This window comes from Sinohyriopsis cumingii, chromosome 18, assembly GCF_028554795.1.
Source record: "Sinohyriopsis cumingii isolate HCF-2022 chromosome 18, ASM2855479v2, whole genome shotgun sequence".
In the NCBI taxonomy this organism is placed as follows: domain Eukaryota; kingdom Metazoa; phylum Mollusca; class Bivalvia; order Unionida; family Unionidae; genus Sinohyriopsis; species Sinohyriopsis cumingii.
Genome location: NC_142978.1, coordinates 1,537,078 through 1,786,285, shown reverse-complemented (window position 1 = coordinate 1,786,285; position 249,208 = coordinate 1,537,078). Strand labels below are relative to the sequence as shown.

Here is a 249,208-nt window from a genome sequence, read left to right as displayed (position 1 = left end):
CATCTGTCATGCATTATGCATCATTCTTTGCATGTCCAGCAGCCAACAATTGCTTCATGCCACTCTGGAGTCCACATTACCAATGAGGTGATTCTGTATCTGACTGGCTTGTTACTCCTCTGGAAGTCATATTTCTAATCCAGTTTTGATCCAACTTGCAATAAGGACCTTTGTCATCAAGATCTTGGATCGGTTTAGTAATGAGACAATCTTGCATAAAATTGTACTGACCTTGTTACTTCTCTCTGGCCCGATTTTTGTATCTGAGTTTAATCAGATATGGAATATATGGTCATATAATCAAGATCTTGTACAAATTTGATAATGAATGAGATAGATGACTATTGTGTGATTTTGAAACAAATTAGCTCTGCTCGTTGCCATTCCCGGAGATCATATTTCTGATCCAGTTTTGCTCAGACTTGAAATATTGGATTAAGTCATGAAGATCTTGGATGGGTCAATAATGAGTAAGATCCACACTTAATAATGATGTCTTGTATCTGATTGGCTGAACTTGTTGCCATACTGTAAGTCGTGTTTGGGATTGTTTTGATCAAACTTTGAATGTGTGCTTCAGTCATCAAGATCTTGATATGTTTCACTAATGAACAAGATCCATGCATATTTGTAAGGTGATGAGGATTAGGGTTTTTTACCATCCAGAAAGTCAGCAAGGATGATTGCTGCTAAATACTTCAAATTCTGTTATGCAGTTTTTGAGCTAAAGTTGTTTAAAGTGATTCTATCTTTAGTGACAGCAGCCATGTTTATGATGGCCTGGTATTAGTTTTGTACACATTCGAAAGCCCTTCAAAAAGCTTTCTGTCAAATTTAGTCAAACTCTTTTGAGTACGTTTTGAGAAAAAAATGTTTAAAGTTTTTTTCTAGCCTTACTGGAGATATTTGAGAGCTTGCACATGGGGTAATTAAGAAACCCACAAGATTAAAGATAGATGATCTATACAAGTGGACCTGAGATTGTTCATCTGGCTGATATCTACTTAACAGAAAAATGTTTGGGCAGTTTGCATCTTTTGTACATAATTGAATGTATTTAATTCCAGAATGCTTTCAGTCAGATTTGACTAAATGTTGTAGAGAGAGTTCTTCTTCTCTTTCCAAAGAAGCAGACCTATCGTCAGAAGAAGCAGACCTATCGTCAGAAAGTCTATCCTCAGAGGACGTCGCATTCTTAGAAACTAAAAGATTGCCATAGCAAACAAAAAAAGACCAGCCCTTTTCAGGGCTACCCAATACTCTAGAAAAGAAATAACAATCGATTTGCCAATGTGTGTAGGTAGTGTAAATATAAACACTGACTCTTTTGTGATGTGAGTGTATGTGTTTATGTATAGGATTGTGTGTTTGTAAGTGTTAACGTACGTTGGTGTGGATAGTAGATTAAGATCATGTTTTTGGCTGTTTGAGGTGTGGGGAGAGTATATTTGGGGTTTGATTGCTTTGCGTATGTGAATAGTATATTATTTGTTTAATAAAATTTTTTAGAATAGTGATGGGTAGTATAAAAAAGTGAGTGAGTGTTTCTTTTAGGTCCGCGCGTTGTTTGGTGATGATCTAGGTAAGATCAATTTTATGTTTTTAGGGGGATGTTTTCCATCACCTCCGCGCTTTTAGTATAAATTGAAACTCGCTGTGCAGTCTAGCTACCCTGTTCATTCGTTGACAAGACAATGAATACCAGAATTGTGAAACTGCTAGAACTCCAGGTGCACCTGGAATATGCCAGGCGCATACTAAATGAACTGGCCGCGGAGGCCATTGTCGAAGAGGCAAGGATGAAAGAGGAGGAGGAGGAAAGAAGAAAAAAAAAGAAGAGGAGGAAAAGGAGAGAGGAAATTTCAGAATCCCAGAGACAGAAAACTGGGATTCTGAAGCCACTTATCCCGCCTCTGCACTCCCAAGAAAAAAGGTAAAAGGAGACTGGGGAAGAAGATGTGTGTGTGGCACCAGACCAGGAAGGTACCAGCATTAGATATGTGCATCTGGAGTTAAAAAACAAACAGCCCTTTTCAGGGCTACCCCAATACTCTAAAAAAGAAATAACAATCGATTTGCCAATGTGTGTATGTAGAGTAGTGTGAATATAAACACTGACTCTTTTTTTTCCTAGTTTGAGGGTATGTGTTTGTGTGTTTGTGTTTGTAAGCGCTCACGTACGTTTGTGTGAATAGTAGATTATGGGTTTGTTTATTGTTTCTTAGCGTATGTGGAGAGTATAGTTTGGGTTTTGTAACCGCTCACGTACGATTGTGTGGATAGTAAATTATGGATTTTGTTTTAATGATTTGAGTGTGTAAATAGTAGATTTGGGGTTTGTTAAATGTTGCTTCACTTATGTGGATAGTAGATTATATGAAATGAGAAAGTAGGGGGATGTTTTCCTTCACGTCGGCGCGTTGTTTGGTTATGATTTAGGTAATATCAATTTTATGTCTTAGGGGGATGTTTTCCATCACGTCCGCGCTTTAACTATAAAACTAACAGTGTTTGCCATTGGAGCCCATTCCACGGAATAAGCAAACAAGAAGATGCCAGCAGCTTCAGCTTTGTATAACAACCTTATGGGAAGTTGGTATTGGATGGTGGATGGATTGAATGTAGCAGAAAGGCTTGAACAGGAATGGAGGCATGCAGTGACAAAAGACTTCGTCTCAAGACAAGTAACCAGCCTCCACTTAGCAATCGATATTGTGAAAGAAATGATAGAGAATGAGGAGAAGAGAATCAGAGGTTTAATTAACCCACCGTATGTGAAAGTGGGCAAGTTGAAAGAAGCCATAGTTTATGTGACGAGTGTAAGGTGTTTTTTAGAAGACATTGTAGAATGGACAGATTGGTCTTTTGTGAAGTGGGGCTTAGACAAGCTTAAGAAAGCGGAAGAAGTAATGAGGAATGTGCTGACCGAAGAGGTCAAGAAGATCGAAGAAAAGTGGTTAAAGGAAAGAAAAGAAGAAGAAAATAGAAAGAAAAAGGAAGAACTAGAGAAACTAAACGCTAACTGGATAAAAATCCAACAGAAGTTCCGAGCCATGGGTCACCCGGACTGGATACCGGAAACAGAAAAGAAGAAGAAAGGAATGATGGAAAAAATAAAAGGATGGATAAAGAAGTTAAGGAGTTAGAAGAAGAAGAAGAAACCAAAAGGCCCTTTTCAGGGCCACACACATTTCTCGAAAAGAGATTGACTTTCCATTGCCTACCCCTTTTTTTATTTTTTATTTTTTAATTTTTTTTAAAAAAAAACAAAAAAAAATCCCATGTTCAATTGCCTTTGTCCCTAGAATGGATATTTTTTTTCTCCCATTGTTCCAATGTATTTGTCCCTAGAGTGGATATTTCCTTTCTCCCATGTTAAATTCCCTTGTCCCCTGAGTGGATGTCTTTTTTTTTCCATGTTAAATTTCCATTGTCCCCAGAGTGGATATTGCTTCCCATGTTAAATTTCCATTGTCCCCAGAGTGGATATACCCCTATTTAACATTAAAGTCCCCTTGTCCCTAGGGTGTCCCCATTCACTACTTGGGGTGTCCTGTGGTGTCTTGGGGTGTTTAGAGAGACCGGTATAAATGCCACATTCGACCAGTACATATTTTATATTGCATAAATAAATATAATATTATTATAATTAAAATATATTTATTATTATAAACAAAATGTTTTATGACTCGGATACAAAGCTTTTTTTCAAAAGTACAGTTGGTATGATACCAGCATTATAAATTGTAAAGTATATAATTATTGTTATTACAATTCTGGTTAACGGCCAACTTGACAGTCACTTATGTAAGAACTTCCCTTTTTAATTACTAACTTTATATCCCATTGTTTAAGAGGTATATGATATATCGTAAAGATCACCATTTAATATATCATCATTTATATACATGCATATGACTCAACCAATTTTAAAATAAGTATATATTTTATATTATATTTATAGATAAGCCAAGTTATCTAAACAAAATTATGACAGTGCGTGATATGATGTAGAATAAGGTAAACCTTTAAATTCTGCATAATGAGATCAAAATGCAATTAGAGGCAAATCCAACAGCTATTAGAGACAAGTCCAAGTATTTTACAGCTTGAATGTCACTGGCAAATAAAATATGTCACGATTGGGACTAAAATTAATATTAAATAGTACAGCATATCATATTTCTGCTGGATTTTTTTTTTCTCTTTCAGATCATATTTTAGTGAATGCCTGAAAATACATTGTAGCTCGTTGAACTTTTAGTACTCGTCCTCAAATGTATTCCACATTAATAATGTATAACCGCATCTTATACCCGGTAGTTAATTGCACTTATACTTGCACGCAGTGGCGTAGCTAGGATGGGATTCCCTATGCAAAGCTTACCGGTGGGCTCCCTGCCTAATCTATAATGTGAAAAAAAAAATAATGTGTGGGCTCCCATGCATTGCGTGATTATGCTATATGGTAGCTACGCCCCTGCGTGCATGTATTTATATTGAATGTACTTATTTTATGTTTCTTGGATGTACAGGGGCGAATCTGGGTTATGGGGTGGGGGTGCAGGGTTTAAACCACCTCCTCCATCCGTCTAAAAAAATAAATAGCACAAAATTATTGTCACTGGTCACTTGAAATTGTACCATCATTTTATTATGGCGCACTTTTGTTGGGTTATGCACACTCGGAGTAAATAACCACGTAGACTTTCGCTTTGGTGCCCTATCGAGGAAAGTCAGGGCCCTTTTTAAATTTGGGACCCACCCACCCCCATCACTAAGCCTGATTCCGAGAGATCTCAAGGTCTAAAAATCGGGTCCCAAATCATGACGTGTCACAGGTTTTGTTGTACAAGGTGTCAACTGGACATAAAACACATTTAATATTACTATATATTTTCTACATTTGTTTTTCAATACTGACATTTCCACTATGTGGCAATCAATACAAATGATATGTTAATCTAAAATACCTTCAACGATGACTTCACGGTGAAGTTGTTGTCAAGGGTTGACCTGCATTTTTTTGAGAGGCTGGACTGTCAACAGAGCAGTATGTAAACAGAACACATATTTCACTTCCGGAGCATCACCAAGGCCTTATTACTCGCTGTGCACTGTCGCCGAAATACACCACGGAAAACCACACCCTGAGCTCATATTCTCAAGAACAAACAATTACCTTTAAATCCATAAAAAAGAAGCATAAATATAACTCTTCCATCACCACCAAAATGAGAGAGAGGAAAAAATGTTCTGAAAATAGACTGTAACTACATTACTGGAAGTACTGATTGTGACCTGATTCCAACTGGGTGTATTGCCGGGTCCAAATGTTGGGTTTATAGGCATTACAGCAATGGGAATGTTCAGATACAGTGCGTGCAAACTGACGGGTCTGAGTTAGGTCAATTCGCATATTCGTTAGGAGATAATTCAGTTTTAAATTAATAGTTAAGAAATTTCACTCGTCCAAATAGCAATTGACCGAGTTCAATATATTTCACGAGAAACATTCAGATTTCTTATTTTATCAATTTTGTTGAAATAATTTTGGGATGACTGAAATTACAGTGAATTTTAAGTGTATTTAATATTATGAGCAAGTTTTGTACGGTTTATGTACAAAACACATTATTATTATCGTCTATTATTCCTGAACAAACACGTAATGTTATATTTCTTGTTGTAAATTGACCAGTGCTGGAATTAGACATAGCGAGGCCCTAAGCTATCGGAAGCTGTAGAGGCCATATTTGTTACAAAATAAGTTTGAGAGGCCCCTTCAGACTGTGAGTTCAAACTGTGAGGCCCTAAGCTGTAACTTGTTTAGCTTATGCCTAAACCCATCTCTGAAATTGACCCATATGATTCTAACATGTAGGAGTCCAGAACTTTATGCTAAGTGACTTTCTTTTTAAATATTTGTTGTTTTTTTTTTTGGGGGGGGGTTGTATGTTCAACTTTTATCCCCCTGAGGAGCGGCTTGTTTATCCCGAATTTGAGCCGTTATCATTCAGGTTTACCGCGGCCTTTTTTTGTCTCTCGGTTGAACGTACACTTTACTTTTTCATTGTACCTGTACTTCAGCAGTTTCCGTCAGTATGAAATATAAGGAAATTCGCAAGTAATCTTTTTACGAATTTAGTGTCAGTAGCAGCATGGTTTCATTTTGTATGATAAATAAACAAAACATTTTAAAGAAGCAGTTGTATTTTATTACAAACTAATATTGTGTATTAAAATATAATTATATTTATTAAATTTAGCACGTATTAAGTATGCTAACGTGGTGGTCAAATGGAATATTGTGAAAAAATATACGGGCAAATCCAAATTTGTGGGATTTGTTTTAAATATAATTAATGTTAATGTGTTAAACACATGTATACCTTTTCAAGACTGCGAATCATCCTAAGGTTTTAGAGAGGGCAATTGTTTTCTGTTTGAATTTTACATAATTTCTCAAGTTTACTACATATTTTCTGGTTTGTTGAGTCAGTGTGTTTTATGTTTGCACGCCCTCTCATTTCAGTATCTTGCCCGGGCGTATGCATCCAACCCAAAGTTGTCCTGCCTACTATATCAATGCAGCATAGTAACTTGCAGGTTTCAGTATCAATACTTTCTACTTTTATCAACAAACTATCAAATGTCAGTACAATTACCTTTACAAGATGTCAGCGACAGTGTAAACTGTATCGTCCCATTTGTGTTAAAGTTGTATTATGGTACCTTATACAACAATTAACATATACACCGAGTATTTAGCGCCCGGAGGTAGCCGAGTGATCTTAAGCGGTCGCCTTTACCGATCACTGCCATCTCACCTCTGTCCGAGTGGGTTCGACTCTCGGGTTCGGCCAGCGTAAATATTTGAGATTGCTTGCCACTAGCTTCCCATGGGTCGGTGGTTCTTACTGGGTTTTCCCCGGGTTCTTCCTTCACCAGTTATACTAGCTGCCATGTATAGCTATCGTGTACTGAAAATGGCGTTAAACCCACAACAACACTGTCAAGTATAACGTACTGGCTGCGATTTGCTTTTTTAAAATTAATGGATCATAAAATAAGCTGTTACATGTATTTTGCGAAAATGCATAGCAAGTTAGTTTTTCTAACTACTGATCAGTGATTTTTTTTAAATTTTATATTTCTTGTTTTTTTTGTTTTTTTTAAGTGTCAGACCCCTGCCCCAGACGATAAAATTACCGGTCCCTGATATAATCGTGGTATACCTTGGTATATATCGCGGTATTCAAACATATTGCAATATATCAGGGTACACAATTTTTCGTGGTGGACGATTGTGTTATTTTCAAAGGTCAGTTATGGTAGATTGTGGCCAATCCTGACGCACGTTTGATTCGGACTATGGGTGATTAGGACCAGATTAGAGGTAGATTCGGACCATGTAAAATATTATAAGAAACACAATGGAGCGCACATACATGAGTTATTTTAGTACTTATTACCGTTTTTGCAAAAAATAATGAGAATGTAAAAAGTTTATTTTCAGCTTTTAAATCTATATAAGATAGTTCTTGATGATTGTCTAGATGGAATTAGAATAAAATAGAAATGAGCCATTGAATGTAGGTTTTTAAGCAAAATATTTATTAATGTATATAGTGAGAACAAAATACGAATATCTTTGAAAACATTTTTAAACGTTTCATAAATCACGCATTATGGACTTTCTTTTAATATTTAAAACAATATGTACCAAATAAATACTGTGTGAAGAATTAAGAATAAATAATAAAATGTTAAAACTGGGAAGATGCGATTGCTCAGGGTTTAGTGCCTGAGACTCAAGACCGAAAGCGTGCAGACTCGAGTCCTACCATTGGGCCAGCCTGTATCAGCTCCGATGGTGTGTCCTTGGACAAGGCACTTTAGTAAAATTGTGTCATCACTCAATAACCTACTTGTATTGTTGCGCCGTAATTTACCAAACCAATATTAAAACTTGCGTCACTGTTATACTTTACTTTTTATCTTGCGAGTAAATATCGAATCAATAAACCCTCTTGTTTTATTTTCATTCTCATCTTTGAAAATGTCGCAAATATTAATGAACGTAAATGCTTCATGTCAAACATATATTATACCATTAACAACTTTATATCTGAACAGAGATTATAAGTAGTCTTATAAAGGAGGGGAGTAACGTCACCCTCTTAGTAAGAGAGGTGGTTAATTGGATTTGGTTGGCATTATCAAGAGGATGACCTGCCTCGATTGTATAGCCCGGTGGGAGTGGATAGATAGAATATCAACAGAGAACTGAGCACAACTATTGGGAAGATATAAAGCAATAGGAGACCCTTTAGACAAGAAAAACACTTTAATCGAAAACAATTGATAGCGGCAACTACAATTCAGTCTAAGTTATGTCAACAGAATTTAATAGCAGTGTCTAATTTCGATTTATTTCATCATAATAACGAGTGATGAAAAGAGTGTAATGTCCACGACTGATTGCACCACCTTCCCCTCGTGACCCGTGTATCACGTCTTCCTATTCTCTAGTCTTTCTATTCTGAACGCTTCATCTCTTCATGGTCTTTTTAGTCTTTTATTCTGAATACATCATCTATTTCCAGACTTCCAACTTCCGTCTTCGGACTGTCCTGTCTCTCCCAAAAAGCTTTTTCCTTAAAGGACAAAATTACCCCATAATCTATATACGTATCACACTTTCTATACGTACATAAAATTTCCTCACTTACGCTGCTCAGAAGCATAACTAGCTATCCAAACGCTGTATAAGTTCTGACCTAATTCGATAGATTATCACTATCGCTTCACAGCGAACGACCATAAATTAACACGTGAGCGGTGTATCTAACGTTACCGTATCTCTTTATCTACGCATACAATTCTCAAAATTCTAGCTCACAGCATTCCATAACTTACAAGATAATTTAAACATTACAAAATCAGAAATAAACATGCAATTATCGGTAACTCGCGATAATCAGTATCGGCCTAACAGACAAAGAAAATTATTTCATATAACCCTATGAAATACAATACATATGAACATTTGGATCGCATGCCTACGTCAGTTCTATCAATGAACTAGTAACTGTAAAATTAAAGAGATAAATTGCATAACAACTCTAGCATCAACAGATTTCCATGAAATTAAATAAACGATACATAATATGGATCCTAGTCATATCAAACACATTTGCATAAAACAAAGAACAAAAAAAAAAAAATTACGTGGAAAATTAAAATTGCGTACCTTATTGCTGTTCTCTTTCAGAAATAGTGCGTCCTAGCACAAAAACCTGTATTGTCTTACAAGACAGCCACCTGGTCCCCTTTTCTTGTTTAACGAGGAAAGCACTAGTCGGAAATATCTTCCCCATTTTACCAGGGGTGAGGGTAATGATTGTTTTGCAAATATTGTACATTTGATTCGGCGTCATCTAAAATATTATAGCTGCAATGAATTCCTTGACCAATTTTATATAAATATGTATATATCGTTTTCCATGACAGCCCAAATTTTGTCAATTATTAGGATCGATATAACAACCCTCTTCTACGAAGGGGCGAACGTGACATTTTGTCAATTATTGCACATTTCGACTGCATCATGTACGGCATTCCATTTGCTAACGATTACTTGATAATTATTACACCATCAAACAAGATTCATTTTCCTAAAAAACTAGAGATATTTATTTCATGAGACAATCGTCTACGTCGAAACTCAATTTTTGTAGTGTTCATTTAGTACAATATTGATGTCGTGATTTCATTGGAAGTAATAGTGAAACTACTTATCATCCTTGAGGATATCTAAATGTGCCAGTTCAGAAATTCTCTGAAACTCGCTTGTCCACAATGGTCCGCATCCGTGGAACCAAGCTCTTTATTTTACGAAGTTTTCGATTCGTTTGGTTGCCTTGCTATTTTTGAACAGTTATGAATGAGTCCGTAAATTTAAGGTATTCTATGTTACATACCCAACAAATTTATAACAGTGTTCGATTGATCAACTGAACTGTGTTCACCTGACGTACAACCGTGGCCGCTAGATTTCAAGTATGTAGGATTTGCATACTTCTTACCTTTTATTTTATTCCACCTCCAGTATTTGATTCAAAAGACATAATTAGCGTGATAATGCAAAGGAGATCAACTTTTAATTCATTGCAACGATACCAATACTTCCGCAAAGCAGTTATGAAAACACGGTCGTCACTTAATTATGTTCTCAGGGAAACGCTTGCAAAATAACATAAATAGCTGTAATCTAGCTGTTATGGTAGATTGCCACATTTTACGTTTAAATACACATTGAATTTATGATGATTACACTTAAGAGGAACGAAAAGATAGAATCAAAACACAAATTTCGCTTAATACAAATTATTTAATCGGCATTGAAATATTAGTGCACTGCCTACAACTAGACGTAAGTGAAATTATCATTGATCGAAATTTCCTTGAATTTCTTTAATTGCGATGTATTATAAAGGTCGTTTAGAAGAAAAAAATGTAAACAATTATATGACTTCTTTTTAAAAGATGATAGTTTCAAAATGTTGATTCACGTTTCCCAGTCCTTTCGACCGTTTTCGACATTAAAACGAGCGATATATCAACGTTTCAGTTACCAATTTTGATCGCGATTTTCTTCAAGTTCAAGAACTAGGGATTAATTTTGGGGGTATTTTCTGGTTTTAAAAAAATGGGATCCGTGCCTTAACCCGCATTATTGCGGGTTCGCGAGTTATCAGGATGCAAGTTAACGAGGTAGTGGTGTATTTATGATGGATTTTCTGAGCGAATTCTCGTCGGATCTGAGTTGTTCTTGACGGCCATGACGGCAGCATTGTCAGAACAGTATCCGATGCAGTTAGACCATGATGTGTGACTGTCTTTCTTGGAAAAAAAAAAACGAACTAATATCGCATTGGGGACTGACCACTTCATTGGTGGGGGGCTACTATTTTTATATTTTATGTGGTCTTACAGGTAAAATAGCAGTAAGATACACCTCTAATCAGTACATGTGTCAACGCTTTATCATAATACAGCAGTAATATACACCACTGTACAGTACAGGTGTCAACGCTTCATCAACATAAATTATCTGTTCAAACACGAACGTGTGCTTATTATTATCTCTCAATCATTTATTTTATCTCTAAAATCATCCCGAAAAGCATGGGTCAGTTAATAGCTGGTGTTTAAACAGCATTAAGATAACGCATAGTAATAAACATTAACAGCCTGAATGTTTAGTTCAGCGAGTCGAATATGTTCTGCCTTGTCCCGACGTTACCTATAGTTGGTGCTTTGCTTCACCAAGTTAAACTCAACCAAACAGGAGTTCTGAAATTTAGTTTTGCTTGATTTCGCTTGCTCCCACTGATAGCCTTTTGCTTCCTGTATTGCAGGACGTGCGTTTTGATATTTTGCCTTCAAACAATATTCCGATGATTGAAATAATTTTGCCTTGTTTATATATAAGAAAAAAATTCCAATTTAAAAAAAAATGTTGCCGTTGTTCGCAAAATTGATAACAATTTTTAATACGGATGGTTTAAACATTCCCATTCGAGCCAATGACGTGTAATAACGTTTGTTTTTCAACTTGCATATTTTTGATTCAGCTGTATAAACTGACCCAAGGACAGAATAACATGAACTCTAAGCAATGCTGTTTATCGTGTATACGTGCTACATGTTACTGACATATAATGAAGATATGTTTTTTTTTCCCCACGAGAATTCCCGAAAATCTTGTTCGAAACACGACCTGTCTCACGACGATTGAGATTTTTTAAAATAAAAAAATAGTGTTTTGAGCGTGACACGTCGTTTTATGGCAGATGTGAATATAAGAGTCTTATATAGCTCTGTTACTATATAGTACAATATACAGGATACAGGTACATTCGAGATACACCGACCCATGACGAGAATTCATTGTCCTATTAAAGTGAACCACAAGATTGTAGTCTGGTACCTGAACATCTCCACTACGCTTCTCTTCATTCATTAGTTTTACCACTGACCCGCCCCCAAACAAATTAAACGACATTTTAGTATCAGTAATACCTGATTCTTTAGTGAGAGTCCGTCCCAATAGCTGGGCCTTTCGAATATTTGTGAGTGTTGGATAAAGCTGCAATGTAGCTTTTGATAGCTGAAACTAACCATTGTTCATCTTGAAAAAGGAAGAGAAGAAAATTAGCCACAGCCATCATAGAGGGACAGATAAGAATTATACGTTTTACACTAAACCAATAACAAAAGATTTGCCATTTAGCACCATATACTGTCTCCTGGACTGAATAATGTACTTAACAACTTTGTTCTAAAGGTTCTCTTTGCGGGGAGATCGTTTGAGATACAAGTGTGAAGGAGGAGAATTTGTGAGCTGTTGTTTATGAGAAAGCCTATATACCTATGCCTTCGCTATTACTCAGAGATACTGTCCAGGGATGGTTCACCAGCACATTGTTGAACCACGATTCCTCTTCACGATCTTGAACGGGGACGCTGAAAAGAGGTTGACATGCGAGGCTACGGTTACTAGTACTCCATCTTCGCTAACCAAGTTTCCCATGTAATAACCCTATCTACACATTGGCGGATCGTGCAGATATTTCAGTGCATCGGATCTGTGCACTTCATTGGATACGGCGGCAAGCCACCGCACCCAATCAAAATTCAGTTGCTCCAATTTGAACACTGTTCCTACATGATCGAGACAAGGATCATACAACTTGAATGGACTGATAAATAAGCAATTTTCCACTTCCGGTCCGTGTTGGCATAAATACCTTTCACGCCAATACACATGTAATGGCTTCCCTCTGGTACATAGTCATACTTTCGATGTTAAACTTACAAATTATCCTTTTTAGGTCAAATGCCTACACAGTTTCAGCCTATGTACAATGTACCACGTTATTGGTTAGTTGGCATTATATAACTAAGAGAGGCAACCCATGAAATCCAAAAATGTCGCGTGGACCCAGCACTATATATATATATGTTCGATCTGCCAAGGTGTAGATAGGGTTATCATATCGGAACCTTGGCAAGCGAAGATGCTTCTGCCCTAGCGTTTGTTCTAAGGGTTCCAGTGTTTTGATTGGAAGGCGAGTCCAGGTCATAATAGAAATGCCAATTCATCATTTAAGGTCAGCGATTCAGTGGGCTTGAAAGGAGATATGAACCCTAGAGCTAGAATTAGCAATAGCAAAGCTGAGCGGGTGAGGAGGGATAGTCCACTCTTACATTGTCTACTGAAGTTACGGCTGCTGCTGAATGTCCTAGCAAATATTTAAAAACTGGGGAGAGTTTAGAATTCCCATTGTCGAAATATCAGCTCTCTCCGTCTTTTTCCACATTGACATATAGGGGTGGAACGAGGCAGGGGACACGAAGTGAGGGGTGCCATTTTCACTTGATTTGTATCAAACTTTTCGCATCAAAGAGGACATAAAGGATCTCTTCGTCCAGTTCAATCTCTCTGAGGAAACAGGACCAAGCAAGTCAATGTCTCTCGGTTGCGGGGGACACTTGAAGGAACGAGGAACTTCAAGCCAAAACATCTCACGCAGAGCTAACCCAATGTCCTCAGTAGAAGAATCATCTGCCCACCTGGGGCATATCTACTATGTGCCCAAGGTCATGAAGTTCATGGGTGAATAGAAGAAAAGTTCCAATCACTTCTGCCATGTATTTAATTTACTTTATGTGCTTGACCTTTGTCAGTGGTAATGGGTTGCGTAGTTATGGTCTACCTGACTTTTATCATATGCACAAAAAAACAGAAAGTTGTTTCCTGATATTTCAGTTCAAGGTCTAACCTTATTTACAAACTCAGAATATTATGGGAAATAACTTTTGAAGCACATCTGGTCGTACGTGTTTGTTTGAGGTTGTGGTGAACTAATTTATTTCATTCCTTATTTAAGCTCAGTCTGTGGAATCATTTAGTGTTCTGTTCAGATATAATTTGATAGGAATCATTTGTTTAATTATTCATTGGATTTGAAAAGTGCACAATTTCTGGATTATTGGAATTCGTTGAAAGTTGTTCTGGACTATATCACTGAAATAAATTAAAACTTTCAATACTATTGGTACATCAGTTCATTCAATACCATCAGCACACTCAATATTAGATTTCATTGTGAACACTCTATACTTGTCATAGACCTTTTACGCTTATTTTGGATTGAATTCACTATACTTTAAGTTCCTCTTAAATTTTCAGGTCATAACTTGGAGAGATAATTTCGTTTGATTTAATAAACTTGTTGGTTTAGATTATTTATGTAACTTGGTGTACGACCTTAGAATTGTAACACTTCCGTGCGGCAGAAGTCTCCGCATTCCATCGGAATTAAGAGGCATTATAGGGAAAGGAATGTCTATCCGATCCCCTTCCCTAATCAGGCATCTGTAAGCTGACCCCTAATCCTCCGCATGATGTAACGGTACTTTGGAGAGGTGGAGTCTCCACCTGATCTTCATCCCCTTATTGAAGGGGCTGCAATGACCAGTAACCGGGACCCGGTCAACGTTCGATCAGGCGACTCATATCGGTTGGAAGACCATTCCTCTGATCTGATAGACTTGGACCTGATCTCTCCCTTTACCGGGTGGTTCGGTTCCGTTGCCAACAGCAGGTCCAGGAATTAAAAAGGTACTGTTACCCTCCTAATTGGAGAGGGGACTCACTTTCACCGAACACAAAACCATGGGCAACTAGAGAGTGCTGGTCACCCAGTCAGATTATCCTGACACCGGCCGACCAGTCGTAACACTAACATCTTAATGCTGAGTCAGCTGCAAGTATCATTGTTAAGAATCTTTGGTATGACTCGGATGGTGTTGGAACCCGCGACCTGCCGCATCCGATGCAGATGTTCTAACCACTAAGCCGCCGGAGCGGTCATCAGGGAATGACAGGGATATTTTCCCAGATACTTTACGAACAAGTTGTTCTCCTTTATTTAACACTACTGAGAGCGGAGACCAAATGTGTACGGCACGACTTGTACTGTAGCGTCAGTTATTTCCTGAATGATTTAATGCCATGGCTCAAAAGAAGAGGGGTTATACTTATCGTATGTACACAAGGGTTAATAACTGTCTTATGTACCACTTCACCGCCCGATAATCCGCATGATCAACAACTAAGTCCGGTCCGATAAATCCTACACCCAAATCTGTGTTATTACTGATAGACGATATGTGGGTTTGATGTCACCTGTTTATCAAAATGAGAACTTTTGCTACATGCAAATGTTTCCGGAACACAGCTGCTTCCAGTTTGGATACTTACCAGTATTTGGTAACAGCCATACCTAGCGCTAAGTTCAAAATGGTCACAGGACAGTAGGTTGTGCTATTTCACGCTGATTTGTAAGTGGAATAACACAGGCTTTGTATGCAGAAAAAGTATGTACATGTCGCCAAAATAATTAATAAGAGATATCATCCCCGAAAAAGATGTGGGTCTGATTGATCGGCTTATCAACAACGCGATACTCCAGCGCAAATATTTTCTTACACAGTTGGTCTCCACCACTAGTAATGACATATAAAAATGGAGAGAATACCTTTTTTGCTGTACCTCCATACCTAGGTCGATAAATCAACCCTTCACCCGTGATGATGTTGATTTTCGGGTGAGGCGGACATCAATATCAGGACAGATTTGTGGGGTTGATTTATCTGACTATTCCATACCTACCTTGGCTAGAAATAATTCTCAAACAAAATGAGACAGGAAAACATGCTCTAAAAATAGAAGGTGACCGGAGTCCAAAACTGGTCACTTTTATTTCGGCAATATGTGATTGCTTTCTACATACAATATTTACTAACCTCCAAATTTTTCTGGTTCCCCGATTTCTCTAAAGTTGCTCAGGGTACCAAACCAAACATGGAAAAGTACTCGCTTTGGAAACTGAAGAGATGACAATGGAAATGTTAGGTTTTTGCAAAAATACACGATAACACATTTTCATTAAGAATTTACCTAATTGAGATGACAGTATATATATATATATATATATATATATATATATATATATATATATATATATATATATATATATATATATATATATATATATATATATATATATATATATACAAATTTACAGTAACAAATCTGGAGTATGCGCATCTTAGATTTTTGTGATTACTTGTCTGCTTATTGGAATTCGGTGTAATAGAGATATTCCTTTGTCCGAAATAATTAGCCAGTTACTAGGAACTAACGTCACGGAGTAAAGTGTCAGTGAGTTCTCATGATGCCACGGTTTACTAGTAGTGGATTCAGGTCCAAACCGAATGAGTGTCCAAAGTCCCTACTAAAATCTAATGGTGTACATTGGTGGTGTGACTGCAGTGGCAGTATTTACAGTAAGAAACCGGTAAATTACACTATGGAACCAATCAGAAGGGACTCGGCAAATACCGTTTTTGTCGCCATGGTGGCAAATTTAGTGCAGTTATATTGACGAAATGTGCCTGGTAACCCTCCTGTCTTGGCAATTTTGGCGTTGGGAAGATGAATGAGAATGGGCAGCGCCTTCTAGAGATGTGCTCGTACCACGACCTCAGCATCACCAATTCATTCTTTCAGACAAAGCCACAGCACAAAGTGTCTTGGAGGCATCCCCGGTCTAAACACTGGCACCAGCTGGACTACTAGACGGTCAGCCATGAAGGGTGTGCTTCTTACCCGTACCTTCAACAGTGCTGACTGCGACACCGACCACCAGCTGGTGTGCTGAAAAATGAAGCTTCATCCGAAGAAGATCCACCGCTCTAGGCAAGAGGGTCAACCACGCATTGATGTGAGCAAGACATCATATCCAGACAAGGCTGAGGAATTCACATATGCTCTTTCCAAGACGTTTGATTCAGAACCCCCAACGGCAGTGCCAAAGAAAGATGGGATCACATCAGAGAGACTGTATACAGCACAGCCACACGGATCTTTGGTGAGAAGCAATCAAAGAACAATGACCGGTTTGAGGCTAAGTCTGCCACACTCATGCCAGCCATTGAAGAGCGTCGCAGTGTTCACCTGTAATACAAGCGAGCCCCCTGCCAGAAGACACTACAGGCATACAGGTCTACCAGAAGCAAAGTGCAGAGATTAGCACGGCAGTGTGCCAGTGAATACTGGCTTCAGCTCTGTCAGAGTATCCAGTCAGCAGCATATATTGGAAACATCAGAGGCATGTACGATGGCATAAAGAAAGCAATGGATCCCACGAAGAAACTGACAGCACCATTGAAGTCTACCATCCACAACAAGGGCAAGCAGATGGAACGTTGGGTGGAATACTACTCCGAACTGTGCTCCAAAGATAACCACGTGACCAATGATGTCCTCAACGCCATTGAAAACCTCCCTCTCATGGCCGAACTGGACAAGAAACCTAATGTAGACGAACTAAAGAAGACCTTAGAGAAACTGTCCCTAGGTAAAGCCCCAGGGAAGGATGGCATCACAGCAGAACTCATCAAGTGCGGACGTAGCGTGCTGCTCACACACCTGCACGACCTCCTCTGCCAGTGCTGGGACGAGGATGCATTGCCTCAGGACATGAGAGATGCTAACATCATAACCCTGTACAAGAATAAGGGCGACAGAAGCGACTGAAACAACTACAGGGGCATATCACTTCTCAGCATCGTGGGTAAAGTTTTCGCACGCGTCATCCTGAACAGACTGCAGACGCTTGCTGACAGAGTTTACGTAGAGTCGCAGTGCGGGTTCTGCGCAGAGAGGTCCACAATCGACATGATCTTCTCTGTCAGGTAACTGCAGAAAAAATGTAAAATACAACACATACCCCTCTTCCTGGCCTTTATAGACCTCACCAAGGCATTCGATCTGGTCAGCAGAGACGGACTCTTCACAATCTCGGCGAAAATTGGTTGCCCTCCAAAGCTTCTAAGCATGATCCAGTCCTTCCACGATGACATGAATGGCACAGTGCAGTCGATGGCTCAACATCCGACCCCTTTGACATCCGCAGTGGAGTTAAACATGGCTGTGTCCTTGTCTCCACGCTCTTCGGCATCTTCTTCGCAGTCCTGCTCAAGCACGCCTTTGGGACGTCAACAGAAGGGATTTATCTGCACACACGATCAGACGGCAGACTGTTCAACCTGGCACGACTGAAGGCAAAGAACAAAGTGCGTGAAGTAACCATCAGGGACATGCTCTTCGCAGACGGCGCTGCTCTAGCGACCCACACAGAAGCTGAGATTCAGCGCCTGATGGCCCGCTTTGCTAAAGCATGCGATGAGTTTGGGTTAACCATAAGCCTAAAGAAAACAAACGTGATGGTTCAGGACGTGGACCCCCAAGCATCATCATCAACAACTACGAACTTGAGGTGGTGAGTCAGTTCATGTACCTCGGCTCTACCATCACCAACAACCTCTCGCTCGATGCTGAGCTCAACAAGCGGATCGGAAAGGCATCAATAACTATCCAGGTTGTCACAGAGAGTGTGGAACAATAGCATGCTGACAATGAACACTATGATCACATTGTACCGTGCATGCGTGCTAAGCACTCTCATGTACACCAGTGAAACCTGGACTCTGTACGCCTCAAAAGAGAAAAGACTGAGCGCCTTTCACATGTGATGCCTCCCACGTATACTCGTGATCATCTGGAGCGATCGAGTAACAAACAACAACGTGCATTCCCAGCATGATCACACTCCTCCGCCAATGCCGCATCAGATGGCTGGGCCATGTACGTCGGATGGATGACGGACGGATCCCCAAAGACATCCTTTATTGGGAAGTCGCCTCTGGCAAAAGGTCAATCGGACGGCCACATCTCCGCTTCAAGGATGTCTGTAAGCACGACATGAAAGCCCTTGGTATCGATGTCAACACCTGGGAAGAGCTCGCTCTAGACAGATGAAGCTGGCGACATTCTCTGATCACTGGTCTGAAAGCCGGAGAGGACAAGCAACGCTTGCTAGATGATGAAAGTCGATCGCAGAGGAAGAAGAAGCAGCTCCAACCAACACCAGACGCAACCTTCAAGTGCATAAAGTTCAGCAGTGTCTGCCACTTCCGCATTGGACTACTTAGCCACAGCAGACGCTGCACAACCACCAACCGGGACATCTTTCACGGGGCGTAGTTCCATAGTCTCTCGAGACTAACGGATGCCAACAACTGTGTAATGATGAATCTGCGCTGCTGTATTTAGTTTGTAATACGGCATACATTCAGCTACTTTGTTTCTCGTAGCGTATTTTGTTAATATAGTTAAGCATTAGGTAGAATAAAAAATGAGCATATAATAAAATGGTTACTGCATTTGTATGGAAAAATATGAATTCGTTTTGTCGGATGGATATACTGCACTCCTAAGGTCGTGCAGAACTTACATTCGAAAAACTCGTTCATACTTTCCGATATATATATATATATATATATATATATATATATATATATATATATATATATATATATATATATATATATATATATATATATATATATATATATATATTGAACTGACTTATACCCCCTCCCCCATTCCCAATATAAACAAGTTTTGGGGTCCAGTTGACTGGAACTATTTTATTAGGCTCTTAACGTGCACACGTATTCGCAGCAAAGGTAAAGCGTATGGATACCATCCAAGAATTGGATAGTAAATCGTTCGATAGTACTGACGCTAACTTAGACCAGGGTGCAGATTTGATCCGAATTAGCCTATACTTGTCCGACATGTTCCGATTCGGACGTAAAGTTATCAGGTTTTTGAAAGTAGCAATTGGTACTTTAATTTGATTGGGGCAAATGCACAGTTGGAATATTTGCAGAAAAAGTTTCCACAGTTCGAAGATACAGTTCCATTTTGTAAGTTACTTTTTCTTCTTCTTTTCTTTTTTTGTTTTAACGTTTATGTACGAGGCTACTGGAATAAAAGAACAGGGCTCAGGTAGTCGATTTTGTAGCCTCTCTCCCTCTCTCTCTGACAGAATTGTCACATAGTTCCATTAAGCTGGGGCTAAAATTATACTATATTTTTATTTTGATGTATGGATTATGTAGTTTAAAATAGTGAATTGTTATTTTATGCACATATTTTTTAAATTTTATTTATGTTTTGTTTAACGTTCCTTTTCGGCTTCATGTGTCTTAGTCTCTATTAGTCCTACATGTACGACGTATCACATTTGTTTTAGTGTTACGTCCCTGACACACAAAACATAAATATGAGCGTAGAGGACTTACATGTAGGACTAAGTCTCTATGGGCGGCCGTTTTTACATAATTAATTGAATTTTAACCTCATTATTTAGGGATGGCTAGAAGGTAATCAGGGAGCTCTAAATAATATCAATTATAGACCTCTCAAATTCAATTAGAGACCTCAATAATTATTGACGCCTTTAATTGAATTATAGACCTCTCTAACTTAATTTTGAGACATCTTCAAGTGAATAAGAGCACTCATTAAATCAGTTACAGAGCTATCTAATAGGATTATACACCTTTCTGATTTGGCATTGGTTCAACAAATCCATAAAAAAATTGTAGATTCTTTAAATGGATGTGAGACCTCACTAATTTGGTTATGGACCTTGCTTATTAATTTGAAGCTGTCTCTAAATGTGTTTCCAGGTCTCTAAACCTAACATTTAAAGAATGAAATAATAGCTTTTTTTGTTAATTTCTGCAGAGAGTGGACTGCATAGTAGTAGTCTGTGAAACTGAACCAAAGAAACACAAGAAACAAATCATGAGACCAAAATATATAGTTTGTATATAGATAAAGAATACAAGCTCAAAACAATTTAACGACTGACAAATATTTCTTTGAAAGTATGTATAATGTGGCTGTGAAGGGTTATTTAATATAGAGCACAAAGTAATGAATGGTTGATCTCGATTATCAAAGAATTATGTGCTGTTGTTGTCCTGATGTTGCATTTTTTTAGTAGAATGTATGGGAGTGAGAAATTAGTGTTAAACAAAATTGCAGAATTGAGACCATAACACGGCGCAATGTGCTGAAAATAAGCAGTCTCTCATTCTGTTACAGAATTATCTAATTCTATTATGGAAGAACTGTAATTCAATTATAGAGGGCTACAAATGAGACAAAATATTGAGGCCTCTGATTGAATTAAAGAGGTCTTTAATTGATAAATGGAGCTCTATAATTAAACTATTGAGATTGCTAATTGAGTTAGAGACCTCCCTAAATAGAAAGGTCTGTATTGAATTGTATATATATAAAAACTGCTGCCCATAAGACTCAACTAAAGCTTGAAGGTTTTTAATAATTAAAACTGTATGGGTCATTCTGTGATTCTATACTAAAGATATTTATGTTGACTGTCAACATTAATAACATTGTGTTGTAGTCTTATGGTGGGGTCCTACTGAAAACTACTAAGCCTGAAAAAGCCATATGTATTCTTGCCCAATTTTACTAGTTTGCAAATGATATTCCAATCCTTCCTGTGTACAGGTTGGCTTGTATTGGTTTTCCTTCCTGAGAGTGGCCATGTGGTATTATAGAGGGTCCTCATGTCATTTATTTTTTCAGCTTTTCTTTCTTCATGTTTGCCTTGATTCCCTCATTTTGTGCCTGTATTCCTACTTAAGACCCTGTTTCTTTGCTCTGGTTTTTGTCTGTACAAGTCTCAGTTTGATTTCTTATATGTATTCAGTCTTCATTTGATCATATCTCCAGCTAGCCAGCGCTTGAGCTTCTGTCTTAAGAATTCCAGCATCTCTGCACAGGTTGAACAAAATTTGCCTCTAACTGCTTCCCGCTTCTTTTCTATGGAGCCATCATCAAGGTCAGCAAGAGCCTGTAATCAGTTGGAGAGGGAAATGGCAAACCTATGTTGTTTCTTAATAGTCATGAGCCTGGAGATTTTCAGTGTTTCTGCAGTCTTATCTTATTTATTTATGTGTAATGTTGTGGATCCTATGATTGGGAGAAACTGTCCCACCAATCGTAAGTCTGCTCATTCCACAGAAGTCTGTGAAGAGCTTTCCATTGTCATTTCACCTTTCTTGGGCCCTTTTTATCCATGACAAGTTTTTTCCAACTGATGTTGTCCCTGCCCTTGTTTGCATTCATGCCGCCCATCACAACATGTGACATCCCTCTTTGCAGTTGCTTAAAATCCTCCCTGACATTCTGCAGGGTTCATTGGAGCATAGCACTGCACAATGATTATCTTTTAGAATTTTGTCTAGAGCTGTCAAAATCTTCTTGCTGACTGGTTCCCACTTCATCAGGATTCTTTTGGTTTCTTGCTCACACACCAGTCCCACTCTATTCCTGTGGTTGTCATCCTCATCAGGCAGTCTTGAGTAGAGGATGGCTGGCCTGATGCTACTGTGGTTTGGCCTGCTGTTGTCCATTGAACCTTACTCGGTCCTAGGATCTCCTGTATCTGTCCATCACTTGGCCAACTTGTGCTGTTTTTCCTGTATCATACAGTGTTCTCTCATTCCTGTGAAAGTCTTGGTGGAGAGAAGATTTGTCGGGTTTGGTTATTCTGCTTCATACTTTGCCACCTGGGGCATTTCCATTGATTCAGTGAATTTTCTGATCAGTTGGTTTCTCTTGCATGACTTATTTATGTGGCTGGTTTCATATCACCCCCACCCCTGCTTCCTTTCCACCTGGGATTTGAACGGCAACAGCTAAATTCAGACTAGTTACTGCAGATGTAAACTTGTATACAACACACCTAAAGTCTGCATTATTTCTATATTTAATTCTTGAAATTCATTTTAAACTGAGAATATTTACCATAAATAACCTCTGACCTTTGGAATTTGTCAGTATATACAAGGCAACATTATTTGTAATTACTGATGAAGTGTCAGTTCATTGATCACAAAATACCTACATTCCCAAACTTGTGTGACAGGATCTCTTTATTTATTAACCACAAATACAAAAATACATGTTGTGTAACTGCATAGGGTACCATATGTTTCCTGATTTATACCCTTCCCATTTTTAAGAACCGAACATTTATAAGATGCAGTGTAAAACATGTGTGTTTCAATACCCGTATGTATCAGAACCATGATTACAACAAAATGCTCCAGCAGTCTTCAGTTGATCAATGTTATCTATCTATCTATCTATCTATATATATATATATATATATATATATATATATATATATACACACAATGAAGTATTAGACATGACAAATTAGCTGGGTGGCAAGTTCAAAGATTTACTTCAACCAGATGCTGAGTGGGAAAATATGTTGATATGACCATTTAAGTCTGCTACTTACAGTGACTGAATTCAGTGGTAGAAAGACACTCTGGATGTACATGGGGTCAAACTGGTCATCATAAGAGTACAACAAAAGAACAACATTAGCTTTCATTATTGTGTTCTAATAAATGCTCCCCCTTTGGAAAATGTACTGTTTTGAGGGTGTTAATTAGGGAATATGCATTAATTGTCCTTGCTAACAAGTGATTAGCAAACAACAAGTTTCCAGTCTATTATAAATTAGACAGAGGTTCTTTTGATTGCTAGACATCCAAATATTGGCTGCTATGTTAACTGTAATTTTCATGTCATATGAAGTAATAAGGAATTCTGGAGCTACAATAGCTCACTGGTTAGTGACAGACTTGCAGATAAAAGGGTGTACGTTCAAACCTTCCATTAGATTTGACCAGGCTGACCATTGGGGCTGCGTCTGTGGGCAGATTATTTGACTCCTGTTGCCTTGGCATTAAATAACCTTGTTGTAATGCTTTACTATTAAACCAAATCTGACAGTGTTGGGACTGAGCGTTTCATACCTGTATACATGTATGGAGGAAAGCAGGAAATTAATTAAAAAATTGAAAAATTAAATATATGAGAACCTATGTTTTACTGAAAAATTAGTTGAGGAAATTGTGAAGCTTTCCTCAGTAAGAAGCAGTTATTTTCAGGAGTAATGATTGTCAAAAGCATCATTTTATTTTCATCCTTGGTGACAATTGAATGTTGCGAAAAATTCATTGTTGACAACAGAGCAATGAGAACGATAAAGATAGATAATTAAACACCTCCTGTTGTGATAAAGAAAATTTGATGTGTGTACTGAAGATGAAGCCTGGATCTTAATGTGCATATCAATTTGGTTACATAATGTAATAACATCTATTGAAGGACACCTGCTTTGAGAACCCTTTGTTTGCATGAGGGTGGTCTCTCAAGACTGATTTGACCGTACCTATATAAGTGTAAAGAAGTAGAACATGCAATAAAATGTATTGTCTTGATGTCACAACCAGAGGTGAAAGTGACAGCTAGCAATGAGTATTGACCAATGTTCTATGGTTGTGTACATTCAGCATGTTAATAATGTTCAGTAATTGGAATTTGCGGTTTGTAGTGCAAAGTTGAATGACTCTGTTGATATGTTTATACTGTAATAAGTTAGGAAAGGGTTATCTGCCTTGGCCTTAAGGCTTAAGTGGTGTTTTGTGTGCCCAAATTAGAAATCTTAAAAGGTTTGATGGATAGCTCTGTTGGTATAATCTTTGAAAGATAGGCATGGTGACATTGCTTTTGAGCCAACAAAGAAATCCTGAACTCCTCATGTGTAGTCCATATTTCCCGATCTAGAGACAGAGGAAGGCTGATGATTATATTATACAATTCTGGGGCATTCATGATTATTCCGTTCCCTGTTTAATAGTTCTAAATCTAAATAAGTTGTGTCAGTATTGGAGAGAGAAGTCATTTTTTGTTTGTCACATATCTTCTGTTGAAGGAATTGAAATGTAGCTCTTTCTTTAAATTTTGTTTTGTCAGTTTTGTAGCAAATCTGTAATCCTTAAGGCTTATATTTTCCATCTTGTTTATCTCAAGTCACATATCTTGGTCACTTTGTGACATTTTGACATTCACATCACGTAGACAATATGGTAAAAGAGATTTGGTGATGTTACAAGGTGCACATTTCCAAATTACTAATTATGTTGATGTAATATAGGTAAAAATATATTTCTTTCTTTTTTTTGTTTGAAGAACCAATAGGTGAGAAAACAATAATGCATGAAGCCTATGTTGGGATGGATGCCAAGACAAGGCCAGTAAATAAAGATGTCTGGTTTTGGTTATATTGAAGAAGAAGAAATATTGATTCAGAAGGTAGGTGCTAGCTTCTGTAAAACCTGATAAAATTGTGGGAGTATTCTGGAAATTGTGGTCATCTCATCACTTTTGGTTCTACACTCCTTGGAAGCCTTTATTTAAATTTTATAGGCTAGATATGTGTAATGAGTTTTACGTAATTTTTTTCCTTCTGTCCCTTTTTTGGAGACATTTCTGGAAATATTGTAGAAAAAGGAGTAATTCAAGAATCAAGTTTGTCATTGCAACTCTTCCAACATTTGTTTAAATGATTTTATGGAAACTTTGTTGGTTGTTTTATTATGCAGTTACACAATAAGGTTTACTCTGTCCATTTTTGGACAGAATTAAAAGAAAGGGTATTTTGGAGAATTCATTTTGTCATTCCTTCTTTCATACTACTTATTTGAAGATTTTATTGAAAGTTTATTGGCTAGATTTGTGCTTAGATCGTAGACATTAATCCGTAATTTGAAATTTAGATTCAATTTTTGTTTGTTTGTGAAATCAAGGCCAGGCTCCACTTCATTACATTATTATCACACTGAGACTGAACTCAGATTTTGACTTTGGTGCTGCTGAAATTAAGAGATTTTCTTCAAATGGATTTCACAATAAAAAAATTAAACTAATATTGGAGATTCTTACTGAAGTATTTCATGTTAGTGTTCTAGTTTAAACATTTTCCCAGATGTTTTCAAAATAAAGTTGTCAATAAAGGAATTATTGAGATCAAGATATCACGATCATGCACGGTAAATTAGCAAGATTTATGGATACTGCTGCTCTCTCCTAAAGAAATTCAGTTTTGAAGCAGTGGTAGGCTGGGAAGATGGAGGATTATACACACCACTATTTGTATTATAAAAATGACACATAGTGATACCAGTGCGTTTTGTTGTGGTGTTACTGTAGAACACGTCTTGAAAGACAACCTCTTTTGTAAAAAAAAATAATGTTCTCTCGAGACAGGTTGTCTCCCATAGCAGTAGTCTATCAAGACAGATTTTCATGTACTTTATGCAGTCAGGTTTGCAAACTGTAAATGAACACATGACAGTGACGATCATGCTGTACTAATTAGGGCTGCCCAAGAAATGTTTTGAAATATCTTAATTGGAAGCTTTCCCTCGTTCATTTGAGATCAGAACCATAATTTTACTTTTTCTTAACAGGAGTCATTTTAATGGTACAAAAGCCTTACATTGTTCTAAGTGCATTAATAATAATAAGTTGGGACCAAATTTCTTGGGTGAAATGGCCTCTCTGCTGCCAGAATAGTGAGTAGTGGGTGTCAAAATTTAAAATAATCAATTGATCCTAATGTTTTTGCATATTTTCATGTTAGATTATTAAACTTATGATGAAATGTATAATCAAAAATATTAAACTGTCCTTATTTTGCTCCAACACGGTTGTTGCATAACATAAAATGCCAACCTTGAAAATATGTTGCAGTGTAAATTTGCCATCATCATCCAGATTAGATGATAAAATAAGTCCTTGTTTTAGTAACGGACCTGAATACCTCCATTAAATCATAATTTACTTCAGATTGGGCAACACAAATTCCTTTCACTTGTTTTTCAAGGATCATGTTTGAATTTTCAGCAGGAATTACATGTGCTGTGTGGTATTTATGATCACCAAAACTGGACACCAAACGTAACCTTTTCTCTTTCTGCCTTTTTCATTGAAGGGAAAATAGACCTTAAAGTTAATGTTTATTTTTTTATTATTATATATTCATTGTATTGGAAGAAAATAGTGTAATTTAAAATCAGCACAAAGTAAAGTGATTTGGGGTCTGTTTAGGTGAAATGATAAACTCTGAATGACTTTTTGCTGCATCACACCATATCATAAACTGCAACTTAAATATTCGGGTTCTCTAACATATGTGCATTGTTGAAAAGCTGAAAAGAGAGCACAAATCTCTCCATTTTCATAACAACAAATATAGATATATTCCTTTGTTAATTAGAATTTTTTTGGACAAGCTGTTTTGTTGATGGCAGTGGTGAATACACACTTTTGTTTGTAATTCTAATTGCATAAATTCCACACATTGTCTGAGATTCATCTTCCAAGGCATGCATGGTTCTTGTATGAAATGTTAAATTATTTTTTCATCTACTTTATTTCTAATAATTTATTTCTAACGAACATAATTATACTGTTTTGATATTCTTTTTCATGCTTTTTTAAAAATTATAAACAGAGTTTAGTTTTAAAAAGTGTTAAGTTTTCCAGTTTTTATTACGTGTCTGGTAAATATCCTGCATATATTGCTGTCCTTTAAAACAGTTTTAATTCAATGTGAAATAAACTCGTGATTTGTGATCATCGGGCATCATTTTTCCGAAACACCTGTAACAAACATACTGTAAATTACATTGTAGTATAAATTTATATTATGTTTGATGAATAAACAGATACATTCATTATAACAATGCTGTAGTTCTATACCAAGAACACAACAGCAACTTCTACTACCGCAGTGGCAGACACTTCTCCTAAACAAGATCAAATTTAATTTTGATAACTAATTCTGGTTTATAACATTTATTTTTTTCATCTGCTGTAAAGGGACATCTGCCTGTAAATTGTAACAAACACTATGGGTGATGAGATTTAAAGGGATATAAACCATTTTTGTTACAAGGTTTCCAAAATACTCATTTTGCTATGATAAAGTCTCCATTTTGGGAATGGAGGACCATGTCATTTTATTGCTGGAATCATCCCTGCATAGAAAGAGAATCCATAACCCAGTTTTGGTTGTTGTTTTTTTTGTCATCTTTGTAAATGGGATATATCACTCACTTTGGCCAGGAAAGCAACCAGTTTCCATTTGTACATGTTGATGTAATTACATTTATCAACCAATGCATGAAGCATAAATGTACTCATGAGATTTAAGGGGATATAAACCATTTTTGTTACAAGGTTCCCAAAATACTCATTTTGCAATGATAAAGTCTCCATTTTGGGAATGGAGGACCATGTCATTTTATTGTTGGAATCATCCCTGCATAGAAAGAGAATCCATAACCCAGTTTCGGTTGTTGTTTTTTTTTTGTCATCTTTGTAAATGGGATATTTCACTCACTTTGGCCAGGAAAGCAACCAGTTTCCATTTGTACATGTTGATGTAATTACATTTGTCAACCAGTGCATGAAGCATAAATGTACTTATGGGTTGTTACCATGTTTAATCTCATGCAATCTTCACAGAAGTGGAAATATTCTGCACCATATGCCATATGAAATTAGAAAAGCACTTGTCCATTTCTGTCAGATTTCAGGATAGCCCCAGGCAATGCATGTCCATCATTTTCATAACTGTTTACAGGAAAAATAACTTATGCATGTTTATGTTAACAATTGTGCCACATTTAGGGAAGGCATCCATACTTCTGGCAAATGTTCTACATTATTTTGACATGAAACACTGACTGTACTAAACACATTCTAAGTCTTTTCTTTGCTTGTGTGGAAAGGGACAAATAATGTTCTGATTGATGCCACACTGTGCATTATCTTGCACGTTAATTTTTTCTGGGTAGCAGATAAAAATAATTCAGATTTATAACATTTAATAAGTTTACATATATGCCACACATCATAAAGGTTAAGAGATTATCATTGCCCAGTTTGTTTTCATTTAAAGTTTCATATACTTCTTAAATGAAGTTGGCATGGAAAATTTAGGCATTGTTGTGTAACTGAACAGGACATATTTATTATAAATGGTCCAGGGAGTTCAATGTCATGGAGCTACAACATTCATCTTCTATTTGGAATAACCTGGTAGAAGACAGAATAATTTACCTTCAACAGAGATTTCCTTGTCTCAATGTTAGTCTCAATATTATAATAAATTATACCCTTCCTCTGAGATTTCCTCATTTTGCTGCTCATGCCCAAGATAGATTTTAATAACTCATATATATATCTATGGTGTCAGACATAAAGTATGTGTACTTTTACCTTATTATCCTAGTTTCATTGTTATCGTTAATGCTGTGACAATAAATCAAAATCGTCATAGATTTATGGGACAAGTCAAATGACCAGGGCATTGAACAGTTATGGTTTTCCGTAAATGAGTATAATGAATTATATTCTTTTAACTTATTAACCCCTGGAGGTTTTTGTTGTTTTCGTCTGAAATTAGAGTAGGAAACACATTTTGAAAGCTATTTCTGAATACATCCTAATACTTTGACTTCCAACAGATTTTCCATTAGCCTAATGCCTAGTTGTGTTAGAAACATCATTTTCCATTGGTTATTTTGCTCACACATGAGCAGAAGGGTAAAAGTTGGAGTTCTTTTTATTTTTTATCTATATTTTTTTTTGCTTAACGGACACATCATTTTCATATCGAGACCACTCTTTATTCCAAATGCCCACCTTATCTTACTTTTTGCAAAGGTTCACCTGTCTGTGTGCAGTTCAGTCTGGCCTGCCTTAGATCTGAGGCCAAAAAGTCTAAAATCCGGACACAAAATCGGATTCCGACCACGGGCGACTTTTGGATGAGAAAAAAAAACGGGTCCAAAAAATTAGGTTTGTTCCTCTGTATTTTGTAGTGCAACTAAAGCATCCAGATTATTTGGTATCACTGTAGAGCTACATCTGTCTACCTTTCTGTAATACCACCCACTTTAGTGTATCGTACATGACCTTGACGCTACAGAGCTCTGCAGTAGGCTACTACCTCTTGCCATGTAAACGTGGCGGCAGGGGTTAATGAGTTAACTGTTTGACAATTTGAAGCAAAATCTTCCAGCAAAAGTAAAATATGCGAATAATATCCGTCATAATACACAAAACATTTGCCAGTAAACAATTTTATTTTATGGTAAGTAAGAAACTGAAACATTCCAATACTGTATATACAAAAATGGCATTTTTCATGAAAAAATATAGAAAACATGACCAATCATTGAGCCTTAAATTTCAAACCATTCCCAGCACTAGCTGTAATAGACCTAGCAGAAAATTGGAAGCTCATTGCACTCTTGCATTTCCAGCAATCAGTGACATCTACATTTTACCTTATTCATATTCATTTTAGACTGAAGCAAACCTGGTTTCATCCCAATACATGTGTGCCTGTAGTTGTGTGGTATAATGCCCAGGTGTCAATCAAATTACAATGACCACCAAAGTCTTTGCTTCTGGCTGAAAAAAAACTGTTTTTCTCTCACCTATATTTAACGCCTGATATCAAGGGCAACCAGTATTAGATCAGTTGATAATTAGGAAATGTCCTGTGTTTTTCATATCTGCAAAAATAAATTGTGGTAGCTGATCAGTTCAGTAGATTGCTAACATTTGTTTTTTTTGTTAAAACACACTTTCATTAAAAATAAGATTTAATAAATAAAATTTAATAAATGCACAATGCCAATGATGTGTTCAAAGTGCCCTACCCCCCCCATTTAAAATGAATTATATCTATATATCTGACCTTGAGCATCCTTGCAAAAACTTTGTAAACTCATTTTATCCAAAATAGATAAGATCACCTCATTTGACAACTGCTTCTAGTAAAGTGATCATAATATATATTTTGTCATTAAAATGCAAACATTGACATTCAAATGTAATATCGCGTATTGAAGTTGATCCTCTGTATAATCAATTAAAAAGTCAAAAGCCACATTACTTTCATTAAATTGGTTCTTAAAGTAAATGAACACTTGTCAACAAATGCCTTTCAATAATTTTTTTGCACTGACTTGGTAGATTGAAATCAAAGTGTGATGTGCTCTAAGTAATTTGTTTGGGAAAGCACAAGGTTGTTTAAAACACTGTTAATTAATCATACCAGATTTGTTTGAAATGTTTTGATGGGCAACTAATTTGGTCACTTAGCCCAGTATGGAAACAGTGATAGAACTTGTGCACATGAGACAGTTATCAAAGACCACCCAATGTGAATGGATAAATGATAATAGGTTATAGCAATCAAAATGCCTGGAGGGAATGAATGACCTGACCAAGGTAGATAAAGTGATTAAACTAGACAACAAGTGACCAAACCGAGTATTCTTCTGTGATCATAATAGGACACCATCACTAGTCTGCTGCGTTGTAACTGCCAATGACAATAACAGTTTTTGCATGAAAATTGGTAAACATGAATATAAATGATTTCACAGGAGTTAATTTGTTTTGGCACCCAGAAAAAGAAACTTTCAATTGTATCATTAGTTTCATCAAGAAAATGTTAAGAACTTTTTTTGTTTTATGCTAAAAATAAAATTGAAAGGAATAAAAGGTGAATTATATTTCATTCACAACATTCATTGATTGTAAAAAGTGTATATTTGCTCTGCCCCCATTTTCAAGGACACCATTCTGCATCTATTCATTATGCACCTATAGGTCCACCTGGCTACTAACCAATGGGCAAACTTGATAAAATTATGTACCTTTTGAAAGAAAAATAGTGAGACAGGAACAAGACAAAGGATGAAGACAGTATGGAATAAATTTAGGTGATAGACTACCACACTATGCTTTAAAATTGAAGACTGGAGCCAAACACTATTGAGTCAAGTGCATCATGTTTTGTTAATTTGCTTGCTTGTGCTATTGTTTACACATTAGTTTGAAGTTATAGTTTTTACGCAGATGAAGGACAGGTAAATTTCTCCAGTGTGGCAATATAAATTTGTTGACCTGAGGTTTAAGTTTTTACCCTTCATTGGAATAGTTATTAGGGCCCTGCCCAGTTGATAAAGAGGTATAACGATGTGCATACACAGTGCATTTTTGTGGCCACAGTATTTATATTTCGATTGGGTTGGGTCCCATATGTGTATTCCAACGGAAGATCAAACCAACAGTGTACTAGTTCAGTCCCTATATTTATGGTACATAAATAAGGGGTACATAAAAACTAATGTTAACAAAAAGGGAACAGAAATCATATCCTTGTTTTCTCTTAGTTGATATGAACCACTCTGGTGGCATAACTGGTCAGAGTACCCACCTTGGATGCAGGAGGTCGCGGGTTCAAGTCTGGCAGAGTCAACCAAAGACTTATAAAAATGTTATTAGCAGATGCCTTGCTTGGCACTTAGCATTAAGAGGTTAGTGTTAGGACTGGTTGACCTGGTGTCCGGATAATGTAACTGGGTGGGACATGATGCTATCTGTGGCATGATGCCCAGTGCTAACCATCATTTTAAACTGCCACACTGTGGACATCATAGTGATATGACTGAAAAATTTGTATAAAAGCTGCGTTAAAAATCCAAATCACTCACTCCTAGTTTAAATGCTTTGTATAGTTGGCAGACATGAGGAATATCCTTTACTTGCATTAATTTTGTTAAAATAAATACAGTTCATATCTTTTTAAGACTAAAATATGCTACTTCCTACTCATTCACATATTTAGCATGCTAGCAACCAGCTGACATAAAAAGCAAATTATCTATGTACTGTTCAAGTACTCAGGTGTTTACTCAACCAATGCTCTTCCACAATTAGATGCCTTTCTACATGGGCAGGAAATGTTAAGCAGATCTTTTCACCCATTTTCAGGGCAGAAAATATGAGGCAAGACTAATTTTACTAAATGTTTGTACAGTACTTGCAGTAGAGCATGGTTCTGCTATAGTGTAAAGGCATATCCAGCCACAGGACACAATCCCTCTGTGTTTTTAATGACATTGGACATTTTGTTTCTTCTTCTTCAATGTAATTGAATATCTCTTTTGGCTGCATTTTGTATCAAAGGCCTGTTGATGTATTTCAGTATTTTGGACTGAAGCTGGTAAGTTTTCTTTTGCAGAGTTATCTACCATATATATTCACTTATATGTCCGTCAAACTGCAAACAACAATGATCCTGATCTGTTATGGTATAATGCTCCTGCAGATCAGGGTCTATTTTGTTTATTGTACTGATTACTACTAACAAACTGCACAGGCCCAGATCTGCTAGCACATTATGTGATGGCAGATATGGGTTTGCAGTTTACAGTTGGGATCATCTTATAAGCAAGTACATAAGTACTTTCAGATATTTTGTTGGCAAAGAATTTTATTGCAATTAATATGCAAATATTGACACAGTAAAGAACTAGTCTTATTGCAGATCAGGTGACTTGGGAATGTTTAAGGATGTAAATAATGTCTCCATTCATCGTTGTGAAGAACACCTTTATTTCTTCACATCATTTTGTATATACTGTCTATATTGTACATAACAGATAGAAGGCCTCAAGGTAGATTAGTTCTGTAACTAATTGAGTTCCTTCTCTAAATAAAGCCTTTATTATTATTATTATTATTATTATTATTATTATTATTAATAATTATTATTATTAACTCATTAAGGCCAGGGATTTTGGTCATTTTCGCCTGAAATGCGAGTAGGAAGCACATTTGCAGGTTACTTTTGAAGATATGCAGATATATCCCCTTCCAAGAGATTTTCATTTGCTGGATGCCTAGTTATGTTATAAACATTGTTTTTTATTGGCTGGATGCCTAGTTATGTTATTCACATTGTTTTTTATTGGATGTTTCTCTCACACAATATGTGCAGAAGGATAAAAGTTGTAGTTTCTAATTTAAAAAAATTGTGCTTATTGGGCCTTTCCTACTTTTTGGATAGATTCGCTTGTCTGTGTGGTGTTCATGCCAATCTGCCTTAGATCTCGGGACAAAAATTCCAAAATTGGGACACCTTACAAACATGAAATCTGCCTGAATGGATACACCCATATTAAGGACTCTAACTTTTAAAAGCCATTGATAAACCCATTTCTTACGTATGCAATACTCCCTTATTATAATGCTATCCACGGGAGTCATGTCATAATGAAAGTCCTTATAATCCATGACCCTTGGATTATGAGTCTGTTGCTCTACTGACTCATCCTGGATAAAACTAGCAACAGATGACAAAAGACAACATAGCAAAATGAACTTAGAGACTTTAATTTCATCTTGTTTTAGGCAGAATCAAGTACACAGTACTAATCATTATCAGTCTCAATAAGTGCTGGCATGAGATTTGGACTGACTGTCAGAAAAAATAGCATAGTATCAGGTGGCAGTCTGAAGTAGCACTGGCATGAAACTTGAAGTGACTGTCAGAAATAATAGTTTAGAGTGCACTTGCGTGATACTTGGAATGATTGTCAGAAATAATAGCACAGCATCAGGTGATGGCTGAGGCAGGTATGGCTCATCAGCAGATGAGCTAAGTCAAGGATGATTATCAGCAGTTATGTAGACTTTTTTGGGTGACTTAATGGGCTCTTTTTACGCATTTCTATTGTGTATATCTCATTGTTTTAGCTTGTTGAAGCAGGTTAAAAACTCTTGACAAAAGATTATAAGCTTTGTCCTGATCCATTTCATACCTGAGAAACTTATCTCACACTTTACCTGTGCTTGCAGACAAGACAAATATAATTTCTACCAGAACCAAAGTACAGCATAAACTTTCTTGTTTAGGTTCTTGCAAGGATTCGGATCTGTTGCTGATGGAATCCATTGCATCGGTGGAGAAAGACTTGCAAGTTCAGAGTTCATAGCAGATTTTGTCTCATTCACTGTTTGAGTAAATTATTTTCCACTAGTTCTCTTTTCCATTTAGGGGAGTAATAATAGTAAACTTATTGTACTGTTTCTTGAAATTTTTAAAGCTAAGGAACCTTTTTAGTTGCATCTGTTCTCAGTTCAAGATTGTGTGCCACACGTAGTATAGTAACTATCATTCGCTCAGTACTCTCCTCAGTTTTCTTGGCAACTCCTCCTTGTTATTCCAAGTATGACAACCACCCCAATAAAATAACATCTTCAATTTTATTCTTCGTTTCTGCAGTTGATAAATAAATAGTTTCAAGGTCAATTGACACTGTCAGTTGCTTAAAGACACCATCGGTATAGGCTGGCCATCGGCTGCAGTCTAAACCTTACCTGTACTCTTGCATTGTGACAGGTGTCATTCGAGCCATCAGCAACATATCAAAGAAATACAGTTTGTTGCTCAGTGACTGGTGTATCAGTAGAGGCAACAGCTGCATATCAAAGAAATACAGCCTGTTGCTCAGTGACTGGTGTATCAGTAGAGGCAACAGCAACATATCAAAGAAATACAGTTTGTTGCTCAGTGACTGGTGTATCAGTAGAGGCAACAGCTGCATATCAAAGAAATACAGTCTGTTGCTCAGTGACAGGTGTATCAGTAGAGGCAACAGCTGCATATCAAAGAAATACAGTCTGTTGCTCAGTGACAGGTGTATCAGTAGAGGTAACAGCTGCATATCAAAGAAATACAGTCTGTTACTCAGTGACTGGCGTATTAGAAGAGGCAACAGCTGCATATCAAAGAAATACAGTCTTGCTCTGTGACTGGTGTATCAGTAGAGGCAGAAGCTAGCATAGACAAAAATTTATAATTTTTTACATTTACTTTTACTTTATTATTTTCATTTAATGCAACGTATGATACAGTTTGCAACTGACTTAGTTTCTGTACATTGTACGTAAAACTTTTTTTTTTCTTGTAGATAACAAAGGTCTGAGAGCTTTGTAAAAGGCTACATGATATATTCTAAAGAACATTGTAGGCTGTATTGAAAAGGGCAGTCACTTGAGATTAAAATTTTTCATTCAGTTTAATATAATCTCTAAGAAATCTCTATTAAGCTGCTCCAGTGTATGGCTGGATGTATGTGCTAGCTTCATTTTTTCATGTACTTCATGCTTTTTTATGTGAGTGTAGACTGTCTTCATGATATGTACCATCCGAACTACATCCATTAAAGAGACCAGATGCTTTACTTGCATGATTCAGATATTCTTGACAGTAGCGTCAAAACTTGTCAGTGGCACATTTTCGTGGTCAACCCGTAGGTATTACTTTTTCTGTGAGTGATGGGTGAAACTCTCGCATCTTCTTCCTTTTCTCCATTGCTTTGGTTTTCGAAACAGCAGATTGTGTTGAAACTGACAAGCATTGATACCTATATTTGTTTCCATTCACTTTTCTTCACTCTAATGTCAACCGCTCCGGTGGCCTAGTGGTTAGAGCGTCTGACTTGGATGCAGGAGGTCGTGGGTTCGATCCCCAGCCGAGTCATAGCAGAGACTTACAAAAATGGTACTAACAGCTTCCTCGCTTGGTGCTCAGCATTACGAGGTTAGCATGTTAGGACTGGTCAGCCTGGTGTCAGGATAATGTGACTGGGTGGGACATCACGCTACATGTCTGCGACATAATGCTTCAGTGCTAGACATCACTAAAAACTGCCACACTGCAGACATCGTAGCGATATGACTGAAAAAATCCAAATCACACACACACACACATACAATATATATTTATGTAAGTGGAGTCCAACTGCCAACAGTATAGACCTTGATCTAACATTGCATACTTTGCCAGCAGATGAGGGTCATTGTTGTTTATTCTATTGATTACTCCTTACACAATACATGGATTCAGATCTGCCACTACTTTATGCAATGGCAGATCTGGGTCTGTGCAATTTGCAGTTGGATTCAACTTATAACTGAGTATATACAGTAGCTTGTATGTAAATATATTCTAATTTTATGTCATCTGTAAATTCTTTGATATGTATTTTGCCTGTATGACAACTTGGAACATCTCAATGTGACAGCAAAATCTAGCATTTATGTTCTTGTGCATAATATTAATGGAGACATCAGCATTCATTGTAGAGTGTGAAATCTTTAATCAGAAGCAAAGGCAAAACTTTTGAGTATAGATTCTTGCCATTTTTCTATGGTAAATACTTGACAGTAATTAAAAACCGAATTCAGTCATTGTTCCTATATAATTAATACCTTATCTTGCATAATTAAACTGAACAAAACCTCTTTTTTTTTACATATTCAATGCCTTAAGATAGGGATTTCAGTTGTTTGGGGTCAAAAACAGATAAAATGCTTAACAAGATGGCCACATGAGTAACAACAGTTCCTTGTGGAGAACTGGGCCACATTTGGTGCAGCCTTTGGGCCGTTTGTTGGACACACTTACCTCTTACTGTTACATGAAACAGATGTAAAATATTTTATGGGTATAAAATGCATGTAAACCTTGTATGAACATTTCTCTGATTTACATATGGTTTAAATGGCATGGCATAGAACAAGCTTGTGCATGACAAGAAATATTTTAAAATGGTGTTTGTGAAATTGTGATATTTGAACAGCATAAAATTACAGGCCTGAATTGACCAAAAACTGGCTGAATCATATCAGAATGGTTTTTTTGCTTGATAATTTGTGGATTCATTTTACAAGCGAATCCAATCTCAAGATTTTGCTAAGACAAGTGTGTCAGTTTTTATGGAATTGTGTTTATTAAGTATGTGATGCACATTGTCAGTTAAATATTCCAAGGCAATTTTTTTGGTGCTTTATTGGCACTTTTGAGGCATTATTGGCTATCATGCTGAGAAAACTGGAGCTAAGTGCCTTTCTCAAGAACACTTAAGGCATCTGATCTTAGCTTAACTTGGCAGGTGTTAAATCTATGAGTTAAACTACCAACTGAATTGGGGCCCCAAGTGGCTGAGTGGTTTAAAGCACTCACCATTATGGATCACTTTCATCTCACCTCTGTCTGCGTGGGTTTGAGTCTTGGGCTCGGCCATGTGGGTGTGTGAGAAAGCTTGCCAGTAGCTCCTTGAGGGTCAATGGTTCTTTCTGGGATTTTTCCAGGTTCTTCCTCCACCATTTATACTGGCCACCATGTATAGCCATCTTGCGCTGAAAAATGGCATTAAACTCTACAACAACTACAACTCAGTTAATGTGGCTTCCTCTCCAAGACAAATGGACCACACAATTTTCTGTTTTTACAGACTCAAAGAATATTCAACGTAAATTGCAGCATAAATCAGTTTTGAAAAAGCATATGAAACAAAGATTCTGCCAAAGACTTTGTCTTGTCTCATATTTTGTGTGCCTAAGCCTACTTGAGCTTAAATTAATGACTGACATTAGAATCAGGACTTTTTCTCAAATATTCATACATTTTAATGTATTGTAAGATTGTATTTCACCTGATCTAGTTTAGAAAAGAGAGTGTAACCAAAATTAGCAGTGCTGCAATGACTCTGGCAGAGGTTTAAGACATCCTTGACTTCAGTATTTTTCCTACTTTCTGAAGAAAAGATGGAAATGTAAAAAAGAACATAAAAGAAAATAACAAACTATGATATTTTTCATACCTGGAAATTTAACAAAATTGTCAAAATGAAGATAATGTTTACCTGAAGGCTTGATGTTTTCATAATTTTGACTTATTTGAATTATTAGGAAGAATGGGGTAGGTGCAAACCCCGCCTCTGCCTTCTGTAAGAAATCATGAGGTGGATAGTATAATCCCTGTTTTCTTGGAAGACTGCACATTATGTGATACAACATATTTGGTTGGTTGACTGAAATGTAATGAATTTGCTGCATCCCTATTACTTAATGTGTGTCTGAGTGTGATTTGGATTTTTAACATAGCTTTAACAATTTTTCAGTCATATCGCTACGATGTCTGCAGTGTGGCACTTTATAGTGATGTCTAGCACTGGGGGATCATGCCACAGACGTGTAACATGATGTCCCACCCAGTCACATTATCCTGACACCAGGCCAACCAGTCCTAACACTAACCTCTTAATGCTGAGTGTCAAGCGAGGCAGCTGTTAGTACCATTTTTATTAGTCTTTGGTATGACTTGGCTGGGGATCGAACCCACAACCTTTTGCATCCGAGGCGGACGCTCTAACCACTAGACCACTGGCACAGTCTATTACTTAATGCTGGTATCTCTTGAAGATCACCTTTATTTTGCTTGCTTCTCTCGGATTCAAAGATAGTATAGGCCCTCTTGGTGTTGTAAAGAGTGTTCTTTTGGGGTATTAAAATAAGGTAGGTTTGGCCTCCACCCCCACCCCCTCAATATGTGTTTCCTATAGCATTGGTTTTAAAATTAGGGTAGGTGGGTAGGTGTTTTTTTTTGTTTGTTTTAAACATATTTATTATAATAATTAGTGTATATAATGTCCTGAGCACTTCAAGTACTGGGATAAACCAGATCAATTAGTCAATTAGATTTTGAATTTTTTTGGTTGAATGATTTATTTATTTTTAACCCAGGAGTGGGTGGAAGTGCTAGGATCAACTATGAAAAAAACAGGGATTGTCAGTTGACTTAAACTTGTATCTTTTTTTAGGCCTTGCCAAATCTCAGGCATGGTTTCAATTTTGCTTCTATGAAATAAATAACTATTATTACTTAACAATTAGATTAAAGTTTGAATATGGGTCCCAGCAACCAGAACTTCTACTTGTATATGTATCAGGTCAAAAACACTTGCAGGTAAATACCAAATTGTAATAGATTCTAATGTTACCTTATAATTTATGTACAATAGAAACTAAGACTTGTTGTAAACTTACCTGTTTAAATTGCTGTATTGTCTGTAAATTGGTAAAGATTATATTCAATTTTCATTAAGATTTATGTGGTGTCATATTCCAGATGGTTATCTCTAGGTTTTGCCTTTTATGGCCACAGCAGTGTAATAGTCTTTTGTTCTGTTTTCACATGGTACAAGGGGTTTAGTTTGGACCAAGTATTTTTGAATTCCTTTCCCATAACTATTGTTATGAGTCTATGCTCTTAAAATAAGTAACAGAAAAGAGGGAAGACAGCAAGGTTTGTTAAATTTAAAAAATAATTTATTTCACTAGAATACAAAGTGAAAAATGAGAAAAAAGAACTTATGGTATTGCAGATTAAATCCAAAACTAATTAGAGAATTAAAGACAAATGACCTAGTAATAAAAAATCCTGAATAAAACTCAGTTCAGGGCCTAAAGAGATCCAAAACTGAAAGCGATGATGTGTCTGTTATGGCCTGCAAAGTACTGATGTGTCAGCAGTCTCTTTTGAATCACAGAAATATTATTCCAGGTTTGAATTCAGTATAAATTCCAGTGGATGTCTTTATCCAAGAATTTTATCAGAGCACTTTTGTATTTCCAGAAAAAATAATCACTTGAATTCAATAATTTGAAGAAATAAAATTCAGCCCAAACTGGTCATAGCATATTATACAACGTAAAAGTACTAGAGATTACAGCACGACTGGCAAAATTCTCACAGTCACAAGATAATATAGTTCTCTGCTTGACCTCAGGTCACAATTAGCATTTTCTAAAAACCACTACCTAATGGAAAATAACCTTCTAGAATGATCTAATGAGCCTTGTTTATTTACAACACAATAGCCTATACTATTCACTTAGGAATCTCCAAAACCCAGACCCTGATCAACATATTTATGCCTCCTTTGTTTACCTGAATAATAATCCTGATAATAAGCTCATACATGTAGAGAATGATGAAGCTATTATTAGTTGTTTACATAAATGAAATAAAAAATTTAAAAAAAGTCGATCATGTCAAGCAGAAACGAACTCAATTTCAGACAAGGTCAAGTCCAGCATACAATATTACATTACAATAACATGTAATGAAATAAAAAATTAAAAACCAATAAACAAACAATTAAATTAAATATACATAACACTATACTGCATGGTCAAAAATCATGTGGACACATGATAAGTTTTTCAGTACATTGCTGCTGACATTATAGATTCCACTTAGAGACAGTAATTGATTGTCAGGTTAGTAACTTTTTGCCGCAGGTGATGTGCTCACTATTAAGATACATGTGTATATTTGTTAAGTGCTTCTACTAATGTAGGAAAACTCTGTGCATTTAGCTTTCTGTTTCCTGCCAGTTTCAATAAACAGTTATGAAATACTTTCAATCTAGTCATTATTTGCCATACTTACTTATAGCCATTTCAATTAATACCAGAATACAAATTTGTCACTTTGTTGTGTGCTTATTTATAATTTAAATGGTTTTTGTAAACATTTACAGGGCTAACATGGCATATGTAAATGTTGTTGTCTTAGTATTGAACTGGAATTTGAAATTGGAAACTGTGACATGAAGTAACACAGCTAGATAAAAAGAAAGGAAATATAAGAAGAAATTACAACCAACTTTCCCACACTTTTTTCACAGCATTACATATTTTTTACCATGGACTGTCATTGTAAATATTTCAGCTTAACATACATGATCCATATATGTTGATACATTGGTGTATTTAATTTGTATTCAGTCCCACATGATAGCATTATGATGACCACCATTGACGTCATGCACTTTGTTAAAGACTTGTCATGTGATGTTGCTACTTTACTCCCGTTGCCTCTGCACTGAATAACCTTCTTTCTGTTGCTGTGCCACAAAATACAAAAATTTCAACTATCCATTACAGACATTCCCTTAAAATACATGTGCACATATAGATGGGAACTTGGACAAATCTGATAGGCAGGACAAAACTGGTCTTACTGATCATAGCCACAAGATTTGCTTGGTCTGAGATTTAGATGCATTATTTTGGTCTGTCCTAAATTTAAAAGTCTTTGTTTAAATATCAGTCAACTGTTACATTGGCAGTTATTAAACAGACAGGAATTGTGTGATAACTTGCGTCTCAGGATGTTTTAACTTTGTTTAAATATCAGTCAACTGTTATATCGGCAGTTATTAAACAGGCAGGAATTGTGTGATAACTTCCGTCTCTGGAAGTTTTAACTTTGTTTAAATATCAGTCAACTGTTATATTGGCAGTTATTAAACAGGCAGGAATTGTGCGATAACTTCCATCTCCAGATGTTTTAATGACCCAGATTTGTCTACTAGATGGACAGTTTCTAAAAACAAGAATTGATTATGTAATAGAACCTGTCTGGAAAGGCCACTTTTATGAGAATCTACCTATCTGAAGAAACAAGATTCTCAGTGCAAAGATATATTGAGTATAGTGTTGTGAAATGTCACAATAGTCCACTGTTTTGAGAGACCAGATTCTGTTTACTAATTTATTAATTATATTGTGGCATGACCTGTCATGAAAGATCATCTGTCCTAAAAGACCAGTTTTTGGCAGATCGAGTCATCTTTCGAGACAGGGGCCACTTTAATACCATTTGACAGTAAGATTGGGAAGAAAAAAAAATTACAATATAAATTTCAATAAGAGCAATTGCTGCTTTTTATACTGTTTACAGATATTAGGAAATAAGTATTTTTTAAATATAGAAAATGCATTTTCCTATCTCTCCTATGCTGATCATAGGAAGATTTATGCACGAATCATTGAAGCCTCATTGATAATTCCAGGAATAAATGAATATTTCACAGAAAAAGCTTTTTGCGGATTTCTAATGATTGTTTTAGAGTAAATGACTGTTCTCTTTTTGGTGCTCTTGAACAAACATGACAAAATATACAAATGTCTGTCTGTAAACATATATTCGTCCCTCACTGTAATTAATAACTTAGATCTGAATAAATTGTTTGTTACTAAGAGACAAGTGTTCTCTTCATGTATATAGTACAGGTGCTCTCTGATTTTGAATGAGGGCTGTTTATTTTATCAAGACCCCTCCTCTATCTCTGTCTCTGTCTCTGTCTCTCTCTCTCTTATAAACCATAACTTGCTTTTAAATCAGAGATATTAATTTAAATCAAAAGCCCAAACTTTGGATCAGTTTCAGTATAAAGGGTGTTGGGAACCGTGCAATACATCATGATTGAAAGGGACACATCGTAAATTGAAACCTCATAGATTAGCTCTGCTGTTTAGCGTAAGGTAAGTAAATGAGTTTCCTAACATCAGAAGTGTTATAGGTTATGTTTCGTGACAAGCGTGTGTGTAAAAACAGTCAGAGCTGAATTGATTTGCTCAGACTTCTTGAATAATAAATAAAACTCTCCTGAAGAAAATAATTAGGTTAGGGTATGTCTGTTAAATCCAAATGAAATCTATATTGTACATGAATCTGCCATGCTCAGCACTGCTTTATCACCCCTAAATCATTCTACCTAGATGTGAAATCATTTCTTACAGGGACAGACAAATGCACTTTTGACTTTTAGATATACACATTACTTAGTATGAACCTGAAGATAAAGACCATTTTTACACCCCTGGCAATCTCTTAAAGGAGGATACATAAGAAATGTGTGTAATTATTTGGACCTTAGGGCCTGCATTAATGAAACTAGATTTTAATTACCAGATTTACATATCCATATAATTGTGAAATGTTAAATTAGTAACTATATAATCATACAGAATAACAAAAGTTTACCTGTTGGCAGACCATAAATAACCACACCTACTTGTTAGCATAGTGAATCATGTGAAGTCTGAAGTTTAGAGGTTAAAGAATGTTGAAGTTATGACAACATGAACTGTATATGCTATGTAATGGCAGGCAGCTCGGTGATGGACATTAAGCTGCAGTGTTCATCTAGCTTCCAATACACCTGTAAATTGCATCATGTGTAACACCTTTAGTATTGGTTGGAGGTCAGGAGCTGTTAGCTTGGTTTAGGGTTTGACAGGCATATTTTTGTAATTTATGTGCAGCCTGTAATCTAGATAAACAGATTGTAAAAGTCAGTTATTATGTATGTAGATTGTTTTGACACCTGAAGCATGAAGTGTTAGACCCAGTGATTCATTTCAGAATGGGGTGTCAAACTGACACACATTTAGAATTACAGTATTTTCCCTACAGTAAGATTAGGCATTGAGCTTGATACTCATCTCAGATGGACTGCTCTGGTTAGAGCATCCTCTTTGGATGCGGGAGGTCATGGGTTCGATCCCCGGCCGAGTCATAGCAAAGACTTACAAAAATGGTACTAACAACTGCCTCGCTTGGTGCTCAGCATTAAGAGGTTAGTGTTAGGACTGGTCGGCCCGGTGTCAGGATAATGTGACTGGGTGGGACATCATGTTACATGTCTGCGGCATGATGCCACAGTGCTAGACATCACTATAAACTGCCACACTTCAGACATTGTAGCTATATGACTGAAAAATTGTTAAAGCTACGTTAAAAATTCCAAATCACACACACACACACTCATCTCAGATGAGAGGTGCGTGCTCATCAGTATGGGTTTATGATCTGTTAACTGTAGAAAAAAGCTGTATTCACTTTAAGTCTTCATACTGCTAACAACAAACATCCTATATCCGCCGTAGCATAATGCGCCTGCAGACCAGGGTGTAGGTAGTTCTTGATTGATGTCATCAGCCACCATATTTGTTGTATAATGGCAGATTTACTATTGAGTTTAGGTGCCCCGAGTGGCCGAGTGGTCTAAAGCACTCTCCGTTACGGATCACTGCCATCTCACCTCTGTCTGCGTGGGTTCGAGTCTAAGATTCAGCCAATGTGGGTATGTGAGAAAGCTTGCCAGTAGTTTCTCGTGGGTCGGTAAGGTTCTTTCTGGGGTTTTCCCCGGTTCTTCCTCCACCATTAATACTGGCCGCCATACATAGCCTATCTTGTGCTGAAAAATGGCGTTAAAACCCACAACAAAAACAACAACAACAACTGTTGAGTTTATATGGTGTTCAGAAGATGAAATAAATTCACTGAGTCTCAAGATACTGTTACAAAAAATACATACATAAACAGAATGCAAAACAGGCTTTCTGTTAGTATCTATATTTCTGATTTATAAGTTGATTTGGCTTCAGTGTGTCTTGTGTAAAATGGTCAGTTTAGGTGCTCGCATATATGGGAAACTGCCAGGTTGCCCATCGTGCAGGTAAAATGGGCAGAATATCATCTGCTAGTGACTTTATCAGAAAGCATCTATATGTTGTTTGTTCTGCTGATTACTCCTAATGAACTGCACAGACCCAGATCTGTCAGCTCATTATGTGATGGCAGATCTGGGTCTGTGCTGTTTGCACTTGGATTCATCTTATAAACGAGTATAAATAGTGTTTGAAATTTTTATTCTATAGCTACTTAATATATTATAGAAAAAGGTACAAAATGTAAATGAATGGAAGGATGAAAAACCTGTTTAGCATGTAGCATTCTTGTAAACATAAAACTTAACACATTTTGTCACTGAATAGATTTTACAGAAGGAAATAAATAAACCCATGTCGGGTCAGTATTCATAGGTATGTACATGTGTTGTACAGTATTCATAGGTATGTACATGTGTTGTACAGTATTCATAGGTATGTACATGTGTGTTATATTCAACTTACATGCATAACTAGTTTAAAGTTAGATTTTGTTTTCTTTGAATTTGATCAATGAATGATTATATCTGAATATTTTATAATAAATTAATGAAACTCATTGAATGAGTTCCGTACTGTATACACCAAGGTTCATTACAGGTAGAAATCATTCAATGTATTTCATACATTTCTTATAAAAGTATGTATCTTTAAATAACCTCCTCAGGTACATTTCAAGAATCTATTCAGGTACCATATATATTCACTTAGAAGTCCATGCTACATAGATTATTCATAACATAGTGGTATAGTTGTTTGCATTTAATGTATGCCCAATTGTAAACAATGTTAGACCCAGATTTGCCATTGCATAACCTGACAGAAAGTTGGGGTCCATGCTGTTCATTTTTGACACAGTTTTAAGCAGAGTAGACCCTGATCTACCCTTGCATTTTGTGACAGCTAACCTAGGTCTGTGCTGTTTGGTGTTAAATATGTACTAAAAATGAGTGACTACAGTATGTGTGATATGATCATGTGGTGAAAGGGATCAGGCTGTTAATAATATGCATGTCTATTCTTTAGAATAATTATCACTCCAGAATATGGATCAGTTGTCAAAAAAACCCAGAAAGGTTGAATGACTATGGACAATCGTGGGAAACCAGGGTTTAGTTACGTAATACCCTGTGGATATATTTAGTGACATGTCAATAAGTATGTGAACACCCTATACTCTTTTCGCAGCAGAAGTCATTCATTGGCAGATTCAGTTTGTAAAACAGATTCAAGTAATGTGATGGATTAAGTGTAATGGTCATGTATTTCTTTAATGCTGACTGAACATCAGTTGACTATATATGATTTATTGTTGACTTTGTCATCTTCAGTTACAGGGATATAAACATAAATGACTGCATAAATGGAAGGAAGAGTTTACACCTGGTTTTTGAATTCCTAATTGGTTTGGTTTCAGTGTCTTGGTGTTTTGACATACCTTGCAGGTTGCTGGCTTTCTTATCACAGTCTAGGTGGAGTAGCAACTTACTGATTAGGATGAAAGAGGCTGTAATTTGACCACATATTACACTGGACTTAACACTGGACTTAACACTGGAATTTATCTCTGAATTTGTTGATTCATTGGGTTCCAGTGGAGGTGAACTACCACTAATCAAGTGTGTGCTGATCATATATATTTGTTCTGCAGAAATTGGTACAAAACTGATTTGAAATTTCCTCAGGTTCCAACAGCTAGAGAAAGGGATTTACCTGGCTGGAGTAAACGTTCAGATGTGTTTCATTTGGCTTTAAATGTGATTTTCCAGGATTAAAATCAACAAGAGTTCAGAAGAAAAGGTAGGTTGAAAATTTACCTGGTGTAAAATGCATTATGATTTTGTTTATGAATCATGTGGTGCTAAATGAAGTACATTTAAAATTGTTGCCTGTTGGATCAGTATATTTTGGTTGCCCAATTTGTTTTCTTTTGGTAATCTTAGTGAATGTTATGCCATATGTATGGTGTCTAGTACATGTATTTAGTACACATCTTATGGTATCTGTTATCATGTAATCTTGTGGTATCATTGTAGTTTTCTTGTTGTATCATGTTGTGTCTTGTGAGCATCTTTTGGACATCTTGTGGTATCATGTAGTATCTTGTACTTTATCGATGAGTCCCTGTGAAACTGCATTGATGCAGATATGCCTGTGCATTATGCAGTGGCAGATCTGGGTATGTGCAGTTTGCAGTTGAACTTAACTCATGAATGAATATATACAGCATTATAATGCAGTTTTTACATTATTGCTTTTCCCTGACAGCATGAGGGATTTATCAAAATACAAAATCTCTGCATGACTAGATCTGTACTAATTGTAATATTAATTAATGCTGTTCACTTTTCTTAACTTCTTTTGAGATAAACCTACTGGACATTGAAACAAGTTGAAAGTTGCAAAGTTCAGAACTTGAAAAAATTGTTAATGCTAAATGTAATACATTGTTCAGATATGTGGGCACAAAGAAAAATTATCAAGTTAGATTTGTTCAGTATTGCACAGTTCTTGAGAGAAATTGGTTTTCCACAAACAAAAGCCAGCATGACCTATTTACTAAATCGTTCAAGATTTTGAAAAAGTTTTCAGTAATTTTTGTTGATTTCATCCTTTTATTTCACTGCAGTGAATTTGTGATTATTAAAATTGTTCACAAAAAGTTTTTGGTTACAGTTACTGTCAGAGTATGGGAAATAAGTTGTACTGACATTTTAAATTTAAAATCTTGTAGCGTTAAAAACACTGTGGTATAGTGTGATGACACCTGTCATATTGTGCCATTCATAAAGCAATGATTTTACAAATGCATGACAACTTAACAAAAGCAGACTACTCCAAATAAATTCTCAGATTAAATAATCTTGTCTGACTGTGAATATGATATACAGTACTCTTTCACTATAAAGCCCTTCATTGTAACTTATAGCATGGTTCCTGTGATAGGGAGGTATGTTGAAGTATCCCATTTCATTATATGGTAGTAAATCTATATGTATCACACACTCTGTTATAAGGTGGTTTCACTATAAGGCACTCTATGACTTCCTTGGATAGCTTTATAATGACGGAGTACTGTATCATGCTTCATTATAAAACCTGATTATAAGGCAGCATACTCCATGGCTTCCGTAACAAGCATTATTATGAGAGAGTACCTTATGATGTACAAGTGAAATAGCAAAATCTGTGATCCCTTGATGCATTTGCATGCAAAAAGAAGCAATAAACATGAAAAAATGGCATGATGGTTATTTTATCGGAAATTATACAAAGTTTGCTTAATAACCCCTTTACAGAAATTGAACCTGCTATCGACAGTGCTTAATGAGTACTTTATAGCAATAAAATATGGTTAGGTCATTAATATACATTCAGTCTTATTACACAGTCATGTTTTTCTTTATTCCATAAATTCCCATACTGGATTAGCTTATTTAATCTCAAGTTATATTACAAGTCCAAGAACCCTGATTCCTACTCTGAAAACATTTGGAAAATTGCAGAAAGACTTTTTACATGCTAGAAATTTCCACTGTTGCCCACCCATCTAAACTGCATGTGTGTGTGTGTGTGTGTGTGTGTGTGTGTGTAAGCATGCATGCATTTATGTATGTAATAGTGTTTAATGGCAATCATCACAAAATGGCTATGTGGTGCCAGGGAAAGGTTAAGTTTAAAATATGAACAAACGAATCAAACAAAACTTTAGGAAGATGAGCCTTCCCAAAAGATAAGATAAATACAAGATAAAAAATATAAAAAAGTTAATATGTTAAATTATGAAGAAAAAAAATGGATACAAATAACACATGTAAATTCCTTTAAACAAGATGAAAATTTGTTGTATAAACCACATTTTCTTATAAACTCCAAGAATATCTCAGGTAGCATGTCCACATACAGAAACAGTTCACATCAAAATACTACAGGGTGGAAATGAAAACAATCAACAAGAGTGTTCTCCACTGTCAGGGTATACAGTCAAAATACTACAGGGTGGAAATGAAAACAATCAACAAGAGTGTTCTCCACTGTCAGGGTATACAGTCAAAATACCACAGAGTGGAAATGAAAACAATCAACAAGAGTGTTCTCCACTGTCAGGGTATACAGTCAAAATACTACAGAGTGGAAATGAAAACAATCAACAAGAGTGTTCTCCACTGTCAGGGTATACAGTCAAAATACTACAGAGTGGAAATAAACACAACAAGAGTGTTCTCTACTGTCAGGGTATACAGTCAAAATACTACAGGGTGGAAATGAACACAATCAACAAGAATATTCTCCACTGTCAGGGTATACAGTCAAAATACTACAGGGTGGAAATGAATACAATCAACAAGAGTTTTCTACACTGTCAGTTTTCAGTCAAAATACTACAGGGTGGAAATGAATGCAATCAATAAGAGTGTTCTCCACTATCAGGGTATACAGTCAAAATACTACAGGGTGGAGATGAACACAAATCAACAAGAGTGTTCTCCACTGTCAGGGTATACAGTCAAAATACTACAGGGTGGAAATGAACACAATCAACAAGAGTGTTCTCCTCTGTCAGGGTATACAGTCAAAATACTACAGGGTGGAAATCAACACAATCAACAAGAGTGTTCTCCACTGTCGGGTATACATTTATGACGGAGTTCAGCCTTCAGGAGGTACGCACTGAGTCAGGAATGTGTGTAGGAGACACAGATGGCATAATACCACCTCAACTCTATAAATTTGTTCTGAAAGATGCCACCACCTTCAGTGTCATCAGCTTATTCTCCTAAAGTGACATACTAATATTTTCTCTCTCACTCTCACACTCTCTCTCTCTCTCTCTCATTGCAGAAGGAGTCTGGATTCAACAAAATATGTTTAATCACAGGTGTCCAATCTTTTCTCAAAAGTGGCCACATTGCATTTTTGTTTTTCATTCTCACAAAGTCTTTTATAAACTTGGCTGATGTTTTCCACTACCAGTCAGTTCAAGTTATGAATGGTTGACAGGCCAAATGAAAACCTTTGGTAAGCTAGATTCTTTCTCATATTAGGTTCTGAATTGGATAACCCTGTGTTAGATGTATACAGAGACATATGACCATTCCAAGTGTATCAAGCTGTGACATATGGTATAGAGAGGCACCTGTATTCATAACAAGTATGCAACACAGTTCTTTTGGATAATTTGTTATGTATCTTTGTCTGTAGAAGATAAAAGGAACAAACAACATACATACACAATATTTCAAAGGAATTTCTTTCAAAAGGAGAGGGAAGTAGAACTACCATATTGCAGAAATTTAAAAAGAAAACCATTTGTATAACCTGCATTCCCTACAGTTTGACTCATTCACACTCACGAGTTTTTGAATGTTGTTATTATTCACTTTGTCACATGATTTGTGCATGTACATATATTGAAATTCAGTACATTTCTTTTGTAAGATGAAGATTTTGACTGAATTGATTTGTGACCCAGGTGAATTTTAGGGCTAATTTTGAATTTATGTTCCAAGAATTTATGGTGGCTGCCAGGTTGACCTCTGAGTGACCAGTTTGATACATACAGGTCCAGTCATATCAACATGGGGTTTTCATTTAAAGACTTCTTATGATGCCTAGCTGGCCCTAAATATAGATGCCAATCTGACATCCAATATAGTTACCATGGCAGCCATCTTAAAATTTTGTTATCACAACTCACTGTGATGTGACGTTTTCACCAGATGACTTCTTACTTATGATGTCCACTTGGACTTAAATGAAAATGGTGCTGATCTGACATGATGGCTACCACAGTGACCACCTTGAAAAGTGTTACTACTATTCCTCAGTGGAATGTCATGTCTTGAAAATATTATCTCTATTCCTCTAGAAATGGATATCACATTTATGGCTATATGAATGTGTAGTTTTAACCAATAGACTTTTTATGATACCTAGTTTGTTCTAAATGAAAATGGTGCCATTTGTACATACAATATGGCTGCCATGATGACTGTCTTAAAAATCTTGTTGTCACTTTTTCCCGTGAATGGATGAAGATCATTTTGACAATGGGTTTTCACCAAAGACTTTTTTTAACGTTCACTTTGTCCTAGATGAAAATGGTTCCAAACTAATGTTCAATATTTGCAACACAGCAGCTGGTTTGAAATATTTGTTATTGCTGAAGAATGTAATAGATGGTTTCAACACTTTACAGTTAAAAGGAAGAAAAATGATCTTGTCACAAATTTCTAGAAATTCTCTTTGCCCAGTAGAGTGTCAGTCACATTTAGATGCCCAGTAGAGTGTCAGTCACTTTTAGATACTCTTGCTCCGGAATGTTTGTTTCAAGATCCATATAAAACTATAAACATTATTTCAAATATAAAACTGTTAAAAATCCAAATCACACACACTCTACATCTGTCCAGTCTGTGAATTGTTTGATATTGTCCATTCCCGTTTTAGCACTGATGGTGACTTCTTATGGTACATTTCATGAAGAACCAGTATTTCATGTTTGGTTTATAAAGGGACAGGATAAAGAAATGGGTATTCATTTTGATGGTCCGAGGGCCACACCACATGACATCTTGTGGCACCAATCATTTTGCGGGCCATAGGATACAACTTGGCAGGCTGCATGGAGACCATGGGTTGCTTGTTTGAGACCCCTGATTTAGTATATATATATATATATATATATATATATATATATATATATATATATATATATATATATATATATATGATTTTGTTTTGCTAAAATAACCTCCAATACGCATTAAAACATTATTGTTTGAGGTTAAACAGCTTATCATAAGAAGCACATGATAAAACTGTAAACAATGTACTTATCACTTGTGGTTCCAATCGGGGGGGGGGGGGGGGTGAGTGGCTGAGTGGTTTAAAATAACTCGCCATTCCAGATCACTGCCATCTCACCTCTGTCTTGCGTTCGAGTCTCAGGCTCGGCTAACGTGGGTACGCGAGAAACCTTGCCAGTAGCCTCTCGTGGATCGGTGGTTCTTCCTGTGGTTTTCCAGGGTTCTTCTTCCACCATTTATGCTGGCTGCCATGTACAGATAGTCTACATGTATATGAGGGGCCCACAACAAAAACAACATTACAGGATTCATTTTTTCTTTATTGAACATATTTGACAATATATTAAAAACGTTTGGTTCATCATGATATTGTTTCATATTGCTACATGTAAGTAAATGTACATGAAAGAAAATATAATAATTTCTAACTGGATGTATTGTCCATATAATAACTTCTAACTGAATGTATTGTCCAGATGTGTATGGGGTGCTTTTGAAGGATTGACAATGACTCAAAACTGCATTGGTTCACAAACTTGAAAAAGTGTTTCTTTAAAAAGAAATGTTACTTGTCAAAGGTATGTTATAGTTTAAGTAGTCACATGACTGCAAGATAAGTAAATCAACCTGATGTGTAATGTGTAGGACTAACAATTCTTATAAGCCTTTATGGTTTTCATTGCATGGCCACATTAAGTGTGAAAATAATTCATACTTTAAAAAAGGAATTAACAAAATAATCTTACTAAACAGTCATCTTAAAAGAGAGATGTGGAAATCTAGCATTTAATTGGAATGAGTAATTACTATGGCACTGTGGTCTTAAAATAAATAATATTAAAAAGTGAGAAGCAACAATCTTTATAAAATTGAAAAAAATGTATTTCCCTCAAATACAAAGTGAAAATGTAAAAGGAAAGAACTTATGACATTGCAAATTAAATTGCAAATAATCCTAGAATGTCTTAATGATTAAAAGTTCTGAATTATCTCTAGTGGTGTTCCAAAATAAATCCAGCAATGGAAGTGTTTTTGTGCTGTGGTAGCCTATATTTTGGTGATGTTCCAACAGTCTTTTGTTGAATCACAACGATACAATCCAAGAATATATCTTTATCTGAAATTTCACTATAAAATCAAGTCTATATTTCCAAGAATGTTATTTTGGATGAGAACCTTGTATTTCTGGTGAATTAAATAATTTGAATCAGTAAATTTGAGCCCAAATGAAATACTGGACACAACAATGAGGTTTAGATAGATCTAGTTAGGATGATTTTTCTATGAAATTTAGATATATGTAGTTAAGATGATTTTTTCCAACAAGTTTAGATACATATATTTTGGGATTCATAGATCATCACTTGTTTTCTCTTATTTTCCTCATCTCACATATCCAATCAGCATTAGTCTTCTTTCATAATCTCTTTCATCTCTGGTTATCAACTGGTTTCCTCTTGGGTACTCTTATTCTGTACTTTTTCTTTAATGTATTTGACTTTATGGTCTTGAGCTAAGTCACAGAAAAGAGCTGAAACCAACAAGTTTTATAAAAGTCAACAAGTAATTTATTTCTTTAGAATACAGAGTGAAAATTTAAATTAATTTACATTATTTTGAATTAAATCCCAAATAGTCCTAAAAGTTCTATAACAAGTTCAGATGTATTAAATTCCAATTCAGTTCCAGTATTGAATGTGATGTACCTGTAGTCTCTGATGAGCCAGTCAGTTGGTGGCCTGGATGTGATGACATGCAAACAGTCTTTTAATGTATCACAGTAATATAATCCAAAAATGTTCTTGTCCGAATTCAGTATAATTCCCAATTAATGTTATGTGCAAGAATATTATTGAGCATTTTGTAATTCCAGTGAATAATAATGTGAGTATAAAAAATCTCACCTAAATGAAAAACTGAACACAACAATAAGACTGATTTTGCTTCATGAATGAGTAATTTTTCAACTAAACAATATTATATAAAAAAATAAGACACAATAATAGAGCCAGGATGTAGGTCAGGCTACTTTAAAAATTTAAAGTTGTGAACAAGTGTAGGGATTTCCAAGTTGAAATCTGATGTCCAAGATAAACATATTTACCTCCATTGATAATGATCAAATTATTTAATCCACACTCACAGAGTGATATTAGCTATTTGTTTTTTTACAAAGTAAACATCCCTGGTCAGGTACACAGTGAACTTTATTTTGGACAAGGTCCAGTACAAAATACAAATGTATTTAACATGCAGTCATTGAGAAAAGCCAACAAATAATACAAATTAAATATGCACAACAAATGAAAAACAAAACAAAACAATAACTGTCACATTTATTTTCACTTTATTCCCCAGTTGGAGACTAACATTCTATTGTTATGTATATTTGATTTAATTATATCTGATTTAATATATATTTATTTCAATTTAATTGTTTGTCAGTTTTTTTATTTTTGTTTTTCATTAAATGCTACTGTAATGTAAATTTTTTCACTAGAGATGACACTTTTTCAGAAAATAGTTTGACCTTGTTTCAAAATTTGTAGCAACCATGTAAACAAGTTCTGTCTATATTTTAAAATGATTGGTTGTCGTCGAGGTCATGATGGGACTTCGTGTTTAAGATGTAAACAATTTTTTTTTTATTTCTTAGAGTAGAATGATTGGTTTTTGTCAGAGCCACACCGGGTAGATGTGATCTTTAACAAATATTTACTTTCTATGAGCTTTCAGAACATGATCACGTGACCACCTTGTTTACATTTTAGAAGACCATATAACCTCTACTTCGGAGAATTATTCTCAGTAGAAGCTGGGCTGTTACACTGGAAGTTGTTTCAGATTACTTGGATTTAAAAAGAATTAATTCTTTTTTCCTGGAAAATGCATGTGCTTATGTGAGATTCTTAATCATAGACAGTTCTTATGAGAAATTTATTTAAATTTCCAAAACAGGAGTGATAATTCTTGTTTCTACAAGGAACTGTAGAATTAAGCACCACAGATTTCACCATACGTCATCATCTTTCGTCTTGGATTCTTTGTCGGGATTCGAACTTGAAATCAATAGAACATTTTGTTATTAGGACTACTAAAATTTTATTCTTGGATTATTTTTGGATTTGATTCTTAAAACTGTAAGTTCATATTTTTTCATTTTTACAGAATTTTTCCAAGGAAATAAATTATTGTATTTTTCAAAGCTTGTTGTTTTCATTCTTTCTTGTGTTACTGTTTATTTGAGCCTAAACAAGTAACATAAGAGTATACTAATAATAATGCCAGGACTGTTATAGCTGTTGCAATGCAGGGGGATCATTACACTCTTGTTTTACTTAATCTGGATCATTCCAGAAATACACTAATCTGGGAATTAGCCTTTCAAATTCTAATTAATCTGGGATCAGCCTAGATATGCTGGGAGTAATCTAGCACAGATTCTAATTAATCTGGGATCAGCCCTGAACATAGTTTTTTGTTGGGATCAGCCTATCATGGATTCTACTTAATCTCAGATCAGTGCACAATACATTCTAATACTGGGATCAGCCTGGCACAGATTCTACTTCAGTTTTGGGATAAGCATAGCACAGATTCAGCTTAATTGGGGATCAGCCTATCACACATTCAGAATCCTCGTCATATTGTGTTTCATGCAGATTCTAGCTCATAAGTAGTCCCATTTAATGAATCAGATTCTCCTTGTTTAAGTAGTGAAATTGTTATTATTGTCATATACTGATGACTTTTAATATTTCTAATGATTAAATATAATTATGTAGTGTGAATTGAGAGAGGGAGAGTGCAAAGTACTTCCATACTTTTTGTATTTATTTTCTTATAAAGCAGTTGTTAAGCATTCCTTAATGCAAGTCAGCATTTTGTTATGCATGAAATAATTTTGGAGAAGTTAAATTTAAGTGAACCATTTACACATGTAAAAGTTGCAGTCTTAAGGCACATGGTAACAGGGACAATGGCTGAAACAGTGTAACAAGTATGAACTTTTGTTTCATTTGACAAATAATTTTCACAGAATTAGATTAGGTACTATTAGCATAATAATATAAGCTTGGGGATAAATAGCCTTTCTGAAAATGGAAGAATTTGCATGATGCTATCTTGGCTAGATGTCTGCAAAACCCTAACCACCCCATTTGACAAACATTCCTTTTTCTGTTAATATAGTATTTTTGATTTGTATTTAACATAATCTCTGTAAAATTTATAACATATGATGTTCATGTAAATTTCAGTTTTAAATTGGAGAAGGATTAGGTTAAGCTTCTTTCCTACTCCTGAGTTGATTTGTTGTACATTGTGTAAAAAGTAATAAATATTGTTTAAACTAATCCAAGGTATCATTGCGTCAGTGTGGACATTTAAAAGGATCTTGTTTGTCACCGTCTGCTTTGAGAGAAGTAGTTAAATGATTCCAGTGTGACATGTCTGTTTCCCCCCACCAACAGTAAAGTTTGAGCCACAGAAAGTTTAAAAAGTAGAAAAGTTGCCATTATGGTTCAAAAATGGAATCAGTCATCTACCAAACTTGCAGCCAGTGTGGGTGGGTATGTGAGAAAGCTTGCTAGTAGCTTCTCGTGGGTTGGTGGTTCTTCCAAGGGTTTTCCCCAGTTCTTCCTCCACCATTAATACCGGCCGCCATACATAGCCTATCATGTGCTGGAAAATGGCGTTAAACCCCAGAACAACGACAACCAAATTTGATTTGTCTGCCTCGAGTGCTTTTTGCTTAATCATGCTAACCACATTTTTGTCAAAAGAAAGGTCCTCAAGAAATATAGAGAATTTTTTTTCCATAATGTCCTGAAAATCTCATCAGGTCATCAACATATTAATACATAAGCTAGCAAAATTTCATTTCATTACTTTTTATGGTTTTTGTGCAATCTTGCTAACAAGCTTAATGAACAAACACATGGATAGAGCACTTATGGAATGATGGATGGACAGACGTGACCAAATTGAAAGACCGCACATACAGCAGGACATAAAAATAAGGGGCATTAACTCTTTTTTAGTAAACAAGACACTCTGACAAATGCTGAAGATTATGACGTATAAAGTACAATGTAATAATTCTCAAAGTGATATATACAGTGAGATGATTCTTGTACTCATTGACATGTGAAGTATAATTTGACAAATCTCATACCCAGTGACATGTAAAGTTCAGTTTGACAATTCTCATACACAGTGTCAAGTAAAGTACAATTTGACAATTCTCATACCCAGTGACATGCAAAATACAGTTGATAATTCTCATACCCAGTGACATGTAAAATACAGATGGAAAATTCTCATACCCAGTGACATGTAAAGTACAGTTTGACAATTCTCATACCCAGTGACATGCAAAATACAGTTGATAATTCTCATACCCAGTGACATGTGAAGTTCAATATGACAATTCTCATACCCAGTGACATGTAAAATACAGTTGGAAAATTCTCATACCCAGTGACATGTAAAATACAGTTGGAAAATTCTCATACCCAGTGACATGTAAAGTACAGTTTGACAATTCTCATACCCAGTGACATGCAAAATACAGTTGATAATTCTCATACCCAGTGACATGTAAAGTACAGTTTGACAATTCTTATACCCAGTTACATGTAAAATACAGTTGGAAAATTCTCATACCCAGTGACATGTAAAGTACAGTTTGACAATTCTCATACCCAGCGACATGTAAAATACAGTTAGAAAATTCTTATACTGAGTCACATGTAAAGTACAATTTAACAATCCTCATATTCAGGTAAATGAAAGTGTATTAAATGTTTCCTGAAATCTGTTGATAGTCATCTAAATGTGGATAAGACATACATCTGGATAGTTGGACTTTTCAAAAGCAGTCAGTTGCTATACAGTTTTCATAGTCTTAAAACTGTGAAGATGGTATACTATATAATTATCATACAGCTGCAGGCCTTAAAACACTGAAGATGGCTTTCTATACAATTTTCGTACAGCTACATGCCTTATAACTGTGAAGATAACTTACTATACAATTTTCATACAGCTGCATGCTTTAAAACTGAAGATAGTTTACTATACAATTTTCATACAGCTACAGAAGTCCTACACAAAATAACACAACTGGAATATAAATATACTGGTGGAATCATAGTATCAATAGTTCTCTGCATCATTAAGTATAAAGGGGTCTTGTGTGGCTGAGTGGTCAAAAGCACTCACCTTGACTGATCACTGCCTTCTCAACTCTGTCATCATGGGTTTGAATCTCTGCCTCTTCTAGTGTGGGGCATGTGAGAAAGCTTACAATACATTAACTGAATAGTAATGTGCATTCGCTGTGTTTCAGTGGGTACCAATCCTTATTGATTTCATGGTTGGTACAAGCCTCAGATTTAAAGACCAATGAACAACGATTCTTCTTTGGAAACAAAAATACTCTTTCTTCAAATGGGAAATTTAAAGACCCAGTGAACAATGATTCTTCCATGGAAACAAGATGACCTATTCCCCAGGCTTTAAATTTAAGAAAATGTCATTTTTGCCAAAGCATTAAAATTGATAAAAATGAAAATGAGCAGACTGACAGTATTATAGATTAGTAGTAACAAAGCAAAAAAAATTGATCAATATAAATAATAGGATCCCAGACCATAAATCTGCTTTAAAAGAGGAAGTTGTATAATGAGGGGTGTTCTAGTGAGGGACCACTCTATGGAGACATGAAGAGTTACATTCTAATAAAAAGATAATCACATAATAAAAATACTAGGCCAGGATGTCATATTTTACAGGCACAGTCATGCACTGATTGCTGTAGCAAAGCACAGAAAGGACACCTGTGACCTTAAAACCCTAGAAAACCAAAATGTTAACTTGTATCTAAACAAAAGCATTACAGGGATGGTGCTGATAATTGTATCTGTTAAAAATCTTCACTTTGGAGAACATTTTTTACCAAAGTAGCCGGCAAGGCCAGTTTTCAAATAGGCATTGTCCTGCAGGCATGAAAAATGGACTCGGAACATAAAGTAGTACAGATTCAGGATAAATGTTTCAAGAATGCGAGTAGTGAAATGTGAAGAGCGTAAATTGGCCATAGTTCATAAATATTCATAATAAAAGGACACCTGCCATACAAGATGAATGAACACATAACAGTGGTGACTATTACTTCAGATAATAATTAATTTGATATACAGTGTATAATGTAATTAATTACTGAGTGTATGAATCTTTAAAATTGCATCTTAAACATCTAGCTTAAAGGAAAATAACGATGAAAAGAATGATAACCCCCAAAAATATGTCTTTATATTATTTAGAATTTTTAATTGACTTTATATATCCAGTATTATGATGACGTATGGTTAAACCCTATGTGTGCTTGCATCCATCCATCAATACATACATATACTTTTAATGTACAAACTTAAACTTAGTGGCTCAATTTGATAAACATTCTATGTGCTAAAATTCTATGGGAAAAAAGTTTGAAAAAGTAGGTGCAAAAAATGTTAAAATTCACCTTTATAATTTGCATCAAAAAAGTTTCATCTTGTGGTTTTAAAATGTTTTATCCACATTAATTCCAGAAATGGCAAAAGTAGTGTCCTGAGATCAGAATGTGGAGTCATTAACTAAGATCACAAATATCGTGACATATTGTATATTCAAGAAAAGAAAATGAACACATTTCATTATTAGTTTCCTATGCCACAGGCCTTCCATAACAGGAATTTAACATTCTTCATGCATTATTAATAACGTCCTTTATAATTTTTTTATAATTGGCCAAAGAATTTACCTTTGATGATGAGACCCTTTATATCATTTACTTTAAAATAATTTAGAAGGCAGAGCCTAAAAATCACTCTACCTTCCAGATTTTGAAAGCTAGAGTACAGCTGATCTCAACCCACTGATTACAGGTGTACTTTCACCTTTGCAAGGTTTGTGACACTGAATATGTACAGGAAGGCAGTGGTATTGGTGGTGGGGGGGGCACATTTCGTCAATGAATATCCCTAACTCTAGCATTATCCTTGAAGTAATTGATCAAAACATAAATTTAGACATTGAGAAGGAGAGAGTAGGAGAGGAAGATAATATTGTGCATTGAGTAATAAAAAAGATAAGAAAACACAATGACTTTGGAAGCTTTTCATGCAACAACTTTAATTTGTAAAACTTTTGAAAATCACAATCTGAGTACTTGAAAAACTGCAAACTACATAGACACATGTTTCTTGTTGCATAATGTGCCTGCAGAGCTGGGTCTATGCAGTTTGTTAGGAGTAATCAGTTGAATAAAAAATGTAGACCCTGATCTGTCAGTGCATTATACAGTGGCAGATCAGGGTATATGTAGTTTGCAGTTTTACTAGTCTTATAAGCAAATAAATATGGCATGTCGTGCAATTTTGTAACAGGAATATGCAATGCTGTATTTGACCACTCTGTTGGCCTAGTGATTAGATTGTCTGCCTCAGAAAGGGGAGGTTGTGGGTTCGAACCCCGGCCGAGTCATACCAAAGACTTACAGAAATGGTACTTACAGCTGCCTCGCTTGACTTGCAGCATTAAGAGTTTAGTGTTAGGACTGGTCAGGCTGGTGTCAGGATAATGTGGCTGGGTAGGACATCATATTACGTGTCTGTGGCATGATGCCCCAGTGCTAGACATCACTATAAACTGCCACACTGCAGACATCGTAGCGATATGACTGAAAAATTGTTAAAGCTGCATTAAAAATCCAAATCACACACACACACACACACACACACACAGAGTACTGTATTTAAATTGGGTGAGATATATATAGTATTCAGCTAAAAGAAACTTAAAATATTTTGACGGTTTCTGTACTTGTATGCACTAGTAAGAAATATCTATAAAAAAATCCATATACAAATAATATGCAGCAAAATTTATTTACATCAACATAATTATTTATCGAACACCATTACATCAAAACAAATATTAGATTCCAGAATAACAGAATAACAACTGCCTGCATTTTTCTGTTCTGTTGTTTCCTCATGATTACATGTGTGCTTGTTCCATTTTATCTTGTTCCAACATTGTACTACCCGGTATTCCACTCTTCTGTGCTTTTAGTATAGTTAAGTACTTATCTCCAACATGACCAAAATATAATTCCAGAAATTTCCAGGCCAAATTTCTGTTCAGGCTGCAAGATTTTTGTCAAAACAAGTCATTTTTTGTCATGTTATGAGGAGTGTAAAATGTATATACAGTAACATGAATACTTCTTCACGCAAAGTATAAAATGTATATAACATGAATACATCTTCACGCAAAGTAGGAAATGTATACAACATGAATACATCTTCACGCAAAGTATAAAATATATACAACATTAATACATCTTCACACAAAGTATAAAATGTATATAACATGAATGCATCCTCATGCAAAGTGGGGCAATGACAATGTGAGAGCCACACTTATTATCACAGTGTGAATACCTTTGACTTCAGCAGCTTATATTTGTTCCAGAAATGTCAGCTGATTGGTATATTGGACAAAAACAAAATGAAAAGGGCAGAGCTTGAAAATTTCATTGACCATAACATAAACTAGTGTCTATAATGCTCAGAGCATCTGCCAGTTTAATCCTTATGGGCAATGACCGTCAGATGGGTTTAAATTTGAGAATGCTTGTGCCCTGTTCTTGAAGTATAGCTTATTTTGGACACTTTTTTCTATGCTTTTCCTCACTGTACACTGCATGGGAAATGTGTGTGTGTGTGTGTGTTTGTGTGTGTGTGTTAATGCAGCTTCTACAATTATTTAGTCATATTGCTACAATGTCTGCATTGTGACAGTTTATAATGATGTATAAGCCTAGGTGCATGTGCTGCAGACATGTAACATGATGTCCTACCCAGTCACATTATCATGACACCAGTTCTAGCACAAACATCTTAATGCTGAGTGCCTAGCTCTTAGTACCATTTTATGTCTTTGGTATGACTTGGCCGGAGTTTGATCCCGTGACCTCCCACATCTGAGGCAGTTGCTCTAACCACTAGGCCACTGGAGTGGTCACTTGGGAAATAATGCAGCAGGGGTTTTAATAAAGATTTCATCTTAGTGATTTCCCATCTCAGATAATGGACCATGGATTCTTGATTTGTGGCCAGGCTAATCAAAATCATTGAAACATTTCTGTCAGTTAATGAAATTGATTATTTTGTTTTTGTGTGACAGGAGTGTACTCTGTACAGTAAGCATAAATGGGATGCACTCAGTTCGGTCAGTTAAAAATTAACCATCATGATCTTTTATTTATTTGTTCTGGGGTATTTTTTGTGTGTCCTGTGGGTGTCATAGAGGCAGTTTCCTTGCACCAGGATTAAAAATAAGGGTCAATGGCACAACCTAAAATGAACACTACCATTAAAACTTGATCAAGTCATAATTTTGATGGGGTGAGTCTACCATGATCCTTACTGGTGAATATTTCAATGGCATATACCTATTATTATGTGCATTGATGGAAAATCTTTGACTGCCTAAACTCCCTGGTAGACGAATGGCTAATTATCTATATATGGATTACATGTACTTGAATGGTTTTGTGTTTTATTTATGTTTAGGTATTACAATACATAAATTGCAGTGATAAAAGAGCCCTTTCAACAGACTACATTCCGCAACTCAAAGCCAAGAAATTTGTATTGTCTTGGATAGTTACATGGGGATTAGGATGTGATGATAAAAAAGAAGGCATTTCTTTTTACCTGCATTTCCTTAAGGCTACAAAAGGGAGGGAGAATAAATGAGAATTTTCTTCTTCAGAAAATTCCAGTTTTACTGTGAATTTATGGGATAGCAGTTTTCATTGATTTTGTGATTGCTATCGTTTATGAATATAAAGACTCAATGGGGCATCATGCCACAGACATGTTGAATCATGTCCCACCCAGTCACATTATCCTGAAACCAGGCCGACCAGTCCAAACACTAACTTCTTAATGCTGAGCGCCAAGCAAGGCAGTCACTTAAAGTACCATTTTTATGAGTCTTTGGTATGACTCGGATCGGGTTTGAACCAGCGACCTCCCACATCTAAGACGGACACTCTAACCCCTTTAGCCAATGGAGCAATATCACCGATTATGGAAAAATTACAATATTTTGATGTTGTGTTGTTTTAGTTTGCAAAAGATTGGCAAAGAATTTAAATTACTTATCTGCCATCTTAGAAGCCATTAAAAAAACATAAAAATTCTGAGTTATTTTTATGCTCTTTAGTGTATGTGGAAGGGACATAACTTTTTTTTCCCCAATCCATCCATCCTTCTGTTGGTCAGCACACACTGATGAAGTTGTTTTGTATTTGTCATTTTCTCATGTAGTTTTTGCAGTGGTGTTATCCAGTTGTTTGTTGGATGCCGCTTGGTTGGTGCAGCATCACTTAGCTTAAATTAAGTCACTGTGACCCATATTTCATATCTCAGTCACCAATATAGTTCTGCACCTCCATGATGCATGTACCATAATGTGAGTATTGCCCAGTGCCCTCCTCCCCTCTCCCCAGAACAAACTGTAAAGAATCTGGATTGTAGCTTCACATCTTTTCATGACTTCAGTTAAGCTCTGTCTTTTAGTCCATGCAACATGCAATATTGGCTGTGAACTTTTTCATACCCTTTTAGCCTTCTTGTATATTCTGAGTATATGTCAGTTCCTCAGATGTGCAGTGTTGGCTGTAAGGAAGTACAACTTTATGTGTCAATGTGTCTGGGTAAATACAACACTACTATTAAAATGTGGGTCTCTGTAGCCTATATTTCATGCTTTATTGACATTAGAGTTGGTTTGGCCTGGTATTGATAGAAAGCAGAAGAGTTGAGGTGAGTATTCATTTTCAGTATACATATTGCTGGTTCTTTTTTCACCATAAAAATTTGTCATGGTGAACAGTATAATTTATTATTGGAAATTTTTTAATCTGTACCTGGAACAGCTGTCATAATATTGCACTTTCGATTTATATTAAATATGAAGCATGTATATCAGGGATCGGTGTATTGTTTGCCTTTCTAATCCAACTTTATTGATAACAGAGGCTATTTTAATAGTAGGTATGATTTACATTGCAAATCTGTAATGTACTATGGAGTAGATTATACACTGCATGTATTTTGAAGACTCTAAATTCCCCAAGTCGGAACTGAAATTGTTTGCAAGTCATTGATCTTTGTAATTATTATTAGGCACTGTTGTAATAATTAGTCACAGCCTAGTTTTTAACAGGTAATGTCAAATACTGATACAGTGAAGAGATTTTGTATTTATAAATTTCAATACAGTTGTAAACATGGACAGCTAAAATACTTGTTTTGTCTCATATGTTCCGTGACATTTGTCATACATGTGACATGTTCAAGCCTTGCCCAAAGCAATACAGAATGTAAATGAATACATTTATGTAAGTGTTGTTCCTAGTGGTTTTACTAGTAACAAAAATACCTGGTTAATGAAATAATTGTGGTTTTCCCCTGATGGAGCCTCAAGGTGGGCTGATGTTATTGTAGTAAGGGAAAGCTCAATGAGACTGGGAGCTAAATGCTTAGTCTGGTAGGGCAAATTCCCACTTTTGATCAGTGAGTGGACTGTCTTGTCACATTCGGTAAGATAAGGAATATACAACACTTTTTCTGGGATATTTTGTATTCAAGTACAGCAAAGAAGTGGAATAATTTTCACAGTAAATTAATTAAGGGTGTCATTCTCAATGGACAATTATGCTGAAATGGACAAAGAAAAGGTAAGAACAATTTGCAGGTGGAAAAAGTACAGGTGTTAATTGTAGAATGGATTATGGTCACTGAGGTATTTGATGGGACAATATTACCTGTGAAAGGAGACAGGTAAGTGTGTTGTTGATTATCTTGATAAATACAACAATCCCTAGCTATAAGGTCCCTCATTTTTATAAAAGGATGATCTTGATGAATAATGATTATTCTTATTTATTTTACATTATTGAAGACGAAGCAGTTATTTCACTCCAGACCAATTTGTCCTTGAGCACATACTGTATTATGCAAATATAAAAAGTAATTGAGAACAAAGCTGTCCATACAAAAATCATGATTTAGATATTTGAAATTATAATAACCAGCTTCATTTATAAAGTCTGTCACCAAAACTGGGTGAGAATACAATAAAACAGAGCAAAACTATCAAGTTTAAAAAAAAACACACTTTTGCTTAATGTTTCAATTCTAATAATCGATACAATTCTAATAATGTTCTCTGCAGGGTAGGCCATGTAGGTCTGATACACCATCTGACATGTCATAAAAGGCAACTAATGCAGCCAAACTTTTTGCTTTGGGATGTGTGCCATGAGAATGTGTTGGACTCATAAAAGGATGCAGATTGTATTAAAAAAATAGACATTGTATTTTAAGGAGTTTATCCTTTTTTTAGCTTTATCTGGGGATTTTTGGATGTCTTTTTTAGGGATACCTAAACTTACTTGGTACCATATAGCTTAGACTGTGCTGATGTGCCATTATGTATATAATGTAGAGAAAAGAATAAGGTATTTAAAAAATGAAGAAGAATGTGTGTAGTAATTTTTTAATATGTGTAAAGTGTTGAATTTTGAATTGTATTGAACCGTAAAGTTGAATGCATTGAGCATTAAAATTGTATATCATTTAAGACAGAAAAGTCTTTGTGAATGATCTCTTCAACCTTTCTTCTTTTCTCCCCCTCCCATGCAGTGTTAAAACTTGAAAGGCTAGAATTTATGACATATTGAGATTTGACCAGGGCATTGCTACGCTGTCCTGAGAAAGTAAACATTTGAGCTACCAACCATAACTGCTTGATAGGAACCCATGTCAAGTTATCATTTTCAAAGGGAAAATGATATCCACCCTAAGCTGTCTGAGATCTGACAAAAGAAATGATTATATTGGGAACAATTTAGGAACTGCTGTTTACAGTTGGCCAGAGTAAATTAAGGCATACACTTTAGAAGTAATGTGAATTTAAAGTGATGACTTTAGTCGAAATTCTTTAGTCTTAAAATTCCTGAAGGAGGAGTAGTTTGGCACCGAGGAAGCCTAGAAAGAATAGTCCTTTCCTCGTTAAACAAGGAAAGGGGACCAGGTGGGTATCTTCTAAGAAAAGGCAAGGTTTAGTGCTAGGATGCACAATTTCTGAATTTCCAAAACAAACTCGATCGAATGTTGCACAGAGCACATGTTCTTTCTGATAAAATACTGACTTGTGGTTTAGCCAATCAGCCAGTTTCAGTATGAAGTCGTTGGGAAGATACACTATTCAAGTGGAACCATATTTGTCAGAACTTTAACAGTACTAAGACCACATTTGTCTGAACTTTAACAGTATTAAGACCATATTTGTCAAAACTTTAACAGTACATAGACCATATCTGTCTGAACTTCAACAGTATTAAGACCATATTTGTCTGAACTTCGACAGTACTAAGACCATATTTGTCTGAACTTCAACAGTACTAAGACCATATTTGTCTGAACTTTAAGAGTACTAAGACCATATCTGTCTGAACTTCAACAGTATTAAGACCATATTTGTCAAAACTTTAACAGTATTAAGATGTGAAATAAATTAGGAACAATCCAAACGATATGCAGACCACATCTACTTGCCCATAAGTAGAGTCCAACCGTAAAATGCAAAGACCCATATCTGCCATTACATGATACGCTGGCAGATCTTGGTCTATACCAGTTGTCTGGCATGATCAGTGAAACAAATAACTTAGAATCTGAGCTGCCAGTGGATTATGCAATGCCAGATCAGGTTCTGTGTTTGCAGTTGAACATAACTTGTAAGTGTGTATATATGCTAAATATAAATAACTGTTGTTGAGGTGGATAACGTTGATTGCCAGCCTCTCCCCCCCACCCCCACCGAAAGTTTGTCTAATTTGGGACTTAACCAAAGCTAAAAAAATGTTTTACATCCTAAACTCCCTGATAAATCTATGCTGGATAATCCTCAATCCAAAGATCCCTAAGCAAACTCGCCCATTTGTTTTTGTGGATAAGTCATATACCTTTTGCTAGTACATGTAGTTAAGTTTTAACCAGAGATGTGTTATATATATATATATATATATATATATATATATATATATATATATATATATATATATATATATATATATATATATATAGCACATCTCTGGTTAAAACTTAATTTTCTTTTTCCTCTTAGCTTAGGCAAGTGCAGAAATTTTGAGAGATGAGTGTGCATTATTGTTGCTACAAAATGTTAGGAAACACAATGTCTTTGATAATTCTCCTGGTTATTCAGTAATTTGTTTCAAGCAAGAGAATTTAATTTCACTTCCCCCATCATAAAGTGTCTTGTGATACCATGAGATGACATTGGTCATGTGACTGATCACAACCATCAGTTAAATCACAGATATATATATATATATCTGTGATTTAACTGATGAGGAAATGAAAGATTTATTGCTCAGGTATGGGATGTAGAATATAGGAGTTACTAAACAGGGGAGGAAGTCTTATACCTGTTGACACATGTACATGCCATTTCCTGGTAGTTGATGATTGACGACGGGAAAATGGTGGAGTAGTTGAATAGTCAAAATGTAAGTTTTTAACAGCTATTTATATTTTATTTTTATTTTTTGTGTTTCTCTGGATGCCTTTTTAATGTATGTATGTAATTTTCTTTCTACATTTTTGCTCTAATGTTACAACTCTGTTGAGAGTCATGTGGGTGACAATAAACTAAAATTTGTGTAAAATCAGATATTAAAATCTGATAGGCCACATGTGAGTCTTTAATTTGACATTCAGAAACTCTTCGCTATAAATTTGCCCATGTAAAGCAATGGCTATTTGCAAGTCTTGTGGGGAAGTGTTGATTTGTAAGATATGTTTTATGGAAGGGGTGTGTGTGTAGATTTATAAAGTTTTGCAAAGGATTGTACAATTGAAAGAGCCTATCCCCAGAACTGAATGCTTTCCACAATCATGCAACCTTCCCAATAAAAACAGATCAAGTCATAACGTTGTTTTCAAACAAAGAAGGAATTTTACTTGGTAATACATTAGGTAAAATCATACAGACGTGACTATTACACCCATTGCCTTTTCATGTTGATTATTGAGCAAATCTACAAAATTAAATAAAACTGTAATCTAAACACTGAATTTCCCTGGCACAGTTTCCCATTACAAAAGTTAATTGAAAGAATGGAGACTGGAGCTCTCAGCACATAACATGCCCAGCCCATTTGGAGTCAGCCCCTAATAAAGTTTACCCATTACAGAATCAGTCTATAGTTTAATTTACAGATTCTAAATGTCAGGGTCAGTTCATTCCAGAGTCAGCCTATAACAAAAGTCGTTCCATTACAGATTCGGTCCATATGAATTATTTGAATTACCTGTCATGGTTGGTCCATCAGACAATGCTGCATTGGTGGGGTTTTTTTTGGTAGTGAATAATTAAGGATTGATGATTGATTTTTTGACATTAATTGAATATGAACGACAAAAAACGTTGCTTAAATTGTTTAACTAACTAGCAAATCCTTAAAATAAATTTTATTTCTTGTAAAGACAAAATAAGTAAAACGTGCTATTCTGTCCCACCTGAAATTAGCTTGCAGATATTTTACACAGTAAGTTTATTGGAAGGATCACAAACTTAATTGAAATTCAGTCTTTTATAAAATAGAATTCAACCTTTTTATTTTATAAATTAAAATGATATCTAGTTTCATCAGTATCAGTTGGTCATGGACCAGGTACTGGTTTTGATAGGTCTATTAGCTTTTAAAAGACTACTAAAGAGGAATTAATAAATACCATTTTCCTCTCAGCTTAGGCAAGTGCAGATCAGAAATTTTGAGAGATGAGTATGCATTATTGTTTGCTACAAAATGTTAGGAAACACAATATCTTTGATAATTCTCTTGGTTATTCAGTAATTTGTTTCAAGAAGGAGAATTTAATTTCACTTCCCCCATAAGTGTCTCGTGATCCCATGAGATGACATTGGTCATGTGACTGATCACAACCACAGTTACATTGATGTGATTAGTTTGGGGGCAAAATTGTAAAGAACATAATGCCAAATATAATTTACGATTTTCTGCACAAAAGTGTTGCAGTTATCATTCATTTCATGTTAAGAAGGAGAATTTAATTAACATATTCTCATGATTTAAGCAGGGGCCCCGAGTGCCCGAGTGGTCTAAAGCACTCTCCGTTATGGATCATTGCCATCTCACCTCCGTCTGCATGGGTTTGAGTCTAGGATTCAGCCAATGTGGGTATGTGAGAAAGCTTGCCAGTCACAGTTTCTCATGGGTTGGTGGTTCTTCCCGGGATTTTCCCGGGTTCTTCCTCCACCATTTATACTGGCCGCCATGCATAGCCTATCATGTGCTGAAAAGTGTTAAACCCCACAACAACAACAACGATTTCAGCATATTACTCTGTGTCTTTTATTATTTATTATATCTTACTGCAATAAGGAGTCTTTAATTGCACAATTAATTGTTGTTCTAAAATTTTTAATGATCGACATTCAGAGGTATGTGTAATTAAATTCTAGAAAATTATTCATTACTGAATATAGTATGTAATGGGACAAGCACATAAATGGGATGATTTGGGTAGTTGGAGTTCATTATGACATTTGATATTTAGTCTGTTAGACTTTATTCAACTTTGTTTGAACCGACTGCAGTAGATACCTGCCTTGAAAGACTACCCCTTCTGCCAAAACATTGTGGTCTCTCAATAAAGGTGGTCTCACATAGCAGTGGTCTTTCAAGACAGGTTTTACTGTATCATGTTTATAAAACAATATTTTATTAAACAGTTCCTGCATTATTCATGGTAGTGGAACCTGTGTACCTGTGTAATTGTTTCCAGTAATCTGTGCTCCTGTGGCAATCTCAGCATCTACAGCAGTACTGTCCAACCTTTTTGACACCATGGGCCACTGAAAAATGTTTTTCTTGAAGCCTAGGGCCTCAGCAGAAAACTGAAAAGCAATGACTATATAACTGCTCGAGCTCTGGTGGGCCATTTAAAATCAGCCAGTGGGCCACATGCGGCCCGTGGGCCGTGGGTCAGACAGCACTGATCTACAGGTAATCTGTATGGCTGATTTCTCTTAGACTGGTACACTGTATGTCTAACTTTTCTTAGAGATCTACTGCATATAAGAGAATTCAGGGATACAGGTTACATTACTTATATTTGAAACTACAATTTTAATCAGCAGTTTCATTTTCTGACTCGTGCATCATCATTTTCATATGCACTGCTTGAAATATACGTTATTGATCAAGTGATCCAGCATTATTATCTTCTGCCTGTTTTTCAATGCAATCTTACACATGTGGGTTGACAAATCTTGTGATCACTGCACTCAACAGGCAGACAAGTACTCTACACTATAGTTGTATGGTAATGCAAACATTGCGATTAGAGGTCTATCTTATCTGCTTGCACATTTTCAAGTGCCTTTTCATTCATATGAACAAACCTCAATTACAAGGCATATACTGTATATACTTGCTTATAAGACAAGTCCAACTGCAAACTGCAATCCTGTGAAATACATATACAGGTAATACCAAAAAGCCTAGTCCCTCACATGCTTGCTGGAGGGCTGACACCAGTGGCTCAATATACTTGGTGATTCTTGACTCTACAGGAGTTTTAAACTAGCAAATGATTGTTGTTATTATTGTTATAGGATTTAACACCATTTTTAGCAGGAGATAGGCTATACATGGCGGCCAGTGTAACTGATGGAGGAAGAACCCAGGAAGAACCACTGACCCACAAGAAGCTACTGGTAAGCTTTCTCACGTACCCACATTAGCGGAACCTGAGACTCGAACCCATGCAGACATAGATGAAATGGCACCGATCCAGAACGGTGAGCGCTTTAGACCACTTGGCCACTCGGGGCCCAAACTAGCAAATGAAATAGTTGAAACTAAATGTGAGGATATTTTATCTCTGAAGTTAACAAAAATTCTGCATGTACTTACATGTGAATAAAAATCCTGTGATAACTGGTTTTATGTGATGACTGGTGCAGACATGTTAGCATCATTCAATTTTTTGGGTAATTTCAGGATGTCCGCGTGACAAGTACATTTTTGGGAATTGACTTGGAGATATTCATTGTTTGATGAATCACATTATTCAAGGATATTGAATATCGCAACCAATGCATTTTTTTAAAAACTTTAAAAATAAAAAATGTATATTCAAGATTGTGTAATTGTAGATGTTTGGAATGTTTATTGGTCTTCTGAAGTTTATGGTTTCGGTGGACCTGTTTTATTTTCATTCTTTCATTATCAGAAATTTCTTCAAATGAATAGGTTTGAACACACCCACTAGAAGACAGAAGAATAAATACAAGTTGGGGCCCTCAAGTGGCAGAGTAGTCAAAGGCACTTGCCTTTACCGATTACTGACATCTCACCACTGTTGGCGTGGGTTCAAGTCTTGGGCTCAGCCTAGATGTGGGTAGGTGAAAAGGCTTGCCATTAGCTTCTGCCAGGTTGGTGGTTCTTTCAAAGGCTTTCACGGGTTCTTCCTCCACTAGGTATACAGGTCACCATGAATAACCTATCCTGTACTAAAAAAATGGCGTTAAACCCACAACAACAAATACAAATTAATAAATATATGCCATTCGTATCTAAACCATTTTTCTGCTTAAATGATGCAATATGGTGAATATCTTCTTTTTAGTTTCTGAATTGAATAAAGTGGGGCCCACTAATATCAGAAACTAGGGTCACTTAGAAACAAACATGAGTCACAAATATCTTTTCCAGTTTCTTATTTACTCAAGAAATTTAAACACGTATCATTATCACTGGCTCTTAGATTGTGGATGTATTCATTTCTGCAATAAATATTCTCTTTTCCTGCATTATGTTCCTTGAATCATTTGGAGACTCAGGCTATTTCATAGCGTTTGACCACTTCCTTTTCCTCTAAAATAACCAATGTCCTAAACTTTGGACACTTATTTTGGTGAACAAGGAAATTTTTGACAACAATGTGTTGTAGTCTGACTTTTCCATGACTTGCTCAGAAGTGACTGACTCAGAGTATATAGTTCTGGAAAAGTGAATATTTGTTTAAACAAATTAATAAATACATATCGCAGGCACTTGTGAGCATTATCAACCAATTTCGTACAGGGATTTGAATTCTGAATGCTCAAACAACCAATCCACATTAGAACTTGTTTTTGACATTTGAATACATTTTTTTCCTCAGTGTATGATGCTTTGGAAATACATGCAGCACAGTGTTTATGCAAGATTTCATCTTATATTTTCTAACAATAATCATTGTGTGCTCTTGATTTGTGCCCAAGTTAATCAAAATCAGTGAGACGTTGATGTCAGCCAATGAAATTGGTCATCTTAAGCTTCTTTGGCACTGATTGCACTTTATTCAGTTGTTTATGGAGGCATTTGATTCAGTGTAAAAGTAGGGGTGGGCATAAATACAGCCCACAGGAGGGATTGGGCTCAGATCTGGTTTTATCTGTTAATTTACATCAGAGGGTTTGGCTTGAAAATTGCTTGTTTGGCCCATGCCCAGGAGGAATATGGCCATGCCTAGTCTAAAGTCAGCTATAATGATGATCTTTTATTTTTTGCATGGATTTATGCGCAGAGAAAGGGAAATTTCTAGTACCAACTTTGACTAATTGGGGTCATTGGTACAAGGAGGCATTAAGATTGTAATGTTGCTTTTCCTTATTTATGTTTCATCTCATGACAGAGTTTGAGGCATGCTTCTAATATAGATAGTTACAAAATACAATGTTTTTGTTGCAATGATTTTATGTTTCTGTTCTTTACAAAGTCAGTGGAGTATGCCATTGCATAAATAAAAGTCAGTTTGGTTAGCATGTGTTCCCCTGCCCTGCCCTTCAAGTTAGCAGGAAATGACACAGTATAGAAGTATTTTATAAGTAAGTTGTAGACATCTGACCATACTTTATGGTCAGTGTAGAAGTATTTTATAAGTAAGTTGTAGACATTAGACCATACTTTATGGTCACTATAGAAGTATTTTATAAGTAAGTTGTATACATTTGACCATACTTTATGGTCAGTATAGAAGTATTTTGTAAGTAAGTTGTAGACAATTGACCATACTTTATGATGATGATCCTTGACCACCCTCAGTAATTCACCACAGGTCAGTTTATGGTCAGTAGTGATGGTAAAAGAAGGTCTTTATTAATGGTTTTCTTTTTAAAATCACACCTCCTACCTAATCTCCAGATCTGTATTGCCTTTAAATGAATGCTTCATTCAAAACATGATCATAGACTAGAGGTCTGAAGAAAATGTGACTAAAGCTTTTTGAACTCTTGCACTGAACTTAATTTTTAAGATGGATTATTTAAGAAGAAAACAAAATTTACGTATTGTTTAAAGTGATAACAAAGGAGGGAATTGCCTGGATGGTCAGTTGAGATTAATTTTAGTAGATTTGTGTATGCCACTTAAATTTTTAATGTTTATTTCCAGTAAATAACATGTTGACTAAAAAAAATCTAACTAGGTGTCCTTCAAAACAGTTCATGGCAAAGGATATTGGGTATGCAAAGGATCTGTTTTGATGGCCATGAACATACCTGATACCCAGGCCATGAACATACCTGATACCCAGGCCATGAACATACCTGATACCCTGGCCTTGAAGATTTATCTTGCAAGTAATACCCTGTCACTTAGTAAAACAAAACTGAGGCATGTAGGTTGGTTACATGGTATGTATATATTTTGACTTGGTAAAGAAAGTTTATCAGAATAGTACATTTCTCATTTTGAAAGGGATAAGATAAAGTTGGCTGAGTTATGCAGAACAGACCACACCCTTCTCAAGATAAAATCTTGATTTTAAAATTACGGATCCATCCTTTTGTCAGGTTAGTAGGTTGGACAGTTTTCTGGGAACACTTATAAAAATGTATGAAAAATACCTACCATACAAGCCACTTGATTAGATATTTAACACCGACACCATGCAGAGATGTAAATTTATGTAACTTGACAAGCTTGTTGTTCTAGGTGGGGTGTTGGAAAATGTCATTGGTTTAAACTGGAATTTGAGCGCTGGGATTGCTGATGGATTTTGAGTGGGTTGAATGATAAAAAGTTTACCCTAGAGTCATGCAACCAGCATGCTTCATGTTCCATAGTCCATAGTCCTTCATCCAAGTGCTGATCAAATATATGTGCAGTCTCTCCTGCAAAAACAGTGTCTGTGACTCTTTCAGGGATTCTGTCATTTTTATTTTTTTATGTCTATATGGTATAACTTAATAATACAGGTAAGGTGTCTCCATTATTATGAACCGAATCAGAGTTTGTATTTTTAAATTTTGATCAAAATTTATTTGTACAAGTTCTAACAAGTTTTACAAAATAGTCTTGACAACTGTCTCAGGTGTGGGTGCATGAACAGTGTTGACTTCACTGTTAACCATGATGGGTGTCAAAACTAACTTTAAAAAACTAATGTGTCCATCTGTCTGTTACCAATTTGGTTTCTGCAGAACAACTCAAGATGTTAATCATCTACCAAACTCAGCACATGGCTTGCACTTGGGGTAAGGAAGAGCCTTATTGAGTTTGGAGCCAAAAGACGGAAGATCAAGTTGACAGTTAGAGAACAAAAAATTGCTTCTGCAAAATAATTTCAGTTCTCCACCATCAATAGTTACTAAACTTTGTGGGTGGTTTGCACTTGGTAAGGAAGAACTGATTTTATGTTGGGGTCAGGGGGTCAAAGGTCAAGATCACAGTGAGTGAAAGCAGAAAAATGGTTTTAGTACATTAACGTAAGTTCTACTTTACATACCTGGGCTCAGTTTTCTGGTTGGCTTCTACTTGGTAATAATTAAGGAAGAAGCCCATTGATTTTGGGGTCTAAAGGTCAAATGTCAAGGTCAGATTTCAAGGTCAGGGTCGCTGTAGATGACAAAAGATGGTTTCTGTGCAATAACATTAGTTTTACATGACAGACCTTGACCAAGCTTTGTAGATGGCTTGAACTTCGGGTGAGAAAGAAGCCTGTTCATCTTGGGGGTACAAATGTCAAAGACACTGTGACTGAAAGAAAACATCTTGATAATGGTACTTAAGTTTCAAATGATTATTCATTTTTGAACATGAAATTGTATGGATCAAACTTTTTTCTAATGCTAAAATCCATCTTTTAATATGAAATCCATTTTTTTTGAAAAATAGTGATATTTACTGTAACCAATTTTTTTTAATGAGATGTTCAAAATTTGTGTTCTGTGTGTATAGACTGGGTACCCACCATAAAATGGACTGTCTGGGTGACTTACATGCAGAGCTCACTCACTATAAAGGCTCTTTGGTTCCTGTTTTAAGGTGAATATGGCCAGCCTGTGCAAATAGTATTTAATACAGTAGGTATACGGCAGCTGCATGAACAGTCCTAATAAAATCTAGTTGTCAGTTTTTAAATTATTCAGCTCAGGTCAAATCTGGTCACAGTTACATCTTTTGCTTTCATCTGAAGCAGTCATGTGATGTCAACCTGGTCAATTATGAAAGCACTAACTAAGCCGTTATCCCAGTTGTTGACATCATAAAATTGGTCACCAACCACTTTTATGGTGAATTCCATTTCATTCAATAATAGTTAAATTCTATCATATGCTCCATTATAAGATGGTTTCTTTATTATGCAGTATACTCAGTTGCACTCATGGACAACATTATAATGAGAGAATGGTGTAATAAGGCCAGATATCAAGCTGATACAGGTACATGTATTGATTTGCCCAGAAAGGACCCATGTCGTAAGGTCATATTGTCCCATCTATTAGTATTCATGGACACACTGTGAAATGTAGATATTTATTTAAGTCAATTGAAATTTGAAGGATTATACGAACAAGATTGACCTTTCTTTTTATAGCTGTTTGTGTTTTAAATACTAACTGGTCAACATTGAAAGTAAATTCTGAGAAAATTAATGCAGTTTTATTTTTACCAGTGTGTCTGTTTTAAGCATTAACGTCACAGAGTATGCTAAGGAGTGAAAAAATAAAGTCCAATTTAAATGACAAAATTGGATATGTTTTGAACACGACAAAGATGACTCTGAATACAGGGAAAAGTGAAAGTTTTATGGTAAAGTGTAAAGGTAAGTATGTATGGGATAAAACTTAATTATTTTTATATTTTTCTCTAAACATAACTGAGTACTGTATGTACTCACTCATAAGTCGAGTCCAACTGCAAACTACACTGGCCCTAATCTGCTGTAAATTAGTGGTCTGCATTGTTTGTTGTCTCGATTACTACTAACAAACTGTGTAGACCCAGATCTATTGGCACATTATACAAAGTGTTTTGATTGCTTATGAGATAATCATTCAGACATGAAACAAAAAGTTCTAAGGCTGGAGACAAGAAAATAATTTGTGTATTTTATACCACAACCCTGAAAAAAATACCCCCCCCCATGGCATGTCAGTAATTTTTGTTTATAAAATTTGAGATCAGTGTGCACTGTGAGCACAATTTTAAATGAATTTTACTCACAATAAATTTATTAAAATTATTGTAACAAGTGTAGATATTATTTGAAAAATTTCATCACTCCCTCACAGCAAGAAACTTGTTATAACATGGTTCTTGTTTTAACATTTCTTGTTATAATATTTTGTTGTTATGGATCCTATTTCAGTATTCTGTAGTTGACCTCATAGACTGCATATATTGCAAACCAATGCAGACAACATAGACCCTTATTTGCCATAGCATAATGCTCTGGCAGATCAGGTTCCATGTTTGTTTGACCAGTTAGTACTAAGAAACTGTATAGATTTGGATCTGCCAGTGCATTATGTGACAGCTGGTCTGGGTCTGTGCAATTTTTGATTGGATCTGACAGAGAGTTTTACCTGATGCAGAAATCTTGAATCATTCACATATAAAATAAGCCAATGAACCCAGAATTAAAATCCTTTGCCTCCAAATGGACACAAGAGTCAATGTTTGCAGCCAAAGTTTTACATTGTATTTAGTATGTTCCTAAAACGTGATATATTAGAAACTTGAAATATCCTATTTGTGAAGAACTGTTCATTTTGACAACTAAAGTATACAGTGACTGGTACAAGATTCTGTTTTGAACAATAGAGTATAAAATTTGGGGAAGTGCTTCCTAAGTTTTAAATACTTGTACCAGTCAAGGTCACCTGTGATACAGTCACAATGGCACAGAGCAAGCTGATGTATTTTTCATCTGATAATTTGTCTGCAAAGCCTTAGTTGTAGTCTCCTTGCATCCAAGCAAGGCATTTGTTCCTAAGTGGGTCCATTATTTCTGAAGCAGCATCCCAAGCCAATAAAAGTATCAAGTATGCAGAGGATTATAGGCAACACATTCAAAATTTCAATTGATTTTATTCTGATTCTCTGCTTCATTGTGAAAACTCAGAGAATTGCAACTGTTATTACATGGAATTATACAAGTACCAGTGGATACATCAATAAAACGACTTTCATCCGAAAGTGCTGTCAAAATAATTTTTAAATATATCCTGTAATTTGTACATGATAGGACAAAACTGGTTAAGACCCAGACATGTGAGAATTTGTTGCTTCCTCACTTTTTTTGCTAGTAACAGTTCTTGTCATTAATATTCTGACAGTTATTGGGATTTGAAGTTTAACATTTCAAAAACACAAGGTACATGAGTCATCTATCAGACATGATGTTGATGAAACTGTGGTTACTCATGAAATATCAAGGAATACTAATGGTAATTTACTTGGAAATGGCTGGAAGAGTAATTACAAAGGTATGCAGATTCCAGGTAACCAGAACCTGAGAAGCTTTTTGTTTTTTTAGAACCGGGAACCTGGACAGTATCTTGGGCAATTTAAGAAATATGTTTCGCCAAAATCAGGTTGGTATTATTAAATTATTCAGTTGTGTTTTGAATTACAGAAGTTATTCTGGAACTGATTACCCTGCTGACCTAAATTATCATGCCTGGATAATTTGTGTGTATACCTATATGCTTAATATCAATAGATACAGATGGCATGTTTTCAAGCTGTCTCATACATAAATGTTATAGGCTTTGAAGGATTTATTGAACTTTTGATTGATGAGGACACATATGTGTATCCAGATCTTTTTAAGTTGGATTTAGTTGCTGTTGTCATCCTGTATCCAATGAACCTTATGAAAGGGGATATTGTTTTTCAACAAAATGCTCCCCTAAAAGAAAACTTAGAAATGGGCCAAAACCCTGACAGGCTTAAAAGACTTTTGATATTGAGGCATGTTCCACCTCCCCATCATGAAATGGATTTTCTGGTTGTAACTTGAGCTTTTGGTCACATGACAAAAGCAGAAAATAAACTTGCTGATTTAGCTGTCCAGTAGTTCAGGTCTTATGAGGTTAATCTAATTAGGATGACCCCCCCCCCAACACAAACACAAATATTTATGCACAGAGTTTTTAGTTTATTTCTTTGAAATTCAGATATACAGTACTTAACAAATTAATATTTTCTTCCTTCTTCCCGTAAAATTGTGCTTTTGATCCCCATCCCCAACTGACCAAAGATAAGAGCCCATAGGACTCCCAATTTTACATTTCCATGGAAAACATTGATCTGACTTGTAGGCAGTTTTAGATGGTATATGTATCATGTACTGCATTATAAGACAGTGACATTATAAGGCAGTATCCTCTATGACTCTCATGGATATCATTATAATGGTGGAGTACTGCATCATGTACTTCATTATAAGACAGTGACATTATAAGGCAGTATCCTCTATGACTGTCATGGATATCATTATAATGGGGGAGTACTGCATCATGTACTTCGTTATAAGACAGTGACATTATAAGGCAGTATCCTCAATAACTCTCATGGATATCATTATAATGGGGGAGTACTGCATCATGTACTTCATTATAAGACAGTGACATTATAAGGCAGTATCCTCTATGACTGTCATGGATATCATTATAATGGTGGAGTACTGCATCATGTACTTCATTATAAGACAGTGACATTATAAGGCAGTATCCTCTATGACTGTCATGGATATCATTATAATGGGGGAGTACTGCATCATGTACTTCATTAAAAGGCAGTCTCACTGCAGGTCACTATCCTGTATGACTGCCATGGACGACATTATAATGGGGGAGTACTGCATCATGTACCGGTACTTCATTAAAGTTAGTCTTATAAGTCAGTATCCTCTGTGACTCCCATGGACAACATTATAATGGGGGAGTACTGCATCATGTACTTAATTAAAAGACATTCTCACTAGATTTTTGTATTCCCTTTGACTATCATTGACAACATTATAATGGGGGAGTACTGCATCATGTACTTAATTATAAGGCATTCTCACTATATGTCAGTATTCCCTTTGACTATCATGGACAACATTATAATGGGGGAGTACTGCATCATGTACTGGTACTTCATTAAAGTTAGTCTTACTACAAGCCAGTATCCTCTGTGACTCCCATGGACAACATTATAATGGGGGAGTACTGCATCATGTACTTAATTATAAGGCAGTCTCACTACAAGTCATTATCCTCCTTGACTCTGGTGGACATCATTATAATGGGAGAGTACTGCATCATTAACTTCATTATAAGATGGTCTCACTATAAGTCAATATACTCTATATCTGAGAGTCATGGACATCATTATTATGAGGGAATATTCTATCACATGGTTTCAGTAATATGTTAGTCCCATGTGGAAGACTCATTTCATAAGACATTCAAATGACTGAAATCATTAATAAAGGAATCCTGTATAATAATTGAAATAATTTTATTTGTCATGAAAAGCGGTGTTAAAGAGGAATGTTTAGTGAACATCATTTGCTGATTTTGGTTGGTACTTCAAACACATTAATGGATATATTATTGTTGAGGTTTATGGTAGCTAAGTGCCTTTCACAGCGATACAGTAAGGCAGCCATCATGAGCTGGCTTGGGCAGGTATCAAACCTGTCAAACTTGGATTACAAGTTTAACACTCTACCACCTCAGCTACCATGGCTCCCTAAAATTATTAAGAACTGTAAAAAAAATCATACTGAAAATTTGCATTTAAAAAAATGCTACCTATGATTCAGAGGAGATTTATCCTTAAAACAATACACTGTGATATGAAAAATCTTCATGTTTGGTTACTTATTGTTAAAAAGTATTACATTTTACAGGAAATGGCATTTTAAAATAGAATAAAACATGCTGAAATATTACTTTACTGCAATTAAAGAATCACAAGAACATCAGCAACATCAGATAGGTTAGAGAATCAAAGATAAGAATCAAATCTAAACTTTGGAATGACTTCTACAGTTCCTGGAAATGTTTTTCCTTATAAAGATTGATTACATGAAACAGCAACTGAACAGACATTAAAGCCAAAGTTCTTTGTTCATCTCTGTTCACTCAGATCTTCATTTTGATATCTGCAGGTACAGACAATCTAAGAAGAGCAATAGAATAGTTCATTTTAATAACAAAAAGATATATAAAGCTCTCAGATCTTTAGTTCTTTATAATTAATGGGTAGGATAATGCCCCGTATGTAAAAATTATTATACCTTATAAAAGGAATAGTGTCAGTAATGTCATAGAACCAAACATTGTGTCTCCCTCAAGTGATCATGCCGCTGCCACTTGATAGTGACTTGTGTAATCATGTCTCCCTTATACAATCAGGTTTTCCTTATAATAAACTATTTATTACCTTTGTTTTTTTTGCTGAGATCTGGAGATTTGTTCATCTGCAACAAGTTGTATTCCTTGGGGCAAAGAACATGACTGATATTGGTTAAACAAGTCTTAAATTATCTCCCACTAAGCAATAAATGTATAATGTCCTGTAGGTAATATTGTATAACTAAGATCCTTAAGTTTCATCTCCATAATATTAAACCATATTGCCTTGACGTGATGTGTTGTTAAATCTTTAAACAACTATAACTAATTCTCCTCTGTGACAGATAATTCAAAATATTTTAAATGTCATTATTTCTATTATTGACTTTATTTCTATCATTGCTGTAGGTTGATGTCTTCGTCTATGCATCAAATTATTCTAATCCCAGGGCATAATTCAGGCATCCAGTAAGAATGAGATGGCGATGTCAACAACATAAGCAAGAAAGCTTAATTTTTTTAAGTCATACATTTTAGTTTTTTATGTTTATCAAGACTTCATAACAGAACACACAGAATATTAAGTCATCAATTTGGGACACTTGTTAACACATTAACCCCTGAAGGTTATTGTCGTTTTTGTCTGAAATTCGAGTAGGAAACACATTTTGAAAGCTATTTCTGAATAAATCCTAAAACACCAACTTCCAGGTGATCTTCTAATAACATACTGCCTAGTTGTGTAACAAACATTGTTTTTCATTGGCTATTTGGCTCGCGCATGAGCAGAAGGATAAAAGTTGGAATTTTTTGTTTGTTTGTTTCTTTCTTTGCTTAATCAACCCATTTTTTTTGTATCGAGACCACTCTTTATTCCAAATGCCCATCATATCCTAATTTTTGCAAAGGTTCATCTGTTTGTTTGCAGTTTATACCGGTCTGTCTTAGATCTGAGACCAAAGAGTATAAAATCCGAACACAAAATCAGATTCTGACCACGGGCGAATTTTGGGTAGAAAAAAATCAGGTCCAAAATAATGAGGTTTTTCTTTCTGTGTTTTGTAGTGCAACTAGAAATTCCAGATATTTTGGTATCATTGTAGAGCTACATCTGTCTACCTTTCTATAATACCACCCACTTTAGTGTATTGTACATGACCTTGATGCTACAGAGCTTGGCAGTAGGCTACTACCTCCTGCCACTTTAAACTCGTCACCAGGGGTTAGTGTGTTAAACAATATGAACATTTTTTTTAAAGGAAATTCGGATATGGTATAAAAATGAGTTTTGTGATCTTGTAATTTAACCCATAGCATAATCTAACACAATGAAAACAGAAAGTGTGTTAGTTTTCAAAGTCTTGAACATTCATGTCAGAAATATAAAATACAATATGCTGACCATCAGTGGACCAGGAAATCTCTTTCTTCTCATGGGGGTATCTTGAGAGCATTTACTATCCCTAGATTAACAATCAGATTCAATATTTACTTTTCACCTGTACAGAATGTACCCAACAGAATGTAGATTTGACTTGGATTTTGATCAGTCTGGTTACACAACTTTAGTGCCTGAGTCAGTCTGTACAGAATGACTTTATTTAGGTACTATAATTTGAAATTTTATTAAAAGTTATTTGAAAAAACCACTTTTGTAACCCCAATTTTCCTAGTAAATTACTTTTTTGGTCTCAGTGCCACTATATTTTGCTTTAAATTGAATTTGTGTGCCTTCATTGTTTGAAAGACTTGTATTTTAGGTCAGATATTTTAATGCACTTAATGGAAGACGAGTCTTTAAGCAATGTATGGTACTGTATATACTCACTTATGAGTGGAATCCAGCTGCAAATGACAGAACCAGTTCTACTGACACATAATGCACTGGCAAATCTGGATCAGTGCAGTTTGGAGAAATCAGTAGAACAAAGAACACAGACCCTAATCTGCTGGCTGACTTTGATCTGCCAGTTCATTATATAAGAGCAGATCAGGGTCTAAGTTGTTTGCAGTTGGTCTTGACTTACAAGTGAGCATAGCTGGTAATTAATTCTGCCATGGACCATGGCGACTGGTTTCGTAATTATTGTGTTGCATCTTGTTCATTCAAGAGCACCATACACATGTTCTGTTTTCTGGTGGATTCAATTATTATCTCTGAATGGTCAATATAACCTGAAGGTGAGCAAATAATTTTATTGACCCTCTTCTCAGATAAATACTGTAATTCAGTTTTGATTTATATTGATAGGAAAGATTATGAATGAAATTTGTTTGCTTTTGTCATAGAGTGCGTTCTTTTTATACTGTTTTTAGGTAGGCTTGATAACATTTATTTTGCTATTGAAAACTTATTTTTGTGTGAGCTGCATTATTCAGCTAATGTATGGCAAGAAGTATATGTCACAAATTGCCCATAAAATCGTGTAAATGTATATATAAAAATTCATCAGAAATGTACAAGTTAAAGATAATTGATTTCTCATATTTAAATAAAAATACATATGTTGGTATATGAATTGTTTCATTATGGGACAATTACTGATATATATATAGTACCACCATTTTCTGCAAGAGAAAGCCTGTAAGTTTAGAACAGGTCATACAGAACTGTTATTGATTTTACAAAAGCAAAATGTTAAGTTGGAAGATTGATTTCATTTTTATTTGGTGTTTTATGACACAGCAGCACAAACTGGTTATTGAGTACCAGGTCACATGGTAGCCAACCCAGGCCAATCCTAAGGTAGGATGCAAAGTCACACCAGTTTAGTTCCAAATGTGGAATGTAGTCTACATAGCCACTGCAGCTTCAGCCTCCATTAATCACATTGTATGATGTACATGATGGTGCATCAGAGATTTAGTTTGAAGAACTAGAGTCCTTTCCCCGTGTTCCCTCCATTTTGCCTTCTAGAATTATAGTAATATTTTTTGTAAAATTAGTTGTTACCTGGAATGTTGAATTTCCTATATGTTTTTGAATTTTTTTCCAATATTTCATTGCTGAATAAAAATGAAAAGTTCACTCATATCCACTTATAAAAAAAAGTTCAGAGATAAACAAAGAAAGTTTATAATTTTGAGCAAATTGAATCAAAAGAAGAGATCATGGATAGCCCCCCCCCCACAATTAAGCATTAAGTCAGTGTAAAATGAAAGGATCTTGGATTCCAGTCCCAACCCAACCACTCTAAGCCCTGAGTCAGTGTGAAATTATGAGATCCTTAATGAGTCCCCCTACCACTCTCAAGTCCTAAGTCAATGTGAAATGATAAGAACCTAGATGCCCACAACAACTCCCAAACCCCGAGTCAATGTGACATGATTCATGCTCACCCCACATCAACAAAGCCTGAAATCACTGTGACATGATATTCTTAGTATGTTTGTAGAATTAGTATTTTTTAGAAGAATTAAAATTACTTTTAGCACATGTCTGTAGTTCCTATATATACATATATATGACCTTATATGAATTATACATAGGTAAAAACCTGATGGTATGTAAATCATGTGATTCATTTTGAAATCATGGTTCATTTTATTAACCTTTCATAGTAGGTCCTTTTTAAGTTTGGTCAGCCAAGGTGTGTTCTGTTGATATGAAAAGTTTAGGTGTTGCTTTTTTGTATAGCTTCATTGACAATGGTTTTTCATCTGTGACATCAGTTTTTATGTGACATGTTAGAACTCTATTTTCTTTGATACAGAGTTGGATTTACAGCATAAAAATTAAATGCATGATTCATCCTTAGGGGTACTATTTACTGGCAAAAGTAGGTGATAGTGACCGTTTTAGATATGCTGCAGAAATGAGGTATTGATTTTGGGGGTATGCTACAGGACAGTAATACTTTGCAGGTTAAATCATACAGTGGCAAGTAGTGTGAAGTACATTGCACAACAATAAACATTGGTATCCAGTCCAGTCTGGTGGGAATTGAACTTGAACCATTCTGGTCATGAGCATAATACTTGAATCACTCAGGGACTGTGTACCAGGGGTATTAGTATTGTTGTTCCAACTAGTGGCCCTCATTTAGTACAAGATTAACCTTTCAGGTTTTGATCAGTTGTTACCATATATATGTGAAATCTTTTGTAATCCCATGCCTCTAGCAATAAAAATAGTTTCCCCAAATGATACATTTCCACAGGTATAATGGCTTTGAAAAGACTGTTTGCATATTATTTGTTTTCCATTCTTTTAGAATCACTAACAGTTTCTGGATATTCATATTGCCGACACATTTGGTCATATTTGCATTGTCTAGCTTTTCATATTTTTTATGTTTTATGTCCATTCATTCTTCCATTCATCACAGTCTTGTTGATGCAACTAGTCCGACAGTTTTTGATGGATTGCCATGAAACTTGGTCAAATATTATGGTTATCACCAGAAGACAGGCATATATACAAATCACTTTGCGGACATTTTTTAAGTAAGAGTTACTGCCTTTTTCATATGCCTACCATAAAGCACAATATACTATCTCTACTGATTTTTGCTCGTTGTCTTTAGTCCATTGTCCATCTGTTAGCACACTCACAGTCATCCTGAGATCTAGTTTGTCTTGTATAAATTGGCGCTACTTCAACTTCCAATTTGGATGCCACAGTGGCCATCTTGAAAATCTTGTAATATTAACATAGGGTTTTCACTTAGAGATTTACGATAGCTAGTTTATCCTAAATGAAAATTGTGCCAATCTGATGTCCCTATGCCTGCTGTGGCAGCCAATCGAAACTACTTGTAAATGGTAAGTCATATTGATATGGAGTTTTCATTAGAAGACTTCTCATGATGGCTTGTTGCCTTAAATGAAAATGGTACAGATTTGACCTCCAGTATGCCTGCCATAGTGGCATCTTGAAAATCTTGTTTATTTACCTTTTTTAAATTATTTCCACATGCCTGCTGAGAGGACTCTTCACCAAGATTTTTGCAATATTTCTTTTTTCAAAAGTATGAATTATTTCCACATCAAATATGGCATCACAAGGAAGAAACCCATAGTTACAAGCCACAGGCTATGATATGTGCTCCTTTATCATCCATGACCCTGTGCTGAGATTTCCTTGTTTCTTATGAATTTGCATTATGCTGCTTAACCAATCATTGCAAGTAATATTGTTTGCTATTGTGAATCAATATAATTCTTTAAACTGTTGGAATGAACCAATCAAAATTCTTCCAAACATAGTCACTTACCAATAGAGAAAACAGCCACTTTCATTGCTGTGTAGAAGATTGTTACATAATGTATCACTGATAATGTATTTTTATTCCTTGTGTTCTGATGAAAAATGATGAGATCAAGACAGAAAACCAATTTGGTTGGTGGGATAAGGGAGCATGGTGAATACTCTTCTGTGGGTTGTTTTTCAGAACTTTAAACCTCCTTGCCAGTCATTCCTTTTTTGTAGAAAATAGTGAACTTTGATTTATGCTTTACATTGAGTATAGACTTGCATATGAAGGTCATACACCAGCCTTTTTGTTCATATATAATTCTTAATTAAATAAGCTTGATTGTTACTATCATCTACACTGTTTTTTTTTATAATACATAATACTTTGGTAGTATTCTTCCCTCTGAGTTTTGTCGAAGATCATTGGGTCCAGTACAAGTTTCAAATTGGTGTGTTCAAAAGATCAAGCATCAAGATGACACACCTGCTGCTTTGCTTTGTTTCTGCCAGTTCACATGTGCCTTTTTACCCTTTAGGATGATTCTGCTCTCCAAAAGGTCAGGACCTCCCCTGTTCATCATGATAGCCCCTTGTTGCCCTGTTGATGGTCTTTCATCAATCTTCATTGTTGATAGACTAGCCCAGGATATTTCCTCAGAGTAGGGATCTTCTTTCCCAGCACAGGGGTTCCCTACTGCACACAGCCAACAGATTCACCTCCATCATCTTGAATCTCTAAGAGATTTTAATCAAAAGTCTGTCATCATGACCTTATTTTTAGGCTTCAGTGACTTCTATTTTTAGTTCATTGTTATTACACCCACTATATTTCGTACATAATTTTGCCAACGCCTATGTGCATGCATCTAATAAAAGAGTAATTCAGCCATTAAAAAAAAACCTTTGTGATTATTTAACACCTGAATATCTCCATTTACTTTTCTTTCCTTTTGTTTGTAGTCAGTGCATGTGCTTTAGATCTCAACCTCGTACATTAATTATACAATTACCACTTTAACCCTAATTTGTGAATTGAAGATCAATAAATATTGATCAGTAGTGTTGATAGATCTTGCTTGTGAAGTACAGTCCTCAGTAATATGGTAAGGTTGTCTTGATATTGATCTTGAAATACCCCAGCCAGTAGACATGTAATGTTTCAGTTTCATGAGAGGGATAGTACATACATACAAACAAATAACTTCTTACCTCTATACAGCATGTGTTGTGCACAATTATAAGTTGGCATATGCATTGTTATCTTTCTTTTATCTACTGTATCGCTTGATGTCATTAAAGTGTGATAGTATTAACACACATGCCTGCAGTAGACTTCAGGTAAGACTGCAGTGGAAGTTTATGCTCACCTGTGCTTGAACTATTCCTAAATTAGATAGGCAACACAGTACAAGAGAACAGGTAGAGAGGAAAAATAAATGGAAAGTTTCCCTACCTGGAGAGTTTATTCTTGTCTTTTTTGTGTCTGCCAAATACACATGAAGCATGAACTCAAAAAATCCCAGGGAGATAATTATCAAAGCTGTCCATTGTTAGAGAGACATTCTGTAGAGGACAAGAGAGTTTTAGGCCTGAATAACTACTGGCCGGGCATTTAATCAGACATGGTGCTTACATGATCTGGAACAGAGCTGGGATAATTTGGATATAAAATGGACTGGGTTGAATGCATGGTTTGCTGCCGAAAAGGGTAAGTTATTTTAATTCAGCAGCTTGTCGATTTTGAAGTCGACTTTTGTCGGAAATTGTGCTGTCTTCTTTATGAGTATTATACCATATGGATGACCAATTACATTTGTGTATTAAATACTCGGCAGAAACACTTCCTACAAGTCACTAGTAAAGAGATAGGGTGAATTATATATATATAAGATACAAACATATACATATATATATATATATATATATATATATATATATATATATATATATATATATATATATATATATATATGATACATAGTTGAATAGCTAGTGTGCAGACCTTATTTGGTCACAAGATGAAAGAGTAGAGTTTGATTACAACTGGAAAGTGACAAACTAACCTTCCATTTTGTTGTCTTGCTAGTTTTGTACTGTATGTACACAATGTACCTAGTTGGAACATATCCATTTCAATTTTCAGTTTATTATGCCCTTATAATAACAGGTTATTATCAGTGTGTGGGTGTGGGTGTGGGTGACTATGTACATGTACTTTGAATGTAAATAAAATAGAGGGCCACAAGGATTAGTTTCATGCAACTATTTGTCACCCTCTTTAAATAAAATTATTATAATCATGATTATTATTATTATTATTATTATTATTATTAATACAGATGTTAACAGCATTAGCTGGTAGTGTAGGACAGGGATTCCCAAGCAAGGTTATTCCAAGGGAGTTTAAAATTAGCATGTGGGGGTCCATGTAAATTTTGTTAAAGTTAAGGCGGGGTCCTCACATTCTATAAGGTTGAGAATGCAGGATAGGCATGGTATATTGGGTTGTTTTAAAGATGGGTGGATGAGGTGAGTTTCCAGTCCGCCAACTAAAAATATATTTTGAATCTATTAATAATTGAAAATTTTGATAATGAGGATAGATTGTATGTGTGTGTGTGTGTCTGTGTGTCTGTGAGTGAGAGAGAGAGAGAGTGAGAGGAGAGAGAGAGAGAGAAAGAGTGATTTGGATTTTTAATGTAGCTTTAACAATTTTTCAGTCATATCACTATGATGACTGCAGTTTGGCAGTTTAAAGTGATGTCTAGCATTGGGGCATCATGCCGCAGACATGTAGCATAATGTCCAACCCAGTCACATTATCCTGACTTGCTGTCTTAGAAAACTCTCACAGATGTTACATACTAATGGGTGATGGAAGTTTGAGCGTGGATCTAGTTTCTGTGTAACCTTTTTAAGAAGAAAAACTTGCAAGACATAATGATGTTGATCTACTTATTGGTGGTGGCAGCTATTCCATCCTAATGTTTCTGTGCTTACCCAATAACTCAATTTGTAACAAAAAATTGTGATAGGCTTTCAGCTCACATGACCATAAGGGCACCATTTGTCATCTCTCACACATTATCTGTCAACACAACTTATAAAAACCAGTCTTACTTGGCAGAGAACATCCAAATTTAAACAACTTTAAAAGTTTATACAGATGATGCCAATCTGGCATCAAGTATGGCTCCATTACAAAGAACTGAGAATTAATTTTAAAAACACCTCTTCCCAACAGAAATTGAACAAATATGACTGAAAGAATCCTGGCATAAAGTGCTTTCAAAAATTATATAAATGATTCCAATCTGCAATCAAGTATGGCCACTGTTGTAAAAATAGAAAATCCTGATAAGACAGCTTTTTTTATAAAAAAATGTTTGTGTGGTACTCTACAGTTTTGTATATTGTATTAGGTTAGATTTTTAAAGAGAATGAATTTCCAAGTTTTTCTTCAGTGGTTATTCTGGCTGTTTAAAAACATTATATATCTTAGGTATTTTAAAAGAACTTTTAATTCCCTTATTTTAGTGTATGATTGATGGGTGTACTGTGTTATAAATTTGTATACAGCTTGGCCTTACTTCTGATGTACATTTTAAAAACAACCTCCTAGCTCTTCTTGGTTATTATTATTTTCTGGACTTAGGTATATTGTGAAAACATAAAGCCACTAGCTTTTTTCATTTGATACATTTAGTACTTCATTCATTGCACTTTCAGAAACTTGATGGTATTATCTAATTGATAAAAGTAATGTACTTTAGACTAATTTGGACTGATTGTTTTAGTTCTTGGGAGCAGTCATTTTGGTTAGCAGTGTGCTTAGATCATGTACAGTTTAAGGGACCTCAAGTGGCTGAGTGGTCTAAAGCGCTGTCCGTTATGGATCACTGCCATCTCACCTCTATCTGCGTGGGTTCGAGTCTAGGATTCGGCCAATGTGGGTATGTGAGAAAGCTTGCTAGTAGCTTCTCATGGGTCGGTGGTTCTTCCTGGAGTTTTCCTGGGTTCTTTCTCCACCATTAATACTGGCCGCCATACATAGCCTATCATGTGGTGAAAAATGGCATTAAACCCCACAACAACAACAACATGTGCAGTTTCCAAAGAAATCATAGCCTTATTCAATGAAAGTAACATAGAGGGATGCCATCATTTTGTCCATTGAGCATGTTGCATATGCAAGCACTTTCACCTTACTCCTGCTACTCTCTAAGAAGTTAATAATATCTGTAGAGCACCCCCCCTCAGCAGAATCAGTAAAAAACACGAGAGCATAAAGGGCTTTCATGTTTGTGCATTGATCCAATATGGCTACCATTGCTAATTATATACAAATCTTTAAAGAACCTTTTAAAAACAAATGGTCTGAAATGTAGCAATTTCATGAGAAGCATCCTGGCATTAAGGGTATTTAAATTTGTACAAATAAGTTGTCAAATAATGTTATTAAAAGCATTAAGAAAAATTTAAGCAACTTATTCACAAACTGAACTGAATAGCTTATGACCAAAATTGAAAAAAAGCAACTTGACATAAAATTTTCAAATTTGTGCAAATATTAGATAAGTCATCAAACATGGCCATTATTACAAAAAAATTGAAAAACTTTAAATGGTCTGTTTTTGAAAACTGCTAAACAGAATTTGATCAAATTTGACAGAAAAAACCCAGAGCATAAATGATTTAAGATTGAAGTTTTGTCTGTCTACCTCCAAATATGACTGCCAGTAATAAAATAAAACAAAAACCTTTCACAGTTTTAGAAAATCCACCCAGCATACATTTTACAGATTTGACTTTAATCATCCTGTTTTTAACACATTTACATTTTTTACAAATGATGCCAAGCCACCATAAAATATGACTTCATTATACTAAAAACAGAATAAACATAACTATCTCAAAAGACTGCTTAGCAAATTTTGACCAACAATAACATATAAGGCCATTAGATATGAGACAATATTAATGAAGATGCAAAGGATAGAGAAAACTTGAAACAGTTGTTAAAAGTTAAGTTTGACATCATTTTCATTTTCATCCACAATTTTGTGAAATCCATGAACGTTGTTTTATGAAAACAGTATAGTGTTATTGTAGGGTTCAGTGCCATTTTCAGCACAAGAGAGGCTATACGTGGTGGCCAGTATAAATGGTGGAGGAGGAACCCGGGCAACCCCGGAAAGAACCACTGACCCATGAGAAGCTACTGGCAAGCTCTCTCACGTACCCACATTGTCCAAGCCTGAGACTTGAACCCATTCAGTCAGAGGTGAGACAGCAGTGATCTGTAACAGTGATCACTTTAGACCACTCGGCCACTCGGGCACTGAAGTTAACAGCCATCTATCTCAGGTTTTCTCTTTTTGGTAGATTTTATTATTTCAAACATTTTATTCTAATGCAGAAAAGACCAAATAATTCTAATACAATTAACATAGAATGGTGAGCTTGATTTCTAGGTCAACTTATCTTACTGACGTCATTCAGGTGAACAGTGTCAGACTCACTTGGGTCTCTTTTATTAAAGTTAAAGTAAATTTTAAAGCAGGAGTAGAATTCTAAAATGGCATATATTTAGTATTTTTTTTTTTTTTTTTTTAAAAATCAAACCACTCAGAGTTGAGAAACTTGTGAATGATTACAGGTGAAGAATATTAAAGGATGCCTGAGAAGTCATGAGAGATGAAATTTGAAGTGATGATGATACATATAAATCCAAAGACACATTGATTACATGTATGGATTTTTCACCATAGTCGCAGATATACAGATTAATAATGTATACAGATTAATAATGCACAAATGTGGGCTATTTTATGTCCAAGATTTGCTTTAAAAACTGACCATTTCTTTATTATGCCTACTTAATTTTGACGTATACATTGTGTCTGGGGTTTGACGATATTGCAGACCCGGATTTACTAATTACAGATTTTTGTGTGCTTCTTCCACCAAATCCATGTGTCCATCAATCACATTCTTGACAATATCATCAGAACCATACCAACTGTCATCATGAAACTTGGCATGCATTTGAAGCATTACAAAGTGCATGTCACCTAAAAATGGCCTTTGACCGAAGAGGGCATTCTGTTTGCTGACAGATATAGTTAGTTCTTGGACCTTATATATATATATATATATATATATATATATATATATATATATATATATATATATATATATATAATATTATATGAGCAATACCGAAAGAAAGTACCTGACAGTCGTGTAGTATGATAATAATGATTTCCTTTTACTATGTAATAAATTAGGCACTGACCATTTGATCTTCTTGAGTATGGGAACGAAAAGCTAATACCACACAAGTAAAAAAAAAAAAACTACCAGCATTCCAATAAAATATGTGTATATTGCTCATGTTTTGATCAGTCCGCACATATATGTAGTCAGAATTTGTCAGCTATAACAGGACATAAATGGCAGGTCAGCTGTACATTTCACCATACAGGACTCTGTCATAATCACCCTGTCTGTATATGAATAGGACGGTGAATGCACTCTGTGCAAAGGTAACAGACAAGTTATTGAAGTTAGCTCAAAGCATGTTAACTGATAAAGATCACTGTTCTATTACAGCCAAACACGGGTCTTTATCTACTCACAACATTTGTAATTATTTGTCTTGAAACATTTGTATGTAATCTGTGCAGGTTTGACCAGCATTTCATTTAATATAATTACATAATGATTTGAATTTTCAGTTTGTTGGATGTGACGATCGATATAGCTACACATCATGTAGTCTTCTAGCGCACATCGTGTCAACTGCACATGAAATGGCAAATATTCTACGGTAGATATGTGGCAATATAAGTAGAGTTTACTTTTTTCGAATTTTAAATTAATAAACAAGCAAACAAATTTCAGAATCAAAAGGTGTTTCGAGGAAATAATCTTTGTACCCAACTTAAATTCAGAGTAATAGTTGTAGGATTTAATAATATGGTAGTACAGTATGGCGGTGCTCAAGAGTAAAGTTATAAATTATCAAGAATGGAAGAAAGAAACAAAATTAAATATACCCCGAAAAAAGACACCAACATGATCATAAAGAAAAATAATGACCTAAAAATTTATTTTTATCCAGGGTTTATTAAGAAATAATGACCTAAAATTTTATATTTAACCAGGGTTTATTAAGAAATAATGACATAACATTTTATATTTAACCAGGGTTTATTAGGAAATAATGACTCCAAAAAAGCATGTTACAAAAAATCTTTTATTATTGTTATAATTTTTCGGAATTCTGCAATTGAGTGAATAAATTTATGTTTTTGATATCATAACTTTTCAGTTGTTGGTTAAAATATTTAGTCTTGAGAGATAAATAAGAGGATAGATATATAGTAGATATACAGTCATTGTTATGTGTTTAACACCACTTTTCAGCATATGATAGGCTATACATGGCATCCAGTATAACAGGTAAAAGAAAAAGCCGGGAAAACCCTGGTACATACCACCAACCCACAGGAAGGCACTGGCAGGAATTCTCGCATACCCACATAGGTTGACTTGACCGCATGCAAACTGAGTTGAGTTGGCAGTAATCATTAAAGGTGAGCATTTAAGACCTTTTGGCACTTTAGATAAACAAGTTGTACTGATATTTTAGGAAGGTAAGTGATCACACAAGTTTAACACATCAAATAAAGGGTACAAGGGCTCGCTGAAGAATTTACAAATTTGGGGCTAATTTATTGCTACATGGCATTGGGTGATTTTTGGCAGACAGATAGATTGCTAGATAGATAAGTTGGTGGTTAGATAGGTATGTAGATAGGTAGATTAGTTGATAAAGAAAACTATTGCTTGAAGCAGGCAAATAAAAGGCTATTTTTCATAGTAAGAGCAAGTCATCTGATAATCTGATAATCTTTGTGTATTTGTTAAGGAATGTAGTTATTGGTTGTAACTCACAAATCGACAATACCTGGAGGTTTAATAATAATTTTGATGTTTTACAGTGTGCCACTTACAGATTAGCTGTCTCAGGAGTGAAAATGGCCTCAGGATATTACTCTAGATTACAAACAGAATTCCAATTAACCTTTTCTTTTATCTAAATCATCATCTTTTTTTTTTACTGCACTGTGTGTGTCTGGTATTGGAAAATGATCATGTATGATTTTATGTAACAGATTGTTTTTGTTTCATTATCATTTATTCCCATTAAAGACAAAATCAAGTTATGGTTAACATATTTAGAATCAGAACATGTGAAAGGTCTAGTCAAGATTTGAACCTGAGACATTTATCATCAAAATTGAAAAGAGGTCCTGAAATAAAAACCTTCACCCTATCAAACACCTTCGGTGTTGTTCTAATTAGGATATTGTCAGTATAATAAATCAATATGGACAAGTGCTGAATCTTTTTAAAGCAGATTACATGATCACTTAGTTTTTCACTCTTGGAGATGCCATCAAAGTCCTGTCAAAGCTCTTTGCCTTTTGATCAATCATTCCTTGTCTGTCTGATCCCACTTTTCTTCACAGGCTTTAATGATTTTGGTACATAAAGAGAAAATACTAAAACAGAGACGGCTTTTTTCCTTCTGTTTTTTTTTGGAGTGTGGGCCCAGGAGTGGAAGCCTCTTTATTTTCAGTTAGATGAGTGGTGACTCGGTGGATAGGAGGCTCGACTTTCGACTAAAAGGGTATGGGTCCAAACCCTCCCATGGTATCAACCCAGAATGGTTACATTGATGTAAATTTTGTCAAGGTACTTTACTCCAGTTGCCTTGGCACCAGATATATTGGTGTTGCTGTCCTGCAGAACACCAAACCATCAGATGTGACTAAATTGGTGTTGCTGTCCTGCAGAACACCAAACCAAACTCAAAGCATCAGATCAGTTTGACTAAGTTGGTGTTGCTCTCCTGCAGAACACCAAACCAAACTCAAACCATCAGATCAGTGTGACTAAATTGTGCCAGTATTTGTGAGGTAACAATATATTTTATTAAAAAATTTGTATTTTATAGAGACATATCAGTAGGTGTTATATGAAGATAGACTTGGGACTTTATACATACATTCTCTTATAGTAAGACCAGAGAGTGGGTTCAAACCAAGCATCACTGATAAAAATTTGTACATTTTCTTACATCATATGTTGTTTCAAATCAGAAATAAGAGCACCAAGTTTTGTGTTTTATGGCAGCAGCACAAGAAGGACATTGAATACCAATATCAGAAAAAGAATTAAATTTCTCCCATGTGTAGTTTGGATGAAATATTTGAATTAAGATCCATTTGCTGTTTCATAATTCACTTCATTTATAGATTTCCCAAGCATTCACTTGCCAGTGAACTGGTAGTCAATCTGCTGCTTACTACTATACAGGTAGCCTGTCTGCTGCTTACTACTGCACAGATCACCAGTCTGTTGCTTACTACTATACAGGTAGTCAGTCTGCCACTTACAACTACACAGGTAGCCAGTCTGTTGCATACTACTAAATAGGTAGCCAGTCTACTGCTTACACCTGTTTTTTTCACCCTGCCTTTTTTTAGGAGCTTGTAAAATCTTTGGGACAACATTATGTTCAGTAAACTTTTGAATTTGTGCATTTGTAAATGGGGAATGGGTAAATTTGAGATGTAAATCTGCATACAGTGAGAACAAAACCAGAAGACACTGTAATATGATGTGCACTGTATTAGCAATGTATTCTTACCATCTGTATTAATGATCATATTGTTGGTTGGTTGGTTTTAATGGCACGTTTGTTAACACATTGGCTATATCATGCTATAGGTGCCTTTCCCAAGGACACACCAAGGCAGTCTACTGGCATGTATCAAACTCACAACCTGTGGATTAGGAGTCTGATGTTCTGTATGGATTATGCTCCATAGAATACATATTCAGTATTGCCGTAGCAATGACTAATAGCTAAAGATTATTGGCTTAACAGTCTTCACTTCACTATTGACAGTTGTTTTTAATTTGCAATAAAATAAGTGTAGTATCTCCAGATCGTATTTAGTGATTACCGGTACTCTACTCAAAAGAGATAATAGCCAACATCCAACATGAGGCAAACTTGGACTGGGTGTCATTGTAGATATGATTGGTATAAACCAGTCAGATTCAGATATGGGGATGGACGAGAAAGAATGACATTTTCTCATGGCAATGGGAATATGCATGACCTACATTAGAAGAGAACTGAAGATATGTTAGAGATTAATGTGGCATTCGCAATGTTGACATAACGGTGTTGTTGACTTGTGCAGTGTGGTTGTGTCACTACATGCTTGTCATTTTATGAAATTGTTTTGGCTGTATCTTTTTCCTTATTTGGCCATCATCAAGAAAGAGTATGCTGTGATTACCAATTAAGGAGCAACTATTGATGTTTGGCTACTACTTGATATTATGTACGGCAGAATCCACAGTATATATGAGTGTTAGTTGGGTTGAACATTAAACAATATAGACCTTGCTCTGCCAGTGTGTTGGCTGTTCTATATACAGTATTGGGCCTAACAAGCTATAAAGACTCTGATCTCTCAGTGTATTGGTTGTTCTATTGATTGAGTACAACAAACTGTAAAGACCCTGCTCTGCCAGCATGTTGGTTTTTCTTTTGATTGGGTGTAATAAACTGTGAAGGTCCAGATCTACCAGATCATTATGCAATGGCAGATCTTGATCTGTGTAGTTTGCAGTTGTATCTGACCTGTACACAGTTATATATGGTAGCTTTTATGGATAAAGTCGTCTGCTCTTGGGAGGATTTATTCTAAATATTATAGGGAAGATGGATCACAATGCAAGACCATTTTTAAAAAGAAAATTAAACATATGTTGATGGAATATAATGGCCCAACACAGTGCCCAAGACACTGTCCATGCATTAAAAAACATCACAGATGGACAGACAGCTTTAATAATGCATACAAGTTATGCTATATGCCACAGCCACATTTGTGTGGAGCATAAGATGCCACTGCATTTTTAATGAGTTTGTTTTCCTTTTGTTGTTGTTGTTCTTGTTGTTGTGGGGTTTAATGCCATTTTTCAGCACACGATAGGCTATACATGGTGGCCAGTATTGATGGTGGAGGAAGAACCTGGGAAAACCCCCGGAAAGAACCAGTGACCCGCGAGAAGCTACTGGCAAGCTTTCTCACATACCCACATTAGTCGAATCCAAGACTTGAACTGCCGCAGACAGAGGTGAGATGGCAGTGATCCGTAATGAAGAGTGCTTTAGAGCACTCGGCCACTCGGGGCCCCATTTCCTTTTGTTGTAATACATTGTCAGGCAGAGTTGTTGAGTAACATATTCATATGCATGGATGCCAAGTCTTAGCTCATCTTTGAAATAGTTAGGCTTTGAATGAATAAAAAATTATAACCTTGCAAACACTTGCATAAAATTTTATCAATATACTGGACCTAGAAACTCCATTGTTATGCACCACTGCACTTTTCAAGTCCCTTTATACAGTAACTGGACAATATGCAGTACAAAATAAGTCTGCAGGTCTCTGAAAGAAACCTTTACTAATGTAAGCATGCATTTGTTGTGTTTTTTTTTATTTTATCATGCTGTAGTTTAGGTCAGATACTGTTATATACTTTGTCAATCTGAGTCCATTACCACATGTCATTGGCTGGGTGGAAATTTGTTAACTTTATATAGGGTCCATTCTAGAATGCACGTTTGAAGGATTTGTGCTAATGATTAAAAAAAAAATGCTGAAAAATCAGCTGAATGTGTGAAAATTGTGTTATTTTGTAGCTTTATTTCTTCATTAAATGTCTCCTATATTCAGACAATTCCCCCCCCCCCTTTTCAGTTCTACAACAAATATGTTGCACTTTGGGTAGCAATCTGTAAGATGTTTCATCAGCTCCCACCCCTTTGGTACATAAAAAGATATAAAAGAACTGATGAGCCAAAATTTCAACAACAATGATAATTTAACATTTTTCTCATCAAACTTCATACATGCAGCTAGAGCAGTAGGAACTTGATATATGTGATGGATTCACATTGTGATTCTAGGATTGCTTTTTGAGAATGGGCAGTCTAACCTCAAAGGGCGCAAGACTGAGAGTCAAAAATCTCCTTGGAGTCAAAACTGAGGGTCTGACTGGGTAAAAACCAAACTTTGGTATCAAAATGGGGGGTGGGGTCAAATTAAAAATTGGGGGGTCTCTGAAGTGCAGAATGAGGGTAAAGGGAAACACTGATGGGGTTGAATTCTGGAATGGAGGAGGAGGGGGGAGGGGGAAAGGTAAAGGGTTTGGGAATATGCTGCAAAAAGTGTGGGGATAAATGTTTATTTTGTTTTCTTTTTGTTTCTTTGTTTGAACATAACAGTGACATTGTGTCTTTGAAGATAAGAATGATAATGATATAGTGCATGGGTCTCAAACATGCAGCCCATGGGCTGCATGTGGCCCACCAAGTCGTATCCTGTGGTTTGCAAAATGATTGGTATCATATGGTGTCCTGAGGGATAACAAAGGTGGTGTGGCCCTTGGGTCATTGAATATGTCCTCATATGGCCCTCAGGGTGGTTTGAGTTTGAGACCCCTGGTATAGAGTATCATCCACTTAAAATTTCTTTGCAGACAATTCCATTTTAAGAACCAAGCCCCTTCTCATAAGAGCAACATTTATGAGTCCCCCATAAATTTACCAACATAATTAACCTCACTGCAAAGTACACCTGTCCCAAACAATGGATCTTTCTTTCCTTGAGTGTTCTTTATAGACAGGATTCGCTGTATACATCTTGAATTAGGCTAAAACTTGTAGAGAATATTTTTGCACAGCAGTTATTAAATTCCGCATTCAGTACAGCAGTAGACTGAACACATAACCATACAATTAATAATAATAATAATAATAATAATAATAATAATAACCTTATAGAGGGTAACACAATTAGCTAAGAGCTAATCTACCTTGAGGCCCCCATACAAAGGAATTGATTTATTTTAACAGCATCTCTGAAGCCACTGGATATATTGGGTTTGGAAGAAGGAAATGGAATGGGTATTTCTAATCTAAACTGGAATACTATTCAGAGCAAAGTTTCAGAGTATTGGAAACTTGTTTAAAAATAATTCCTTATTTGGTTTGGGAATTTTATTCTGTTTGGTAGACATCGTCGCAGGTGGGGAGTATTGCCAGGTAGCCTATACTGGAATAGTGATTGTAAATATTCAGGAGCACTATTATTCGATATCTTGTACATTAATTTGGCTTTTCTCAAATGGATTCGGTCTTTAATAGGTAATATTTGTAACGTACCATCTGTGCATTGTTTCTGGATAGATATTAACCCACATGCTCTTTTCTGAAGAATTCAGTACAAAATGTTTATAGTCCCAAACTGAGTGCAGTAACGATGTTTTCTAAGGCCCAAGTTTTATCAGAGATCTGCTTTGTTCATATTATCTTATGTGTTCTTTAGCCTTAATAAACATAATGCATTTGTAAGATTACTTAAATTCTTCACTCGCTGACCAAGATTGGCTTTAGATACTGGTAGATTGCAAGATAAAAGAAGGTTGAAATGGTAGTACATGTATAGTACTTAGAATATTAACCATATTTTTATTATTCTTTATTATGGACCTTCCGTATTCGTCCTGGTGTGTCTGTCCTTCCAATCCATTCATTGCATGTTAAAACACCTTTTATTGTAATCGGCTCTTCATGTGGTTGTAAATGAATGTGTAGACAGTTGTTGTAGACATAATGTAGATCTTGGGTGCACATGATAATTTTTTTGTAATTGACTCCATGTTTAGTTATGAATTCTTTGCCTAGAAACTTTATACACTTAATTCGATACTCATGTTGCACTGAGAGTTTCTAAAGGTTATTTTTTTTTGTTTGAATCATTGTCATTTTTTATGTGACTGTCATTCCTTAAGGCTTCATTTTCTTAGATCAATTCATTATATATTTGGCATTTTTATTTTAGCAGTTTTATAAGTAACATGATTTTGATCCACCTTTTATGTGTGTGTGTCTGATTTAGATTTTTAACGTAGCTTAAAATTTTTTCAGTCATATCGCTTCAATGTCTGCATTGTGTCAAGGTGGTGTTGCATTCAAGCTTTATTTGGTTGACATGGTCTGCAGTGTGTCAAGGTGGTGTTGCATTCAAGCTTTATTTGGTTGACATGGTCTGCAGTGTGTCAAGGTGGTGTTGCATTAAAGCTTTATTTGGTTGACATGGTCTGCAGTGTGTCAAGGTGGTGTTGCATTCAAGGTTTATTTGGTTGACATGGTCTGCAGTGTGTCAAGGTGGTGTTGCATTCAAGCTTTATTTGGTTGACATGGACTCCATAATAATGAGAATACTGTCCTGTGAACACCTTTTTTTCCTTCAAATCAGTTACATCAGAAGTAATCAGTCAAATACGTTTGTATATTTTAGAAACAGTAAATACCTTCCTTGATAAAAAGTAGATTAAGAAATGTTTGTTTGCTAAATTGATGTCATGTGCATCATATAGTACAAGAATATTAATAAATGTGTATAATTATTTTTGCCAATAAAGTAAATGTACAATTGTATCCTCCTGAACTTTTAAACTAAAGGCCAAAGGTAGGTCTATCATAGTATATGTATTATAACTTTTATTGGTCAAAACAAAAGTATTTAAGATAACATGAGAAAAGAGTGTGTATGTTGTGTGAATGTCCCTCTCTCTCTTTCTCTGGTTCTTTGTAATTCTTAAGAATTTGTAATATTGTAGGGAAGATAATTACTGCACTTAAAAAGGTTGCGTTTGGTTTTGTTTTATCATTTAATTGTAAGATTGACAATTTATGCTTTCTTCATTTTACTTTAAAACAGATTGAACAATAATGCATTGAAGAACAGACTTTTTAGATTTGATAAAGAGATATGATAAAAATACCTGACAGAACATTGAAAAACGTGCAGTAAGTTAGAGAAACTTCCATTAGTTATGTTGATTGTGGGGACAAAATTACTGTTAGAGTACAATACTCCCTCAGTATAACTCTGGCCATAGGAACAATGGGGTACAGTGTCTTATAGTGAGACCACCTTATGATGAAGTTACATATGCATATAATTCTACTACTGAATAAGGTTCCATAAAGCATGCCCACCTTGTGACAAGAACAGTGCTATAATGAAGGGCCTTACAGTGAGGGAATGCTGCATGAAGTAAAAGCCATGTTTGGAGACCAGAAAACACATGGTATCACAAGATCAATAATGAGAAAAGAATAAATATGTTACAATACTAGTATACAATGTCATTGTCACTAATTGTGAATTAAATTATAGCTGTTATTCTTGTAATAGCAAGGAGAGACCTAAAGTGACTTAATTAAGTCTTGGGGTGAGGTTACTGTAACTGTAAAGGATAACAGGTATGTCAAGGTAGTCTGCCAAAATACTAGGGATAGGTAAATATGAATGTGATATATAAATAGAACAAGGTAATTTATTGAGGATATATCAAAAGCCTACAAAGCTTTAATAATCTTGTTGCTGTATTTTTTAATTCCTATTCAGTCCGAGTTTAATTCATCCCAAAGTGGGGTATTTAATAACACTAGTGTAATCTCGTCACTCATGAAACATTTGCAAATTCCTATCGTGAATGTGGATCAGTGTTTCTCAAAGGAGTGCAAGATTGAGTGTTAAAAATCCCTTTGGCGTCAAAAGCTGGGGTCAGATTAAATAAAACAATAACCTTGGTGTCAGAACTGGGGGTCAGATTGAATGAAACACAAACCTTTGTGTCTAAACTGGGGGAGTCAAATTAAAAACTTGGTGTGATCTTAGATGCACAAATGGGGTAAAGGGAAGCATGATGATACAAGTAATCATCCAAAGTTTGGTTTGGTGTTTTACAGCATAGAGATTTAAGTAGGTTATTTGAGGTTCAAGCAGTTGATACAGCACACAATTACAGTACACCACAGTAGCTGACTTGGGCTTATGTAGTAGTAGGATTTGAACCCTTGTCTTTTAAGTTACAGGTCTGGTATGCTTACTAATTAGCCACCATGGCTTCTGCCTTCATTAATCACCTCTTACCACATGACATCCTGCAAACAATTTATACCAGTATCAACTGTCATGGTATAAACTGTTTGCTAATTCTAAGATAAATTGTATTCATTATTTATAGTTAGTGATACATCATGGAATGTGTCAATAGGAAATATAATGAAATATCTTTTAAGAAGTTTTTTTTGAGGCATTGTCTTTCACAAACATTTTAACATTTGGCCTGTTGTTGCTGTTGTTGTAGGGTTTAACACCATTTTTCAGCAAAGATAGGCTATAAATAGTGGCCAGTATAACTGGGAAGAATCACTGACCCACGAGAAACTACTGGCAGGCTTTCTCACATACTTACGTTAGCCGAGAGCCTGAGAATCGAAGGCAGACAGAGGTGAGATGGCAGTGATCCAGAACAGTGAGCGCTTTAGATCACTCAGCCACTTGGGGCCCCAACATTTGGCCTGCACAAAACCATTAAATTGGAGTTAACATGAAGATTGGTCAGTATAGTGAAGTCAATAAAAGATCATCTAGCAGGACAAACTTTCATTGCCAGCAACAAGAAATGGGGAAGTGCAGCAGTTTGATTGGATTGGCTGGCTGTCTCAGGGGTCCTTAAGAAAGGCATTTAGTTCTATATCATGGGTGGGCAAAATACAGCCTGTGAACCATCCCTGGCCCATGGCCTTGCTTTATTCATTAATTTACACCATGGTGTGTGGCTTTAAAAATCACTTATCTGGCCTGCACCCTGGAGGAAGTTACCAATGCCTATTCTATATTCTTGGCATATTACCAGTAATGTCATCCAAGTACTGTTGAAAGAAAACAGTAACCTACAAGGAAATGTGTTTATTAATGGCCTGTAATGAAATGACAGAAAGGACTTGCGTAATACCAGAAGGTGTGTTCTGTATACAGGTGACATAGTTTAGAGGTACTATTTTTGTTATGATGCAACGCTTTGGGTTGGTAAGGCAGTAGCAAATTAAGCTTTTTTGTTCTTGAACATTGTCAAGCTGTTTTAATTGTTTTGTGAAGTGTCTTTGAAAAGAAGCTATGCCATGATGGCAGATACAAAGAATTTCAGATGTGATAGGAAAAGGTAGACTGCATTTTTTCTTCTTTATTTACAATGATCAAAGACATTTAAAACTTTCAGTGTTTCAAAATAATTTATTTACTTATTGAATTTGAAGCTGTTTGGTCTGTAAATAGCGTTCCCTGCACATGGCACTAGGATCTTATGAAAAATAACAGCAGAATTAGTCAATAAAGAGATGGTGAACAAAGTGAAAAAAAATTAATATCATTCACCATTAATGTTGTCTTCGTATTCATCACTAGAACCCTCAGGCTGACCGCAAGAACTTGATACAAACTTCACAAAAAACACCACACGAAAATCCACAGCATTTCAGAAATTAAAAAGCCTTTTGGGTAATTTGCACATGAATTTCAGTATTTTCGCATTCAAGAAGAAGATTGATTGTTTGAATGTCAAATTTCTGGCAGTATAATCCCACTGTAAACTTTCAGAAATGTTGATGCCATTGTGATCTCTTGATTCTCCCAGTGAAGGGATAATTCAGAGAATAATGTACTTTGCTATTTTTCATTAAAATTTAAAAAGTATCTTGAATGTTTTGTATTTTGTGGGGTTTAATGGTGGCGAGTATGTTTGTTGGAGAAGAACTTCAGGAGACTCTGGGAAGAACCATGACCCAAAAGAAACTACTGGCAAACTTTCTTACATAAAATGTGGTCAAGCCATGACTAGAACTCTTGCAGACAGAGCTGAGTTGTGTGAGTGGTCTGTTAAGGAGAATGCCTTAAATCACTTGGCTACCCAGGGCCCCGTAAGTGTGTTAGAATGAGGAAGTCAGTCTGGTAGTGCAGTTACACAAATGTATGGTTTTACCAGAAATAGTGACTGATAAAGTGATGTTTTATCACTATAATTGATTTTAGATTTGTTTTTTTCTTCCTCTGTGATATGAAGAATAAATAGACAACCATAGAATTTAATAGAAAATGGAAGAGTGAAGAGGAACTACTGTACTAATATACAAAGTCTCAATGATGACAAGGTTGCAAGAGTTGTCTCCCTTAAATATATTAAGCTGTCAGAAGGTTTAAGTGTAAAGAAGAAAATCTTTTGATATTACATTCATTTTATTCGATAAAGTTTTATTAGATATCAATATGAGGAAAACAGTACCCAGTTATTTAATTTTCTCTATGAACTTAAATTGGAACATGCTAAACCAACAAGGTTGAATTGGTAGGATCAACTGGAAATCACTTGAAACTGTGGTATAGACTTTTGGAGTACAGGGAGGGAGCTACTGTTATGTGTGTATATGTATATTACCATGTGCATGCAAGCATGAAAAAGTCACTGATTGCATGTTTCTAGTGCATGTTCTGGTGCATGCAAAATGTGGTACAATACATGTAAAAGAAACTGTGAACCTTTGGGTTGACTTCTACTCCAAAAGTTATGTGCACAAAGACCTTGGAATTTGTAACCACCCCTGGAGCCAGGCTAGGAGGATTGGGGATGACCTGATGGGGAGGAGGTTGTATAGCATGGAAAAGAGGAGGAATTGTGGCTTTGTTGCAGACTTTGATTTATTTTCTTCCCTTTTTTTTTCCCTTTGTCCATGCATATCTTTGAAAACCGTTGTGGTGGTTGCTGTTGTGTTTGTCCTTGGAATGTTTCAATAATTGTTAAAAAACTTTGCCTCACTCTGGGCTCAGACCCAAGGTTGTTGATGTATGTGTTCATGATCATTTCAAACCTTAGCTATTTTACCCATTTTGCCATAACATTGGGAAGAAACTTGATTCTGTTATTGTGGTTGCAGGTGCTGAACATATTACTGTATATACTTGATTATAAGACAAGTTCAATTGCAAACTGCTCAGACCCAGGTCTGCTGTTTCATAATTCACTGGCCGATTCGGGTCTGTAAAGTTTGTTAGGTGTAATCAGTAGAACAAACAGCATACACCCTGATCAGCAGGCGTATTATGCTATGGCAGGTCAGGAATTTTATTGTTTGCAGTTTGACTCTACTTATAAGTGAGTACATATGGTACAGATTTTAATACAAGAGTGTGTGTGTGTGTTATGTTGTCCATCTGTACTGCAGGTTTGGAATAAAGAATAAGCCCAGTGAACTCGCATGTTGTAATTGGGTATTAATGGAGGCAGGAGGTGTGTTGGTTCAGTGGTTAGCATGCTTGACATGCAACAGAAGGGAGTGGGTCTAAATCCTACTATGGGATAAGCCTGGATTGGCTACCATGGATTTCCTTGACCAAGGTATTGACTGCAGTTGCCTTTGCACTACATAACCTACTTGTCTGCTGTAACATGAAACCAAATGTCCCTCTACTTGCATCAGATTTCATTTTTGCACAATGACTTGAGTTTCTGTCATCTACCATTACCAGAATTTTTAAGTACAGTATCTTGCTTTTGGACCAGTGAAGAAAATGGTGCTGATCTGACATTCAGTATGGTCACCATGGCAGCAATCTTGAAAATCTTCCAGTCCTACTCTTCCTAAATGGATAGTCATATCAACATATGGTTTTCACTGGAAGGCTTCTTGTGATGTCTACTTGATCTGGAATGAAAATGGTGCCAATCTGAATTCCATAATGGCCACTATGGCTGCAGCAGAGATGTTCCCAGGGTGCATAATCATGCGATTTGTGAGAAATTTGTAAGAATTCATGCATTTTGAAAGCGGTAATACAAATCACCATCAAGTTTAGTTTCAGGTTGCATATATGAAAATGTTCTCAGTACAGAAGAACAGACCACTCCGGTGGCCTAGTGGTTAGAGCGTCCACCCCGGATGTGGGAGGTCGTGGGTTCGATCTTTGGCTGAGTCATGCCAAAGACTTACAAAAATGGTACTAACAGTTTCCTCGCTAGGCGCTCAGCATTAAGAGGTTAGTGTTAGTACCGGTCGGCCTGGTGTCAGGATAATGTGACTGGGTGGGACATCATGCTACATGTGTGCAACATGATGCCCCAGTGCTTGATGTCACTATAAACTGTCACACTGCAGACTTCATAGCGATATGACTGAAAAATTGTTAAAGCTACCTTAAAAATCCAAATCACACACACACACAGTGTTGATAAAATAAGGCAAACAGTAGATTGTGGTCAATGACCATATTTACTTATAATTGTTTTTTCCATTTTTATCTCTAGCAGGAGCCAAACAGCAATGAGTGGATCAACCACTAGTGGAGGGGGGCAGGTTAAGATCCCTCCTTCTGGTGTGGGAGGGAAGAAAGCCATGGCTACCAATGGCAGGGGACACCCCCCACTGACTTACAACAATGAACCAGCTGATGATGAAAATATGAATGAAGTAGTTGAAGAAAATGTGGACTTAAACGTCTTAATGCCAGGTGGTGCAACAAAACAAGTTACTGTGGAGCCAAAGTAAGTATAAAAAAGAGTTGTACATGTTTCAGTGATTTATTATGGCATTCTTTATTATATTACCTGATATTTGCTTTCTGTTTGTTCTTGTAAAGTTTTCTTTTTTTAATGGAAACATCAACATAGCAGAAGAACCAGTCTGCCAGAAAATAATGGTCTCTCATGATGGGTCATAATATAATACAACTGATTAATCTATAAAACTGTGCATGGAGAAGCCAGTCTCACAAAATCAATGTTCCCTAAAAACAGGTTTTACTGTATCCAGAAAATGTCATGGAACATTTATTGTCAATTCTTGTTAGAATCTATTGTTACATTGTCTTGAAGAAAACAGCTGCAAGAGTGATAAAATTTGAATGCTCACTCTGCATACATCCAGCATATATGTACATCCAGTCTGGCAAACTTGTGGACATTGTGCATAAATTACAGAATGAAAGCAGATGTAATTTGGTAGCATGTTTTTATGTACCAAGTTCATTAACATGATTAGATTTTCAATGCATTACAGTAGTTTTTACCTCATCCTCTGGTTCAAGACACTGTTGTGTTGTTGACACAAGATTTATGTTTCCTCAGCAGCCAATGCTACACCTGTAATTTTGTCATATGACAGAGGTGCAGCTGGTTGACAGGAGAATATGACATCAAACAAATGTTGTTCGCAGACTTGATACATTACGGATCTGACTGTAACTGGTGATGAAACAAATTTAGTTTTTGGTATGAGGATACAAAAACTTGGAGACCGCTGTGGTGGCCTAGGTGGTAAGATCATCTGCCTTGGATGTGGGAGGTAGCAGGTTTGAACCCCAGCAGAGTCAAACCAGAGACTTATAAAAATGGTACTAGCAGCTTCCTCTCTTGGCACTCGGCATTAAGAGCTTGGTATTAGGAATGGTCAGCCTTTGACTGGATAATGTGACTGGGTGGGGCATGATGCCCCAGTGCTTGACAACACTAAATACTGTTATATGACAGAAAAATTGTTAAAGCTACATTAAAAATCCAAATCACACACACACACACACACACACACACACACACACACACACACACAAAGCTTAGTAATCAGAAAGTTGTCTATGATTGTTTGTTAAAGAAGAAATTAATTTCTGAGTCAGGAATTTCACCTGAACCATTTAGCATTTGATAATGGGGATGAAACATTCATGATGTTATTGGAGTTGTGGAGACCAGCTTCCAACCAAGGTACATCAGTTGCACATTATTAGAATCCTCAGTGTACAGTATCCTCAGAGCTACCATATATACTCACTTTTAAGTCGAGCAAACTGCAAACTGCACAGACTCAGATCTGCGGTCACATAATGTTCCAGCAGATCCGGGTCTTTGTTGTTTGTTATATTGATACCTCTAACAAACTGCACAGACACAGAAATGCCCATGCATTATGTGACAGCAGATCTTTGCCTGTGCAGTTTGTAGTTGGACTCGCCTTATAAGCAAGTACATCAGTACCTCAAAAAACATACTTACTGGCCAGACCACTAACGATACAGAGGTCATTGTTTGCATTTTGGTACATTATTGAGCTTACGAATACATTCACTTAGACGTTATATTTAGTAGCAGTTCGATGAACAAGTTGATAGTCATGCTCCAACACTGAGTATAAAGTCAATGGATTTTAGCTGTACTTGCATGTCAGCATGACAACATAAACAACTGAGAATGGATTTTTATCAGATTCAGGTTGTGGACATTATCTGATGGATCCATTAAATAGTGCTACAGTACATAACTGCTTCTTGAAAGAAAAATATTAATGATAGATTTAACAAAACAAATTAGCACATAGGTATGTCTTGACATTGTGACAAGTTGAACGCTTTTCTACCAAAAATATATTTATTGTTAGTGGCAATGACAAAGAATTTGGTCTTGCAGTTACATGTATCTTGTAAACATATCAAGTCCGATACAATGTAAGAAATTATTTTGTTACCAAATTTGGTACGTTGGAGTTCTTTTGAATAGTAAAGATGATTTTTGATACTTGGCAGTTAAAAAACAAGAAATTGACTTGTCATGGATTTCTGGAAATGTTTCTCAGCCACTAGAGCTTCAAGTCCCTGTTTTGACAACAGCTGTCCTGAAAATCATATAATGATTGTGCAGTCTTACAAAGGAATACATGCACTTAACATATCAGCATAAGCAATAGTACAAGTCACATGGCTCATGTATGCGCTGTGAAGTTCTATGTGACCCACTGTTATGCGTTGGGGTGGGGTGCTCCCAATATTTATTTGAATTACTATGGAATTCCCACCCTGGCTCATTTTTGTAGGAAGTGAAATTAGTGATAGAGAGAGGTAAAGCTCCAAGCCCCCAGTCAGCAATACCGACAGTTAAATTATTAAGAACACAAAGTTGAAATTCAAAAGAATAACAGTTTAATACAAATTAAACGATATTAATTTCTCAACCAATCTTCTTCCTCTCGACCATGTAACAACCTATTTCATCATGTGATTTTAGTGTGAGATGGCCTTCCCCTGTACTTGGTTTCTACTCATCTGTGTTTACTCTGCCAATTCCTTTCCACCTTCTGGCGTTCTCCGTACTCTGATTCTTCCTATCCTCTAACCCTTTTGTCTCCTTTTCTCCTCCTCCTTCTCTCTCTCTTTCTCCAGCAACTAGGCTTGTTCTCAGCCTACTGCCTTGTTCTTTCCTGTCTCTGAGACTCGGGACTTAACTACCTGGTAGTTCTGTCCCCAAAAGCTTTCTACGAAAAACACAAGGACGTTAGCATTTGTGTTAGCCATCTCGCCTCACACTACATCAACAATCAGTCATCAGATAAAGGCTATCTACATCTTCGGTCACGCATTTGTGCACATCAAAAAACCCAGACGTTCTTAAAGAAACAACGTTGCAATAAGAGCGGTATCCTACTTATCATACAGAAATCACTAAATTGCGTCACATCAATATATATATATATATATTCTTAATCTTATTATTCTCAACAATATCACAACAATCCGACGCATTTCTGTACATACACTCACACAAATATTCAAATATCCATATTATTTAAATTTACACACTGCAACCATTTCCAAAGTTACAATTTAATTCAACAATTGCAAAATCTAGAATATCACATAAATAAATACACTAGTTTACCACGAAGTAACTAAATAGCGAATTACAATATTAATTCTGACGAGCGAGCAATCTACATAATCAGCTCATTTCTCAAGTACTCATGTAAATTAAACAATACAAAGGTAATTCTATGTACTAACGATTCTAGTAAGTAAATATACATACTGCACATAATTACAATTACAATGCCGTAACATTCTGCAACAATTGAGCAAATAACTCACTGACCTTTACGAAGCTTTCTGTCCTTGAATGTACCAAGGTTTCTTTTCCCGCCAAATCATGAGTGGCTCCTGGAGTTATTGCTACAACTTGTCAGCACGATGCTTCACAATGACTAATTCGTTCCCAGTCCAAATGACTTAAATTCTGGTTCGAATTGATGGCCCCACCCTTTCTCAGTTCTGATTGGATATCAATTCTACCCCAGTCGGTCCATCTTAACAGACGAGCCTCAGGCCATCTGTCAAAGCGGGAGATTTACAACAGCAACAAGGGTCCTTTGTTCTAGCATAAAGCTTCTAACGTCTACATGTTAGTTTTGACACGTAACGAAGAGAACCCTTGTACAAACACGAATCGCCACGGCAGTGCAGGGTCGACATACTCATGGCGCTAACCCATTCCTTTGTTCCTGACTTACGTAATCGCGGGCAGGCAAACGTGACATGCGCATTTACTCATTTTAAATTAAATATAAATTGTTCTTTTAAAATTTAACACTTATTTTCTTTAACCAAAGTCTATTCAGTCCTGATTATTGAATGATCTGCACCTTAACTGTCACCAAGAAAATTCCAGATGAAAATTAACTATCGCTGTGGACTTTTACAATGGTGGCCACATACTAAACTTTGGTCCAAATAAGAGCAGGTTAGTGGAATCATCAAAATCAAGGGTAATATGAATTTGTTTATCAATATGCATAGCTTCTATTGTGACATCACAGCACGTAACATTCAATCCGGATTGTACTGGATCACACTTTTAGGTTAATTTCTTCCAAAAATTGTCTACATACTTTAACATTGATTATGCTACTCTCGGGGCATTTAAATAATGACCTTCCAAAGAAATATGGATATATATGAATCTGATTGAAGTGAATACTTGCCATTTAAAGGTATGTAGAATCAAATTCTAAAAATTTACACCCATTACTGAAATAGTCTGTGTTGAATGCTTTCATGACCCATGGGACTTGTACTATAGAAAATCACCCCAAAATTGACATTTTTTTCTTTCTTAATCTAACATTTTTTTGGAACAAATATCTTTCCTAACAAACATTTGGCCATCACATTGGCACATGTGACATGCCAATCATGTGTTTAAAGGAACATAAATATAGTTTGTAATATTCAGATTTAATTTGTGAGAAATTTAACTGTTTTTTTAAAGAATTTTTTTATATTATTTTGTCATGAAAAAAGAAAACATGCTGTTAATATTATTAAATTTGTAACTGGATTATCTGGGAATTTCCTTACATTCCATGCTGATTGTAACTGGATTATCTGGGAATTTCCTTACATTCCATGCTGATTGTAACTGGATTATCTGGGAATTTCCTTACATTCCATGCTGATTGTAACTGGGAATTTCCTTACATTCCATGCTGATTGTAACTGGAAATTTCCTTACATTCCATGCTGATTGTAACTGGGAATTTCCTTACATTCCATGCTGATTGTAACTGGATTATCTGGGAATTTCCTTACATTCCATGCTGATTGTAACTGGATTATCTGGGAATTTCCTTACATTCCATGCTGATTGTAACTGGGAATTTCCTTACATTCCATGCTGATTGTAACTGGAAATTTCCTTACATTCCATGCTGATTGTAACTGGGAATTTCCTTACATTCCATGCTGATTGTAACTGGATTATCTGGGAATTTCCTTACATTCCATGCTGATTGTAACTGGATTATCTGGGAATTTCCTTACATTCCATGCTGATTACAACTGGGTTATCTGGGAATTTCCTTACATTCCATGCTGATAAAAACTAATGAAGTACCAGTACATTAAAATAAGCATGGTGGTACTAATACCACTGGAAAAAAATATTAATGTAAACTGGCATACTGATAATAGACCACACCTCTACATGATACACAGTTCATTCTATATAACTTGTATTATTTTCCCAGTGGCTCCCGATAATGTTAAAATTTTTTTTATTCCCCTTTATTTTATATTTAATTTGTGTTTGATTTGATTTGATTGTTTGTGGGTTTTTGAATCTTTTTATTTTCTTTACATGCCAATGTAATGTAATTTTTTTACTAGGAATTTGATATTTTCCAGAAAATTCAGTTTGACCTTTCCATAATTGCCTAAATAATAGAAACACTGTTTCTATTTTTGACTTAATTCCTGTCCTCGATTGAGGGTCAAGTAAACAACTTTTATTCTCAGAGTAAAATGATATGTTCTTATCAAGGACATACAGGGGCTGCATGATTTTTACATGTAAACCTGATCATGTGATTCTCTATTTTGCAATTAGGTATTTCCAAAATTGTGAAATACTTAGTATTAATAGTAATCTTTAGAGAGAGAACTGAAGAGTTTTTGCGCTTTTAAACACTTGATGCCTAGTTGTTTTCTTCTATTGTGACCAATATTGAATTTTTGAGTTTTTGTTTTATTTTAATTTTTCGGATTGTAAAGGATTAATTGGTTTCTCTGGAAATACTTTGTGCTTGTACAGAATTCTTGAACAAAAACATTTCTTAAAATTTTATTTGGATTTCCAAGACCGGAGGATTAATTATTGTGTTTCTACAAGGAACTGTAGACTTCAACACAGTACAAGTTACAGTATATGTCATTGCCTTCCATCTTGGATTCTTTGTTGGGACTCGAACTTGAAATCATTAGAACATTTTATTATTAGGACTTGTACAATTTTATTTGTGGATTATTCTTGGATTATTTTTGGATTTTATTCTTAAAACTGTAAGTTCTTATTTTGTTCTCCATTTTTACAGAAATTTTCCAGGGAAATAAATTATTTGTTAAATTTGTCAAAGCTTGTTGTTTTCACTCTTTCTTGTGTTGCTGGTTATTTGAGCCTAAACACAAAACATAAGACATATGTCCATCCATCTGTTTATGTTTGCTTGTCTGGTCTGTAACCTTGGAGAGATTTTCTTGAAACTCTGCCAAAGTATATATTGTGACTAGATGGTGTGTTGTGTACCTACCAAGGGCCCCCAGTCTCAAGGTCATGGTCAAAGATAGACTAATTCTGTGACTTGCATCCTTATCCATCATATAACATATGAACCCCTGAACATCCAGTTTTGAATTGGTGAAGATATTTTAATGAAATTTTACCGATTTATAATGTATAGATGGTGTGTCACATTACATAGACACACCCCTACCTCAAGGTGATGGTCAGGACAAAGAACAAAATGGGAATTCTGTGACCTCTCTGTCTGGAGTACAAGTTTTGAATCACCTAGAAAACTTAATGAAGTTTTAGTCAATTATATATTACATATAGCCTGTGGCACATACCTTAGCCTTGCCTCCTGCCCTAGGTCAAGGTCACAGCAGGGGAAAATAAAATTCTTTGATTTGGTATCCCTGTTTTGAGGATACTTGTTTGAATCATTAGAGATTTTAGTAAATTATAATATGCATTGATAGTGTGTCTCATATCAGTCTTTAATATCTTTCTCATTGTTAGAGCAAGCAAAAATAGTAATCTCTATTCATGTACATGTGTAACTTTTAATCCAGTTTTGGCTCATTTATATATCTTTGGTAGCCTAATATCTCACACTTGAAGGTCAAGGTTTTAACCATGGGTAATTTAAGTTAATGGTATCTTGCAATATCCAGGCTGTCATTATTAATGTTATAAAATAGTCAAGTCTCTAGCTAGAATGTCAAGGTCATTAGCAGGGAAAGGTCAATAGAATGGCATATCAAGTACCATTTGTATACTTGGAGAGAAAAAAACTCCAATAAAAACAGTTATGTGAAAGTATGACCATGATCCATGAGCTATAGTGATTGTAAAGAACATTGTTACCTCGAGAATTTCCAGCTGACACAACCCCTTGGATATACTAGCCTCCACACAGAGCAGATTTTGCCACTGTCAACTGTCAGATATATTTACTTAATTTTTGTTTATAAAGAGGTCTGGGAATAATTGAGTATGATAACAAAAAGCATAGTATAATTCCTGAAGGCACATTTGTGATTCACCTGACTGGACCCTTAATTTGAATGTCAACCTTCAACAGAGACTGCAAATTACCTCACATAGTTTATTGATAGCTTCTTAGTTGTTCACATCACCACACTGAATAATGCCAACTACAGGTATGTGGTCATACCTGAGTGACTATAGCCATTTCTGTTGAACAGATATCCCAGAATGCATAGTCTGTTTCATAAAACAAATCAGTTTTAGTTACTTGTAAACATATACCAATAATGGACATTCTTGAATTTATTGGACCAAAGGGTTTGACTGTTTCTATCAGAACAAGACATAGAGCAAAATGCAAGATTTTGTTTACTCCTGCCTGTCAAGGTTGTGTCTAGCAGAACACAATTTTCAGCAATCTTTGTAAAAAGAAATTTAAAAACAATAGAGACCTTTCTTGACATCACATTATATGCCCTGCCATTGTATAAACAATATGCAGATATTCTTAATGCTAATATAAAAAAAATATTGACATGGAGCAGTTTTATAAAATGTGTTTGTTACAGAGGTGAATAAACAGCTTAGTGGTAAAAAAAAAAACATCCACCCAAGCACAGATTACATAATTCATTGACAGTAGCTAAGGTCATGATGTGGTAAAAATGGTTTGCTGGAGAACCAATTAGGCAGATTTGTATGAAGTGGAACAAAACAGTTTGCTTAAAGTAAGGTAAATCTGAAGAAAACACGTTAAAGAAACAAAGAAACACAGCAGCAATTCAGGGAAGGATGAGGCTCAGTGAATGAGCAGATTCCAGCAAAACGAAATTTTAGAAGTGGTAGAGTTTGACTTTGTGAAGAGGAACAGCAAGGGGGGGGGGGTGCATTTTTTTCATGCACACTGCAGACACAATGTTGACATCAGGCACACTGGAATGTACAGCATTTGTCACAATCCAACATTTAGACAATGCACAAATGCAGAACTCAATCCAAAAAGTAACTAACATAAATCAAATTGATGCCAATCTGACACTCAGTATGTCCACCATAGTAGCTAATTTTAAAAATTTTGTTATTGTTAAAGAATATCGTGTTTCAAGAGATAGTTTGAAAACACAGCAGTTAAAAGGAAGAAATGGTCATATCTTTAATTCCTGGAAATTCTTCTTGCCCGGTAGGAAATTAGTTCCGTTAGGGACTCTTGATTTTTTATAATTTTTGCTACTGTTTTTTTAAAAAAAGAAACCAAACAAATAAATGACCATTAGCAGCTAATAGTTTAAAATTTTCTTAGATACCCATCTGATTTTATAAAGTCATTTCGTCATGTCACAGAAATATGTTGTTTGTAATCTTATGCATTAATCCTATACATTTTTAATAGAAAAACGTGGTTATTTACTGCACAAACATCCTTGCCAACTTTGTATGGGATCATGGGTGAGGAGGCTTTCCTTTCTCTCTCTTAAGATATTAGTTTGAAGATGCATTGAAATATCACAAAAGAAATTTAATTTGAGATAATGGTAGGGTGAGATTATATAAATCCATGAAGAATGAAAATATATTTTGCAAAAATTTACACCAGAGTCCATGGGGGAGAGGGAGGGGGAATCTGAGGAGCATCAGACACACATCATAGCATGCAGATGAGCTAGGGCAATTTCCAGTACACTGTTGTGTACATGCCATCAATGTGTAATGGCACCTGTCCATTTGTAATTAACTAAAGAACTTGCAAGGTCAAGGGTAGAGCATGTGCCCAAACTAGCCCATTCTCACTAGGGACTATTTGAGCCTGTCCTCAAACCCCTTCTACCTGAAAAGGAGATACAATAGACCCAGTCAGAACATGTAACAATAATTTTTGTCACTGCAATTTAGCTGTCCATGGAAAGAATGTCTCAATATAAAACATCCATTTCACTGAGCATTATGGAAAATATTGACAAGAAGTCGATATAAATGTCTTTTAGAGAGCTGCACTAATTCCTTGTCACATATTCACCTTTAGATAATTTAATGTTGACAAAAGTAAGTTACAGAATAGGCATCATCTTTTGTTGGTTTCATTGATACATTTTTTTTTAAAGCAACATATATTTGACATGATGGGTTAGATGAAAAATTGAATATGCAGAATTATTTGCATCTGCAGAAAGACTAAAATGCTGTGCCATAAGCTGGTATTGCTTACAGTAGGAAAATACAATAGATTGCTCAAGAGATGCTTCAAGAATTGCCTTCTTTAAAAAGATAATACGGAAGATAAAAATAAAACCTTTTTCTTTATACAAATATATATTAGGACAGATCTGAATGATAACCTGGGCAGGTATGGAACCCAGAAGTCTTGGACGATGAGTCATGCTCAGCATGATGCCAACTAATTTATATATCTTTCTATTTATTATTTACTGCCTATATCATGTATATCTTGTTTAATGTTGATTTGAAATGATTTATCCCAGATACCAGAATGGAAAGCATATGGGTATTTGTGCTCATATAGCATGCAAATGGTTTCAACAGGTAAGTTGTTTTTGTAATGAATCATATCAGTATAAACCATTATACCTGGCTGTAACAATCTTTAGGTGAAAAACAAAGTGCCAAAACATACTTTTAATGAAGTAACAGTTAATTGACTTGGTTCATCTAACGGATGAATATCAGATTTTCTTACCATGATGGCAGCTGTCAGGTTACTAAAGTAAACGTTGCACAGGTCATGTAGGTGTACAGTTAAGATTATATGTATTTCATTGATTGGTGTCATTTTTGAGAGTATGATTACACATAATTTTAAATGGCAGTTTTAGAGTTTATTTCACAGCTTGTTGATCAGTATTTATTGTAAGATCATTATATAATTAACCTAGGAAATACATGTGACAAAGTCAGTGTTAAAATATGAGGACATTTTTAGATGAGGTGTGATCCATTTCATGATTTGAAACTTGATTGAATGTCACACACTATGATGTCATAATGAAAGCACTGTCTATTGGAGAAATTATTGGCTACCCTTATCAATGGAAGGATTAGATCTGACCTCTTTTCTTGACCCAGTTTAATGCCCAACCACGATTGTAAAACCCATAGCACTCAATAATTTTCAAACTGGAGGTTTTGTGATGATGACTAAGGTGTAGATCACTTGATAATCAGGATTAGACGGACTTGGTAAAACAAAAAACTTAGCAGTTACATAGTATGGTGATAGTAATGTACAGCTTGACCACAACTTAGGTCTGATTTTACAACTTGATAATATTGGCAGAGTTCTTTTTTAACCTTGAAATTGTTGACAGATACCACCATGTTGGCCAATTCTGCGTGTTGGGTAATTCTGCACAGCGATATATCATTTCTGTAAACATTGGATCACGTGCTATTTTGGGTCAAAAATCCATTTTGTATCAAGAAAGAATGATCATTCTTTAAGAAAAGTGTAAAAAAATACCTGACATTTCAACTCGAAAGGCATATGAAAATATGATTTCCAAATGGCAATGTGAAGACCCACTCCATGACCTAATACCTGTAACCCAGAAAATCCTATTTACAATGTATCTTTTAGAATCATACAAATAAATACATTGTATAAAAGATGGAAATGTATACTTTACAAAATTCTGCATCTTAATACAAGTTTTGCAAGAAGTTGTCCCACTCATATAATATCATCTGCTACCCATTGTGTCAACTTACTGCAACAATGGCATTCTTAAGAAACTGCCAGGTGTATAGTCTGTTTCTAAATTCTTTAGTAATTCTTCCCCATAAACAAGACGTTGTAAACACATTACATCCTATTCATTGTTGTTTCTCTTCCACATAATAGCTTATTTTTTTTAAAATGTTGAACTTTACTAAAATTTTTTACAAGATCGGTTTAGTTTGTTTAATATCTCTTGCCATTTATTGGCATTGTTACATTGAATTTTGTAAAACTAGATATAAACCTGACCTAATTACTCGACTGAAATGCTGACAGAAACAGTTGAAAGTAATGTATTTCGTTTCTGTAGCCTGATGGATAAACATCACATCTTTTCAAAGCTGTGCTCAGAATAGGCCAGCATATCGTGAGTCAGGAAAATGTGGGGGTGGTATCCTCTGTGTCCAAAATTAAAATTATTTGAACAGAATATTCTGGTGACAATTGCCTCTTTTCAGATTGTAAGCATTGCACTATTTTATTTTCATCAATCGGTCGAATTCGGTAAGTGTTTTTCTTCAGTATTGGAGACAGAAACCTTATTTGTGCAGAAATGCCCAACAGCATTGTAATAATTACCTAGCATATGCAGAGGCACATTTGTTAACTCTTCAACATGTTATTTACAGTTAAACAAGTCATTTTATGATGCACTGTAAAATGGATTAATATAAGTGGGACTTTCTGTTGGACATGTTTTGACAGATGAATTGGACTTTTAGTCCAACATGTTTTATACATAGGATTGGGACTTTTCATTTAACATTGTTTTGACATGAATGGACTCTCAGTCTAAAATGCTTAAACATGCATGGGACTTTTAGTCTAACATGTTCTTTTGACCTGAATGGGATTTGGTCTTATATCGTGTTTTAACATGAATGGAACTTTTAGTTTAGTATGTTGTTTTGACATGAATGGGACTTTTAGTCTGCAGGCTGTATCCTTATACCTTTTAACACAGTAAAATTCTGAAGGGTGCATGTAAAAAAATCAGCAGTGCGTCATCATAGGCACCCAAAAATTAATAATTTCATTTATGGACATTTTCTCTGCATCCGAATTCGGTAAAAGTCAAGTATATCATCAGGAGACTTGATTTACCACTAAGGCCATGCCACATGCTTCTCAGTTATCAATATAGCCATGTGCTTTGCCTGAAATCGAAGCAAGTAAATTGTAACAAATAATATTTCATATTGATGGTGACTGATGGTTTGATGCAAATGAAAAAAACATGTATCTGAAGGCTGCAGGAGGCGACAGAATAAAACTTAATGACTCGGACAAATGGGTCATTTCCTCAGCATCTGATACCACTACTTTGAGAGATAATTTAGGCAATCAATCATAAAGAAATTAATGCACAAGAAAATTGAATAATGGTACTACTAATTAATGATGCCAGATAAAAATGTACGCAAAACTGGGTCAAAATGACAATTCTTTTGGTTTTCTTTCTCCAGTTTGCAAGCAGTATAAAAAAAAATTGAAGATTGGTTTATATGGGAACAGTATTATTTCCATAGTAACATATCAGTATGTGTATATTGAATAAGAACATGTAAATATAATTTTACATTAAGCACTTAAGAAAATATTAGTATGAAAATAATGTAATAATTTCAAGGAATTTAATGTACGTATTCCTAATTATGCTGATGCAAGTAATAATTTCAAAATAAATGATGATTTAATAGGCAGTGTTAGTAAAAAAAACTATAAATTCAACCGTTGAGGCACAAAGGGTTTCTTTTTAATGGAAGACTGGAGATAGCACTGCATGATAATAAATTTGTAAGATGAACTCATTTGCCATCAATCATGTTAGTGCTCTGACCTTTACCCTTCAATAATTAAATGTCTTCTATGACCCATTAAAATTGATATTATTGTTATCAAACTTTCTTTATCAAAGCAACTCTAAATACTCCTTTTAATAAGTAATTTTCACCTTGTTGGAGCATACAGTTTCACCTGTACTTGAGGTTAGAATTTATATACAGTTCTACTTCTGTTTGCATTGTTAAGGTAAATTACTGTAAGGTACAAGAATTTCTTTCTGCATCATAATTTCATGTGTGTACATGTTATTTATAAGATACTTATCTTGATTTGAAATGCTGCCTGACATTTCCTATATGATAGTATTTAGGAGGGTCTTATTTTTATGTTATAGTAGGATTCATTATTTATTATAAAGAATGTTGAAACAGAGACCCTCACCTGCCATTGCAATGGCAGATTTGGGTCTCTGTTGTTCTGCTGATTATTCCCAACAAACTGCATTGACATGGAGCTGCTGTTTTGTGCAGTGGCAGATCTGGATCTGTGCAGTTTGTTTGTGAATTAGACTTGTGAGCATACATGTAAGTATCATCTTCGTTCCACAAGTTTAGAAAAAAAAGATCAGATGAGAAGTCAACAATTTTGTGGTAATAAAGTAATTGTGAACTTCAGTATAGAATCATTTGCTACAAAACTCAGTACAGGACCATTTATTACAATCTCTGTACATGACCATTTGTTACAAACTCATTACAAGACCAATTTTTTACAATTTCTGTAAAGGACCATTAGTTACAAACTCAGTGCAAGACCATTTGTTGAAATCTCTATTTGGTAATTAATTTATTTAAATTAAGTTTCCTAAAAGGCTGTTTCATATATAATATTTCCAGTTAGACCAAACTCTGTTGGCTTCAGCTTGGATTATTTGATTGCTAAGTTTGCTTTTTCTCAAATTGAATATAATTATTGGTTAATTGGTAGATTTCATTAGCCATAGGTTCTATTTAAAAAAGAAAGTGTTCCCTCAGATGATATAAACAGTGCATAGGATATAGACAGAATGAATTTATTTTGCACCTTATTTTGTTGTTCTTTTATTACTCTACCAGCTGGCATTATATTATCACTGTATACAGCGTCAGTTAACTTTATTACACTATAGTCCCCAATTTCCAAACAACTATATCAGATTGCAGTCTCATGTCAGTAGACAAGTACAATTAGGAGCATACTTTGTGTGGCCTTGTGTACTTGGTGGTTCCATTAAATGATTCCTGTCAACTTTACTCATAGAGACAATGTCCATATGTGATTATATTAATTTATTTTGAAACAGACTATACTACAGAACCTGTCAACCTAGTCTAGTCATGTGACCTTAATATGTATAACAGGTGAAAACTGTTCTGTTAGTATGATAGTGTTCTATGCAAGGCCCATGGCAAGATTTAAGAGGGAGAGAGTGAGCTATGCCAACACAATTTTGAACTTGTAGAGCCTCAGAGTTAGAGCTAGAACTCAAAAAGTTACTGTAGGGGACTTTACCCTCTCTTAAAGTTACCTGTCAACTTCACAGTGGGAATATGTACCCTGAATGACAATGTTCAGCCTAAAGAAAAAGCAGGTGTCACTCAAAAAGAAGGAAGGATATGTCAAAGGAGATGAGGTGAGAATTGTTACACCTATTTGCATGTCTACATGTTTGTTTGTGTACTTATTTCAGCACACCTATGATGGACTTATTAGTCAACCTGGCAGCTAGCAGTCGTTTAAACCCTACCAAACATACACTGTGTGTTTTGTCCCCGGATCGCAAAAAAATGGTGGATTATAAGGCCCACCAAACAGTGGGGTCACTGACAACTCCAGAGAATAGGACAGTCTTGTTGCAAATTGTTCCCAAGAAAACGGAAGAGGAGAAAAAGAAGTCAAAAAGTGCTCAGCCGTTTGAGGTATTTATTTGTTCATTGGGATTGAATTTTTGTACATGCGCCTGGTATGTATTAAACACATGGCATGCAGTTACTGTATCTCACATCAGTCTTAATGTACATTAGGTGTAAACAAAATTGTATACTTCCATCCATTTTTAACAGCGATAGAGACAGAAATTTATGTCATTTCCTAGAAGTTGGAAAATATCACTTATATTTTGCTTTTGTATCACCATCCTGTCAAATGGAAGTGTACGTCCATTTTCCTTCAGGTTTCCTGGTAACAACTGAACAAGCTGCACTTTGCCATGCAAAAGGAAGTTACATTTTATGAAACAAATTTGTTTCAAGTTCCAATAATTTGTCCAATCCTATTGTAAATAAATGTCAGAATGATGCCTTTATTCCTGTATCAGGTCCCCATTGGAGTCTTTCACAGCATCCTGCCAGAAACAGTTCAATCACTATAAGCTTGGCCTATAAGAATTGTGTCTCTAATGGGGAAAAATGATTCTTGTTTTATGTGTGTGTTGTTTTATGTGTTCATTCATAAACTGCAATATTCATGCTCATATCATCTGGTTAATATTTAATTCAATTCATTATTTGGGATGGAGTTGAAATGTACAGCGTTTTCTTTTGTTTTTCAGGCAAGTATAGTTTATGTTATTAAATAATTGGAAAATTGATAGGTATATGACAAAAATATCATTATCAAAGTAATTTGATCTTGATTGCTTGGTCACCTCTTGTTCTCAGCATCTGAAAATTCGTATCATGACTTGACACACAATGATCCCAATTTTCTGATGCAGAAAACTTGACAAGATCCCATTACTGTGATAATATATATTTATCTTTGCAGGTGTTGCCAGCTTTAGGACATGTTTTGCATTATTGAACATATATGCTTAGATAATGTTTTATAGTTATAAAAAATTTGTTTTCTTAAATTTCAAGACAGTCACGTTGCTGGATAGATAATGGAATTTGGTTTACCCCATAATCTGATTTGATAGTCAATGTTCATGAATGTATGCATTTTACAATTTGCAAACGCTGGCCCCCGCCACCTCCCCTGACATTGCTTGTATAGCTCACACTCATCTGTATACACACTCCCACTGATAATGTACATACATACTATCCTAAATGATAAAACGGACATGGGATTGGTATCTTAACTGATGCCATATGCATCTGCCATTTGTGCCAAAAGCCATTAGCATTCCATCAAGGTAATAATAATAATAATAATAATAATAATAATAATATACTTTATTTAGAGATGATAACTTGATTAGTTACAGAACTATTTTACCTTGAGGCCTTTTAGCTGTTATGTAAAATATATATAGAGGATAATAATAATAATTATTATTATTATTATTATAACCTTGATGCCTTTTAGCTGTTATGTAAAATATATATAAAGGATCTCAAATGGGTAATGATTTAATATTGAGTTTACGAAACAAGTTGAATAATGTCCATCTCTTGCAAGCCTTGGCAGCTGGTATGTGGCAGTCCACGAAACATCTGCTTTAGTTCATTCAGAAACAAATGTAATCAACCAAAATGTAAACCATGTATGTGAGTGTACATGATTTGATTACAAAAAGTGCTGGCCATCTGCATCCATTGTTTGTTCACAATAGAAAATAGTCCTTTATGAGTGCAATATGAAGTTGCGTGCGAGTTCAGTATTGTAAAATACTGAACATTTCTGAGAATGCAAAGTTAACAGAGAAAAAAACGAGCATATAGTAATGTTGGATGTGTGAATGGATGATTTATAGATGCAGATATTCCAGATTTACAGTAATGTATTTATAACCGGATATTTGCAATATTCGATTTGGAACAGTAGACTGTTGTAGACATAGACAAATTTAGGAATTTTATCAGATGAGCTATTTTAAGGCATAAACATGCTGAGGTTGGCTAACGTTTGTTTCCGTTTGGAGTGCGGTTTATGTCCACATTCTTTTGTGAACAGGGGTGAGTTTATTCTTCTTTAAGTTAATATTTGAACCACTGTTGTATATAGGGTGGATTCCATGTTACAGGTATAACCGACCACTTTTCACACAAATGCATAAATAGAACAATTCTAGTTTTTTTTCTTGTTGTTGTTGTTAGGCATTTAACGCCATTTTGCAGCATATGATAAATACATGGTGTTACAAGCCCATGTGGGGTAAATAGACCATATTCAGACAGACGTGTCTTTCTGCCATAATTCCTTTTGGGCAGTTGATTGAAAAAAATGGCTGCCAAAATGTTAGTAGTAAAGTAAAATCAAAAAGTTCCAGTAGGCAGTGTAATGAAACTTTCCCATGATCACAACCAACCAGTAAAAGAATATTACACAAGAATTTTATGGGATTATTTTGACCAATCACAATCACATAAAGTGATATAAACTGCATACACTATAGGTACAGTGTACCAACTATGTGATAAATAGTAGATACAACATGTCATAAATTTAGCTTGACGCTAAAGAATTGATTCTAAAAATGAAAGTATCAGCCTGGAACATACACAGTCATCTGTAAACACATAAACATTATATAAAATATAAAATTTCATCTTGCACTGAAAAAATTAGCTGTGAAAAAAAAAAAAAAAAATACAGAAAAGCAGGCAATATTCATTGTTTTTACTAGAACCGTTTAGTTGTCTAAAAATTTCATCCATTTGAGACATGGATTATGAAAAGTAGAATGCTAGGAGCCTGACTTCTGTCACTGGGAATGTTGTTCCATACCAGTGGAACAGTATATTGAAAACTTCTTTTTAAAACATTTCCTTTGGCCATGGTATAATTTGATTGTTGTTTCTAACAGACAGTAAATTTGGAGTACCATCAACATCTGTGATCGACTTGTGTGTTTCCGTTCATTTGTTTTTTAGGTAGCAAATACTTGCTGCCAGGGTAAAAAAAATAAAAAATAAAATCACTCACTGGAGGCAGAGTAGAAAACTAAAAATAATGAAGTTCTTACAATAATTGGGCCTCACCCTTTCCTTCCCCTGATACATGTATGTGGATAAAGTGTGACACAGCTGTCCAGTGTTCTAGTGGAGATGCACTCCTAGAACACTGTACAGTGTATCTCCACTGGAACAATGTACAGGGTTCAATGCTATATAAAGGTGCAGAATGTTAAGTCACCCTATACTGAGGTTGATTTGGTATTGCACTACAGTCATTGCCAAAATTGAAGTCCATTAGCGTACTCATGTTATATGAGGGATTCTGTTATATTGGGATGCATTACCATACTTGTATTATATGAGGGACCATGCTATGCTGAAATCAGTTACCAAATTTCAGTGTTATATGAGTGACCTTGATATACTGAGATCTGTTACTATACTTGTGTATCATGTGGGATGAGGCCTCCTGCTGTACTGAGATTTATTAATGTGTTACATGAGAGAAGCTGCTAAAATGAGATCCATGACCATACTTGTTATACGAGGACCCCGCTAACATGAGATCCATGACCAACTAGTGTTGTATGAAGACCCTGCTAACATGAAATCCATGACCAACTAGTGTTGTATGAAGACCCTGTTAACATGAAATCCATGAACATACTTGTGTTGTATGAAGACCCTGCTAACATGAAATCCATGAACATACTTGTGATGTATGATGACCCAACTATGAGATCCATAACCATACTTGTTTTGTATGAGGACCCTGTTATAACATGAGATCCATGACCTTGTGTTGTATGAATCCAATGCTAACATGAGAGATCCATGGCTTTGCTATTTGTGTTGTACAAGGACACTGCTAATGAGACCCATGACCATACTTTTTTGTGTTGTATGAGGACCCTGCTAACATGAGATACATGATCATACTTGTGTTGTATGAGGACCCTGCTAACATGAGATCCATTACCATACTTTTTTGTGTTGTATGAGGACCCTGCTAACATGAGATACATGATCATACTTGTGTTGTATGAGGACCATGTTATAACATGAAATCCACGACCATACTTACATTGTATGAAGACCCTGCTAACACAAGATCCATTACCATACTTTTTGTGTTGTACGAGGACCCTGCTAACATGAGATCCATGATCATACTTGTGTTGTATGAGGACTGTGTTATAACATGAAATCCATGACCATACTTACATTGTATGAAGACCCTGCTAACATGAGATCCATAACCACACTTTTTGCACTGTGTGAGGACCCTGCTAACATGAGATCCATAACCATACTTTTTGTACTGTATGAGGACCTTGCTAATATGAGATCCATGACCATACTTTTTGTGTTGTACGAGGACCCTGTTAACATGAGATCCATGACCATACTTGTGTTGTATGAGGACCGTGTTATAACATGAAATCCATGACCATACTTACATTGTATGAAGACCCTGCTAACATGAGATCCATGACCATACTTTTTGCACTGTGTGAGGACCCTGCTAACATGAGATCCATAACCATACTTTTTGTACTGTATGAGGACCTTGCTAACATGAGATCCATGACCATACTTTTTGTGTTGTACGAGGACCCTGCTAACATGAGATCCATGAGAATACTTCTTGTGTTGTACGAGGACCCTGCTAACATGAGATCCATGACCATACTTTTTGTGTTGTATGAGGACCCTACTAACACGAGATCCATGACCATACTTTTTGTGTTGTACAAGGACCCTGCTAATATGATATCCATGACCATGCTCATATTATATATGTTATAACATGATCCATTATCATTCTCTAGTCCCTGATTGCCATACTCATGTTAAATGATGGACCCTGTTATAACGTGATCGATTATCATTGACATACTCATGTTATATGATGGACCTGTTATAACAAAGCCATCCTATTCTAGTCCCTCATTGCCATTCTGACATTAAGTTAGGGACCCTGTTATAACATGATCAATTATCATTGTCATACTCATGTTATATGATGGACCCTGTTATAACAAGACTATCATACTCTAGTCTCTCATTGCCATTCTGACATTAAGTTAGGGACCCTGTTATAACATGATCCATCATAATACTCTAGTCTCCCATTGATATATTTGTGTTATATGAAGAACTATGGTATAGTGAGACACGTTTTAGTCAGGGACTATGAAGGCAATTGTTATTGTGAGGATAACTGTTTAACTATGTTCAAAAGTCACTCTTCTTTGTTAATGTATGACAAAATTTTATCCATTTACTCCCATTCCTGTTCAGACCATCTATTCATCACATGTATCAAATAGAATTTAAGAAATTCTGGGATTGAAAAGCTAGTCCCAGATACCTCAGGGTGTATGAACCATTGTTTTTTCCTTTACCCATAACACCAAGATTTGTTAGACTGCCAGCATATGATACCATATTAAAATGACAAATTTATGAGGCTTCCCCTCACAGGTGAAATACACTAATTATTTACAGTATATAATTACTATGCCATGTACAGGTATATAGTTCATTCAGGGTTACAGTAATAGTTTTTATACATTGTACAGGTATATAGTTCATACATTGTATAGGTATATAGGTAATATATTGTTCACACCACACACACACACACACACACACACACAGACAGATATATATATATATATATATATATATATATATATATATATATATATATATATATATATATATATATATATATATATATATATATATATATATTATACAGTTCATATGCAGTGTTTGGGAATATAGTTGATATAATTTAAACCCTGAACAAATAAATACAGTGACTCATTCACTGGAATATAATTCCTGTACATATATCCTCAGTAAAATGAATACATTTGGCCTTTTCCTACCAGGAATACATGTGAAATTATTGCATTTCTCTGCATTACATTTATTTAGAAGTTCATCATGTACATGTAGTATATTTTTGTTTTAGGAAGTTTTTTTAAATACAGTTTGTAATATGTTGATTAAAAAACCCACTAAATTCTGCATGAGTGAATCCAGCTGCCTGTGCAATCTTTGTTTTTGTAAAAGAATTTCATGTTCTCTTGTCTTTGTAATGGACCTTGCCAGAATTTTATCTTAGCTCCAGCCACAACCTTTTGAAAAAGAGACTATTGTATGATACACTAAAAACTGAATAATTTTATTATATGTAGTATAGGTGCAAAATTTGAGCAAAATTTAGCTTCTGATCTGCCATTTACATGCTTACTAGTTGAGTGCAAGCAACAAAGATCCTGATCTGATGCAGCATAATGTACCTGCAGATACGGGTCTATGCTGTTTGTTCTTCTGATTACTCCTAACAAAATTCATAGACCCAGATCTGCCAGAGCGTCATGTGATGGCAGATCTGGATTTGTGCAGTTTGCAGCTGGACTCCTCTTATAAGTGAGTATATACTGTGTATTTTTGGCTCAGAGATGTTGTACCACATTGTGCAACACAAAGCAACTTGTCCTGGTATGAAGCCTTATTTGACAGCCCTCTCACAGGCCATGGGGAATTAGATAAATCAGGTGATAAGCATGTGTCCCAATGATCTGTTTATTTTACATCAGTAAATTCATTTGCTCATTCAGTTACAGGACTGATTTAATTACAAGCATTCTGTTGTATTGAGGAACCCTGAGGTAATATGCTTGGTTATAACACACAATTTGGATATACATGTATAACACTATCATGTGATGGCTCCTGATGTTTCTTTTTTGCCTTAGATGTCTGGTATTCCATGATACTATAGCCAAGCTGATACAGATAATAGAACAGATTGGAATAATTGAACATTCAAATCTGAATACATTTTTGGGGTGAACATTCAAATAGAAAATTGTTGTTTGTTTACCTTATGAGTTTGGTTGCACTTTTGTAAAAGAAACAAACATGGCAAATGTGAACTATGTTGGACTAGAATAAGAAGGGAACAACTTTAAACCTGCTAAATCATCTGAAATTCAAACTCTGACTCACAATTTGATCCAAATGTCAAAATTCTGAGCATTTCACCTTGTATGAGATTCTTTTTGCTTAGCAGAATTTTTCAGTGTCCGATTTGGTCATTGTAAAGTCCATCACAAGGACAGTTCTGTTGGGATATATGATGCATTCTGTAGACCTGTACTCAGCAGATCCAAATTAAATTAAATTGGCCACATGCCATTTTCATTGTGAACAAAATTACATTCCCAGATAGCTATTTGAGATGGCCCTGCATTTAAGTGAATGGGGAATTGAGTACATGGTTGTACTTGGTTTGAAGATAAACAGGGAAAATAAAACCTAGTCATTTGATTTTTAGTCATCATTCTCCAAAATTGTATGATCCTAAACTTTCATTTAATTGGATTTGACTGACATTGTTTGTATTGTTTTCAAAACATTTCGTTGAGGGGAATATGTTTTTCAATGGAGGCTGTGTATAAATTCCAAAGTAGGCGAAGAAAAGTGAATGCACAGTATTTGATACATGTATTTAGACCCTCCAAAAGGGGATGTATGTGATACTTGTATTAATGTTGACAAATATCCCAATCATTTCATATGCTTAAAACAAATAGTAAAATCCGATATTTATTTCAGTCCCCCCACCCCAATAATTCATTTTTGTTTCAGAAACCTGTAGCTTACCGATCATAACTACTCTTCTTACACAGTAGTGATTCAGTTTTGTCAAGTAGGATGCTGTCTTAAAGCGGATTGTTATATAATTTGGCAGGTAGTAAAATTATGACTGGCATTATGTTTATGCCTTCCATCATCACTCAGCATGCATTCATCAACCACTTAGGTCACCTAAATGGTTAGAGCATCTGCTTGGATGCAGGAGGTCATGGGTTCAAACACCAGCCAAGTCATACCAATGACTTGTAAATATGTTACTAGCAGCTGCCTTATTTGGTGCTCAGCCTTACAAGCTTAGTATTGGTATTGGTCAGCCTGGTGTCAGATAATGTGATTGGGTGAGACATGATGCTACATATTTGTGGCTATTCAACCAAATGGTGTCGGCGAATTTAAACTTTTTGATAGCGAATGGACTTTGCCCCTAAAACCCCAACATATGTGTCCAAATATCAAAAATGGGTTGACAGGGGTCAGAGGAAACTTGGACACAGTGCTGGACATCACTATAAACTGCCTCACTGCAGACATCGTAGCGATGTGACTGATTTTTTTAAAAAACTTAGTTAAATATCCAAGTCTCACACACACACATGCATTCATCAAGTGTTTTATCATTGTTGCTGTACTGTGATGTGATAATTACATGCAATATGGTTGGCAGCTATGGACATTAGCTACCTCATAATGGGGGTCCCATTTACTACATTGGTCAGTGTCATATTTGCAGCCAACTACAAAGTAGGCCTAGATCTGCTATCACATATGCCAGGTAGACTGATTTAAAATCATGCCATATTTTCCCTAATCTAAAATGATCCCATATAGACCCTGATCTGAAATCATGCCATATAGACCATGATCTAAAATGATGCCAGGTAGACCCTATTTTAAACTCATGCCAGGTAGACCCTGATCCAAACTCGTTCCAGGTAGACTGTGATCTGAAATCACGTCATATAGACCATGATCTAAAATGATGCCAGGTTGACCCTAATTTAAACTCATGCCAGGTAGACCCTGATCTAAAATCATGCCAGGTAGACAGTGATCTAAAATCATGCCAAGTAGACCGTGATCTAAAATCATGCCAGTTGGACAGTGATCTCAAATCCTGCCAGGTAGACTCTAATCTAAACTCATGTCAGGTAGACTGTGATCTAAACTCATGCCAGGTAGACTGTGATCTAAACTCATGCCAGGTAGACTGTGATCTAAAATGATGCTAGGTTACAAAGACTGTAATTTAAAATCATGCCAGTTGGACAGTGATCTCTAATCATGCTAGGTAGACTCTGACCTAAAATCATGTCAGGTAGACACTTATCTAGAATCATGCCACTATGACTATGATTTAAACTTGTGTCAGGTAGACCCTTATCTAAAATCATGCCAGGTAGACCCTTATTTAAAATCATGCCAGGTAGACTCTGATCTAAAATCATGGGTTTAATAAAAAGAACACCATATAAACTAACAAGTCAGGTCAAACTGCAGACAACAAAGATCCAGGCCTGCTGTAGCATAATGCACCAGGAGATCAAGGTCCGTGCAGTTATACTGATTGTTCCTAACAAACTGCACAGACCCATTATGCAATGGCAGATCTGGGTCTTTATAGTTTGCAGTTGGGATCTTCATATAAATGAGTATATAGTATATATACAGTTTGCCATAATCAGTATGGATATTATGCAATATTGGATGTTGATCCTCTTTTATTGACCTTGATTCAACAGTTTGGGCAATAAATGCTGGAACATCTGACTTGAAATTACAAATGTTGGCCATTTGATTGTCTAGAATAGTTGGAGTGAAGCTTTATGATGGAAGGGCTTATAATGATTGTAATTGGGTGGGAGTTGTATCCAGATAATTGTTACAATTGATGCTTAAGGCACTTGAAGATAGACTTATTATGCTTTGACCTCACCAAGAAGCCAGAAGTTCCCTGCAGAATAATTGTCACTGATATTGACACGCTGACTTGATTTATGAACATGAATATGAGACAGTATACGTCATCCCATTAATTAGTAAATTACAGTCCAGAGAGTTCCATTTCAGCTGTTTCTAATTGGAACCATTGTGCTTCATTTTTATTTGTGGGCACCTCCATCCTCTTGCTATATGGAGCTATCGGCCTTTGAGGTGTTCCCCCATTGCATCTGAAAGTTTATAAATGCTTTTATGTGTTTTTGTATTCCCCACTTTATCATATGTTAGTTCTTCAGTAAAAAAATCAAACAGAATCAGGATAGAAAAATTTATTTAGATGTTTGTGATTTCAGGAGTTCCTCTGTAATTTTTCTATTAAGTTTGGTCATACTAATGTAGGGGTGCTGCTTAGAGCAGTCCCCACGTTTTCCCAAGACTCCCTGTTTGAATTTTAATGATGTGTAGTTCCTTCCGCCGACATTTAGGCCACATCATTGCCCCTATCTTTGTGATCTTAGCCAGAATTTTTTTCTTCTGTCCTGTGTATGCTGTAGGTGTGTTGCTCACCGGCAATTATGTAAGCCGCATATATTTTTGATTGTTTGATATTTTTATAAAAAAAGAAGGAAGGTTGAATGTTAGAATTTGTTTGGTTGTTCTTTTCTGCATATGAGGAGACCAGAGTTGTGTTCATGTAGTGCATGTATGTATGTATGCATGTGTGTGTATATATATATATATATCTGTGTGTGTGTGTGTGTGTGCGTGCATGGGTGTGTGCATGCGCACACGCGCTTTCTTTCTCAATGTGTACATTCATGTGTTCCTGGCATCTCCCTTTCAAAAGAATAAGGTTGCCAGTTTAAGTTTCCTGTTGCTGATTTAGGTGAAAATAAATTTTAAATAGAGGTGCATTTTTTATGTGTTGCAAAAAACTAAACAAAATTGTAAAAGAAAAATTGTTATTGTTTATTGTGTTGTATGTAGTGTGTTTGTATTATAAATGAATGCATCATGTTAATCTTCATTGAAAGCTTTACGCTTAAACCAAAAAAATTGCAAAAAGGTTACTTTTGTTCAGTAGAAGAGAATAAGTAAAAGAGAGCGACTGTGTATTTTTTTCTCAGTGTTTGTCCATATTCCATGCTTTTGGTTTTCGTTGGCTTCCCCGCAGACCTGTCTTCCTCACCTAGAGCCTCATAGCGTAGCACTGCAGGATCCTCGTCTCTTTCTTCAGTACTGTTGTGTATGGATGGATGGATGTATGCATGCACACAGGATCCTCATCTCTTTCTTCCAGTACCGTCATGTATGGATGGATGGATGTATGCATGCACACAGGGTCCTCATGTCTTTCTTCCAATACCGTCATGTATGGATGGATGGATGTATGCATGCACACAGGATCCTCATCTCTTTCTTCCAGTACTGTCATGTATGGATGGATGGATGTATGTATGCATGCACACATGCATGCATGTATCTTTGTATCTATAACTGCACATTAGTAATTACTCTAATGCTGTAGAGATTGGCTGCTGTGCTGAGTCCTTAAGCAAGATGTGACATGTTTTAAGTCAGTATAACCTATAAAGTGTGGATGTGTCATAAAGCAACCAAAATGATTTATAATGTACACTCAGCTGTAACAGCTATAAATGTAATGGTCAGTATGTAATGGTAGATGAATTTGCTATGATAATGTTAATTTTTGTATAAGTTGTAATCTAAAACTGGAACCAAAGTGCCATGATTAAGTTTACACTATAGCTGAACCCTTTAAAAGATATTGTGCTGATATTTGAGACTTTGTTGATAAAAATAGGAAGTGTTGACACTGAAGCCCACATTTCAATAGCTAAACTATTGATATAATAGGCAGAGAAACTTTGAGTGGGATGCCAACACCCGGGCAAGATGTTGATCTGACAGAACAATAAACATAGAAACATTTACTCAACAAACAAAAAAAATATTTAGTGTACATGAACACTTCAAACAGTAAACAACTGCTCTCAGTAAAGTCATAAGATGACTGTGTGTCTTAGTAATGAATACATGTTCTAACACATTAACATATGTTGATAACAAATTTAAAAAACAAACAAATCTGAAAGTTTTCCAGAAGTTGGATTTGTCATGAACATCTTTCACAACATACCATTTGGCCACCATGCTGACATATCTGACACATGTCCAACATTTGATTAAAGGATCATAAATATAATATTTCTAATATTCAAAATAAATTTATGGCAAATACAACTGTTACGCAAAAAACAAATATTTTTAAAAGAAAACTCTTCTTCTTCTTCTTCTTCTTATTATTATTATTATGACTACACCTGTGCAGGCATGGATCCCATTTTTTTTCTCAACAAGATGCCCCAAAACTTGACTAATTTGATGACTAAAGAAAATTGCAATCAAAATTTCAAACAATTTGAATCGGCATCATGAACTTCTAAATTTATAATAAGATGTCCTATATTTTTATGTTTCTTTACAAACAAAATTCTCAGTACTTTGAAAATAAAAATCTTTGATAAAATCTTCATTAACTGTTGACTGTTTTGATCGTAGATTTACAGAGATATTTTTTGTCTTGTTTCACTGTAACAGCAGACCTGTCTTGTATTATCATATTATATTATTTTTTTTATAAAATCAGATAAAGTGAATAAAAGTTAAAAGGTATGTTTCACCTCTGCTCTTTCAATTGACCACTCAGACACTTAGAAATATTATTTTTATGCAAAAAGCAGTGATGTAATACATAGATTGTTGCAGTTACTCAATGAGACACCTCTTGAAGTTATGTTTTTCATGATCTCTCAGATTCGTCAGCTTGAAAATAAAGATGATTTATATAAAAATGCAAACCATTCCAATAGATAAAGGTGTTCATTGACAATTATTCTAATTAAATAGCACCACTACCCTGTTTCCCCCTTTCCAATCCTGGTTTTCTTGTCTGGCCAGCATGGCACACACAATTTGTTATTTGTGAGAGGTACCTTGGTAAGTTATGTCCTAGCTTATAGTGTGATCCCGTTGCACACAAGTTTTTGAGGAGGAGATACAGAAATGCATTCACTTTGTAGCTCGGTTTTCATGGGTTCATTTATGTTTGTGGATGAAGGATGCTTTTCCAATTTTCTTGAATCCAGAAGAGAGACTATAGCTTACCAAAGATTCTGTGGGCATGATTTTAATTTTTATTGTTGTTAGTTCCATTACCTCTCCTTCGTTTTCCACACATGCACACTTTAAATTGCCCATTTGAAAATGAGATAGGCACAAAATGAGCATTTATTACGTATGCCCATGAAAAGGATTTTGCCAGGCTTTATAATCTGATAGCAATATCTAGGTTTTATTTTGTTGCAAATAAACTTTGATTGATCAGGACTTAAGGACTCCTTAAAGTTGTTTCATGTTTATCACATTAAGTATGCCAGCATCAGTTACCCCCATAATAGGGTTATGTTGCCCAATAAAAACACAAAGATAATTTTTGTATATAGATGGTATTAAACGAGAATTATTATAGTCCATATCAGTTACTGTAACTTAATAAAGGTTATCCATAACTTTGAAGGATTTAAAACTCTGAAATACAATAAAACCTAGAAATTGCTATTTCACAAATTTAATGAGACGGCTAGTAATTAGTGAGTAAACGTCTCGCGAGCTAAAAATCCTCTACATGCTGGTTGATCTTAAAAAGCTGTTATTGTTATTTGTGTATATTAATCAATTCTACCAGTAGTTACATTCATAACATATAGTGTTGAAGTAATTCTAAAATCTGCTCATATTTGCTAGAAATAATTTTAAAACCTGCATAGAAACCAACAACATATTATTAGAAATAATTGTAAAACTGCAAAGCATTAACCAGAATTGTAAAACTGCAAAGCATTAACCAGAATTTTAAAACTGCAAAGTATTAACCAGAATTATAAACCGCAAAGCATTAACCAGAATTGTAAAACCAGCAAAGTATTTTCCAGAAGTAATTGCCTTTCAGAGACTATAAAAAAAAGGAAGAACGAGAAAAACTTGCTTTTAAATAGTATTTGGCCATGTGTATTGAGTGTGTATTCCATGAAGATTTAAACATGTCACACATTGTATTGGCATTTTTAGGGTGTTCTGCAATGATAATTTCTTTTTTCAATTTAAAAATATCTTTCATGCTCATGTAAATTTGCTGATTTACACTAAATATGAGTTAGTCATTCTTATCCATCCATGTTCAAATAATGAACAGATTTTGTTTACTGTTACATTTCACATGGTTTTCAAAGAAAACTCATAGCTCACACCCTTCCACATATACATGCATGAGTATATTCTCCAACAACTAACACCATTCCAGAAGTATACTTGAAACCTTAGGATGTGGTTGATGGTCATGACGTGTAGGGTGTGTAGGAACACTTTTGTATCTACCTGTACATACCTGTGTATACAATGTGCATTTGATTTTGCAATTCCCAGATTAGCTGGATTGTGTTCATGTTGTAAGAAGAGCATACAAATGTGACCTTTTGCCCACAACCTCTGATCTTTTCAGTCATATGCTTCCCTGTGTAAAAGCATACCAACTATTGTTCATCCTCCCATAATCAGTGTTACAAATGAAAAGTTCATGTTACAAGGGAAATCAGTGGTGAAAATGGAGAGATCATCCTTCAAGGAAATCAGAGATGTCATACCAAATATGACCATCTTTCCTTAATTAGTGTTGCAGATGGAGCGATAATGTTGCAAGGAGATCAGAGATAACATAAAATATGATCATCCTTCCTTAATCAGTGTTACATATGGAGAGATGTTACAAGATCAGAGGTAACATAAAATATGATCGTCTTCCTTAACTCATTAACCCCTGCCGCTGCGTTTGCATGGCAGGAGGTAGTTAGCCTACTGCCGAGCATTACTTGTTATTCGAACTCGCCAATAAAGATAATAGTGGGGTATATTGTAGAATAGATTTGCAATAAAATGTTATTTATATCTAAGTCAAAACAGAACAAGCACATAAAAGATGGTATATGTATTTATATGAATCGATTTAACAGAGTCCATGACTTTAAAATTTATGATGGAAAATGACAAGATTTTTATATTTTATATTTGAATGACTATAATGAAACAATAAGACTAGTTGACCAATGGTCTGTGGTCTTCACTTTAGTATGTACTGAGATGTAATTTTTGTTGGATAAGAAAACATCAAAGGGCCTCCAAGCTTGCTTTAAAATGCATGTGGTGTTCTGTTACGGTGACGGACTTAATAAGGAGAACTAATTAACGATAATACTTATAGGTATGGTCTGTGAAGTCCTTTGCCCATTTGTTAATAAACACCAGTAGATACTGTTAGAAAGCAGCATATTTTGCGGGTGGGGGTGGGGGTCAGTCAGTGATGGCAGGGAGAGTTAGTTTAGTAAGCAGTCTGAAACTAAAGCTGATATTTACTAAGCATTTTGAACTGAATCTTGTGACATATTTTCAGCTTCATTTCCGTGATTAAATTTGTCAGAATTTATGTACATATCTATATATATTTGCAGTATGATTTGGGGGTGGTCATGTGACCCCCATTGACCTATGCTGTGGGCACCCATGCTTATGCATTAATCATTTTCTCACCAACAATTATTCATTTTTGTAAAACAAAATGGCAATACAGTATTTTAAATCTTTTTTGCAAACGTACATCTTCTTAGTAGAAATTTTATGTCAGATAATTTAATGGAAATTTAATGAAAATGTACAAAATGATATGAACTGTACAAATAATTATGATACATTTAAATCATCATTATTTTGATAACTTGATTTTGTACGAAAAATTAAAGGGTATGAAAAAATACATGAAATATGGTACATGGAAATCATGTTGCAAGGAAAACAGTAAAGGCCATGGGGCAATGGACAGTTGTCGCATGGTGGACAGTTGTCGCATGGTGGACAGTTATTGCATGGATTCAGAGATATGGACATGGTCAATCCCAGCATTCAGCATATTTCAAAATCATTTTATAGGCTAGTACAGTACTGGAGAAAAATCAGATTGTCTAATATTAGGCTGATAAATCCGCCCTTCACCCTTGATGATATTGATTTTCGGGTGAGTGGCTGATATCACATATTCATTAAAACTGCAATTATCTGCATTCAAATTTGGCTGCAAACATTGATGTATATTTTATACGCTTACTGGTATTTCTTGTGGCTATGCAGCTACCGTCAGCTGAAGGGTTCTTTTGGTGACATGTAGATTATATTTCCTGAGCAAACCATATGTTTGCAGGTGACTTGTAAATAGCACAGCCATCTGTCCTGTGACCATTTTAAAATTCGTGCTTGATATGGCTGTTGCCAATTACCTGTATGTATCTAAAGTGTACATGGGTTTTTTCTGGAATGATTTGCATGCAGTAAAATTGCATATTTTAATGAACAGGTGACATCAGACCCACAACATCGCCCATCAGTATCAACACAGATTTGTGGAGTTGATTTATCGAATCAGTAGACCAAGGAAGTCAAGGCACTTTTGTATGAAACCAATAGCAAAAAGTATCATTTTACATTCTTATGTGTCCATAGCAGTTATTATCCTCTAAGAAATTTGTTGTCAAATGCTTTATAAAAAAAAATTGAATTATCTGATCTTATTACAAGGTAATCCTGACCTAGCATTATGGTGTCTCCTGAACTCGAGACTCCACATGTGTTAGGTCTTGTACTACATTATGCTGACAAAATAGTGGATATGACAGGCTGTATCTACACATTATGCCAACAAAATAGTGAATATTACAGGCTGTATCGGCATTCACAACGTTCTCTATGTGGCTGTATGACACATTATGCCAACAAAATAGTGAATGTCACAGGCTGTATCAGCAAATTTCACAACATTCTCTATGTGGCTATGACACATTATGCTGACAAAATAGTGAATATCACAGGCTGTATTAGCATTCACAACATTCTATATGTGTCTGGAAAAGTTCTGTAAGATGTGGACTTTTAGCAGATGAAGCCTGGAAGTGCTTCTCCCGCCCCAACAATCCATTTGCTCAACAAAACTTCTCTTTGTATGCATTGGCTTTAAAAAACAAATAGCTGCCACCCTCCCTCCTTTTTTAAAATGGTTCATTTTGCACATTTATTGAATGTTTTATTTCATTGTTTCATTTTCAATGCACATGACTATCATTTCAATCTAAGACTGAAAAATGTGTAATAAAGTCAGTCTGGTCTAAATAATATATACGAAATACTGCTGATTTCAGTTAGTCATTTCATTATTATTATAATTATTATTACTATTTATTATTATTATTATTATTTCAACTGGTCATAGACCAGGAGAAACTAAGGGATGATCTGTTGTAGACTTTCCATTGTCTGTTATTGCCACTCCTCATAAGCAACTTTTTAGGATTGCCATGAAACTGCATTCATTCATTCCATGGTCTAGTTGGTCCTAAATAAAAATTATGCTGCTTGGACATTCAATACAGCCATCACAATCAGATATCTTAAAATATTATTATTGCTGATCCTCCTGAATTTATGGTCATCTTAACATTGGGTTTTTATAATTTTTACTAAATGACATTTTATAATGTCTAGCTAGTCCTAAATAAAAATGGTGTTTCTCAGATATCCAGTATGACTTCCACTATCCCCATCTTATCATTCTTGTTGTCACTATATTTCCCGAATGAATGGCCATGTTAGCATGGGGTTTTCACTGAAAGACTTTTTATGATGTCTGGTTTGTTGTAAATGAAAATGGTGGTGCTCAGATGTCCAGTATGGCTGCCTCAGTTGCCATCTTGAAACTCTTGATATTATCACTACTTTTTCATTATGGTCATATCAGCACAGGGTTTCCTCAAAATAACTTCCTGGTATTATGATCTCTATTTGGTTGTATCTTGAAACTTTTATTATTACTTCTTCTGAATGAATCATTATGGTTTGTTGTAAATGAAATATTACCACTGGGACCACTGCAGTGGCCATTTTGAAAATGTTCTTGCTACTACTTGTCATAGATGACTGGTCATATTGACGTGGTACTTCATCGAAAGAACTCTTTTTACATCTGGTTTGTTATAAATGGAAATGGTGCCAGTCTGATATCCATCATGGCCACCCATGATGGGAGCTATCTTGAAAATCATGTTATTGCTATTTCTACAAAATGGAAAGTTATCATAATATTTGGTTTCCACCAGAAGATTATGTATGAAGTCTTGTTGGTCTTAAATGAGAATAGTGTAGATCTGGCATCCAGGATGTCCATTCCACAGCAACTAATTTTAAAATCTTGTTATTACTGAAGAATATCAAAGATGGTTTCAACATTCAGCAGTTAAAAAAAAAATGGTCATATCTTGAATAAAACATGTCACTCAGTAGAGTGTCAGTCCCTTCAAGGGACCCATATTATTATTATTGTTATTATTATTATTATTATTATTTGTATTGATGCTGTTAGTACTTGATATTTGTATGCTAAAATGTATGTATTAGGCATTGGGGAGCAAGTTGTGTGCATAATCATGAGAATACATATCTCATTAACTCATTCGGCCCCAGAGGTTTTTGTCATTTTTGTCTGAAATGTGCGTAGGAACAAGATTTGGGGTGCTATTTCTGAATACATCGTAATACAGCGGTTTTCAACAGATTATCCATGAGAATAATGCCTAGTTGTATTAGAAACATTCATTTCCATTAGTTATTTTGCTTGCGCATGAGCAGAAGGGTAAAAGTTGGAGTTCTTTCTTTTTTTTTTTTTTTTTTTGCTTAATAGACCCATCATTTTCGTATGGAGACCGCAATTTATTCCAAATGCCCACCTTATCCTAGTTTTTGCAAAGGTTCACCTGTCTGTGTTCAGTTAAGACCGGTATGCCTTAGATCTGAGGCCAAAAGGTCTAAAATCTGGACACAAAATCGCATTCCAATCTCGAGCAAATTTTGGGTGAAAAAAAAACGGGTCCAAAAAATGAGCTTTTTCTCTCTGTATTTTGCAGTGCAACTAGAACTTCCAGATTATTTGATACCATTTTAGAGCTATATCTGTCTGCTTTTTTTTAATACCACCCACGTTGGTCTATCTTAAATGGCCTCGATGCTGCAGGGCTTTGAAGTAGGGTACAGCCTCATCACGCCTACAGACTGGATCGGGGCCGAATCGGTTAACAGCAGTGAAAAAATAACTCAAAGCATTATTTTTGCTGTAATTGAATGAACCTTCAGATTATCCTTTTGTTCTTCATCCATTGATTAATTTCATCCATCAAGCATCAAGTCTAGGTCATCAACGTTTCTCCATTATGTTTACTTTCCATTTGTTCTGGTGAGTTTTTACTGAAAGCATGTTATTGGTCAGTGTAAATATTGATTAGGTAATAAACCAGTCCCATGTCAGGCCATATGGTATTTAAATCAGTATGAACCAGATAGCTCAAAAGAAATTTTGAGATGATGCTTTGAAGGTATGTAAATAAAAGAAGACATAAGTGTATATTATGCTGTTTATTAAATGTTAAACATAAGAATATGATAGGATATTCTCAGTAAAATGGGTCAATTTATCTACAGTTATTTCATAATCTGAACATGTACATAGGAAATCAAATTGACACCAGTGGTTTACACAGCTAAAATGGGTTTTCTTCCAAATGAATAATGCATTCATTGAACATGCAGTTGATCAAAATGTCTTACAAGGCACGTGAAGTAAAAACTTGTCTGTTAGTCTTTTTGTAACACCAGTAGTCCATTGCACTCTTTTTGTAACACCAGTAGTCCATTGGTCTTTTTGTAACACCAGTACATTGCACTCTTTTTGTAACACCAGTAGTCCATTGGTCTTTTTTTCTCACCCATGCGACAGAGAAATCTGCTTGTTTTGCTAACCTTACTTTTCCTGTCTCAGTCTAGTCATCTCAGACCAATCGTCTCAGTCAAATTGTCCATGCGCTCAGAACTACTTTTAAAAAAGAAACCCATCTTGTCTTCTGCTGTGCCTGACGTAGTTGTACTAAAATCAAACAACAACAACAGCAACAAATATATAACAAAAATATAGTAACTTAAGTTAGTTAAATCCATGTTTGAGAACACACCTTGCAAAAACATTTAGAGAGAGACAAAGACTAACACATATGATGTCGAGCATTTTGGTATTATGCTTGTTCGTTCCACACAGCTTGGTCAGTTCTATCCTATATGCAGTCCTAGCTCAGTACAGTTTTAAATCAGCGTCATTAAATGTAGTTAAAGCTACCTAACTAATTTTAAATACTTCGTGTGAATCAAAGTATATACTGTTAGCTACATTTAATGACGCTGACCTGAAAATGACTGTGCTACAGATAGGATAAAATTCTCAATGCTGTGTGAAATGAACAATATAATAGGAAACACTGCTCCATGCATACCTATACACTTCATAGCCTCCCAACTCTCTTAACAACTATGGAAAACTTAGTAACAGCCAGAAAAGTGTTATATAAAACATGTAACACCAGTAGGATATGGAGTAGGATTGCTCACTAGGCAAGTGTGTTTATGGTGGAGTTCACTCCTTGGCCGATTTTTCAGCTTGCCTGGGTAGTGGCTATTTATAGAATTGAATAAGGCCCCTATCTTTTTACCTATTTACATTCTTGCTTCCGCAGATACAATAATATAATGACTATGAGGACCCATTGTGCAAGTCCAGGATTCACGCTCAACTCAAATTATTACAGTCAAGTGACTCCCCCTCCCATCTAGCCCGAATAAGGCGAAGTGGTGGGAAAAGAAGCATGTGAAGAGTGGCCATCATGTACAATAAAAAAGAAATATAAAACGTACATTTTAGACATAATATGAAGACAAAACTCATCTAACCTTAACTTGGTCAGCAGATTTATTGTTTTTACAAAAAATCTTGTTTATACAAAATTGTATTACGTCAAAAACGGGTAACATTGAGGTACAGGTCCCTGAACGTTTGCCATCAGAATCAAATATGAAGTCAACTTGCAGTCAGCCAAAAAGCTTGACATAGTAATAATATTTTTATGATCAGGCTACCAATGCATCGATCTTTGCTTGCTTTGTCAGGCTGCTTGTGTTCATTTTTTTTTTACTTGTAGATTCAACCAGAATTGCAGACATAAAAAAATCATCAAATATACACTGAATTTTGTAGAAAGCATGAAAACACTGTATGTGGCAATTACATTGCTCTCTGAAGAGGAAAAAAATGCAAGAGTTGATATTGTACTTAGAATAAGAAAACAGCCAAACATGGTGAGGTGGATGATGTAGACTTGAGAAACAGAGATGTCAACTTTGCTTTTTCTGTATATCTGGGCAAAATAACAGGCAACTCAATTGCCCCCTAGCATGGACCCTGGGAAACGTGGATATTGTATGGATATATGAAATTGGTTGTTAGCATAAATTGATAATCAGAAAGTCCAGAGAAGTCCTTTCTGTATACATGGTAATCATTTCATTGTGCATGAATAGCTATTGTACATAAGTAAAATGAAGAAGCATGCATGCTTCATTAGGAATCTATGCAGTAATCTGCTGTTACCATGCAGAAATACCTACATGTGTTAATCCCATTATTTGCCATTTGCACTTGAATAGCAGCATGCTTTTGGCATGTAAAATATGTTCTTGTCATAGAATCATGTTGCATTGGCTGTCTATGATGCATATGTATGGATATACTGATTTGGAAGTTGTGCAAGACTAGTTGATCAACTGTGGTTCTCTTGGGGTGGGGATATAACCTTATTCTGATGTATATAAAAAATCATGGAAACATGCACTGCTTTGGGTATTTTTTTCATGGAAACGTGCACTGATTTGTTTTTTCCCCAACATTCATTCATACAACAAAACATTTAATTAGTATTCATGGTGATTTTTATGATTTTTTTGTGGATAGAAAAAGTTTAAGTAGATTAATCAACTGAGGTTTCGCCATTTAAAATAGCAACAGTTTGTGTTCACTTTAACAATGTTAAACTGTATATAATATATGCACAGTAATGAACTCAATTAAATAGAGCTGTGACATCTGTGAATTGTTTTACCTTTAAGGTTTTATACATTTATTTAGTAAAATTGGAACAGTAGATTAATTCAGTTCTGTTCTTTTCCTGTTAGTATCATGTTAGATACATTTTTGTACATGTACAGACAAGGGAGGTGCAATAAATATGATTGCATCCCATTATATTCAGATAAGTGAAGTTTCACTTAAACCTTTTCATGTCTTGGATTGGAAATAAATGAATATAGTCTTGCTGCTGGTGGCTTTGTATTTCCTCACAGAAGATGTCTTTAAAGACCGTTCACTCCCTCCCCCAGTTGTGTTTCAAGAGAGGTGGGCAGACACTTCTATCATATGATTAAACCTGAGAATGTAATTATTTCCTTTGTATGTATTGTGACCACCCTATAACATATAGCATGGTAGTTGGGAGCCATAGAACCTGACCATTGGAAAATGAAATAATCCATCAGATTCCATAGCTTCTATTTAAGTTTGGTACTGACTTCCTTTACAGAGTTTTATCTACAAATGGCTTCATGTAAGTCATTTGACTCATCAAGGCAGAAAACTGAGCCAGAATCCAAACCTATGAGTCTTATTGAAGTCGATGAACAGTTTTCAGTAGTTTTTAAAAATAATTATATTATTTAAATACACAACATAAATATTAGTTTTATAATGTGACTAAAGCCAATACTACAATTCCCTTGCCAGAAACATCTGAGCATTCTATATTTATTAAAAATCTTGTTGATGGTTTCATGTCATCTGACATAATCTGAGCATTATGAAAGGCATTTATTGTTGACTGTGTTGGTGTTTTCATCTGTCACTGATGTCACAAATGATGAATTTTGTAAGTGACGTACAAGACTGTCCTCAACAACGTTTGATAGGCTCTCCAGTCACTCTGACAGGTAGTAGTCGAGTTATACTGATTAGCAGAATTCTTCAAAATTCCAGTGGTATCAATTTCTTCAGCTGTTATTTTTAGTAATGTATTAAATTAAGAAGTGATTTGTTTTTAAAAAAAGGAATGTCTTCTACACTCAGCCAATGTACATGCTTAAGTAGCACTATGTCTTGTTTGGAAGAATGTTTTTGTAACCCTGCATTCAAATCTGCCTGCTGTTGTGGACCTTCAGTCAGCAGTTTCTGTTCTGGCAACCCAGCATGCCTTGCTGGTGTACTGTTCTGAAAGTTGTTTTTTGAATTTGGTCATGGAGGTCTTTTTTTTACCTCTGTACATATATGACAACACACAAAGGTGTATTCACTGTCACATTCTTCATGTAACTTAATCTAACGAAAATGTAGCCAGCTATGTTTTCAACTATTGCTGCACAAATTACGTTTAACTTACGAGTAACCATTTTGTTGATGATGAAGGCTCCACTGGTTTGATAACAATACTATTATCATTGGTTAGTCTTAAACATTGTCCAAAAGATGATTTCGTTTGTTTGGGATCAATTTTTTTGTTGTTGCCTTGGGCGCCATTTATAGTCGAACACTGACATTATCTTGGAGCAACAAAATGCATACAATTGAGCAAAAGGAAATTATAGCTTCATTGTATGACAAAGGTGCGCATAAAATAATAGTTTCTTGTGAGAATCACTTTAAAATCATGTGTTTATTTTCTGCCTCTTTCTTGGGTGAAGTGATTATATGGTTCTAGCATCATGTTGCTACAAATGATGTGATACACGATCTCTTGCCCAAAATCTTAATAACTTTTTTATATTTTTTGGTACTTTTCAGAATGATTTTTTTTCTTTTTCCTTGTACGAGAATAACAAATGTGCATGAAATTTCAGGAGCCATGCCACAATGCGTTATATCCAAATCCATGTTGTAGCGGAACATCCTATAGCAGGGTAACACTGTATAATCATTTATTATTGTACATTTCGTACTGATGGAGTTTTGTATCTTTCAGCACATACCATTTATTCTTAATACCTCAAAATCATGAATGTTTCATCATGGGATGACTGGCTCATTATTGTGTCTTAAGACAGCAAACAGACTGATTCAAGGGAAATAAAAAAAAGTTGCATCTGATGCATTCCTTGTGACCTGTGATCTTCCAACATTAAGAAATATTCGTGCAGCTGTGAATTTGATAAGAAATGTGCTTCATGGTGTATGTACACATATCTGCTGCAGGTGTAATATTCATTGCCGAGAAGGAAGATAATATGTTTCACTATCTGTAAGTGTACATGATACTTTCTTTCTTTTGTATCTGGCCTATGTACCTATTGTTTTACATCTACATTATGCATCTGCATAAACATAGTTATTTTTTAATCTGTGAAGAAAAGGGTTCATTAGCATTGTGCATTGGGGCTTGGAATGTACATTGTCATTTAAAAGTTTTGGACATGTTTTGAGTTAAAGTTTCTTTGCATGGTCATATGTCCCAAACCCTGGGGTTTGTTTAGTGGTCTCATACTTGGAATGTAGAATTATATAAATTAAAAAAAACTCCATTAATATCCATGCACCCATGCTCAGAGTCCCAGGCATATATCCAGTGTGATGGGTGAAAAACAGGATTGTTGAGTTACATGTTTTATAAAAAAATTCAAATGTAATATTGAACTCGCACCATGTGTAAACCCTGATGTAAATGAATAAAAGCATTCTCAAGTCTGTAATCAACTCTACAGCAAGGTGTTGATAATGGTTTCCTGCAGGCCTGGTAAATTTCTGGTTGCATTTTAACCTCCATTTATAAAAACTGATCTGCAATGTAACAACATAAATGTCGAGTACCATAGGTGGATGCCATTAAAACTACATGGAGATATTATCTGTTTGGTTAACTAAAATTCCATGTTAAATGTTATTATGGTACTTTTAAACTTGCATATAAGATGAGTCCAACTTCAGACTGCACAGACCCAGATCTTCCATCACATAATACACAGGCAGATCTGGTTATGTGCAGTTCATTATGAGTAATCAGTAAAACAAACAAGATAGACCCTGATTTGCATTTGCATTATGATACGGCAGATCCGGATCTTTAATTATTACAGTTTGACAGAACTTATAAACGAGTATATATGGTAAGTATTAACTGTATATTGTAGGTGTTACTGTATTTGTATGCTTACTGCATCATTGTAAGGTCAGGTACATTACATATATACTGAAACATTAACTGAAAAGTAGTTACCTACATGACATAAACCTGACATCTTTGTTTGAAAAGTGTGATGATAGATTACCATACCTTCATTACTTATGTATCTACATTGATTTATAGTCCAGATAACTTTCTGGACCACATATAAGGGATGCATCAAAACAAACCACACACTACATTATGATAAAAACATTACCTTGATTTCAGATAAGACCTTTCGTGTTTTCTTTCATGGTCATATATTTATTGATATGACTTTTACAAAATTTTACAGTCTTTACCTTTTATATGTTATCTTGCCCTTCATGTTTATATTTTTGGGAAAAGATCACCTGCCTGAGGTTATTGTTCCATTCTTAATTTTTACATGTTTAAAACTTGTTAAAAATTGGTACCATTCAGCTATTCTCAGTATCTGAGGTGTCATATAACTATTGATTATGGACCTGATGGCATTTTGTCCAGCCATTATTCATAACACAAGTTTCTTATAACTATTCTTAAAACTATTTCATGGAGACCACTCTGGTGGCCTAAGTATAGGTTAAAGCATCAACCTCAGATGTGGGAGGTCACAGGTTTAAACCCCAGCCAAAGTCATATCAAACACTTAAAAAATAATGGTCTTTGCAACTGCTTTGCTTTTCACTCAGCATTACAAGGTTAGTATTAGGACTGGTTGGCCTGCTGTAAGGATAATGTGACTGGGTGGGACATGACACACACACACGCACGCACGCGTGCGCACACACACACACACACACTGTCATAATTTAAGCCCTCTTGATGGTGTTGTTATTGCTGCTTCACCAGAATAAATTGTGTTATTTGTGTTGCTGTCCTGTAAAACCCCTACAAGTAATCCATATTTCACTTTGAGTGTAATATTCTTGCTAAATTTGATTTTTTTTTAATTTAGACATTATACGCATACTATGGGTTAACTCCACTATTGTTACATGTTTATCGTATTTAAAATGAATTATGATTTAGGATAATATGATACCAGTTTTAATGATTGTGCAACTTCAATCACAAGAATTACTCCTGAAATCATTGTGATTTCTAATTGCACCGACTTTGCCAGTTCAGAATATAATAAGGAACGAACATGTTTTCAAGTTTTCAGAACAATATTCAGTTGGGCTATGCAGTGGTATTTAATTTACACAGGAGTACAAAACTAATTAGTTGATTGTTGTGGTATGGTGAACCTTGCCATAGTGATCACCAACCAATATTGGACACCAGTATTGAGGGTCCCTTCTGAAAATTCTTATATATTTGCTCCTTATAAAGTGCACAATAAATGAGGACAACAAACACCATTTTGTGGTAGAAATCGCTTGATATTGTTACCAAAGAATTTGTAAATTTATCTTGCTTTAGTTAACCACATACAATTTTATGTTACATTCAGAGGTCCATTTTGTTTTGAAAGTTTAGTACTAAGTAGATAAACCACTCCCCAGGCCTAGTGGTTAGAGTATCCACCTTGGAAGCGGGAGGTTGTGGGTTCGAACCCCGGCCAAGTCATACCAAAGACCTAAAAATATGTTACTAACAGCTGCCTCGCTTGGCGCTCAGCATTAAGAGGTTAGTGTAATGACTGGTCGGCCTGGTGGCAGGATAATGTGACTTGGTGCAACATCATGCTACGTGTCTGTGGATGATGCCCCAGTGCTAGACATCACTATAAACTGCCACACTGCAGACATCATAGTGATATGACTGAAAAATTGTTAAAGCTACGTTAAAAATCCTAATCACACACACACACACACTAAGCAGATAATGTTTACTGCTTGCTGAGAATTTCCTTACACCAGGGATTTCTATAGTGTAACCTTTATGGACATTTAATTGAGCTACATACAGTACAAGGGAACTCGATATATAATGGATTATGATTGATCTCAAGTTTGTACCTGCATTTTTACCCAAAGGCATTGCTTATTCATTCATTCTGAGATGTAATGAAGCTTTGTTCTGTCATAAAAATGCTGTTCAGTTTGAGGTCTACAACTGCCTCCACTTTCTGCTATGGCCATTCACTCTGTAATGACCCTATGTTTGACAGGTGAAATTGGAACAATTAAGTGTGCTGCTGCATGAAAAGTGACTTCAAGTAATGTTCTAAGATTTATTTTGTTCATTTTACTTTTAGAATGCCTGACCATGGGGCAAAGTGAACTTTTTGTATGGTCCTTTGACCATCATGCATCCTTCATTTGCAAGTACTATTTACCCTCACACATGGTATACTGTACATGTAAATGAGTTAAAGTAAAACAGTGGACTACTTACTTTTCATACAAGGCCACAGCTGTAGTGGCTAATCATTGCAATCAGCAATACACAAATTATGCGTGCATTACTGGTGTTACTGACAACTTTTCTTAGCTTAGTTAAAACCTAAGATTTCCACTTTAATTCCAGGTAGCAATAGGAATTAATGGTTCTGTTGCTGGTTTGGGGTGTATGGTGATAATAGGTTGAGATTTAATGAATTTGGAGCAGAGTAAAAATTACTTTCTGGTTGTGATCAATATTATCTTTACACTGACATCGTAAAAAAATGTTCATTTATATTGGGGTTTTTGTGTGTCTCTTATGCCCAGCCAGAGGGGCCAGTATTATTCATTATCAAGGTAATTAGTACAGATTTCTTTTCTTAATGAAAATTAATGTTATGTTTTTTACTGGACACTATTTAAAGCTTTGCAGAGATGAGCAATATAATTATTGATTACACTCTGGTTATGAAACAGTTGGTTTGGTTTTGTGTTCAACAGCTCGGCGATACAGATAGGATGTGTCGTGTAAGCTGTGTAATAATTCATTGCATTCTAGATGATTCTAGTATATCCAAATACATTCATGGATGCTGGTATGTATTGAACAGTTATTAAAGAAAGTAGTGTCATTGCTGATGTGTTTCAGTGTAACTTTTAAAAGTCAAAATATGATTGGTTGGTTTGAGTTATAGTCTTTCATTGGCAGATGTAAAACTCAGTTTAAAAAAAATGACCTGGAATATTTTGATAACGAATGCAGTTCTGAATAAGTAAGGTGTTTTATTAATTGTTGCCTACAGTGAAATATGAAACAGATTAAGCATTGCCTAACACTGGCTTATTTATCACATTCAGATCTGTTAGTGAAACAGTTTAATTTAGGACATGAAAATGGAGAGTGATGTTGCTTGGATTTAAATAGCACAGTAGTGGATAAAAACATGTACAGGGAATGAGAACTAAGTCCTTCCCTGATGACAAACCGAGACAGCAGATGTGGGCATGCATGGTGGATCGGTGACCTTTGCATTACAAGTCCAATACTCTATCAGTTGAGCTACTTTGGTTTGTTGAGGTGAAAAGGGAATTATTGTTTCCACTGAATGAAGGTGAGAAGTAAAACAATTTAATGGGTGGGGAAAGCATTAACTTAAAACCCATGGGCTGCATTTTCATTATAAAAATATGTGTACATTAACTTAAAACCCATGGGCTGCATTTTCATTGTAAAAATATGTGTACATTAACTTAAAACACATGGGCTGCATTTTCATTGTAAAAATATGTGTACATTAACTTAAAACCCATGGGCTGCATTTTCTTTGTAAAAATATGTGTACATTAACTTAAAACCCATGGGCTGCATTTTCATTCTAAAAATATGTGTACATTAACTTAAAACCCATGGACTGCATTTTCATTATAAAAATATGTGTATATTAACTTTAAACCCATGAGCTGCATTTTCATTCTAAAAATATGTGTACCTTAACTTAAAACCCATGGGCTGCATTTTCATTGTAAAAATATGTGTACATTAACTTATGGGCTGCATTTTCATTGTAAAAATATGTGTACATTAACTTAAAACCCATGGGCTGCATTTTCATTGTAAAAATATGTGTACATTAACTTAAAACCCATGGGCTGCATTTTCTTTGTAAAAATATGTGTACATTAACTTAAAACCCATGGGCTGCATTTTCATTCTAAAAATATGTGTACATTAACTTAAAACCCATGGACTGCATTTTCATTATAAAAATATGTGTATATTAACTTTAAACCCATGAGCTGCATTTTCATTCTAAAAATATGTGTACATTAACTTAAAATCCATGGGCTGCATTTTCATTATAAAAATATGTGTACATTAACTTAAAACCCATAGGCTGCATTTTCATTGTAAAAATATGTGTACATTAACTTAAAACACATGGGCTGCATTTTCATTGTAAAAATATGTGTACATTAACTTAAAACACATGGGCTGCATTTTCTTTGTAAAAATATGTGTACATTAACTTAAAACACATGGGCTGCATTTTCATTGTAAAAATATGTGTACATTAACTTAAAACCCATGGGCTGCATTTTCTTTGTAAAAATATGTGTACATTAACTTAAAACCCATAGGCTGCATTTTCATTCTAAAAATATGTGTACATTAACTTAAAACCCATGGACTGCATTTTCATTATAAAAATATGTGTATATTAACTTTAAACCCATGAGCTGCATTTTCATTCTAAAAATATGTGTACATTAACTTAAAATCCATGGGCTGCATTTTCATTATAAAAATATGTGTACATTAACTTAAAACCCATAGGCTGCATTTTCATTCTAAAAATGTGTACATTTTTGTGATTCATCTCTACTATTCCAGGAAATAGATGGAAAGAACAGTTGATAATTTTAATAATTCCATATGATTTGTTGGTTGCTTTTTTAAAATTATTTTATTCCATTAAATTTTTTATGAATTCTGGTTATGAATAATAAAAAAGAGGCACATCCAGATCCATGAATTATTTCTGTGTGGGTTCATTGTTGTGATGGGAGTGGTGTTTTGTTTAAAATAGCCAACTATGTCTTATTTTTCTTCAAAGAAACATTTACTGTTATTACTTTTAAAATGATTGGTGTCACCTATTGCCATCCCCATTCCTCCATAAACATACTCCCTCAAATAACAATCCACCATAGAATGAATTTTCCAGACTTTCAGGAGATGTTATATACATACAGTATGGTTGAATACAGTCCAACTCCTTTGGTAAAGCTAAGCAGGTGAAAATTTACCTACTTATCTAGGATTCTCTTTACAAAAGAGATCAAATCGTCATGGTATCTCTGTATTGGCCTCTGTGCATGATAGGTGATAACTGCTTTCTTTCACTGTTGAGTCAGTTTATTTTCGAGTGCAAGATTTTGCTGTCTCAAAATTCTGTTCTTCTTTTCAGAAATTTATTCTGAAACATACAGTGCACAGAGCAATTCACCTGTCTTTAACATTGTTCTTACCATTGTAACAAGGTTTTTACAATTGTAACATAGTTTTTTTTACCATTGTGACATAGCTTTAAAAATTTTAATTTAGTTCTTACCATTGTGACATAGTTCTTACCATTGTGACATGGTTCAAACCATTGTGACATAGTTCTTAAAATTGCAACATAGTTCTTATCGTAGTGACAATAGCTCCTACCATTGTGACATAGTTCTTACCATTGGGACAATAGCTCCTACCATTGTGACATGGTTCAAACCATTGTGACATAGTTCTTAAAATTGCAACATAGTTCTTACCATAGTGACAATAGCTCCTACCATTGTGACATAGTTCTTAAAATTGCAACATAGTTCTTACCATAGTGACAATAGCTCCTACCATTGTGACATAGTTCTTACCATAGTGACAATAGCTCCTACCATTGTGACATAGTTCTTACCATTATGACAGTTCTCACCATTGACCTGAGATTGAAAGGAAATCCATAAAATGGACCTTTCCATATATCCTGATTCAAACCAAGATCTCCAGTGACAGAAAGGATATCTACCAGGTATGAATACAATTTATGTTAGGGTGACCTCAGGAATTCTTGGTTCACTTATTTTTGGTAGCCCATCAGATTGTATTTCATTGATGTTAAGGTTATCATTAGTAATGACATGTTCCAAGTAACACTGAGCACTCTCAGAAATATAAAGACTATAATTTGATTGGTGAATCAGATGGTCTGCAGAACATCACCTTGTACTGGTAACCATCATATTTACTAATTATAAGCAGATAATCAATTTTAATGATGTATCATAGCTACATCCCTTGAATTTGATAGGTGGCAGGACAGAAAAAATTGGACGAACATTATAAAAAGGTTTGATAGCTTTACAAACATAATTTATAGCATCTTCATCTTGCTTAAAAGATGTCTCAGTCTTACAGATCATGAATTCAAACTGACAAGAGCATTTTCCCCTCAATTCCTTTCATGACTCTAATTGAAAAATGGCCACCAAAATGTTTGTTGAAAACAAAAAGTTCCAGAAGGCAGGGTTAAAATGTTTTCACAACATTGCAGCCTATTGGTAAAGAAAATACTGCACAGTAATTTCATGGATTAATATTTGGACCAATCAGAATCACATAAAGTGATATGTTCACATGTTATAATATGAAAAATATTAAACTGCACACACTACAGGCAAAGTGTACAGACTATGTGATATAATTTGCTATTTACTACATATTCAAATGATTTTGTGGTTACTTAAATATACTTTGTGTAAAAAGACATTCACATTCCTTTGTACAGAACTGTTGTGAAGGGTTATTTTTATTGTAGAGATAATTTTGTAGTGCTTTAACTATTCAGAACAAAATGTTGGTTTTGCCAGGTTTAATATTGTGACTTTAAATATCTGTTGAGATCCCAAAAAATGTTTTTGTTTTGTGTTCAAATAGAAGTTTTTTTATGATGGGATAAATGGTATGTTTTTACAAATTGACATAAGAATTAGCTATTTCATCAGGACTTTAAATAAGAAAAAAGATGTCTACTTTGTAAAAATTTTTTTTACTTGTTATTTAATTTTATATTGTTATAGGAGATGCATCTTCAGTTGAAATTTTGAAAATAATTTTGGGTGAAGACTAAGTATTATTTTCTTTATAATGAAGGCTATGTCTTCTCATTAAAATGGATGTATTGATTTGACATTAAGGATATATGCTCTCACTGAATTTTATTTTGATTTAGTTTAACAGCCCATCAGCACATTCCAGGTTATATTGAAGTTTCCCCAAGAGGATAAGGAGGAATCTAGGACCTGTCTGTATTTAATAAAAATTGCAGCTAAGAAAATGAAGTTAATAGCATTAGTGTTTGATATTTACTAGATTGTTGCTAAATTTTAAACAGGAGGAGATAGCAATTATTAAGCTACTCTGTTTTTATTAATTAAAAAGGAAATCAGGTTGAAATTTTAGTGTCTTCTATTTCTGATACAGGATATATTTTGATTCATCTCAAAATAAAAAAATACATTTCTTGTTTTCATTGATATATATTATAAATCATGCATTCTTAAAGCTATGGTAATACAAGAGGACAAATTTATTATTACTTTTGTTGTTGTTGTAGGGTTTAACACTATTTTTCAGCACATGATAGGATATGTATGGCAGCCAGTAAGTAATGGTGGAGGAAGAACGGGGGGAAACCCCAGAAAGAACTGCCGACTTACAAGAAGCTACGGGCATTGCTTTCTCAGATACCCACATTAGCCGAATCTGAGACTCAATTTATTATTGCAAATGATAAAATCTGAGGATGGACCAAATATAGGGACTGTTTTTTTTTTTTGGGTCATTAAGTAGCCATGATTCCTCATGCCAGAATAATATTCATGTAGTAGATTGGCAGATAGGGAAGACTCCTGTTTATGCATTATTTTGACTGAAACCATTACTTATTTGAAAGCAGTTTTCAAAAGTGCCTTAATATCCCTCATCCATTCATCTACAGTGAATCTCCCGCCAAACTTTCTTTAAAATGAGACCGTTTAGCTGATACGATTTGAGAACATTATTAGTGATGTTATTCTGTCAAATTTAGTTTTACCAGCAACAAGTCAATGGAGTCAGTAAAATGGATATATGTGAACCTAAAATAACCATTAAATTTCCAAAAATTGTTGGGTTTTTTTCTATCGCTGAAAGTGTACTTCTCCATGATGCTACATTACAGCAAAAGGCATAGCATAACACTGGCATCAAAATTCACATGAGTTCATTGTGGATTCTGATGCCAGAGAAATGAGAAAAAGTATCATTTTCGTGCTATTTTGAGTTTTCATCCCTAATTACATACTTAATGATTAACTTGGATGTTCATTTTTGTTGTAATCCAGTTGCAAGTCTGTTCCCATAAATCAGATTATATTGCACTTGGGAACATTTTTAACCTTTAAAATTCCTTTTTCTTGAATGACACTTTCAATTCAGTGTTTGCCTTATCATGCTGAGGAAATGGGAGCAAAGTGCCTTTCCCAGTTACAAACCGTGGCACGTGACAGAGGCTGATACAATTGAAAATGAACTTCAGGTTAAGGGTTTGTTTAGTGAGATCCCTTTCAAAAGTATGTGATTTGAAGTTGTAAACATTAAATTTATCAGTTTTGCTGCCTTCTTTTGTAGAGGGCAGGGTTTGGGAAGTAACTTGAATAAGAGGAGGAATTTTTATATTGATAGCCCAAGTATTGCACAGGTCCTAAAATTATATCTGCTGATTTTTTTTTTTTGCTGCTGCAACTCCAGCACAAAATCTCCTTAGAAAACTTTTTCTTCGCTTGTATTTCTTTGCAAATAAGGAAAAAGCTCAACTTGTCAAAATCCTATTGTCCGTTATTTTTAAACTTGGTATTATCATGATCCAGAAATTTAGAATATAAAGAAACCCGTTCTCTGTCAGCTTCACTTGTATTTTGTCAGCTTGCCCCTCTGCAAAGTAGAGGAAAGCTATTGTACATGTAGTATGTATTGGTTTTCATGAAAACCTGATTTACTGGGTCCTAATGCAACAATTAAGAGTGCATTTCATAGTGCCTACCCCCAGGACAAGGGAAAACATCGTACTTGTATGTTCATTAGCAGTCAGGTACACTTTCGGTTAAATGTTTGCATTTAGATCAGGGTTTCTTGGCAACCAGTTATGCATACCTATACCTGGAATCGGGAAACCCCCATCACAAAGTAAACAAACTACTCATATTTTATGCTTCACTGACTTTAGTTAAATTTTGTGTTTTAAGTTTTTGCATTGAGCTCAGGACCAGATATCTGTTTGCACTCTGTATACATACTGTTGTACATGTACCTGGAATCCAGAAACCTGGCGTGGGGATGTTAAAAGACCTAATAATATTTCCTACCTTAAATATTTCAGCATGTTTTTTTAATGTTTTCTAATTTCATGGTGTTTGTTTTTTGTAATCATATCATTGTATATGTTTTTTATGTTTTAGGTGTTGTCTAATGTTGTAAAGCGCTTAGAGCTTCTAAAGATTAGGCACTATACAAAGTCCTCATTATTATTATTATTTTTATTGTTAATGAGAACTTCACTCTCATCACAAAAGTTGGTCTCTGTGAGCCATACTTACGCTTGTGACTTGTTTAAGTTTTTGCTTCAAATATATGTACTTGAATTGTTCAACTCTAAGCATGCATATATCTCTTAATACTTGACCAGTACAAAGAAATCAAGGTCACTATGACCCACATTTAACATTATACCAGCTAAGGTTATTTTTGTTTTGCATTTAGCTGATGACCATATAGGCTTTTGCATGCAGTATACATGTCTTTAATCATGAAGCATGCTGAGATGATGCCTCTTGATGAACACTACCCCGTCTTGAGAATTTATAAGAGATGTGATCTGATTAAAATGATATCTTCACTGTCCTTTGTGAAGATCTGAGTAAACCTCGTAGGGGCCATGTTCTGGTGACCTTTGAATTAGCCATTGGAAACGCAGGTTTGAGAAATCAGAAAGTGAATCAAATCATTCAGCACTGATTAATGCTCTTCAGCCATACAGCTCAGTCTCCCAAATACAAAGATATTAGTCTTCATCTGATTGGCTGATAAAATTAGTGATTATATTAATGAAATAGGTCACCAGAACATGATGCCTAATAGGTCACTGTCAGATCTTCACATGGGACAGTGGAGATTTAATTTTAATCAGAATTAAAGAGAGTCATCTTTCAAGAATACTACTTTTATTTCAAATCAGGTCACAGTGAACTTTATTTTATGCTTAACTCATTTTGATGAAAGTTTGTATTTAAACTTAATTTATTGGATGTTGTTTGGTAAGACATGAACTTGTTAACTGGATATCTTTCTGTTTCTACACCCTTACAACAAAAGATCACTGTGACCTATATTTTATGCTTACAAACTTAGGTTAATTATTTGAGTTTACCTCATGACAATATAGCTATTTCTATGCTGTAAATCCAAGCCTTCACACGAGACCTTTGTGAGTAGCACAGATGGAGCATGAAAGTTCATGGTTATTAGAATCAAATAGATAAGAAAGCATTTCACTGACATGTACTTCTACAATGTTTGTATAGGAACTGCCAATTTGTTTCCAGGGGTGGTCCACTTAGTTGACAAATAAATCAGCTACCTTCCATAGCTCAACTTCCTAACTGAGTCCCAGTCTCTCTCTCATATCTGTGCTGGGATGATCAGGAGAGGCTCCTTTGCTTAGTTATGGCCTCAAGGTTTTATCTGTTTTCTAAATGGAAGATTTTAGGGTCAGAATCATCTCTTCCTGCCTGTTAAGGGTTTTCCTGATATTTTGGCTGCCACTATTTCCATTTTGGATTGTCCTCACCGTCAAGAGAGCTTATTAGTCACTCCCTGAGAGGGATTTTTCTTTAGGAGAATTAAAGTGCATGATGTTTGGGCTATTACTGTATCTTTAGCCTGTTTGAATTACTCATCTTCGAATGATAATTATTGAGAGCCACCTACTGGTGGTATTGCACTACCTCCTTTTCCCTTTGATCTTAAGTGCATCAGATAGAAGGCATATTTTCGCTGGGTCCTATAATGATGACACGTGGCCCAACCTTCTACCAACTTGCAGTAAACACTCATACCAAAAGGGTAAATACATTAGTTTTCTATACCAAAATTGTTCATGCAATCAACCTCCCTCCTAACTGGTAAATTCAGCAATGCAGTAGTAGGAGGCAACATATTACTGCTATTAAAATGGAGTTTTTGGATGGGTAGAACTGGCCATTAAAAGATTACCTCATCTCACACTGCTTTGATTTACTGTACTCTATGACCAAGAGGATGGTATTCTGCTGGACTAAGGAGTCAGAGTGAGATCATCAGTTTTAATTTTTAATTCTGGCCTTCCATTACTAATTAGAAGGGAGAAGAAATAGCTTGGACTAGAGGCTTGGAAAAGGAAAGCAATGCAATATGAGCAAGTAAAATATTACATACAGTAGAACCTGTCTTGAAAGACCACCTCTTTTGCCAAAAAATTATGGTCTCTCAAGACAGGTGGTCTCTCATAACAGGTCACAATCCTATATAATCAATAAATTTGTGCACTGAGAATGTGGTCTCACAAGACAGGTGGTCTCACATAGCAGTGGTCTTTCAAGACAGGTTTTACTGTACTTGATGTTAGTTTAATCCCCTCCTCACCCTGTTTAACCCTTTCCCCAATTTCATATTTTCTGGTACAGATGTGATGTGTATTAAACCTCTAATTTTTAACAATCTTTCAGGGAAATGTTATTTAAAAAATTAAGATAATTTATACAGAAAAAGGAATAAATTGATAAGAAAAAGCATTCACAATTATTCCCAACATGATTATAAAAGGAGTATTCAACCATTTACCCACTATCCTGCCCTTGCTATTGATATCCATCCCTGTTTTAATTTTTGAGAGGTTCCTCAGTATTTCACATGCTTGCTTAACACATTAACCCCTGGAGGTTTGTGTCATTTTTGCCTGAAATTTGAGTAGAAAACACATTTTGAGAGCTATTTGTGAATACATCCTAATACATCAACTTAACGCATGAGCAGAAGGGTATATGACCTTGAGTCTACAGAGCTTGGCAGTAGGCTACTACCTCCTGCCACGTAAACTCATCACCAGGGGTTAATGTGTTAAGGGTGTTAATGTGTTATGCTGTAGTCTGTTTTTGGACCCCATTATAAGTGTGCAGGTTATCGAGGATGAGGTGTATGTGGGTTTAATGCCATTTTTCAGCACATGATATTGTATTGCCCTTTGATGGCGGACAATGTATCTGGTAGAGAAAGAACCCTGGAAAACCCTGGTAAGAACCGCCAACGCATGGGAAACTGTTGGCAAGCATTCTCAGATACCCATGTTGGCTGAGACTGGAACTCATGTGGACAGATGTGAGATGTCAGATATGGTTAAAGGTGAGCACCTTGGATCATTCCACCATTTGGTATATATTATATAGGAAAGGAGATAAATGACATCTACAGCTAGTTGCTCAGCTTTTCTTTTTCCCTCCACAGTTTAATACTTGTGTGTGAATGCAATTCACAAGTTGATATGTCACGTGAGCAATATCATACCCACTTAGGCCTGTTGTTTATCTCCCTGTTGTAAGTATTGCTGTACAGGGATGGTGCTGTGATGTATAGTAGCAGGAAAATATTGCTATATCTAATACATATTGATGTATCACTATACCAGAACATCATGGTTACTGAGTGTGTATGTGTGTGTGTAACCATTGTCAAACTTAGATCAATCCTTGATTGAGTGTCATGTTAAAATTTCATCATTAATTGCTTGGGTTGGTGGGTTGGGTTGCAGTGATCTGCTTACATCACAATCAGTCTCTCGAATAATCTTAAAATGATTTAGTGCATGTCTTGAACATCATAGGCCCTTCATTATATAGTACAAGTGGGTTATGTTTTACAATATGTAACAATTATAGTTATTTCAGAAATATTTCAAATTTTATTAATGATAGTCATGAAGTAGAATTAACATTAATGGGCATTTTTTTTTTTAATGAAAAACTCGTTACCCTCAGCACTATCACATTTCAGGAAATATTTTAACAAAATGTGAACACAAATATGCTAATAAAGGACGAATACATGAATATCTTTGGGCCACAGAAAAATGTGTAGTTCTGGTAATCCATCCTACCAGATTTGAATGGCCATGACTTTAACATTTTATCATGTATGTAGAAAAATAAAAACCAGTATTTACCATGCTCTGTTTTTGATGTACAAACTAGTAACTTTTGATTGGAAACTGACTTCAACTAACAAACTGGATAAAACATTAATGAAAACAAGACACAAGTAACTGATCATTCTACTCTGTATATCTGCACACCATTACTTGAACAACATGTACATTTTATTTTGGCCCTGCATCTATTCTTAGTCGAAACTCAACTACATCTTCCATACATGTGTCAGAACCAGGATATCAGATCTGTAACCAGCACATATTTTGCTGAAAGAAATTTCACATGTTTTTGAGGGAATTGAAAACAAAACAAAAATGCATTTTTTCCATAATGTGTATTCTCTATCATGACACTGAAGTTCTGTCACATGTTTTGAACTTTTCTGTCTTTATACGCTATCATGAACATTTATGTGCAATCTTGGAGTTAGAAAACATAACTTTAACCAGTTTAGTAAAATTATTGCTATGAGTAGTGCAGAATTATGCCACAAATTTGCAAATAGAAAGGGGGCCCCGAGTGGCCGAGTGGTCTAAAGCGCTCTTCGTTACGGATCACTGCCATCTCACCTCTGTCTGCGGCATTTCGAGACTAAGATTCAGCCAATGTGGGCATGTGAGAAAGCTTGCCAGTAGCTTCTCGTGGGTCGGTGGTTCTTTCCGGGGTTTTCCGGGTTCTTCCTCCACCATTAATACTGGCCGCCATGTATAGCCTATCGTGCTGAAAAATGGCGTTAAACCCCACAACAACAACAACAACAACAGCAAATAGAAAGTCTTGGCAGCTGCTTTCTTTTATCGACTTTGGTCAGTCTCAGACAACACCTTTAAAGTGGGTGTTACAGTAGAATCATTGCTTCCATGCATTGTCTGCATATGCCTGGTGAATTCATTCTTCCTCCATATAGTATCTTAAATCCTTGCCTGAAAAGCACAATGCAGACTCAACACCCTTACTACTCAAGCATTGTTGGACACAAGCTTGGTGGTATTTTAGCATAATTTGAGAGATAGTACGTGTTTCAGCATGGTGACATGAAGTAACCAAAAGTGGATTAGGGCTGGCCTTCCACTTAAAAATCAAAAAACTTGAGTATTTCTATCGAAATAGTTTTTAATTGTAATCCTTATTATCTCACCTTCACCAAAGTTCAACTTGCCACTCCAGTGGCCTAGTGGTTAGAGTATCCATCTTGGGTGTAGGATGTAGCAGGTTTTAACCCTGGTTGAGTCATACCAAAGACTTGTAACAATGTTACTAACAGTTTCCTCGCTAGGCGCTCAGCATTAAGAAGTTAGTGTTAGGACTGGTCAGCCTGGGGTCAGGATAATGTGATTGGGTGGGACATCATACTATATGTCTGAGGCATGATGCCTCAGTGCTAGATATCACTATAAACTGCCACACTGCAGACATCTTAGCTATATGACTGAAAAATTGTTAAAGCTATAGTAAAAATCCAAATCACACACGTACACACACACACACACCAAAGTTCAAAAGATTATTAATTAAAAACTCGAAAAACCATCATGGACCTAAGCTTTGATCCCTTGCAAACCCCCCCCACCAAAAAAAACAAACATCCTACCTTTGGTTTTAGATTCTCCGGAAAACAAGAATAGGGAAACCAGTTTACAGCTTGTGGTGTACACATGTTAGGCATTGTTTGACAATTCATAATCCAACTAATTAACACACATCATTGCCACCGTTGTTGCGCTCTGGTGAAACAGTTCTGTCCTCCAGTAGACTGGTTCTGGCTGGTTTCTGTAATGTGTGGATAAAACATGTAAACAAACTTATATTTATTCTCCTTTTTATTTGAAAAAATCTTTACATTTTCAGAGTGGTAGATTTCAACTATAAAATGATGCATGTTTTAGTTGTAATTTTTTTAAATCCTGTGGTGGCATGAATTAAAGATTAAGCACTGACCAGCAGAAAACATATACTGTAACAGTAGTAATAATAATAATAATTATAATAATAATAATAATATATCTGTTGGCATATATAGTGCCAATAGTTTGAAGTCGAGACCTCTCAGGTGGCTTAGTGGTTAGAGCGTCTGCCTCGGATGTGGGAGGCCGTGGGATCGATCCCAGCTGAGTCATACCAAAGACTTGGAAAAATGGTACTAACAGCTGCCTTGCTTGGTGCTCAGCATTAAGAGGTTAGTGTTAGGACTAGTCAGCCTGGTGTCAGGATAATGTAACTGGGTGGGACATCATGTTACATGTCTGCAGCATTATGCCCCAGTGCTAGACATCACTATAAACTGTCACAATGTAGTGATATGACTGAATTTTTTTAAAGCTACATTAAAAATCCAAATCACACACACACAGTTTGAGGTCGAAGTTGTTGACAAATGTTGGGCCCTACTTCTGCTTTCAAGTGGCACACTTGTGACAAAACATATCATAACAAAATAATAGGAGAGAGACTGCATGTGTTTCATCTTTGACATGAGATGCTGAGTGCATAAGGAAATTTACTCTTACTACATGTATGATATCAAGTGTGCATTCATGTATTGCAGGGAATCATGTATATTGAGCAAAATTATGTAGATAAGGTGCACCATTGAGGTCCTTTACTATCTTGGATATTTCTCTCATCTCCCTCTACCACTTTTCCAAGTCATCTAATGGTGGATGAAATTTTAGGATTGTAATACTTTGGGGCAGATTACTGAATAATTGTAATTGAGTATTATTCTATCTTAAACTGTAAATGAGTTCATATCTTAAACTATGTTGGCTAATTGATAACATGAATATGCTTGGATATTTCTCTCGTCTCCCTCCACAATCAGTCCTTGATAACATGAATATGCTTGGATATTTCTGTCATCTCCCTCCACAGTCATTCCTTGATAACATGAATATGCTTGGATATTTCTCTCATCTCTCTCCAGTCATTCCTTGATAACATGAATATGCTTGGATATTTCTCTCATCTCCCTCCACAATCTTTCCTTGATAACATGAATATGCTTGGATATTTCTCTCATCCTTAAGTTAAGACAGTCTGTCTTTCCATTTATGACATGTCTATGGATGTACACTAGATTATTTTATCCCTTGATTTTTTTATATCCAGTAATGTGTCCACTGTCCAGTATTGTTGTACTCAGCTATGATAGACTAGAGTACAACATGTTATCTTTCTGTAGTGTATTTCTTAGGTGCGGATGGATACTTCCTGTTGTGATAAGTGTTGAAATAGTTGTATTAATTTATATTGAGCCTGTTTCAATCAAGCTTGCTTAATGTACTAGCAATGGATAGACTTAACGATGGGATGTAGATTTGAGTGAAAATCATTGGATCTGGGCAGAAATATGAAATTCAAAATGAATATACTTGATCTTCTGTGTTGTAGATTTAATGTAAGTACTAGTTTTATATGACAATGAAAGTTATGTACTTATTCAATAGAGGGTACTGATTGAAAATAACTGTTTGCTCAATTAGGCTTTGAACTTTCTTTAACTGATTTTGGTTGGATGAGAGAATGAACTATGTATTATAATGTATCAGTAGGGCACATGAGGCAAAGAAACTAAAAACTTGTGTGTAATACATGAAAATAAACATGACAAAAGTTACAAAATAAGTTTCAGGTCACCCTTTCCCTCTATAAAAAGCTATGCACACCCTCATTAAATGTCAACCATTCTTTTTTCTTAAATTTTAGGCAACAGTTTGAAGTGGGGTTTCATGGCACCTCTCAAGTGGAGGGGGCTGAGGAGGCTAACTTTTTAACATACATGTAAATTAGTTGTACATTCATGGTTTTATTATTTTATACCAGGAATTGTGAAATTTGGTGAGAAAATGCATCTTGATGAAAACTTCATCGTTATCACAATAGTAGTTTACTGTGGCCCATATTTTATATTTCACTGATGTAGCAGAAATTTTGTTTTAAGATTGTTTGTTAAAGAATCAGCAAACTTGAAGATTGTATGCATTTCTTTTGGTACCAGTCATACCACAAAAAGTCACGGACTTGCATTTCACATTTTACTATTTATGTAGTTCTTGCATTTAGCAAAATAACTAAATAACTTACTTTCACCCTGTGTTTATACTGCTAAGCCAGGAATCATGAAATTTTGCAAGTTAATTCATCTTGATAAGTCATACATTCTTCGTACAAAATGAGGTCTTTACGATGTGTATTTCATGCTACAGATACTTTGTATTTATTCAGGGCTGTGTATGTTCCAGTGATGAAAGTTGATAATTTTATGCAACCCTGTTACTACTGCACCTGTACAACCAAAGGTCACTGTGACCTATATTTTAGTTTTTACTTGCATGATTTAGTAGTGTTGATATCATCATTGTTGCATGTTATATACATCCTTGGCTACTCAAATATATCTTTCTGACCAGTTCAGTTGGAAGTAGGAATAAATATATATATTCAGTAGTAAATTTTCCATATTTAATAAGTGGCCCCATGGTGGCCAAGTAGTCTAAGGCACTCACCTCTACAGATCTACATCTCACCTTTGGTGGCATAAGTTCGCATCTCAGCTCAGCCAATGTTTGTATGCAAGAAAGGTTGCCAGTAGCTTTCCATGGTTTGGTGGTTCATCCCAGGGCCTTCCCTGGTTCTTCCTCCACCAAACATAAGCTGACCAACAAGTATAGCCTGTCATGCACTGAAAAATGGAATTGAACCCTATAAAATCCAAATCAAAGCCTAATGATTATAGTGTGATAAGTTACCCTCATCATGTTAGCTGTGTAGTGTACATGTAAAAGGCTAGAGGAATCTGACAGTGACTGCATGCTTTTCTTTTAATTAAGGCCTCAACCCAGTAGTGGTTAATCAGGGTGATTGATTGATTGATTTATTCATTCATTCATTTGTGGTACACAAGCACTGCAAGTTTATTTAGCACCACAAAAAAGGTTATATGCCTGATTATTTACAGCTGATCAAAGGTTCATTATCAGCCAGCAATAATAAGATCAAACAATTTACATCAAAATGATTAGATTGCTAGGATGATATATATACAGGTTGCTGATCAATGGTGTGTCTGTGTGTGTGTGTGTGGTGGTTGTCAGTGTAAGGTTACTGAAAACCTGTGAATTTCACCCAATAAAATCAGACTCTCTGGATTGATAGTAATAATTGCTTCTCAAGCAGATGTTAAGAACAGTGATTAAAAAATTACAGAAACCATGATCTCTGTATTTATTCACTCTATAGTAGTACTATACTTCAACTTTGGTATGGTAGAAACAAATGTTTTGCTTTTTTTTTATGTGTCACAGTAGGTAGGTAGGTAGGTTGGTTGGTGGCTCAGTGAAATGTCAGCATGATAATGGGTATGTATTGGCAATGAAACATAAAAAAATAAAATCAGTTTTAGTATAATTAAAAGTTACAATGTCCAGAGATGAGTTTGCAAAAGAAACTTGAATTAGAAAAGGAGCTAACATTTGCTGTCAAGATCATTTTTGTCTGAACTTATTTTCTGTATAATAATTAAAGTTCACAATGGCTGCAGAAACCTACTAGAGACTTCTTGGAGGGGAGCTGTGTAATCATGGTTACACTCTGTTTATAGCATCAAATGCATTATTAGGATTTTTATTTATTAATTATTTCAGGGTTTTAAATTTATTAGCATTTGTGTGTGTCTCTCATAAAGCTCTAATTTTTCTGTATTTTTATAGAATTTCCATATGTTTTCAGATGACCTATCGGTTTACAATCAACTTACCTCATGGCCAGAAGAAAGTTGTACGAATGAGTCCCAAAACCCCACTTAGTGAAATTCATCAAACCATCTGCCAGGAGAAGCATTTTGACCCTGCCTGCTACACTTTCCAACTTCCCCAACGCCCAGATCATATCCTGGGGCTTCACCTGACACTCAAGGACCTAGATCTGAAGTCAAATGAACTCGATTTTGTCAGCCTAGGTAAGACACTATGAACAGGGTCTGTAAAGAGTCATGGAAAAATCATGGCCTGAAATGGTAGTGGAAAATTTAGTATCATATTTGAATGATAGAAGAATCTTATGAACATCCTTGAGAAAAGTAAATTTATACAGGTGGTTGATAATCTATTGACAGAATAGGCAATAAATTGAGGATCAAGTTGTATCACATTTTTTTATTACAGGATTGCAGCTTGACAGTGTGGTTGTACCATGTACTTTGATATTACAAGCTTGTCAGCTTGACACAGTAGTTGCACGATACATTTTATCATGTACATTTATATTACAAGCTTGTCAGCTTGGCAACATAGTTGTATCATGTACCTTGATATTACAAGCTTGCCAGCTTGACAACATAGTTGTATCATGTACTTTGATATTACTGGCTGTCAGCTGGACAGTAGTTGTATCATGTACTATTATATTCCAGGCTTATCAACTTGACAGTATAATTGTGTCATGTACTTTATATTATAGGCTTGTCAGCTTGACAGTGTAAGTGTGTCATTTACTTTATATTACAGACATGTCTGCTTGACAGTGTAATTGTGTCATGTACTTTATATTACAGACCTGTCTGCTAGACAGTGTAATTGTGTCATGTACTTTATATTACAGGCTTGTCAGCTTGACAGTCTGATTGTGTCATGTACATTATATTATAGGCTTGTCAGCTTGACAGTGTGATTGTGTCGTGTACATTATATTATAGGCTTGTCAGCTTTACAAGAGCAGGAAAGTGGTTTAGATCATGCATATGTAATTGTGTCATGCATTCTGATATTACAGGGTAGCGAGCTTGACTGCATTGTCATAAGTCACTGGCAATAATTTGCTACACACCAGTTACATCCCTGGCTGTCTGTGTTGATATTTCTTTGTTTTTCTTGAGTTACACATAAACAAATATATGACATCAGCAACACAATGTAACAATCTGCTGCACAACAGTGAAAGTGCCCACTTTAACTTAATTGACTCATTCCAACAACATGAAAGGTCATATTGGGTCACAATGGTGAGAAAAATTTACTATCACATCATTATTTAAGAAGGTTTGTGCATGTTAATGATAAATGGGGAAATCTCTGCATAGGTTGCCATAGGTGATGAAGGAGCTTGCAATATTAAATTGACAAAAGGAAAATAATAGTTTTGGACCATTTGCATGTAGTGTACTCATGGACTTTGATATAATGGCTTGTCAGCTTGACAGCAACAGAAAAATAATTTTGTTCACATAGAACATTTTTATGGAAAATATCAGTTTAGCCTGGGTTGAACTCTGTAGATTCCTTTTTTTTCCATCTCCCCAGATGCAGAATTTTTTCTTCATTTTTTTTTAATGAACCTGTTTATTTGAAATGACACATTTTAATACTGTTTTGTTATACAGGCTGATAATTAATCCTCATTTTGGAAACTAAATTTATCCATTCAGCTACACTAAAATGGTGAATGTTATTGGAAGTGTATTTCGTTAAAAACTTGAAATTTTGTTCAGAGATTGCATGGAGAATTTTTAGTTCATCTTGCCACAAGACCTAGTGAATTATGGTCCTGCATCCATTGTGCATGCTTTTTGTATTGGCCATCATCCCAGAATAACCATTGGACCAATTTCAAATCGATCGGAATTGACTGAGAGCATATTGGTATGAAGGCCGTCAAAGGTTTTACAAATGATGTAAATCTGCATTCAGATATTTCCACCTTACAAAATATTAAAGGGAAGAAAAAACTTTTTCTTAACAAAAGCCCCCACATAACAGATTATGACCAAAGTTTTACACAACATGCTGACATGAAGACCTTTTTCTATTATACCAATGATATCAATCCACCATCAAAAATATGTTTGCTGTTACTAAAATATGAAGAACCTTTACCTGACCTTTCCTCAAGAATTGCTGAGCAGAATTCATCCAAATTTGATAGAAAGCATCCATTCATATTGGTGAAAATGATTCCATTATGCTGTCAGAGCACAACCTTATAATAAGACCCTTCAATTTTCCAGAAATGATGCTGATCCACTATCCAGATTTCACGGAAAGCATCCTGGCATAAGGTCTTTCAAGTTGGTACAAATAATGCATATCTGCCATCTTATATGGCTGCCATTACAACAAATATAATAACCTTTAAATTTCAGAAAGCATCACACAAACTGACCTTAAGGTAGGTTTTTATATTGATGTCAGCCAGGAAAGTGATCTGGGCCTCCTTTGGTCTCTTGATAACTTGAAATGGTAAGATCCACACTTAGCTGTCTTTCATTATTGAGCTAGCAATACAAATAAAATTAACAAGATTTTTTGATTGATCCAGTACTGGCCCCAGTACTGGTAGAAGCTACCTGGAAAGGTCATAGCAAGTCACATAGTTACTGGAGAATTAGAAATTTATGAATTTCAGAGACTAGGTTTTAATTCTTCTTTCATTTTCAGCAACGGTAGATGGTAGTAAATCCATACAAGGTATGCCTCGCAGCAGTGACCCCCACACAAGCTATATGCCAGACACTGGAGAGAAAAAGCCCAAACGGAGCTTCCTTTCATTCCTTGGAAAAAAAGATAAGAAATTTAAATTGGTAAGCTAAATACAACATCATTACATACTAATAAATGATTATTACTGCACTTTTTGGAGAAAAGATTGGGATTGTGGAATACCACCAGTTGGTGACTGCATGCATTGTTTTGTGAGATCTCCAAACACACTTCAAGACAAACTTAAAGGCTGGTCTGTAAATGTGTACAACTGCTTTAGCATTTTTATTCAGCTTTTGGGGGGTGGGGTGCTAGAGTGGTGTGGTAAGGATTTGTATCTTTAAAATAACTCCCAAATTACGAGATCAACATGTCTGAGAATTGGTGTATGTGATCATAAGGGTTGTAATGACTTCCCAGATGACCCTTGACAGTGTGAGAATTAGTAGATGTAATGACTACCCAGATGACCCTTGACAGTTTGAGTATTAGGGTTGTACTGGCTACCCAGATGACCCTTGGCAGTGTGAGAATTAGTAGATGTAATGATTACCCATATGACCCTTGCCAGTTGAGTATAGGACTGAAATGACTACCCAGATGACCCTTGATAGTTGAGTATTAGGGTTGTACTGGCTACCCAGATGATCCTTAACCGTTTGAGTATTAGGGTTGTAATGACTACCTATATGACCCTTGACAGTTGAGTATAGGACTGAAATGACTACCCATATGACCCTTGACAGTTGAGTGTAGGACTGAAATGACTACCCAGATGACCCTTGACAGCTGAGTATAGGACTGAAATGACTACCCAGATGACCCTTGATAGTTTGAGTATTAGGGTTGTACAGGCTACCCAGATGACCCTTGATAGTTGGAGTATTAGGGTTGTACTGGCTACCCAGATGTCCCTTGATTAAGAATTAGGGTTGTAATGTCTACCCAGATGACCCTTGATAATTCGAGTATTAGCAAGCAGTTATAGGTTACAAAACTTGGTAACTGGTTGAAAAAATCCTCTCTGCCCAATTTGCCTCTCAACACCAACCTTATTTAGTAGCCTGAACAAATTTATGTCCAAATTGGAAATGTGAATGAAACATTTCACTCCCCGACTTTCAGAAACAAGCTTTAAACATGAATTGAGACATTGTAATACAAGTCAGATGCTATACATGTGCTGTGATCTGCAATTCTAAACTATGACACGGGGCCCCGAGTGGCCGAGTGGTCTAAAGCGCCATCTCACCTCTGTCTGCGTGGGTTCGAGTCTCAGATTCAGCCAATGTGGGTACGTGAGAAAGCTTGCCAGTAGCTTCTCGTGGGTCGGTGGTTCTTTCCGGGGTTTTCCCGGGTTCTTCCTCCACCATTAATACTGGCCGCCATGTATGGCCTATCGTGTGCTGAAAAATGGCGTTAAACCCTACAACAACAACAAAAAAAAACAAACTATGACACAGACAAATACGATACATTTACAATGATCTGCAGTTCTCAGATATGATAAGCCAATGCTATACATGTTGTACCTTGATCTACAATTCTAGGATATAATACAACCAGATACCATTCATGTACTGTGATCTGCAATTCAAAGATGTAATACAGTCAAATGCTATACACATACCTTAATCTTTAATTCTAAAATATGATACCCTGTACATGTACTGTAATCTGCAATTCTACAATATGGTAACTACCAAATGCTGTACGTGTACTGTGATTTGCAATTCTATGATGATACAGCCAAATGCTGTACATGTACTGTGATCTGCAGTTCTAAGATATGATACAACCAAATGCTGCACATTATCTTGACAGACTGGCCAACCCTTACGATTTTACCACAAGTCTTATGAAAATTACCTGTAAAATACAAATGTATGGCATACAAGCAAAAACTATGGAAAAATGATGGTTAATGAAAAATCTGGATAATGGGTTCATCTGTGTTTGATTTGGATTCGTGTTTCATATTAGAATTAGTGAAATTATGGAACCAGACTAACTTTACAGCAGCACCCCAGACGTTTTAACTGCTTCTATTTGTTCATGTGAAGCATCTGCATGAACAAACTGTTAATGATGTAATTTTTTCAAAAATGGCATCCAGAAAGCGATGCATGTTTAAGATGAATTGAAAATAAACTTCTAGAAAAGTGTAAATAATCAAAACAGAAGATTAAAAAGAAATGTTCAGATTCTTGTGAATAAAAGCTGGAAAGGACACAATTACATTTATTGGACATCATGTGCCAATATGAGCATGTCTCATGGCAGGAGATATGATTGCTGTCGTCATGTGAAATGGGAAAAGAATTTCCAAGAATTACATAAAGTTGAGAGATAGCAACAAGCCATTGAGTTGCATAGCGTTTGGAACTAAAGTTAGTGCTATTGTACTAGTGTTAAATAAAGTCTGTGCATACTTTGCAAACTTTTCAGTGGAACATAATGTTTATTGTCTCTGAGTCAAACTTTTGATTACGTTTTCCAGCTTTACAATCGCAGTTATTGATATTTTGTTACACCTTACTGAAAATGGGTCAATCTTGCGGGGGTGGGGTGGGGATCAGCTGCCTTACTGAGACCGACTCGTCAGGGTTGGCAGGTCTGCTTTGATCTGCAATTCTAGGAAATGATACAACTAGATGTAGCACATGTACCATGATCTGCAGTTCTCAGATTTGATAAGCCAGTGCTATACATGTACCTTGATCTGCAGTTGTAAGATATGATACAGCCAAATGCTGTACATGTACATTGATCTGCAGTTGTAAGATATGATACAGCCAAATTCTATACATGTACCTTGATCTGCAGTTGTAAGATATGATACAGCCAAATGCTGTACATGTACCTTGATCTGCAGTTGTAAGATATGATACAGCCAAATGCTGTACATGTACCTTGATCTGCAGTTGTAAGATATGATACAGCCAAATGCTGTACATGAACATTGATTCGCAGTTGTAAGATATGATACAGCCAAATGCTGTACATGTACATTGATCTGCAGTTGTAAGATATGATACAGCCAAATGCTGTACATGTACATTGATCTGCAGTTGTAAGATATAATAAAGCCAAATGCTGTACATGTACATTGATCTGCAGTTGTAAGATATGATACAGCCAAATGCTGTACATGTACATTGATCTGCAGTTGTAAGATATGATACAGCCAAATGCTGTACATGTACATTGATCTGCAGTTGTAAGATATGATACAGCCAAATGCTGTACATGTACATTGATCTGCAGTTGTAAGATATGATACAGCCAAATGCTGTACATGTACATTGATCTGCAGTTGTAAGATATGATAAAGCCAAATGCTGTACATGTACATTGATCTGCAGTTCTGATTTGATGCAACCAGCTGCTTGCAGTTCTAAGATTTGATATATAGTATTGTTTTATGACACCTCAGCACAACAGTGGCTATATGGTACCAACTAAAAAGGCAATGTTAATAGTTCATTCAGACATGTACACATGCACATTCGCAAACACGTGTACCCATTTTTCCCCACAGTTCAGGCATCTTATAGTTTTGCATCCAAGTCATTTACATGTTAGTAATGCTCAAGTTTTATACTTGGCATGTGAGTGATTCAAACAGTCTGCCTGATTAGTACTGATTACTGCATGAAATGGTGGAAAATGTGACGATAATTTATCATGGAATTTTTATCTAGACCTCATGCAGAAACAGGCAGGAATTATCTTTATTTCCACGAGTGTAACATGCAGGTTTCATAAGATTTAGAAAATGGAAGTTGTGAATGTGCTGAAATTATTGCCACTTCACACTGTGCAAGAATTCTTTTTGACTGGTTAATGTATTTTGGGTAATTTCTTAAGGAATTTTGCTCACCATTTCAGCCCTAGTGATCGCTGTGTATCAGACAAAAAGTTAACACAAGTTCCTCCACCACAAAAACCACAAACACTAACAAATGAACCATTGACGGTGAAAAACCACACAACACTAAAAAACTGAGCCATTGACAGTCAAAAACCAAACAACACTAACAACTGAGCCATTGACAGTTAAAACCACTAAACACTAACAACTGCACCATTGACAGTCAAAACCACTAAACACTAACAACTGAGCCATTGACAGTGCAACAAATTAGTTGTTAGAACTTGTCAGGAAGTTGAGGTCACAAAAAAGATATTGAACTGATAGCAATGAAACCCCACAAATAAAACAGTCTTGTTATAGCCCATGACATCCAGCTAAATATCTTGACATGAAATGTTGCTTGTAACCAGCATAGCTTGTATATCTTGCCTGTCCTCCTGATTTTGGTTTCCATGGCACAGTTTGTGTAAGTTTTGTTGCATGTCAACCAGATTGGCATGGATCTTCATGTTGATGAAGTTTTTGGCAATTCAGTTTAAAAATTCTACACATTCATTTGGATACAACTGTATACTTATCTTCTCCAAGCATTGGATTTCCAGTAGAATGTAGAGAACAGAGACCTTTGCAATGCACCTATCTCTGTTGGCTCTAGTTACACTGATTTCTTCATTTTGACCACACTTTTTTTAAATAGAAATTTAATACTTTTCCTTAAAAAAATCTTGTGTAACTTATTTTAGGGGAAAAAAAACATGATTGTCATTATTGAAGCAGATGAAAGTAGTTGTTCAAATGTGGCCAACCATCCAGAGTTGTACCAGCTTCTACACACTCATTGCTGAACATTTACATTCAAGGGTGAATTTTATGTATGAGGTTAATGGAGAAACCCACAAAAAACCCCTTTATTTTACAGTTCTGTTTCCATTAACACATTTCTAGATGCAGTGATAACTATAGGTGAACTATCACCAATACAGTTTAAAATTTGATTCCCTTGTATAATATTACTCTGTTAAACATAACATCGATTATAGTGACCAACCCTTACAGGTTTGTGAATAATGTACGTCAAGTTTAGGGTAATTGGGACCATGCTGTAGATGAGACATATTGTATAGCATATAATTCCTATTTGTAGCTTCTTATGAATCTGTTTCTCATTGACAGTCGGATGTGGCTATGGATATTGATCCAGGTCCTGCGGGTGGGAACCAACCTGTTATGCGACCAAAGGGGACACAGCAAGCTCGGCCCAAAACTATGATTGAAACAAGCAGCACTTCTCGAGAATTCATCGGAATGGATATAAATTTAAAAGAAAATAAAAAAATGGATATTGTGAAGGAAAATATGGCACCTATTCAGTCTGCCACAAAAGCAGTGGGAAAAAAGAGACCAGCTCCACCACCGCCGCAAGATAAAAAGTCAGTGTCTGAAACTGTTCAAGTGGAGATTACTGTGGAGTCAAAGATTCCGCACAAAGACAGCCCAAGAAGGATAGAAGAAATTTCAGAGACAAAATTGCCCACATGGGCAAATAAACTTCATTCTAGAAATAGTTCTGATTCTAGTGGCTACCATGAATTGACACTTAGCGGAGCAGATTCTTCACCAGATAACATTAAAATTGATGGTGCTTATGACAAATTTAAGGGTAGTTTTGATTCAACTTCCATAGACAGTGGTGAACATTTAAATGGAGATAGTGCAATAAGAGACATGTCACCTCCAATGAGAAGAGTGGCTGTACAAAATAAAAGTCCACTGCCTGCCTCAGTGAGCACTGCCAGAAAATCAACAGACTCTGATGATCAGGAAGAAGCAGGGAAGAAAAAGAAACGTGCTCCATTACCACCTGGTATGAAATTTATAGATACAAGATAAATTTAGGTTGCATGTTACTATACAAATGCTTTTTTTCCTTCAATTTTTAGCTCAGCTGGTCAAAGACCAGGCTGGCACATTGTTCATTGTCTGTCTTCCTTCTGTCCATTGGCATAAGTTTGTCATTGATACTTGTCCTAAACTACTTGTAGGATTGCCATGAAACATTACACACACAGTCATCCCAAGTTTGGTTCTGCTTGGACATCCATTATGGCTGATTTAGCAGCCATCTTGAAAATCTTGTTATTGCTGCTGTTCCTGAATAGATGGTTATATCAGGGTAAGGTTTTCATCAAATGATGTCTGATTGGTCCTAAATGAAAATAGTTCCAATCTGATATCATCATGGCCACCATGGCAGCCATCTTTAGAATCTTTTATGTCTTGTTGGTCCAATATGTAAATAGTTTCAGTCTTACATTGATTATGGCCACCACTGTGGTCATCTTGGACGTCTTGTTCTACCTCAAGAATGATGGATTCAACACTAAAAAATATTTGGCATATGCAGTATAATTCACATCATAACACCTTTTCAGTTTTGAGACTGCTGGTTCATACATTAAGGCACCATCTTTACATGTAACTATAAATTACCTGTACACTCAGGCTCAGTTAATGGTACTGATCTAGAAACATATGCAGAGATGGAGACATAACAAAATTGGATTTGTCTGTAGTTATGGGGATTTAATACCATTTTGTGGGGGCCCAGAGTGGCCAAGTGGTCTAAAGCAATTTCCGTTACGGATCACTGCCATCTCACCTCTGTCTGCGTGGGTTAGAGTCTTGGATTCGGCCAATGTGGGTATGTGAGAAAGCTTCCAGTAGCTTCTTGTGGGTTGGTGGTTCTTTCCGGAGTTTTCCCGGGTTCTCCCTCCACCATTAATACTAGCCACTATGTATAGCCTATCTTGTGCTGAAAAATGGCATTAAACCCTAAAACAGCAACAATAGTACCATTTATCAGAACATGATTCACGATGGGCAGTAAATTTTGTGGAGGAAGAACCTGGAATAAGACCAGGAGGAACCACCAACCCACAGGAAGCTACTAACAGTTCAGTACATTAAATTGACGACAGTTTTGGAATACCATATGATAAAGAGGTAGAACTGTCCTGTGGATTCACATAGATTAATGGGATACCAGTTATCTTGTATATTATACTTGCTTTAGATCAGCTATCATTGATATTATAGATACTGCAGACCAAAAATATATCAGTGGAACCCAAACCTTAGCCACGAATCCAAGTACTAAAAAAATTGTCCTTTTTTGTTTTTTTAGCAATCCCATAATTTATATGAATGAAAATAAATGAATTCACAGGAATCACAAATATTAGCCCTTTTCAAAGATGTGTAGCATTTTTTGAAACATATTTAGAAAAGGGCATGATAATTTCTTTTACTCAAAATATTCATTTTTACCTTTTTTTGTTGGTTTCATTGCTCCAAATTCTTTATGTAGTATCTTCTTAGTATATGTGTTGGAATATATTTTGATTCTTTAGTCTCGTATTGTTACATCTGATTTTAATATTTGATACTTTTGCAATTTTTGGCTTTGTAGTGGGAATAGATATTGTTAGATCATGCACATGTGTGTTTCCTTTGATATTAGATTGGCAAGTGAAATAGTCACCACCTATCCTTTTTTCATCTGTTCACGATTGATTAAAAATCATTGGTTGATGCAGGGAATATCCATGGGGGGAGGGTTTACAGGCTAGAAGGGTAAAAATGTTAATGACACTCCTGTGTAAGAATGCTTTATTCATTTATAGCTTCCTCCCCCCACCCCACCCCCCACCCCACCCCATCCCAAACAACCAACCAAATGTAGGCCTCATAGACTTTCACAGGAAAGTACTTATCATACACTTGCTTAGATGCTAATAGGTCGAGTCCAGTTGCAAGCTTCACAGGACATATAAGCCATTGCATAATGTACTAGCAGATCTGGGTTTATGCAGTTAAGTAAGGAGTAATCAGTAGAACAAAAATAAATAGAGCCTGATCTTATGGTGCGTTATGCATTGACAGATCATGATCTGTGTTGTTTGCATTTGGACTCAACTTGGAGTACATACATATGTAGGAGTTGGCCTTTATACATGTCTTCAAGTTTTGCCCGTGGTACAGTTATTCTTTTCACAATCATTTCTTTTGCAGGTTATGGTATGAAATAAATTGGATTGCACTGTCTCAGTGCTGTGGCTTATATAGTTAGTGGAATGAAGGTGATTTTAGAATGGGATGAGGGAAACGGGGTGGGAATACTTTTGTATATTATTAATTTAAGATAATCATGGCCTAACATTTTCATGAATTCCATATATATATATATATATATATATATATATAGTTGCCAAAAATATATTTCTTGTATGATAAATTTACAAGGCTGTGTGAAAATTCCAAATTACTATCCAAAAGCTTCTTTTACATTTAATAGAAGACTTCTTACTTTTCATTATGGGCAAGTGAATGTAGAGTGACTTTCATAGAAAGTCAGTTAAAATCATTAATGCTAAAGAAATACAAAATCCAATTTGAACTCTTAAGTTGTCAATGTACGTAGTCTGTTTTCCCCATACCTTTTAATTTCCACTGGCTATGCAAAATTCACTACTGAGATTGATTAGTTTTTTGTCACATGTTTTCAGTGTATGGAATTGAGAACACATGTTGATATTATGTCATTTTTTTATATATCCACCTTAAGGTGGATCATAATATGTTACCAATTTCGTTTACATGCTGCATATTTAATTTGATTTGTCTACTATCTACTGTTACCAAACTTTGTGAATGGCTTGTATTTGGGGCAAGGAAGAACCCTGTCAGCTTCAGGGTGAAAATGAAACATGATCACTGTGACGGAAAGAAAGGAAAAATGGTTTCCATACCAAAACTCAACTTCTTCACCATCTGCAGGTACCAAATTTTGTGGGTGACCTGCATTTTGTTATAAGGAAGAACCGAATTAATTTTTTTGTCAAGGTTCATGTTTGTTTTGAGTAAAAAACAAAGAAAAATGGTTACTGTACAAGAACTCATGTTTCTCACCATTAACATTGCAAACTTTGTGAATTGCTTCTTCTTGGTGTAGGAAAGAACTCAATTGAACATGTCAAAAGATCACCGTGATTAAAGAAAGTAGAATGGTTTGAACAAAATAAGTCAAGTTCTGCACCAGGTATAGTCACCAAACATTATGAATGGTTTGCATTTGATGTAAGTAAAAACCATATTGATTTTGAGGTCATTTGTCAGAGTCCCTGGAACTAAAAGAAGATAATTTGGTCTCCACACAGTGATGTGAGTTATCAAACGTTGTTTAATGGCATACACTTGGTGTAAGAACTCAATATGATTTTGGGATCAAATGGTCATCAGGTGACTGTGTGATAAATATTCTAATTCATTTACAGTATATTCTAGGTTAGATCAAAAGTAGAATAATGTGTTTTGAATTCCATGCATATCAAGTATTTGATTTTTAATTCTTTCTATACCTGTGTGTTTGGCGTACTCAAAATAGCAATTGCAGAAGATAAGTAAAAATTATGATTGGTTAATCTAGATTCATTGTGTTTGGTACTTCAATGAATGGTTGTGAAATAGATTGCTCCACTGGCCTAAGTCGTTCGAGCGTTCAAAAAGTCACTCAGAGAAGAAATACAGTTAAAAAACATGCCCAATACATGCGTTTCCAATTTCAACCAAATGCATGCAACTGGAAATGTTTTGTCATTGGTCACTTTAAACCCAAGTTACCTGCCTTATTATTACTACCTTTGCTTTTGAGGTCAGTTTATGCTAGTTGAGCAATGTTAGGCCCACTTGGGTCACTTGTTTCCTGTAAATTTTTTGTTTCTCAGTTTGGTATAAAATAATCAGTTCTTTCAATGTTAATTCTGTGTGTGTGTGTGTGTGTGTGTGTGTGTGTGTGTGTGTTTTTTTTTTGAGAGAGAGAGACAGTAATTTAAAGCTACTATTTGGAATAATTGTCAAACACCAGGTTGGTAAATTGCTTCACATGCAAAGTGTACATATTGCTGTAAAAGATAATTTATATTAATATGGCTATAATTTCTGTTTTATTGGACACCATTTATTCCTGGCTTCTTCAAATTTACTCGGTGTGGACATTGTCAAGTTTAGATAAAGCAAGGGAGACTACTCATTCATGACAAATCTGTGATAGATGGCTGCTTGTTTAAGTTCATCCCCTAGCAAGCACTTTGACTTTTACTATTAATCATATGGGGTACAATGTGTTCAGTTGTATGTACACTGCATAGGGAAATACTGTAGAATATAACACGCTTTTTTGATTGCATTTTTCTCACCCTTGATAACAGGTAGTTCTAGTAAGGTGCTTTCTACCTCTGAAAAATCTCTTCCCACCAAACCCAAGTCCTTTGACAGTTCAATACATTCCTCACCTACCTCCAAAAGGACAATACCCTCCACTATAAAAGGTAAGTTCTACATAACCAGTCATGGAAACAAATGAACACAGGTCTTGATTGCAAGCAGAATGTAGGTTTTAAATTAAAACTATTGGAAGTAGTTACAAAGCCTTTATTTTGTAAAGTTTATTAATGATAGAAGGATTAAAATAACATAATTGTTGAAGTGTTTTTAATCAAGATAAAACTTGTTCATTAAGTTCAGTAACAAAGCAGTTTGACATGTGTTTGTTTATGAAAAAGATAGTGAAGTTTTAATGAAGATAAAAAAATTGCCCATCATTATTGAAGGCTCTTCTGAAACATTGCTGAAACCATAAAGAAGCATTAAAACATTTGCATCATCAATAGATATTGATCACAAATTTTGGTACATATTTTATGGCATAATTTGTCTTTGCCCACACCACAACTGCACGGGTGCATATTATTTTGTATTGCATAATTAAAATGAAGTATTTATAATTGTTTAAATCTTTTGTTATGAGAAAAAATATTCATTTAGTTGTACATGTTGACAAGAAATTGAATTTCTATGCATGAAATAATGTCATTCCATTCAGTCTTTCCAAGTTTTAATGAACTTGTAATCTTGCTTACCTTACATACTTGCAAACACGCTGAGGTTTTCCAGAGAAATTAATTAATGATCAGAAGGATTTACCAGTCAAATGAAATTAAAAAAATGTAAGACTTAAAGCCAAACATGAAAAATCTAAAACAGTTATTTTGTACACCAAGGATGTTGGTGATTCCAATGTTCTGCTACTTGTGAAATTAAAGCCAAATATTAAGGAAAAAGGTCAGAAGGCAGTGTATATTATAATTCACAGATATAGCAATATTATGCAATGCTAGTGTAGATAAATGATTGTTAGGTTTTTTTAGATTATCAGCTGTCATGCAGAATAAATGTTTTCTTAACAACAACAATAAACAACCATGGCTTAGTTCAGTAGATATGGATTATTGAATTGGAAATGTTTATCTCTCTCAAGTCCATGGCATGCTGTCTACTCAGTTATAAAGAACATTTTACATTTCTGATAATAAGTACCATTTATCATTCGTACCTATTATTTGGAATATGAAGCGTTCATTTAGCCCTATAAAACTAACATGGCTTTATAAATGGAAAGAATTCAAAGAGGAAGTGATCTGAGTCTCAGTGATTACCTCCCTTGACATTGACTGACAGCTTCTTTCTAGAATTGTTTCAGTAGAAAATGCTCATAAAATGTAACATAAATATCTTCCATCAAAGTATTTTATGAATGAATCCTCAATTATCATTAAAATAGATAAAAGGGCTTGCAACATTTAAAAATCAAATTATCCATTCTCAGAGAGATATTTGTTATAAATGAAACATCATTATTAATATCTCACATTTTATGTTCACTCCATGGATCCAATTTAATGTACCTTTTTACTCTGACCATCTAAACCATTGGTATGCTGAATATATATATATATATATATATATATATATATATATATATATATATATATATATATATATATATATATATATATATATATATATAAAATAATTTCTTCATAAATAATGTATATCATCATCACATAAAAATGTGCGTCATCATTGTTTATACCAAAAATAAGTAATGAGATAGACATAATTTAATACTGCTTTTCAATTTAGTTTGTTCTTCAAACTTTTTGACAAATTATTGCCTCAGATGCGAGAGGTCGTGGGTTCGATCCCCGGCTGAGTCATACCAAAGGCTCATAAAAATGGTACTAACAGTTGCCTCGCTTGGCGCTCAGCATTAAGAGGTTATTATTAGGACTGTCCGGCCTGGTGTCAGGATAATGTGACTGGGTGGGACATGTGCTACATGTCTGGCATGATGCCCAGTGCTAGACATACACAGTCATGCTGCAGACATCATAGTGATATGACTGAAAGATTGTTAAAGCTACATTAAAATTCCAAATCACACACACACACACACACACACACACACACACATTATTGAGATTAGCAGTTATTATTTTAATTTCACCATCCATGCTAAGTAAAGTATCTTGTTGGCTTATGTGACAGAGGTATCTCTTGCATTATCAGATGAAGATGAGGAGGATGCACTTAATTCAATGGAAGATGTCACAGCAGAATTTGACAGTATTATAGCTGAAGATGAGGGTATGATTATGATGGAAGATGCATCCATAAGAAGTGAGGACATGGACACAGAGCGGGTACGATCTCTGCGACCATGCTCATTTTTTGCTCCACCGCCACCTACAGAACCACCACCACCAGACAGTGAACCAGTTGACTACAATTTTGCAATTTCAAAATGGGACAGGAAAGATGTAGGTGTTGGAGACGACTCTACATCATTAGGTCCAGAGAGTGCCAAGAGCTCACCCTCTAGCAGTACGTATTGCAACAGTTCTTATTTCAATGTTACAATAAATCTTTGACAAAATTTTTATTTTCTGCTTTTTTTATCCAGAATTGTCAGAGTTGCTTTATTGAATTTGAAATGGATCCAAGAGATCCTTTAGATATGTTTCTGTGCATTATTATGTGGCAAAATTGGAATCTGTATCAGTGTTTTTACAGAAAGTCTAAATATATACCCAGAAAATGGTAGAAAGTGAGAGGAGACTAATCTAGCTGGTAAGTTAGGTTACATGGTTACATACATAATAAGTACCACAATAGTAGCCAGGAGGACAAAACTATCTCCATTAAGGAAAAAGTAACATTACAGTTTAAAATTAAATAATTTAAACCAATTCTATAGAAATTACTGAAGTTCTAAACTCTACAGTATAAGTTTTAAGTTTTTATCACCGAGTTATGTTGAGCAATTGCTTCAACACACTGCAGATATATATGTATCATCTATCATTGAGATGTTTGGATTTATCTTTTCACCATACCCCTATATATTCTGTTATTGAGATATGTTAGAGTAATCCTTTCATCACACTGTCAATATCTATATATCATCTGTCATTGATATATGTTAGAGCAATCTTTTCACCATGCTCCAAATATATTGTATCATCTGTTATTGAGATATGTTAGAGCAATCCTTTCACCATACTCCAAATATACATCGTCTGTTATTGAGAACTGTTAGTCGCCTTTTTCACCATACTCCAAATATGTATACACACATATACATATATATATAAATATTGTTATTGAAATATGTTAGAGTAATCCTTTCCATATTGTATGATCTGTTATTGACATATGTTAGAAGAATCCTTTCACCATACTCCAGTTATACCATCTGTCATTGAGATGTTAGAGTCATCTCTTCACCATTGTCCAAATATATGTCATATATCTTTGAGATATGTTAGGGTAATCCTTCATTATACTCAAAATGTATAGGGTATGTTATTGAGATATGCTAGAGTAATCCTTTCACCATGCTCCAAATATATATATCATCTGTTATTGAGATATATAACAGTAAGCCTTTCACCATACTCCAATTATACCTTCTGTCATTGAGATATATTAGAGTAATTCTTTCACCATACTCCAAATATATATCATCTATTGCTGGGATATGATGGAGTAATCCTTTTCACCATACTCCAAGTATACCATCTGTCATTGAGATATATTAGAGTAATCCATTCACCATGATATATAACAATGATACTTTCAGTTTACTCCAAACAGCAACAATTTCATTCTGGCACTTCTTGATGTATTTAAATAATGTTAGCCAAGTTGTACATGTGTTTTGAAAGGTGAATTAAAGGTTGGATTATCACTGCATTCTACTTTTCATCAATTTGTAATCAAAAAATGAAATGCAAAATAACAAGCAATCAGTGAAAGATGAATGCTGTATGCAAAACCTGCTGTTCAGCATCTTTCTGCTGTTTGTAGTATGTGATATAAACAATATGGCCACAGTTTTTACTTGACATGCTTGAGCATCTTTATTTTGGCAACCTACCTGAGTTATCTGCTATTTCTTACTCTTTTAGAGGATGGTTAAAATGTGATTGTGCATTGAAGGCAGAGGATGTTGTAATTCGATGGGAACTAGTGTAAGCAATGTAATGCATGCAAAATTTGATTCTTAGTGTTCCTTTCCTTATTAAAGATTTACACCAACAGTAATTAAAACTTTAGTCTCTTCTGTCAATTCTTGAACTTGAATTATAATTGTGTGTTGGTGGCAATCTTTGTTCCCTTTCTTTGAACACATACGAGCTTACAATGGTCAGAATTTAGAATATTCAAAACTGTAGCATTTAGCATCCATTTTACTTAACCTTTTGAGCAAAATAATATAAAAGCACAAAATAAATGTCTTGAAACTTTATACAAAATATTAAAAAAATTCTTTGAGGAAATTTTTGTATGATTGTTTTTGCAAAAGTCACTCTGAAAATAGGTTACAGTTGGAAACAGGTGACATAATTGAATTTATAACACTGCCCTAATTTTCAGGACAAATTAAGAACTTAACATGTTTTCAGTTACTAGTAAATAGTCTATAAACTGCCAAAGGTTCTTAATTTTATTGTGATTGAACATAGAACTAACTTCAGCCTGGTGTCAGGATAATGTGACTGAGTGAAACATCATGCTACATGTCTGCGGCATAATGCCCAAGTACTAGACATCACTATAAACTTCCACATTGCAGACATTGTAGTGATATGACTCCAATATTGTTAAAGCTACTTTAAATATCCAAAACACACACACACTCAGCTTCATGCGCTAATTGGGGGCAGGGTAATCTCATAGAAACTTATTATTAGTTTTTTATTGACACAAAAGTAGATAAAGCATGAATATACTGTTTTTAAATTATTCCATAATGCTATGCAAAAAGGAAAAAAGACAAAGCAAGTTGATATAGCATTCAGAGTAGGTATTCAGTGGCAAAAGAAATGACGGGGAAAAGAAAAGCCTATTCGGAAAGATGAAGTTAAATTCACTTTCTTAGTGTATTTGGGCAAACAAGCAACTATTTCCTCTGAAATCACCCAGTTATTCTAAAGAAAGGATTGGAAAATCAGGAAAAAGTTATTTCCACTTTGTTTTGTTAACAATAATTCCAGCAGTAGTGACATTTGTGATGAAATGGCACAAACAGCAGAAACAAAAGTAAATATTCTTCATTGAGATCTGGTAAAGGAAACAGTTATAACTTGGAATAAGTGAGAAATTGGAGACATTATGAGGTTCTTGGTTTATGAAAACTCCATTACTAATGGAAATATAAACTTTTAAACATGCACATTGGATCGACATGTGGACTTGCCTTCCAACAAACACGACTTACATTTGAAGCCTTATATATGCACGACGTATAGGTGGCAGGCTAATAATTCTTTTTTCATGATAGTTATTTCCAAGAAGTTTTTCATAAGGAGAACTGAACATCCTACCTTTTGGCAGGGCCCCATTTTTCTAGAAGTAAGGGGGCATGTTGCTATGGTTGACTTATATCAGTAATGATAGCAGAAGCAAATGGTACAACTCCAAGAAAAAGGGCATATAGTAACAATACAAAAAATTTAGTCAGCAGTAAAATTACTGTCAGTTGTATTGCAGTAAAAAAATAAGAATAGACTAAGACTTTGTTAATATAAACTCCCATCAAAAGAAAATGAAAGTGATGTCCCATTATCATTGAATTTGAGATTAGGCAATATGTAGAGTTAAGTCCCTTTGTCAGTGAATTGGAGAACGGGTAATATGACAATAGATGGTTTAGGCAATTCCAATACTGAATTTCAGTGGTTCGTTGAAGCTTATGACAACTGTCGACAATTTTAATAATTTTACTAGAAAAATAACTTTCTACTTTTTAATTTTACTGTTCTATTTGCCTTAAATAAAACCTTAATTTTTTCCCACATTCTACCATTCATTCCCACTCAAGTTGGTTTTTGTCCTTGTTATCTATGGCAACCAGAACACTTAAATATTCAGTTAGGTTTAACTGTGACAACTAAAGCTTGATAAATACTTGAATGCTGACTGTTACAGTGTAAGAAAAATGCCAACAGGAAGGCATTATTCTATTCAGTGTAATGGTTCGTCACCAGAACCTTAGAGCATCTTCTGCCACCATGAACTGTCACCTACTTGTTTCTTTTGTTTTTTCTTCTTCTTTCTCATTCATGAGAATTCTGAGCCATATTTACCTCATGTTAAAGGCAATTATAATAGAAAAAAATTTCCTGGTTTTTTCCGTTTGTTAATCAAGAATACATATATCTGTGTGCAGCACTTCCTCACTGTATCATCCTTCATTGTAACATGTTTCATGTCATAAGCTAACGATGGCTACAGTTGATCCCATGTTGTGCATAATTTAATTTATATGCATACATTATCATATTTATATCCATACATTATTGTATTTATTTGTATAATGTACTGCAATGTAAGAATATTGTTTAGGTCTCCTAAAATACAGCACTATAATGAGGTAGTGCAGTATTTTATGTGAATACCATGTATGAAAGGGTCATAGATACAGAATGGGGATTCTTCTGAATTTCATCCTTATATGACATTCACCATATGTACTCACTTTCTGGTTGAGTCAAACTGCAAACAATAAAGATCCTGATCTGCTATAGCATAATGTGCCTGCAGATCAGGGTCTGTGCTGTTTGTTCTACTAATTACTCCTAACAAACTGCAAATCTGACATTGCAAGATGCGCCATCAGATCTGGGTCTGTGCAGTTTGTAGTTGGAGTTATAAGTGAGTATATACAGTATTGTAATGGACTACTGATCTTTTCAATTGACATGTCTTGTTTTATTCATTTATTTTTGTCTGGTTTGTACATGGTATTCATTCTGACTACTGTTATAAACATAAATATACAACTAGTTAGCATATAATCTTTTAACACGTTACCAACAGCCAGAAGCAGGCCAGAAAGTCGGACAAGCTTGACTTCGGTCAATACACTAGAGGATATAAGCATGGCTTTCAATCTTACAATTGCACTTGCTGAGGAAGCGTGGGGTCTTGATGGCAATAGCAAATCAGCAGGTATATGGGATGGCTTTACTAATTAAAGAGTGTCATCTGTCTGAAACCATTTTCTCAGTGCTGCAGAAACTTTGACTTAACTTCTAGTTCCAGTCTAGCTCAACAAACATAACAGTGTCAGATGAAGTTTTGTTAACATCTTGTGCTTGATCATCCACTCATACTTTTCTTGGATTGTTTTCTACCGTTTTTAGCTCACCTGGCCACTGGCCACTGGGCCAAGTGAGCTTATGGTATGGCCTTGTATCTATCTTGCATCATCTGTCCATGAACAATTGCTGTTTTGAACTTATCGATAACTACTAAACAAAAATATCTGCCAAATTTGGTAGATAGCATCCTGGTATGAAGGCCTTTCAGAATTGTACAAATGATACTAATCCTCCAACATATATGGCCACCATTACTAAATATAGTTAGTGTTAGGACTAGTTGGCCTGAGTTCAGGATAATGTGACTGGGAGGGACATCATGCTACATGTCTGTGGCATGATGTCCCAGTACTAGACATCACTATAAACTGCCATACTACAGACATCGATATGATATGACTGATTTTTTTTTAAAGCTACGTTAAAATTCCAAATCACACACACATGCTAAATACAGAAAAACATTTAATGATTTCTTATCATGGCATATAGGTCTTTAAGGTTGGTACAAACGATGCCACTCCACCATCAGATATGGCCACTTAAAATAGAAAAACCTTGTGACTTTTTTAAATAACCCCTCTGCAGGATTTTTCCAAATTTAAATAAATTATGCTGTTGTAGAAGTCTTTAAAATTAATACAAGTTATGCTCATGCACCATCCAATGTGTCAAAGTCATAAAAAGAAGAAAAAATTAAAGGACTTTATTTCTTTGAAACCTCAGCAGAACTTGAGCAACTTTGATAAGAAACATGCTGACAGAAATGTGTTAAAGTATATATAGCCAAATAGCCATCAGATATGGTCACCATTACAAAATATTGTAAATCCTTGAATCAGATTCTCAAAAACCACTTGACAGAATTTGACTAAATTTGACATTGAATATCCAGGGATTGTTTTTTAAAAATTTATACAGATATTGAAAATCTACCATTAAAATATGGCTGCTATTACTAAAATAGAAAACCTGATGTAACATCTCAAAAGCAGCTTAACAGAATTTGTTGAAATTTAATAAAAAGCATCACAGCTGGAAGGGATTCTAAATTGATATAAATGATGCCAATCCACTATTTAAAATAAAAAAGGAAAATTAAACACCTTTGTCCAAACAATGATGGCTTCATAGTCAAGATTTTACAGAAAGCATTCTGGCATTGATCCCCATTATTATTGGGCAAATATTGCTGCTGTGTCATAAAATAGGGATGAAATGATGAAAATTGACAAGCCTTGAAAGAGTGTTTTTCATAACGTATGCGATCAGTATTTAAAGGAATTTCATCTGAAAGTCCTGTACTGACCCAGACTTTCTTCCAACTCCATTTACATTTGTCTCTTTGTCAGACATCAACCAATTGAGTGATTTCAGATCCATGTGGACTCTTGCATATTACTGTAATTTAATACTTTTACAAAGCTCTCTGACATGGAAGCTGAGGTTAAATCATCAAATTTCTGCAAAGTTATTGAGTTTCCTTATTAGTTTCTGTAAACCAAGTTTGCTCAAGACTAGCAGTAAACCAGTCCAAAAATGAATGAATATGCTAATCAAGAGTGTGAAATGAGTGTCAGACATAAACAAAAAAGACAGTTATTAGCATTGAAGATTGTACTTTTGTCTGTTTCTCATCAGGTATTGTATACAGTTAGAAAAATGGTTTCCAGACAGATACAAACTTTCTGTGCAGTCATCTATGATTTACTGCTTGACTTTACTGTGTGCCACTGTAGTGGATGTAACATTTTTTCTTAAAATGGAACTTGCCACACTTTATTCTTTCATATTGTGCTTTTCTTTCATGAGCCTTTTGCTTCCCAGCTTAAGAAACTTTGCTGTCAAGCAAAATAACTCACACACGCACACACTCGCACACATACACCATATACTGACATAAAAGTGTTGGGCAAGTTCCATAACTCCTGTTGTCTTCACTTGGCATATACTTGCCTTAACTAAGATTCTGTATTTGCCTTCTCCAACAGAGACCTAGATCATACTGACAACTTAACTTTGCATCCTATATTCCTCTTCAAGCCTGTATAACAGAAATGTGAACCTAAATTATGTATTTTCAATATTTATATTTACTTTACTTTAAAAAATCCACCCAAATAATCAAGAGTCACACAAGGATACAGGCATGGTTTTCACAAACAGATCTTGCATCTTGACTGAAGGATATTATAAAAATTAATATTTATATTCAACTTGAGATGACATAATTTATTGCTATGCCTTCATTCTGATGCTTTTCAGTTAAGATAGATAATGTAACATTAGGAGATGTGGGAAATATTGGATTGCATTATGACGTAATGATGACATTATTTGCTCTTCTGGATAAGATCTAAATACCAATATGCTATAGAAATAACCTGTCATCAAAGAAAAAGCCCCATAAATTTACTCCATTATGCATCACATGACAACAAGTCATAGAAAGTTGTTGTTGTTGGATTTAATGACATTTTTCAGCACATGATAGGCTATGCATGGCGGCCAGTATTAATGGTGGAGGAAGAACCCGGAAAGACCCCGGGAAGAACCACCGACCCACGAGAAGCTACTGGCAAGCTTTCTCACATACCTACATTGGCTGAATCCTAGACTCGAATCCACGCAGACAGAAATGAGATGGCAGTGATCCATGTCTTAGAAAGTAATTTAGCAGAAAAGTTCACTCCATGCCTCTACATTTTCATCAGTATTAGTTGCAAAGAATATACTGGATGGTTTTCACCCAGTGAAAATATGAGGATTTTAAATCTTTTACTGTAATTCAGGTATGAGCAATGACAGTGTATAATTTTCTGTTTATTGTAAGGATTGTTCAGTTACATGTATCATTTTCTGTATATTGTAAGTATGTGCATGGGCACAGTATCATTTCCTATACAGAATATTGTAAGCATATGTACATTGACTTGGTATCATTTCCTATATATTATATTGTAAGCATATGTACATTGACTTGGTATCATTTACTGTACAGTATATTATAATTATGTACATTGACTGGGTATCATTTCCTATACAGTGTTTTAAGCAGGTATCAGTTCCTATTCAGTATGTTGTAGGGATGTACAGTGACAGGGTATTATTTTCAATATAGTGTGTTTTAGGGATGTACAGTGACAGGGTATAATTTTTTTATACAGTATATTGTAAGGATATACAGTGACAGGATATCATTTCCTATACAGTATGTTGTAAGGATATACAGCAACAGGATATCATTTCCTATACAGTATGTTGTAAGGATATACAGTGACAGGATATCATTTCCTATACAGTATGTTATAAGGATATACAGCAACAGGATATCATTTCCTATACAGTATGTTGTAAGGATGTTCAGTGACAGGGTATCATTTCCTATTCAGTATGTTGTAAGGATATACAGTGACAGGGTATCATTTCCTATAAAATATGATAAAATATGTGGTAGGGATGTTCAGTGACAGGGTATCATTTCCTATACAGTATGGTGTAAAGATGTACATTGACAGGGTATAATTTTCTATGCAATATGTTGTAAGGATATACAGCAACAGGATATCATTTCCTATACAGTATGTTGTAAGGATGTTCAGTGACAGGATATCATTTCCTATACAGTATTGTTTAAGGCTGTACAATGACAGGATATCATGTCCTATACAGTATGTGGTAGGGATGTTCAGTGACAGGACATCATTTCATGTACAGTATGTTGTAAGGATGTACAGTGACAGGTTATCATTTCCTATACAGTATGTGGTAGGGATGTACAGTGACAGGGTATCATTTCCAGTATATAGAATGGATGTACAGTGACAGGGTATCATTTCATGTATATTGTAGCATGTACAATGACACAGTATCATGTCCTTTATGTTGTACGGATGTATGGTGACAGGGTATTATTTCCTGTTTTAAGGATATGCAGTGACAGTGTATCATTTCACATCTATTATATGTGTAATTATCTTGTTGCACGTTGTTAAGATTTTAGTTGAACAAAATTCACATCAGCCTTTGAATGTTATGGGTTTTTTTTGACTCCTAATAATGTAAACATATCCATTCTACAAAAACTTGAATACTCCAACATTCACCAGTAATCACCATAAAGCTTTGGATGTAACTGAAAAGTTTAAATATATTTTGCTCAGCTGTCCAGACTTTAACTTAAAGCACATTCATGAGACTGGAGCCAGATCGTTAAGTGTCGAAAGCTGGTTCATTCTGGAAATTTAGAGTTGCCTTTGCTTTTGTTTACATGGGAGGCAAACATGGCATAAAAATAATGATTTTTGTTTAAGAGTGTTATTTATATAAAAATTTAGCTGTTGATGTTTTGGAAAGGGAGAAATATTCTTAATGACTTTCAAAGATACATACAAGATTTCTGTGTGTAAACTTAAATAATAGATACATCAAGCTTTTGTGAAGATATTTAAGTTTGGCTTCATATTTATCACTTAGTATATTCTCAAGCATGAATTTTTTGTTTTTTGACATTGTAACTAAGTTTTATAGTGTTACTGATCAAAGCACTTTAATCTGATATGCCTTGACATGAGAACCTATGATGTGTTGATGTGCTGTTAAGATGTGGTCCATTATAAACCTTTTTTTTATAGGCTGCAATGGTGTGATTGCACAAGACACTTCTCCAGTTGCCATGGCATTAAATATCCTACATGTGTTGATGTGCTGCAAAAATAATTAAAAGAAACCAAAACTAACATTTTGATAGAAACTGGAACTTGACACTTTAAAACGACTTTATTAGATCTGTTGCATTTCAGTTGGTCAGTCAGAATAACATGTTAAATTTACTTGCACTGGCATTTTTCTAACTTAAGACATACCAGTACATAGGACATAATTATATGATATCCTCCATCTGTCCTTTGCTCTGTCTCCTCTGTAACTGCAGGATAGAAATTCACCAAATGTAATACATAGGCTGCTCAGTTAATACCTGTCTGTGGATCGGTCATAGCTTTTTAATCCCCTCTGTTGAATCCCATGGCATGGTCAGAGACTAAATATAGAAATGTTGTACTTGGAATGAAAATTTTCAATAATTTTTGCTAAATTTTAAACATGCAGTCATAGAACAAGGACATGTCAAATGTAATGGCTTTTGGGTTGCAACTTCAGGTCAGGGTCACGGGGAATGGAGGGGGGCGCATGTAATAAAAATCATATTTATTATCCAAGGCAAGTTGTGGAAATATCTCGTTAAGTTGTATTGTAAGTTCAAAATTGCAAGTTCTCTAGAAAGAAGGAATTTCTCCTGACATATTAAACTTTTTTAAAAAAAATCAGATCAACATATTAGAGGAAATAACTTGAAAGTAACTTTAAGGATGAACTTGTTCCATTAATGATTGACACAGCATTAATTAGTAAATGCTGTCCATTATTATATCTCAACAGTTAGAATACCTGTATGTCCTTGATTATCACCCCTTTTGATGATGGTGAGATTTGTTGGCTAGATAGAAATTGGTCCCCATTGTACTAATTTTTGCCAATGTGGTCATGTAGGTGCATTTATTGTTGCTCTAAAATTTAATACTAGTACAGTTTAACCTAATTATCTTAACTCCTTATTGTTGAATCATTTGAAGTTTAAAAGTCATTAAAAAAACATCCAGACAAAAATTGAGCAGTGGAGTTCTACAGTGGTGCCCAGATACTAAACTGGCTCAAGAAAAGATGGGTCTATCTTAAAAATATAACAGGGTAATGCAAGCTTTATTCCACATATGTAGGGTTTAGCTTTAGAAAACATAACAGGGTAATAAAAGCTTTATTTCACATATGTAGGGTCTAGCTTAAAAAAATAATCCAAGCTTTATTCCACATATGTAGGGTCTAGCTTTAAAAAACATAGCAGGGTAATGCAAGCTTTATTCAACATATGTAGGGTCTAGCTTAAAAAAAAAAAGGTAAGGCAAGCTTTATTCCATATATGTAGGGTCAATCTTAGCAAAATAATGTGGTAGTGCAAGCTTTATTCAACATTTGCTGATTGCATTGTGACATTACAGTGTATGACATTCAATATGGTTCATACTGGATCACACCTTTAGGTTGACCTCATAGAAAAATGTCCACATACTTTGATTATTGTCATGTATATTTTTGGGGGCATGTAATAATGATTTTAAAATGGAATATGGATGTACGTGTATAAGGTTCTAAATAAAGTGAACAATCACCATCATCTATAAACTGGCATTCATTACTGAAGTAATCAATACTTAATGCCTACATGAACATTAGGACATCTACCTTACGATGGTTCAGCTTTCTTATAGATCTCTTTAAGGTTTGTACAAATGATGTAATTCCATGATAGTCCCAACTTTTAAATCAAAGTAGCTACCACAGATAAATTATTTTACAATTTTTAAAGTCATTATTATTGATTTTAAGTTAAAATTATGTAGTTGCATTTGAAGTTCAACTCACAAGACACAAATTTAATGAATTTCCAAATAATGTAACAGTTTAAGTGCTGATTCAGCCCAAAGAAATATTGCATGTGTTTTCAGTTTTTTTTTCTCAAGCACCATTCAGGCTAGAGTCATCAAAAAAGATGACTACATGGCATCACTGTTAGGTCTACATTCTCATAACAAAAGGTAACTGTGACCTACATTTTGCATTTTACTGGCTTACCTGAAGCTTTGGTGCTTAGCTCTTGTTTACAAAGTCTACTAATCATACACCAGAAGAGCTTATGGGATGATCTGTATCCTGTTGTTCATCTGTTTGTTAGCAATTCTCTTTGACTACTTGGAGGATTGTCGTGAAACTTTACTCACCTATTCATTCCATGGTCTTGCAAGTCCTGAAGGAAAACAGTGCAACTGAGACTTCCAATATGGCCACCACAATATATATCCTGAAAATTTTGTCATTACTACTTTTCCTGAACAGAACTTTATATTTATATATATTATTCAGTAGAATAATTCATCTGATGTCTAGTTGGTCATAAATGAAAAAGTCTGATATCCAATTTGGCCATAACACTAGCCATCTTGAAAATCTTATCACTACTCCTCCTAAATGGATGGGCCATATCAGCATATTGTTTTCACTGAAAGACTTCTTACAATGTCTAGTTGATCCTCAGTCAAAATGATGGCTGACAAAATGGCCTTTATAGAAAGCTATTTATGGCTTCTTCTTCCAGATGGCTAGTCATATCATCATTGTGCTTTCACCAAAAGATTTCTATTGATGTTTGTTTGGTCCGAAATGGAAATTGTGGCAGTGTGATATCCAATATGGTCACAATCTTGAAAATATTATTGTTACTTTATACAAACAGAAAGTCATGTGAACATCAGGTTTCCACCAGAAGATGTCTTTATGATGCCTTTGCTGCTCCTAAGTGAAAATGGTGCCAATCTGACATCCAGTATGTCCACCACAGCATCAAATTTGAAACTATCATTATTGCTGATGAATATCATGGATGGTTTCAAAGTAAGCAGTTAAAAGAAGAAATATTCTCATCTTGAATTCCTGGAAATTCTTTCTGGCCAGTACAGCTTCAAGGACTTTCTTTCTTTCATGTATATATAGTGTTATACCTGGAGTCGGCAAGCTTGTTGGGGATGGGATGCATCTTGATGAGTAATACCTCCTCATCACAAAAATAGGTCACCATGACCTATATTTCACAGTTCATTGACTTTAGTTAAAGCTTTGTGTTATAAGTTTATTTCTTAAGCAATGCTCGTTCTAGAATCATTAAATTGCATGATTGCATGCATCTCTGTTGGTACAAAAACTTATACAAAAAAGGTTACAGTGACTTGCATTTCACAGTTTACTTATTTAATTCAAGCTTGTGTTTAGCTTTTGAGCACTTAGGATTTTTGCATGCTGGGTACATGTACTATCCTAATCTAGAATTGTGAATTTAGAAATGGCACCTTGATGAGCAGCAGTACACCCTCATTGCAGAATTGACTTAAATTTTGTGTTTGATTTTTCTTGCAATTTTCATGCCTGAATCATGAAATTGATCTCTTCAAGTACTACACCCTACAACATAAGCTCATCCTATTTCGTTTTCTACACTGGTTTTGGTAATGTTTTTGTGTTTTGATCTTTGACCACATCAATTTTTTTATGCTATATTTAAAGTTCATTGTTAGAGTATTGTTGATATTAGTAAATGAAATGCGATAATTAGACATATCTTTGCTAGTTCTACACTCTTAAAACCATAGTTGACTTTGACCTATATGTTGTGCTTTGCTAGTATAGGCTAAGTGTTTTAGCTCATAAACAGATTTTTCCATGTTGTGTGCACCCGAACCCTATGCAGAAATCTCTTTCAAACCAGTGTGTTTTGAATTGTAAACAATGGGTTTTTTGCAATTCAATTTTACATCTTTTGAATATCAACCTTTGGTTGGCTCCATTTAGTTACTTTCATGCTGAGGTCCTGTATTGATAACCATACATGTATATTATGATGGGTTACTTTCAACAGGTAAACTCTCTATTGTACATGGGAATGAGTAGAAAATGAAAAAGTGGACTGCATGCATTTCATCTGGGGCCTCAGCTGTGGTGGCTTATCTGGGCAATTGAAGGTCAAGGTCACAACTCAGTATTTTGTTTTCCATCACATTTTCATTTTTTGCTCTTTAACTTCAAAGCTGTTAGAGATCAATGGATGAAACATTGTATACTTGTATATCATTACTGGAAAGTGTATTGTGTAGCACATTGGGGGTCCTGTCTTTAAGGTCCAGGTAAATGATTTACATTTTCGTAGCATGTTCCCTTCCACTCTGTACTTTTTAATTCATTTCAGATAAAGGTATGAAATATTGTTTACTTGTATATCACCTAGAAGATGTCACACACAACATTAAGGGTGCTGCCTTCAAGGTCAAGGTCACAATTCTCTATTTTAAGTTTCCATCACACTTTCTCTTCTAGTCTATAATGTTAAGAGTCATTTTTAATTAAGAGATTAAATGAGGTATGCCTGTCCTATCATGATGGATACTATTTTTTGTTGTCTGTTACTTTTTTGCAACTTTTTATACATGTGTCATCATTAGCGGGTGTTTATATACCACATTGAGGTTCCTATTTTCAAGGTCATTGTGATGGTTTTGTGTGTTGAATTTTTCTAATACTCTCCTTTCCACTCTATAGTTTTAGACATTCAAGATGAATGGATGAAACTTAGTATAACAATATTTCATCAGACACGTATTTTATGTGACACGTACCATATTGGGGGTGTTTTAATTGTAACTAAAGTTGCATTGTATGATTGAGGTCTTTTCGTCAAGGTCAAGGTGACAGCTTATTATTTAACGGTATCTGTTGTATATTAGGCCACCTCAGTGTTTCCTTGTGAAAGGCACTTAGCTCCCAGTTCCTCTTCATGATATGGAAAATAAAGTGCTTTAAATGTTGCTAAAACGAACAATATACATTCCTACATATGTGCTTTACATGATAAAAGCTATTTGAGGTTTAGTGATGAATCATGGCTTGATGGCATCTCGTGTTTTACAGTGAAGATTTTTGTCTCCAAGATCAAGGTCACTACTCAGTTCCGTCCCTTTCTAAACTTTTTCTCAAATGATCTTTCAGAGAGGGCAGTGAAATTTGGTTACTTTTCAGTGTCTTTGCAGCAACATTGCAGCTCAGTCTGAAAGGTCACAGTCTGATTTTTTTAATCATGAATTTTTACATCACACATGGTAAATGGGGAGGGGGGATAGGGCAAAACTTTGCTGAATTTGTTTGTTAATGGAGATTACTAAAATCTTTCTAGAGGTGAGCTGTGTTATAATAGATTAGATTTTGTTTTCATTATTATATGACAAATTTTCATTTTTATACCCTAACCTTTAGATTTTCCATTGAATTAAATTATTGGTAGAATTTATATTTTTTTCTAAATAGTCTTGCATATTATGATCATTGGCTTAATAGTTAGCTGTTGTTAAAGCACTCATGTTACAAAATGTCCACTTTTCTATGGCCAGCTATTTTTTTTTCTTTCACGTCTTGCACATGGTATTTTGCTAATCATAAAATTAATAATTAGAAAAAAATATTGCAAGAAATATGTCCCATTTTCTTTATTTTGAGAATATTTTTTTGAGAAATCAAATTATTATTAAACATTTTGTATGCAAACCAAATTTCAGTGTGTTGTATTGCGTATATTTTAATTTTTATTGTAAGTTTTGGCATTCTTGTTCTACTTATAATTCTTTGTTAAATTCTGAAATAAATGACAATGAGTTTTAAAAGAAAATATAGCTTTTAAGTTTATTCTATGTTTTGAAGTACAGAAGGTTCTTAAATTATTGAAGATTTTATTGGATTTATTTCTTTCATCTGGAGTATGACTTAATTTTATCAACAGTATTTTGGCTTAGTTGAGGAATCACACTTGTTAAGACTGAAAACTGCAATTAATCACCCATTATGAAACTTTATTATGTTAATTTAATTTACATATATAATCTTGAGTCAATATTAGAGTATCTATTGGTAAATTTGTTTACCTTTGTTATTGGTAATGAATAGGCATATTCAAACCATTTATACTTGGCTCTCAATTTCTTTCAGTTATGTTGAAAGAGGAGATGCCAGACGTTTGTGAAAAGACTTCCAAGCTTTCCAGTGATGATGATTTATCAAACAGTCCAAAAATGTCACCACATGAACAGTCAGATAAAGCACCTGATTCAGCATCTGAGACTAGTTCTGTTCATGAGGACAACGATGAAGAGGAAATTAAGCCGTTAGAGATTGAGACAGTTGAAAAAGTTGAAAGTGAAGGATATGAAGCATCAGCCTCAGCAGAACAAGAGGTTTCTGAAATTACTTACAACTTTATGATAGACACGACTCCTCTAGAATGTCAGAATGATGAGGAGCCAGTTGACCTGTATGAATTTCAAGGCAAAGAGGATAATGATGCGTATCCTCTTTCAGCATCCAATGACCTTGGTAGTCCAAGGAGGATCCCTGACCTTGAAACTCTGAAGGAACATGGGCCTTCTTCTATAACAATGAGAAAAATGTCAGGGTCAGATGATGGAAGTTCTCCAAGAGAAGTGGAGGTCAAAGAGCCAGAATATAGTGTTCCTGTACCCAAGGTTGAACTGAAACGAGAAAAAGAGGAGTTTATTATTTCACTAGAGGATTTGAATAACATTGACTTCACTGGTCCAAAGAAAAAGAAACCCCAAGTACCTGTAAGGAAAATAGAAAAACCTGATGAGGGTTTGTCATCAAAAGTATCATATCCAAATGATCAGGTTGATGGAACCATTTCCGAAAATACTGTGACTGCTACATTTCCGGAGCCAGATAGTTATGAAAATGTGGATGACCATGAACATGACTCACATGGTGATGCTGAAGATGACAGTGTCAGAAATAGGTGCTCAGAGCTGAGCTTCTCACCCAGTTCTGAGGGTGAAATGGAACACATGCTAGAGGAAAAATCAATTTCACAAATTGCTCTTCCAGCAGTGAGAAGGACTATGGATAGACAGTCATCTGAGGAAAAAACTAGTCAGAATCCTTCAGAACCTTTCCATGAACAAAAATTGTACTCCTCTTCAGTAAAATTGGTTATGTCACAGTCTAAGAAAGAAGTAACTAGTGAACCTGAAATAGACAGGTCAGAGATACAAAGTGAACCATTAGAAGAAGGAGATAGAATGGACACGTATCAGCTTTTGAATACCCAACATCAGCTCCTGAAGCAACAGTTTGAGATGTGGCAGGCACAGCTTTTGAACAACCAGAAACTTTTGTCCAGTTTGGAGAGCAGTGACCAGTCACAGCAGTTGCAGTTGCAGTTGCAGATGCAGATTCAGCAAAATATGATGATGCAGATTCAAGAAAACATGCAGGCCTTAACACTTCAGCAGAAAGCCTTGCCGCAGACCTCTTCCCCAAACCAATCTCTGCGTAATTCAGACTTAACTCAGCTTATTACTGCTTCTTCTGCCATAGTTAACCCAGAGCCAGCGAGTTTGGCACCAGCTATTCCTAAAGAACCTCCTGCAGCACCTATACCCCCACCCCTACCCTTTGCACATGCATATCAGAAGGACACACAATTTACTAAAGCACATGTTTCCAAAGACACAAAGCCAAACCAACCAAAACGCTATGAACCTGAGCTTGACCCCAGAGAGAAACTGATGATAGCAATTAGATCTTTCCCTGGGCGAAATAATCTTAAAAAGGTACCCAGCTTTAACTAAATTCTTATCTTTCTTTTAACAATAACAAGTTTAACTATATTGGTCTTTTACTTTAAGACGCTTTAGTATAAAATCCTTCATGATAATGGTATGGTCATGGATTCATTTATATAGTGTGAATTTTACTTTTGAAATGGCAACCTAAGTTATTTCTCAATTTTAGTTCATGTCCTTTGAACTTTATGAGGATTTCATATTAGATATACCCCATGATTGCAAATATACCCATTAAGTAGCTTTGCTTGTAATGTACACCAATATAAAGTGGCCTTACCTATCACAGAGTACACTTTACCATATATGTTGGAGTGTGTGTGGAAAAAAATGATATGATGCATGTCCTGTTATGTATAATTTACCATAATCTATGTATTTTGGCAGGCAAGTTTACATTTACCTGGGATATTATCTACACAGGATAAAACTATTAATAGTGCAGATTAACAATAGTATGTGCAAGTTTGTTTGCTGTGTTTCAGCCAAGGTTACTGTAATTTAGAAGTCATTTGACATCATTGTAGTTCATGATGTCAGTTAGGCAGAAGAAAGCAGTTCAAATTTTTGTTCAACCCATTTTAGTGTGAAGTGCGACATAACAGTAACTTTTCTGGCATTGACAGTGATGGTTATGTGAATGGTTTGTTTGCCAGCAGTGGTTATATGAGCAGTTTTTGAAGGTTTAGGTTCTTTTTTTTTTTTCATTGTTAAACTCCTTGCTAGATTTTCATTCTACTTGGCATGAACCTGTATGAAGCTAAGACAGTTCATTTTGACATGCTTACTTGAGTCGGTTACCTTGGGCCAACTCATTCTGTGACATGCTCACTTGAGTCGGTTCCCTTGGGCCAACTCATTCTGTGACATGCTCACTTGAGTCTGTTACTTTGGGTCAAGGTCCCAAGACTATTCATTGTATGACATGCTCACTTGAGTCAGTTACTTTGGGCCAACTCATTCTGTGACATGCTCACTTGAGTCTATTACTTTGGGTAAAGGTCCCAAGACTATTTATTGTATGACATGCTCACTTGAGTCTGTTACTTTTGGCCAGGGTCACCATTTATAGAAAATTTCATTAAGGTTTTTGGTAAAAGTTTTTCGTTTGCTAATAATTCAAAAACCCCTTGATAGATTCTTATCATATTTGACATTAATCATTTCAAAGCCAAGACTGTTCATTCAATGAGTCATGACATACTTACTTGCCCCTTTCACTGTGGGGTCAGAATCATGTACAATTTTGTTTAGGCTTTTGTAAAGGTTTTTTTTGTTGCTGATAAGTACAGCTTTTGTTCATCAGTGACATGCATGCTTGCCACTGTGACCTTTTGGTCAAGATCACAATCATAGAAAATTTGTTGGGATTTTCTTAATGTTGCTTCCTAAACCCCGTTATGCTTGTAATGAATAATTCTGAATCAAAGACAGGTCAGTATATGAGGTGTCAACTTGCTACTTTGATCTTATTGTCACAGTCATAAAAATGTCTTGCATTTCCTGTCCCTTGGTATATGGTAATTACAATGGCATAGAACATGAAGAATCATTGCTAAGGCAAGCATATCTGTTTGCCTATCCAAATATTTTGATGAATTCCAAATTCACTTTTATCATAAGCACCAGCTCAGGGGTCACACTACCAGGCAGAATGGCAACTAAGTTGCCTAAAAAATGTAAACTTCGCCTTCTGTTAGGAAAGCGAAAATTACTTTGCTCTGTGATTTTGTTTAGAGTTACATTGACAAAACATACTTTTTGAGGCATTGCTCTGTCTGGGAAGAACCAGTTTATTAGATTGTCTGTTTTCATAAATCATCATTCAGATATATTCGGAAAAATATACAATTCATAGAAAGCAAACCTAGGTATTATGTTATTTAAGATTTAACTTTAAAATGCAATTAATTATGTAGGTCAGAAACATATGGGACAACGCTGTGTTGTGGAATTCATAAGAAGTGTTGTAAGGTCAAAGTTGTTTTCTGACTTGACTTATAAATGTGAAAATACAGAAAACAAGATATTATTGACCAATGTCTAAAATTACTACAAATACATATACAAATAAATAAACCATAAATTTGCAATCCTATCAATGGACTGTTGTATTGAAGCTATAAAACGTGAGTGGTTACATTATGAAGCCCCTTCCTTCTAAAAATAGCTGCTTGTCCAAAAGAAGAAGTCACTTCTCCCTAAAATTCCAGTCTAGCTTGATCCCTTCCAGTAAACATAATTACTATCCAACTTAAAAGTCAGCCTCATTTCTGATTTTCTCACATTGCACTATGCCTTATAAAAGCGGGACACTGTTGTGTATTGTATGATGCCTCAGCCAAGTGATACTATGCAGTGTATTGTACAATGCCGAATCAGACCGCTCAGGTGGCCTAGTGATTAGAGCATCTGCCTTGGATACAGGATGTTGTGGGTTCGATTCCCTGCATAGTCTCACTTGGTTTCGACATTGTACAATACACTATAATGTCCCCCATTTGGATTTGGCATCATGTGTGTGATTTGGGTTTTTAACGCAGCTTTAAAAAATTTTTAGTCATATCGCTACAGTGTCTGTAGTGTGGCAGTTTATAGTGATGCCTAGCACTGAGGCATCATATCGCAGACATGTACCATGATGTCCCACCCAGTCACATTATCCTGACACCAGGCCGACCAGTCCTAACACTAACCTCTTAATGCTGAGTGCCAAGCGAGGCAGCTGTTAATACCATTTTTGTAAGTCTTTTGTATGACTTGGCCGGGGTTTCGAACCCACTACCTCCTGCATCAGAGGTAGATGCTTAAACCACTATTTTATATGTATTACCTTCGTATTTTATTTTGGAGAAATTGTACAGAATTTAACATCTTTACCATTTATTTTTCAGATTGTAGTAAGTACTTCAGGTGTACATTTATTTGAGGAGGTTTTTCTTCCTAATGTTCTTGTGCAATTGAGCTTCAGTTTTTTACTGACACATTATGTCCAGAAGTGTGCTTAAGTGTCTCGAAATGCACACACACGCTCTATTTGGGGCAAGAAAGAACACTTAATTTTGGGGTCATAGTTAATAACTGCATGAAGAAAAATTTCTAAACAGTAACCCAAATTCTCTACCATCTTCAATTATCAAACTTTGTGAATAATTTTCACTTGGTGTAAGGAAGAACTGTATTAGTTTCAAGGTCAAAGGTCAAGGTCACTGACTGAAAGAAGAAAAAAAATGGTTGTGTTCTTCATCATCTACAGTTACCAAACTGTGTTGTTGGTTTGAATTGGTGTAAGGAAGAACCATAACAGCTTTGGGTTCAAAAATAAAAGTCACTATGATTAAAAAAAAAAAAAAATCATTCTCACAAAATGACTTGAGTTCTCAATCATCCACAGTGGTGAAACTTTGTGAATGACTTGCACTTGTGGTAGGGAAGTAAAAAATACAAATTTCAAGGTGACTGTGACTGAAAGAAATTAAAATAGTTTCCACACAATGACATCATTTCTGTATCACCAATCTCGACTAAACTTTATAGGTAGGTTGCATATGAAGCAGGGAAGAAGTGTCTTAGTCAAAAGGTAAATGGTTAAAATCACCATGACTGCAGAAAGAAATCTGCACAATAACATGAATTCTACATCACAGATTTGTACCAAACTTTTTGTAGACGGCTTGCACTTTGAGTATGGAAGAAGTGTATTGATTTGGGGTCAAAAGATCAGAGGTAAGGATCACTGACTGAAAGAAAAAAACTGATTTCTGAACAAATTTTCCGTTATTTGCATTGATGACTATTACTCACAGTGGGCATATATGCCGTACCATTCACTGTTCATGATACGTGTGTGACCTTATGTCCTGACTATCTTCTGCCATGTTGGACTGTTTGGCTGCATAGTCCTGCTTTACATCTTCCTTCATCTAACATTTTCATTCTGTTTGGTTCCAGGTTCCAGTTCAAAAGACTAAATGGACTGCCCGTGTTCAGTGAGAGATTTACAAAGTACAACATGGGTCTTATTGAAGGAAAATCATATTAGATGGACATGGCATCTTACATGGTTATTTGATTGACAAGTTCATGTAGTGCTATCAAGTCATGTGACTTGGTTAAAATATAGAGGTATCTGTGCAATGTTGACTCTCTGCATTTGAATCACTATACTGAACGTGAATTTTACATTAGCTAATACAATATTGAAAGAACATTGATATATTCATGTACATATGCACCAATTCATCCATTTACTCAAGTTATTATGTATGCAGCAAAAGTAGCTTATTCTTTCGCCAGCCTAACCAGTGTACACATCTCTGGAAAAGTATTTTTGTATCCACGTTTATAGTTTAACATTTTAGACACTGTTCAGGTCTGAGAACGACTTTGTTTTCTAGAAAATATGTTTGGAAGATAATTTTTTATGGATGTCACTCTTTAGAACTATGATTGGGTAAAACGAGCTTAGGAAATTTTCCATTCCATGGTTTGACTAACAGGGGGCCCACTTTACAAGTCCTTGGTTGGACCATGTGCAGGGGGAGGGAGAGCCCACTTTACAAGTCCTTGGTTGGACCAGGTGCAAGGGGACGGAGAGCCCACTTTACAAGTCCTTGGTTGGAACCGGGTGCATGGGGAGGGAGAGGCCACTTTGCTAGTCCTTGGTTTGAATGGGGTGTAATAACTTTTATTCATATTGTTCTAACATTTCTTGGAAATTTCCAGTTCTTTGATATTATGTATTTGATATTTTATTGCAAAGAAAATATTGAGAGACCATAAATAAATTGGAATTTTTGCAGTCCATTAATTTCTTATGAGTGTCATGAAATGTAACCATTTTGTCATGAAAATACGTCCACTCATCAGCAGAAAATGAAATCATGAAATTTGATTCAGAAATAAGGCATACTGAAGTAACAGTGGTCCTATTTGCTTAGATTTTCTTGTTGCAATTGTTTTTCTCATATTTCATACAATACTGATCTAATGCATGCCACTTTTGGATCGTATTACAGGTTGGGGTGACTTTTTAATCCAAATATTTCTTTATCTCTACCTCTCCAGGCATGTGCTCATAGTTAAATAAAACACAGTGAAAACATTATGTATATTTATGATTATTTGTTCTGTAAATATTCCATAACTTATAAGACAATTTTTTTAATAGTTTCTTTGACTTGTAAACTAAATGAATCATGAAATATTCATTTTAAATATAGTTTTGCATTATATTCAAGTTGTTAAATGTTTCAGTTAATACATAAATTCTAGATGCATATAAAATACAAAATATAAAGTATAATTATTTGTACAGATACCAAAATTTTGTTTATTTGTTTACTGTGCAATGTTATAACTGATATTCAATAAATTTCCTTCCTTCATACATTTGTTACCTGAACAGTTGAAAAATTCTGCTCAGTAAACATGTTGTATTCCTAAAAATGTTTAAACGGTCAGTGTCATCTTAATTGGACAACAAACTTAATTTAACATAATCTGTGAAGGAATACTTCAGATTGTTAGTAATAAATGATGCAGCTGGTGCCTTGAGTCCGTCGTCAGTTATATACAAGTATAATTAATCAAATATAGATAATATTAAATATTCTGTGTGCGTGTTTACGCACACACGCACATTACTCCTCATGATAATGATGTCCATGGGAGCTATAGAGTATACTACTTTATAGTGAGACCATCTTATAATGAAGTACATAAGAATTGTAATTTTCATAGTACATAATGAAATTAAGTCCATAATCCTACTGGCCTTGTAGCTAAGACCATGTTATAATGAAGGGCCCGATAGCGGAGTGCAACATGTGACTGTGTATGTATATAGTTTCATACCCAGCCCAATGGAAATATTAAATTATCATATATTATCATGGTTGCTGACATGATTTTGGTGTCATTTATAAACTGTTATTGTAAATGCAAAGTTAACTAAGGATCCCTTCAGATTCATAGCTTTGATATAATCGGGTAAGAAATTCAGTATTTCAAAGTTCCTCATGGCCAGTTTGCTGTACTGTTTGGTTGTTATGACAACACAGGCTTTTGTAATTATTTGAAACTGTTTTCACAATCTTTTTGTGTTATCCAACCATCATAGACCCAAGAAATGGAAATAGTTATCCTTGTGATTGTTTGGCTTGTAAATATCTGTAGTTAAAAATTCATGTACGTTACAGATCAGATTGGATCAGCAGGATCTCATGTTAATGTTAGAAAGGTCAGAGTTAGCTCAATGACATTTCTAGGTGAGAGAAGAGAGAAGTGATACAGAAGGATATAGGTTATGCATATTTATTAGTGCAGATTTGATCAAACCTACTATGTGCATTTCTTTTGTTTTGTCGGGTATAAATATATGATGGAGAAAAATAACATACAATAATATCATAGAAATTGATGATTTCATGTAGCTAAGATATCTTTGGAATAATTAGCACGTTTTTATAAAAAATTTAATTCACCTTCGCGGAAGCTCAACAGAGCAACCGTTTCTGTGTTCATGTGCATGTCTGTTTGTTCATTCACATCCTAGATTAAGACTAATGCTAAATATTTTTGAATGTCTTTTATAGCAAAATTAATGTCCTCCTTGAAGATCTGCAACAAGTTGAACATACAAGCCATAACCAACTTCTTGTTACAAGTACATGATAATAAATGCAATTAATAAGAATGAACACTGTGCAGCAAGCCAATTTGCTCATTCATTGCAGAAAAGTGGAGATGGGTCTGTGTTGTTTGCTCTTTGGGCAAGGCTACCTATGCTGGGTTTAGGGCTGCAAATTGATTTGAATTGCATGTCCTGTTGTTTTGCCTTTGTTAAAGAAAAGTGAGAGACAGATGCTGATATCTTCATGAGCATCAATACATTTTTGACATTCATTGTTCAACTCGGGGTTAAAGGATTTGTGTAACTTTAAGTAAAATATTCTGTACAATCCCATAGCTCAAACAAAATGAGACAGCACTGTGCACAACTAATCTTTTCTATATAATCAACATCACAGTAAAAGATCATAGCAGTTTAATAAGCTCAAAAAAACTTTTTTTGTTTTATAAATAAATGGTAGAAGAATTTGGAAAATTATGGCATAATTACATCAGAATAATATGCATAGATCATGCATTTTTAAGGGGTCTAATTTTCATGATTTAAGTTTATTTGTTTGCCCAGCAGAGCATATAATGGTATGACGACAACATCCATACATCTGCTTGTACATCAGTCTGTTCATTTTTTCATTTCTGCATAATTTTTGTTTTACGTTGTTCACGTTTACCATTGCGTTATATTTACTATCATTTTTTCCTGCACCTACTTCATGTCAAGAATTACAAGTAAAATCCATGTGTAACAGTTGTGCAGACTTTGCTTTTCTGCAATTAAATGTGCAAGAAATGATGCAGTGAGAAAATAGTTTTTGATTTGCATAAAGTCTAACTGAAGAATACTGCAGACATTACACACATTACACTATGCATTTACTTAATGCATTACCATAGTGAAATCTATGTTCTGCTCTTGACTGTGGTATATTTGTATTAATTGGTCCACATGGTGCTTGTTACATTTCATACATAAATATTTTATCACAGTATGTGTGTCCTTCAATAATTGTACATTTCACTGTGTGAAATGACCCATATTGTTCCTAGGAACAGTCACATACTGTGATTGTTGCAGCATGCAACATCACTACTTAAATGTTACAAAAGAAATGTCACTGGTGTCACAATGAATTACATATTGATATGCAGTTTTAAGTTTATATAGTAAAACCTGTCTTGAGAGACCACTGCTATGAGAGACTGCCTGTCTTGAGAGACCAGCTTTGCTATGAACATATCTATTGATTATATAGTGTTTTGACCAGTCATGAGACCACATGTCTTGATGGACCATTATTTTTCTCAGAAGGGGTGGTATTTTAAGACATGTTCTTCTGTATCATGATCACAAGTCATATCTGTGTGAATCATGCTGTCAGGGTAAATCATTGTCATATATAATCATAGTTGCAGTTAGCTTTGAGGTTACTGTTACGTTACTCTTTTTATATGTGGCAAACAGACAAATTGAAGTCAAAGGCTTTCGATGTGACAGCCACAATATACATTGATCACCTGCAGCAATCATTTCATTATCACACATTCTTATAACAAATTCAATGTGTCATATGACAACATTCCTACATGTATCTTTCATGTATCAGAATAATTTTTGTACCATATAACCCCGTTGTATACTCACAATGTCCTGCTAAGAAGCATAGGAGATGTTATCTAATGAAATGATATAAAATAAGGTTTTGGTACCAAAAGCCTGAATAAAGATATATTCCTGTTATTTGTTCTCTCTTTTGTATTATACCTCATTTGTTATTTCTATTAATATAATTTTTTTTTTTTTAAATGTATTTGGCTTGGTGTTTTATGTCAAGAATACACTTTTCTTTGCAATATCAGCAAGTTTCAATGTGGTTCATATAAAAAAAAAACACATTTTGACCATGTGTTTAAAGATTTTGAGTGTTTCTGACACCCTTTCCACAGAATTTTAACATTTTTATGTCTTATTGTTTTGCTTGTTCCATTTCAGGCCAACATTTATTTGGAAGGGGTTATCTAAAAGACCTAATAATGCTTCCTACCTTAAATATTCTCAGCATGTTTTTTTTTTTTTTGATGTTTTCTAATTTCATGGTGTTTGTTTATGTAATCAAACCATTATGTTTTTTATCTTATAGGTGTTGTCTAATGTTGTAAAGCACTTAGAGCTTCTAAAGATTAGGCGCTATACAAAGTCCTCATTATTATTATTATTATTATTTTTATTATTATTATTATCTTATATTTTTGTCCAATTCAATTTTACATTTATAAAGGTTAACATTTAGTTGGTATCATATAGCCACTATTCCTCTGAGTAAGGCTTTACTAGATACATATGGAGATGAAATCAGTACAAGCCTTTATTGTTTACTTCTTTTGTGTGGGGATAAAGTTTTTATGAGTAATAATATATGCAGTATTACTCAGAAAAACTCGCACATATTTTCCCCATACAAATGCAGTAACCTTTTCATTACATGCTCATTTTATTTTTCTACCTAAGACATAATGATAAAAAGAATACACTACAAGAAACAAAGCAGCTGAATTTATACTGTATAGTTGTCTTTGATAAGTGGGGTTTCTCAGCCAAACGTCTGTTTTGTATTAGGGTGACAGCATGATTATTACCTCCTCCCAGACCCTTCCCCCATGTTAGTCTCAACAAAATAAGAAAACAAAAGCAACAGCATTAATTTCATTATTGATTACCTAACTCGAGGACCTGTCACTGAATCCTCATCGTCATCGTACAAAAAGGGTTGGCTGAGAAACACATACTTATCATGACTACTGTGGTTTTTATTTTATATTTCACACAAAATTTTACTAATTTTAACATTCACTCAAAATTTCTGTTAAATAATCAATCTAAAAAATCCACCTTGCTAAAATCAATAATATCAGACATTTTTATCCTAATGCAAATGTATTGATCCCATCAGAGCAGTATCCTTTATCATCAAAATTACATGGACCAGATTCTATTATAACATCAGTCTTAATTTTATGACAATTTGTTCTTATTACCGTCATCTCAAAATAACTAGAAAATCCATCTAACGCAGCTTTATAATTATTGACTCCTATTACTGAACTGACTACATTTTTTCTTGTTCCCTTTGCTCGTTTCGTAACTTTGTTACCAGCTAGTTTTAGACAAAATTAGTCTCATCTTTAAATTTTCCTATTTCATTTTTATTATTGTTGCATTGAAATCCGTCATTCTTTTGGATAATCTGATATATCAAACAGCTCTCGGTTGTCATAAAATTCTTGATAAATATCATCAGGTTTTATCTTGTACATTAGCGAGTCAGTATCTGTAAACAACAGCTCGGCATCAGGCCACTTAACCTTAACAAAATCGTAATGAAACTGGTACATTAACCACTTTGATGTATTAAGTACTGTCATAACAACATAAACTGGCTTGATTAACTTCAAAAGTTTGTCTTTCTTTATTGAATGGCTACTAAATTTTCATTAAATATTTTCATCCTGACAAAACCGGCAGGTGCTACCAGTTTATTATGACATTCCACGTTATTGATAATCTCAATATGAACTCGCTTTCTCATATTTTCCATAGTCTTGGGAAAGACGCTGTTGTTGATAAGCTTAAAAATGTTTTTTCAAATTCCATTTTGGCAGCTGCTTGTCATGCTGTGTTTGAATCAATATAATGCTTCATCCATCTTGAATGATTGAATTTTAGAACTTGATGAACTTTTCTTAATATCAGACCATGATAAAGTGCTTGTTTCAGATTTTTATAGTGTAAAATATATCTCCATTTTTCAAGCAGATTAGGAACTAATTTTTGAACAACAGAACTGTATGAGATAGATTTACCCTGCGAATAATTTCTCTGTTCATCAGATAATAAACTCTTGCCTCTTGGCATCCATCCGTCTACGGGAGACGATGGCATAGCTCCAAAGTAAGCTTTTCTCTACCCTTCTTTCTAGCTCTCTTTTCAACTTGTTTTATTCTTCTCTCTTCCTCTGCGTTTTGAACTCCCTGCCTGACAGCTAGGCGCCAGCATGAACGGTTGTTTGCACAGCTCTCCCAGTCGTTGACATTGATGTTTGCCGTCTTCATATCCTTCTTGCAAACATCTTTGTAGCACAGATGTGGTCGTCCAGTTGGTCATGCACCTTCTGCTAACTCCCCATATAACAGGTCCTTGGGAATGCGACCTGGGTCCATTCTTTTGACATGGCCAAGCCAGCAAAGGCACCTCTCGCTGAGAATGGAGAACATGCTGTTCATGTTGGCGCGTTCTAGAACCTCTGTGTTGGGTACTTTGTCCTGCCACTGGATGTGCAGAATGCGCCGCAGACATCTCAGGCGGAAGCTCTTGTGTTTCCTCTCGTGTCTTGCATAGGTGGTCCATGTTTTGCTGCTGTAGAGAAGTGAGCTGAGTACGCAAGCTTGGTAGACACGCAGTTTGGTCTTCTCTGTGAGGTTGGGGTTGTTCCAGACTCTCTGGTTAAGTCTGGCCATCACTGCTGCTGCCTTGGCAATCCTGCCGTTCACCTCAGAATCAATAGAGAGTGAGCTGGAGATGTTAGACCCGAGGTATTGAAGTTCTCGACAACTTCCAAGTTGTACACATCGATGGTGACAGAGGGAGGGGAGTCTGCGTCCTGCACCATGACGTTCGTTGTCTTCAAACTGATGGTCAGTCCAAATTCCTTACAAGCATGGGAGAGGCGGCATACCAGCTGCTGAGGTCCATCTTCCGTGTGTGATGTCAAGGCTGCATCGTCGGCGAAGAGCAATTCACGGATGAGTACCTCTGTGACTTTAGTCTTAGCACGGAGACGGGCGATGTTGAACAGCTTGCCGTCAGCCCTGGTATGGATGTACACTCCCTCGCTGCAGTCCTTGAATGCGTACTGGAGAAGCATGGAGAAGAAGATGGCAAAAAGTGTTGGTGCAAGGACACAGCCTTGTTTGACTCCGCTGATGACTGGGAATGCTTCAGACGTTGCGCCATTGAAGCACACTGTGCTGTTCATGTTCTCGTGGAACGACATGATGACAGCAAGCAGACGTGGGGGGGGGGCAGCTGATGTTCTGCAGGAGTCTGAAGAGTCCACTCCAACTAACCAGGTCAAACGCCTTTGTCAGGTCTATAAAGGCAATGTAGAGGGACATCTGCTGCTCGCGACACTTCTCCTGCAGCTGACATAGTGAGAAGATCATGTATACAGTTGACCTGCCGGCTCAAAATCCACACTGGGACTCTGGCTAGATGCGGGAGGCTAGGACCTGCAAGCACGCCAAGGCAACACAGGCGAAAGCCTTTCCAACGATGCTGAGGAGGGAGATGCCCTGATAGTTGTTGCAGTCGCTACGGTCTCCTTTGTTTTTGTACAAAGTGACGATGTTGGCGTCACGCATGTCCTGTGGGATGTATCCCTGTTCCCAGCAAAGGCAGGGAAGTGTGTGTAGGGGCTGGAGCAGTGCTGGTTTTCCGCTCTTGAGGACTTAAGGCGGAATGCCGTCGCTTCCAGGAGCCTTCCCGCAGGCAAGGCAATCGATGGCTTTTCCGAGGTCTTCCAGGGTGGGCTGTGTGTCTAGCTCCTCCATGACAGGCAGGTCTGGAATGGCGTCCAGGGCAGTTTCAGTGACATTGTTTTGGGTTGCATATAGCTCAACCCATCACTGCAGTTGTTTCCCCTGGTCTGTGATGACTTCGCCCATCTTGGACTTGAGAGGGGGCGGTCTTGTAACTGGGGGGGGGGGGGGGCCTGTCACCTTTTTGATACCCTCATACATTCCTCTTGTATCCCCAGTGTCAGCGGCTGTCTGTATACTGTTGCAAAGGTTCAGCCAGTAGGTGTTGGCACAGGGGCAGGCAGTCTTCTGGGCATTGTTCCTTGCAATCCTGAGGGCTTGTAGTGTTCGGGGGCTAGGTGCAGCCTTGTATGCCAGGAGGGCTTTCCTCATTGCCTCAGTCACGGGCTCCATCTCCTCCCAGTTTGCCTCATACCAGTCGACATTCTTTCGCTTCCTCTTCCCGTAAGCTGTGATGGCTGAATTGTACACAGCATTTATCGATCAGCATTTATTCTGAACAAACTGGATAATCATTATGCTTATAATGAAGCTCAACAGGATAGTCAAGATCAACTTCAACAAAATAACTAATGCCAGGATGCTCGCATTCCACTGTTACGATTTATCAGTTTCATTAAAAAAGTGTTTTTCACTGATCCATCTGAAACCACCAAATGGTATATACTCTGACTTTAAGTACCCATAGAGGTTGTTATTATCAAGATAAGTTATAAAACTTGATGGCGCCATGTTATTATAGTCGAGTAGATATTTATTATTAGCCCTTGCATATTTAATTTGGTTATGACACTTATTCCGCCTCAGATTCCACGTTCTATACAGTTTAACATATCTGGGTCTGTTAACAACTCCAGTTTTGTTTTGCTATGTTTCAGTAATGTATCCCAGCTTAATGCAGGTGCTGAAAAATACCAAGCTGGGTTGAGTCCGTAGTTACCAGCGCTGACACCTCGGAAATTTTCAAATATATCCACGAGCAACTGTAGATCTGTGATAAGATACAAGTCATGATAATCACCAAGGTTTTACAGCCGAACGAGTCACATATTCATTTAGCATAATCATAATCATCATCATTTACACTTTCAAGATTTAACCGAGATTAAAACTTATCTTTGCCAGGTAGACACGTTTCATCAAATCTGCTCCAAACATCAAGATATGCTTATGGGAAGATAACTTTTTGTATCCATAAGCTTGATTTATCACCGAAACGTTTGGTCAAATGATAAAACTTACCGCCGCCTTTTTTAAACTGCAGCCTATCAATAAATCTTGTTATTCTTTTCAGATGGTTCATTATATCTTTATTACTGAAAGCTTCAACGATGATATGAGAATTGTATCCTCTAAAATTGTGAAAGACAGCAGGAACGAAATCTGGTATGGTATATTTTAAATTACACTTGTCATATGCTGGACTGCGATACTTTCCAGTAATCTTTGACAAGGTCAGATCCAAGCGCCTGTTCATAAATATTACATATTTCTACTGCAGTAAAAACAGCTTTTTGTTTTATTGTTAGTGGTTTCATTTTTATTTATTTTTTTGTCTTGGCGAGTAACATCGGGACAAAATCAATTTTGTTGATAAGGTTCTTCAGAAGCCAAACAGCAAGATCTGTTCCACGATAAATCTTTATTGATCTTGATAAACGTTTATCAGTAGCACAGATAACTGTATATGCCGCTCCACAAGGAATATGTTTTTGAAGATTTATTGTCGAAGGTTTATCAGGGTTATTTTCTGCTCCATGCCCTTGAAGTAAAATTGACTCGAAATCTGCGTTAATTATAAAAGGCACTTTCATTTTGTGTCTGTAATTTGTAAATTGTAATATTTTTTCGACTTCGCAAGGCATAGGTATCCGCTGTACGTTAGAGCAATACTCGATATGTCAATCAAGTACCCGTTGAGAACTTCCTTATGCTTGTTATATTCCTCTCCGACTAGCCCGTTAAAGTTCTTGATTCACGCGTAATGATTTTTATAAAACAATAATCTTACTGTTGTTTCTGATGCTCGATCGTTTATGTATCTTGGATATATCTTTTGATCATCGACACCAAATACATTAATACCTTTTGATAACGTGTTTATTTTGTTTCTCATATTTTTGGAATTTGAATTTCAGAAACAGGGAAATTAGTCCCGCTAAAGTTTAGATTGTTAACATGACTAATACAATTTTATACTCGATAAAGATTATCTCGAGCAGGAACTGACGCTGATAATACTGCCCATTGGAAACATTTGTTATCACAATTTTTGTATGATCTTAATACACTATTTCGAGTTCTTTATTTTATTTGGCAGCTCGACATACGAGCCACCTCGCAGTGGATTTTATTTCATAGTGTGAAATAGTAAGTGTGAAATAGTATTTCTGTTATTTTATAAAATCTCCAGCCCGATCCTATTGCTGTGTACTCATCGATTTTTTTCTTCATATATCCTCAAATAGTTCATCTGACAACATCAAATCTGTACCATTTGAAATTCGACGAGATCTAAATGTAAGATAAGGATCGGCAAATTCCTCACGTTATTGCTGAGCAGCAAGCTGCTCTGACGTAGGCGTCTCTGCAGAAGTCTGCTGGAATCCCGAAAATATATTTAGCTTAGAAAACTGAACATCAAACTGCAATATTATTTTCAGACCCTTGTGCGTAGCAAGCTCGGATTTAATTGTTGGCAGAAGCAGATGATATAAATTTTTGGCAGAGAAATTGACTATTAAACGTTTATTATCAAATCTTCAGCTGTTATGGAACCCAGCAAATGCAGTTGAAATTTTTTTTAGGTTGATATCTTTCTGTCGAGAATACACTTTTCTTTGCGATATCAGCAAGTTTCAACATCCTATATTTACAGTTTTATATTTCTCTAATAGTACGATACGAAAATGTCAATTAAAGAAAAAAACTTTGTATTATTATAAGATGAACATAATTATGCCTAGTGTACTTAAACTAACGGTTAGTGAGCAGGAGATATTCTACGTTCATCAGAAGTACAACTGTGTCGCGTTTGCTAAGCGCCAGTTATAAAATCATGTATAGGCTATAATCTACCTGCCTTGTGTTTGATGTCTAAAGATTGGAGCGGGGTTAGTGTTGAATTGTTACGCAAGGTTACCATGACCAGTCAGAGACCTGCGAAGGCGACCGCTCGCGTCACTGAACAAAAGCTTGCCGATATCACATATATATGTTATCAAACGAAAGTCCACTGGTGAACGGGGCGTGTTCTTATCCGTCGCCACTTTGACAGACAGCGAGAGGGACATTGTCCTTTAAGTTTGATTGGATCGGTCCACAGCGATATCCAATCAAAAACAGAGAGAGGACGTGATTATGATTCACACCCGAATGATACCTTCCGAATCATAAGGGTTAGTCAGTATACTCCTAAAGATTGAAGATCAGTAGGGGTACACCAAGAAAGAAGCCACTCGTAATCTGGTGGGAAAACTTAGAGGTAGATTCTAAGGAAAGACAAAGCTTCGAAAAGGCCAGTAAGCTATTTGCTCGATTTTGCAGAATATTACGGCGTCATGATTGTAATTATTTTTAGTATGTAAACTTAATTACTAGGATCTTATAGTATGTAAAATTAACTTTGTAGTGTTTCATTTACGTGCGTATTTGAGAAATGGGCTTGAGCCTAACAGACAGAATTATTATCAAAGCTAAGTCACTAAAGGATCTCCGTAGAAAGTAGATTCATGATGTGTCAAATGCTGTTTTGCGCATTACTATATTCATTTCAGTGAGAAATAGGTCGTTGCTTAGGTATTTTGGAATGTAGATAGGATAGATTGATTGACATATATATGTATGTATATAAACATGCAAACACACATACGGGAAAAAGTTTTCCATCAAATATACTTTCATACATTTCTTTTCTTTATTATAATTATGACAGACTGTTGAATCAATAATGTTTAACTTTTATATACGAATTTACGTAATTGTTTTCTTTTTGGAAAATATTAAATGTAAGATTAATTTATGCAGCTTGAATTAATATCCTTAAATCAAACACTGTATAACTTTGAAAACGTCATAGTCGTGCAGGATATGCTAAGAAAATATAGCTACATGCGAATGTTAAATTCAACTTTACCTCTCATAATCGTATGCAGAAAACAAGGTTCGCTGCTTTTATGACAGAGAATTCAAATCTTTATAGCCGAGTATAAAAAGTGTATCAATATTACTAGAATTCTTTGCTTACCTACACAGTTCAATTCCAAAATAAATCGATGAAATCATTATTTATCATGTAACTCCTAAAGGAAACCACTCTTGACAAATGGAGAATGATTTGTTTTTGTGGGTTGAACGCCATTTTCCAGCACATGATAAACTTAACATGGTTGCCAAAATTTGTCTGTGGAGGAAGACCCCGGGAAGAACCTTTAGTACCCACTGGCGATGTTTCTCAAACACCCACGTTGGCCAAAACGAGATTCGAACGCACAAGGACAGATGTGCGATATATATATTAGAGATTTCTCCGGCGAAAGATAATATATAAATGCCAATATAAATTTCTTATTCTTAGTCAACAAATTTGCACTTGTATGTAATAAAACACAATTCAGCGTACCACTACAAAACCAAGAGACAATATTTTTGTTTAGTAATTCTTACTTAACAATGCTGACCCACCCCCGAATTTATACTAGTACGTTTCTATTGATGCACGTAACTTAATGCATTAGATCAAAGGTACGCGGTATTACCGGTATACTGGCTTATTACAATATCTTTTCGAGTTTTAATGTAACACGGTACTTTTTCAATGTACCGGTACGTCGGATATTTCCGTCAATAAGGGATATACGGAAATTCCCGATGAATCTTGCTTTTAACCGCGTTTTCATTATTCATGACAAAATTGTTCAAAAATTATCTTTTTATGACAAAAAGGTTGAATGTCACAAATTAAAGGTAAATATTACACACACACACACACACACACACACGCGCGCGCGCGCGCGCGCGCACACATGATCATTTAATCACATGCACAACGTAAACCAACGTAGTGTTCAAACGGAATGTTGTGAAACATGTTCGGGCCAAATCCGACTTTCGGAAATATTTTTGGATCAAAGAAAACAAAACAAAAACAAAACTTATGCTAAGTATATTTATTCCTTTGTAAGACTGTGAATCATCTTACGGTTTTCTATTTCTCAAGTCCACTCAATAGTTTCTCGTTTGTAGACTAAGTGTGTTTTATGTTTACTGTACCTATCTGATAGATGTCGTGCCTGGGTGTTAGCATCCCATTCAAAGTTTCCTTGTCTAATATATCAATATTCACACTAGTGAATATTAGGCTTTAATATTAACACTTCCCATTTTCACCAATAGACTCTCTAATATCAGCACAATGTCTTCCACAGTATCAGCTGTAGTGGAAACTTACGCATCCCACAACAGTTGCAGCTTTTAATTTCAATTTGTATAACAATTAACATACACATAGCAAATTCATATAATATAAGGCACTGATCATATACTTTTCGGTGGGGGATCTGTGATTTCTTTTTAGGTGAAATATTTTCGTTTCTTTTATCTCGAGATAATTAATATTTATTTTTCCAAATAATATGATGAATAAAATGTGGTATTGTTTACTATAAATCAGAGCAATATTTTTCAAGCTATGAGCAGACGGAAATTAAACAAAAAAATTACATGCCACTGTCTCAGAACATTGAATGTTTGGTCCTTAATATAACTAAGATATATCGTGGTATGTGTCGCGGTACATTTAAACATATCGCGATTTATCGCTATTCGAAACTTTACATGGTGCCCAGCTCCACATTAAGTTCCTCAATTCAATCCGACAATTCATACAGGTACAGATTTCCTCCAGGATCAGATTATTGTATCTGATTGCTGAACATTGTTATTCTTCCTTGTAACTGTTCAAAAAGTTATGCAAGATCTTTTCGTTTCTTGTGCTTTATATATATATTCACTTAAACATAGCAGTCGCTCTCCTTTTTCAGTGTTAGTCCCGTTGAAACAGACGATCCATATTTTTACACATGGTGGTGAATTGAAAAATAGTAGGCGGACAGTCCATGTGTAAGTCGTAGTAATTGTTGGATGTTAATATTTACACTTAATCGATATGCGTTGTGTATATGCATCAAGAACGGATGCAGGTTCTCCTTGCAGACAATTTTTATATTTTCGTCACATACATCATGTCCTTTTTATCTTTTTCCATTCTCAGTTAAGCCTGAAAAATAATGATCGTTTTTCTGGAGTTAGCTTCCAATTTCTGCATGTCTTTTTTCCCATTTGTTCTCCTGTTTCAAATTTTGTTCCTGAAATATATATATATATATATATATATATATATATATATATATATATATATATATATATATATATATATATATATATATATATATATATATATATATATATATATATATATTTGCAAGAGATCATTTGACAGTTTATCGAAACTTTTGACAGAATTCCGTCTAAGTTTTATCCATATTCTCATTTCCACAATGATGCTCATCAATGCGTGATTAACATCACTGGGTGCTAACTTTTACTGAACATTAGGACAGTCTGCTCTTGATTAGATTATGACATGGTGGAACCTCATCTTTTATTTATTTTCCTTCTACAACGCCCGTGTTTCCCCTCGACTAAACCACTAACAATGCTCGACGTTAAAAAATATTTCACAGTTGAGCACAGTTTCAACATGTCTTATCTTCAACGTTCTCGGTCTTGCTTTCATGGCTTGGACTAATCAACAGAGTTCAATATCGATTCTACTTTTATTTTTTATTTGTTTCAGCTGTTGATAATATTTTGTAAAGATGTTTGCAACAAACAACTATCACCCATGAACGGATATTCATGTTATGCATGACGGTATTCACAGTTTACAAAAATTTCGTGAAATATAAATGTAGCTGTCATAAATAACATAAATAGTGGACTACATCATTATTGCTAATTGGGTCCATATACTATTTTTTTTACTCTGATTGATCATGTGGCCGGGGATACTGATTACTGAATGCAATCTTTGCGGGTACTAACCGTATTTATGAAGAAACGTCATGTGTGAGGAGGTATACATATACAAGGTTTTTAGGTAGAGGACAAGAGGTCAAAATTTTAATGACAAAAATACAGAGAAAAGTGCTTTATAACAGTTATCTGAAACAACTGTTAAATAATTTATACTCACAGTAGTCCAGTAGACATGATTCGTAGCACAGATTGTTTTTATTTTTTTATTGCTCACATGAAATTCATTATACTTCATCTGTGTGGATTGTGGGACGCGACCACGGCCTAATAGGCATAGGATGATCCCAATCAGCAAGACAATGACCAAAAGGCCTCCTGTTGAAAGACATTAAAAAGATGGAACATAAAATAATGACATATGAAGAGCAAGAAATCCACATGCGAATAGTTTAGTGCTTACGCTATAAATTCTTGTAACTACGCTCAATGAGTCGTCGCTCGAATTGCAGAATAGAAAAAAATAAACAAATTCAAACTGCACATTTAGGGATATTTTTGTATATTGATTTTGTATATGATTTTACAGAAATATGACAAACATAAGTTTTGGTATACTCCTTATGAGTTTTTTCTTCTAATATTTAATCAAAGCCAATAAAAGATTTAAAGGAATATTACTTTGGTAAATTTCACATTATTTGTTTAAAAACTTATATAAATAATTAAAGGCGAAATCTCCAACAAGAATGTGGTAAGAATGTTCTTAGCAACTTTGTCCTCAAATACCCCATCCACCCGTCTCATATATTTACCAGCATACGTAAATGCTTAGATGCATACTTATATACGTACACGAGAGATAACAATAATGGAAGAAAACAAAATCAAAAGAAAAATCGCCAAAGATATTTCCTTGTACCTATCTATCACACCTGTGACAACGAATTACCTTGTACCTACCTATCACACCTGTGACAACGAATTTCCTTGTACCTACCTATCACACCTGTGACAATGAATTTCACTGGGGCTGAGTGATCTGAATCAGCTGTATTTGCTGCAAGACAGATGTGATTTACTGATTAGTGAATGCAATTAATTCGACATAACAGGCTGACATGCGCAGTGCTTTATCATGACGAGGTCTAAAAATGTTTTATTGATCTATCTGGTTAGTTAATTTACCGAACAGAAAGCTCGAACGTATATTCCTCTCACAGAACTGTGCAACTCTATAACTACTTCCTACGCTATTCTAAGCATGCAGCATAGGTTTCCTTCGCTAAATCAATTGAACAATGCCGACGTTCTAGTAATGCAATTAAGGTTATTGCATTTGTATAAATTTCACAACAATGCTTTCTTCTCAAAATAATTCCATTAAGTTGCAAAATCCGCGCAAACGCATACGATACAATATATTTTAACTGAATGATAAACAGTTGGGATGGATTCGAATGTTATTATATATCAGCTGTTTTGTGTTTAAATATATTTAATTATTGGTATAATTAATATCGAAATATCATTGACCACGTATAAAACGTTTGATCTTACAGTTTCTCAAACTCAAGTATTAGTTGGGCAAACAGTACATGAATGAAACGTTTGTGGCAAATTTCGGAATAACGACTTACCAGTTGTAAAGGCGAAAGGTAACCTAATACCGAGGTCCTCGTTTCGATACAGCATGCTAAATTTAGCGGTGTAAGCCTTCCCCTCGTCTAGACCCAGGATGTCGTTAAATGTCGATTCATTAGTCACTTTGTACTTGTACCAGTCTTGACGATCTCTATGACAATATCAGAGTCGCCTTAGCAGGAATCTGGTAGTTCCCAGCTGAGTCGAACACCATTTATTTGTTTATTAGACACCCTGATGTTCTTTGGACCAGACGCTTACATATAAAAATCGAACAAGTACTTACTGTGTTATATTTAACAACTGGAACTACTTAATTACATTCCTAATTTTTGTAAGCAGGCCTAGTAATAAATTAATATTATAACAAATTAATATATGAAAATGCTAAAGAGTCTCCCCATTTAAACTTGGTCTGGAAATCAGTCAGCTCTGAAGCTGAATTTGAGACTGAGTTCACACTTACAGTCAATGAAACTTGGTGTGTCCAATGGAAGATTCTTTGTAAGTCTGACAAAAATTATATTTGCTATTTATTTTGCATTTCAAAGATTGTTCCTCTTTACAATACTTACTTTCTGTCAATCCATTCAGTTTGTACAATTCTTTGACCTGAGAAATGGAAAGTATATAAATGAACAGAGAGAGCGTAAGAGGAAGTCAAATTGTATCAACTAAACTGTCAATTAAAGCAAAAGATTAATAGATGCCTTTATATTTTATGCAATCAACGATTTCACCTAGATTGCATTATGATCACTAAAGCACTCCATAGGCCAGATCTTATTAAAAGAGAGACGAAAAAAATGTTGCAGTACACAAGCGAACCAAAAACAGATCAATCAGTGTATATCTTAAAGATGTTACATTTTGTTTTCGAATTAAATTCTTATCTTCTTCTTTTCCATTATCTCTATGCAGGTTTTTAAAATCAATTAACCCTTTTCGATTAATTTATTTGTCGAAACGTCTACTGATAAGCTATCATTTCTTACCTCCTGTGAAAAATTCGTTGATAAAAATGGCTGGTTTAGAACAAACACTTGAACAGTCATTGTCGCAGATATTAGAGGATTGGATTTGGTAAGAAGCCAGCAATTGTCGATATCCAAGACCTGATATCGCTTGAAACAAATGTTATCCTTACATGAACACTCGGGTCAGTGTTACACAGGGAAGGGTCTTGAAAAAGTTGATATACAAATCATTACATAATAATCAATTTAAAGGTTTAATATGGGAAAAACAGTCTTGCAAATGTTTAAGTATCGTATATGTATTCGAATAATATATGTAGATTAAAAATCTAATTCACCACAGTAACATTCACTCAAACCGAAAATCCTAAACTTATCGCCGTAACATTCACTCGAACCGAAAATCCTAAACCTATCGTTAAAAGAGTTGGATTGTCCAAAGTTACAGACTGCATTCCCTTCCCACATCAAACCCTTGATTTGTTGTTATGTGTGACGAATAAACAAGACTGATATATACATGTATTGATTGCAAATTTATTTAAGTACAAATGACGGATTATGTTCAGTGTACAGACCCAAAATTTGGACAAAGACAGGAACAGGCCAAAGTTTTCCGTTTTAAATTTGTTGATGAAGAACGATGCCGAAACAATATATATATATATATATATATATATATATATATATATATATATATATATATATATATATATATATATATATATATATATTATAATGTGTCAAACAAAGAAATGTTATAAAAGGCTTTAGGAGCAGGCTGTGCAACGCTTTCTAATTCACATCCAAGCATATTACAAGCAACGGAATCACCACTAAGTTTTGACAACAGGATCTAGGCATCTAGCCAATCGTTAGTTGGGACGGGAGGGCACATGAGCAACAAGAAGAAAGAGAAGAGCAATAGTATTTAAATTAAAGCCATCCAGTTATATAGGGTATGGAAAACTGAACTGTGAACTTGTATATTCATAATACCCTCCTTGTCGATTTGTGATGGAGAAATAAGAGCTGCAAATATCAAGTGCAGCATAGCGAAATATCATATTAGGAGATATGGGGTTACATTTAAATTAAAGGGTCCTCATACCATTTCAAAGGACTGCAATTTATTTTCGTAGCTAAGTTTGACTAAAACTATGGTTCTTATGGTTCTTTGATATTTCTTTGTGTAAGGTAATTATTTATTTCCTTGATTCTCTTTATAGGATACGTCACTTTGGCATGAATATATATCTGGTATTAAAATGCGGTTTTCAGTTATACAATATTCAAAAACTGTTTAAAGATAACTCTCAAAATGTGAACTTAAAATGCATTACTGTAAACTTGTAATGCATATGCAACGCTAACTATCGGTTCTACAAATAAGTCCCAATCACGTTTAAAATAATTGCATCTCTGGTAGTGTATAGCATGTCTTTGTACTTTAGATACATTCAGCATTAGCTGAGAAAACTGTAACATAGAGATGATTATTCACTGAAAACAAACATCTTATTTTGTAATACTTCATTCTCAGTTAAACCTAAGGTTAATATATATATCTGAGTGTGTGCATTCTTTATCAAAATTCCTTCTAGTGGTGTTCAGATTATAATAATGCATTACTGTTATTGTATTATAGGTGACAACAAACTTGATTTAAAAAAAGACTAACTTGCGAGAACTTAGTATCCCACCCTCTTCAACTTCCTCAAATAGTGTTGGGTATGCCCGTACATGGCTGAGTTGTTTATTTTCTCTGTGAATCTTATCGACGAAATATCTATTCCAAACAACGGTTATGAGGTCATGAGAAGCTTGCCACAAATAGTCACTGGCACTAGTAGCGCTGGATACATATATCTTGTGCTCATTGGCTTTGTCTATTTCCACACTTGATACATTGTCATAGAGGAAAAGTCGACGGGCAGTTTTAATGTTGTTAGCCATGTCTCTAGCTTCAAGCAGCACTGAATACATGCCTGGTTCCTTTCGAGTGTACGTTGCGTAGTGAGGAGCAGTCTCGTCGATGAATTGGGTATATATGGGTTTAAGCGGTTCCATTTCAACCAGTCTCCCATATGGGTCAGGTGACAGTTTAAAAATTTCATGTTGGTACTGCCACATACCTGCCAAATCATCATTCCAGCCTCCCCATGAAATCCGTATTGGTATCTTGAATACAACATAATTATGAGGATGTAAGATGGAATGTTATGAATTAGGTCCACAGATTCTTTAAAACTATATGGATATTTTCACATATTATGATTTGTCACTTTTTACATACTTTGATCTATCTCAACATATCAATTATGTCTGTCTTGCTCTGTAATTTCTATAAAACAATTTTTTGTTGACCGCTCTCTTTCTCTATTTTTCGTTATATCTAACATTCGTCTATTTCACTTAGTTATTCAAGTACTTTACATTTAAACATGCCTTTGTCCTTTACAAGAATATTAAAAACCAAAGTTAAAATCACAAGACCACCAAGCCCATAATAGAAAGACATGGTTATTTGAAAAATGGAAGTTCCAATCGCTATAGCCAATCCAATGTGCATTATTTTGTGATAATTACTAGATGTATACAGAATGGCTTTAACATGATGGGTGTTAAGAAAAAAAAATATCCTGGGGCAATTATAATATTTGAATAAATGTCTTTGGTTTATGCAAATGATCATGCTCTACGCGGCCATCAGAGAGGTATTTCACGAGTACCAAAGGTACGATCATGCAGAATATGTGTACGGAAGATGTATTCACTAGCTAAACTATATTTCTTTATGATGATGTTGTTTAGATATCGGTACACAGGTACACCTTACATAATGTACCTTTATAGTAGCCAAGACGTCTTGGTATATGCATACCCATTCATTCTTACATGCTTGATATGACATTTGAAAGGGATGTTCAATCCTACCGTACTCCTACAATTTCAAAATCTTATTCCCAGCTAGGAACTTCTTGTAACAAATAAAATATTAAAAATTAGTCTACTTAAAGTGCGCGACTTATTTATTTATTATCAAATCAATTGTAACTATTGTGCCTAATTTCATAAATGTCTAGCAAGTCCGTAATACAAAATCTAGTAAAATGCTAAACAATGTATGTATGTCTGTCTTTTGCCATCACCACCGCTAAAAATGACGAAAACGTCGCCATGGTTGCACGGATAGCATCAAACTTATTTTATACTTTCTTGATTTATCTTTGATTTAACATATATGTAACAGATTTTTTAACATCCTTGCATTTACCTTTTATTTTAAAGTACTTCATGTTTACATTTTATGGAACGGTTTAACATTCTATACTTTTTAGCAAGTCCTTATATTTGAATTTTAGAAATGAACTTTTAATCTGCACCAAATAGTCAGTATTATGCTGACTTGCCGTTCAACCCATATACATACATATATACAAAGCATTTCTCAAATCAGGAATGCCCAGAGAGATTTCAACACGTATGATTTGTTAAAGGCCTCCATCTCTGAACGCTTCTAAATCATCTTATGACGTAGAACTGCTGATGGTCTATAAATACAATGCTAACCATCCAGTGTGCATAAATTGAAATCAGCCATGAAAACCACGTATGAAAATGCGCAGGGAGAAGCCATTTCATATGCAAAACCGTGTGCACGTCATGTCTCCACAGTTATTAAATTATCTGGTAAAGTACAAAGAGCATCCATTACGATGCAATGGCATCAATCACGATGCAACCGCTTCAAGTTAATATCAGACACAAATGTTTAAACTTCTGAAACAAGCACCTGTTGATGCAGTTCTCAGCTACATCACTGACGACACTGAGTGAATGAACGTTCCACGATAAAAATCATCCAATATTCCTGCATCGGCCAGAAAACTAATCCACACTTTAAAATTATGGCATAATAAAAAAAATTACGGAGCAAGTATAAGTACAGGAACTTTCAAGTTCATTTTCATATAATGATAATAATAATAATAATAATGAGGGCTTTGTATAGCGCCTAATCTTTAGAAGCTCTAAGCGCTTTACAACATTAGACAACACCTATAAGATAAAAAACATATAATGATATGATTACAAAAACAAACACCATGAAATTAAAAAACATTAAAAATCATGTTGAGAATATTTAACGTAGGAAACATTATTAGGTCTTTCAGCTTGTTCTTGCAGTCGAAATAAATGAGTTTTGAGAGCCCTCTTGAATGTGATCACTGTGTCTTTGTGTCTAATTTCAGTGGGCAATTCATTCCACGTTGCTGGGCCCTAGTATGCAAAAGAACGCTGTCCATATGACTTTGTTTTCATACCTGGAATAATGAGTATACGATTGTCAGAGGAGGAGCGTAAGTATCTTGCTGGTGTCTACACATGGGTGAGGTCGGATAGGTATGTTGGACTAGAGTCCGACAGTGAAACGCAGCACAGAGAACAAATGTTGTGTTTGATTCTGGATCGAATGGATAGCCAGTGTAGGGTACAGAGCAGCGGGGAGGTGTGCTCTGATCGTGGTACTCTAAGTATGATCCAAGCAGCTGTGTTTTGAACTTTTTGAAGTTTCTGGAGCAGATATTGAGATGAACCAGACAGAATTGAGTTACAAGAGTCCAGTCTTGAAAGTACTAATGAACACACAAGTGTTTTAGTGGCATCAACTGAAAGATATTTGCGAACTGAGCTGATTCGTCTCAGCTCAGTATATGCAGCCTTGCATATGTTCATGACATGTTGGTACAATGTGAGAGTACTGTCCAGAGTAACACCTAGGTTTCGAACTGATTGTGTGAACTTAATGTTGGTGTTGCTGATATTTATTGTTTGAGGTAAAGGATGTGAATGAGAAAGTCTTTGTGTTGGGATCAGAATGGCCTCAGTTTTATCATCATTCATCTGCAGCTTGTTACATGTCATCCATGATTTCACATCAGAAATGCACCTCTCTACAGCTTGCATGGTAGCATCAACTTCATTTGGGTGGCTAGATTTGTATATTTGGGTGTCATCAGCGTACAATTGGTGAGACACTGGATGATGATCTATGACACTTGAGAGCGACTGCGTGTACAGAATGAAGATAACAGGTCCAAGAACAGACCCCTGTGGAACACCACAACATAGAATAACTGGGCTGGAGTGTATTCCATTTGCAGATACAATTTGTGTCCTGTTGACCAAGTAGGACTTGATCCACAGTAAGGCTGTATCATGAATGCCAAATACATGCTGGAGACGGTGAAGTAATATATCATGGTCTATTGTGTCAAATGCTGCAGACAAACCAAGGAGGGTGAGAACTGTACTCTTTCCGCTATCCAACGCAGAGAGAATGTCATTAACCGCTTTTAGAAGAGTAATTTGCGAGGGCGATATGCAGATTGTACATTGCTACAAAGACTGTTTGAATTTAGATGAGATACAAGCTGGGATAGAACAACCTTTTCTAAGATTTTTGATATGAATGGGAGATTAGAAACTGGGCGGTAGTTCTTTAAATCGTTATGGTCTAGTGTTGGTTTCTTCAGCAGAGGCTTTACAATGACAGTTTTGAAAAATGATGGGAATTCCCCGGATGAGAGAGAGGTATTAATAACATCATTTAGTGAAGGCAATACTGGATCTAAGCACTCAAACAACAGTGATGTTGGAATTGGATTAAGTTCACATGACTTTGGTGCACTCTTCATCAGGATTGTACGTACAAAATCCATAGAGACAGGTTCAAATATTGCTAATGGTTGCCGCTCAAATTCTGTATCCCAACTGTATGGTGACAACGAGTCAATTGAAACTGTGGTGTCAAGCTTACCTCTAATGCTTTGGACTTTGTCACGGAAGAAATTTGCAAACATGTCCGGAAGGTCAACTGGAGAGAAGGTAGTTGGAAGTGGTGTAGATTTGTTCCTTGACATCAGTTTGTTAGTAATCTCGAAGAGCTAGTTGCAGCTGGAACTTTGCATGATCTTAGCAGTATAGTGGTCTGATTTCGCTGCATGGACTATATTTGTGACATTCTTCTTATCGGCTTCATAGATTTGGTTATGAATAGTGAGTCTGGTGGAAAGCCAAAGCCTCTCAGCTTTACGACGGTCTCTTTTAGCAGTGCGAAGCTGGTCTGTAACACTGCTATACCATGGAGATCACTTTTGAATTGATACTCTGCACTTGGTAGCTGGGGCATGTTTGTCAAGCAATGAACGCAGACAGTTATCAGGTTGTTCTGCGGTAGGAGGTAAGCAAGTTGTTAGGTTAGCTTGGATGTCGTGCATTAGTTTGGTTCTATTTATCATACGGAGATTTCTCTTAGTAGCAAATAAAGGTGGAGGGTTAGGGACTGATACATCAAGATGACATATAATGCAGAGGCGATCTGATTCAAGGTCATGGGATACCAGGGAGGACCGTAGAATGTTATCATCAGGTCTATGAAGAATCCAGTCTAAAATGTGACCATGTTTATGGGTGGGTTGGTTAACTGATTGTTTGAGGTTGAAAACATTAATGGAATCTATGAGTCTTTATGTATTTGGGTTTCCGGGACAGTCAAAGTGAAAGTTGAAATCTCCAAGAATAATCAGGTTGCCACCTATCGAATTTCCATAGTCCAGGAGATTCGGAAACTGCTCCAAAAAGAGAGAATCAGCCAGCTTGTTTTTTCTATTAGGAGGAGGGCGGTATAGGCAGAAAAAATGGACTGACCTTTGCTCCAGTGTGAGTGTGGTTTGGACTAGTTCAAACGAGGTGTGGTCGAAATTGAATGATTCAAAATCGCTGGGCGCATATGAGAATGAAATTGATAAACATCTGCAACACAAACGTAAATGTATCATGGGGTGTAGAAGCTGAGTGAAACCGGTTGAAACTGAAATTTGCATTTTGATACAATCTTGTTGATACTTTCTAGTCAGTGTGACAGCAGTATGGTGTTGTAATATTCTTTACATTTTAAATTCTAGTATCTTTATGAGTACGAAAAATAAACAAGTAAACAAACCAAAATAGTTAATGACTTTTCTTGTAAAGAACAAAAATACGAAATATTGAAATAATTGATACATTTTTTATCTATACATTTTAATTAGATTGTATCAGCTTTTATTATGAAACAACATCTTTTCGATTACAAAATGAAGTTTAAATTGTTCCCTTACAGTTAAAAGTTTGAATTATTACTTGCAACAATTTTTTTTATTATAGATTTTTAGAATGCTTCAAATTATTGAATTTTCAATAACATTTTATATATTTTATTACTACTGGTCTATTAAGTTTCCCCGACATGTCTTTGGAAGGTTAGTGTGTATTCAGCAAAGAGTGAATTAAAAATGGGGCTACCATTAAGTCCGAAATATATTTTCCAGTTACGAATAAAGAAAATTACTCTCCAGGGGTATGCAGATTATATCAATCCATACGTCCATACGAAGAAGTTTAACAATACAAAACGAAAGAGTAAATCTCCACTAATCTGTGCATCTATTTACGTAGGTCACGTGATTGTTCAGTATTTTGGACCTGATCTTGCCATAAACAACAATACCTTGATACATTTTTTAAAGGATACATTTAAAGGATACATTTAAAACTTTCCCATATGTGTGAATAAGATGGCGTCATGTAATACATTTAAAAACAAAACAGATTAGTGTTTTGTTCCCAGTTTGGAGACAGAACTCGTGTAAGAATATCTTTTCCCCTCCTGCCCTCGAAATATTGTAACACAGTTATTAAACTCGTTCTACCTGCCGTTTCTGAACAAAGCGATTGCATATTTTTGCGTATCTATAAGGTTTAACATTGCAATTTACGATAGTAGGGTATAGTAGAGGTACTAGTTGTATGTACGGTTCAAATGCACTGCATGATTACACGAAAGGTAGGAGTACAATGGCGAGGATATAGATCGCCGACAGCAATGCAGAGCATCGGTAATTCCATCAGTGTTGTTGATACTTTAAATATATGAATGTTCGTGTAACTACAGATTCTCAAAACACCCACAAGTTTTGCATATCTATTATTAAGTCTTTAATTTTGAATTCAATTGTTTTGTATACACAATGTAAAATAGTGTAAATTAAGCGTGGTCCAGAACTATCTGTATATTATATAAACCCAACCATTTATCATCATACCAGTCTGTTTCAATTTGTCGCGGTCATGTAACACACATACATATACCTTAGTTATGTCTTCTGCGATAGCCAGTGATTTGTCTTGATATGTTCCATTTTTCTGTGAACAGTGGATGGCGACTTCAAAATCAAACCGAAACTCTACTCATTTTACGTCAACTTGGCCAAGAACACTGTCATTGTAGTAAATATTAGTGTTATCTGTATTAAGTCTCTTTATAAATCCACCATTTCCCGCTTGAAATGTGACGGTAAACCTTGACAAAGAAAAGAAGGCTTTAATATCATCTTATAAACATTGTTATCCCTATCCCGTACACAATTATGATGCATTTCCGCGTTATTTAAGAACACTATTAAAGTAATTTCTTCTATTTATGTAAAGTCTCAACCCAATTTCAGTTTATTTGGTCTTTTGCTGAGTCGATATAAACCTAATGATCATCAGCGCAACTAAATTTCTGGGATATACATCTAAAGAATATGTAAGACAGTAAAGCATTGCAATAGTTGATGGCCTAGAAATGTTTGCATATAATACGAAATGCCTTCTCAAGTTCGTGGTTTATATTACGGCCTTTATTTCAATGTATATGGAATCATATATTATTTACTATTTTTAAGTCAATTTACAATATGTTAATTTTAGCACACTCGACGGTGAGAAGCAAAGTGTATTACAACTATGTTGTATAGGCACGCTGGATTAAATCAGACAAAACCTCATTTTGTAGAGTATAAAGAATAGAAGGAGATGGAGAATGCAACTTTACGTTATATGGATACTCGAAGTTATATTATCTAGAAAATGGTCATAACAGCCCGACAAACGTCGTTCAGTTCGGGAATAATTTAAAAAAAGCTCAAGATCAAATCTCTGGCCATTACAGAAAGCATTTTGGATAGTCTTGGATTTCACCATTGACCGAAAGGTAAGATCCGAGAAACCTCTCATCTAAACCTCTCTCGGTCATGGGTGCAATCCAAGAATATCAGAATGTAAAAGGTACTTCCTTCCCAGTACATATACAGGCGTCACAATCAGCGAACAATTGTTGTATTTTCTCTAATATGTCAGGAACTGAATGAGGTTTGTCGAGCTCTTTTGAAAATTGAACTATTCTAATTACGCCAGGCTTAATATGGAAATTAGCAGACGAAACTAAGACAACTCAGCAGGGTTGGAACTAAAAAGGGGTGCAGACTCGTGTCTAACCTTGTGTTATAGTATTACCGGTTAAAATCCTTCAGTCCTCATTGATGGATTCTTACTTTGTAACGAGCACCTGTGGTTTTGACTGTGAACAGTGACGATGTGTTTGTCGGGTTCTGTCCAGCCTGTTTGAACTGCCTGTGTTGGACAGTGTGCCAGCTGTAGAGCTGTCGATGCCGTCAATCGTTGTTTCTGTGATGTGTCTGAACTGTGCTGTCTGTGATGTGATATGATGTGATGTGATGCATCTGATGTGAAAGCCAGTGGCTGTCCTTGTTCGATGTGTGTGTTGGGTCACTATGCAGTTTTTGGTGTTGTCCGCATTGTCAGCTATGGAACTATGTGCTGGAGGGGTGTTGTTAGCCGTGGTGCTGGTTTGTATGTCGAGTAGTGGTCCTGTGTGACTGATATGTGCCTCGTGTGCTGCTGTTGGTGGCGACGTTGGTTCGAAGGGAGATAGTGGTTATCTCGTGTTTAGGAACCAAAGCTCCGAGACCAACGGGCCTGCAGGGAACAAAGGGGTCCAAGGGAACCATAGGAGGGGGAGGGGAGGGCCATTCGTGGTGGCTCCTTGACCACTCGACAGCAGTGGGACTGAAGATGGCGTGTGCGTGTCATCTGGACACCACAGCATATCTACCACCCTTGGGTTACATATTATTATCACTACTCGAGCAGAAAAACCACAATCATCGCTATTAGACCAGAAATATAGTTATTTGAGCTAACGTCATTATCGCTATTAGACCAGAAATATAGTTATTTGAGCTAACGTCATTATCGCTATTAGACCAGAAATATAGTTATTGAGCTAACGTCATTATCGCTATTAGACCAGAAATATAGTTATTTGAGCTAACGTCATTATCGCTATTTCAGCGACAATCTTTGCTATTCATGTTAACATCATTATCGCTATTAGAGCGGTAGTCTGTTATTTGTGTGAAATCATTATCATTATTTATTTGCAAAATAATTTATCACTGTTTGAGTGAAAACTTGTGTAAACTTTTTCAAAATCATTTATCACTATTTGAGTAAAACTACCGTGTTCGGAGTACTTAATCTTTGTTTCTTTTAGCGCTTAATTTTTGTTCAATATCAGTTCATTTTTCGTTTAAATTGCAATTCGTTCTAATTAGGAAATGTAGTATTTACATAAGTTATTTAACTTGTTGCTTAAAATTGTGTTAAATATCTAATATCTGGATTTTGTGCGCACGAGTTTTTTCTACCTTTACATCATCTATAAATAAATATCATGCCATTCTTAGTGTATTCGTTGTGATCTGACCCCCAACCCGGTTCATCTTGTTACACTGTGAAATTCACAATAATAACATTCTAGATCGGATTTTGCATAAAGTTCTAAAGAACTTTGACTTGGAAGAGATCTATTATGACATTTATATTATATTATCACAAGCAGTTTCTTTTAAAATTTTGCAAGAGTGACATTTTTGAATTATATCAGCTTATAAAGGAAATAAAATTCACATGGTATGTTTGTTTGTTTGTTATAGGTTTTCTTTGGTTTTTTGGGGGGTTGGGTGGGTGGGGATGTTTGTTTGTTTGTGGAGGTTTTGGTTGGTGGGGATTCTAAATCAGAACGTGAATGAAAATTATATTAACTTAACATAGGTGTAAAGATACATGTCATACATTTGAAAGAGTTAGCCCAGTACACGTGGCGTACGCATATTAGTCTTTTCAGTTTGAAAATGTAACAAATTTACAAATTAACTAAATATAATTGAATAACGACACATCTTGGGGCTACAGCAAAAGTAATTTGAAAACAACACTTATTGACACGATAGCCTGTCTAAAATGATTTACCTAACTAAAGTTGCCTTTGAATGAGGTAAACATTCAACTGCTTGATTTGTTTTTGTAATTATGGTGGTGGTGGTGGTGGGTTTCTGAGAGAAATTTTGTGACTTGTATCTCAAATCTGTATATGACAAAAAAAAGCACAATGTTGCTAAATATTTGTCAATAATTATTTGCTGTTTTCAATTAATATTTTCAATTTTCAAACAAACCATTTGTATATCTATTAAAACACTGTACACTGTCGTATCTATATCCAATGACAGTGATAGGCTTTCCAGATTTCAATCTGGCATCATAGTGATGGGGGCAGTTATACTTCCTAGAATATTGAATGAATTTATATCATTGAAAATGCTGTTCGGAACATGAAATAGTTGTTATGCTCAACACATTGCGTAAGGACGTAACCGCATAGAATCGTGTGAAGAATCTAGATGGTCAGCAAAGGTTTAAATTACCAGGACTAAAATGAAATGTGATTACCTTCAGAAAAGACTAACATTTTAAATGGAATGGAAACGACAGTATTTGTATTAAGATCTCAAAAGTTGGTTTGAAACCTAAATTATTTAAAACAAGTGAATAATTTTTATTCACTGTATAGCCATATCATAGTTGTATTAATTATTTTTTTAAAGTCAGATCTATGTATTGGTCAAAGTCTAAAATGTCCTAGAGAACGCTATATCAACATATAACCATAATATTCGAACTGACCGTTGCTTTCATGAGTGTGTTAGTGTGTATAAAGCATAGTGCAAGATGTGTTTATTAGTACATCAATGAAACAAATTCTTTGAAAGGAATTTCTCCACCCCCCACTTGCAAATGCAAGGGATGCATTGGGCGGTTTCAACACTACTGACTGCTATATTTAGCCATATAAATTAAAACTAGCCATTCCAACATATATATTCATGTTTTCCTTGACAGGGTGCAACTTCCATTTCAGCTACGTTTAATATAAAATTTAAATGTACAAATCAACTTTTCGAACTTGGCTTTTAACTATGTTTATGAAATTTGTTTTAAGTGTCCGTGACCGCCCAGGTAGCCTAGTGGTTAGAGCGTCCGCCTCGGATGAGGAAGGTCGCGTTTTCGAACCCCGACTGAGTCATACCACATATATAGAAATGTTACTAATAGCTGCCTCGTTTGGCAGCTTTAAGAGGTTAGTGTTAGGACTGATTAGTCCGGTGTCAGGATAATGTGGCTGGGTGGGACATGATGCCACATATCTGCGGCATGATGCCCCAGTGCTAGACATCCCTATAAACTGCTACACTGCAGACATTGTAGTAATATGACTGAAAAATTGTTAAAGCTACGTTAAAAATCCAAATCACACACAGACACACAGACACACACACACATTAAGTGTCCGTGACGGAATGAATATAAATATAGACCTTTTACCAGCATCGCTTTTCGGCAATTTCTTTTGTATGTGCGTTTGTATCCCTGGGGGTTTGTGATTATAAGATAGTTTCTATTTTCTTTTTTGAATATCACCTCTTCTGAATGGTCAAATATATCACGCTTTTCTAAGTTCCGAGTGCACTGTATTAGTAACTTTGTGGTAGCATAATTTCTGGTTGGAAGAAGATCAATCAGAATAAGAATAGGGCTGTAGATACTAGTCATACAATAGGGCTGTATATACTAGTTATGCAATAGGGCTGTAGATACTAGTTATACAATAGGGCTGTAGATACTAGTTATACAGTAGGGCTGTAGATACTAGTTATACAATACGGCTGTATATACTAGCGATACAATATGGCTGTAGATGCTAGTTATACAATAGGGTTGAAAATACCAGTTTTATAATAGGGCTGTAAATACTGGCTATACCATAGGGCTGTATATACTAGTTATACAATAGGGCTGAAAATACTAGTTATACAATAGGGCTGAAAATACTAGTTATACAATAGGGTTGTAAATACTAGTTATACAATAGGGCTGTATATACTAGTGATACAATAGGGCTGAAAATACTAGTTATACAATAGGGCTGTAAATACTAGTTGTACAAGAGGGGTGTAGATACTAGTTATACAATAGGGCTGTATATACTAGTCATACAATAGGGCTGTAGAAGTTATACAAAAGGGATATAGATGCTAGTGATACAGTAGGAATGTAGATGCTAGTTATACAATAGGGTTGTAAATATTAATATTACAATAGGGCTGTAGATACTAATTATACAATAGGGCTGTAAATGCTAGTTACACAAAAGGGCTGTATAAATCTCGTTATACTATAGGACTGTAAAACTCGTTCAAAACTTCTCACCCTGGGATAACAATAAAAACATGTTGTTTTTTTTGTTTTTGGCTTTTACTTTAGATAAAATACTTTTCAGCTCATAATCTAACAATATGAGACTGAACTATCTTAAAAACTTAGCATTTTTCTTAAGCATCCGCTGAAGACATACATACGTGTCCTGGAAAGATACAATGGGGTGTTGAGAATATGAAGAACACGCTATTTTACACACACACACACACACACACACACACACACACGCGCGCGCGCGCGCGCACATACATACACACACGCACACACGCACGCACACACACAAACACACACAAATACTACATACATACATACATACATACATACGTACGTACGTACGTATGTACGCACCTATTTACATACATACATACATACATACATACATACATACATACATACATACATACATACATACATACATGCATCCGTCCGTCCATCCATCCATCCATCCATGCACGAACTCACATACATACATACATACATACATGCATGCATGCATACATACATACATACGCACGCACGCACGCACGCACACACACACACGTACGTACGTACGAACATACATACATACATACATACATACATACATACATACATACATACATACATACATACATACATACCGTTACAGATCTGGATTTAAATAGTTTGTTAGGAGAAATATTTTGAACAAACAAAATAGACTCGGATATGCTGGTGTATCATGCGACAGCAGATCGGGGTATATGTTGTTTGCAGTTTAACCCTACTTACATGCAAGCATCTATGGTGTCAGCTTCCTCACGGATCTGACCTTAGTCAACTGAAATCACTTCAAGTATCCCATTATGTCCAAAGCAGCTGGAATTTAGGACCGTCAGAAAGGTAAAGCTCGAAATATAAATTAAGTATCCATAAAATTATAACCGCTACGGTGGCCTAGTGGTTACAGCGTCCGGATGGGATGCGGGAGGTCGTGGGTTCGATACCCGGCCGAGTCATACCAATGACTTCCAAAAATGGTACTAACAGCTGCCTCGCTTGGCGCTCAGCATTAAGAGGTTAGTGTTAGGACTGGTCGGCCTGGTGTCAGAATAATGTGACTGGGTACATGTCTGCAGCACGATGCCCCAGTGCTAGACATCACTACAAACTGTTACACTGCAGACATCGTAGCGATATGACTGAAATGTTTTAAAGCTACGTTAAAAATCCAAACCACACATACACACTCCATGACAGTATAACACATATTCACGTAACACGACTAGACTTTTAACGCTGTTCATTACGGGTGGATGCTGCTCAATAGGTGTGAGTGCTTTTTGTACGTTTTGATGCTGAACGGAAGAATTGTGTATTTGTCAGCAGCTGTAGGTACTGCTGAATAGACGTAGGTGTTAGTTGGTAGATGTGGGTGATGGATGTGGGTGTCGACCAATAGACGTGGGTGCTGGTCAGTAAGACGATGTGTTAAGCGAAATAGAGTATGTTAACACAGTAAAACTTTTAAATATTATTTTTTCCTTGTTCGTTAACTGCCCATGATGGTAATCTTGTGGGCATATTTTTAGCATAACCGTTACCCTTGACCGTATAGAGGTCCATAATGTTGTTTATATGGTCAAATGTTAAATTTCATCTGTCCTCATGGCAGTTCGTTTGTCCGCATATCACCCATTTTTAATGGCTTCTTCTAAAATCCGGCCTTGAAAAGCTGACCACAGATATCAAAGAGGTGATCGATCTCAGACTCAGTTGGATCTCTTTTTCCCCCACAATTTTCCCATGTAACAATATCATAACGATTATCTTACTACTTAATCAAGTTACCCTCCCCCGTGTTAATAAAAAAGTGTTATACATGTAAACATTTTTAATGTTTTAAGAAATGTTTTCAAGGATTGTAGGTGAATAACTTCTTGGGCCATATATTGTCTACGGACAAAACAACAGGTCATGTGCATTGATATTATAATTGTTTGATACCATCAGTGGTGCAAACTGCAAGTTGACAAGAATCAGAAGAAAACAAACATAAAAAGAAACAGACAGCAAACAGAGAATTGCTGTTTTCTGCTAAATCAGATAAAAGTGAACTTGAACGAAAAGACTCCTTTCAAACAGAACACTTCTTGATATAAGACTTCACCCTACCCCGGCCAAAATTTGCTGAGATGATAAGGAATTGGGGATTGCTCGCTGTGACCGATAAGCACGAGGTACGAGAGCGTTGATAAGCACATTAGCTGCTGGTTAATGTGTATTATTAGGAAAGGGGATAGGCTTCAAGTGTTGATAGACCATGTTTCGCATCGCCAGTTGTACAAAACAAAAGACAAAATGGCGATATTGTTAACTACAACAACGAAATTCTCTAAAATGGGTTACTCTTGCAAAGCAACGACTAAAACATGATGGCAAGAAGAAACAAATTGCATGTATAAGGTGGATTAATTTTCGATTTGGGTGAAAATAAAATGTAAGCAGCCTTCGATCTGTTTCCTGGGCCTTCTAAAGACTAATTGCTGTCTCCAAGATATTTTAATTAATCTTTTTAGTTTAGTAATCAGAAGCATGTTTTCTTTATGTTATTTTGTCACGTGATCCCTTTTCATTATATGTTCGTTCTCATGAGGGTGGGCTTCGCAGTTTTTACCTAATTGCACTTTGTGACACATATATCGTCTGCTTTAAATGCGGAAAAGGCGGCCCAAAACTGGGACTATTGTCGTCCCATGCAGTCTAAAGTAAAATGCTCTACTGGTGAAGTCGGTTATTTTATCTTAGTTTTAGGTCAGACTTACTCTGTGCCCGTTTAAACCCAGATCGGCTGCCAAGTACATATGCTTCAGCAATGACCAAAATTAGGCATGCCTGTCATGTCCCCATTCTGACAAACGAATCTTCTGTAACTCATGTGGACATTTAGGTACATTATATTGGCTTTGTTTTTAACGATATTTGAATACAAAATTAAGAGCTAAACTTTATTATTTGATCTGAAAAAACTATTCACATTTTTTTTATATATATAACCTTGCATTAACGCCAAGTTCGCATTCGCCCCCTAATCTTCTGTCATATATACTGCACGTGATACTCGCTGCGTTTCGTGCATATGTAATGTTTAAATAAACATCAGCGACAGTAGCATAATTATTTTGTGGATTCTTCTTTAAATCACAGTTAATCCCATAGGTCAAATGTTGTGCCTTACTTTTCTTCAACACAGTCTGTACAAAATATGAATTTGTGGAATAGAATCGGAGTGAAATTTGAGATGCTTAGCAGCACTGTATCGTTAATCCATACCTTTCATGTGTCTCTGTGGGATAGTTCCCATTGCAAATATGGTACATGAATATCCAATCTATTGTAATTGTCAGATCGAAGCTTGCCATAAACCTGGTCTTAAATTGCCGGTCGGTTGACAGGTTAGTGAGCGTTCATAAAATCTTTGGTCACATAAGCGTACAACTTTAATAGTTTTGGTACAAGTTTTTTGAAGGACAAAATTCAATTAAATGTTATAAAACTATTCGCTGGTGCAGGAAAATTTTGCAAGCCATCAAAATGTATACTAATCTGCGAGTGAATATTTTTACGTGTCTAAGCTCGAATAAACAGTAACACAGAAAGAGTGAAAACAAAAAGCTTTTTAAAATTTAACAAATAGTTTATTTTCCTGGAAAATTCTGTAAAAGTGAAAAAAGGAGAAGAACTTACGGTTTCAAGAATAAAATCCAAAAATAATCTAAGAATAATCCAAGAATTAAATTGCAAAAGTCCTAGTAATAACTGTTCTAATAATTTCAAGTTCGAATCTTGATGGAAAATCCAAGATGGATGACGATGACGTATGCTGCAGTCAGTACTGTGCTTATCTACAGTTCCTTCTAGAAATACAAATAATGGCACTCCGGTATTGAAAATCCAAATTAAACTTGTAAACAATGTCTTTCCAAAATCTGTGTGAGCACTCTTCAAATATTTCCAAAGAATAAAGAATTAATCCTTTTGAAATCCAAATGATTTGAAGATAATTAACTCAAAATCTGGCTAGAACAAATTAACTTGACATCAGTGTGAAAAACCCAAAACTGAGAAATTTCTCTCTACACATCTCTATGAAAACTAACAAATACGTAGTTATGGAGAAAACCAGAATTGCGAAATCGAAAGGGAGGTCACGTGATCGTGTTTATAGCACGTACACATAATATGGCCTTGATTAGACCAATAATTTTCTCTAAAATAAAAATATAAAAAAAAGTTGTTTACATCTTAAACCATGTAGGCCCATCATATGTGTACGAAATTATGTTGTCTCATTCATTCAGCCCTTTTTTTTTTAAACAGACACGTACAACTTACAAGTTTACTATACAAGTAAATATTGGCACCACAAAACAACTGTAATGTTCTTTAGCAAAACATACATGATTGACAAACAACCACACCTAATGTGCACGTACACATTTCTTAAGTTGTGATGTTACGGCATAGGTGAATGCCCAAACGGTTCCATATCATTAATTTGGACATAATTAAAGTTCGGTTAATAAACCATTTAACATGAAGATCACTCTGTACGGTCTTCCATATTACAAGGATCACTCTATACGGTCTACCATATTACAAGGATCACTCTGTACGGTCTTCCATATTACAAGGATCACTCTATACGGTCTACCATATTACAAGAATCACCCTATACGGTCTTCCATATTACACGAATCACCCTATACAGTCTTCCATATTACACGAATCACCCTATACGGTCTTCCATATTACACGAATCACCCTATACAGTCTTCCATATTACGACACATCGGAGTTTAAAAAAGGCTTACAGGCTACGAAAGAATTATTCATATTTAAAATGTTTTGTGATAAGGTCAAGATGACTGAATTGTTCATCATCATTTCTTTCTCCATATCTTGAATAAAAGATTAAATTTTACCGAAAGATTAAAGACATTTAAGATCCTTTATTTCCTACTGGTGTGCATTTATATTTCACAAGAATCTAATGTGTTTGTGTGTATACTTGTTTTGTTGTAAGTTTTGTTGGAAGTTTAAAGATGATACGTGCGGAACTATCCTTATACGTCTTTCATATTAAAAATAACACACTTTTGCTTCTATTCCGCTTAGAAAACAAAAGGGAAATTTGAGAACAATATAAACCTGACAAAATTTTGCATATTTAGTGCATTCACGTATCTGTAAATGCTTTAAATGATGACATCTGAAAAGAATAAAAAAAAATTCTTGTAAGTATTGAAATTGATGTGATATTTTGCAATAATGTTTGCTTTCTTGCTAAATATCTTGTTAAATATCTGGATAGGTTAAAACAAGTTTAATTCCTGTTCAAGAACAATTTCCAGTTTATACAATATTTGAAACCAAGCCACAAATGCGACGAACATATACTCAACGTACTTAAGAAAATTTAGTTAGTCATATAAGTATGTTCACAAATTAGCTGTAAATTTGAATGGGGAGACCTCATTTGTGTTTCTTTATTTAAAACTCCATGTTAACATTGTTGCAAAAACAAAAGACAAAAACAATTTTGGAACACTGAAGATAATTTGCGTGGAATGGCTTGGTCCTGTAACTATGAATGTAGATACCTATCAGCTGAACGAGATTGTCACGTGAGCGATCGGATTGATTACTGGTGACGTGGTTCAATGTAAAATGTCAAATTTGATATTTTACATTTCAGACATGCTTATATTCTTTTATTTCTATCGCACCACTTTTCCCCTACACCTGTCACATTTTAGACACACTTTATCTTTCAAAATCATAAAGTGTTCATATTACTTGATACTGTAATGTATTGATTTTGCGCCATTTAGCTCCACTGCCTAACACCACTCAAGCATACGTTTTTTTATCACTGTTAAGCTGTATTTAAATTCTATTTCATGAGAAATTTTTGTCACTCATTCGTTTGATCTTCAAGACCTCATCCTCATTCGTTTGATCTTCAAGACCTCATCCTCTTTATATTTATGACCTTCTTTGTCCTTCATAAAACACGCACTCTGTGGCCTTGCAAGTCTTCAGTTTCTTATACAGCTGAATAACATACAATTACTCGCCAGATTTCAAATATTTCTTTGCAAATCGAAGAAGGTAGCCGATGCAAATACAGGTCTTTCTTATTTTGTAATTCTAGTTGCTTCACCAGTTTTTAACTTTATGTACTCCAACTGTATTCAAGCAATCCATTCTTACTTTTATCTGCTTTCTTTCTTTTGTGCTTGAATTGCAACGATGACTATTCTCTGTGATGAATAATTTTCAATCAATACATCCTCGTATCGTTCTTATGCAAGTTAAATAGATTTCACTGTCTGAAAGGTTCTCAGTTTTACGTAATGATGCTTCCCAAATTGGTACGTTTGTGATATACAAATCTCAGATTCAATGGGCAAAGAATAAAAATCTAATAACAAGCAGGCATATAAATGACACTTAACAACATTTAACGTATATTTAAATGCATGTTATTTTAATTTTTGATCTTATCTTGTAACTTTCAAAGAACATACTAATAAATCACTAGGTTGTAAAAGCATAGACAATTTCTTAGATTACTATTAGTGACGATGCGTCGTCATGTCATTTCGATGTTAATACAATTATTGAGACGTCATAGGAATCACCGGTTCGAGGTCAGTTCATGCAGATCATTGTTTACACCCTATGGTTTATCTACCTTGCGACGTACAAGGCTGTTGATATTGAAATGTTATCATAAATCGCAGTTAGCTTTGGTAAATTATCAGTCCATTTCCTGGTTACATTGTAAGTGAAATCCTATAAAACCTTTTCAATACAGAAACATCCTTGCTTGAGTAAATGTGACAGGTATTAACAGAATGTTTTGCGAACAAATCAAGGTCATTTTCATATTAGCATTATTTACATAATCAAATTTGCTAAGCTTACCATCTTTGATAATTTGCATACCTGCATCGTGCTTGTCGTCATTCTTTTATTTCTGACTTCTTATCCCAAGCGTATTTCAGATCAACGTATCTCACTGTCAAAGAGTAATTGTATATGTCGATGAATTTCTAATTCTTTATACTGGCATGATAACAGTGTCTGCGATCCAATGATAATCAATGTAACTAAAATAAACCATAGTTTAGGGAAATATGCTTTACACTTTCTGGTATAATGTGAGTAGCTTGTTCAGCTAACCAAACTTTCAAATCAGTGTTTTATTTCCGATTGTCCCTCTTTAACTTGTTGCATTAATTGACGCATATTTATGTATGTGGCTAGAATTAAAGGATTTTAGTAATATCTTTAATATATTCTTCTTTAACCACCCTGGCAACCTAAGTGGTTAGAGCGTCCGTTTTGGATTCTGGAGGTCGCTGTTCGAATCCCGGCCGAGTCATACCAAAGACTATACAATGGTTCTAGCAGCTACCTCGCTTGGCTCTCTGCGTTAAGAGGTTAGTTTTAGGGCTGGTCGGCCTGGCGTAAGGATAATGTTTAAAGGGTGGGACATGTGTCTAAGGCATTATGCCCCAGTGCTAGGCATCACTATAAACTGTCACACGGAAGACATTGTAGCCATATGGTTGAAAAATTGTTAAAGCTACGTGCAAAAGCCAAATCACACACACACACATGATGTTCTTTATCTTGCTGTTCAAATCCGTTTTAGACGAGTTCGTACTCTGCAAGTATGTCTTTAGCATGGATCTCAAATCAATCAGAGGAAAGATTTCTGCTTCATAATTTGTCTGTACATATTATCTCAAAGCCATCAAGATTACCCCCTAAAACCGGCGTTTTATATATGTAGAATTTTGTATCGTTTCTTCAGTGGTATCAAACGTGTAAACGTTTTCAGATTTGTGTCAAATGGTCCATTCCTATGCTTGTTTCTAAAGTAGTTATTTCATAAAATTAACCAAAATATACTGTTTTAAATATATGTTGTCTAGAAATTCTAAATCTGTTTGGCCTGTAATATTTAATAGGCCTTAAGAGTTTGATGTAACTTTGGTGTAATGTATTTCTACCTCATGCGATACCGTGTTAACCATCTTGCTCCCAGGGTTGATGATGCTATGTCAATTTACTATCAATGATAAACATTATTTCTTGATACCAACATTGTTATTTTCAACTGATACTATCTGTAAACTGTCGCAGTCGATTTAATTTAGTTTTGTGCTAGCTATTGTGTGAATCATAAAAAATGTCTTTCATGCTTTGCAATATTTCTTTATAGCCTGTGAATATCAATGCGTCAGACGGAAACAATGTATTGCACATTCCAGGGACTCGGGGGATCTTTGGTTTTGAAAAGAAAGCAGGAACCCAGTTTGTGCATATTAGTGTGTAAGACAGAACCGATATATACTATATTTCGTAAACAAGAAACATTTCGCTTTAAAAATTGTTATGTATATTTAATTTTTGTTCCTTAGTTTTTTTTTTTTAAATTTAAAAGAGAAATCATTGCTCGCTATTGTAATGTAACATTGTACGTTGGACTTGACCTTATCCAAAATTGTGTTCATTTCTGCTTGATATTTTTGTTTTATTCTGTGTAAACAACTAATACACAACTAAGTTATTCTCTGTGTCTAAGGTTTAAAATCAGAATTATTATTAACAGAAGTAAATATGTTTATTTGGGTCTAGGTCTAGATTTTGGAATTTCATCAGTGTATTTTACATAATCCAGGTTATGGTTTTTATTTTGTAAACATCAGGATTATTCTCAAATGTTATTTTCTAGTAGGCAATAGTTCTTTTATATTATAGAAAATGCTAAGAGGTCATGTAGAGAACGTTATAATCTTGTACCTGGGAGAATCTGTCAGTCGTTCTTTAAGCTCTGACACTTTAAAGTTGTACTGTATGTTGCGCCCAGTAATTCATTTTTGTGCTGGAAATTTTATTTCGTGAAGTTATTGAATTCAAGTAAATTTTTTTCAGGAAATACAAAAGTGTTCTGCTAAAATTCATGGACAAAGACATGCACTGGAATTTATGTTGAATTCAAACCTGAAATTATATTGCTGTGATTCAATTTAAGACCGCTACCACATCAACACTCTACAAGCTACCAAATGCACGTACTCGCATTTAATTCTCGGATTTATTCTGAACGTCTACTGAATTTTATTCCTGACTTTAAATTGTTAAGACTTGTGTCTGTAATTTTTGGATTATATTAGGATTTAATTTGCAGTACCGTAAGTTCGTTTTTCTCATTTTCATTTTGCATTGTAGAGCAATAAATTATTTGTAAAACTTTACAAAGCTTGTTACCTTTAACTCTTTTCTGTTACGTTTTTCAAGAGCATAGACTCGCAATAATATGAATGGTCCAGACATGTTCTTTTATAGTTTTACGAGACTTAACATGCAGAAACAAACACAAACCTAATACTAATGCCACTTCATGACAACAAATTATCAGGAATGGATTTTTCATCCTTTAAATATCAGACTTCACGTTCTCAACCTTTTCTTTATTATCTATCTCAAACTTTTGACCATCCTTACTAATAATATATACATGTGATGTTATAATGTAGTTAGATAGACGTATTGCACTCGCTTACCCAGTAGGGTCCTGTGCGATAGTGTTATAATGGAAGCTACCTTTTCTGAAATAGTATTAAAATATCTAAATGAAAAGGCCCTTGAATATTTTTATATCAATAGTATGTTGACATCTTGTTAATCTTTGGATATACAATGCCATCCTTCTCTCTCTCTCTCTCTCTGAAGTTTGTGCCCAGATGCACAGTTCGGTTCAGTTATTTTCATGTTTTGGAACGATTGCAACTTTAATGGATAACCAAGGATCAGACTTAAGAAATTTGGAAAATGTATCTAATATAATACATCGATTAAATGTCGTTCAACCCATAATTCTTATTTAAATTATTCAAACTCACGATCCTACGTGTCAAAGGCAAAAAGATTGATTCTATCTTATCTGCACTGGCCTTCGAAACAAAGACTGGAAATAAGAGAAATAACCATAGCCACTCAGACAAGAAAACCGGCTGAAACACTCTTTCTGTTAAATCGAATTAGTCCAACGAGTAAAATACAAGGTCAGGGATTTCACAATATGATTTAGAAAAAATCATAGGAAAGCAAAATTATCATGAACAGGAATATTAAGTTTTTAAAGGATTGTGTACGTACTTTGCTAAATTTGTATATAGCATTTTAGACAGAAGGGATCAGATTCGCTAAGGTGATTAACAAATGGCATCACATACCTAAATACACTCCTCCTCCTCTTGACCTTGACATTCGTCCTCGAATGTGACCTAAATTCACCTCTAAGAGCGGTCGAACCCATTCCCAATCTGGTCAACATCTACTCAGATGAGCCTACAAATGCAACAGCAAAGGAGAAAATTTCTACGTGTCACAGTCGGGAATCAAACCCGGTTTTAACATCTCACCGTCGGGCGTGCAAATCGCGAGTACAAAAGCTCTCGGCCGGCTAGCCAGGTTAATAAATGTCCCCGTATACCGATACCGTTGCAAGCATTATCATTTACACATAATCGGAAGCTTCTGAACATAGAGAAAATAAAAATAATGGAAATTGAATTACAGATATAAAATTATATTCATCATGTACATTATCCTAAATGTTAGGGAAGATTATATACCGCTTGCGTGACTAATGTTTGCACCTAAAGGTGCCCTTTTTGCAGCGGGGATTCTATTTCAGAAACTCATGCGAGATTAAAAAGAAATCGTGGTTACATTGTGGGTCTTTTGGAGTTTTCAACCCTGTAGTCACACCCTAAGGCCACTAATACCAGAAAGAGAGTGCTAAAAGAAATTCCGCCCCGCGAAAAATGCCGAAAATTATTAAAAAATGGGACGGAAGAATGGAAGATCATTGGCTTTGTTATTTACTCCTTAAAAACTAGATAACTTTACAATTTAAAAATAAGAATTAAACAGTTAGATACAAACACAAATCTCAAGCTAGGATGAATTCTCCACTAAAAAGAATGAAGAAGAAAACTGGCAGCAAACGATTTTGACCTACCACTCTAATTTCGAAAATCCAAAAGTGCAAATAAATTCCTGAAATAATACTAATTGAAAAGATCACTATTTATGAATAATCAGTTTGTATTAAATTGGAACAGAACCTCCGAACGCTTTAAATATTTTAAAAATATTATTGAAAAATTGGCATATATATTTACCAGAAAATCTGCACAAACATATGCCGAACATCCGCAACGTTCACGTTTCATCCGTATCTGCCTGCGATAAAATTTCCTCGTTTTTCATCAATATGCATAAACAGGAGTATTAAAACAAAGCCCCAATGCAATATGCTTTTATATATCAAAGGAAGTTACCTTTCATCCATCCATATGTGATACTGGATTGGGAAGTGAAAATCTGATTGGCTGACTCGGCAAATTTTACTCGGGCTTGCAAAGCGGTAAAGCAAGTTTACGCATTTTCATGAGAAGAGAGGAAATAGAACCACAGGCAGACACGGGCGAAAAGAAGACGACGTGGAATTTTGTCCGTGGCTTGAGACAATGGGACCAATATGCAACACGTGTAATCCCTTGCATGTAATAGAAGTACACCGAATTTTAGTGGTTTATAAAAAGAGTGAAGTAGATTTTCACATGTTGCTTACGGCGATGTTTCCTAATGATTATTTCTGTTGTACATAAGGATATAATATGGGTACATCAACATGAGACAAATAGAAGTTACTTTCCCGGTTCGAATGAGCACACTTGTTTTGCCTTTTCAGTACTATATATTGCTATGATATAATTTTTTTTTTTGCAATTGTTTTAATTATCAGAAAGTCACTAATCTTATTGGAACTATTCAGAACCAACCTGTTTTCATTTTACCATCCATCTCAAATTTATTTACAATTACGCATAATGTTCCATTCACTTATTTTTGATTGGACTAAAATATTTACATCTAATATATCTATCAGACTAATATGTACGTATCTCGTGTCCCGTCTTTCAGAGTGGTCTACGAGGATACAGGTCGATACGGCGAATTCTTCAAAAAAGGTTTTTGTTTTAAAGGTCACTAGGGTGTTGTTATTGACTGAACTGGCTTGATTATGTATTTCAGCGTTATGAGGTTCATCGTAAAACAATTTTAATTATTTAAGAATATAATCACAAGTAATGTCGTGCGCAATTAAATTATTCAAATCTGTAGTAGTATTAAACTTAGAGTTTTGTATCATATTTATTGATCGTCGTCACAACGTTCTACACCCCTGTGATACTGCCATCATATCATACGCACATGCCCACACGTGAACTTTACCCACTGCAAGAGGAAATTCATTTGGGGTAGAAGACTTCTACCTTGCTCAATAATCAACAAATCCTCTTTTATCATACTATTCAGTACACGGTCCATAGCGTCCACAATAGTCCACGGTCCTGAGACGCGCGTATATTCAAGATATGCTGTAATGTTATTGTGACCACAGTCTTTAGACACCGATCGGGAAAACCACTGGTTTGTGAGCTCGCTATTTCAAACTACATTTTTTCACTGACTTTATTTACATTGTATTCTGCCATCTGCTATGTATATTTGATTTTATTTATAATTGGTTTAATTTAATTGTTTGTTCATTAGTTGAATTTTTTAAAATTACATTACACGTTAAAGTAATGTAATTTTGTTTGCTGGAATTTGACATTTTCCAGAAATTAGTTTGACCTGTCTGTTTAGCCGTAAACACCTAATAATAGAACTTTGTATCTAAAACTGCCCTAGTTCCTGGCCTTGACTGAGAATCAAGTAAATAACATTTTTGTTATATTATTCATTCGTAAGGTGGGATTGATAAGAGTGAAATCGAGACTGACTGGGAGTGCGTAACTTTGAGCATTTGAAGCTTTGATCTGTTTCTAGAAAGTGATCACGTTACCCTCATAAGGGTATCTATTTTGCGTCTTACTTATACTGTATAATCTTTGTCTTGAAATGAACTAGCCTGTTGGGCATTTTATCTTTGACACTGAAAGGTATTTGTTTTTGGTCTGTTATGATCAGTTGGAGTTAAATTTTGATTTTTCTTCAAATTATTTGGATTCTAAGAAATTAACTATTTTCCCTAGGAATGTTAAGTGTTCATACAGAATTCTTGGACTAAGACATTTATTGAAATTATATTCGGAATTCGAACACAGGATTATTTCCTGTGGTTCAACAAAGAACTGTTGACACTTCATTGCTTTACAGGCTACACTATACGTCGTCACCTTCCAGTTTGGTTTTTCGTCGGGACTCGAGGTTAAATTCATTAGAACATTGTATTACTAGGACTAATAACTTATAATTCTTGGATTTGTCTTGGATCATTTGTGGATTTGATTCTTAAATCCGATAGTTCTTTTTTTTCTCCATTCTCACTTTGTTTCTCTAGGAAAATAAATTATTCGTTAAAGTTTACAAAGCTTGTTGTCTTTGTTCTTTTCTTTTTACTGTTTATTAGAGCCTAAACACGTAACACATCCTTTTTGCCGTTAATTTCCATATCGCTGTTCTATAAAATAATCTAAGGGTTTTGCTATGCAGCTTCCGGATGTTGCTGAAACAGTCGCAAGTATTACTTCCTTATTTAATGGTCCTAAACGTTTATCGTCCATTCTGATATTGATGATATGCTTTTATCAAAATCGGATACTTTTAGTTACCATATCATCGAATTCAAGCATCACTGACTTAATACTCTCATTTATGGACTGTATGGCTTTTTGGTCGCCATCAGATGTTTTAAATATCTAATTATTGCTGTCAATTAAAGGCTTTAGTTCTTTCTGATTGATACCAGACTTTCTTTTAAAGCTGAGAAATATTTTAGAGAGCGTTTTATATCTAATATAGTTTGGGTGAGTTGATTTCATACGTTTCGTGGACTTCTTTTGCTGGATTAGAACAATATAGTTGTTGTATTTCAGCAATAGTCTGCCGTGAATGATCTGCTTGTTTTTTATTTACGTTTGTATAACTCTGTATATTTGTAAAGAAAATAAGTCGGCTTTTCATACTTATAATTCCACTACCCCCCACCCATCCCCGCATCCGATTCTGTAGATGTGCTCGTAGTAGACGGTGGGCTTTCATTTTAACCAATATGATCTCGAACACAGCCTGCTAATGCTTACTATTCAAGAGCCATTAATTACAGCTCTGTAATTGCATTGAGACTGGTTTGTGCCGCCGCAACAGGTTCTTAATAGACACGTATTCTTGAATGCAGCCATAACTAGATTATTTTACCAGTACCGTCAGTCTCACCAGTTATTATTTATATGGCTCCAACAACAATACCAATTTATGCGCCTGTAATATTTAACGTATTCGTGATTTGAGCCACACACAGGCTAATGGTAGTTGCCCGATCATTCCTCAAATAGCATCTTCGAACACACACGAGTTTGCATTTCACGACTTGCAGGTGCTATTGCCAATTTTATCTTACAGCTATTGTTCTGCTTCGATAGTTTTGTCGCCCCGGTGGTTTTGATGGTCTATCATAGATCCATACAGTCGATATTTGTATCTTCTTTGTGTAGTCCATACAGGTTTAACTTATTCTCTGGAAACTTTAACCTGGGTGGAATTACCGGTTAATGTAACGTCATCGCTGTAGAAGTAGTCTTTAATTATTTTACGTATGCCAGTGGTGCATCTTTTTGTCTTGCGTTTGTACCGGCTAATGATGTGACTGTAGGGAAGCCTTGAGTTGATAGTGGAAAATCAAGAAGGTTCCAACGGTATATTTCTATCTTGCTTTGGCAAAAGCTATGATTAATGATACAATATTATCGTAAATACAAATGCAAAAGACAGTTAAGTACCCGTATTGATAGACGTTGAACCCTTCTCCGTCGACCTGCTGCACTGTTAATGCAAATTTAAAATATTATGCAATATGACCATCTTTGACTTGTGGCATTGGTAGATCATCATGTCGCATATCATTTAATATTATTGTACGCCACTCGACTCACGTTTAGTTTTGCTATCAAGCGAACAAGTATGATCTAGACTTCCACACCTTCAAGCTGTAAGGTTTTGGTCTACCAAGGTCATCCCCGACAACATCGTAAACAAGTCGACCATTTAATACGCCTTCACTGTTTTCTTTCTTATTTTCGCTATTCTTTCTTCAATTGCGTTCCATGAACATGCTACGCTTCATGGTGATTGTATAATTGTGAGCAACTGGTCGGCCTGTGTATCAAAGTAGTATTTGTGTTATATATTATATGTACTTTGTGGTTAGTTTTGTATCCATGATTATAGATTAAAATGCTAATTTATAAACAAGATATTACATAGATAATATTTTCCCTCCAATGAGCCTAGATATTATTTTAAGATAATGAGCTATAAATAGGTTTTTCATTTGGGTGCGGGTTTTGTATAATGAAACAGTTTACAGTTTGGGGTAATGTTCCATTGTATGATTAAGTCATGTGGGTTGTGCTGAGACATAATTCAGATCGGCTGTTGTGCGACATAAGTAACGTGGGAGGCATTTATAATCGAAATAGAGTCCGGGAGATGTATATTATGGCAAAAAGTTAATACTTATTCATAATTCCTATTTTATTACTGTTCTTATTCTATTTTCAGTCTGCATAATCATGTAATGTTTTCTTAGGTTTAATTTGAGAGGAATCATCTATTTAAATTATTTATTTAAATCAAAAATTGCTCATGCTACTCTTTTGGACTAATGCAATTCTAAGAATTATTGTGAATTCATTCAAAGGAGTTCTGGGAAATATAATTGTGATAACTTATGACGGTTCACAATTCAGCTCGTTCAAAACCCGGGATGCATTTGGAATACTCTATTATTCTGGAATGTGATGTAACCTTTAAGATTATTTTGGATTTGATTCACAATACTATAAATTCCTGTTAAAATCTCAATTCATAACATAGATAATTACAATGTTTGTTAAATGTTAGATAATTTGTTTGGCTTCGCTTCTTTCTCTTAATTTGTTTAAGATTATAGTGTTGAATTCTACCATGTTCTTCATAGCGTCATGCATCATTGTGACTTCTTGAATGTCTACGCTAAATAGTTGACATTTTCCAGTTCGATCTTTAACAAATGATAAGCTCGCCAGGGTCGACGTCAGCAATAACCCGGCTGGTGAACTCAGTCAAATCCGATTTGGTGGCAAATCTGGTCCGATGAACATATTGGTTGCGCCTTTGTTTAATTGAGCATAAGCATATATCAAAAGGCATTTTGCATACAATTAAACGTAATTTCTAGGTGATAAGGACCTTACGCGTTTTCAGGATAGGTTAACGCTTGAGTGCACGCAACGTTTTAACAACAATATGCCCGGATATGGCGCCGTTCAGCCTAGTTTGCAACGGCAACGTGAAATAAAAGAGCGATTGTCATCCAGAGCCAACGCCTCGTGTTAAATTATCAACAACTTCAAGTGGCAGGTCGGTACGAGTCAAAAGATAAAAACTATCGAAGCTTTACCACGTGTGTTACCCAGTGTGTTCCAGGTCTTGCCGTTTAATCCAGGTTAATGACACCA

At 35.3% G+C, this 249,208-nt stretch overlaps 1 protein-coding gene across 21 annotated transcripts; it reads left to right on the top strand.

The window, feature by feature from the left end:
• The first annotated feature begins 19,737 nt into the window (after positions 1–19,737).
• LOC149775957 (uncharacterized) lies at positions 19,738–205,573 on the top strand. Of its 21 annotated transcripts, none has more exons than XM_089940789.1 (12): positions 19,738–19,914; positions 25,082–25,204; positions 106,049–106,282; positions 120,847–121,075; positions 164,730–164,958; positions 167,432–167,574; positions 172,524–173,214; positions 177,617–177,736; positions 179,817–180,131; positions 184,632–184,763; positions 195,554–197,190; positions 201,154–205,573. In XM_089940789.1, the coding sequence occupies exons 3-12, from the start codon at positions 106,062–106,064 to the stop codon at positions 201,193–201,195; spliced, it is 3,759 nt and encodes a 1,252-aa protein (XP_089796915.1). In that variant the 5' UTR covers positions 19,738–19,914; positions 25,082–25,204; positions 106,049–106,061; the 3' UTR covers positions 201,196–205,573. The 21 variants fall into 21 exon arrangements, with proteins under 21 accessions (XP_089796915.1, XP_089796913.1, XP_089796919.1 ...); XM_089940787.1 differs by having other exon boundaries at positions 106,046–106,282; XM_089940793.1 differs by lacking the exons at positions 19,738–19,914; positions 25,082–25,204 and adding an exon at positions 32,814–32,987 and having other exon boundaries at positions 106,046–106,282.
• The last annotated feature ends 43,635 nt before the right edge of the window (positions 205,574–249,208 follow it).

Coding starts and splice junctions, on each gene's coding strand:
- LOC149775957 (XM_089940777.1), top strand. CDS start 104,218: ATGTTTCTAGTGCATGTTCTGGTGCATGCAAAATGTGGTACAATACAT. Junction 106,283..120,846: donor CAAGTTACTGTGGAGCCAAA/GTAAGTATAAAA, acceptor TACTTATTTCAG/CACACCTATGATGGACTTAT. Junction 173,215..177,616: donor ACGTGCTCCATTACCACCTG/GTATGAAATTTA, acceptor CCTTGATAACAG/GTAGTTCTAGTAAGGTGCTT.